Below are 215350 nucleotides of genomic sequence, written 5' to 3' on the forward strand. Positions count from 1 at the left end.
TGTGATGGGTTCTTGAAAGGAAGCATAGATGATCTGATGAAGATGGCATGTGCTTCACTTGGAGGGCCATGTTCTACAACACGTACTCACAAACACATGTGTGCTTACACATTCATAACATGTATTCATACACACACAAGCTTAGCTGTTGTTACTGTTCTTAGCCATGCCCTCTGGTCATCCATTGGATGACTTATATCTCAGCTACTGATTATTATTATTATTATTTTGAGACAGGGTGAGACAGGGTTTCCTTGTATTGTTTTTGAGCCTGTCCTGGCACTCACTCTGTAGACCAGACTGGCCTCAAACTCACAGAGATCCACCTGCCTCTGCTTCCAGAGTGCTGTGCGCCACCAACGCCGAGCCTTACTTGTTTTAGAGATTTGGCTCTGTAGCTGGTAGTCAGCTATTATACTCAGGGGAAAAATATGTATTGAGAACCACAAAGATATATATTTATATAACTGTATTAAGGGGTGCTATGGGGTAATAGACTCATGGATACAGGACAAGGTATAATCAGTTGCAGAGTCCTTTCATTTTGTCCAAAGAGGCTGGGAACCAACCACACAATGCTTCACACCACCTGACCCAGTCTCCACAACCCAAGCCAGCACATGACCCCCTTTTTCTCCTTTTCATCAGTCAAGTCCATGCCCTAAATCTGGTACCCCAAAGCTATTGGTGAAATGAATTCCCACAATAAAGAAATCCCTCTGTATGTCTACAGTTCATTGTGAGATTCCTGAAGGATATAGCATCATCTGTTTCCAGAACCTGGAGCCCAGCCCCCAAAGTTCTGTGTAACCCTCAAAGATATCCCACCTATGGCTGGATGTGGTGCTGTACACATTTAATCCCAGCACTTGAGAGGCAGAGGCAGATGGATCTCTGTGGGTTAGAGGCCAGACTGGTCACCACAGTTCTAGGCTAGTCAGGGCTACACAGTGAGGCCCTGTCTCAGAAAACAAAACAAAACAAAATTTGTTCCACTCTCAGTCTACCATGTTCTCAAACATGATTGAGGCCTCCCATCCTCTTGCTGAATGCTTCCCATGCTTACTGGCAGGCTGGCCTTCAAAGACCACCACTACAACCCCAGAGTCCTTGAGTGTGCACAACAAGGTTTTTATACAACACCCCCATCCCTCACCCCCTCCCCACAACAACTCCAGTATATACCTGTATTTAGATTGTTCCTTTCCTCAAAAGGACATTGGTCTTCTGGAACCATTATTCTTCAGAGGACTTGCCAGAAGACTGGCCTTCAAAGGGGATGTGTATATGACCCCTCGCATAAGAACTTCGCCCCTCCCCCACTTCCAGATTCTTTTGTATCACACCCATGGCCTTCATCCTGGAAGCACATTCCCTATCCGTGATCAGAGAGCTTTCCAAAAGACTTTCAGGGTCTTCTGCTCCCTTCCCACATTCCCACGTATGTTACTGTGGTCAACAACTTCTGGTTACAGATTGGGACCCGGAGTGCTTGTAAAATGCTCATCCCAGGTTAGAGTCACATGATTGAGACTGCTAACACAAAGGACCAAGAACTGGGTGGCTTAGAGCAATAGAGATCAACTTCCCTTGGGTGTAGACATTGGAAGTCCAAAGCCTGGTGTCTGTTGAGCCAGGATGGCTGGAGATTCTAAGGCAGGACACTTCTATGCCTCCCGCCAAGCACTCCTTGGCTTGTGACCACCTGCTTCCTATCATGCCCCCTCTGTGCTTGCCTTGTGTCCAGGTGCTCCTTGTCTCATAAAGACATCAGCCTTCTTGGGTTGGCTGGCCACCATACTGCAGGGACAGTACACTCACTGGCAGGATGGCCTTCAAGGATCACTACTAGTACTTTAGAGTCTGAGGTCTTTCCAAGTAAGGTCCCCTGAGGGGACACTGTTCAATCTGTAACATTCACTTGTAGGCAAACCTGCCCTGGCATGAGCCTTTTGAGTTTTACTGTAACCTGTTTTGAGATGACTAGCAGCTAGTCTTCACCCTTAGCTTTGAAGAAATATGATTTTTTTTTTAAAGAAAAACACTATAAAAGTAAAGTTGACAACTGTGTGACAAGTAAAGATTGCACACACAATTTATGAACTCTTTCTGAACCAAGCTCCAAGATGCCAATTTTCACTCCATTATCTTAAAACCTTAGTTACTTTTCCAGTATTCTCCCAGGGATTATGCTGCACCATCCTCCATTTGCCAAACTCTAATGTCGAATGTATTCTTTTACTTCTTCACAAGGAGTGGCTGGGCCTGAAGACATTTGATGCTGTTTACTCCCCTCCCAGTAGAAAGGCTTCTTCTTTTGCATATTTTAATTTGATTTCTATATTTTAAACCCTACAAAGACTTTTTGTTATTTTGTGTGCTTATTATACTTTTGGACCTGTTTGTAGCTTTTATTTTTATTACTTACTACATTTTAAGATTTAATTAATATGGACAGTTGGTTGGGTACAAGCCTCATGGTGCATATGTGGAGAGCAAAGGACCTTCTACTCTGTGTAGCTCAGGGGTTGAACTTAGGTAGTTAAGCTTGGCAGCAAGGACCTATATCCTCTGAGCCATCTTACTCCCCTTACCTTTATTTTTTGGAAACAAGGTCTTGCTACATATCTTTGGTAAGAGGCACCAGGAAAATTATTGTGTTAATAAAAGGTGAAATGCCAACTCTTGAACAGACATAAATGAATCCATACTCTGCTGGGACACTGTGGTTCTCAGAAGTTGCTGCTAGTCAGTGTATGGATTAGAACGAACAGTGGCGGATGTTTGCAAGAAGGCTTTAGGAGCAGTATCTACTTGAATGGAAGCACAGCTAGCCTTGCAGGAACTTGATGTGGGGATGGGAAGAGATGCAAGCTCCCATGAGTTTTCAATGCCTAGATTATCACATGGCCTTTATTTTGGGACTACCTCACTAGCTAGTGAGATTAAACCCTTTCTCCTGCCTTCACTTCATGGATGCTAGGATGTACTATCATGTCTGGCCTACATAGACTCTTGAGAACACTTCTTTATTCACTTCTGGATACCTGGAGCCTCTCTCTCTCTCTCTCTGTCTCTCCTCTCTCTCAAACACACACACACTGCTGGTTAAGGCCCTCTGTCCCTCTGAATGCATGTTGTGTTGCTAGCTTTTGGTCATCCTGACACAAGCTAGAGTCACCTGAGAAGAGGGAACCACATTTGAGAAAATGTCCCTATCAGATTGGCCTATAAGCAAGACTGTGAGGCATTTTCTTGATTGATGAGTGATATGAAGAGCCCATCCCATTATGTGTGGTGCCACCCTTGGGCAGATGTCCCAGGGTTGTATAATAATGCAAATCGAGCAAGCCAGGAGAACCAGCCAACAAGCAGTGTCCTCCATGTTCTCTGCTTCCTTCCATGATGGACTACAACCTAAGTGGTGAAATAAACCCTCCCCAGCACCCAAGTTGTTTCCGGCTCTATTCTTTATCTAAGCAATAGGAAGTAAGTTAAGAGTCATGTACCCCTTATCAACATGGGTGTCACTCATCAACATGCCTGTGGCTGGAAACAAGACACCCCTGCCAGGATGAGGCATGATCAGCAGCCTAGTACCCACCACTGGACCACAGTTTCTTCAGCTCAGTCCAAGTTCTTCTTCAGTGTGGCTTGAAGACGTGTGTGTGTGTGTGTGTGTGTGTGTGTGTGTGTGTGTGTGTTGTAGAGCATTCTCCTCAGAGCATAACAGACTTCATTTTCCTCTAAGCAGTTGTGAATACTTGAACATCCTTCCACCCCCACCCCCCCTCCCCCCCAGATATCTGGCCTGTTTCCTTACAGATGTTTCCTTACAGATGTTTCCTTACAGAAGGAGTGAGCCAGGAGAGTCATTGGATTCTCATCTCAATTCTGGCCACTCCCTCCTGCAATCCCCATAAGTAATCCTGCCCTAATTGCATGTGGTCTCTGGAGGTCCTAGAGTAGTGGGCTGTAGAAGAGTAACTGAAGAGGGCTCCCTTTATCTAATTAGGAGAGCTCATCCATACTGGGGTAGGACTTTGCAGTGGTGTGGCTGCTCTGAGGTCACCCATTTACACAGGCTCTGTAACTAAGTCTGATAAAGTCATTTGTCCCCCAAATTTGCAGTAGAATTGTAGTTTGTTGGTTGCTCTAAGGAGGGGTAGATATTTATTTCTGTCTCACCAAGGAAAGAGCTGTGGAAATAGTATTTAACTCTTCTGATTGGTCAGCTACCAAGGTACCCTGTATGGAAAAGATGGGCAAACACAAAAGCCCAAGCCAGAACCTAGGTTGAAGAAGCACACTTAAAATGTGTCTCTTAAATATCTTTGAAACTGCCCTGTGTGACTCCAAGTCAGGCCAAGAGATCTGGAACTAACTCTATTGCTTTTGGCTATAGATAGGTTAGGATGAGTGTCTTGCAGGAGTCCATGGTTGTGCCTGCCTCACCTGTTTCTACCTCTGGTCTTTTCATACAAGCAGTTATGATACCAGACTCATGGATGCCTCTTAAGAACAAGCAGGCCTCTGCTGTGTTGGATGTCCAGCTTCAGCTGAGTGTGGAGAAAGGGTCAAAGTCCGCAGATTCTTGCAGAAGTCTGTTGGGACCAGAGCCCATTTTGGTTCACTGACTTCTTCATGAGCACAAGTCATGAGAATGCTAACCACCCCAGCAGCAGGGTTGATTCCCCGCGGATCCTGACTTGTACTAGGCAGTGTGTGTGTGTGTGTGTGTGCAAGCCAGGGGAGAAATGAAGGCTTCCAGGCTCCAGTTAAGGCTTCATGTCCCCCTTGCATGCGCGTGTCCCCGTGTGCATAGACCCCAACAAGCATCAGGCCTGGGCATCCTCGCAGCCAGATAGCCCGGGGCACGGGGCCCCAGGCGCAGCAGCTCCTTGCAGGGCGGAGGGCGGCGCGAGGGAGGGAGCGAGGGACGGGAAAGGCGAGCGAGCTGCCTCAAATGCCTGGAATAATTCCGCTTCCGTTTGGAAAGCCGCAGCCTCAGTCCCGCCGCCGCCCGCCGCGGCCGTTCAGCTCCAGCTCCGCGTCCCGCCGCCATGGCCACCTCCCCGCAGAAGTCGCCCTCGGCCCCCAAATCTCCCACTCCCAAGTCGCCTCCGTCCCGCAAGAAGGATGACTCGTTCTTGGGGAAACTCGGAGGGACGCTGGCCCGGAGGAAGAAAGCCAAGGAAGGTAGGAACGACCGAGGCCGCGAGCACTGCGGGGACCGGGGAGCCTGGAGGTGGGGGACCTCCTGGCAGTGCCCCGGCGCGCATCGCGCTGCCACCGCTGTCTCCTTTCGGGGCCCGGACCGGGCCGGTGTACTCGCTGAGCCACAGACGGAGCCCAGGCTTAGGGCGATTGTGGTCACAGAGCCCAGGCCCAGCCGGTCCCCTGCGCCCTCCGCTAGGCCCCTGTCCCCGCCCTCTGCGCGCCCGAGGGCTGGCATTTGCGAAGTTGCTGCTGGAAAGTTTTCTCCCGCTCCGTCACTCCCAGCTCTTTGCCTTCATTGGTCTCTGCAGCACCGTCGTTTCCCGGGCGCCTTCAGGTCCTTTACTGCAGGGGCGCTGCCCTCCTTGGATCTCTCGCCGGTCCCCTGGGCTTGTGTGGACAGTGATGATTTGTATCAAATGTTTGTTGACAATGAGAGAAGAACGTGTCGTTGTGGAAGGAGGGACACGCGCTATACCTAAGGACCATGACCCTGCTGTGAATCCAGGCTTTCCATTTTGAGCTTTTATTTAAACAAACAAACAAACAAACAAACAAACCCAATCAAAACAACAAAACCCACTTTCTTTTTCCAATCTTGGTGAATCGGAGCAATCTCTCTCTCTCTCTCTCTCTCTCTCTCTCTCTCTCTCTCTCTCTCTCTCTCTCCCTTCCTCCTTTCCTCCTTCCCTCCCTCCCTCCCTCTCTCTCTTCCTCTCTCTCTCTCTGTTTCCAAAATAGTTTCTGTATAAAATACTTTGTCCTGTAGGCAGAATTAGCAACTTGCTTTTGGGTATGTGAAATGAAGTGATGATTCTCAAAAATCAGTGTGGTGATAGAGCTATAGGGTTAAAAATGTTTTCTTTTTCAGCAGCCTTGAGATGGAACCGAGAGGGCCTTGGATCTATTGCACCAGTACCACCCTCTTGTTGCTTTTGTTTTGAGACACTAAGTTGCCAGCCAGCTTGAGCTTATTTTGTAGCCCAGGCAGGACTTTGTGGTCCTCCTGCCTCAGCTTTCAAAGAAATTGGGATTGCAGGCCTGCCCTACCAGATCTGGTTTGCTATTGGTTGATTGTTCTTGGATGTTGGTCTTGGGGCTTCAGTGATGTTAGGCAAGTATTCTACCACTCTGTTGTATCCCAAGCCCCCAGATCATTTTGGGAGACCAATTAGGAGTGGATGTGAGGTGATGAATTTGGAAATGTCTCACGTTCTTAGTCTCCTATAGTATGGAAGCCACTTTGCTGTTTAATTATCAAACTCAATGCAAGAGCTAAGTGTTTTCTAGATTGCAGCAAGAGTCTACAAGCCCCTCCCCCTCCATTAATGTTATAGCTGGTTCCCTCTTATCTGTAGGGGAATTGCTCCAAGCTGCCCAGCAGATGCTGTACTGAGCCTCTTATATAGTATGTGTCTTCCCATTCAAGTCCATAGTGAAGTTTAACCTGTACGTTAGGCACAGTCAAGAGAGATTCACATGGCTGAGTTGGGATTTGTCTAGTGGATAAAGGCACTTTGCCATGCCAGACTGGTGACTTGAATCCTACATAAAAGTGGAAGGAAAGAACAGACTCTTCAAATTGTCCTCTGACCTGTGCCAGAGTGCACACACACATCAATGAGAATAATAGTATTTAGTATTGCAGGCATTGCTGTGCTGAGATAGTCGGCTGATACTTGAGCCAGTAACAAAGATGGCTACTAAGTTACCAATGCCTAATAGCATATACAGTGTGAAGCAGCAGGACTCCTATCCCAGGCAGAAAGGTGTGAAATGATGCAAATGTTCATCACGTCAATCAGAACAGTGTACAATGTAAAACTTAGGAGTCATTTCTGAAACTTTCCATTTAGGATTTTGCAACCACAGTTGACCACAAATCTCTTCACCACAGAAGTGGAAATTTTGGGCAGGTGTTTTGTTAAACCCATGATTAATGTCCAGTGGGTGACTGGTTATGAGATCCTAACTTGGGAAGTCCTCTCTCTAGGTTGTGTTCCTGCTGTAGGCTCATCCCTCTGATGGTTGGCAGCTCACAATTACTAAGGCTCCTAACTGGCCAGCAGTGTTCATCCCACTGTTAACAACAACGAGAAAGGTTTGTATTAGCCCCAAAATGGTCAGTTTGTCCCCGCTACTGTCTTGGAGTTGGATGTCGATTGGGACATTTTGAAATAGATTGTAGTAACTTCTGAACTCTAATCTTGACCAAGCACAGTATCCTCTGTCCCTGCAGTTAGTCCTCAGGGACATGCTCTTAAGGCTCTTTGGCATCCTGTCTCTTCCGTTCATCAGAGCCCTGAGGAAATAGAAGGTCAACTTGGATGAGATTTTGAAAATAATGAAGGAGTGTGGAGAGAGAGTGAAGTCCACAGGGAGTGAAACTGTGGGACTGTATGTTGTTTGGCATGAGCCATCCATGTCAAGGACTAAAAGCCTTGAACCCATGGGAAGCTGGCAAAAACAGTTCCCCTAGATCAGGTTCAGAACAGCAATGAACCCTTCCTCTGGTCCGAGTGCAAGCATTTATAGTGTGCACAAGTAAGAGTGTTATGAACGACTGACCAGTGTGTACAAAAATAACATCCCTGACTTCCTCCTTCTGGATGTTTAAACCAGAGAATGCTCACCCACTGACACCTCCTACCCGGCCTGGCCAACCCCTCCTCCTATGCTGTCCATAATAAACTTGCTGAAGTGCTGGATTACTGCAAAGTTGGTGCCGCTCCACCAGAGTGTGCACGGCCCGCCCGACCCAGCCTTTCTGTATCTGTGTGTGCTCTTTCTTCATTCCCTTATCACCTCGGTTAGGTTTTGTAAAAGAGTTATTTACAGCTCTGTGGGCAAGTTTATGAGAACAAGACAGATGCTACAATAGCAGGCATGTCCAACTTTCCTATGTTGCCACATAATGTCACCTATGAAGTTGATGATTGAAAGCCACCTGAGTTACCCCCACCAGAAAAATTGTCATAGAGGTCTTTATAATGTTTTAAGTGGATTTATGATTTTATGTTAGGCTGCACTGATAGCCATCCTTGGCTGTGGGTAGCCTGAGGGTCACAGGTTAGAGAGCTGGTAATAAGAGGAAGCCATTTGTTACCTACCCTATGCCTAACAGAGCAAGAAAGGTAATTGGAATCCATTTGGAGCTGGAGCCTGGTTTTTTTTTTGTTTGTTTGTTTATTTTTGTTTTGTTTTATAAATTGTGTATATTAGTGTTTTGCTAGAATGTATGTCTGTACCACATGTATGCTTGGTTACCACAGAGGCCAGAAGAGAGCATTGGATCCCCTGGAACTGGAGTTCTAGACAGTTATCAGCTGAGACTCAAACTTGGGTCCTTCATAAGAGTATCAAGTGCTCTTAACCAGGAAGCCAATTCTCCAGCTCTTGATTTTATTGTTTTTGTTTTAGTTTTGTGATCCTGGGGCGCAAACGTGGGGCTTTGTATGTGTGAGGAGCAAGTCCTATAACACTGAGGTACGTCCTCAGTGAGCTTGCTTGTTCCCCCTCAATATGGTATATGTGTGAGAACAAGTTCACCTTTGCATGCATGTTTAGGACAGAGGTCAGTGTTGGGTGTCTCCTCAATTGCTGTCCACCTTTATTTTTTATTAGTGTGTCTTCACATGATATGCATGTCGGGGAACACTTATGTGCCATGGTGCCTATGTGGAGGTCACCAGCCTTGCTTAACAGTCTCCTTTACTGGCCAAGCCATTTTGGCAAGCTTCCACTTTATTTATTTATTTACTTATTTATTTTGAGGCAGTCTCTTCTCTCAGTGAACCTGGCACTCACTGATTAGGGTCAGCAGCTGGCCATCAAGCCCAGGATCCTTAGCCTCCCTAGGGCTGGGGTTGCAGAGACTTGCTGTTGTGCCTGCTTTTTAAGCAGATGGTGAGGAGTTGAGCTGGGTCCTCAGGCTTGCATGGTAAACGCTTTGCTGAGTGCTCTCCCCAGCGCCCCCCCCCCATAACCCTTTTTTTTTTTTTTTATTATTTTAATTTTGAGAGAAGATTTCACTTCAGGAATTCAGGTTTTGAATTTTTAATCCTCCTGCCTCAGTTTCTTGAGTAAGCAGAATTACAGGCCTAGCTTCCAAGGGTTTTCAGACAAGAACTGTAGTCATTAGCGACACAGCCACTGTTAGAATGTACAGGAGGTCAGGGAGAGAGTGGAGCAAGAAGGATTCATGCTCTTTCTTGTCCTTGAACCTAATGAGATGCCACCAGGGCAAGGAGACTATAGGAGGCAGACTGTGGGGACAGGTTCTTACATTTTCTTCAGCAGATGCTGGATCCCAGAGGAGAGAACTGGAGGGAGAATCGGACCTGGTGACCCCATCAAAATTGTCTCTTTTTCTAGCAGAGATACAGCGTTTTATTAGTACAGCCACATCGTGGGAGTGGGGGCTCTTCATTCTGCCATCTGTACCACAGGGTCTCTTACTGAGCTTGTTTGTGGCTCCTAAGCCCTGCCCTTCCTTATCTTGGGTTTACTCAATTGAAATTTTCGAAACCAAGTGCAAGATCTTGTTTTCCTGTAAACTATAAAGCTGCAATTCTGTTCAGCCCATCTGTGAAGCCAGTGGCCATAAATGGTCAAATAGGAGTGCACACACATGGCTTCTCACAGGGCTGGCCATCACCTACTCCAGCTAAGACAGTTAAAGAAGGCTTGAGGCTAGTGTGAAAATGACTGTTGCTGGTGAATGTGTGCCTGTAACCCATAAACTCTCAACTGTAGTGACTTCGAGCTGGGTCTCTCTCTGCATCATGTGTGAGTTCACAAATCCATGCTGTGCAGAATCTGCCTTCTATTTCCTTCTTAGTCTTCATGACTCCTTAGAATCATGTGTGTTGATATGCTGACAAGCTATTTTAGGGCTTCAGCATGGACTTCTCATGGGACCAAGGACTACCCTTCATCATTTGATACCTGCCTGCTCTGTCCCACTGTAGGACACAAAGATTGGAAAGATATGATGTGTGTTAGAATATTTAGGTCAATGATGTCTATACATATTGTCTTCCGAGCCTGGTGTTGGTGGTGCATGCCTTTATTCCCAGCACTCGGGAGGCAGAGTGGGTTTGAAACCAGTCTACAAAGCTACACAGAAAAGCCCTGTCTTGAAAAACAAAACAAAACAAAACAAGTCTTCCTAAGGATACTCCCTATTCATCATAGAATAAGTCTCATCAGAAGATATGAAGTAAATTTCCACATTTGTGTTTTATTGTTTTGTTTTGGTGGGACTGGAGATCAAACCTCAGGTCTCCTGCATTCAAGGAAGGCATTCTATCACCAAGCTATAACCCCAGCCTTACGTGCTTGGTTTTTTGAGACGTGTTCTCACATAGCTCAAGCTGGCCTTGAACTCCGGCTACAACTGAGGATGACCTTGATCTCCTGATCCACCCGCTCCCCCAGCTCTGGGACTTTAGGAGTATACCTCCATGCTCAGCCACTCTTGTATTTTTTTCATTAGAAAAACAAAACAAACAAGGGGCTAGAGAGAGAGATGGTTTGGTAGTTAAGAGCACTGGCTGTTCTTCCAGAGGATCTGGGTTCTATTCCTAACACCTAGATAGCAACTTACAACCATCTGTAACTCTAGTCCCAGGGGATCTAATGCTCTCTTCTGACTTCTGCAGGCACCAGACACACACATGTGGTACACAGATATACATTCAGGGAAAAAAAATACCCATACACATTAAAAAACAATTAAGAACACATTAAAACCACTGTTAGATGAACGAGAGAATAGAAGTTAAAATGACTAAAATTCCTCTTATTTATTTAGTTTTGCAGTGCTGTGATTAACCCCAGGGCCTTGTGTATGTGAGGCAAGTGCTCTACCGTAGTCTTCCAGGTCCCTACTTTTTCCTGGAAGTTGTGATGTTTAGAGAAGCTATGTCATATGCATTTCAAGGCACAAATAGTGGCTATTGAAACTGACAACTCATTTTTAAAGAGTCTTTGAAATTTGAAATAGTCTTTATTATCGGCTGTAGAACCTTCTATGGCTTCTGTAAGTAGCTAGTGATCATGAAGCCCATATGGCACTAGTTTGGACCTAGTAGGAAAGGCTAAGAACCTTTCTTTGCAAGCCGGATCCTGTTCCCAAGATGTTAATGTGACCTTTCAACCTGGGCCTGTGCTCAGTGGTTATAACTCAGCTGGCTTCTAATTTGCTATGGGGATCTGATGAGTTTCCAGCCCTGTGCCATTATGAGATCAGGGCCTCTGATCAGAGAGAGACAGGAAAGTTTGGTAAGGTTCACACAGAAGAGCATGGTTTCCTTCCTATCTCGGTAGCTGTCTTTAGTAATAGTAAGTGACTGAGGAAGCAGGGAGATGAGTCAGAAGGCCCCTAGAGTGATCCGGGTAACAGACAGTGGCAGTCTGACACAGAGTAGTAGCAGTGTGTGTGTGTGTGTGTGTGTGTGTGTGTGTGTGTGTGTGTGTTGCTGAATTCTGGGTGTTGCCTGAAGATACACCAAGAGAGGGTTATCAAAAGGCTGAATGAAAGATGAGATTTAAATCAAGGCACCAGGGCTTATAGTTTTGAACAGCTGCAAAGATGGAGTTGATTTGAAAGTGGAGAATCCTGCAGATTTACCTGGTTTGGAAAGGAGGAGAATGTTCCTGGTTTTGGTCTTTGATAAGTATTTTGAATCTCCTGTTGTGGGTTTCTCCATATGCAATAAGCCAAATCAAGCCAAATTAATAAAACCAGGTTTTATCTGAGCAGAGCACCCCCAGGTGATCTTGGGGGAAGCAGGAGAGAAATCACAAGGCACATGATTGGGTCTTAAATGCCCTGTAGGCTCCCTCTTCCGATTTGGGGGAGGAGCCACCTCTGGCAGACTTTCTGAGGGTAGGGTCAGCAGAGAGAGACAGAGAGATAGAGAGATAGAAAGATAGATAGATAGATAGAGAGGGGGGGGGCTAAGCTGGGTTCCCAGCTAAACACTCTTGGCTAGATAATGGTTCCTGTTGTACTTCCCTGTAGAGATGTTGGGTTTTGAGTTTGGTCTGTGAGTCAAGGTGAGGGTCTAGGTGGAGGTGCAGCCACATGTATTTAAATCCATGAGATTGAATGAAATCGTCAAGTCTGGTTATAAAATAGAAGAGGTCCATGGACTGAGGCCTTTGGGTTCCCCATATTCAGAAGCTGGGAGACGAGGAACCAGCGAGAAATACTGAAGAGGACAGGAGCAGTAAGAGGAAAACTGGGTGAATATAGAACCCTGAGACCAGAGAGCCAATTTTGTTTGCTATTCAGGTGCCTTCCCTGGCCGAGGGCTCCTTTTCCAATTCTGCTCCTGACTCTGCCTAGGCTTCTGGAGACATTCATCATTGTTCAGCTTGGGTCCCTAAATCATCTCCCCTACCTTGTTTGGTACTGGTGTCTCTCCATCCCTTCTCTAGCTGCTCCTCTGCTCAGGAGTTCTCCCTGCCCTCTCCCCCTCAACACACACACCATAACCTTACCTGCTCTCTCACCTGTCGTCTGCCCATTGGTGACTCTCACGGACCTCAAACCTTGCTCTTTCACTCATGTTCCTAATAGATCTTCCCACCGCCTCTTGGATACTTCATGGAATCCCACCTTTACATGCCATCAGTGGAATTCTTTGTTCTACTTGTCACCAACTTTTGTTCATTCTTTCAACATCAGCCACCTGAAGTGTATAAGGCACTTTCAATTTCAGAAGTCAGTGATTTTTTTTTAAAAAGGGTCAGACAATAAAGATTTGACACCCAACCTGAAGTTTACATAATTTTCATCTTTTTTAGCCATTTAAAAAAATCAACTGCATTCTTAGCACTAAGGTTGTGTAAGATAAGTAACAAGCTGTGTGGGGGCATGGGCTCAGGTCCAGCTACCTCTCATCTAGTCCCACTGATTCTGCCTTTAAACACCATAACTTCCACTTTGTCTTCTTTTGTGTTGATTGTTTATTTTTAAAAAATTCTCCCTGGATTTTTTTGTTTTGTTTTGGTTTTGGTTTTTTGTTTTTATATTGCAGTGTAGACCCAACTAGTCTATCTCTGATCCTTTTTTTTTCTTTTTGTTTATCCTTTGGACAGTGTATTGTTTTGTTTTAATGTGGTTTTGGATTTTTGAAATAGGGTCGCACTGTATAACCCTGGCTGACTTGGAACTTGTGACCCTCCTGTCTCTGCATACAGGTGAGGGCCACCATGCCTGAAAATATGTCGTCCAATTTGTTTCCCCAAGAGTTATTTACTTTTATTTATTTATGTGTGCGAGCATTTTGTCTGCATGAATGTGTGTGCACCATGTACATGTACATACATGCCTAGTGCCCAAAGAGGTCAGAAGAGGGTGTTGGATTCCCTTAAGTTTCAGGTGGTGTAAGCCTCCATGTGGATGCTGGGAACCAAACCTGGGCCCTCTGGAAGAGCGGCCAATGCTCCTAATCACCGGGCAGTGTCTGTAGGCCTAAAATTTTTTTGGTGTTTTTCTTTATTTATTGTTGGTTTACTCTTTTTAAAAAACTACCTCTGCGGACTAGGCTGGCCTCAAACTCACTGAGATCTGCCTGTTTCTGTCTCCCAAGTGTTGAGATTAAAGGCGTGTGCCATCACTGCCCAGCAGGAATGAGGTTTTCTAATGGCTAATTTTCTATGAAGCAATAAAGATATGCCTCCACCACACAGCTTTGTTGTTTTACTTTTGAACGTAAAAGGAATTTCTCCCCAGGACAGATTTTTCTGCATTCTAGGCTTCATTTATTTCCCTTTTAAGAAGTCCCCATTAAAAAAATCTTCATTTTAATCACAGCAAAGCCCCTTCATTCCCTAAACATATCCTGTTCTTTCTTGTGTTCATACCTTTGGGTTGGAGAGATGGCTCAGTCCTAAAGGCTAGGCTCACAACAAAAATGCCATAGTCTTCTTGCCTGTTCACATACTACTTGACATTTTCAAAATTACCTTCTTTATTCAATAAACTGTTTATTCATTAGACCAGGCTTGGTGATGCCTGTAATCCTAGCATTCGGGAGGTGGAGGCCAGAGGACCAGAAATTCAAGGTCATTCTCTGCTCCATAGGAAGATTGTCCTAGGCTGCCTGCAAACAAACAACCCAAACTTCAAAGGTCTCCCTTCTGCATATCACTTACTACACTCTGGAGAGGCTTCCTGCTGTGTGCACCAGAGCCTCTTAGCCTGCCACTCTATTGTGACACTAGGTACATTGCATTTCAGTCCTCTATGTCTGTTCGTGGAACCCACTTGGGGAAGCTTCTCTCTGTAGCCCTGCATAGTATTTAACACACATCAGTACTGGGTTTTTCGTGGATGAATTTCCCCGTATTTACCTCTGTGGAAATTGCCCTCACTAACTGGTTATATAATCACAGCGGAGTCGCTTCTTTCTGGTGGCTTTCGCCCATTTCCAAAATTAGGGGATTAGTCTGAATAACCTCTGGGGGCCCTCGTAGCCCTTCTATGATTTCTGAGCTCCTATTTCACCAGGCTTCTCTCAAACTCTGGTTTATTGTCTGCATGGGGTGGTCTGGGAATTATATCACCACAAAGACTCTTTCTTTCCTTTGCTAATGAAGGCACCTCTGTGTCAGGAAGAGGAGATGGAGGCCTGGGTAAGTGGGCTCCAGCCCAAGGACACCTCCATATTAGGGATCATTCTTGTCTCCTGGAATATCTTTATTAGGTTAACATGTGCAGCTAGCTCATAAACTACATTTCAGCCATTCATACTGGAGAAGAGCTAGAATCCTCCTGTGGACATCGCTGAGCACCTAAAACCTCCACTCACTGGTGTGGATAAATGAGCAATGTTTGAGAAGAGCTGCACAACAAATTCAATATTAAATCACTTTAAGACATAAAAATAAAGCTAGGTGAAAACTTGTGTGCCTTTTCAGTATGTGGTGGAGCCCGAATTCAGTAAGAAATCTAGGTGAGGAATTCACCTGAAGGTCTTCCTCAGCCTGGGCCTTGGGCCTCTCCTGTCCCTTGTTTCCTCTGCAGATACCATGCAGGCAGGAGTTGTATGTATTCTGATCACATTTATATCCCAGAGGTATGTCATAGTACAGGGTACTTAATACCCACTCCATGTAGTGTGTCTTAACTGTATTGCTCATCAATACCTTGTTTGCTTCAAGGAAGACCCCAAATTACCCCTAAAAATTTTCTAGTAATCTTGAGTGACTTTTCTGGCCCCTGGATTCCAAATAAACATCAACTTTTGGGGTGTGTGTGTATTTAGCTTGTAAAAATGCTTCCTCTTCTTTCCAGGAATATGTTTTTTTTTTTTTTTTTTTTTTTTTTTTTTTTCTGGGAAGACATTCTCTTAAGTCCTGTTATTTGGCAGACCTCTGAGAGCAGAAATAGAGTCGTAGGATATATGGGTACTGACCACGTAGTGTGAAGGAGTGGGGTGGGTAAGGTGGTGTGGGGGAGCTGGGAAGGTGGCTCTGTACAAGATCATGTCCAAGTGCTTAAATGAAGGGCTGGTGTGAAGTAGCTCACTGGTCAGGGTTGGGGGTGGGGAGCAGTAAGACATAGACAAACTCGATTTCTTGAAGATTCAGAACTATTTTACCCCAGTCTGTCTCTCATCCAATCTCATGTATCCTTTCTTAACCTATCTCAACATTTCCCCCCAATTCTCAAGTGCGAAGTTTAAGGAACTTACAATGAACCAGAAGCAAGGCCACTGTTTCATTCTTCCAAGAGTCCTGCCTGTCAATCAATCATGACAGCTAATTATGTAGTGTGGCACAAGCCTGTAACCCCAGCTACCTGGGAGGTGAATTGGGAAAGTCTCCCTATGGTACTTTGAGAGACGAATCTCAAAATGAAATAGTAAGACCAGATATGGTGGCTAGTTCTAGGCTATCCTGGTCTACAGAGCCAGTTCTAGGACAGCCAGGGTTACACAGAGAAATCCTGCCTCTACAAAGACAAAAAACAAAACAAAAACAAACAAAAACAGCAACAATTACAAAAGCAACAACAAGGACCTGACCAAAAGACCCAAACAAACAACAAAATCCATAGGTGTCTAGAGACCATGGAACAGCTTGGAATGTTGTTACTCAGGCACTGATCACTGCCTTTTGAGATGGTATCTCTCATTGACTGCCAAGTAGGTAGCCTCCCTGGCACATGAGCTCTTGGGACCCACCTGTCTCTATCTCCCCTCCAAGGCTAAGATGATAAGCACATACTGTCACACCATTTTGGCTTTTGTTGATATATCTGGGTTCTGGGGACTGAACCCAGGTCTTTGTGCTTGCAAGAAAGTATTATACTGACTGAGCTGTCTCGGCTTCCTTCTTTTGGCAAGGGATTGTGCAAGTAAGTGCTCTTCACCAGTGACAGGAGTCATCATCATCAGATGTCTTACATCTGCTGTGGAGCTGAACCCATTGGAGCACGCATCTATCACACCCCATACCCCAGGGAGTGTTTCTGGGAGTCATTTGGTAGCAGATGTGACCAGAGCATTTATTTCATCTGTGATTCACATGCTGTTCATTTCAGTCATTCCTATGTCTCTTTTAGCACCCACCATTGTCTTCTGTGCTGTAACAAGCACAGGGCAGCTCTCAGCAGTTATAAATGAAGCTATGCATAGAATACAGCTGAGCTCCTGGGCATGACTGTGTTGGGCTAGAATGGGCTGCTTCTCCCATGACATGAATCCAGGTTGTGGGTACCCCATGACTCAGGGCTCAGGGCAGTGCTCTATGATCCTCTGTCTTCATGTCATCTTCATTGGTAGAATCCTACATTTGCTAATTGCAAATTCCATTGATTTCTTGATTCAGAGCAATGACTCTCCAGTCAGCTCTTGCCTTGGCTAGTATGGCGATGGTGGCTGCAGGCAACTCTGATGAGGAGGTGGGAGGCAAGGGGAACCAGTGAGGTGTTATAGTTCTGTGTTCAAATTTAAAGGCTATGGCACATCAGGTTTATTGAGGCAGGCACCAAGGCATCAGGTGTGGGGATTCTGTTCAGAGAATTCTTAGTGTCTGTCAAATGCCTTAGTTCTTCTTTTATTATCTTTCTTGTTGATGTGATAAAATACCTAACAAATGCAATGGAAGAAAGAAAGGAAGGGAGGGAGTGAGGGAGGGAGAGAGGGAGTGAGGGAGGAAGGAAGGAAGGAATTAATGAATTTTGGCTCACGGTTCATGTTCATGTCACACCCGCAGTCAGGAAGCAGAGGGAGACAGGGACTGGTGCCCACTGCCTCCTTTGTATTCATACCTGCCCCCACCCCAGGTGGTGCCACCCACATCCAGGATAGGTCTTTCTTGCTCTGCAAAACCTTTCTGGACATATCTTCATAGATACACTCAGAGGTGTGTTTCCATGGTGATCCTAAATCCACTTAAGTTGACAATCAAGATTAACCATCACAGTCTTGAATCAGAGAGAGTTATGGGAAATCAGGGCACAGTCTCAGATGCATGGTCCTGGGACAAAGGCCAGCAGAATTCTGCAGGCAGATTGGGATCCTCACCCAGTTAATAACAAGCTTGAGCTGTTGACACCCCTACAGAATCACAACTTCACTGGCTCCAGGAGGCCAAGAGGGTGCTCACAGGGGAACCCTACTTTTTGCCTTATTTATCTCAAACCCCCATACCTCAGGCTTGGAAATAAACACTCCTCTCTGCTGGAAGGAGTCTTCCTGGTTACCATAGGGCTGAGTGCGCGCGCGCGCACACACACACACACACACACACACACACACACTCACCTACCTTCCTGGCTCTCAGCCCTGATGGAGCAGACCTGCAGATGACAGGTAGTTAATAGTGACAGCTGGGAGAAGCCTGGGCAGCAGGAGCTGACAGTTTTGAAGCTGTTTGCAAAACACAGGGGGAGGGTAACCCAGTTCTAATGTAAAGCGAGTCTGAGGGTGCAGCCCTTTCCAGGGAGCTGCAGCTGCAGCTTGGCAGAGGGTTGCAAGGCCTCATGGTGAGTTCGGCTGCCCTTCCAGCGCCTGTCCAGTCTCCTGGAGAAAGAAGGATGCTTCACCTGCTTTTCCTCCCTGCCTGTCATTATGGTAAATTGCAAGGCTCCCTGATGACTCTGGAGAGGAAGATTGATTTGTTCCTTCTGATTGTCACTGTGCTAATGTGACAGGGTGATGGGCACCCAGATTCACGCCTAGTAATGGCCCTGCCAGAGGAGGGTGTTAACACAATTGGGACCTGACACTTTAATAAATCGGGGACATTCTGCCACAGAGATCAAAGTTCAAGATTGCTTAAATCGGTGTTGAAGCAGGTGGGGAAGAGGGGTCCAGGGGCCATGAATTTCAGTCTGGCAGGCCTACTGTATTTTTCCAATGCTATGACATCAACTGAAGTCATCTGGGCTCCTGGCTACATAGCCCTTTTAGTATTTCTGATTCTGGGAACTATGGTGTTCTTGTATGAAGAAAAAAAAAAAAAATCTAACAGCCCTGCCTCCTGCCTATATATTTGGGGTTGGAAGACTGTGTTTGATGAGGATGAGGGAGGGAGTGTGAATGACAAGCTCACTTCCTGATCTCCTGCTTGGGATGTAGGTACCTTCCAAGCCACCCTTCTTGTCCAGACTTCTTAGCTTTGGACCTCTTGTGTTAACTTGCAGGCTCATTAGCATGTGTGTCATGGTGTTGTCACACAGTAGTAACTGGTTTTCACACAGCTTCTCATGAGGTAGGAGTGTATGTTTCAGGTCCCTGATGGAAGTTCAGAACCAGAGGAAAGAGCATCTGTTCCCTACAGAGGGGTGTTTTTTTTTTTTTTTTTTTTTTTTTTTTTTTTTTGGTTTTTGTTTTTTGATTGTTTTTATCTATATCGAAATATAACCCATCTTTAAATAATGTCTTTCCACAGTGTGTTCACTGTTGTACAGTCATTGGTGTAAATTGCAAATGATTTCTATCACCTTAAAAAAAATCCCTATACCAACTTTCCCATTCCTCTACCCCAATCTACTATTTGTTTCCATGGAGCTTAATGTCTTAGCTTTACGATTAAGTTGACATAGCCTCAATTGAGGAATCACCTAGATCAGATTGGGCTATGGGCATGACTGTGGAGGATTGTCTTGGTTGTTAATTGATGTAGGAAGGACCAGCCCACCGTGGGCAGCATCATTCCCTAGACAGGCTGTCCCTGACTGTGTAAGAAAGTAGCAAGCTGAGAGTAGCAGCCAGTAAGCCAGTGCTGTGTGGAATAGCAAAAAGGATTGCCTTCAGGTTCCTGCCTTGACTTCTCTCAGGGATATACTGTGACCTGGAATGTAAGCCAAAATAAACCCTTCCCTCCCCTAAAATTTGGTGGGAGTGTTTGATCACAGCAACAGAAAGAAATTAGAAACCTGTTCTAAACATTGTTTCTAAGTGGAATGGTACAATGTGATTTTCTGTGTCTGATCTCTTAGCAGAATATTGTCAAGGTGTCCACACATCAGCATGTATCAGCTGTATCTTTTTATAGCTGGAAAACACTCTTTTGGGTAGATGTACTTATTCATCAACCTGATGGACACAGGTTATTTTCATTTTTTGCCTATTACAAGTTAGCACTGTGAATTTTCACATGTAAGCATTTGTGTGACTGTGTGTTTTCATTTTCCTTGTGTACCTAGGAGAGACATTGCTGGGTTATATAGTAATTGCCATGTTTGATATTTTGAAGAATTGCCAAATTTTTCAAATGTAACTATACCAGGGTTGGGGAGGTTGCTCAGTGGTTGAAGTGCTTGCCATACAATGAAGGGGACCAGTGTTTGAACCCCTATAATCCACATAAATGCCAGGTGGGCATGGCAGTTCCCCTGTAAGTTCAGTCTTAGAAGGTGAAGATGGAATTCCCGAGTAAGCTGGCTAGTGAGACTAGCCAAAACAGTTCTGGGTTTGCTGGAGAGACTCTGCCTCAAAGAATAGGGTGGAAGAATGACAGGAAGATTCCCAGCATCACCCTCCAGTCTCCTCACATTAATACATGTGAATATGTATGTGCACACAGGCACAGCAAACACATACATATGCAAAAAGAAGGGGAGAGAAAGCAGCTACTCCAAGTGCATTCTTACCAGCCGTGTACAAGGAGACCAGTTCCCTCACGGCCTCGCCAACACTTGTTAGCATCTGTCTTTCCCATGATGCTTCTTACTTTGCTCCCTGCTTGCATTTCCTCGGTGACAAATCTTGAGTAACTTTTCACATGCTTTCTGGCCACTTGGATGTCTTGGGCACCAGTTCTTTAAATTCCAAAGAATTCATGAGCATCTCCTAAATGTTAGCCAGAAAGCTGCCCGTTGAAGCTGTCAACTCTTCATTTTTGACACTGGCTGGGGGCAGTAGACACTTTTCAACTTGAATTAGTCATATTTCATCTTGCAGAGTTAAGGTATTCTCAAAATATCTCCAATTAAGAAAATTGTCATAATCTTATTATGCTTTTAGCTTTTATCATTAAACTACAAGTTGCGTTCCTGGAATATAGCTTCAGCTGGAGAAATTGGGCTGGAGAAATGACTCAGTAGTTAAGAGCACTGCCTGTTCTTCCAGAGGACCCAGGTTCAATTCCCAGCACCCATATTGCAGTTCACAACTGTCTGTAACTTCATTTCTAGGGGACCCAACATTATAACACAGACATACTTTAAGGCAAAACACCAATGTACTTAAGGAAATCATGCCAGGAAATGAGTAAAGATTAGGAATGTATACATTTGAATGATATAGAAAAATGTGATCACATGTTGTGTCAGTCAGCTTACTATTACTATAATGAAATGCTTGAGATAATTAACTTACAAAGATACTACGTTTTGTTTGGTTTATGGTTTTGAAGGCTTCAGTTCAAGATATGCATTGTTGCTAGATGTGCCAAGTGGTGGTGAAGGGGAGCACATGGTGCAGCAAACTGGTTAAGGCGGCCCTGTACTCTAGTAATTTCAGGCTCTCTCGATAGAGAGGTCCTACCTCCTGGAGGTCCCACCACCTCCCAGTAAGCCCCCTTTAGGGTCTGCATCTTTAGCACGTGAGCCAAGCCTTAGTCTATATTGTTGCTCTTCAAACAATAATACTGACAGCGGGGACCATAATATAGTCCCACTGTGGGGTCAGGCACTGTGGTTGGTGTCTTATACATATTGACTTATTGGATCTTTGTAGCAAACCTATGAAGAGAGTTAGTTAACCTCTTTTCAGATGAGGACACCAAGGCACAGAGAGCCCAGGGAAGATTTCCAAATCAGACCTCCTGTGCTAGTTAAGGAACCACCAGCTGCTATAACAGTTAGGCCCTCAATTCTCTGAAGTTCAACACAATAAAAATGAGTACAAAGGAGCATTTTACATCCCAGCAGAATCCCCTGGCATTGTTCCTTGATTGGATTGTTTACACATGATCATCCAAGAATTATTCGGGCTTTTTATAAGATAGGATATCAGTATGTAGCCTGCCTCTGCCTTCCTAGTGCTAAGATTAAAGGTGTGCACCACCGTGCCCAGCATGTTTTTGTTTGTTTAGTTTTTGTTTTGTTTTGTTTTTTGAGAGAGTACCTGTGAAATGGAGACAGGAGAATCAGGAGTTCATCTCCGGTACATAGCAAGATTATTCTCAGACAAATAGCAGGTTTGGGGCCGTTGTAGGCTAAATGAGACCCTGACTCAAAAATTACATATGCCACTTATTTAAGACTTATTTCAGAGCTTGGAACATTTGGATTATTTACAATGGTACTGTAATTTCTTATAGTATATAAATACTGTAATATTTTTGAAATCTAGATAATTAACTACCTTTTTTTTTTTTTTAACAACATACCATTTGTCTCTAAAAGCAGCAGCCATTTAATCAAATGTCAGGTGACATTATCAATGAACTTTCACACATTTGGTGAGACTAATTAGCAGCATCTATTTAACTAAATAAACACAGATCTGTCCTTTGACTTCCTGTGTTTTTAACTTTGCTTCCTAAAGTCACTGATAATTGATGTTTCTTTTGTGTGTGGGACTCTGACATACAACATGATATTTTGGGGATGGAGCTGGGGCTCAGTCATCTTCATTTACATAGCAAGCATGAGGCCAGCCTGGGCTATTTGAGACTGTCTCAAAACAAAACAAAAAAAAAAAAAAAGTTTTTCAGGGCTAGAGATAGCCCAGTGTTAAGCATGTACCTAGTGCTCACAAGCAGAACTCTCTGCAGCCTTCCAGGTCCTTGCTGTCCAGCAGAGAGAGGTGGAAGATGAAGGGGAAGGTTTGGTCAGCCTGTCCTAACGCATTGCCAGCTACCCACAGGAGCTCAGTGATATGAACACCATTGAGCAAAACAGAAAGGCTGAGGAGCATGATCATCATTGCTTTTGAAGAGGAATGGAAATATATTCCACAGTATCTCAGCATGAGATTTGAACCAAGGAGGGCTGGCTCAGCCTCTTGATCTTCAAGTCTTTACTTCCATATCATGAGCCATGGAATGCAGTGACTCTCCAACCCTGGTATTACCTTTTTTTTTTTTTTTTTTTTTTTTTTTTTTTTAATATTCTTTAAATTTTAAAGATTTATCTTTCTGCATTTTTGTGCATGTTGACAAATGATTGTGATAGAAATTATAGTTGAAGGAATGGGCAAGGAGGGTGATTGTTGCTACTGCTGCTTTAGGATATAGTTGAAAATTTCCACTTTGATTTTGAGAAAAATAGAAACCTTCTATGAGTCCTAAAGGTAAACATTCAGTGATATAGTGAGTGACATGCCAGGTGTGCCCTGAGCACTGAATGTCCTCACTGAAAGGGGTGGCTGCTTTGCAAGGTAGGTCTTCAAAGGGTCCCTGTGTGAGCCATTGGCAGGTTTTCATTTGTTCAGTCTGGTTTGTTTTGAGACAGGGTCTTACTATGTAGTCCTGGCTTCCCTGGCTAGCCTCAAACTCACAGAGATCTACCCACCTCTAACTCCCAAGTGCTGGGAATTAAGTGTGCACTACCACATCCAGCCACTGGCTATTTTAAAAAATTCAGATTCTAAAATGCTTCCAGGTAAAACCTGCTGTACCTAGAGGAGCTCATGAGGGTGAACCCTGGAGCCACTGAGAGGTTAACACATCAGCTTCCTGGGCAGAAAGAACAGCCAAAGTCTGGGCAGTGTCCTGCCAAGTTGCCTCGGCATGGCCTAGTTGCACAGCCTATGACAGATGTCTTGCCAGAGTGCAGTCCAGGCCCAAGGTGCACAAGCTAAACAATAAAAATCCATCATTCTCCTGAGTACCAAGTAAAGCCAGCTTAGGCCTGGCCAGGGGCCAGGAGGAAGGTGGACTTCAGGGCTAGGGCAGTGTTGAAGTCCCTGTTTAAAATCAACAGAGGCAGTGAGCAGACTGGCTTTTGACCCAATGCAAATGAAGCCTGGTATTTGAAGATAGTATTAGATGTCCTGAGTCAATATTCGAGAGGCAGGATAAGAACAGTTAAAAGCCAACTTTCCCAGTCAGAGCACTGGGAGATGTGTATCCATTTTCCAGCTCAGTGTGAAGATGGAAAGAGATGGGGTGTGCCTGGTGATGCTCAGAGTGATTTAGTCCCTCCCAGCTCTTCCTTTTATTTGTGGATGTGACCAGCATATGTGATACATCCAGATGAATTAAATCCCTTATAGGAATTCTGGGAGGTCTTGTCACTTCCATTTTACAGATAAGAAGATGAGGCTCAGAGCTGTGAAGTGACTTGCCTAAAGTTGCTCCTCTATTAAGAGCATAAGAAGGTGGGGGTAGAGATTGTTCAATATGGCTAAGATTGTTGCTCCTCTAGAGGACCCAGGTTTGGTTCTTAGCACTGGTTTCAGGAAGCTCACAAGCACCTGTAAGTACGGCTACAAAGTATCCGATGTTCTTTTCAGGCCTTCATGAGTACCTGCACATGAGCAGGCATGCACCAGTGTACACAGGCATAATGTAGTAAATCTTTTAAAAGTAAAAACAACCACAAAAGAGATAAGGCAGAGATTTCAGTCAGTCTTTTCAGGAAGTAAACCCAACTCTGCCCAATTCAAGGGCTTTTCTGAATAGTGTGTGTTCATTTAGCTGTAGTAACATTCAGCTATAGTAACAAACAATGTCGAGTCTTTGGTTTCCATAGCAGCTACTTAATAAGTTACAGTTTCCCTAGTCTTTTTAGATGTTGGCACTTTTCTAGTTGGTTCCTTTGTTCAACCAACTGGTGCTGAGAGGCAAGCCCCATCCAGGAGCCAGCCTGCTAGGTTGCACATTGGCTGTGCAAACTGAGGCAAGTTTATTGTTGTCTCTGGGCTCTGGCCTTGGTATCTGCACCTCATAGAATTGTCAAGAATGACCCTATGCTGGAAAACATGAAAACATGGAAATCCTGTCTGAGGATTCCCTTGATGTGAGCTGTAAGGCTCTAGATTGTTACTCTGGGGAACTTCCTTCTTGTTCACAGGATGTCAAGCCAGCTCATAGTATTACTGTTTTTCTTATTAAACTAAATTTTGTAAACAATTAAAAAGAAAACTTTAAAAAATAGTTCAGAACTATTATGTCCTTGTGTGTGGGCATGTGAACTTGAATGCAGATGACATTAGGGACCAGAAGAGGGCATCAGCTCCCCCATAGCTAGAAGTAGAAAGGGTTGTGAGCCTCCTGATTTGGGTTCTGGGAACTGAACTCAGGTCTTCTGCTCTTGATCAATGAGCCATCTCGACAGCTCCTGGAGTCAGAGGTATTGACTGGAAAATCAGGACCCATCTTTATTCCTCACTTTTGGACTTAAAAAAGACAGTGGTAGTGTACTTGTCAGCAATGTTGTGAGCCAGGCCAGGGAGTAACTCCTATAATCCCAGCACTTGGGAGGTTGAGCTGGGAAGATAGATGAGAATTTGAGGTTCCACCTGGGTTACAGAGTAAGGCCTTGTCTCAAAACAATGGCAAAGACAAACAGAGAGAGAGAGAGAGAGACAGACAGACAGAATCTAGTGACTTAACCATGTTTTAAAAGTGTGTAGCCGGCTGAGGAGATGGTTTGGTGGATACAGGAATTTGCTATGCAAGCCTGAAGACCTAAATTTGACCACAACACACACTGATAATAATAATAAATGCAGTGTTTAAACATTTGACTACTCTTCTGGTTATTACTGGTCTTGGTGCCTTTCGGGTATAACCTTGTGTTATAGGCGCTTGGTATACTGTATGAAGGAGTCACGCCCTGCTCAAAGGTGTTCATTTTCTTATTGCAGGGCATTTAAGCTTTTTGTGACAATGTACTTCTCCTAACAATGGCACATTAAGCCTGCTTGCAAACAAATAAAAATATCCTATTTCAGTTTATTAGCACCATGAGTTCCTTATCATTAACTTTTTAGATAGAAGATAGAGAAATGTGTTTCATCACAGTGTTTTTATGCACATTTATTACTAAACTTTGCTCCCATTTCCCCACCTACCTTTTCCTGGTTTCGACCCCCAAATGTAAATTCTTGTAAGTGGAATTGCTGACTCAAGCTTCTTGGATTTGAATTTAACAAGGTATGTCCAACTTGGACTCCAAGAAGGAGATGTGGTGGGGGGGAGGGGACAGGCAGGAGCGATAAACTCTCTATTCCTTACTCTGAACTCAGACCTGCTCCTGGCACTCAAGAAATGAGGTGGAAAGATTAGAGTGTGCTGTAGACTGCACAGCAGGATTTTATTGCTGATTTGGAGAGAGGATGTTACTATACGGTCCAGGCTGGTCATGAATTTGTCATCCTCTTGCCTTGGCCTCTGAAGTATTGGGATTATAGGGAATGTGGCACCCATACCTGGTTTTAGCAAAGTTTGAGGTCAACCTGGGCTACACAGTGAGATCCTGCTTCAAAAAATTAAAATTAAATGCAAAATTAGAACTTTTCTTGTAAAGAGGTTCTGGAAATTGAGTTACCTTGAGCTCTGATTTTGTTGGGAATGTACCCATACATTTTAAGGCAGTGAATACCCAAGATCTTGTCTCCAGCATTTTGTATTCACAGAAAGTTCTGGAGTTTAAGGTAAAATCCTGTTTGTTCCTAGCTCTCCCCTCTCTTCCAGGCTGACTTGCTCTGTTTTCCTGGCCTTTGCTGTGTCGGTTTCTTTCTAGACTTTTGGGATAAATGTTTAGTTTGTGCTCTTCTGGCACTCTGGCCTTTGATGTGGAGGGCACAGGTTCTGATTGGAGGAGGCCACTAAAGATCAGCCCCAGTAGAAGTCCAAAGCCAGGCAGTTAGTGTCTGCCAGCCCACAGAGCCCCCCCTGCCTCTCCGGCTCTTCCAGGACAGGAATGAGGCCCTGTCAGTTGCTGGTTCCTCCTCTGCCTCCAGTGCACTTGGCTGTGGACATAAGACTTAAGGCTGATTTCCTTTTAGGGATAATTGTGCAGCCAACCAGCAGCAGAAAACCCAATGACAAAGATAATGAATGACATCCAGGGCCTTGGAAAGGAGTGGGGAGGAACAGGGCAGAGTGACTCATGAGCCCCTGTATCCTCCCAGAACATTCCAAGAACTGCCTTCCTGCTGAGCTCACACCCTGAGAACACCATCCTACCAAGGGGAGGAAAGCTTCAGGGAGGGGACCTGAGATATGCCCTGGATGAAACAGCCTGGGTTTGAATTTTGGTCTCATCCTGGCTGCTCTGGGAAGGATCCATACCATGCTTCAGCTCTTAGGAAACTTCCAGCCCTAGCCTCTAGGGACTGGTACTCTGTACCTAGCCCAGTGCCCTGGGGGGGGGGGGGCGTTGGGACACAGACCTAATAGCTGGCTGTCCCTGGCCATGTCACTTGTTTCTTTGAATGTCAGTTTTCCCATCTACTGAATGAGGATAAAAAGGAGCAATGTCAGTAGCAACTGAAGAAGTCTGAGTGAATGTGTATTGTTTGGCATGAGCACAGCCATGTCAAGGACCCCAGTGTCTCAGACCCACGGGAGTTGCAAAGCCTTGCCTGGGTGATGCTCTGAGAGGTGGGAGCCTTCCCCTGGCCCATGTGTGGATATTGACCCTGTTCAGCTCTATGCAGTAACCCTCCTCCCTGTTCAGCTCTATGCAGTAACCCTCCTCCCTGTTCATCTCTTTGCAGCAACCCTCCTCCCTGTTCAGCTCTATGCAGTAACCCTCCTCCATGTTCAGCTCTATGCAGGATGCTGAGCTTCTCCATCAGAGAGCCCAGTCCTCCAGATCCCAGCTTTTCTCTGTATGTGTGTGTCATTTCTTCATTACTTCACCACCCCTAGTCTGGGTTCAAGAACCTAAGCCATGCAAGGATGGAACAGAGTGACCTCTAACGCAGCTAATAATGAATTCATGTCAGTGGCTCGGCACAATACCTGGTGCACAAAAAATGCTTGCTGTTACCTTGCTATTATTTCTACCTTTCCGTTTGACCCATTGGTGACTGTGGCTTCACCCCTCCCCACAGTTTGGAATATTATTATAGAGAAATTATAGAATTCACAGTTATGTACAATATGTTATGTTTATTTATTGTATGTGTATGCATGCTCAAGGGGGTCAGAGGACAGCTTACAGGAGTCAGTTCTGGCTTTCTGCTATGTAGGTCCAGGGGACCAAACTCAGCTCTGCCACTTTGCTGGCCTCAAGGCTTTGTTTAGTCTCCTTTTGTATACCAAGCTACAGAGTTTGAATAATCAACTCACTGTAAATGATGGGCTTAGCATAGCATTCAAATCAACTCTAAAGTTATTCTGCTCACCCCTTCCCTATGTATCTATATATTTCCATAGGAGAGTTTCCAAATATGGACCAATAAAGGATATTTTTTCTTTTCTTACATTAAATAAAACAAGTTATTTTTCTCATGATAACAAAATAACATTAAAAATATGGAACTGTGTGAAGGAGGAGTCTATGCAGATTGATTTGGGGAAGCTTTGTATTTCCCACTCTTTGTGGACTTGGTGTCCTGGGTTTACTGGGACAAAAGTCAATCTGGTTTGTACCCAACTCAATTAGATGAGTCCTATTGTGAGTGTGTGGATACTACAGCAAAGCCAGGTGGCTAAAAATCCCTACCTACTCATTACAAAATTCTTTTCTTATCTGTCAAGGCTTCATGACAGACAGCTCACAGACAAGGTCTGTGCACACCCTGAGTCACCATGACAGGGACAGTCACAGTTCGCACTTAGCATATTCAGCTCCAGTATTTATTTTCCCATGGGTTTTGCTGCTGTAGTTTTTTGTTTGATTGATTTTCATCTAAATACACATTTCTGTGATTTTTCCTCTTGGCATTTCCTGTTGCCATTCTCCTGTGAATAGGAGTGTAACTGTTAATGACTAATGGGATAATGCTCTACCTGGAGCACATACTGTAGCTTGCCAACTGCTCCCTCAGTAGTTGAGTTCCCAGGTATTTGCCATTACAGAAATACTACGGTTACATTTTTGCTTGTAGAAATATTTTCCCCATATGTTGTATCGCTTCTGTAGAGTAGACTTTATGGGATGGAACTATTGAATTACTTACGAAATTAGAAAATCCCCCTTTTCTGGAGGTGCTTTTAAACCTTTCTATAAACTGACCTGGAATCAAGATTCCTCTCTCCTAGACTCCCAACTCCTTGAATTGCCATCATGCTCAGTTTAGTTTTTGAAGCCTAGACTAGTTTAAAACTGTTTTGTAGCTGAAGCTGACCTTGAACTCCTGATCTCCCTGCCTCTACCTCCTGAGTACTGGTATTACAAGCATGTACCACCATGCCTGGCTCATAACTGTTCTTGAGCTAAGTTTCTGGGCTGCTGGTGTGTCTCCTTGTGTGTGTGTGTGTGTGTGTGTGTGTGTGTGATTTCTTCATTCCCTGTCACCTGAGTCAGGTCAGTCCCAAACCTGGGCAGGTCATGGCGTTTACTCCCTGGGCATTTCCCCCAGCCTCTGGCTCATACATTCCTCATAGATATCAACAAATTATTTTCTAAAATATATGTGGCATTCATGCTCCTGCAGCTCTCTTCCAGGACCTGGTTAAGTTTGTTGTTTCTGCCTTTGTTCCTAAAGTCTATTTCGTTGCTTTTATTGGCATTTCTTTCATGACCAGTAAGATTGAACATTTTTTATTCTCATAGCCCTTTCTGTTTCCTTTATGCTCAGTTGGGCACTAGAATTAAAACTTAAGGCTTTGGTCAGGCAGTGGTGGCTCACACCTTATCCCCAGCACTCAGGAGGCAGAGGCAGGTAGATCTCTGCAGTGAGTTCCAAGCCAATCAGGACTACACAGAGAAATTCTGTATCGAAAAACAAGCAAGCAAACAAACAAAAACCTGATGACTTTGAACAGATTTCAGAGTACCTCAAACTGGAGTCCAGGTAACGCTAGATACAAAGTCTCTGCATAGTGATATCAATTATCTCCAGGGTCTGTGTCCTACGCATGTCTCTTGCTGCATGTCCTTCCCTGTGTCCCTAAGGCCATCTGTGGGGCCTCCTATTATGACCTTGATGGTTGTTGTGTTTAGAGGCCCCTCCCTCCAGCCCTCCCTCCCTCTTTTTGTCCCTCCCTCCCTCACACTAGCAGAACCCAAGCCCTCACTTGAGTTGAGCAAATGCTCTACCACTGAGCTGTATCCTCAGCACCATTCCTTGTGTTTAGAGCGCCCCACCCAAGTTTGTTCCGAGTGCTCCTCATCTGTAATGCAGCAGGCTCCAGGGACTTGACTTGAGTGTTTCCAATGATTTCCTCAGCCACCCCCTTTCCCACTTATGGGATTTGACCATTTTTAAAAAAACATTAATTGCCAGCTCTAATGAGTCCGTTTTTATGCCTGCTTCTCAGTTGACATTTCTGATGTCATGTAGGAAGAACTTTTGAAAACTGGGGCGGTTGGGAAATTCTAGGTGACTTCTGTGTGTTCTGCTTGGGGGGGAGGGCAAAGGGAGGTGTGGGAAGGCCAGTGAACTAGGGTAGAATTCAATATGTGTTCCCCTAAGGAGATTTGTGGAAGATTCACTTGCTCTTTAATAATTCAACAAACTGTCAATAAGAGGTGATTCTCAATGTGCCCAAAGCACAACTATTAAGTAAATATGCAGGCCAGTGGCAGGGTGTACTTGGGACAGGGGACCCAGCATACCCCTGCATCCAGGCCCACCTTGGAAAGCCTCCCACTCCCTGGACTGGTAGACATTTTTATTTAACATTATTTTTTATTTTTTAATTGCTTGTATTTATTTGATGTGTGTGTGTGTGTGTGTGTGTGTGTGTGTGTGTGTAGGTCAGAGGACAACTTCTTATAGGAGTTGGTTCTTTCCTTCCACCTTGTAGATCCTAGGGATTGAATTCAGGTCATCAGGCTTGGTGGTAAGCCCCTCTAACTACTGAGCCATCTCACTGGTGCTGGCAGATATTTTTAAGCAACTTATAAGAACACTATTGGAAACCACAGTGATTTTACAGGGCAGATAATTCTAATTATCTAGCATGTGGATGAAGAAACTTACAGTGAAAGTTTATGTCTAATTTTGCATTTAACAAAGCTATATTAATGTGTCCATGTGGGGGACAGGACTCCACATTATGCTCCAATTAACTTAGGAAGCTTCTTTTTCTATTCATAAAGCTTAATGTATTTTCTGAATTTCCAAAGTGAGGGCAGAGTGAAAGTCATTGTGCAGTTTTTCCAGCTCACACTCCCTTTAGGCCCTCAAATGATGGCTCATAACACACAACAGGTAAGGGGACATTACCTTCGTGTGTGTGTGTGTGTGTGTGTGTGTGTGTTTGTGTGTGTGTGTGTGTGTGTGTGTGTGTGTGTGTAGCCAGAAGACACCCTGAGTGCCACCCACCTTTTTAGCTGTCTCTTGATGTTCAGAAAAAGAGGTTTTTATATATACACTTATTTCACGTGATTTTATATACTAAACAACATCTTAGAAAATAGGATATAGGTGTCCAGGCTTATTTCCACAGATACACACATCCTCTCCTCTAACTAAACAATTTCTTCTGCTGAGAGTCAGTTTGGGTTTACGGAGTCAGCCTGCCTAGAGCTGTTTTCAGGGTTGGTGACATGGTCTCTAGTGATACCTTGCAATGTGACATCATAAACATATTCATCTGAAATAGAGTGTCTTTCCCCTTCCTTCATAAATGCACTGTCTCACTTGACAGAAATGGCATTGATTGACAGTGTGTGCAAACCTGGCACCATAGTTCCAGTCTGTTCCTGGGCCATTTCAGTGTTTGGTATGATCATCTGTTCAAGCAGCAGGCCGGCTAGCCCACCATTTAATATGGTCCTGTGGCTTGGAGAAGAGGGTTGCCAGCATCTCAGTAGTGTGGCCTTTGTTTATTCCGACCATTTATTTGTTGGGCAAACACCAGATGTTCTTGAAGCCTGCATTGCCAGGGGTTCTTAGGTGGGTGGTGACAGCAGCAACTCCAGGTTGCTGGGGCAGAGGGCTCATGATCTAGGGAGACCAGCCTATCTGCTGTAGGTGCATTGGTACAGGTTTCCACTCGCTGAGGATGGCCCTAGGGTTTTATCCTAAAGGGTCTTGAGAACACAGTAGGTCTGGGTGGATTGGAGGAGTGAGAGGGACAGCCTTGAGTGTACAGAGACAGGACTCCCAAGTGGGAAGCGGTGGGTGGTTCCGAGTGTCCTGCAGTTGGACCATCCTTCTGGGCATGAGACTGGCAGCTGGCCAAGGTCTTGAGTCAGTGTTAGATGGGGTCCAGAGAGACTGCTGAGAGTGGAAAGCAGGCTCTGAATTCGACCCACTTGGACAGTGCAGGTGGCCTGTTCACTTCCAGCTGTGAGGCTTGAGTCACCAGGGCTGCCCCAGGATGCTTGGGACACACAGCAGAGGCCAGAATGCCTTTGGTCCTGGCATGTGACCCTGGCCATCATCCCCGTCCTTTCTAGAGCCTACTGACCCATGGTGTACAGTCATTGGAGAAGGCTGTAGAAGGCAAGGAGAGGACCTGTAATATAATTGACACGGTTCTCCCACTGACCATATGGGAACAGTCATAAAAAGCACTCACATGTGTCTCATTTTACAGTTTACAGAGGGAGGCATTTGGGTTGTATCAACCACCAGCTGGGCAGCCCAGTGCTACTTCTAGCCTTAGTAGCCTCAGTTTCCTTGTTTGGAAAACAGAAGTCACTTTGTTGTAACTGTCCGTGGGCAAGAAAGAAGGGGCAGAGGACAGAATGGGATAAAAAGGAAGAAATTTGAGCTTGGCAGATAGGGAGAAAAGCCAAGAGAAAGACTGCTGGTCTGGGTAGCAGGTGAGATGTGAGGAGGGGCCTTCACTCCTTCAGGTTGTCTGAAACCTTGAGAAAACCTTTTAGTAGACACTCAAATTACCATGTTGCATGCAGGCCATGTTGTGATGATATTTCTTTCTAGCTGCAAAAGTAGCATATTTCTAGGAAGAACTTTAGAAAAAATTAAATATAAAGATAATAATAATAAATAGTATATATACATAATATTGAAATAAGCCATAGTCCTTCTTATACTGTTAATTTAGGATGTTTTCTTCTCTCATTGCTTATGCATCTTTTTTAAATACTTGAATAGTATAATTTAAATTACAGAGTTAGAGTCCTCCTGCATGTTCAGTCCTGGGACACAAGATTATTTATGCATTCATGTGCCTTTAGCTTTGTGGGCTCAAACTGCAGGCCAGCCAAGACTCTCGAGAGAAACAGGCCATCAGGGCACATGTATGAAGAGATTTTCTTAGAAGCTGGCTTGGGAAACATAAAGTTGACAGGTTAAACTGTCTGTCTGGAGGGTGGTCTACCCCACAAGGCCAGAAGCACTGAAGGGGTCCAGTAGTATTGAGGTGCATCCCCTCCTCTCTGAGGGATCTAATTCTACTCTTTGGGACTTTAGGAGATTGCCTGGATGAAGACCAGCCTTATTGTGGAAGCAAATTCTGCTATTTAAGCCAACTGATCTAGATATTACTCACTTCATAGCAATGCCTAGGTTCCATCTGATTAAATAACTGGGTGCTAGAACCTAGCCAAGTTGGCACATGAAACTAGCCACCACAGAACTGCACACTCCGTGTGTGTGTGTGTGTGTGTGTGTGTGTGTGTGTGTGTGTGTAAGAGAGAGAGAGAGAGAGAGAGAGAGAGAGAGATCAGGTATCTTCCGCAATCACTTTCCATTTTATATGTTGGGGCAGGGGCTCTCCATGAACCCACAACTGTTGTGTAGTCTAGTCTGACTAGCCAGCTTGCTCATGGGATTCCTGTCTCTGTCTTGTGCACAGTGATTATAGTTTGGACTACCATGACCACCTAGCTTGTATGTGGGTTTTAGGGAGCCAAGGTCCTCATGCCTGCATGGCCAGCACTTTACCCACTGGGCCATCTCCCTAGCACCACCCCCATTTCATATTTCACTTTTTTACTTTGCATATCATAAACATTTCCCCCACAACACTATTAATTCTAAATGAACTTGATATTGGCTGACATTTTTGTGACGTCCCAGGACCGTTTGGAAAGTTCCATGTTGTTGACCCTGGAAGTCGTGTCTGTTTTTCATGATAAACACAACATTCCTATAAATGCCTTTGTGTGTTGCTTTTTCATTCATTCATCCTAGAATACAGTTATTAACATGGAATTACTGAAGATTTGAGGATTTTAAGCTCTTCATATGCTTGCTAAATTCTCCCTGGGTTATTGTTTCTCGTTGTGACTGTGCAGACCCACCCCATTCCTGCCACTTGGTAACTGATATCATGAAACTCACCCTGAATCATTCTGCATTTTAGCAAGATCCACAGTGACATGCATGCGAGTTAAAGTTTTTTTTGATGTATTTGTTTAAAATTAAAATACAGTTATATCATATCCACCCTCCTCTCTCTCTCTGACCTTCCAGTTCCCTCCCTTGCTCTCTCTCACATTCATGGCTTCTTTCTCATTGATTGTTAGTCCTAACGTCTACCTTAAAGTTTAAGAGGCACTGTCCCAATTTTCAGCCCAGCCAGAAGTACACAGAGGCTTGCTTGGCCACATCCCCATTAAGAGTGGGTGCTCATGTTTTCCTTTTTCTCTCTGTTTTCATTGTTGCTGCTATTGCTGCTGTTGTTATTGTTATTGTTGTTAATGTTAATGTTTGTTATTGAGATGTTCGCACTCTGTAGCCCAAACTGGCCTGGAACCCATGATCCTCCTGCCTCAACCACTTTATGTGCTGCCATACCGGGCTCGTGATTGTCTTTCACTAATTCACTAACCAAAAGAACTCTATTCTATTCTTATTTTAATTTTACTAGAGAAGTTCAGTGAGGAAAACAATAACAACAACATCTTTATTTTGTTTTTCTTTACCCACAGCCACATTGTAAATCATTTCTGTAATTTGTCCCACAGAACACATAGCTTTCCAATCTTGTCCAGCTAAAGGTCTTATCTAGATTGTGGTGACTTGCTTGTGGTTGCAAAGAACTAGTTCTGTCTGAAATCAAATTTTACTCTCCCACTCAGTCCTATGTGCCTGCCTCCTCCTAGCTCAGCCTGCCTATGGCTCAGGCGACTTCGTCTGCTGGGGTCAGGGGTGGGGCCTGGGGTCACTTTTCCTCAGCACCCTCTTCCTCTGTCTTAGGCTGTTTGGGCTATCTCTAGACTAAGGGACTTTAATACAGAAACTAATGGACAGTTTTGAAGGTTGGGTGGTTCAATATCAGTGTGCCTGTGGGCTTGGTGTCTGCTCTCCCTCACAGATGTGCCAGCTCCATGTGTCCACATATGGTGGGGGTGTGGGGGGGTCTCATGGGCCTCATTCATAAGGTCACTCATTCCTGTCTTGGAGGCTCCAACCTTGTGGCTCATCCCCTTCTTTATCATATCACACTGGTCAAGGTTTTAAGGCACAAATATTCACCCAGAACTTCCTGTGCTCTGTATTTGCAGCCTGGCATGGGAAGGAGTGATGAGAAGGGACAGACATCCTCATGAGTTGGTGCCATTGTCACCCTTTGGCCACTGTGGGCCTGCAGGCCCATGGCTGGTGTCTCATGGTTCTCCAGAGGCTGTGCAGGGGACCCTGTGGTTAGCTTGGTTGGGCCTTGGCTGGAATCCAGGATGCAAGGGCTCTTTCTAGTCAGACTTTGAAACCGCAGCCTCCACAGCTGTGTAGAGCAAAGCAAAGCAGCTTCAGTGTAACTCTCGAATGCCCCAAAGTTCTGACGTTTAGAGTATGGCAAAGGGTGACTGCTTCGAGGCATCTTCTTAAAGACTTGTCCGGGCTTCAGTTCCCCATTGGCTATCTTGGGATACTGCCTTCCTTCTCCTGCAGACGGCATAGGTGAACCTGAGGCTAAGGAGAGGGCAGGGGCTGTGGGTTGTTGTTCTTTGGAACTGAAGCGTTGAGGAGATAAACCATGGGAGGATATTTTAATGTGTTTCATTTAAAACACGCTCAATAAATAAAGAATTCCTTCCAGCTAGCTTTCCGGGATACTTTGTGAGGTCAGGAAACTGTAAACACTTCCCTAGGGCTGTGGGAGAGGCTGGGAGGCTCAGCTCAGTTTCAGTTCTCAACTTACACCTCCCAGGTGTTCCCAGCTGCTCAGCCTGCAAGTGTTAGGGTCACCCCTGTGTCACCCTCAGGGCAGAGGGAGATAGAGTCCCTGTGGGGCTTTAAGGTACAGAGGCATTTGATGGCCTGAGGTCTTTTGTCACACTCTGCTTGATAAGGAATAGATTTTACTCACTTTCAATCCACATTGTCTTCCACTAACAGAAGAGAAAAAAAAAGTGTCACTAAATCACTGAAATCACTGGCCTTTCTGCTGCTCAAGAACCTGCCATCACACACACACACACACACACACACACACACACACACACACACACACACACACACACGCACACACACTTTTATAAAGACAGGGTCTCAGTATGTAGTTCAAGTTGGTTTAAACTTAGTCCTTCTGCCCTCTCCTGTGTGCTGGATCCCTGGTACACACTGCCATTCCCAACCTACATCATCTTTCCGTGTGTCTATGTATGTGGGGGAGGGAGGGGAGGTTATGTGTCTCTGGACATAAGTGACGTGTGTATGGAGGTCAGAGGTCAACCTCAAGTGATGTTCTTTAGGTGCCATTCATCTTGTTCTTTTGAGACAAGGACTCTAATGGGGGTCTGGAGCTTGCCCAGTGGGCTAGCCTGGCTGTCTAGTGAGGCCTCTGGGATCTGCCTGTCTCTGCTTCCCAAGCACACTACCACACCCATACCTCCAGATTGAAGTCTGGTCCTCAAGCTTGCACTACCCACTGAACCATCTCATCTCCCCAACTCTCCATCCTTTAAAGATGGTTTAAGATGAAGCATGAATTCTTCCCTGGAGGCCCCTTCCACACCCCAACTTGTTTTACTTCTTCCGCTAATTGTCTTTCTAACTTGTGTCTTGCCCCTTCTGGAGTCTATACCTTTGCTTAGGCTCAGTGCACCCCCTTCCCTACTCTGTTATGCTCTCCCGAGCACACCTGGTTCTGAGCCTCCACCTCCACCACCACAGCAGTGAACCCTGCATCTCTGGTCTCCTGCTGCCTCTGATTGGCTCATGTTTTGGATTGGTTTCCCAAACTTGATTGAGAATTCCTGGTTTGCAGTGACCACGTCCTGTCCTTTTCTCAGCCTTCTGGCTGAGCACAGAGACCACAGTGATTCTGATGATGAGCCAGGGTCTGTTCTCTCACTATTTGTCCCACTGCACTCCCAGAGCAGAGAACCACTCAAAGCCAGACACCTCCTTCCTTCTCTGCATCTCACAGACACGTCCTCTAATACAGAAGTCAGAGCATGGGGCCAGTGAGGTGTCTGATGGAAGGTAAAGCCAGTCTCCAAGCCCGATGGTCTGAGTTTGAACCCAAGGACCCACATGGTGGTACTCGAGCACTGACTCCAGAAAATTGTCCCCCGACCTTCACGTGAGTGCCACGGCACATTTGTGTTCCTCCACGTGCACATAGTGAAATACTAATGTGATTTTAAAAATCCAGAGGTCAAGCAATGTCCCCATGTCTTAAGTGAGAGGCTCTGGGAAGCCAGCCATCTCTCTCCTCATTTACATACTTCATATGTGGTCTTTTCACAAACGTTTTTTTAAGAGTACCAGCTATATAACAAGCCCCATTTTTAGGAGTTAGAGATACAGCTCTGGTCCTCATGGATGAGATAGGCATGATTAGACTTGTCACTAGTGATGGCTTGGTGGGGAGGTTGCTGGAGAACAGCTAAGAGACCCAAGTAAAGAGTCAGGACTGTTTTGTGAGAACCTTGGGGATGAATGTCCCAAATGTTCCAGGCACACACAAGATTTCCAGGAACCAAAAGGTGACAACACGAAGGTGCTAGAGAGACTGGTGAGAGGTAAGCTGGGGCTAAAAATCCCTGAAGAACTTTTAGGAGTTCCTTTCAGGGACACAGGAAAGCAAGCCACTGTAGGGTCTGAGCCTGGGGCGTGCTGTGCTCTGAACATTAGGGGAGTCCACTTCATTGACCTTGATTTAAATACAGTTGCTGAGATGATGACTTTGTTTTGGAGACAGGGTGGTTATCTCCTGTAGTTTGACTTTAAATGGCCAGGTGTGGGGCCAGAAAGTTGGCTCAGGAAAAGGTGCCTACCACCCAAGCCTGACAATCTCACTTCTACCCTTGGAACCCACATGGTGGAAGAGAAAGAACTAACCAGAAGTTGCCCTCTGATCTCCACGTGTGTGACATGACATGGCAAACACATGCCCACACACACACAAATAAATTAATAAACAAATAAATAAATAATGTTTTTTTAAAATTTTATTTAAGAGGGTGAGAATTTGGTAGGTGGCATGCGGGATTAAATACCCTTAAGAGCTTATGGGTTGGAGGCTGATCTCCAGCTGGCGGTGCTGATGAGGTGTGACTGAATTAAGAGGGCTCCATCTTCATCAATGGGTGAGTTCACTCTTAAGCTTATAGCTGAATGGACTGTTGGGAAGTAGGCCGAGGGCGCAGGAGGTCACTGGGTGCCTTTGAAGGGATTCTTAACCCCAGCGCTCCCTCCCTGCCATGTGGTCAGCAGCTGCCAGGATGCTGTCTCTTCCCAAAGTAATGGAACTCCTGTCATGAAATCTGTGAGATCAAGAATCAGATCAATCTTTTCTTTTTGTTTTTTGAGACATAGCCTCTCAACAGATACCCTGGATGTCCTGAAACTTGATGTGTAGACCAGGCTGACCTTGAACTCACAGAGATCTACCTGCCTCTGCTTCTTAAGTGCTGGTATTAAAGGTGTGTGCCATCATGCCCAGCATCAATCTTCCATTTTTTTTTTCAACTGTTTCTCATGGGTGATGAAAAGCTAGGACAGTCCACTAAACAGTGGCACATCTTAATCCCTAGGGCCTTCCATGACGAAGGGAGATTAACAGTCAAAATACTTTTATCATTAATCAGTCAGCTGATCATAAAATGAAGAAATGACCCTGAATCATCCAAGTGAGCTTGCATTCTGGCAAGGGACCCGAAAAGTGGAAAAGAGGGGCCAGGAGACAGCTAGAAAGAGGTGCAACCAGGGACAAGAGGTCAGAGAGGTATGACACAACAGGCTGTGGATGCCCAGTGACGGGCCATGAGCTAAGCAATGTTGGAAGTCAACTAGCACCTGGAAAAGGGAAGAACAGGGTTTCTCCTCAGGGCTTCCAGAAGGGAACATGGATGGCCCTGCTGAGCTCTAGCCCAGTGAGACCTATTGTGACTTCTCACCTCCACTGTGGTGAAATAATAAATGAGTGTTGTTTTAAGCCACTAAATATGTGTAAATTTGTTGCAGCAGCAAGGGGAATACAAACATTTTTGTACCAAATATGTGTGACCCCTGACCTAGAATTTTTAAGTCTCTCTTTTGCCAGGTATAGTGGTGTGTGTTTTAAATCCTAGTACTTAGGAAGCAAAAGTAGATCCCTGTGAGTTTGAGGCCAGCCTGGTCTACATAGTGAGTTCTAGGCTAGATAGAACTAAGTTAGAACCTGTCTCAAAATAAAGGGAGGGAAGGAAAGAAAAAGGGAGGGAGGGAGGGGAGAGATGAGAAGAGAGGAGGGGAGAGGAGAGGAGAGGAGGGGAGGGGAGGGGAGGGGAGAGGAGAAGAGAGGACAGGAGAGGAGAGAAAGTGCCTTTTGAGAGACTGCTTGCCTGGTTATGTGAAATGACACCATGCCTTTGGAGGAGTGATTGGAAGGGACTCCAATTTGTCTCCAGCCTCTAGGGATGCAGATAGCAGCAAAAGTTTCCAGGTGACACATTGGTAGTCTGTTAAGAGTCCTGATTTCAATTGACTGTGGAGGGCAGAGGACACTACAGAGCTCAGGGAGAAAGATTGGATTTCTAGCCCCAGGACCCTCTGGTGGTCTGGTCCAGGGACTGTGGATCAGGGGTGGGATGGCCCTGAAACTGATGTGGGTTCTGTGTGAAGTCCCTCTCCTCTGCCCTGGTTTAAAGTACAGCTTCCAGGCCTCCTATGGGAAGTACCCCTACTTGTCCCAGCTCCCAGGAAACTCCCTGTAAGCCGGTCCCTTCTCTTGGTCAGGGCCCCAGCCAGCTGCTTTACCTCTTGAGCTGTGGTTTGTTTGTTTGTTTGTTTTGCTTTGTTTTGTTTTTTCTCCCTTCCCTAGCTGTCAGGCCCATCTTCAGAGGCCAGTTCAGCCTGTTCCAGGCATACCTTTGGGGCTCAGCAGCGGATACAGTTTGATTAAGGGGTCCTACGCAAGGCATGTTGCTTTCTCCTTTTAGGGAAGTTGGTTCTCTCCACTTGTTTCTCCTCCTCTCTCTGAATGCATCACCAGCAAATCTCAGCAGGGCCCAGCGCCCACAACAAGTCTGTGATTCACACTGAGTCTGCCAGATTGCTCACTCCCAAACCCAGTGCTGACCGTGCCCCTCCTCCCCTGGATACAGGCAAGGACTCTTTCCCACTACAACTACCTTAGCTTCAAATGTGAAAATAGAACAGTAAAGTAAAATCAGCATAGAGCCTTCTTTTTTAGTGAAATGCCATAGAACATCAGTGTCTGAAAGTGAAAGGCCAGGACGTAACTCATTTTGGTAGAGTTCACCTCTAGTGTACACAAAGCCCTGTGTGCTGACCCAGGCATCACTTGAGACTGAGCGTCATGGCACAAGTTTATGATCCCAGTGCTCAGGAGGCCCAGGCAGTGGAGAGTGGAGGTGACAGGATCAGAAGGCTCACTGTGTAAAGTACTTACTTACTTGTGAAAGCCTGGTTGTGGCCTGAGTTCTGCCTCTTAGAATCCATGGTAGAAGGAGAGAACAGACTCCAGAAAGTTGCCCTGTGACCTCCACATGTGTACTCATGTCACTAGGGCCTGCTGGATGCCAATGTAGCTTCAAAACACAACTCTAGGTTCAGTGAGAGACCATCTCACGGGGTTTCCTTTGTCTTTAAAATATTCCTTCATTTCTTTTCCTTTTGATGTTTGATGAACAACAATAATTGCAAAATAGATTTTAATATTTTTTGGAGCAGACTTGAATGTATAGAAAAAATGGTAAGGCCAATACAGAGTTCCCACACACCTGGCATGCACTTCCCCCTACCATAGATTCATTCATACCAGTATCAATGCACAACTGTTCACTGGAGGCCACACCCCACACTTTGTTCAGATTTGCTTAGCTGTTACTTAAGAACCAAGAACCATCTTTCTCTGTTCCAGGACCCCATCCAGGGTACCACATTCTCTTAGTGGTCCCAGCCTCCTAGTCTCCTTGGAGCAAGAGACTTTGTTCTGATGGATCTTATATATTTTCTTTCTCAAATGTTTTGCCTTTATTTTTTATTTTGTGTGATAGGTTTTTTGTTTGTTTGTTTGCCTGCATGTATGTCTGTGCACCATGTACATACAGTGTTCACAGAGACCAGAAGAGGACATTGAATCCTCTGGGACTAGGGTTACAGATGGTTGTGAGCCACCATGTGGGTGTTGGGACTCAAACCTAGGTCCTCTGGAAGAGCAGCCAATGCTCATAACAACTGAGTTATCTCTCCAGCCCCTAGACTATATATTTCCCAGGAAGTTGGGTCAGGTGTGATATAGGTTGCTTCTGCCCTGGGATTTGTCTCCTGATCTTCTCACAGGCTACAGTTGGGCCCAGAAACCTGAAGTCTATGGTTCACCGATACCTACATAAGCTTTCTCTTAACCTTAGCATCTATAAATTGGGATCAAATGCATATATATGTAGCCTACAGTGTGCTTAGAAAAGTTAATGATGATATATAATGACCAAATCTCCTAGCATTCAAGAGCCTTTTCTGTCTGCCCTCAAATATGTCCCTGGCCTCTTCTTCCTCCTGTGTACTGTGAACATCCAGTCTGCAGTCTCCCTAGTGAGTCCTGCCTTGGAGCATGTTGACTCCCCTGCATGGAATGCCTTCATTCTCTCTGCCTGCCTCACTTCTGATCTCGAGGGAAAGAAGCCAAGGTCTGCTTGACTCTTCACCTCCTCCCTGCTTTCATCCCTACTTTCCCCGAGGTGACTGGTGCAATCCCTGGGGCTCCCTCAGGCATGTGTCTGATCATTCTGCTCTATGCTGAAAAGCTCCTGGAGAGCTTCCTACTCTTCCTTATACCAACATAGCAGTATACAGCAGACACCAGAGGCTGGGAAGTGGTCGAAACATTAGAGAAAGGTGGCATTTTCCAGGGCAGTCTTAACAGAGCACTCCACCTTTGTGCAAAGAATTGAGATCCCTAGTGGGTGATTCACCCTTGGATTGATCTTTCAAGGGCATTTTCTCTCTGTCCCAGAGTGAGAATGGGGTGTGAATATGGGACTGGCCACCAGGGGGCTCCAAGAGGTAGTTCAGCAGCCAGAGGGGGCGGGAGGAAGGCTGGGATGGCTTCTGCAGCAAGCCCTGGTCCAGCTCCTGAAAGAAAGTGTGTCAAGAGAGAAGTCTGTTTTGCCACCGATGTGCCAGGCTCTGTAGCAAGGACAGGATGTGCCGGCCTGTTCTCCAAACATGTGTGGGTCCCAAATGTCCTTTACCCCAGAGGTCTACAGAGAGAACAAAAGCTACAGAGAAACATGAAGTGGCACTCGCAGAGACAAATGGTCTTATTATGTGTGTGAGCAGACCTTCGTGTGGGCTTCCTGATTTCTCTCTCCACTTCAGTGTTAAGGACTCACCTTAGAAACTCTTAGTAGATATTCCTAAAGCCAAGTCCACCACCAAGATGTGCACCAACTCTTGAGTTTAGGGAGAAGGGCAGAATATAGCTGTGTTAATTTGTGGTAATGAAGATGGAATTAGATGTTACTATTCTTTCATCTTCATCTTTGATATTATTAATGTAATGATAACCATGGCTCTTGTGGTTTTGGTGCCTACTCCTTGTTTGTTTGCCTTTGGACATAGGGAGAATTAGACCAGCATAACCCTTAGCTATTCAGAGAGAGGAATCTAAGGCCGGGAACATGAAGTGATTTGTCCAGGCCTTGGAGACTCTTTGCCTACCCCTAAAGGATCTAGTCAAGCTGCCAGTGGTAAGACTTCCCCATTCCCCAGGGAAGTAGAAGATTGTAATGTGTAATAATAACAGGTGAACCCATCATCATCATCATCAATAATAATAATAATAATAATAATAATAAAAATAAAAAGAACAATTGTATCTTCTCTTTCTGGGGCTGTGAGCTTCCCAGAATTCACAATAGACAAAAATACAAAGGAATATCTGTCTGGTTAAACTTTCATAGTTTGCTTTCAGTTCAAGCCATGGTAGACTTTGTATACATTTAAGAGGTGGAATCTTTCTTCTTCTTTTTTTAAAGATTTATTCATTCATGAACTTTATGTATATAAGCATGCTGTCTTCATGCATACTAGAAGAAGGAATCTGACCCCATTACAGATAGTTGTGAGCCATCATGTGGTTGCTGAGAATTGAACTCAGGACCTTTGAAAGATCAGTCAAGTGCTCTTAACTGCTGAGCCATCTCTCCAGCCCCAGACTCTTTCTTCTAAGGGTGCCCCAAGTTCCAGGTGTTGGAGGTCAAACCTGGTGCTACATACTAGGCAAAAGCTGGACCATTGAGCTATACCTTCGGCCTGTGTGTATATATGTGTATACTGTATATATCTGTTTATGTGTTTGTGTATGTATGTACATTTGTGTAGGGGTATGTGCACCTGTATGCATGTAATGATCAGAAGTGAATGCCATGAGTCTTCCTTAGTCACTCTCTACTATTTCTTCATGACAGGGTGCCTCACTGAACCTGGAGCTCACCAGTCTTCACTCCCCTAGCACTAGGCTGGGGTTACAGACATACCCAGTGCTTGGCTTCTTTGTGGGTGTAGGGGATCTAAGCCCAGATGTTTGTGCATGTGTGGTAGCCACCTTGTTTCTACCCCATCAGTGCCTTCCTCTTCAGGGTTTGACCTTGCTGCATGGGATTTTGCCAGTCCAAACCCTTAGAGACAGATGTGGTTACATGAGATGTCACCCAGACTCTAGAACACTGGCCCTTTTGGTTCCTTGATGCAGGGCTGCCTTCCCACTGTTTTTCAGGATGGGATTCTCAACAGGAGAATCCAGCCACAAACTGGGAGGCCATTTGTCCCAGCTGAAAGGTATTAGGCCCCTCTGGGAAGCTGTCGAAAACAGAAAGGCTGTAACTGTAACACAAAGCAAGTCTGCACAGGAGGGTGACCTAAGGAGAGTGTTCAAAACCTCCTGGCCTTTTGCCCCACACAATAGTCTAAAGCCTCTGTAAAGCCCAGACTCAGGCATGCTTTCTGCCCTGGGCCCAGGATCTGAGAGCTGAGTGGTGGCTGTGCCTGGCACACCCACTTAGCAGAGCCTCAGCTCTGTGCCAGCATGGAGCTATTAATTATTTTTCTTTGTCAAACCTTTGTCAGCAACTTCATCCCGAAAGGAATGGTTTATTTTCCCTTTGGCGGTGTTTGTGACTGTAGTAAATAAGAGATAATTACATTCCGGTTCCTAAATTAAAACAAAAATAGCTAGAGGTGCCAGGCAGGAGTTACTTACATTTTCCGATAGCCCACCTCCCTGGTCAAAGATTCAGCTTGATTAGTTTGTTGTTTTTTATGCAAATCTGGAGCTGCTCAAGTGGCTTATTGTGAAATTTTTATTTGTAGTGGCCCCCAAAGTCTTCCTCTTTGCTCCAAGTTAATATTAAATAATACTTGCATTTTTTTCTTCTAGCATTGCTGGAGACATTTAAGGCCAAGAGACTACATACAATTAAAACATGAACAGCAAAGTTTTTGAAACAAAACAAAGGAATTGTAGCTCAGTGGTAGAGAGCTTGCCACCAATGCATGACGTCCTGGGTTCAATCCCCAGTGCTGCCAAAACAAACCAAAAAAAACATAAAGAAGACAAAAAAGTGAGCATGGAGGACACATAAGCAAGAGAATGTTTCAGAAAGCATTTGAAGATTTCTTCCTTTTTGCATCCTGTTGTTTATCAGGATGTCAACCTCTGGTTTGGCAGAGGGAGAAAGGCATTCTTGTGGCTGCTGAGAATTCCTTTCTTGATTCCTTAAGTTTGTATTTGGAAAGTGAAAATACAGTTCAACAAATCCTTACAAACATTTGATCTTATTTTTCCAAAGTGGTAAAAGGAATTATGAAAGGCAATATTATAAGTGGAATTTAGAGAGCTATCAATATGGCTCAGTGGCAGTACACTTGTGTAGCATGCACAAGACCTGGGTTCAGTTCCTAGCACCACTTAAAAATTGAGAAGAAGGAGGGATTGGGTCCTTTGTCAGTTTGTTATGTAGCACCTGGATGGTGAAGAATCTGTGGATTGTGGATATTAATGATGTCTAATGATTGGGCCTGGGGGGATTTGTCAAAACTTAATGATATGAAGGCTTCTGGGTGGAGATGTGCTCCCTCCAAAACAAGAAGTCTCAGCACAGAAAGAGGGGCCAGTGTTCTTTGTGAATGGAAGGCTAGAGGTATAGTATCAAATACTGTAGGCTGGCAGGAATGACTGGTCCCAAATAGGCTGGCTTAGTGTGCTTGCTCTCTCCTCCTTGCTCAATACCTTGATGATGTAACTTGCTGAGGACAGTAGGCAGTATCCAGAACTTCATCCTTAGAAGGCAGAACCATGCAGAACCACAAACATACCAAAGACACTGTCTATCTAAGAGCAAAGATGGAATGAGAAGCTTGAAGCACCAGAAGGGAAAAGGGAGAGATTCACCTGCCATATGTCAGCCATTCTCAAGTGGCCTCCAAGTTGTAGAGAAGGCTGAATTGTGACAACTCTACATTTCAGCCACACCGATCTCTTCAGTATTCAGCAGCATTGTGTGTCCTGTCGGTGCCCATCACCAGTTGTGCTTTGATAACCAGACAGCCAGCCCTCCCTGATGTCATTGCTGCTTAGATTTATTTGGAGGGGACAGGGAGAGCATTAGCCAGTGTTTATTCTCAGAGGGGGACTGACCTTTGCATCATCTGAACCTAAGACATTCTATGGACTGCAATATATATTATCCCATATATAAATGTTAGAATGATTTCATTTTGAAATATGACAGTAGTAAAATTCAGCATTAACATGAACAGTCAATAATTCAACTTTTATTTCAGATATCAAAGAAATAGCTTTCTGTTTCTAGCCAGAAGGAAAAAGAAAAGAGAGAGAGATTTAGCATTTTGCTGATAACAGTCCTTTCTCAACTTGTTTTTTTCCTTAAAGAAGCAGCCTTGTAACCAGTTGATTTGGTCTCTGAAACCACAGGAGCCATGCCTGGCTCCCAGGATCCCCGTGGAAAGGCACAGTGCCTTCTCTGCCTGGCCACTGGCACTGATCTCCGCCTGCCTTATTAGGAACAGAAAGTTTGAAAAGTTGGGTGAACTGTTTCCCCTTTTCAATGGCATGAAGCCATGCTGAACTGGCTGATTTGGCAGCGAGATCTTAAGTGGGATGATGGGGGGGGCAATCTTCTTGCTTGGTGAAGATGATTGAACAGCCCAGGTGATGAGTTTTAGAAGGATTTCCATCTGGAAAAGGATTGTGACCATGCTGAACACAAATGGCTTTGTCACCATTAGCAGGCAGATGGAGCATGTGTTTCGTATTATTAATTTGAGGCAGCAGTTAGGGCTGTGCCAGCAACTCTTAAGAATGCAAAGCCAGCCAGTCAGCATCCTGCTCTAGTTCGTGTGTCTGAGGAGTCCTGTTCAGATGATCCCTGGCCTGGACAGCCACTCTGAAGGAGATGTTGTATGACATCACCTCTGCCCCCCAAAATAACGAGTGCCTCATTTACAGGAAATAAGTTAAAGAGAAGGATGTGTCAGGGAACTCTAAAGCACAATCCCATTTCCACAGAACTGAAATCACAAATATCCCAAACTCAAGAATTTACTAGGGACACAGTTCTGTGCAGCTAAAAACCTTTGCTGAACTCCTCAGGGTCATCCTGTATAGGCCCCCTACTCTTCTGGGAGGGAGGAGGCCAGAAAGGAAGAAGGAACAAAGGGGAGAAAGAGAGAAGGGAGCAGGCTTAGGGCTGGGGCTGCAGCTCAGTGGGCAGAGTGCTATTTTCCTTGCAGGAAACCATGGGTGTGATCCTCAGCACAAACCATGTGTGGTGGTGCATCCTGTAATCCAGCACTCAGGAGGTGAGGCAGGAACATCAGTTCAAAGTCATCCTTAGCCACACAGCAAGTTCAAGGCCAGCATGGAATATGTGAGACTATGTTTATGTTGAAGGGGGAGAGAGAGAGAGAGAGAGAGAGAGAGAGAGAGAGAGAGAGAGAAAGAGAGAGAACTCATCATAATACACAGGCATACTCATACAATAACAATAGAGAAAGGGAAAGGAGGCGAGGGAAGATGAAGGAAGGCAGGAAGTAATGAGGGCAGAATGATGGAAGGTTAGAAGATAAGTGATTGTAAGACGCTGGCTAGTTAAGTCTAATCTTAGAAAAAAAAAAATGTGTGGCAAGTGTCCTTCCTAGCCCGTCTGCCGCGTGGGCTTTCGTTTAGCAGAACACCAAAGTCAAAACAACACTGTATGTTTTTTAAATGTCATTAGTTATTGGTGAGCTCACAGAGACAAGGCTTAGGGGGTTTTATTTTGAAGCTAGCTTTAGTAGAGAGCTGTCTGATTCTTGTTCAACATGGCTACAGCAGTGTGTTACTTTTTAAGCACAATTCCAGATCTGCCATCCTCAGAGAACTTGTGTTCATTCATCAAAATAATTGATCTGAGCGATGTAAGGATATTGTAAAAGCATTTCTGATTTGCAACCATTGCAACCATTGCAAATTCAGGATGTAGGAATTTATTATTTTGTTATTTTGAAACAGGGTCTCATGTAGCCCAGGTTAGCTTTAAGCTTGCTCTGTAGCTGAGGGTGACCTTGAACTTCTGATCCTCCTGTCTGTGCTTCCTATGTGCTTGGATCACAGATGTTCACCACCATACCCAGCTTGAGGAATTTATTCTGAAGAAATAAATGGACCAGATGTGAGTTGTAGATAACAATATTGTTCACCTCCCTCACTCCATCTTAGAACTTATACTGAAAAGCCCACTGTGGTTTTTTTGTTTGTTTGTTTTTGTTGTTGTCATCATCATTATACCCTGTTCGAATTTTATTTTATGTATTTGTTCACTTTTGGGTTTTTTGGAGGCAGGGTCTAGATAGGGCTGGAAGGATGATTGAGCTATCAAGAGTACTTGATACTCTAACAACAGGACCAAGGGGTCTGACACCGTCTTCTGGCTTCCATGGGCATTGCATTCACATTCACAGAATTTAAAAATAAAACTTTATAAAAGGATGAGACTTTAAATAAATCATGGCATATCATAAGAAGATTTACAACATACTTAAAATATAGCTCTGTATACTTGTGGAGACTGATTTCTGTATAGTATATTACCTATAATGTTTTTCAGAGAAGGTATATACTTGCATGTGATCCATGTAAAAACAGATGTTTGTACTTGCATTTAACAAAGTCTAGAAACATAGTCCTAAGGTATCAGCAGTGATTAAATCTGGAAGGTAAGATTTGGAGTACTTAATTTTTCTGCTGTATTTTCCTAATTCATTTTCTACCGTGAATATATATGACTTACCTAATATAAAAAAATGGTAGGAGGTGAATTTTTCACTCAGAGAACATCTACTTAAGCTCTTTTTCTATAGAGAAGAGTCTGAGTTGAGTGTGAGTTTTTGGAGCCTTGCTCAATATTAAAGGGGGAAAAAACAAAAATATTCCAAATGTCAGAGCTGAGGCTGGGGCCCAGTTGGCAGAGAGCTTGTGCCTGGCATGCACAGAGACCTGGGATCAATCCCCAACACTGCATAAACACAGCAAGGTGTGCATACCTCTAATCTCAGCACTTGGGAAGCAGAGGCAGGAAGATCAAGGAGTTCAAAAGTATCCCTGGCTACAGTGAGTTGGAAACCAGCCTGGGCTACAGTGAGTTGGAAACCAGCCTGGGCTACATGAGAGACCATCCTCTCTCAAAAACAAAAACAAAACAAACCACTAAATATCTAATACCCCCACCCCAGCTGCCTGGTGTGAGACCTTCCTTCTCACTTAGGGCAGACTTGAGTGGTCTAGAGATGGTAGATGATCTTTTAGAGGCCATTCTTGGCATAGGCAGCTCCCCCCTCCCAGCCCCCACCCTTTCCTCTAGACTAGATCCACTACTGCCTGGTTCTGACAGGAAGCAAACATGACCTTCTCAGCCACCTTGCTATTTTTAAGACCTAGGAGTAAGGTGAGGAGACCAAATCACTGATTTCAAAGACAGCACACAGCCCAAGCTACAAGTCCCTGGAAGGTTCCTTGGTCTGAGTCCTGGTGGTAAGCAGACTGAAAAGCCTGCCCTATTCTCAGACATATTCCAAGGAAGTCAGTGCAAGCCAAAGTAGGGATGATGCCTGGGGCACAGGCTGCCTGATGCGTGAGTTTCTTACAGTGCCTTCCCACAGACTCCACCTTCCATCTCTCGGAGGCTGTGGTGACCTCTAGACATAAGCTCTGAGCTTGGGCTCCTGTTCTCTTTGTTTCATCCAGCTGGTCCAATCCCTGGGGCCCGGATGGGTGTGGGAGGAACACAGGACAGTTGGGATTCTTTAGTGGGTTGGTTCTTGGCCAGGAGCCCTGAGGAGCTTCTCTACTTAAACAGCTCTGGCAGCTCCATCCCCACTGACCCACAGAGCTCTTGGTTCTGACTGAACCTGGAGCCAGTTTGAGTATCCCTGGTAACTACCTATCACTAAGGCAGGGTACCATCTTCACTCTGCCACCCAGGGCTTGCGAACTTCAGGGTCTAAAGTTTCAGCCTTACAGAGAGTGGAGGCGGGATTGATTAATGGCCTGACCTCCAGGAAGTGCTCCACATGGGGCCTGCGCACTGTAGCAGTGGTGCCCTAGCACCAAGCACTCTTGAAGAAATCAAAACATGCAATAGGAGTTCTTTAAACAAAAAAAAAAAAAAAAAAAAAGGTTGCACTGTCGAAATCCCTCAGTAGGCAAAGGGCTTGTTTCATGGAAGTTTCCAGAAACTGCCCACATAAAACAGGAGAACAGGAGGAGGTACTCCTATGGTGAGCCAGGAGGTAGAGGCAGAAAGTTCACAAAACTTGCAGGGTGGCTAGCCTGCCATACACACTGGAAAACAACAAGAGACCCTGCCTCAAACAATGTGATAGACAAGGACTGACATCCAAGGTTGTCTTGTGATCTGTATTCTCTCTCTCTCTCTCCCTCCCTTTCTCTCTCTCCCTCCCTTTCTCTCTCTCTCTCTCTCTCTCTCTCTCTCTCTCTCTCTCTCTCTCTCTCTCTCTCTCTCTCTCTCTCTCTCTCTCTCTCTCTCTCTCTCTCTCTCTCTCACACACACACACCATAAGAATAACTTACAGCCTGCCCTTTCAGCCATTTAAAGTGTATGTACGGCTCAGTAGTTCTAAGTCATTCACATTGTTATGGAGCTAGATACACCTAACCCTTTTCATATTGCAAAACCAAAACCCAGCTCTTGTAAAACAGCCTCATTCGTCCTCCAGCAGATGCTGGAGATCAGTGCTCTACTTCACATCTTCATAAATCTGAGTTCTCTGGGTACCTCATCGTGGCTGGGGATGTAGCTCACTGGTAGTGGGTAGTGACAGAATGCATCTGGCATGCACAGTGAAGGCTCTGTGCTTGTTGATTCCCAGTAATGGGAGGGTGTGTGTGTGTGTGTGTGTGTGTGTGTGTGTGTGTGTGTATGTGTGATGTGTGTTGTACATGGGAAGATCAGATGACAGCTTTAGGTGTTGTTTCTCGTGTGATATCTGCCTTGTTTTGATATAGGGTCCCACATTGACCTTCACTCACTGAATAGGATGACTGGCAAGTTTCAGAAAGCTGCCTGTCTCTAGCATCCCAGCACTGGGGTTAAAGGTTGTCCCACATGTTGTATGAAGTGTCCCACTCTTTTTGCTCACCTGTTCATCTGTAGCTGAACACCGGTTACGTTCACCTTTTAACTATTATTAGCACTGTAGCCACAACCAAGGGCATGCCCCTTTGAGTCCTGGCTTTCATTTCAAGTATGTACCCAGAGGTAAAATTGCCAGATTATATGGGTAAATCTATTTTCAGACTGTAAAGGAACTGCCATATACCATTTTTGTAGTGGCTACGCCATTTTACGTTTCTATAACAGAGGACAAATATTCCAGTGTTCTCGTATCTTTGTTAACACTTTGTTTCCCTTATTTGATAGTAGTCATTCTAGCTAGGCCTGGTAGTGTAAGCCTACAATCCAAGCTGCTTAGGACATTAATGCAGGCAGATCACAATTTTAAGGCCAGCCTGGACCACAGAGTGAGTTCAAGACCAGCCTTGGCAACTTACTGAGATGGCTCAGTGGGTGAAGTGTTTGCTGTGCAAGCATTAGGATCTGGGTTCTAATCCCCAGCACCCACATAAAAGCTAGATGTCAGGACATAGGGAGCAGGGACAGAAGAACCCAGGGGCTAGCAGAAACTGAGATGTTAGTTCATTGAGAGGTCTTGTATCAAGAAATAAACTGAAGAGTAGCAATCAAGGACAACACCCAACCTCAACTTCTGGCTTCCAGACACACACACACACACACACACACACACACACACGCACGCACGCACGCACGCACGCACGCACAAAAAGGAGAAGGCTGAGGATGTATAGCTGAGTCGTGGAGTAGGATGGTGACCATCTTGCTGGAAGTGATGCAGTATCTCATTGTGGATTTCATTCAAGGGTCTCCAAGGAATGGCAACTTGAGTGTTTTTGTATGTCCATTTGCACATCTTGGGGAAATGTCTGTTCAGGTTCTCTGCCCTTTTATTTTATTGATTGATTGATTGATTGATTGATTGATTTTTCAGGAGAGGGTTTCTCTGTGAAACATCCCTGGCTGTCCTAGAACTCACTCTGTAACCCTCTAACTCAGAGATCCACCTGCCTCTGCCTTCCAAGTGCTGGGATTAAAAGTGTGCACCACCACTACCCAGCTCTCTCTGCCCTTTTAAAAACCAAGTTGCTTTGGGTCAGTGAGATAATTCAATGGGTAAAGGCACCATTTGCCAAGCCTGATGATCCCAGCTCAATCCCCAGGACCAACATGATGGAAGGCAAGAACCAACTTCTATAAGTTGTCCTCTGACTTCTACACGTGTTCTGAGGCATGTGTATGCACCTCCCTCACACCCCCAAGTAAATACATAAAACACAATACACTTTTCATTTAGGTTGCCTTTTTATTTCCTGACATATAGGAGTTCTTTATATGGTCTTATATTAACCCTTTAGTCAGTATTCAGTTGGCAATATTTCTGCTGTCTGGTGGGTCACTGCTTCTTTCTGCTGAATATGTCAGCTTTTCATTTTGGTGCTCTTCAGATTACCCCCCTCCCCTCTCCTCCTCTCCCCTCCCCTCCCCTCTCCCTTCCCCTCCCCTCTCCTCTCCCCTTCTGTCCCCTCCCCTCTCCTCTCCCCTCCTGTCCCCTCCCCTCTCCTTCCCTCTCTTCTCCTCTCCCTCCTCCCCTCTCCTCTCCCTTCTCCCCCCTCCCCTCCCCTCCCCTCCCCTCTACTCTCTTCTCCTCTCTTGTGCTGGTGTTAACTACCAGTCTTCCCTGAGTTGATTTAAGCTGAAGGAAGATAAGGGAGGATGTGAGCTTTACCCATTTTGTTTGGAAAGTAAGGTATGAAGCCAGAAGCCGAGGAGAAGGTTAGAAAGAGTTAAGAAAGTATAATAGAAGGAAGGCAACTTGGAGTTGAATACTAGCCCAAAGTTGAGCAAAATAGCCTGAGCAGTCTGCATTACCAGACACTTCAGATTTCCAGGGCTGAGAACCAGAGGGTCCAAATGATACACGCACGCACACGCGCGTGCGCGCGCGCGCGTACACACACACACACACACACACACACACACACACACACGACACACAATGGGCAAAGATGGGTCTTGATGATTTGATGGGGTTCAGTGTGTATTAGGGAAGGAGTTATTGGATTGAAATTTGAATCTAGGAATTGATAATTCCTCTTGATGAGGGAAAAGTGGCCCATGCTGAGGTTTGCTAAGGGAGGAAGCTGCAGCCACTAATTAGCTGAGTGGGAGGGCTTTTCAGAGCCCCAAGGAAATGACTGCAGCACTGACTGAATTCCTTTCATCCCTCCATATTAGGGTTCCAGGACAAAGAAGGAGGCACAGTCAGAGTAGACAGGGCTTTTGGGGGGGGGGGCACAGAGGAGCCTGTGAGGGAATATCTGAAGCCTACATGGCCTTTGGTTTCTGTAACTTTAAAAATGAAAAGAAGTGGAGTGTGGTAGGGAAAACCATAGCCAAGGTTGCTGCCCTGAGCCCCTGCAAATCCAGGGCAATAAGAGTCAGCTGAGGCTGACCAGCCAGGAGGCAGGGAAGCAGGGATTCAGGAGCCTGAAGTGTGACCCTGCTGTGCATAAGGCTGCTTCCCAGGCTCCTCCTCTCCAGCCAGAGCTCTGGAAAGGCAGGGTTGGCCAGGCCACAGGATGGGCAGCACCAGCTTCCTTACAGGGAAGAATGGAGGCTGGTCAGAACCTATCATACTAGACCAGGCCTCCGAGCTGGAAGTTCATGAATGTGCCCAGTCTGCTGCTCTCTCTTTCTACTGGCTAGCTTCTCTACTTCTTCTCAGGTATTTTTCTCCCCATATCTGCTGACCTGTCTGTCATGTCCTGTCTCTTTTGCACAGGAAGGCCTCTCCCAGTGCCCTATCAGCCTCCTGGTATCTCAGCAGTAATGTGACTGCCTAGTACTCCTTTGTCTTGGTATTTTCCAGGTTGGACTACTAAGAAAGATGCTGTAATTGCCCAGCTCATCCTTAAATGCCAAACCTCGTGATAGGCCACAGGCAAGCCTCCTGCTTAGCCATCTGGACCAAACAGCCCAGCCTGCATTGTGTGGTAACAAATATGGCCACCTAAGGTATCCATCCTTGCTGTGTGGGAACACAGACTGCCTGCAGAGCTTTTGACATTTTTAAACAATGTTTCGGGGTCTCTTTGATTCCTGTTACCTGTAATTGGATGATATTGGTGACTAAATGACTTAAGGAACAAGAGCTAAGGATTTATTTTATTTTATTTTTAGTTCTTAAAGCCCACTGGCCTAACTCTGTGAACATAGAATAGTCATTTCATTGGATTGAGAGATCACATGAATTCGTCTGGGATCCACAGAATTTACCGATTTTTCTGAGCTGATCTGGAAAACTAGCCAAGGAGTTTTCTTTCACAAGGCTACTGACATGGTTACTGTGAGGACAGAGAATATAGGGTTTAGGTTATGAAAGGCCGAGTTGCCCCACACACCCTGGAACTAGTGAGATGAAAAGGTGTCCACCCTCCGGGGCAAATGAGAGACAGAATGGACCCCAGGCCTCATTCTGAGCAAGTTGGGGGATGAGGAGAGAGGGGACACATCTTCTAACAGAAACTTCTGGACTTCTTTACAATTACTGTTATCCTGCTTTCAGAAGTGGACAAAGTCCCCAGGAAGGTGACTATGCCCAGCCCAGCCCAGCCCAGCCCAGCATTTTATATTCTTGGCATCTGAATTTGATAGAGGCAGTATGGACCAAGACAATACCTGTCCTGGGTCTCTCAGAAGAGAATCTCACGTCCTTTGACGTTATTCTGAATCTTTTGTATGGGAACCTTGGGGGGGGGAGATATGTGTATGTCCATCTTCTTTGTGCCACAGCATGGGCCTGTAGAGGTGACAACCTGGGGGAGTCTTTCCTCACTTTCATTGAGGGCCTGAGTGATGAAACTCAGGTCTTCAGACTTGGGCTGCAAATATGTTTACCTAACCCAGGCGTTTCAAAGGCCTGCCAACCTGAATTCAATTGAATTCTTCCAATGTTGTTGTAGGTAAGACAGCATTGTCGGAAATATTTCTAAGATTGACATTTACTGCATTTTTCCCATCATCACAGGGAGAGGTACATGCATATTTAATATAAATTCTATATACTTCATATATGTGCAAATGTCGACTCAATTCTATTGCTGTTGTATGTATTTGTACCCTTAGGATGCTCCAAATTCATGTATAGATAGTTTGCAGAATGCATTTCTGCTTTAAGTAATACTTTTTAATTATTTGAGAATTTCATACCATGTATTTTGATCATATTTACTCCTCCTACATCTACCATCTACATCCTCTCATCCCAACCCATCCAACTTTGAGTGCTGGACCAATCAAGTTCACTTTGTATTGACCCACTGGCCTTGGGTGTGTGGCTGCCCTTGCATGTGGTTGACCCACCCAGAATTGCATCATTAGAGAACACTACTTGGCTCCCAGCAGCTTCTCAGGTAGTGGTAGGATTTCATGCCTACCTTCCTTTTTCCATACAGGGACTTCTGTCTGCTTGAGCTTGTGCAGGTTTTGTGCATGCTTTTATAACTGCTGGGGTTCTATGTGTAATTGCCGTGTTTTATATGGAAAACTGTTTCTTTAAGGTCAGCTATGATTTGTGGGTCCTACAATATCTCTCCCCCCTCTTCCCCAAGCCCAGCAGGGAGAGGTATGATATTTATGTCCTGTTTGTGGCTGAGAACTCTGGTCTCTTAGAATACATTTCTTAAAGTCTTCCGATTTCCATGAGTAATAATAACTTTTTTAAAAATGGTGTGTAGGGATCTAATGGGGACTTCATTCCTAGGAGTATAGTATCCTTTCTTAGAGACTACTCATGTAGGCCCTTGAGAAATTATTGTACACATGTACACATCATGGGGATACTGATTGCAACAGAGAATGTGAACTTGTGATATATGATATAACAAAACAAAGCAAAAACAAAAATCAAACAAACAAAAAACCCCTACCACATCAGATGCTGTTTTATCGAATTTGAATCTGAATATCATAAATTGTCTTCCAAGTGGAAGCAAGGAAGGTAAGATGTAAACCCTTCACTTGGTTTAAATTATTCAACTGTGTTCAAATTATTAAAGGTAGAAAAGCAAGATGTCAAGCCCAAGGATGATAAGTATGGTCTAGTTTTATTTCTGTTGCCCTGATAAAATATCCTGACAATGAGCAACTGAGACAAAAAGAGGTCCATCTTGCTTACGATCCGAGGTCATGGTCCCTTGTGGCAGAGAAGTCACAGTGGCAGGAGTCTAAAGTATCACATCCACTGGGAGCAGAGAAGAATAAATGCATGCAATCCGGTTTGCTTGCTTACTAGCTTTCTTCCCTTTTACCCAGGTCAGGAACCCCTGCCTAGGGAATGGTGCGGCCCTCAGTGGGCTTGGTAGTCCTAAGTTGTATTGAGTTGACCGTTAAAAACTATCACAATGAGGGTGATGAGTTTTGACACACGGAACATACACTCATAGAAAGTAGCAAGATGTTAAAGATGGATGTTTCCATCTGATGACAGAGCACAGTTCCAAAGCTCTTTGAAGTAAGGGCTCTTCTGGGGGCTTAAACCTAGAGCCCAAGACCTGTCCTTAAATGAGGAAAATGGTAGAGGTGGTGATGCTGCTGCTGATACTGATGATGATGATGACTGCTGATAGTGATGATGATGATGACTGCTTATTTGATGCTTTCTGTGTGTTAAGCCTACGACAGGAAATATCTTGTAGTTTTCTTATTAGTCTTCTAGGAGCATATCCCATGGTCACACAGCTAGTTGGTGGCCAGCCGGCATTCAGGTTGAGGCAGGAGCTTGAACTGTGATCCTTGCCCCACACTAAAATGCCTCTCAACAAGGGTGGAAGGAGCCAAATGGCAGAAGTTCTGTATCCTGGTGTCCTTCAGTGGTTACCATGGCAGAGGGCAACTGTCATTCTTATCAGTCTACTGAAACATCTCTGAGACAAGCGATTACCATGATGTTGGGACTTGTTACATCTTGGCAGACTCAGGGCTCTGTGTTGTGATTGTTTGACGTGTAAGGGACAGGAAGGTGGACAACCAAGAGGGACCACAAGAGTCTGATATAGAGCTAGAGCAACACAGATGATTCCCAAGAGTGATTACTAACATTTCTGCTCCAAATAGAAATGTTTGTGTGTACCCTAAAGAAAACCAAGCAAAGGGGATGGAGAGAGGGCTCAGATGTTCAGAAGGCTTGGTGCTCTTGCAGCAGATACAAATCCAATTCCCGGCAGAGCCAAGTTTGGTTGTGGGGTGGATCACAACCACCTGTAACACCAACTTCAGAGGATCCAATATCTCTTTCTGGCCTCCATGGAAATCTGCACTCACATACATGCACATACCCACACACATACACATGATTAAAACTAAAATAGATCTTGAAAATTCAAAATACTGTTTCTACTGACATCGGCTAGTGGAAACAAACTGGGGACTATCTATACTTGCATTTCTTCACTTGTTAGTTAGACTGAACACCTTCAAGTTAGCTTACTAAGTATGTTTCTCAGTGTGCAGCATGCAGAGGAGTGACACTGTGGGGCTGATGATTGCCCGTTATGCCCTGCTTTTCCTTATTTAGCCGATGCCATGTCACTGATGGCGGTATGTGTTTATGCCATGATATAAGGCTTATTTTATTTTCTATTTGGGATTGTAAATCTCCATTATATTTATCATGATTTAAAATTCTTTATCTCTTTCACATTTACTTTGTTCCTTCTATTTAAAACATTTCAACCCAACTTATGACCCAGCTTCCTCGCTGTGTGCACGTACTTGCCTTCATCCTCCAGCGCAGGCCTCCGGGCTCCAACTGCGGTCTTGGGTGCAGGCCTGGTGTGGTCTCCAAAGTGACTGAACAATGCAGAAGGACATTGGCCCACTGGTGCCTTTACATTATCTTGGCTTTGGCTATGGAGCCCTGGTTGCTACTGGTGGGATTATTGGCTATGCAAAAGCAGGTAGTGTGCCATCCCTGGCTGCTGGACTCTTCTTCAGGAACCTAGCAGGCCTTGGCACTTACCAGCTATCTCAGGATCCCAGGAATGTGTGGGTTTTCCTAGCTACATCCAGGACCTTGGCTGGCATCATGGGGATGAGATTCTACAACGCTGGGAAATTTATGCCTGCAGGTTTAATCGCAGGTGCCAGTTTGTTGATGGTTGCCAAGCTTGGAATTACCGTGTTGAGTTCTCCCCATCAGTAGTAACCATACCCCTGCTTGGGCTCATGAAGAATTGAAACTCCCTAAACTTCCACTTTTACAGTGTCTGAAGGGAAAAGTGCAGTGCATTTACATGCTCTGACATTTTGCAAACATACACTGAGCCCGATGAGGTGACAGTGAACTTTTACTATTGGAACTGTTCAGGGATGGCAAGTGTCTAACCCGAGAGCAGATGTTGCCTTCATGCAGTTTCACTCTTGTATGATGACACTCCTGTATGATGAGGGGTAAAATGTTGGCTGTCAACACTGGGGGCTCCAAAGCCACACATTTTTCTCAGAAGTATGTGAAATCTCTTGGTGACACTTGCAATATGAGATCTTTTGCATAGGCCTGCTATAAAATTATGTTACAATAAACAACCAGTGGAAAAAAGTTTACTATTAAAAACAAAAAACCATTTCAACCCCCTTAAGTCTGTCTCTGTGGTCTTGAGTAGTCATGCGTCATCTCTTCACTATATTGGAGACACATCATTCTCTCTTGTTTATTGCTTTCTGTGTTTAATTAGTTCACTGACCAATTTGGAAATAATGATTCTATTTGGTGAGTTATGGCTATAATATATTTTCCTTCATATTGATAATTCATTTGTTCTACCCACATTTATTAAGTAGTAATTCCTTCATCCATTATTGTGATTCTTAGTTTTATTTTGTTCACTATGTCCTAAGGACTCTTAAGTGCTTAAATCTATCTCTGAAATCATTATTTTATTAGTCTTTGTCCTGGCTTTGATCCAGCAAAATTCAGTTTTGATGAAGATCACTTTATAATATGTCTTAAAATTTGATTATTGCATCCTCCTCCACTCTTGGGCATTATTGTGTGTGTGTGTTTCCTCCTTAATTTTGCCAGTGACTTATCACATTCTAGAGTATTCTAGCAGGAATGTAATTGTTATTATGTTAATCTATTTTTCATCTCACAGACTAATCATACCAACATTACCATGAATTTTCTAAATCAGGGCTAATGATTTTCCCATTATACCTTTCATTTTTCTAGATAGCTCATCTATCTAGATAGGTAAAATTTTAAGTACTTCATTTTTTTCTAACTTTGTGTCAGGGGCATACATTTGGAGAGTTTTCTATTTAACTAATCATATCATCTGCAAAATAAAAAGGTGCTATTTCCATTTCTGTCTTTTCCATATTTACTTTCTATTTCCTTTTCTGCTTAATCCTCTGGGGGTTTCCCCTTCCAATAGAAGCACAGAGAGGTTTGCCTGAATTTTTCTGTCCAGTATGGTGGCTGATATCCACTCATGGTTTTTTACACCACCAGTTGTGGTGATGGAAGTTGGAGCAAATATGTCAGGCCTGCAGTTCAGAGTATTTTTATAATGAAAATGTGGAGGAAAGTAATCCTGCATTGGCTGTGGAGAACCCAATGAGCCGGCTGTGGTGGCTCACACCTTTAGTCTCAGCATTCAGGGGGCAGAGGCAGGCAGATCTCTGTGAATTTGAAGCCAGCCTGGTCTACCTAGAGAGTTCCAGGTCAGTCAGGGCTACACAGCGAGACCCTGTGGAGGGGTAGATGAGATGAGGCTGAGAAAGCTTTGAGATATGAGGAAAACTGTAGCTGCTTTTAGAGAGCTAGGGTGAACAGTCTAGGACCACAAAGAGAGTAGCATGGTGTCTGCCTGGCAATCAACTGTGATAAGTTTTTTTTTGTTTTGTTTTGTTTTTTTTAAAGATTTATGTTTTTATTTTTAGTTATATGCATTTTAGTAGGGTATGTATAGGTATATGAGTGCAAGTGCCCAAAGTAGTCAGAGGCATCAGATCCCCTAGAAGTGGTTGTGAACTGCCCAGTTGCGTGCCAGGACCTAAACTCAGGTCGTCCAAAGAGCAGTATGGGCTCCTAAGCACTGAGCCATCTCTCTAGCCCCAGCAATGTGATTTAAATCAAAGTTTCAACCTGTATTCTGGAACATGGATCTATTTTTTGTTGTTTTGGTTTGGTTTTCTTGGTTTTGCCTAAGCTGTTTGCCGCACAACTCCCCTCATCTCCCCTTCCCTCTGTCTTCTGGCCAGTTGTCAGAAAAAATTATTTAATATTTTTATTATTATTATTATTATTATTATTGGATTTTCAAGACAAGGTTTCTCTGTGAAAAAGTCCTGGAACTTGCTCTGTAGACCAGGCTGGACTCAAACTCAGAGATCGGTCTGCCTCTGCCTCCCGAGTGCTGGGGTTAAAGGCGTGAGCCATCACTACCTGACTCTGTCAGAAACTTTTTATAGTGAGCACTTTTTATACCATCAGGGATGTTGATCCTAGGGACGTGGGGCCTGGAGGGTGATCAGAATTAGAAGTCAGGAGGGCGGGACTCTCATGAAATGAATGGTTTTATAAGAAGAGGAGAAAGACCTGGAGTTGATGTTGCTGCTCTCTGCTGTGTGTGTGAGACCTGACATGACAGCCTTCTCCAGATGCTAGCATTGAACCCTGATAGAGAGATCTCTCTATAAAACACCTAGTCTGTGATATTCTGTATGGACTGAGGCACACATTAAGACCACTATTAAAGCTCATATTTAAATCTATAATTGTTTAAAATACAAAAATGTTTTTGTTTCATTTAGTTTTGGGGATGGATATAGGAGCCATATCTGAAGACAAGAGTCTATTCTCTCCTACCGCCATGTGGGTCCTGCTATCAAGCATGGGCCATCCATCAGGTTTGGCAGCAAGTGCCATTAAACCCATTCAAGCCATTTTGGCAGACCATCTTTTCTAATTTTATAGGGGAAAAATCCTATCTTTTGATTAAAAAAAATCTTATAAAGGATTAATGTTGAAAGTGATACATGTCTATAACCCCAATTACTAAGGAGACTGGGGCAGGAGGATTGCAAATTCAGAGGCAGCCTGGCCAATTTAACAGGTTCCTATGTGAAATTCAAGTTTCTTTTTAAAAGGGACTAAGAAAGTAGCTTTATGGCAGAATGCTTGTTTAGGTGTAGAAGGCTGGAAATCAATCCCTAGGTGGAGGGAGGGATGGAAGGGGGGAGGGTAAGTTAGTTGAATGTTACTGATGGCTTTCTCGGTGTCTACCAAAACATTTTTTACAGATATATTTTAATTTTATGTGCATGAGTATTTGTCTGTGTGTTATGTCTACTATTCATGCAATGCCTATAAGGGCCAGAAGAGGGAGTCAGATTCCTTGGAACTGGTGTTGGAGCTGGTTGTGAGCTGCTGTGTGGGTGTTAGGAACCAACCCGGGTCCTCTGCAAGAGCAGCCAGTGCTCTTAACTGCTGAGCCATCTCTTCACCCCCTCAGAACAGTCTTTATTTTAAAAATGTTTTTATGTCCAAGTTTTTAATTATCTCCTTAGTGGTCCTAATTCCCTGTCCTTGTGAGATGGCTCATAAGTGATTTTGGAGAATATTCTTTAGAATTTCTTAAACTATTAAATAAGACAAACTTACCATTTGTTCTCCCTCCCTCTCTTCCTCTCTCCCTCCTTTCTCTCTCTCTCTCTCTCTCTCTCTCTCTCTCTCTCTCTCTCTCTCTCTCTCTGTACATGTATTGTCAGCAAGCACAGTTGAATATATACCACGTAGACTAGAAAATGCTAGGCTAAGTGCTAGATGGCTGAATATCCCCAAATCCATCAAAAACAAACAAAAAACCCCGAGTTCTCACTTCCCCTCTTCCTGGAGTCTTAGGGGCTCCCTTGTGAGTTTTTATTATCTCCCTCACTGTACCTCCCCATTAGTCAGTCTAGGTCAGTTCCTCGTAACACAACCTCTTCAGGGAACCTGACCTTGTGGCTTCTTCAACACTGCAGAGCAGCTTTCCTGTGTGCCTATCCTGACCCCAGGACACCATCTTCCAAGAGCCCTGAAGTGACATCTCTCTACCTATGTCTCATTGTTTTCCTTAAGTGTGTCACTCACCATGGCAAATAATTATCCTAGCTTTGTCCTATTATCTAATTGCCTCCTGTGTCATTATGTGTGTCTCCAGGGTCTGGTATCCCTGTAGGGACAAGGTGGAAGGAGGCTTCCGGTCTGTTTATTTATTTAACACAAGCTGCTCTGCGGTGCTAAGTATGTGGCAAACACTCAGAAATTCTCCCTGAGTAAGCAGTTGGTAAATCTGTAATACTTCACCTTATTCTCTAGCAAAACCTAGACTCTGGCCAGGGAAGGATTTGATTAGCTCTAGTGAACTGTTGTAACTCATTAGGAGAAAAAAAACAAAAGGGTTTCCACAAGGGGCCATGCTTACCTTCCAGGCTGTCCAATTCAGCCATCCATCCTCTTCCATTCAATGCTTAGGGAACTGCTGAGTGGCTTCCCGGTGCTGAGTAGGGAGGCTTCAGGGATGGACAGAGTAAGTGCCTTCCCTGGTTTCATGGTATTCCCAGTCTAGTAGCAGAAGCTGGTTTCAAGCAAATAAACCAACAAATAGCTGCATGATTACAAATTGTGATAAGTACCATAAAAGAGACAGAATGATATGGATAATTGCAGTTAGCTTGATAGTTTAGCAGGCCTCCAGAGTAGGAAGTGGCCATTTAAGTTGAGAATGGAACAGTGGGTCAAGCAGAGAAGACAGTCGGGAAGCAGTGTGTGCAGGGGTCCTGAGGCATGGGGTTGTTTTGTTCCTTTGAAAAGCAACCAAAGGCCAGGGTGGAGTGCTATGGGGTAAGTCATGTTCTGGTGGGAAAGGTCTTAGCCCAGGCCTGGGCAGTTGGGTGCTATATGTTTTCAAAGATGTTGTATGTTAGCCACTTTTCTATTTCCTATATCACTGTGATAAAAATACCTTAGGGGGGAAAAATCATAGAGGTAGGAAGATTGATTTGGGGGTTATGGTTTCAGAGGCTTCAGTCCATGGCCTGCTGGGCCTGAAGGGAGCCATAATCCGAGGTAAAAGAAGCTGCTCACCTTACTGCAGTCAGGACACAGGGACATGGACAAAAAGGGCCCCACCTTCTATTTCCCATCACCTCCAAGTCAAATTATGAGTATATTAATGGGTTCATTCACTGATTAAGACAGAATCTGCCTAGTGTAATTCTATACCCAAAGTCCTACTCTCCTAAACATTGCTGTTGGGACTAAGCCTTGAACAAGTATGTTTTCCAGGGACATTTTATAGCCCAGCCATGATAGCTTTTCTAAACTAGCTTATTCTTTAATAAACATGTATTAGTTCATTTAATATTGAGGCTTCACATGACATAGGCATTATTATTTATTTATGTTATTTTAAGACAGGGTCACTGGGCAGTTGATGGTACATGCCTTTAGTCCCAGCACTAGGGAGGCAGAGGCAGGCAGATCTCTGTGAGTTTGTTGAGGCTAACCTGATCTACAGAGCTAGTGCCAGGACAGGCTCCAAAGCAATGCAGAGAAACCCTGTCTTGAAAAAAAAAAAAAAAAAAAAAAAAAAAAAAAAAGACTGGGTCTCACATGTAGCTCAGGCTGGAATTCACTGTGTAGCAAAATTGGCCTTGTTTTCTTGATCCACCTTAACCCTACATTCCAAGTGTTGAGATTCAAGGCATGCACCACCACACCCAGCCATATAGATATTATTAATGTGTTCACTTCCATTTGAATAGTCAAGGCCCTGTAGTGACAGACAATGACATGGGTGTCACTAGTATCTTCATGGAGGGACTAGGAAGTACCCAGATCATCTTGAGCCTGCAGAGTCCACACACTGGCCACCACATAGCCATAAAACTGTGCCTCATGGGCTTTCAGTGGCTGGTGGAGTTGGTCAGTATGGGAGCAGACAAATTGAGAGAATCTCTCCATTGTGCAGGTGAAAAGTCATACTTTTCTACCCAGGCTGCTGTACCATTGCAGAGACACTGGCATTTTAGGTTGACAGAGGAATGTGGAACTATTTGTATGAATGAATAGATTTGACATATTTAGTATTAAATAAAGAGCCTTGAAGGTAATTTTTTGGGGGGGGGGGATTTGAGACAGGGTTTCTCTGTGTAGCTCTGGCTGACCAGGAACATGCTTTGTAGACCAGGTGGCCTCAAGAAGGTACATTTTTTGTTGTTGTTGTAGAGTTAAAAAAAAAAAAAAAGTTCCAAGCTGTATCACAGCACAAAAAGGGACATAAAGACAGGATGAGAAGCAAAATCACAAGGTAAGTTTTTTCATTTTAAGTAACACAGTAGAAATAGCAAACAAAAAAGAAAATATTATTTAAAAGTTTGTCACTTCTCTAGATCATTACCCATAACTTCTTGTAGCATTAGCTAACCAAGCTATGACAGAGACGGTGACAGCATGAGATAATGGAACCAGTCAGCAATTTATTGCCATTAAGTCTGACAGGAGATCTTTTGCCCTCTGCATGGCCTTCCCTTCCCTGCTTGCTGAAGTTTGATCGGTCTTTATGACCCTGCTCAAGCCCCTGCCTAGGGTGGAAAAATAAAACCGTCAGTAAGAATATGTGGTAGGTTTGGTGTAAACTGACAGTTGACAGTAGGCGCAGTAAGCAGTGCTGGCCTTGTTGTGTATGGGTTCCTGCTTGGTTTTCTGAACATATTCCCACCGCAGAAGACCCAGTTTTGAAAAGCAAATGTTGGTACTTGAAGACATTTTTTAAAAAAGTGTTGGCATTGGTGGTATACACCTTTAATTGTAGCACTCAGGAGGTAGAGGCAGGAGGATCTCTGTGAGTCTTGTCTACAGAGTTCTAGGATAGCCAGGGCTACACAGAAACAGAGTCAGAGAAACCCTGTCTCAAAAAAACAAAAACACAGCAAAAAGCATTTAGAAATTTCTATCATGGTGGATCATCAACAAGGCAGCACGAAATTGGAAGGCAGCATCTATTAGCAGTATGCAATGATACCTTCTAGACAAAAACTTCAAAGGCAGCTGCTCTGTGATGAACTTTGAGTCTATTGAGCAGGGGAAAGGTTGTGGCTAGAAGTACACTGCCATCAGGTTCTCACAGTTGAGGGTATCTGGGGAGCACCTGTGTCTGGGCTAAGTGCACACCTAGGAAGCTATAGAGTGAGAAGGCTGGGAAAGGCAGACCATGGTAGGCAACCCCCACTTGTGCCTTCTTTTCTGCACCTCCTCTGCCCTGGAGACATTTCACCAGTGATGGAACAGAGCTTCCTGCTGCTGGTGGGACCTCCCTTCAGGAATGAGTGACCCTTTGAGGTGGTACGCAGTGGTGTCTAGGGTGGAATTGTGTCTCCATGGCAATGGCTAACGGTGGGTGGGGAGCCATGAGCGCTAAGCTTTTGCCCCATTATGACAAGTCTTTGGTGCATTGTGTTCAGGCCACGTGGGTTCCTTCTTACAGAGGCCCTTGTACTTGCAAGGAAGAGGAAGGCAGAGGACAGTGCTGAAGAGCAGAGAAGACCAGAAATTAATGCGTGCCCCAGGCCCTCAGTTCTTCATCCTGGTACCCATTCAGCATTCCTAAGCCAGACCAGAGCTGGGGCCTGAAGATTGCAGTCAGCAAGGTGTGGTCCTGAGGTCTTGTGGGACACTGTTACTGGGAAGATATGAACAAATAAAACCACCAATAATCAACTTGGCAAGCCAATGTGTTTTTATTGGGGTCACTAACAGCAGTATGGCTGAGGGTAACTTACAGGAGCTGGGATGACTCAAAAGCAGCTTGAGGCATCTCAGCAGGATAGGTGGGAGGATGTCTCTTCCAAGCAGCTCATCTGGTCTCTCTCTCCTCAGTAGACCTTACTGCTTATGTAACCTGGGGGAGGGGAGGGCCTCGTGCATCTAGTCATTTCAGGGACTTCCTGAGGTTTCTGAGTTGTTTACATTCTGAATTTTAACAAACCTCCCCTCAGAAATTTCCTGAGTCTTTAGAACTTACTTTAAAAAAAAAAAAAAAAAGATTCATTTATTATGTATAGTGTTCTTCCTGCATGTATGCTTGCATGCCAGAAGAGGGCACCAGGCCTCATTACAGATGGTTGTGAGCCACCATGTGGTTGCTGGGAATTGAACTCAGGACTTCTGGAAGAGCAGCCAGTGACTCTTAACCACTGAGCTGTCTCTCCAGCCCACCTTTAGAACTTTCTAAGTCTTAACATGTCGCTAAGGAAATAACTGGGCAATTCGAGGAGTTTCTGAACCAGGAGCCACATGTGCATAGACAGCAATGTGATTGAGCATTGCAGGCAGTGAACCACACACAGCATCTGGCATGTAGTCAGTGCTCAGCAAAGGTCATCCACATCACTGTCACCTTCACTACCAGGAGATGCCCAGGAATCTTGGTTGGAACCATGTCTGATACCCTGGCAGTCTGAGACTTTGTTAATGCAAGGGGAACAACTGCCTAAGGGAATAAATACATTTTGAGTACATGTCCATGCAGGCACCTTTAGAAGGTTCCAGGAGAAGCTGCAAAGCAACATAGAGAAACCCAGTCTGGGGCGGGGGGGTGAGTTTCAATGGAAGCATATGTGACTGACCCTTGCCCAAATCAAGATGGGACATCAGTATGGAATGGTACTGGTTGAAAAATCAACACAAGGGTTTCACTTTTCTAAGTGCTACGTGAGTGAAAGTGGAAGGAACTACAGAAATTGGAGGGAGAGGTCAGTTCTGTGGATTGGCAGGGAGAGCACATTTTGTGTTCATCTACTCTATGATGGGGTTGAGGATTTTAAAGTGTATTAGCCCTTTGTCCCCTTAGCAGTGAAAATGGGAAAACAGTCCTCTCCCCAAGGCCCAAGGTCTCTAGATACCTTGCATATTGGTAAATGTTCGACCAGCTTTCCAGGAAAAAAATGTTATATGTAGGAATAAGTCTATAAACTTATTATAACTTTACTAATTTAAGAGCTATGTGGCATACATTTCACAAGCAATAGTAAAATTTCCACTCCTCCATATAGTAAGTTCTGTGCAGTTGACTCAGAGTGGGCACTTTCCTTATTTCTGTTGAGTTATTTTAGCCATGGCTAGCTTATGGTGCAGTTTAGCCATGATTGGATTTTTAGAATTTCCCCCCAAGTCCGGTAATCCTTCCCCAGTAAATGTATTGCCATAGCCTGGCGTGCTGTAATCTCAACACTTGGAAGGCCGAGGCAGGAAGAACTTGTTTGTGACTAGCCTAGAATTCAATAAGACCCTGTTTCAAAAACAAACAAAAAAACAAATAGTCCCATTGTAGGTACTGGGGAGATGTGTCAGTCAGTAAATTGTCATAAGGACCTAGTTCCAGTCTCAGAAACCATGGAACAAAGCTGGATGGAATGGTGTTTGTAGTCCCAATGATGGAGATGCAGAGATACAGGTCATTGGTCACTAGCCAGAACTCACTAGCCAGCCAGCCTAGCCTACTAGGTGAGTTCCAGGCCAGTGGGAGACTCTATCCCAAAAACAAAACAACACACACACACACACACACACACACACCTACCTGTGACTGGAGATGTAGCTCTATAATGAGCCCTTGCCTAGTATGCTCAAGGCCCTTGGTTTGGTCTCCTGTACTATACACAAAAAATGCATTAAATAACTCCTTATTTTCACCTTTACTTCTGACACTCCTTAAACTGCTACATTGTTCAAGGGTCAGGGTCAAGGTTATCAGAATTTATTTATTCACCCTTGCACACTGACAACAGCTTTCAGGTATTGAGAGAGTGTTCCTCTCCTTAAGATATTATTAATATAGTGACTTCGACATGACTTACTTTTTAGTTAATCCTCCCTGACAGTTCCTTAGTCATTTCATTAGGTCTGGATTAACAAAATAAGGAACAGTCACAGATGAAAACTCCTCCCCAGGCAGTTTTCTAACCTGAGGTGTCAGGACCTCTGCATGTATAACTAGGAGGAGATCTTCTTCTGTTACATTGATCTGAAAGTATAAGTAATCTCGAGTATAATAAATAATAACAAAACGCCACATCGTGAGCACATGTAAACTTTCAAGTGTACAATAATCTCCTCATCAGAAATCCTGCTTTCTTTCTGCAGTTTCGGGTTCTCATGGCCAACCACAATTTGAATATGTTAAATGGAAAATTACAGAGATGAAAAATGTATAAATTCTAAACTACATGTTCTTCTAAGCAGCATAGTGAGATCACATGCCATACTTTGCTGTCCTGCCCAGCTGCTGCCTGGACCTTGCTTTCTAGGCAGTCACATTGACTGCCTGGGTAGGCCAGTGCTTGTAAAGGTGGTTCAGTGCGGCCTGGGAGTCAGGACTTCCACTGCAAGTCTTGGAATGTAACCTTTAACACACACACACACACACACACACACACACACACACACACACACACACACGCGCGCGCGCGAAGGGCAGGAAAAACTGTTCACTTTTTCCAACTCAACATTTTAGCTGGTTTGACTGACTTCCTCAACTTTTGGTGTTCGAGAGGTACTACATGCCTTCTCCATTCCTGGCAAAGTAAAAATCTCTTAGGTTAGCTGCCTACTTTTCTCACTGTGCTCTCCTAGACAGGAGCTACCTCTTTTCTGAATTTTGGGGAGGGGGTGCTGATGGGGGAGCAATTCTAATGTGGTCTCTTTGCTCACCCTACTAGTAATATCTAATGAATTCTGTAGTAACTCTATATATCACATTTATTTCCCTTATACCAAGGAGAAAGAGAGACAGATTGGTTGTGTATAGTTCTAGCAGAGAACATTAAGGAGGGTTCCCGGGGCAACCATCAAGTGAGTTAGTTACCCTAAGGTAACTCCCTCCTGACCCCTGACCTCACCTCAAGGGAGACATCCAAACCTGTCAGGCAGGTTGAATGAGCTCTTTACCTTTTCTCTCCTCTGATGCCACTAACACAAAGTCCTCACTGCAAATGGGCCAAACTTATCAGCAAAACAAATGTTTATTGAGAAATTTGACCTGTACAAGCTCCTCCTGGCTCCAGCCTTAGTTTCTTTTATTTAAGCAACATCCCTTTCACACAGAGGTAGAGAGGAGCAAGCAGCCTGTCTGCCCTGCTCCAGGGCTGACTCACAGAAGACTGTGCTTATACTAGTTGATATGTATCTGGCTGCCCAATTGCCCCAGCCATAGCCCCCAACAGGCATTTGACAGGCTGGTTGCCATTGTTACCTGAGGTTTAATGTTCACACCTGCCCCTTGCTCTCATCTTCAGGGCCATGGGCTTCAGCCACTGAGTACCCTATGCACTCAAGTGTCCATCTGCAGTCCCTGCCAAATGTCCCCAGCCCTTTTCATGGCTGCAGGATCCGTGCTGTCTCCAGTAGAGAAGAATTCAATGGCTTAGAATCAGCCCAGCTCTCTAAAATCCCAAGCTCTTCTCTGGCATGTCTGCCCCTTATTTCCAGTCCTCCCATGCCTGGGTGAGTCCCCTCCTGTCTCCCCATATCCCCAGTTCCTTTAAACAGGTCCCCGGGTGTATTACCAGCCCTGGCAGGCACACCTGTCCCCTTGTTAAAGCCTTGCCAGGTGTGACAAACTCACCCTCGCCCAGCTGAGACTCTGGCCGTTTGGGACTTTTCCTCATCTTCTGTTGTTTCCAACTTTAACTGTCATTCCGACTCAGCAGTCATTGGAAATTCCCAGCCTTCCCTGCTCTGGCTGCATCCTGGGTCCTCTGAGGTACTAGCTTACATCAGGGTCGCTTGTGCTGCCCAAAATCACAGAGCTGGGCTGCCTTTCTCCAAAGGGATCGGCTCTTCAGAGGGTTACGCTGTCATGATATCCAGCTGTATGTTCATAATAAGCTCACTTTTCCAGTTATCACGAAATCTTGCCTACTTTGCTCCGGGTTGTGAAATTACTACCGTAGCTGAGTAATGATTAAATCATGGTTTCTTTTTCTTTTCTTTTTTTCCCCTCATTTGCTTTCTTGCTCACTTCTATAAAATATTGCTTACAGATGTTTGAGAATTTATATTAAAAGTGAATTCCAATAAAAGGCCTGTTAGTTCAGTGATTTAGCCTGATTCCTTAACCCACTTTTTAAAAAATAACATGTGTGCCTGGAATGGGGGTGGTTTTTTTCCTGTTGTCATTTCCCGAGATAAACGTGTTGGGAAACGAAGAGCGCCTGAACCGACGTAAATATCACTTTGTGTAACTGGCGGTGAAAGCCGTGTTTGGAGAGCTGTAGTAGCACGCAGTCCGACTTGCTTTGAAAGAGATTTATGATCATGGGGTCCCATGGTCTGTCTCCCACGGGTTCTGTTAGTGACTGTTAACTCCTTCAACTCCGAGTTGCCTTGTGCAGCTGGGGGAGGTGACTTGCAAGGTAGATGGGAGAGAAAGACTGGATGTTGGAGCTTATTTTAGCAGGTTATCAAAAAACTACAAACAGACAAACTGGTTTTCTACACCTATGGAATTAAAAGCAGAGAAGCTTTATTTTATTGGGTATGTCTGTTGTGGGTTTATGCACATCAGTATAGTGCCTGCAGAGGCCGGAAAAGGGCATTTGATCCCCTGAAACTGGAGTGACGGGTAATTATGAGCGCCTTCATCTGGGTTGGGAACTGAACTCAGGTCCTCTTTAAGAGAAAAAAAAACACTCTTCACCACTGAGCCAACTCTCCAGTCCCAGATAGATGTATTTTTAAAGATTTATTTATACTTTGTGTGTGTGTGTGTGTGTGTGTGTGTGTGTGCGCGCGCGCGTGCGCTTGTGCATGTGGAGGCCAGAAGAGGACATCAGATCTAGAACTGAAGTTGCAAACAATTGTGAGTTCCCTGGTCTGGGTGCTGGGAACTGAACTCAGGTCCGCTGAAATAGCTGCAAGCAATCTTAAGAGTTAAGCCATCTCTCTAATCTTAATCATGTGAACAGTGTTGGGAGAAAAATGTTCTTGGTTTATTTTACAAAGGAATACATAGACAAAATTAAAGTAGTTCAGCAAGACAATTTCTTCTTGTGAAAAGGGTGCACCAGAACTTCAACAGGGCTAGTAAACACACTTGTCAAAATGGCCTTTTACCTCTGACATAGGTGGTGACTGAATCTCACCAAGTGGTGGAACCCGACTTCAGAATATGACATGCGATTGACTAATCAGTACAAAGGGGAAAGGCCCAGGAGATACAGGCCTTTGTTGGCTTGACTACCTTTGATAGGAAAAAGTTTCTCACAATGTGAAACTTACTGATGTCCTAGCAGGCTTTTATTTTTTGTGTTTACTATCAAGATTTTCCAAACAGTTTTTGTGTGTGTGTTCATGTGCGTGAAAGTATACATATATGTACAAGTGCACATATGCAAGTCAACACGTGTGTATGGAGGCAAAAGGACAGCCTCAGGTGTCGTTCTTTAGATACTACCCACCTTTTTTGCATAAAGGGTCTCTCACTGGCCTAGATTCACCAAGAGGGCTAGGCTGGCTGGCCAGTGAACTTCCCAGGGATGGGGTTACAAGTGCCCAGCACTGTGCCAAGGGCTGCTGCTGCTGTTTGTTTTAACATGGGTTGTGGGGATCAAATTCAGATCCTCATGCAAAGCAAGCGCTTTACTGGCTGAGCTATCTCCCCTGTCCCGGAATGCCTTTCAAAAGGGGAAGGGTTAGGAGCTGGAGAGATGGCACAGTGGTCAAGGGTGTCTACTTCTCTTGCAGAGGACCTGGATTCAGTTCCCAGCACTGGCATGGTGGCTCACAGCTGTCTGTGACTCCAGTTCCAAGGGATCTGCACCCTCTTCTAGACTCCCTGGGAACAGACATATGTGCAGACAAAACACTCAGACACATAAAAATAATTTTTTTTTAAAAAGGGGGACAGACAGGATTAATAGTTCCAGGGGCCTTTTTTTTATCCGAGTGTATTTTCTGCTGGCACCACTGAAAACCGATTCCCACAACAGAAATCGCTTAGGCTGGCCCTGTGGTTACACAGAGGGGAGGGCGTGGTTGCAAATGAGGGTTGTTGTGGCTGATTATGGAAGATGCAACCTGAATGGAAGATAACAAGTACGGTTTTAAAAATTAAAAGGTTCATTAAACTGAACGGTGTTGCTAGTTTTAATACCCCAAAGGGAGGCGGGGCGGGGAGTGGTGGGGAGAGCCGCTGTTCTGAAGGACCAAGAGTAAAATACTTTTGGACTTTTAGGTCAAAGGCCGAATTCTTTCTGCAGGTGGGAACCACTGCATCTCAGAGAAACACCAAACTCCATTTCTTCAATGACCTTACCAATCGGAAGCTTTCCTGGAATCTCTTATTTTTCGTTCTCCACCCAAAGACTAATAATAACAATTTTTAAAACCCCCCCACCATCCAAGGTACAAATTTTCTTATCTCTTATTCGAGTTTGCAATTTTCTTGGATAACAGATGGCTAGAAAAACGTGTAAGCCCAAATAAAAGGAAAGAACAGTCATGCTGCTTCTTCTCTGGTGTCGGCTGCCTTTGGAAATTAAAATTATGTAAACGAACCCTTTGGCTTGGAGGAGGAGCATCAAAAAGAAGGAAACAGCCCAGCACTAGAGTGCTTTAGTTTTTGGACTGCGTGTCGGCTTTCTCTTTTTAAGCTTTTTAATGTTTCCTTTTAAAGAAAAAAGAAGAGCAGAGGCATTTGGTAAGAAACATTTAACAAGTCTTTTCACCATGGCCAGCCTAGAATCACACAGGGGGAACACTGGAGTTGGCAGAGCACTTAGGGGAGGTTGGTCCAATTGACAGGAAGAGGTATGGAAGGAAGAGATCCAGACTAGGGCCCCAGCCCCTCTGCTTTGGCATCTTTCATACCTCAAGGAGTTAAAAGTGTAGGGCTGGGCGTGATCAGCCAGATGGATTTTAACAGTAACATGGCTCTTATTGTTTAGATTATCCTGTTGCAAGTACCGTGTCTCATTTACCTTTTATGGAATAAAGTGTGGAAAATTGACCACAGATGTAAGTAACCAAGAATGATGGGGAAGCTGTTGTTACCAAGCCTCTCTCCTCCCCTCTCCAACATGCCCAATCCCACAGATAAAAACAAAGAGGACCTAGTGGGGCAGGCTGGAAACTAGCTCCCCTTCTGTCCTAACACATGCCCAAGCATCCTTAAACTATGTTCTACAAGTGTGCACCTCCAGGCACGCATATGCAGGTACTTTCAGAGTCTGGTTCCCAGCCAGGGGTTAGAGCATCATGCATGTGAGTGGTTTCCCCAGCTGCATTTGAAAGGTGATGACATGGAACCATCCTGCAGCCTTGCTTTCTCCAACAGAGACAGGGGGTGATGTGATGGGCACCAAGAATTTTTTCTGTCCTTGCTTTGATTGCTGTCACAGCTGCAGGACAGCACATTAACCAGAGATAGGTCCTGCCTAGTCCCCAGAGTCTGAGAGTTACAAAGAGCTGAGTACCTGGCATAGACCAGCATAGAACAGGACATGTTGTGACAGGCCTGCACTTTCCTTTACGGGGGGGCTCTCTAGGATTACTAGGCATAAATACTTTTAAACCCTCTGGGGAAAGTCAAAAAGTAGGCCTAATGTCCGCCTCTTGTCTTCTTACTCCTCCTTTCCTCCTCTGCCCTTCCTTGACCAGGACAGGCTGGGTTTTACCTCTGGCCCTTCTCTGGGGTCTGGGCCATCTCTGCCTGTGCCTGCACCTACAGTCAGGTGACTGAGTTCTGCTTCTGAACTCCTGCAGGAAGAGAGGGTCAAAATTACCCTCAAAACAAAATGGACTGCAGCCTTATCTTCCCTCTGTGTGTGGTCCACCATGAAATGGAACCCCACTCTGACCACATGTAGTTTCTGTCTTCTTCACCACCTCCACCCCTACCCCAACACACACACACACACACACACACACACACACACACACACACACACACACACACTAGCTCTGTGCCTCTTGCCAGGCCCATATTCCTTTCTAACCACTTCCCTCTCTTTGGAGTCCTAGCTCTGCTGCCAGGACCTCCAGACATTTTAACCTGGGCATGCCTTCCAACACCTTATCTTTCCTGAGCTTTCCTTTGAAGTTCCTCCTCCTAAAAGGCTGAGGTGCTTGATGTACCCATGCCTGACTTTTAGGAGCCATGGTGTTCTTGGCCTCCATTGAGCACTCACCCTTGCTGCCAGCTGAATTTGACAGCCCCCTTGCTCACCTGTCTACCTGCCACTTGGTTCCTCTACCTTCCCTGGCTATGTCTAAACATCTGCCTTCTCTGGCCACTGCCCTCCATCTTATTCTTTCTTCTATATCTTCCATGTGCTTCATCCTTGGGTCCCTAACTAATGATCTTCCATTCCCCAGAGCCTTGGTATCCTCCCAACCCAGCCCAGTTGACTGTTGATTATTCCAGTCACACTTCACCAGGATGATGACAAGAGTAGGCGTTCCTGATTTCCCCACTCTGCCGCCAATACCTTTTATGCTCGCAGGAACTGGGCAGTCCTGTTGTGGAATATTAATTTAAGATGTGTTATTTGTTTATGGTATGGGACATTTGTTTAATGATGCAAAGATAGATGTGTTGCATTCTTTTATGTTCCATTTGTTTAACTCTGTGAAGCTGTGTTACTTTGCCTCTCTAAAATACCTGACTGATCTAATAAAGAGCTGAACAGTCAATAGCTAGGCAGGAAAAAGGAAAGGAGGGCTAGCATGCAGAGAGAATAAATAGAAGAAATCTGGGAGAAAAAGATTGAGGAGCAAGAAAAAGAGAGGAAGGTTCTGGGGACCAGTCATACAGCCACGCAGCCATAAGGAATAAGAAGGAAAGCACAGATATACAGAAATAGAGAAAGATAAAAACCCAGAGGCAAAAGGTATATAGGACAATTTAAGCTAAGAAAAGCTGGCAAGAAACAAGCCAAACTAAGTCTGGGCATTCATAAGAAAGACTCTGTGAATTTTTTTGTTTATTTGCTTTTGTTTTTTTGAAAGCCAAAAGAGCTCAGAGAGTAAAAGAGTAAAAACTAACCAACAACTGTACTTTTTGCCATTTGCTCTTGTTACCTCACTGGCAATAGGTCTTAGTGTGTATGCTCTTACTTTTTCTTCTCCTAGAGCATACTTGATATTTACTATCTTTGTATATGGTTTTGTATCGAGCCTAGATCTTTTCTTTAGACTAAAAGGGGAATTGTAGTGAGACATCCACCCAGCCTGCACTTGTCGCACTGACCACGCACATTGGGGCATGGGGACAGGTGCAGATGCGACCTGTGGGGTCTAAGTCTAACCCCAGCTCTCCTCTCTCTTACTTCCTGGCCAGAGATAAAGAGCATGGGTGGGGGACATCCTTGGAGTGGGAACCCATGGTGGTCATCTGTTTCTGGTATAATTGATTTCTCCCCAAATAAACATTTATCAGTCTATATTGTGTCCCAGAATCTTATTTCCCAAGCAATAAACAACACAGTCCCCATGCAAAAGAAGTAGGAGATGTTCTTCCAGCCCGAACCAGTTCTGCTGGGCATTGAGACTGCTAAGCAGACCCCTACCCCCCACCCCCGACCTCTCCTTCCCAGCCAACATTTCCTTCCCTTAAAACTGGGAAGGTTTTACATGCCTTGAAAACTCATCTACAACTGCTGCATCTTTGCTTCCCTTTATACACCAGTTCTGGCTCCACTCCAAGGACTCACTTCCCAACTTCCAGATCTTTCTTCATCTTCCAAAGTTCTCTTCTGTTGCTCTCTTCCCTTGTTGTGATGACAGTTACTCACGGTCTCCTTTTTCTCTCCCCCTTGTTCTACTTCTCCGGTGCCCAGTGGCTTTCTCTTTTCTCTTTGTTTCTTCACATGCATTACTGCCCCCAAAAGTGCAGCAGGTTCACCACTCCAGAGGCTGACTTGAAATCTCACTCCTAACTCAACAGCTGTGAAGAGAACTGCTGTGTGTGCTTAGCAGCCTGTGTCTGAGATCAGAGTGGAAGGTCTAGGGTAGAAAGTGCTCCTCTGATGGTGGTGTCAAAGTGGACCTCTGAGTCCATAGAGTTTAGAGCACAGCTTGAGTGGCCATGTTGAGCATCCATATTCTCTCCTGCCAGGCAGATACGCTATAGTCTGGGGTGAATCTGCCATTCCCAAGCTGGTTGGGCCACGGAAATGCTGTGGGGTTTGGACCTATTCATGCTTCTTCAAGCCTACTCTCTTCCCACCATTATGTGACCTTAGGGAGCTGGTTTCTCCCAGCTGTGTCTCCTGTTGTTATTTGTGACATGGAGTCATTCTTTCCTGAGGACAAGAGATAATGTACTAGTGGGAAGACAGAGACATAATTTAGTAGGCAATTAGGGTGGTATGGTAACATTGTCCTATTCTAACTATAAACCTGGGACCTACCAACTCACCAAAAATTGCATATTTACTTGCCTACACATATACTGTTATGAGAGTTGAGAGAATTCCTGGACCTGGTCCCAGGAAACGTGACACAACTCCTTTAGAGGCTCTCTATCAATGATCTTGCATTAAGATGTCCATGACATTGGACAGTAAGAGTTCTAGAGATGGGAAGGCCAGTGGGGCTCAGGTAGATGGGGTGTTGCCTGGGAAGACGGTGTGGCGTTAAAAATGCTATTGGTATAAAGTAAGGAACAAGTTACACAGGCTTTTGTGATAGGAAGTTAAATTCAATACCAGAGGCAGCAAGGGGCCAGTGAGTATTTTTTAATGAGAACATGATGAAATAGGAGTAGGGAAAGATAAGTGCCTTGACTGAAAAAATATTTTGGAGAACTAAGGATGTAGCCAGTTGGCAGAGTGTCTGTCTAGTATTTGAAAAGCTGTGGGTTCAATCCCATCACCACATAAAACCAGATGAGGTGGTGCATGCCTTCAGTCTCAGCACTGTCAAGGTAGAGGCAGGACAGTCAGTTCAAAGTTATCCTCAACTACATATGGCCTACCCAAGACTCTGTGTACAGATAAATAAATAGCAGGCAGATGTTTGGATGAGGATGGGGAGGAGGGTACTCAGCAGGCAGCTACAGGAACGGGACCCTGACCTGAAGCAATGCAGGGTTAGATTGGGAAGGAGAGAAGGGGATGTCACTATTTCTAAAGGCAAAAGTTACTGAATATATCGGTGACAAATCCAAGATGAAAGCAAAACACAACTTTAAAGTGACTTCCGAGTGTTGGAGACTATGAAAATGAAATTCTTGGTATGACATCACGTACTCAGTGTGAGAATTCCCACTGTGGCCCTCATTAGTGCACAGTCTGTTCCACTTGGCGTGTTCATTTGTTACAGTACTGTCATCCCCAGAAGGGAAACCTTTTCAACAGTTGACAGTTCCTGACCAGCTGAGCGTGTAGTCAGTGTGCTTGCACTGTGCATACTTACTTCATTTTGGTATTTTCTCCCATGAGAGGAAGGAGCTCCCTCGTAGGCAGCCAGATTAGCTGAATCAACCTTGATGATCAATGGGATGACTTATGATCAGAGCACCCTCACATCCTCGCCTTCCACTTGTTTGAGACTCTCGTTTGCCACTGAGTACTCCGAGCTAACTGTCCTGGGGCTTGCAGCCTCTATCCCGCTGCAGGAGTACTGGGTTTTATGTGGGTTCTGGGGATCTGACCTGGGATCCACACACTCACACCACAAGCACTTTATCAACTGAGCCATCTCCCCAGCCCTGCTTCAGTATTTCTTACTGAAGATTGACTTGACTTTTACAAAGTACCAGTCTGTAATGGTTTAAAAATAAGAGAAAGAAGGGAAAGAAGGAAATAAAGATGGAAGAAGGAAGAAAGGGGGGGGGAGAGAGAGAGAGAGAGAGAGACTAGTTCTTCATCTGGCTTGAGAAACAAAAGAATAAGAAAGACACGGGGTCTCTGAGAAAGGAAAAGCAAGGAATGGAATGCAGGACATCCTCTCCCTGCCTCTGCCAGGCAATGCCCTATTCATCCTACAGAGCCCACCTCTGGGTCCCTCTTTCCCAGAACCTTCTCTGCCCTTCCTCACCTGCAGCCTTCTGAGTGTCAATAGAGGTTCACCCACCTCCACCATACAGTAAGTGGAGTTCCACTGTCAGCACCATCAAGGTGCAGGAACTGGCCAGCTTGGTGGCCACCCTCACACCCTCACTAGAGAAGCACTGGGAGGTGAGCCCAAGGCCTCTTCATCTCCATGTTTACACTGCCTTGCCACACATGGGGGGCTTGTTCTCGTGAATTGAACTAAAGTGTATTGAATGGAAGTGAAAGAGCAGGTTTGGAGAGTCTGGAGATGATGATGTGGGGGTGAAGATAAAAGTGCTTAGGCCATTCTTGGCATCCAAGTCTCCTCCAGGCAGGAAGGGGAAGGCGTTCTTCTGCTGTGAGTCAGATGGTGTGGAGAGAGACCTGGAGGCTGGAGGTGGCTGGTCTGGAGCTGATTGAGCAGCAAGGGTGGTGAGCTTGCTGGGGAGGCAAGAGATGACACCTTGGACTCTGCTTCCAATTCACCTTGGCCTTGGCTCTCTGACGAACTATTCATCCTGTTTTTGTTTTGTTTTGCTTATTGTTTATTTTTTATATTCACCCATCAAATATACTTTGACCCTTATCATTCATGAACTTAGCCATCATCCAACACATGTCTGCTGAAGTTCTGCTCTTTCTCCAACTCCATGTGAGAGTTTATCATTCATCCCAAACCCTCCCAATGTAGCTATTGTCCACATTTCATAAATGAGTTCAAGGAGATTGAGGCATTTGCCCACAATTAAGGCAGCTATTAATGGCAGAATTGGGTTTCAAAACCTGCCTTCATCTTCTCACCATGCACAACACCCTGCAGGTACTTCTCAGTCAATGTGTGTTGAGTTATTCTAGGGAACATTGGATATAGAGTGCAAAGGAGAAGAAGAAAGAGGCAGTCTGGAGTTAGGGACTGGCTCAGGCAGTTCTGAAGAGGAAAAAAGCAACCTGGGATAGAACCTTGGATGGAAACTGGAATGGCTCACTTCCTGGAGCCTCATGGCCAGGAAAGAGAAGATGTGTAAATTAGAATGCATCTAGGACTAGGTGTGGTAGTGCAAGCTTTAATCCCAGCACTTGGGAGGCAGAGGCAGGCAGAACTTTGTGAGCACAAAGACCAGCATGGTCTACATAATGAGTTCCAGTTCAACCAGGGGTACATGGTGATGTCTTGTCTCTAAAAAGTAAAAACAATGGTAGTGAGTCTAGGATGGACAGCAGACAGTGACTGTGGAGCTGAGGCAGGGGAATCTCATGTCTTCTGATCCTAGAAACACTTGTGAACAGTCACTCAGTTAGAATCTCTTTACTGAAGTGTATGAATATATTCCATTTTGTTCAAGAGGGGAACAGCATCAGACTTTGGGCACTGGTTCTGCAAAATCTCCCCTCAGACTGTACTAGAGGAGCTAGCTGCCCCTCTGAAGAACCAATCCTTCTGTGCTCCCATATGGCCTGAGGACCTCAGCGCTCAGGCATATACTTGCAAATGATCGGGCCTTTATTGAATTTGCCACAGTTGGCCTTGGCTGTGATAGAAGTAGAAGTTTAGTCTGACTGGCCATTACCCTGCCCTCTGATGATGAGGTGTCCTTGCTGCATGAGCAGGCCTACAAGAAGCTGTCGTCTAACCTTCTCACATTGTACCATGATGTTGTACTGGCAATGTTCAGGCTTGAGAGCTGTATAGTTGTGTTTTTTAAATACTCACACACAACCCTCAAATATTTAAAATAAATTAATGATTTTGTGGTGGGCACATTCATGACTATCCTGAGGTATATGAGGGCCATGACTCACAAGTTAGATACCTAGTAGACCTTATTTGACTCTATGACTGAAGACCATCACAAACCTTGATGTCAGTTCCCCTTTCTCAGAGTACACAGTGAGTCCAGATCATGTCCACCCCCAACTCTCCTTCTCCACTCCCTGCCTCAGGTACCCCTAGGATGTCCCCTCCTCCCTTCCTGCCATCTCTAATTTTTTCTGTTTCGTAATACATTAACACGTCCAGTTAGTGCTCCCTATTGGACTGCTGACTGATCATGTTGACTTGACCTTATGAAGGTTTTGTTCAAGTAACTGTAGCTGCTGTGAGTTCATGAGTACAGTGACCATAGCACTCCCGACTCATCCTTCAGCTCTTATGTTCTTTCCACCCCCTCTTCCTCCATGTTCCCTAAGCCTTGTGGAGAGTGTTGATATAGACTTGCTAGGACTACACACTCATTAATCACTTATTCTGACCATATTAACCTATTATGAGCCTCTGCATTAACTGCTGTCCATTATAGAAAGAAACTGCTCTGGCCAGGGTTGAGAGCAGCACTAATCTATGGGTCTATGCATAAATATTTAGAAGGCAGTTTGATGGCAGCATGACCATTTCTTGTTGTCAGCTCTTAAACAGCTTCCCACGCTCAGCCCAGGGCATTTGGCCACTCGTATTGGTCTCATGTTACCTCTCCCACCTCTTGTCCCTCTCTTGCTTCCTCTGTTCCAGATCTCTGCTCTCTCCTTCCCTTTCCCTACATCTGTAAACTATGTTTCTCCTGTGAAGCCTTTGCTCTTTCTGCTTCTCTTCCTGAATGTTCCATCAGGAAGCATGTGTTTGTAGACCTGGATTTGTCTCTTCTCAAATCTTGATTCAAATCCTTCTCCCATGGACGTCCCCCCTCCCCTTGTGCCTCCATAAGCCCATAATCAACACCGACAACAGCATTTTGTTTGTCTTTAGTCCTTTGTCCTGTCTGACCTGCCAATGTGTTCCAGCTTTTTGTTTGTTTGTTTGTTTGTCTTTTGTTTTTGTTTTGTTCTGTTTTTATTTTTGTTTGTTGGTTTCTTGCCTTTCCATTGTGCCTCCTCTCCTCCCATCAAGTGTAACCATCCTATAAGAAAGCCTTTCTTGTCCATGGTTTTGCCTAGGCCAGCATCTAGAACAATTGTCAGTATACTGCCTAGGAGGTTCAGTTTCTATTTGGTGGCAAATGAATTCCAGTGGCCAACTTCTCTCTTAGTAATCTGGATAAAGACACAGTGACCTCTTTTGATAAATGATAGGTACTGGCCCTGTGGAGTAGCCAGATGTCATGTGTAGTCACATGGATGCATAGGAAGCTGGCCACACTTAAGAGAGATACCAAGAGGGTCCCCTGAGAGAACAGAGCTTTATTTCCTGGGGGGGGGGGTTTCCTCTCCTTCGTGCCCTGGAGCCCCTAACCATGAACTTGTCTCGGTGTCTTTAAAACAACACTCACTTGTTACTCATCTCCAGTGTGGCCCAGAAGTCCAGGTGTGCTCAGCTGTGCTTTCTGCTCTGAGTTTCATGAGTGTCTGGGGAAGAGCCCGCCACTTAGCATGGTGTTGGACACGTTGGCTCAGTCCAGTTCCTTTCTGTCTTAGGACCAAGGTCACCACATGTTTGCTGGTGTTGGCTGGGTGCTCTTCTTGCCCTCAGAGGTCGCCCACACCCCTGGGCATCAGCAACAGAGTTTGCTGCTCTGCATGGGGTCTCCTGACTGCCCCTCTGCCTGCAGGAGCAAACTTCTCCAAAAAGCTCCTGTGATTAGGTCAGGCTTACCTAGATAATCTCCTTTGAGTAACTCAAAATCAAAACTAATTACATCTGTGAAATCTCCTTTCCCCGGGAACTTACCACTGGCAGGCCACAGGATCCCAGTCTGGTCACAGCCCTGGGATTAGAACAGGAAGTAGTAAGGGGCCATTTTCGGATTCTGCCTACCACAGTATTTTTTTTTTTTAATCTGCTTTAATTACTGGGCTTGGGGAGGGGAGTTCTATTGCTTATGACCAAATAGTGAGTATAAATCTCAGAGGCCTTGCTTTGTGGGGAGCTGGATTATAAACTTTGCCTTCCTGACCTCTACTGAAATGTCACTCTTTAGTTTCCATCTACAAAAGAGTGGAGATGAAGAGATGGGGATGATAAGACCATCTGCTGGGCTTAATGTGCCAAAAAAAATAATGAACATAGCTCCTTGTCTCGAAACGTTCCTGCTGAAAACTTAACAAGCAAACAAAACCCATTTTTCTGGGCTATGGCTGTAGGGATGTAGCTAAGTTGATAGAGTGTTTGCCTAGCGTGCATGAAGCCTGCCACACCATTCACTGCTTAGGAGGTGGTGGCATAAGGATCACAAGTTCAGGGTCATCATCAGCCAAATAGTGAGCTTGAGCCCATTCTAGACCACATAAAATCCTGTCTTAAAAAAAAAAATTCCTTAAAATCACCATCCAAGTGAGCCGAGTCTTTCTTTCCCAATGACTTAATTGATAAGCCAAGAGCCATCTGGCACACCTGCACAGAAAACATGGGGTATAAGTGGCTAGAGCCCTCTGGGTACTGATGGAAAGGGGTGATGTTGACTAAACAATGCCGTGAGCTGAAAGGCTATTACATGGAAGTATGTCCTGAGGTATGATTAGGAATCACCTGGGCTTAGAATGTAAAAGAAAAATGTAAGACAGAGTATGCTCTTTCCTGCATTTCATGACTCAATAGAGAGGTCATCAACAAAATCTGTGAGTAGGACTTCATGATACAGAAACAGCACTTCTATGATTTTTGCCTCCTGCTGCCTACCGTCCACTCTGTCTACACTGTTCACTGTCTAGCTTCAAAACATGTACAGTCTAGCAGAGGGTCAAAAAATAGCATGTGGTCAGTTGGAGAGGAGGGGAGAAATGTGCCTTAGGAGAGGTGCTGGCACGTTGAAAGGTTGTAATGTTACCAAATGAGAGAGACTTGGAACTGAGGCGACCTCCTTGCTGCCACTACCTCTAACCTCTACAGGTATATACACCAGCACAAGGCTGCCACCTCTGCTTAGTCGCCTTCCGAGCATAAGATGAAAGGCTGAGGTAGTGATAAAGACCAGAGATGGGAAGCCCTCGGCTGTGGTTGGCCTGGTACATTAGAACCAGACTTACTTTTTTTAGTTTATGTATTTTGTGTGTATATGTGTTCCTGTGTATAGGTGTACATTCATGAGTATATATGGATATATTTTACACATGTGTGGAGGTTAGAAGATAATTCCAGCCAAGCAGTGGTGGTGCGCACACCTTTAATCCCAGCACTGGGGAGGCAGAGGCAGGCTGATCTCTGTGAGTTCAAGGGCAGCCTGGTCTACAAAGCTACACAGAGAAACCCTGTCTCAAAACAAAACAAAAAGGTAATTCCAGTTGTCACTCTCAGGAGCAGTCCACTATTTTTTTTTTTTTCTAAGATATGGTCTCTCACGGGGCCTGGAGCTCACCAAGTAGTCAGTAGGCCGTAGGGTCCACCTGTCTCTGTCTCCCCATCACTGAGGTTACAAGCATGTGCCATCAATCTCACTGGGAGTCAAACTCAGGTCCTAGTGCTTGTAAGCACTTTACCAACTGAGCTGTCCCCACTCCCATCCCATGAAACTTGGCATCCAGCAGAGATTGTAATACCTAGTTATCAGGTTTACTAGATTCAAAATTGTCCTCAGGCACCATGTACACACAGCAGGCACACACACACACACACACACACACACACACACACACCTATACTTGCACATGCACAAGGAAAGGGCACATTGCATAGGTGTGTACAGGTCCATGCAGTTGGTTGGTTTTACTCTTTTGGTTTTAAAGGTGGGTATTACCCAGCTCCCAAATAACTCACACATAGAGGCTTATTCTTAGTTATGAATGCCCGGCCTTAGCTTGGCTTGTTTCTTGCCAGCTCTTTAAAAATTATCCCGTCTATCTTTGGCCTCAGGGCTTTTATCTTTCACTACTCCTCTATACCTTTTCTTCCTTCTTACTCCATGTCTGGCTAGCCCCTGAAATCCTCCTTCCGTTCTTGTTCCCAGATCCTAGATCTTTTCTCCCAGATTTCTCCTCTCTGCCTGCCAACCGCTCCTATTTCTCTCTCTTGCCTCACTATTGACCATTCAGCACTTCATTAGTGATCAAGTGTTTTAGACAGGCATGGTGACACAGCATCACAGTATCAAACAAATGCAAAATAAACAAAAGTAACAACACACTGTAAAGTAATATTCTCCAACAGGTCCTGCTAAACTCACAGCTACACACACAGGCTAAAAGGCAAGCTCTTAGGAGTTACATGCCAGGCTTCCCAGGAATCCACGGCCATGCTCAAGTTTGTAAACAATGTGGGGGAAATTCTGCTCCTGAAGCTTTGGACGGATAGGAAGCAGAAGACTTGTGTGTGCTCCTGGTAAAATAAAGGCTCCTTTCCCACAGGGCAAGGCTACATGGAGGTGGTCAAGATACTCACTGAGGCCTCAGAAACAGCCCTCCCTAACTGCTTCCTGTCTTGGGTGAGCCTTCTTCTTGAAGATATGAGTCAAAGATAGAAAGCTGAACTTTAGGAATTTGCATTTTTAAAAATTATACTGTTGGCTGGAGAGATGGAACAGTGGTTATGAATACTGACTGCTCTTCCAGACAATCTGGGTTTGATTCTCAGCTCCCACATGGTAACTAACAACCATCACAACTCCAGCTCACAGGCACTGACTATTTGTGATACACAGACATACATGTAAGCAAAACACACACACACATAAAATAAAAGCTTTGTTTAAATGTTTATTAATTTAAGTGGAGAGGATGTACATACCATGCACACTATGACACCCATGTAAAAGTTAGAGGACACCTCGGGGAGGCAGTTTTCTTCTTCTGCCATGTGTGTCCCAGGCATTACGTTTAAGTTCGTCAGGCTTGGCTGCAAAGCATCTCACCACAGGTGCAGGTCTAAGATTCATAGATAGACAACTAAACTTTTGGCTCTTGGTCATCAGAGGATTAAGAATATTAATACATGTTTATATTTGACAAAGCATTTATTGAGGCTTACTCAACCATGCCCTGGGCATTCATTATTCAGAGATGCAGCCTACTGACAGACAAAGACACATAGGTGTTTGGACAGCCAAGTCGGTAGAGAGACAAAGCACACTGCAAGGACCCACAAGAAGTGGGTAGCCACTAAAGATGGGTGGGGGCTACCAGGAAAAGGCCATTCAGATGATGGTGATGACTGATTTCTGTGCCTAATGACATTCAGCCCATTGTGTGACTATTGCCACATAGATGAACTCAGCCCTGTCCTGGAGAACAGAAAGCAAGAGGGGTGGGGTAAAGCCAGGCCAGGAAATACAAGCTGTCAAGACAGTATGGCTTTCTGGAATTCAGTGTGGGCCAGAGTGTAGAGTTTCTGCAGCCAGCGGGTAGAACCAGGGACCCTACCCTGCATAAAAGGGGCTGGCAGGGTGAAGTAGACTGTGGTTTGGGGGCAACTTGTGTTTCTAGAAGGAACTAGACTTTTAACTACTGTGTGCCCAGAGCCAACTCAGTGATGGTGTCTGGGGAATACTGCCCCATTGTCGTGTGTGTGTCTCTCCTCTGAGGCAGCCTGGAGGGCACCTGTCAGACAGGATCTCTGCTAGTACATCAGGTTTTGGAGCTTGAGTAAAGTGTAATAAAGGTTAGTTGCAAAAGTGTAGGCTAAACCTACTCCATCTTGTGGGTACTAGCTGAAGGGAAAAGAGTATAAGGAGTTTTACTCCTATCCCTTGAACTGGTTGTGCTTGTAGTTGCAGTGCTGTAAAAAAATAAACACCCCAGCGACCTTTCCCAAATGTCTTCAGATACTTGCCCTTGATCCAACTCAGGCTGGAAGGCTGTGATGCCCTTTGGTGCATCCACTCCTCCAGAGAGGGGCGGGTAGGCAGAGATGAGTCAAGAAGGCAAAAATGGGTAAAAAATTTAGCCTGTCCTGGGTCCTACCTTCAGATGCCTTGGCTCTCCTGACACCCTGCCTGTCCTAGTAGGATTGGACTCAGGCTGTGAGTGAGACCGGGCCTTAGGCTAAAAGTCTCCATTGCTTCACGTTGATGGGAGCTAGGAAGAACAGGGACAAGCACTGTACCTTTAAAATAACAGCTTGTTCCTTACATATGGGGTCCACATGTCCGCAATTTTCCAGTACTGTCTCAATTTCAAATATTCCATCCCATTTTACCCATAAGAACATTGGCATTTGTCAGATCACGTGTTCCAATTTTTGACTCAGAAAATATGGTCACTGTATCCCCTATACCACAACAAATGCCAGATGGCTTAAAGAGCTAATTTTTTTAATGGTTCACTTATCCCAATTGTTGAGGAAAGACAATTTTCTGACTATTGAAGCAATTGAAGAAATTATCGGTGACAAGTTTGATGGGTTCAATTACTTTTTTTTTTTTAAACACCTTTTTTTGGTTTATGAAGAAAATCAACAAAACAAAAGGGGGAAAAGAGAAGCGATAGATTGGGGAGTAGTTATGATGAAACACGACAACCAAAATCTCAATAGCCACATACTTTGGGAAGAATTTTTTAAAACTTGAAAGGATATGATTAAGTCTTCATCGGAGGGACTAGGGAGAGGGCTCAGTCAATACGATGCCTGCCATGCAAGCATGAGGACCTGAGTTTGGGTCCCCAGCACCCATGTTCAAAGCTAGCTGTGATGTGCTCATCTGTAACCCCAGGTCAGGGGTAGCATGGGAATCAGGAGGGTCCCTGGAGCTCATCCACTGCCAGTCTAGCTCAGTCAGCTCTAGGTGTGCTGAGATATACTGTCTCAGAAAATAAGCAGTAGAGCAATGGGGGAAGACAGCCAGTGTTGACCTCTGGCCTCCACAGGCATGCACAAGCACCCATACACACACGTGTGTGTACTTACATGTCCATACATATCACACACATGACTTCATTGGTCAAATATTCAGAGGTTGAGAGCAGGCAATGCACACATGTAAAACTGTAAAGAAATCTTAGGAAGATAAATGTGCAATTCACATTAAGAGTTGGGAGTCCACATGTCATAGCGACTGCATTCTCAAAATTAGGTAAAAGCCATCAACTCTAACCTGGACAGAGCTTTATAGAAACTTCAAAGAGGCTTCAAAGAAGACATCATGAAATATCTTCTAAGTTTCTCTCTTAGATAGCAGTATGAAAAGCAAACAGATCACAAGATGTTTGTTCCTTTCTTACTTTCAATTCTACTTTTGGGAATAGAGTCAAGAAAATAACACTTGAGACAGACAGGGCAAGTAGATAGATCAGCTAATTTCATTTTATCTACACAAAGGCAGCCCAAATGACCAAAAAATGCATGATGGCTCAAGTGTATTTTAATAGAGCAGGGTAAGTGAATGCTTTGTTAGTATTAAATATCAAATGAACTTACCTTATTAACATGGGGAAAGATATATTTTGAATGTTAAATGAGAATATCACAGTTGGATTGTGATCCTGTGGAAGCTCATCTAGTCCAGCTACAAGGAACGAGTAAGATGCTAAACTTTGTCATCTTTTCATTTCCTGTAATGAAAGTGTATCCTGCCTGTTCTGTTTCTTTATTTTTGGTCTTAGATGTTCTAACCAGAGGCAAGTTTTCCAAATGGAAAAAAAACATGAACACAATTGTGACCCCAGAGCTCTGAACAGTAGGTTTCAGAAGTGAATGCCAGTTGCTTCTTTAGACAGATCCCTCTGCTAATGGCAGCTGCTTCCAACATGGTGTTTTGTGAGCTATTCTTCCTAAACGTGGCCATGAATGCTGAAGAACCAACCTAGCTGTAAAAGATGATGAGGCTCTTTCTATGTGTCATACATGTGACCCCTGTAACATAACTGTTTACACTTGACTACTAAAGTGATTCATCTCCGTCTAACATAACAATCCTGTTAACTGTAGGGAAATCAATAGGATCTATATAATACAGAGCTTTATGTATTTTTAAAACCTAAATACTAATCTGTTAAAGTAAAAGTGGAAAAGGAGTTCCATTATGCAAATGTAAACTTTGAAAAACCTAACCCATAACCTCTTTTTGGGGGAGTGGGGGACTTTATTTTTATTTTGAGGCAGTGTCTCAGGCATCCCAGATTAGCACATTTTGAGGATGAGAATGACCTTGAACTTCTGATTCTCCTTCCTCTACCTCCTGAGTACTGAGATGACAGGCACTAAGCCCAGTTTTTGAAGTGCTGATAATGAGCCACCATGTGGGTTCTAGAAACCGAACCCAGATTGTCTGCAAGAGCAGCAAGTTCTCTTAACCACTGAGACAGCTCCATTTTCTTCATTTTTAAAAATTCTTTTTGACATTCATTTATTTTTCTGTGTGTGTGTGGGGGGGGGGGCATTTGGATGCCACAGTGCACTTGTAGGAATCAAAGAACCATGTGCAGAGGCTTCTTTAATTCTACCGTGTAAGTTCTGAGGATGGAACTCAGGCTGTCAGGCTTGGCAGCAAGTGCCCATGCCCACTCAGGTGCCCACTGAGCCATCTTACCTCCTTCCCTCCCCTCTTTCTAGCTGTGTACATCAGTGTGAGCTGACATTTGGCCACACAGCTTTATGGGAATTGATGCAGGGCAGAACTGTGTGTAACAACAACAAAAGGTGCCCCATGTATTACAGCAAGTCTAATTTGGATTTAGTCATGATATTTAACTTGTTTTGAGATTTTAAATCTCAATAAATAGATTTTTAAGTTTATCCGAAAGGTCATATGTTATGGATGTCCAGGAAGCATCACTGAAGGGCCCCTCTGGTAAGCAGCATTGTGGGCAGTGCGGTCAGCTGACTCACTTCCACTCTTGTTCTGCAGACACTAGCTCTCTTTGTCCTCTCTTCCTCTTCAAGCACACTTCCCAGCCACATCAGTAGTTCTCTCTCGGGGCCATTTACATGTCCCTTGGCAGAGGACATTAGACAATGTCTAGGGACATTTTTGGTTTTCATGCCTTCGAGAGTAGCAAGATGTTAATGGCATCAGGGCAGAAAGGCCAGCGATGCTATTAAAATCCCTCAGTATGAAAGACAGTTCCCTATGGTGAAGGTTATCCAGTGCAATGGTCAATAGTGCCTGTCCTGTGCTTGGAGCTAGACTGTGAGTGTACCATGTGCTGACACGATGCCATAACAGCGAGGCTACACTCCAGATATTTTGCAAACTAATAATCTCCACTATCAGTTAACATGCTAGGCATGTCTCTGAGCCATCATTTCTGCATATTCACTTGCTCATTAGAAATCACTGCCCCCTTATTTTACTGAAACTGAACAGTATGGGACCCAAGAAAGTCAAGATGTGAGAAAGTAAAGTAACTTGGCCTAGGACACACAAACCAGTAGCTGCTGAGAACATTCCTCATGATAGGAATGGTAAAGGGCAGAATTTGTATTGACTTTTAAATTTGTATATATATATATATGTGTGTGTGTGTGTGTGTGTGTATGTGTGTGTGTGTATGTGCACTATATACAAAGATGTGGATACCTGTGTGTGCATGCGTGTGTGTGGGGGGGGTATGTAAAGATGTGGATATGTGTGTATGCGTGTGTGTGTGTGTGTGTGTGTGTGTGTGTGTGCAGGGTATGTAAAGATGTGAATACATGTATGTGTAGGGTATATAAATATGAGGATTCTTGTGTGTGCATGTGTATATGTGTACAGGATATGTAAATATGTGGATGTGTGTGTAGGGTATGTAAAGATTTGGACATATGTGTGTGTAGGGTATATAAATATGTGGATACCTGTGTGTGCATATGTGTGTATATGTACAGTATATAAAGATGTGGATACCTGTGTGCGTGTGTGTGTGTGTGTGTGTGTGTGTGTGTGTGTAGGGTATGTAAAGATTTGGATATATGTGTGTGTGTGTGTGTGTGCTATATAAATATGTGGATACCTGTGTGTGCATATGTGTGTATGTATAGGGTATGTAAAGATGTGGATACCTGTGAGCGCATGTGTGTAGAACCCAGGTGTCAACATTAGGTATCATCCTTAGTCTCTCTTCACTATTTTTTAAGATTTATTTTATTTGAAATTGCATGTGTTCATGTGTGTCTGTATGAGGGTATGTACACATGAAATCAGGTGCCCTCAAAGGTCAAATACATAAGATCCCCCTGGACCTGTAGTTAGGGTGGTTGTGAGCCACTTGATGTAGGTGCTGGGAACCAAACTTGGGACTTCTGGGAGAGGAGTGTGCACCTTTAACCCTGGAGACATCTCCTCAATCCCTCCCCACTTAGAGACAGTCTCTCCCTGAGTCTGAGGCTCGCCTATTTGTCTGGATGGCTGGCAGTGAGTTCCCAGGATCTGCCTGTCTCTCTGCCTCTCACTGGGATTACAGATGAGTACTACTGTGCCTGGCTTTTTGTGTGGGGGCTGGGGACCTGAATTCAAACCCTCATACTTGAGAGGCAAGCATTTTACCAAGTGAGTAATCTCCCTGGCCCTTTAGGTTTTTTTTTTTTTTTTTTTTTTTTTCAATCAAGAGTTTTGGCCATTTTCACTTCTTTGGTCTTTGCTAGAACCTTGTAGAATAGATACACAGAAAATAAGGCTCGGTGGAACTTGGCTTATGTTTATGAACTGGTGCCATTTAAAGTTATTGTCAGTCTCCCCTACTGCACTGTCATCCTTAGAAGGCACAAGCTTTGCTGCTGTCCCATGCTGGCAGCAATCCCCCTGCTCGTCTCAGTAGTCTGGCAACAGTGCACTCTGTATGATGAGGAGAGAAGAAAAGGAAGAGGCTGGGTCCTTAGATGGACCAGTGGAGACCTGGCACAACTTAGCCAATGTGTTATGTTTTCTTTGCTTGGGTGGTTTCTTGTAATTCCTTCATTCCACAGACCCTCAAAGCTGATCATGAGAGAATTGTCCTAGCCACCCTCTAATCTGGGTTGAGCCTACTGAGGTGTATGAATCTTCTCTTGGACTTTATCTGAACAAGCAAGGCATCCTATCTTGAGTGGTTCCAAACACATTAAACCTCTAGGTTTCCAGGCAAGTTTGAGTTTCTACAACATGCTCTTCTAGGGAGGTGAATGTCCCTGTTCCTGCTTAATGAAATTTGATGACACATGAGACTAAATAAACCATTTTCCCCCTCTCTGATATCTGGATATTTTCAGAACCTAGATAATTTTATCCTATTTACATCAAACACGTAGGTAGACTTTGATATCTGTATTATTTCTGGGGAAGTCTAATAAGATTATGAATGACAGTAATTGACATTACATGCTTTAATTACATTTCCTTTGCTGAGAATCAGAACCTTTTAGCTCAGTCCTACAGTGTAATCTCTAGGTTTGTCTTTCCTATGCACTAATACATTAAGCAGTAGGGATGAATAAACTCACTTTCGAAGAGTCTATCCTGTAGATTAAGTGGGATAATATATGTGAGGGGCATAGCTTAATGCTGGTCACAGAATCTTTTCATTAAGGACCATTAGGTGAATTTGCATATATTGTATTTTTTAGCTGCTGGCTAGTTTGAATAATATTAGGCTTCTTATGATATTATAATCATGGATTTGGCAGGTATGACATGCACCCTTTGTCAGCTGACCATGGGTAACACAGACACTATAGCCCATGATTTCTCTTTCTAGGGCTTCTAAAAGGTCGTTGGGGACTTGGAGTTCTGTCTTTTTTTCCAAAAGAGAGAGATTACAATCAAAGATAGCCCCATGTCCCTCCACCCTCTTCCACCACAGCTCAATAAAACAAAGCCCTTCATCTGTCATCCAGAACAGCAAACCTGCCAAAGAGGAGGAGCTGGATATCAGGTACTTTGGACTTAACCTTTCCCTTTATATGGATGGGGAAAGTACCCAAACATCAGAAGATACACTCTCTGTGGCACCGCCTTCTAGAATAATCCATACCTTGACTTCAGGATCAGATGCTACAAGAAAGGAGTGTCTTCTGCCAGCCTCAGGATACAGCTTCTCCTGTCCAGAGGCCATTCCTAGCTCTCACTAGCAAGACAATTCCATCCCCTTGTTCTGTCTGTACCCATGCCTCAGGCAGGGAGACCTTTGTAGGGCACCAGAGGATAGACTTTAGTGGTGATCATCTCTGAAAACCCTGCATCCACGATCCAAACAACTTGGGAACAAGTCCTGAGTCCCCATAGTGCACCATTAGAGTTCAGGTGAACTGGTCTCCGAGTCTGAGTTATCCATCTAGCTCAGTGCCAACACCAGTCATCTCACTGCTTCATCTGCAAATGGAGCTGCTGAGTGGTCCCAGGCCTGCCTCTCCTGGAAAGGCTTTGCACCAAACCAAGCAACCAGCAAACTCCATGAACCAGTGGCAAATATTTAAAGCCAAGAGCATTTTCTCTTCCATAACACAGATCTGAACTTGGAAATGTTTCTGTGGTAATTCTGTCACCTTCCCTGCCCTCTCTATAAGCTTAGGCTTTTCCTCTTGGTAGGGCAGCACCCACATAACCATTGGGAAAAAACTTTGGGTCGGGGAGCATGCCACATAGCCACTGCATATGCAGGGCTGGCTGGGGTCCTCCAAGTGTGCCTGTACTTTGCTTCTGCCCACACTCACAACTTCTAATCTTTAAGGAGCTAAGAAGGTTCAGAAGATCAATTTTTGAAGTGGCCCCCAGCATTGAGCCCTGGAAAAGGGCAATATGCCTTCACTGGTGCCCGCACTGCCTCTACCCATCTCCTGAGGAATATACCCCAACAGAACAGAAACAAACAGACAGTCCACATCTCAGTTGCCAAGAGGCAGGAGACAGAATCCTGCTTGCTCTTCAGCAGATCCACAAGTCTCAAGTGGCATCATATTAAATTATATAGGCAGCCACTTGTGCTCAGCCGATGCTGTACTCTGAGCCGTACCAGGCAAGCAGCAGCCTCCCAGGAAACAGTGGGAAGGATCCTATCTATAGCTTTGCAGACCTCCACACATCTGAAGACTACCGAAAGCAGGCACAAGGGACCCCACAGAGAGAGGGCAGCTGGACAGGAGAGACAATGATTGTGGCTGCAGTCTTAGACCATGGGCTGCGGGGCACTTTGCCCTAAAGGTAGGACTGAATGTGGACAGAGTTCATCGTGCTAAGGTGGGGGTAAATCTGTGTCAGGTGTGCCTTGGCCAGCTCCTGGTATTTGGGTTTCTGAGATGAGGGCCACTCCCTCTTGCTCTTGAAGGGCATGTATGTACACAGGGCTCTCCATCTGAGGTGGTTAGACTGGCTGTGTTAGAGATAATATGGAAGGGTAGCTAGGGATATAAGCAGTTAAGTAGGGGATTGAAGGACTTAGGCAAGGAAAGCGATATCTAATTGGACCTTTGGCTGTTTATTCTCTGCTCCCAAAATAAGTGTGGGCTTGGGCCGTGCACAGAGAAATGTGTGCCCCCACTGTGAGCTGTCTCCTGCTAACTGCTTTTCCCAGGACCTGACTGCCAGCTGGTTCAGAGAGAGTGTCATGATTGTCTCTGGTGGCAGGAGCATGAAGAACACAAGGATCTCATCCTTAAGAGCTTGAGATTCAATTCTCCCCTCTGGTTTGGGATGGCTCAATCCCAGCAGGTGCTGCTGTGGGTTTGGTTGATGGGCTTGCAGGGTCGTTGGCAAGATTTTCTGTCAGCTTCCATCAGGGCTTGAATTCACATGTGAGTCGTGGCTGGGCTGAGATGCCTCCTAGGATGTTTGATGGGTTGTATCAGTTGGAGCTTCTGGATCCGAGTTCTGGAAGAACATGGTTAATGAAAACGTGGTGGGTCTTCCTGGCCCCCTTAAAGGTGTGTAGGAGAATCCTGGCTCCCTTGGGGGGGGGGTCATTTTGCTTCCATCACTGGTGAATTCTACCATGTATGAAATCACCATTCACCTCTGCAGTAAGCCATTTGTGCTGAAAGCTCCAACCAGAAAGAGTGACTGCTTAGGGGGAAGATAGGAGTCTGGAAGTGTGGATCCACAATTATGTTCTGGAGGTCCCTAAGCAGGACAAGTGTCGTCCTGGGGTTAGGATAGCCCTGAGCCAGACACAAAGGGAAGGAAGGTGGTAAGAAGATCCACACCACCACTGATAGGTACTGTTGTTTCCTCAATGTATCCTTAGAAACCAGTGAGAAATATTTCATATGATGGGAGGAGAGAACCAACATATAATATGTACACACACACACACACACACAGACTGCACATGCACGCACGTGTTTGCACATTCACACAAATAAGTAAATAAATCCAAGAACTTTAAACCTTTCTAAATTTTAAATTGCATTTGATGTATTTTTAACTTCTGTTAAAGACATTGATGGGCATTTATTATACATTTGGGAAGTCATTATATATGAAGATTACCATTGCTGCTTGCTACATTAGTTGGTTTTCTTTGGAGGTAGTACGTAAGTGGGGGTGTGGTTGTGCTAAGCACCCAAAGGCATTGGGTGTCTTCCCTGATTGCTTTCCAACTCACAGTTGAGGCAGTGTCTCTCACTTGAACCCAGAGCTCACCTGTTTGTCTAGTTTGCTCCAGGAAGCCCATCTCTGCCTCTCATGGCTTAGGGTTGCGGACCGGCTGAAGTGCCCACCTGGCACTTCCACAAAGTCCTGGGGACCTGAAACCTAGTCCCCATGCTGAGCCGTCTCCCCAGTTTTCTTTTTCAGCTTGGCATTATCTTAGGTGTGACAAGAGGCTTTTCTCTCATCTGCCTCTTTAGTTTTTAAAATAAGCTTTTGGCTTACTTCTGCTCATCATTCCCAAGTACCATTAAAAATAAATAAATGAATGAATGAATGAATGACCCAGGCATGATTGCATGTGCTTATAATCCCAACACTGGGAGAGTTGAGGTGGGACGTGGCCAAGACTTTGAGACTAGTCTCAGTTACACAGTAAGACTTCTCTCAGACAAAACTTTTTTTTAAATTTAGAAATTATATATATATATATATATATATATATATATATATATCTGGCAGTGTAAAACTTCTAGGTCACATGAAGGTAGAAAGAATAGTGTGATTTCCCCCAAAATAAACCTGTCAATCAATTCACCAATGATCAGTCTTGATCTTGATACTTCTTATCTGGTCTCCCATCTCCTGTGGAAAGTTAGTTTGGATTAAATCCCAGATATATAATAAGTGCATAAAATATAGTTCTTATGCATAAAGATTTAAATTTTTAACATTTATTTAGGTTTAGCTTTTCAGTGTTTAAAATTTATGTTTCAGGGTACCATACAAAGTAATGCATTTCATTATAGAAGGATTTTTTTATTTAAAATATTATATTGGGGAAAAAATCAATTTCTTAACATTTTCAGCTTTTCATTTTCCAAATTTTGATCATTTAGTATTATTTAAACAGCATGTTGGAATCAATATGTCAGTATTTAAGACAACAACCAAAACCATGTTGGAATTGGTGAATCCCCATTTGTGTTCTTTTGAGTCTTTGCAACATCTTTGCTGAAGAAAGTTGTAAAGTTTCTAACAGTCTGGGCTCTAATTGGATGATGGTAGTGTGGATGAACCTATTCCTCTAGTCCCTGCACTTCCCAAAGCTTGCTGGGTAGAGGTAGGGTCAGCACAGCTTGTGTCCTAAGGGAAGGTGGAAAGCATTGTTCCTCATTACCTCTTTGTGTGATGTGGGGAGCCATTGGTGGTTACTTAGCTAGCTGATCCGTTGGGGCACTGAAGCATCATTAGTTAGCTGAAATGGTTTATAAACTTTCCAGAGCTTACAGGGGCTGACTAGCCAGTGAGCCCCAGACATCCTCTTGTCTCCACCTCGCACTGGGATCACAAAGACTAGTTGCTACACCTGGATTTTTACATAGGTGCTGGGGGATTGAACTTGGGTCCTCATGCTTGTGCAGCAACTAAAGCTACGTCCCTGGTTCCATAGTATCATTACTAATCCATGGACTTATATATGATTGATGATTTTCATTCCATTGCTGTATCTGTCTTTTGCTGATGTTTAGCTTTCTGCCTCTGAGTTAAAGACTGTAGCTAATAGAAGCCCACAGCTGATGGGCTTCTCGAGGTCAGGCAACCCAGGCTCAACCTATGTCTCCTCTGTCCTGAATATGTTCAGACCTATATCAGCCCCTTCTCTCAGTGGCATTGATCTTGAGACACCACAGCCCAGGTGCTATGGCTGTGGGCTATCATTTTCCCTACTTCTGAAAATTCAGCCAAACCAAGGCCACCACTAGCAGAAAGTACCAGCTTCCATGACTTCACTATGCTGTCATCGTCTTCTTTGAGCACCCTCCCTCCAGACTCTGATCACCATCATATGACCCTTCCCTTCCATGTCTGTGTACTCCACTGTGCTGCTGGCTCCAAAGCATCTTTTTGCATTATGGAGCCTTGTGTGAGCCTGCTCTTTCTTTCATCATCCTGTCACAATCCACCCAAGAAAAGGGCTGGGTCATTTCTTAGAGTCTCCTCTCAGTTGGTTTTAGAGCCCAGTTAGCCCTCCCAGTCATTCTTAGCCCATTAGATCATCTCTGGCCAGCCCCTCTGGCTCTCTCCCAGTGGTCACCATTGCTGGGCATACACTGAGGAGAGGTGGTGAAAGGGCAAATGAGCAGTTACTGAGTGCCCAGGAAGGCAAGTCCTGCTGTGCTGGGCATTTTATATGCATTATGTCATCATAACTTGTTACCAACCTTTGAGCTAAGCAGTATGATTCCCAGTTCAGAAAGAAAGAAACCCAAGAAGTTGTACTACTGGGGTCTACCTAGCTCCAGCCTACGCTAACTCAGTCTACCTTATCTTAGTAGGATGTGTCCTAGACTAGACATCTGCTTGCCTGAACTCCCCAGGAAGACTCCTCTCTCTCTCTCTCTCTCTTTCTTCTTCTTCTTCTTCTTCTTCTTCTTCTTCTTCTTCTTCTTCTTCTTCTTCTTCCCTCTCTCTCTCTCTCTCTCTCTCTCTCTCTCTCTCTCTCTCTGCCTCTGTCTCTCTGTGTGTGACTATGTGTGTGCATGTGCATGTAGAGTGGCCAGGGGTCAACCTTGAATGTGTCCCTGAATCATTCCCCACCTTGCTTTTTTTTTTTTAATTTGAGAAGGCTCTTGGCTTGCCTGGAACTCATGATTCAGCTGTGTTGTCTGTCCAGCCAGCAAGCCCCAAGGATCCACCTGTCTACACTTCTCTGGTATTGGAATTACAAGTGCAAGCCACCATGAAAGCTTTTTGTGAGAATGCTGAAGATCAAACACAGAATCTCATCCTGTGTGGCTAGAAATTTACCAATAGAACTGTGTCCCTAGCCCCCTGGAGGACTTTTCTAGAGTCACCCTACAAACTTGGGAAACTTTTTCTTATCAAGGGGCTGGCCATTGTTTTCAGGATTAAACCCACACGTTGCTTATTCTGGCTAGAGTGGCCTTGACTTCACTCTGTGATGACACCCACAGTTGTGCCAGCCTCTAGCCTGACCTCTTCTCATCTGCCCAGCCCCTGCTGAATTGCTGAAGCCACTGAAGTCCTATTTTGAGATGTGAGGGCAGTTTCTCCCTTGTTCGCCTCACTCCAGATCCTAGCACGAAGCTACATGACTTCCTTTTTATTGGTGCTGTGACAAAAGCGTCTTAAGGAAGGGAGAGTTTCCTTTACTGCCTTACAGCCTGAGCTACAGGCATTCATAGCTGGGAAGACAGAGTGACAGGAGCATGAAGCAGCTGGCCACATGCCATCTGCATCCAGGAAGCTGTGAGAGAAGGCTGATGCTCAATTCAGTCTCTCCTTTTCAGGCACCGCCATCCATGAGATTGTGTCATAGACACAGTCAGAGGTGTGTTTCCATGGTGATTGTAAATCTAGTCAGGTGGACAGTCAGAATTGACCGTCACTGTGGCCCAGGAACGTTGCTCATCGCAGCTGCTACATGTATATTTAAATGGATCCATAAAGCATGGTACCAGCTATCCCACTCCTGCTCACACAGGTTCAACATAAGTTGCTTTGAAATTGTCTTTGTAATGTAATATCCTATGGCCGTTGCTGTTCTGAACTTCTGTTGTATATGCTCATTTCTGCCGCTAAGTTAAATCATGCTCTGTACTTGGGAGATGCTACTGGAATGAGGTTCCCAGTACATTGCCTTGCTCAGAGTTGAGACCCAATAATTATCCATTGAATGGAATCAAATGGAAGGTTGTACAGAGAAGGCTGGCTCAGGGGAGGTGCAGGACCCGCAATCAGCAAAACAGCAGACAGTTAAAGCAGCTCGAGTCACTACAATTTCTTTTAATAGATTTTTCTGTACAGATTTGCTGTCAACATGGGTTGTTGGTTTTGGAAAAAAAAATAAATAACCAGAGAGCTGTGATGGCTCTTGTGGTGCAGAGGCTGGCAGTCTATGCCATTTCTGATGCCATGCTCTGTGAATTTCCTGGTCTGGACAGGACTTTGGCACTGAAGAGATCTAAAATGATATGCACAATTGCCTCACATAAAATTTCCTGAACTCCCATGTTCTGGACAAACACATTATCAACTCTGCTCCTCCATGGGTGCTTTGATCCTGCATCCTTTCTGGTCCCTTCTGGAAGTGCAGAACTTCCAGGGATTAATGCTGACTCTGATGTAAAAAGTAGAGCTGATCATCTGGCTGCGGGTCTCTGCTGGAAGAGAAGAACGACTCATGTTGCCATCCTGTTCTCTCATTCAGTAAATGTATGTTAAGCATCCATTGTGTGTTGAATGCTGGCAGATGCTGATGGGCAATTCTTGGGCCTTTTGGAATCACTGAGGATCCATGTGTTCTTCAGATATGCACACAGGTGTGTAATTGCCCACTGCTAGTTGAGATGCATAAGAAAACAGACCTTTGGGAACAAAAAGATCTGATGCCACCTTTGTCATAAGGGCCATCCCTCTTTCCCATCTGGTCCTTTCTGAACACCCTGGTGTTCTACCACTTGGAGCTCTTCCAAGTCAGTCCTTGGCACCCTAGACTTGGGGTGTGCATGGATGTGAACTTCCAGGCCAAGGGCTCATTCTCTCCTAGAGAAGTGTGCATCACAGTGCACAGCCATTGAGCGTGGGAGAAAGGAGTGAGCAGAGGTTCAATGTCTCCTGTCCTAGTTTCATTTCTGTCCCTGTGATTTAAAACAAAACAAAACAAAACAAAATCAAAAAGCAACTTAGGGGAGAAAGAGTTTCTTTTCAGAATTACAGGTTAAGGTCCATTGTTGTGGAATAGTCAAGGCAGCAGCAGGAACTTAAAGCAACTCATCACATTACACTCACAGTCAAGAACAAAGACAAATAGATAAACCCATGATAGCTTGCTGGCTTGTGTTCAGTTAGATTTCTCCATTCTTGTACGGTTCAAGAATCCTTACCTAAGAAATGATGCTGCCCACATTGGGCTGAGTCTTCCCCCATCAATTAAACTTAATTAAGACAGTCTCACACAAACATGACCACAGGCCAACCCAATGTAGACAGTCTCATTGAGACTCTCTTCCCAACTGATCTAAGTTGGGTCAGGTTTATAATTAAAGTAATTAAAGGCAACTATCACGAATGCCGTTTGTTGTTCCATCTGACAAAGGGTTCATCCCCTGCCTGTGGCTCTGTGGTTGGAACAATGGGCTGAACTAGCTCTGAACTTCAGCTCTGTTCCCAAGAGGGTTGTAAAATGGAAATAATATTTGGGAAACACAGGGTCTGGCCTCTCTCCCCACTCTCAGAAGCTTCCTTAGGAGGACTCTGATGAGAGCAACCTCAGTGGGATTTGGCATCCTCTCAGATCAGCCTGGATAAGGTCAGGATACCCTCAGAAGCTCCCATATGGTCATGTCATGGATCCAGGACTAAGAAATGGCATAGGCCTAGTGTCACAATACAAAGAGGGTTCTACTTCAGGTCTAATCTGTACTTTATTGCTCTGTCCTTGGAGGAAAATAAAATGTGTTCTTCTCAGATTTCTTCCTAAAAATAGATTCTTTATCTCCCAACAATCTCTTGAGGTTTCTCTCTAGGGTGAAAGGTCTGGAGCTCCTTCATGGGTACAATAGAAGTTTGTACCTTACAGCTATTCACAGCCACCTCTGTGTTGGTCCACCTGTAGGAGACAGTATAGGGCCCAGTGTAATTAAACTCCTCCTTCTCTGGCCAAGGTCTAGCTTCTGGAATCCCACAGCCTGTACCTACTGTAGCCTAAAAATGTGGAGACTGTTGAGGTTAGCTGATGAGAAGTCTCTCTGAGGTGCTTTCTACAAGGCCCCTGCCTCCCTCTTAATCCCAACAGCTTCCATGGGATTAATTCCCTGCTGGCCGGTGAGGATAAACTGCCACATATGAAGAAGGAGATTATCACCTTTTGCAGTCCTTGGTCCAGCACGCACACCCTTTCACATCCGGGTCTCATGTAGTTCAAGCTGACCTCAAATTCAATATGCAGTCAAGGATGACAAAGTCTGAGTCTTGTGCCTCTGCCTCCTGAGTGCTAGGATCACAGATATGTAGCCCCAGCCTGGTTTATGCAGTGTTGGGAATCAAACACAAGACCTCATGCAGGTCAAGCAAGCATTGTGTCAATTGAGCTCACCCCTTACCCTTCACAGTTGACAGACCGTGCTGCTGCTCCCCCAAATCTGGAAATTCCCTAAATGTCCAGCAGCTACAGGATGGTTAAGTCATGTGTATGTGAGGCCTGGAAAAGATTGTAAGAAGTTGTAGCATTCCCAGAGATTATCACTCAGTGGCTATTACCCCACCCATGCTTTTACTTTTTCTTTCTTTTTAAGCAAATTTAAATAGATTTTAATTGGTTTCTGTTTGCTTATTTGAGGAGGTGTGTATGTACCTGTGGCATAGTTACCTGTGGAGGTCAGAAGACATCAAGCTGAAGTCCCTTCTTTTCCTTCTACCACATGGGTCTTGAAGATCAAGTTTCAGGTCATCAGGTTTGGTGGCAAGCACCATTATCTACTGAGCTATATCACACACCTGGTTTTATGTTTTCAAAGTTCTCTTAAATGAGTGTATATGCAAAATAGGGGCTAGAGACATGGCTGAGCAGTGAAGAGCACTTGATGCTCTTGGCAGAGGACCCAGGTTTAGTTCACAATACCTACATGGTGGACCACAACCATCGATAACTTCAGTTCAAGAACATCCAATGCTTTCTTTTCTGACCTCTGAAGGCATCAGGTATGCAGACAATACACAGGCATACATGTAGACATATCACTCATACATGTAAAAGTGCCTAGGGACCCTTAAGCACAATTTTTGCAGTTATTCCAAGTAAAGAACCTTTGGCTTTAGATGGGAAAACTGGAGTAATGGCATTCCTATATGTTCCCTTCAAATACAGCCTACAAAATGGCATGGTATATATTTTCAGGGTTTTAATTTTTTTAGAGGTACATATTTGTGTTTGGGGAATATTCCATTTACTTAGTGCAATGAACCACACAGTTTTATATAAAAAGCAAGCTGTTAGATGGAGTTGGGCCCATACAGCATTAGTATTGAGGATGTAAACTCTTGAACCAGTTGGCCTGGAATCAAATCTAAGCTTTACTTTCTAGTGACCTTGGTCAGGCTAAATAACCTCTCAGGATCTTATTTTTCGCTGTGTGCATGGTAGGGGGTTATTATGAATATTAAATGAACTGTGTGTGTGAGTGTGTTGCACAGGCAAGTGTAAGCCATGCCTGTGTCTGGTCCAAGGGAAGTAAGTATAAATGATTTACTCTCCTACTGTCATCTTATGGTTCACACAGACTGAGCTTCCACACATGTTATTCCTTCAGAATAAACTACTAGCTGATGCTTAAACAAATCCCATCTTGGCTCACAAGCAATCGACCCAGTCAGAACACAGCACCCATGTTATCCCACAGCCACACTCAGTTGTCATTTCCACAGATCTGTTGAGTAGCCCATGTGCCACTTCTTAATCAGAGCCACTGCACTAATAAGTGACAACCTTCAGAATTAATACAAGAAGGTTATGGATGTTGAAGGTGAAAGATTCACAGAGAATGAGCTGCAGAAGGGAAACTTAATCCAAAGCTTGTACAAAGATAAAGCAAGTAACAGGTCCCACAGACACCACTGGCATGCCCTGTACTCTCAGGATAGCATCATAACTACTTGGGGGATTTTAATGTGTTACACTGAACATAACTTCTATGTGTTGGTTTGTATTAACTGTCTACTTGACACAGCCTAGAATCACCTAGAAAGAGTTTTAATGAGGAATTATCTAGATCAGGTTGACCTATGGGGATGTTTGTAAAGGATTGGCCTGATTGCTAATTTGTGTAAGAAACATAGCCCATTGTGGGTGGCACCATTCCCTAGGCAGTCAGTCCTATATATAAGAATGAAGCATGCAGGCCTCTATGTATTTATTGTCTTTCTGCTCTTGACTAAAGATATAATAGTTTAATTCCTGTCTTGACTTTTCATAATAATAGAATATAATCTGGAATTGTGAGACCCTTCTTTCTTATGTTGTTTTTTTTTTTTTTTTTTTTTTTTTGTCAAGATATTTAACCACCAACAGAATTGAAATTATAACAAACAACCTCTTCCCAGAAAAGCATCACCCAAGCTAAGTGTGAAGATTGAGTCCCTGGTGCTTAGCTAGAATCTGAGAGCCACCATAGGAATTGATCAGCTCCAGCAATTTGGGGCTCATCTGCCAATGCATTCATGGCTTCTGGTACCAGAGTGCCCCCTCTATGCCTAGGAGCCAGGGAGATAAGGAGAATCAATTTTACTGACCAGACAGCTCACTGGACATGCAGTTAGCCAACTTGCTAGATTGAATTCTGTATTCTTCCAAAAGCTTAGGATGTGTGAACATACCCAAATTCACACCTACCCACAGTGATGTGGTACCTCACCTTTATATACATCCAGAACATCACACAACCGTTTGCTTGAGTAGGGACAGACTTTAGAAGGTTTTTAAAGTGTGTTTGTGTGTGTGTGTGTGTGTGTATGTGTGTGTGTGTGTAAGTTGGAGGACAACTTGCTGGAGTCCTGGGAATTGAACTCAGGTTGTCAGGCTTGGCAGCAAGCACTTTTACTTATTGAGCTATTTCACAGCCCTGGGTAGACTTTAAAGCTATGGTAGTGGTATGGTTATCCATCTAAAGAGGCAACAAGTCATTGCATGGAAAGAACAAAGCATACTGATGTGTTATTCCCTTGAACCACTGCCCCCCACCCACCAGTCCTGTTTAAACTGAACTCTCATGGCTTACTTAAGATCTCAGCAAATGTTTCCATTCACATTTTTTACTACCTGGAGCCAAACAGTAGTCTCTCTTTCTGTGTCTGTCTCTCTGTCTCTGTCTCTGTCTCTCTCTCTCTCTCTCTCTCTCTCTCTCTCTCTCTCTCTCTGCTTGCTAGTAATTGGAGGGCAGCTGTACCATGTGCTGGGCAGAACAGTAAAATCATGCCCAGGGTCATTGCTTGGCTACCTTCCAACTCTGCAGCAGCTACAAAGCCTACCAAATTAAAAACCGGTGGAAATTCGAAGATGCAGGACTATGGATTCTTCCATCCCTTCCCATCACAGTGCCAGCCTCTCCCTCTGCTTCTTTCTCTTGTGTGTATGCGTGTGTGTGTGTGTGTGTGTGTGTGTGAGAGAGAGAGAGAGAGAGAGAGAGAGAGAGAGAGAGAGAGAGAGAGAGAGAGATTAAATAGCTGTAGAGAGCACAGCAGCATGTGATTCGACTCTGACATTGTGTTGAGGCCACCAAGGACTGGCTCCTGCCTCATCTATGATAGCTGTGGAAACAAGTACCTTTTGTTGTTGTTGAAGGTAATAGAACTTCCCTTGTTTGAGGGACTGGATGGGCAGCATCTGGGGCTTTGCATTTTCTTCAGGCAATCTCTCGAGGAGGCAAGTGAACCCATATGTTGGAAGGAAGGGCAAGTGGGAGAGAGAATGTCCCCAGTCCATGGACAAAAAGCCATTGTAGACATTATGGTCTTTCCAGAGATACCTAAGCCCTGACTACCAGGAAGTCCTCAAGTATTTTATGTGACACAAGGGATTAAAAACTGTGGATAGGATTTTGGTGGGGAAGTCCATGCTGGATTATCTAGGTAGACCTAGTGTAAGCACAAGGTATTTGAAAGTGGACAAGGAAAAAGAGTCAGAGAAATACAACAGGACAACTTAACCCCTCCTCCCAGTACTGGCTTTGGAGATTGTGCAAAAGAGACGGGGAATGTAGGTCAAGAGATGAGAGCACAAAGCTTCCTTAGAAGCCCACAGAAGGATGTAGCCCTGCTGATGTCTCCACTTCAACCCAGGGGCATGTGTGTCTGTGTACCACATCCATGCCTGGTACCAACTAAGGCCAGGAGAAGGGGTCAGATCCCCTAGAATGGGAATTAAAGACAGTTGTGAGCCATCAAATGGGTGCTGGGACTCAAAACCAGGTTCTCTAGAAGAGCAGCCAGTGTTCTTAACTGGTAAGTCATTTCCCTGACCCCTGTCTTAGGTTTTCCTTCTACTGGGATGTGACTGACATCTTTCTCCTCGTTATTAGACTTTCAGATGTAGCTTTTGAGAAGAAAATGCATTTTTACCTCATCACATCAGTAGTATGCAGAATCAACATGCTGCATAGTTGTTAATATTGACTTGATCATGTAGCTGAGGTAACATATCAGGATGCTGGAGTGGAAAGCCCTGCCTTGTCCCTCTTTTCCATGTGACTGTAGAACAAGGTAGGTAGCTGTCCCAGCCCACACCTAGGGAAGGAATGGGGAATTGTGACCCAGTTTGAACAGCAAAGATCTGGAATTTATTTATTCATTTATCTGGAATTTAGTTTTCTTTTTTTCTTCATTTTGGAGACAAGGGCTCTCTAATGCCGGTGGTTCTCAACTTGTGGGTTGTGACCCCCCATTGTGAAAGTGTGAGTCTAACAATCCTTTAAATAAGGGTCACCTAGAACTATTACAAAACACACATTTTACATTTACATCAGAAGTCATAACAGTAGCAAAATTGCAGTTATGAAGTATCAATGAAATGATTTTATGGTTGGGGTCACCACAACATGAGGAACTGTACTGAAGGATCACAGCATTAGGAAGGCTGAGAACCACTGCTCTGTGCAGTTGTGGAACTGGATATATAGTCCCTCCTGCACATGCTTCCTAAGTACTGGGATTAAAGGTTAAGTGTCACCAAGCCCAGCAGTTACCTAAAAGTTTACACCAAATTTTCCCTCATTCTGTTAATTTATTCGTTTTTTTTTTTTTTTTTAATATCAGTATGGATGCCTGGGTAGTTATTTTATACCCTTGCTTATAATCCAGTATAATTTTTATTTTGTTGTTTGAATTGTTCCAAGTTTGACATATCCATTCTCGTGTGTGTGTGTGTGTGTGTGTGTGTGTGTGTGTGTGTGTGTATGACATATGTTGATATGTGTATTCATGTGTGTGTTTCTAGGCATGCACATGCTACTTTGCACCTGTGGCAGTCGGTCAGAGGACAGCCTCCAGTGTCAGTCTTCACTTTTTGTTTGACACAGGACCCATCCGTTGTTTTGGCACTGTATATGCCAGGCTAGCTGGTCATGAGCTTCAGGGAATTCTCCTGTCTCTATTTCTCATGTTCCCACAGGAGTACTGGGATTACAGATGAGTGGTACCATGCTCAGTGTGGGTGCTGGGAATCAAACTTGGGTCCTCATGCTTGTATACCAAGCACTTTACCCACTGAGCCATCTCCCTAGCCCCTTTTCATTAACTAGCAGTGTCCTTCATAGAGTAGTTGTTTTTATAAGGGTCAATAGATTGCTTTTACAGGTTTCCTTTTACTGTTTTATCTTAAAAATAACTGCATTGCCACACCCAAGGTCAATGTCCCCCCCCCCTTTTTTTTCAATTTTTTAGAGAGACAGATGAGCTTCTTATAGCATCATACTTTAGACTTAGGTCTATGGTTATTTCAAGTTTGGGGAAAGGTTTGTAATCTGTGTCTTTGTTGACTTTTCTACCTCTGGACATCCATTCACTGTAGGATCCTTTATTTAAAAGACTGTTTTCTGTGTAGAATTGCCTTTGTGCCTTCAACAGAGGTGAATTGGGGTTACTGGGGTGGAGTTCAGTGGGTACAGTGCTTGTCTAGCATGCACAAAGCCTTGGGTTCCATCTTCAGCACTACCTAAACCAAGTGTGATAAATACATCTATAATCCCAGCAGTGGGGATGTGGAGGCAGGAGAATTAGGAGTTCAGGATCACCCTCAACTACATGGTAAGGCTAGCCAGGATCCATGAGATCCTGTCTGGGTCTGTTTCTGAGTTCTCTGTTCTGTGTCATTAAGCTCTTATCAATGCCATCCTGTTTTGACTATGATAGCTTTACTAGTGTCTTGAAGTCTACTGTCAGAACTGTGTGCTGCCTTTGCATGAGAGTCAATGACAACGAAATATCTTCCTATGGTTTTAACTGAGAGGTTTATATTGCTATGTCAATCCTATTCACATTTAGTTTGGTTTCTCCCTAAGCATTACATTTTTTGTGCTACTACAATAACACTGCTTTTAGTTTCAAATTCCAGTCGTTCTTTCTAATATGTGGGAGGGCAGTCAGCTTGTACAGTGATAATGGCACCTCCTGTAGTCTTGGGTACTCCCTTATATCTTGTTCATTGGGGGCATTCTGCTTTTCCCTTCTTATGATTAAGCCCACAGCTCTAACTCTGGGCCAATCCACTTCTCTGCCCCTCCCTTACTTCCCCCTCCTTAAATGTGTGTACTCCAAAATTAGTGTTCAGACATCATGGCCACTGTCTCAACCCCTGCCCTGTTCTTCCCAAACCTCCTACTTTTCACATTCCTGCTTTTGGGAGTCTACGTGTGTTAGATGAGAATTTAGATGCTTCAAAATCCTATTCAGATGGCCCTTTTTCTGGGAACCGCTGCACTCCCCAGAGTTCAGCATCAGAGTCATTCCACAGAAGCTCCTCTGGTTCCCATCTGGTGCCTGGAGTGCAGCACACTGATCCCATTGTTCCCCTGGGCCTGTCCCTCCCAGTCCTGAGAGCAGAGTGAGGCAGGTCTCCAGACTCCAGAGACAGAGGTGCTTCTCAGTTGATGAATATAATTATGGTGCCTCGAACTCACTGTGTATGGTCTTGAACCTCTGATCTTCCTGTCTTCACTTGTCCAGGGCTTGGGTTAATTGTGCTCCACTTCCTGCATATGGAACCCAGGGCTCACGTGTGCCAGGCAAACACCTGCACCAGCTAAGCTCCACCCCCAACTCTCTTTTACTTTTAGAAACTTCATTCATTTTTCCATTCTTGTTTCTCTCCTGGGGTTCTTTGGGTTCCCAAAAATAGAACTTTACGGTTCAGCAAGCCTGGTAGCTATTCTGTTCTTCCTGGAGAGAAAGAGGAGGTAAAGTTACCATCAATTACAGTCCTATGCTCTCAACGTAGTATCGGTTCCTGTACATTGATTGTGTAGATGTGCCCCTGGACCAAGAAACACGTACTTTTCCAGTTTAAATAGTAAAGGGTGATTCCAGGGGCGATAGCTCACTGGTATCAACAAAACCCTTTTCTTTTCCCTCATTGCTGTCAAACTTCAGCATATTAATTAACTTCTTCTTTAGGCTCACTCACCTCTTGGCTATAAAATAGCTGTGGCAAGCTTACAGATAATAGCCTGATACAGCCATGAGAGATCATGGATGAAAATGCCTTTATTTTAAAATAAAGTATTATACAAGTTAATGTAAAAGAAAAATAGCCTGATACAATAATGATAGGGAAGGGGGCACTTATGTTCCTCCGACTCTTTCTTAAACAGAGGTATGTTACTCCTAGAAACTCCTAGAAATATCCCCCCTCCCCCCGCCCCCCCACACTCCCCCCCCCCCCCCCCCGCAGGTCAGTGACTGGAGTTGTAGCTTATGGCCCCCAATGCAGATGCAGAGCATCATGACTGACTTGAAACAATGAGAATCTCAATTGGGACCGGACACAAGAGGGACAGGTGGCTCCTCAATTAAAATGTTTTTGTTTGTTTGTTTGTTTGTTTGTTTGTTTTGGTTTCCCAAAAGAATAAAAACACTGGAGGAAACCAGAAGTGCCAGCTACGCTGTTATTTCAAGAGAATATTTTAGACCTAACTGCAGGAAGCCACATCAGATCCCACAGCTAATAAAAACCAGAGAGGGATTCGAATCCAGCTCTTTCAAATTCCCAAATATGCCTTCTGCTGGGCACTTGGAAATCATTTCAGATGGCATTTTCTAGAAAATAAAATGAAAAAAAGAAATCCCCTTTCCTGGGGTGAACTAAGGCAATCTCGGAGCTTTCCCAGCCGGCCATTTACGATTTTATTAAGTTATGACTAATGGCCGGTGAGCCACTGAAGGCTGCACCCTCAGGCTGAGCGCTTCATACCGTTCTAGAGTAAACAACATCTTCAGATTCTGCTCTAAGAAAATTCAGTCACAACCCTTTGTCTTTCCGAGCTTAGGGATTGGCAAGCAGGCTGCCGCTGGGCCCAGCTCGGGTTGAATAGAAAGGAACCTTCCAAAGCAGGCGGGCTGTTTTGGGAAAGTGGCTGCTAATGGAGCTTCGTGGGGCGGGGGCCAGGCGCAGACTGAGCAGTTTGCATATTGGCTTTTTACAAACAACTGGCTCTGAGTCAGCGGTTAATGGAACGGGAATGGGGTTCCTGCCCAAAGGTTTCTTCCAAACACCCATTTCCAATTGCAAGCATATCTGAGCCTTTCTTCTGGGGCTTGTTATGTCTCTGTGAGTGAATTAAAGAGGCAGGCCAGAGGGCGGAGTTCTGACCGTAGCTGTGTTCATCTGAAAACATTCTAAACAACGCTCCACAATGGGGGACCTCATTCAGACCCACCTTTAGGAGTCCTGGCTGGGAATATCATCTTCCCAGTTAGGAGGTATTTAGAGACCGCTGTAATTATACTCTGGCTCCAGCTACATTTGGGACAGATGTGGGTTTTCTTCCTTCACAAAATGCAGACTGGCCGCAGAGGGATTGATGCAAGTTTGAGGCCAGGATGTGCAACATAGTGAATCTAGGGCAGCCTGGGCTACCTGCAAGACCCTGTCTCAAAAGAACAAAACAACCACAAGGTGCAAATTTTATCTCAGAAACACACATAACACACATGCATGCACACAGAGCGTCAGGCTCATGTTCAGACTAAATGTAAATGATTCCTAGCCCAACACCCCACTCTCCCCACTCCCCACCCCCTACAATACTTTGAAAGCCTTTCTTTCTTTTTCTTTCTTTCTTTCTTCCTTCCTTTCTTTCTTTCTTTCTTTCTTTCTTCCTTCTTTTCTTTTTTTTAAACTCCTTGGGTAAATTCTGACTCTGTATCTAGCCTGTGCCCTGAAGTGTGACCTTTATAGTCTGGGTTACTTACTCAATAAATACTTACCAGGGTACAGAGAGTATCAGAGATGTCATTTTTAAGTAGCAGTAGTTATAAGGATTCAGGAATTATGCTGGCCTGCCCCTGTCACCTGGCAAAATGCACTCAGGCAGTACCCTGGTCAGCCCAGGTGCAAAGGACCACTTTAAAAGAAAGATCCACATCCACTACACTCTTTCCGCTCTCTCTTTCCCTGTCTCTTTCCTTCTCTCTTTCCAGGACTTTTCCTGTCTCCCTCTTCTCTTCTGTCCTCTCTGTGTCTCTGTGTCTCTTCACCTCTTTTCTCTTTCCTTCCCTCTCCCTCCCCTTTCTAATAAAACTTCTCACTTAAGCTCTGTCTTCCTGGCATGTTTGTCCCTCTGCCTTGGTCACCCTTGCCTGCCATGGAATCTGCCAAGGTCCCCTTCAAGCGTTATCATAACAGTAGTGCCCTGCGTTTCTATGGCTCTCCTCAGGGACCAGAAATTCATTGTACCTTTCCAACAGACTAGAATTGGAAATATTATCATCACTCCCATCCTGTAGATGATGAAACCGAGGCCCAGGAAACTAGTGGACTTGTCCAAGTCAAACAGCCAGAAAGTGGTAGAGCCCGGGTTTGAATCTAAGCAGTCTGGCTGCCAAGCACTCTTCTGTCTGGCCTATTTGGGAATCTGGTCAACAAAGACAAAGCTTACTCCAGCAGTGAAAGGTGGGAGAGAAGCTGCACTGGTAGACTGCTCCCTAGCATGCAGAAAGCTCTGTGTTCAGTCCCAAGCACCACATACCAGGGAGCTGATAATACATGCTTGTGGTCCTAGCACCCGAGAGGTAGAGGCCAGGGCTTCAGAAGTTCAAGGTCATCTTTGGCTATTGTTGTGACAAAATTTTTCCTGTGGAGACACAATACACGTATCTACTCACTCCAGATGAGGAACCCATGGCAAATCAAAGTAGAGATACCATCAGAGAACAATTTGGTGAGCCATGAATTTTATTGGCGTTACTACAGGAAAATGGGTGAGGACTTACTTGCAGGGGCAGAAGTGACTTAAAGAAAACTGTGTCACCAAAGCCCACCCCAGCAAGGGTGGCGAGTTTACAAAGCTGGGAACCTGGAGCCCACTGCACAGCGTGCAGGCAACGCAACAGGTTATAAAGTGTCCATTCCAGGTGCCTCAGTTGATCTAAACCTCCTGCTGTTTCTGCTCCTTCCAGGCAGCTGGTCTGGTCTCAGAATCGCCTTTGCAGCTCCGCAAAGATGGGGAGGAGGTGGATCTGATGGGCAGATGGAGGAGAATGGTCACTTGAGCCAGGACTGGGGGTGGAAAGTGTTGGTGAAGAGGGGCTGGACTGGGCTCCTGACTTGTTGGAGGGGCCTAGAGAACTAGCTAGTCAGTATGTTTGATACAAAGGGTGAGGGGAAAGAGCCCAAGTGGAGGCTCTCCAGATTTCAACTTAACTATCAGGTAAATGAGGGTGCTTCAAAAGAATATTTACATTTGTTACAAAACATTCATCTTCTAAGTAAATGCTCAAGCACCGTACAACCAAGGACCCACACACATATTTGTATCCATATGTACATATACATATATACATACATACAGATACATACACACGCACACACACACACACACACACACACACACACACCCCTACCTCTTCATGATTTAAGTATGTTTACAGTTCTGTGTCGGGCCATATCCATAGATACCTAGGTCATGTGTAGCCTGTGAACAGCCTTGAGGAGCAGGTGGGACAACCCTAGTGTAAACAGTGGTGCCTCCTACAGAGGAGAAGGATAGGGAGAGAGTGGACCTATTTTTGCATAGTTGTGGTAGGCATGAGGGTGCTGAATCTTAAGTTCTGTGTTGGATATCTAAACTTGAGATCTCAGTAGATTTACAAATGGTAGAGTAAGCAGAGACTCATTCATCAGGCCTGGCTGAACTTCTCAGGTGAATGTCCTCAGTGTGTGGGCCAACTGGATCTCCTAAGAGCACATCAGACAATTAGACTTCCTATGTGAGAAATGTTGCATCACCATGTTATGGGGACCACAGAACCAAGGACCTTTGAGTACTTAAAATGTGTTTGGTGAAGCTAAAGGCATGAGTGCTTAATTTACTGAGATATAAAAGATTGTGTAAAGCCCCACAGACCTAGGCAGAGACAAGTAGAAGAGTCAGAGGCAGTCAGGAGCCCCAGTATTCCAGGAAGCAGCAGGGCTGCCTGGACTACTCTCACACCGGTATGTAAGCATGGCTATTTCCACTGCCTGGTAACCCCCTGGAGGGTGTGGTGAGTAATAAAAGCTGTGCTTTTGACAGGTGTAGTAGCACTCAGGAGTCAGAAGCAGGTGGGTCTCTGTGAGTTCATGACCAACATGGTCAACATAGTGAGTTCCAGGCCAGCCAGAGCACTATAGAGAGAGACTCTGTCTCAAAAAAGAAAGAAACGGACTGGAAAAGAGCAAAGCATATGTAAATCCTAAGAAGGAAGTGTGGTTAGCTGGAAAATGAATGCAGCCCTATATGTGCTCATTGGAGCTTTGAGGTCACCTGTATTTTTCTGCTATGCTTTATCAAGGGTTATACAGAAGGGCAGGTCAATAAATATGGAGACAGGAGCTGGGTAATGTCCCAACGAATGTTAAAAGCCTGCTGCTCACAGGGCAGTGGAGATGGCTCAGTGGGTGAGAGCACTTATTCCACAAGCACGTGTATCTGAGTTTGAATCCCTGGTACCCACATAAAAGTTGAGCATAACTATCTACCCATAACCCTAGCACTGAGGGTGGAAATGTCAGGCTCAGTAAGAGACCCTGTTTCAAAGGAATAAGGCAGAGAATAATAGAGGAAGACATCCAGTGTCCTCTTCTGGGCCCTGTATGCAGGTCATGCATACCCACATACATGCATACATGTACAACATACATATATTACATACAAGAGTCCACTGGCCTGTTTCTCTGTGTTGGTGCAGCTGATGCATTCCCTATCCAGCTATAGACGGATAAGTAGCTGCCTCCCAAGTCTAGGCTGCAGTCAGGGAGGTCTGAGTCTATAAATAAAATGGAATGATGTTGCTTTCATTAAGGTTGATTGCTGCTGTTGTATTAGTACCTTCAAACCTCCCAATGACCAACACCTTCAGAGAAAATAACCCTTCTGTGCTTAATTAGTGAAAAGTGAGAGGATGTGAGTTCCAGCTTTTAGGAGGAGAAAGCCAAGGTCAACACCAAGTGTGTGGTGCACAACTGACTTTGGGGGCAGGAATCTTTTCCCCCAAGGTTCATGGGGTTGTGTACTTGAAGGAGCACCAACCCGCTCTCATGTTTTGTTTTGTTTTTTTTTTTTTTAGTTGTGGTTGTTGTTTGTTTGTTTTGCTAAATTGGGCTGTGGATTTACAGTACTTAAAAAATTAAAAAATTAGTAGTCAGGTTGACAAGATGGCTCAGTGGGTAATGGTGCATGCTGCCATGACTGATTATCTGAGTTCAATCATATGATAGAAGAAGAGAATCTACTCCCAAAAGTTGTCCTCCATATTACACATGCACACACCAAAATAAATTAAATTAAATGTAATAGAAAACTGTTTGCTAGTGGTCCCCCATTGAAAGTTCTTTTGCAGCTAACGATGCAGGACTATAAAGTGATACTGCCTGGACATGGTCCCACAGTTCATGAGAGCTGAGGAAGCCAAACCGGAGCCTAGAGTCCACAGCAGCTGGAGTGAGAAGCAGGGTAGAGGGCAGGCAGATCATGGAAGAATGTCTCAGGAAGGCAGAGGAGGGTTGAACTGCATGTGGAAAAGGCTCGGGAGATCACAGCCTGAAACTGTGGCCCTCTTCATCCTGTCCACAGTGAGGAGGCAGGGACAGTGCACCAACCCTGGAGGAAGGATAGGCAGAGGCCAAAGGCAAGCCTTAGAGAGCACCCTGCTCCTGTTTGCCCCAGGATCTTCTCTGGGAGAAGATGGATCTCTGCATTTATGACTCCCCTTTTCTCAAGAAAGTGAGAAGGAGGCAGGCAGAAAATTGAGATTAAAGGGACAATTATGTCACCTTAGGAAAGAGCAGCTGTGGAGCAACTATGAGCTAACTGTCTGGGAGAGGAGAAACATTCTCTCAACATCAGTATTGATCAGGGATGTTGTGGAGAGTCCTCCCCCTACCCTGTCATCCCTGTCATCCTTCCCTGACGTGTGACCAGGCTCTTCCTTGTCTTTCAGTGTCTGAGTTCCAGGAGGAAGGAATGAACGCCATCAACCTGCCCCTGAGCCCCATCTCCTTCGAGCTGGACCCCGAGGACACCATGCTGGGTAACTGTCCTTGTATCTAGACTGGTTTAGCGCCCATAGCTTAGGCACTCTCACCAAACTCCTTCTCCTTTTCTAGCTCTTGTTTTAGTTTTAGGGCTTTTTTTTTTTTTTAATTTTAAGAATTTAATCTTTGAGAATTCCATGCATGCATGTAATGAAATATGATTGTGTCCACTTCTGTTTTCTCTTCAACTTCTAAATTTATTAACATGTTCCCCCTCCCAACTTCATCTCTTCTTCCTCCCCTTCTTTTTAATGACCAACTAAAGCCAACTAATGCTGCCTATATGTGCACAGCTGGGGAGCTATCCACTGGAACATTTGCAACCCACAAGTGGACACACAGCCAAAGAAAGAATCGTTCAGCTCCCTCAGTGACCACCAACTGCCCCTAACCCCTCCTCAGCAAGGGGTGGAGCCTCTAGAGCCCCTCCTCCATCCAGGATGGCATTCTGTCTGGCTTGGTCTTGTGGTTCAGGTAACCACAGCTGCTGTGAGATCATGAGTGTAGTGATCATGTCATGCCCAGAAGACAGCGTGTCTCAGCGCTCCTTTCTGGCTCTTACATTCCTGCTGTCTCCTCTTCCTCTCTTAGGGCTGAATGCTCATACATACCTATTCCCAGCACTCTGGCTAATCTCAGCCTCAATCAGAGAGGCTTCTCTTTGCAGTAGGCAGCAGTCAATACAAAGGCCATTTCCTTTTACAGAGGAGAATGAGGTGCGGACGATGGTGGATCCAAACTCACGCAGTGATCCCAAACTTCAAGAGCTGATGAAGGTAAGAAGAGATGAGGAGAGGTTCTAGAATTCTCCTCAGCCCCCTCCTGGCCTTGGCAGGTGTCTATACACTGCCTATTCTGTGAAGACACCATACAGGGGACATTACAAGGAGGGCATAGTCATATCAAAGTCCCTCAAAAGGAACTTAGAAAGTCAGTTAGGAACAGCCCACTTTCCAGATGAGGGAACTAAGTCTTAGGAAGCCAAGTGATTCGTTTATGGTCTATCTGGTTTAGAGAGATGGAATTGGGGGCTGAGAGTGTGGATCAGTTGGTAGAATACTCTCCTAGCATGCACACAGCTCTGGTTTCAATCCCCAGCAGAGCATTGGCTGCATAGTGATACATGACTGTAATCCCAGCATTTGAGAAGAAGTGGAGGCAGAAGGATCAGAAATCCAAGGTTATCCTGAGCAATATAGAGTTTGAGGCCAGCCTGGAGTACTTGAAACTGTTTCTCAGAAAAAGAAAGACAGAAAAGAAGAAGAAAAAAATGGTTGGGGAAGGAATGTTGTATGAACAAAAGGTTGTATGTGGGACATTGGCCATCATGCAGCAACTCTTTTCCCATTCACTTGTCTCTTCTTGTCCCCTGACCTATGTCCCTCTCCTTTGTTCACAAGTTCACTTATAGTGTTTTCCTGCTCAAAGCCTATCTGTAGTTTTCTATCAAGTTCAGGGTCATTTGATAATTGAGTCTTTCTGGCTCTCTTCAGCCTCACATAATCTACCTAGCAACACAGGGACAGCTGAATGCTGGCTGCAGCACTCCCTGTCCCCAGGCCTCTATTTAAGCAGCTCCCTCTACTTAGATTGCCTCTGGCGTCCTGCACACCACTTCCTCCAAGAAGTCCTCTCTGATGCTCATCGCTATGACTCAGCCTCTCTGTGTAGCATTGACCCCCTCGGCTTTAGTGTGTTAGTGTCATCTCCATGTGCTCCAGCTCCTGGAGTAGGTGCTTACTTTCTCTCTCTCTCTCTCTCTCTCTCTCTCTCTCTCTCTCTCTCTCTCTCTCTCTCTCTTCCTCCCTCTCTCTCTTCTCTTCTCCATCCTTTCCCCTCCTCTCTCTCCTAGCCTCCCTTCCAGTGAACCTCTTGGGATTAGAGACTTCCCTTTCTTTAGAACCATTATATCCCCCAGTGTAGCATAGTATGCTATGAATACCAGGTATTTCATATGCATTGACTGGAGAAAAAGCAGGAGGTGAGAAAAAGAAAACTATAAAAGCAGGCAGATGGGGCTCTGGAAGATGGCTTAGTGGGTAAAGTGCTTGATATGCAAGCATTCTGGATCCTAGAAGCCACAGGATGGAAACCAGGTGTACTGGCATGCACTTGAAGCCTTTCACTGAGAGAAGAGGGGCACGGAGTCTCTCAACAAATAGTGAACTTCAAGTTCAGTGAAGAAACCCTGTCTCAGAAATATGAGGTAAAGAATAATGGATGGAGATGACCACAGTCAACCTCTGGTCTCTACATATGAACACTCCTGCCCACATGCAAGTGTGCTCCCATGGATACATCACATACACGCACGCACACACACCACCATCACCACCACCACCACCACCACCACCAGTAGTCACGCTATTCAAAAGTAGAATCAGAATAATGTCCCCATAGTTGCCCCTAACACATCGGAACAAAGCCATGTGAGAGATGAACTGTTGTGAAACACTACAGGATTGAAGGCAGTCTTTTTGGAGGAGCTGATTAAATGCCGCTTCAGTGGCCTGGGCTTGGGATCATACTACCCTTCATTCTCTGGGCCTCAGTACAAGCCCCACAGACTGGCCCTCTCTTGATGGCTCCCCTGGCCCAGGAGGAACCTGAGCCCTCCCTTTGCAATGCATTGAAAAAGTGGGACAGCTGCAGTTGAGGCCCTTGTACCTCTCTGGGGTGTACCTAGGAGGGCCAATACTGGAGAGGGTTAACTCTGTGCTGGTATTTTAGTTAATTTTCTATTGCCATGACAAAACACCATGATTAAGGCAATTTTAAAAAGAAGGCTTTTAGTGTGGGGCTCATAGTTGCAGAGGGTTAGAGTTCATGACCATCATGGCAGGGAGCATGGCAGCAGGCAGGCAAGTAGGCATAATGCTGGAGCAGTAGCTAAGAGCTTATATCTGATCCATAAGCATAAGGCGGTGGGGGAACCCCAGTGACTCCTCCAACAAGGCCATAGATCTTAATCCTTCCCAAACAGTTCCATCAAATAGGGACCAGGTATTCAAATATACAAACCTATGGGATCTATTCCCATTCAAACCAGCACAGCTAACAGCTAGTCTTGGCATTGTATACTTCTGTGCTGGGTTGGGCAGTGCTCTAATGATCCAAGAGGAAACAATCAGATAAAGCTCTGCTGTTTGGGCTCCAAACAATGATCTCCTAGACCAAGGACCTGGCTTGCCCAAGAGAAAGAGTGGAGGTGTGCATTGCTGGGTATGAGCAAAGCAGATCCCTGCCCAGCAGGTCATAACCTCACTCAAGGGAGAGCTTTGATTTTCCAGATCTAGGCTACAATGGTCACCTTGAAATCCTAGTCTTCAGCCCTGTCATCTTCTTTTCAGAGGCTCCTCCAAACCAAGGGAAGCATTCATTGCTGCTTACTCCTCTGTGCACCCCACCTAGGTGGGACCTTGTGATGGTTACTCTTGACTGTCAACTGATGAGATTTAGAATGACTATGGAAGCAAACCTCTGAGCATGCTTGTGAGCAGTCATCTATATTAAACTGATGTAGGAAAACCCACTCTTAGTGTGGGGAGCACCATTCCATGGGCTGGGGTCCCAGACAGAATGAAAAGGAGACAAAAGTGAGCTGAGTACCAGCACCCGTCTCTCTCTGCTTCCTGACATGACCAGCTGACAGTAACTCCTTCCATGGACTATTTGGCCATTGTCATAGGTAATTCTTTTCTATTGCCTAACACAGGGAGTACTTTGGTCCACAGTGTTAGAGATCAGGACCAGAGGCTCAGCAGAAGTAACTAGCTTGTCTCAGACTCACACATGACAAAGATGGGCATGCTCAAGTTCAGAGATGACAAGAGTGTGCACCTGCATAGAGCTGTGAGTAAACCACAGTTCACAGAGGGGCAGAGACATGAACATCATGGACACCAGAGAGATGCAGACACATGTGTGTAAAGCTGCAGATGGCAATGGTGCACACACAGGTTAGTAGGTGGAGTGGGGGTTTTGATCCATTTGCATGACTCCAGCCTCCATACCCTTGCCTGGTATGAAGCCCATACCATTAGGGGAATGCCTGGCAGAGCCAGAGATGGTCAGCAGACTCACTGCAACTGCCCCACTAGCAAGACTAACCTCAGTGTCATAGTTAGGGTTTCATTCGCTGTCATAAAACACCATGATGATAAACAACTTGGAGAGAAGGGTTTATTCAGCTTAGATTTTTGTTGTTCATCACTAAGGGAAGTCAGGACAGGAACTCAAACAAGGCAGGAAACCAGAGGCAAGAATAGATGCAGAGGCCACGGGGAACACTGCTTACTGGCTTATTGCTCAAGGCTTGCTCAGCCTGCTTTCTTTCTTCCTCTTTTTCTTTTCTTTTCTTTCTTTCTTTTTTTTGTTTGTTTGTTTGTTTGTTTGTTTTGAGGCAGGGTTTCTCTGTATTGCTTTGAAGCCTGTCCTGGAACTCACTCTGTAGGCCAGGCTGGCCTTGAACTCACAGAGATCCACTTGCCTCTGCCTCTCAAGTCCTGGGACTAAAGGCGTGGGCCACCAACGCCTGGCCTCAGGTTGCTTTCTTACAGCATCCAGGACCACCAGGCCAGGAGTGGCACTACCCACAATGAACTGGTCCCTTCCCAGTTTAATCACTAATTAAGAAAATGTCCAGCTGGGCATTGGTGGCGCATGCCTTTAGTCCCAGCACTTGGGTGTCAGAGGCAGGTGAGTTCGAGGCCAGCCTGGTCTACAGAGCGAGTTCCAGGACAGGCTCCAAAGCAATACAGAGAAACCCTGTTTCAAAAAACCAAAAGAAAAGAAAATGTCCTACAGACTTGATACAGTCAGATCACCAGAGGTATTTTCTCATTTGAGGTCCCTCTCTCAGAAGACTCGTTTGTGTCAAGTTGACAACAAACTAGCCAGCACACTCTGCAAACGCACAGGTGTACTGGGGCTCACACCTATATTTGCACACTGGTCCCATGACTCTACTGATCTTAATTAAGAATGAAGTTCATGTAGAATTGTCCAGCATGAGAAAGCTGGTTTCCAAACACACAGGCAGCCACTCTTCTCTGACTCTCGCAATCTGTCTGTAGGTGCTCATCGACTGGATCAACGATGTGTTGGTGGGAGAAAGAATCATTGTGAAGGACCTGGCTGAAGATCTCTATGACGGCCAAGTCCTGCAGAAGCTCTTCGGTAGGAGAGGGGGACTTGGGGATGCTAGCTGGCTCTTAGCTGAGAGGCAGTTCCAGGTCACAGTGGCTCACCTGAGAGGGGTTTCGAGTGGATAGAGTGGGACAATAGAAGCACAGGGGCTTTAGCTGCCTCCTAGGGTACTGCTTTGTATGTTGGAACTGTGGGAGGAGTCCCGAGGACCACATAGGCCTGTTCCCTGGCCTTCCGGGTCATCAGCTGGGTTGATGAGAAGCCCCCACTGCAGAGATGCAAAGCACACCTCGCTCTCTAGGAAACAGATCTCATTGCCTGTCTAGGCTGATTTCCACATGTGTGAGTGGCCCCTTGTGTTTTTAGACTTATGCGGCTGATGGGTATATAGGTATGTGTGTGTGGATCCTCTCCTGGCAGGAAGGTACTATGATAGCAGGGACCTATGGAAATGTGTGTGACCCTTTGTGGTTTATGTGCTTGTCTGCACTCCTGTTTGATCTGTGGGAGTGTTCATGTATGTGCCTCCTATTGTCTACAGACACATATGAATGTTTGTGTTCTGTGACCTAAGGACATGTAAATGTATGTGTGCCTTAGTGTGTCTATGGAACTGTATGTGATCCCTCTATGGTCTATAGGCCTGTATGTGTTCCTTTCATCGAGAGAGAGAGAGAGAGAGAGAGAGAGAGAGAGATGTCTATTGTTTTTGGACATGCATATATGAACTTGTGATCTATGGACCATTGTTCCTGTGTCCCTCTGAGCTGAGTGCTACTAAGTGTAAGTATGTGCTCTCACACACACATGTGCACTGTTCCAATGTGCCTTCCCAACTGTTCATATGGAAATCTAAGGCTGAGGGGAAGGAAGAGAATTCTGGTATGATCTTTGTAGGGGATAGATGAAATAGGTTTCTCTTTCTCATCCTCCTTGTCTCTTGGTTGCATAGTGGCCCAAGATTCTAATTCCAATGTCTGGCTGCCTTTAGACACCTCTGCCTGAGTGTTCTTTGGACCCAGTATACCCTTCTAGAGAAGTAGCCCTCTCCTTGCCAGTCACCCCCATGTACAATGTTGCCATCTGATTTGCTGCTTTCACTTTCCTCCTTCGCACTTGTCTGAGCTATTGAAAAACTTCTGAGCTCACATCTGTTCTTCCCATCCCACCTCTTCCGGTCTATCATCTGCTAGCTGGGACACCTAGTTAAATCACAAGTCCTGTCCACTCTGATTTAGAACCCCCAGGCGTCCTTTCCTGCAGCTCACCGTGCAGACTACTTAACACAGCCAACAGGGTTTTCAGATCATCTCCCCACCCCCAACAACTGTCTGCAGCCTTAGCTCCAGACACCCATACACACGGCTCACACGACAGGGCATGACAGGTGAAGTAAGTAACTGTCCTCACCATTGGTTTTCCTATTTTTATATCTACCACAGTACATTGTTTCATGTGCCGTGTGTTCAGCCCAATACTTCATTCTTGCATCTACCGGTAAGGCCCTTCTTCCTCCACCCTCTACCCAGACATACCATTATTGCCCATCCTTCTGGACTCAGGTATCTCCCTTTTATACCCTATACATTATGGTCACGTGTAAAAGACAGGGCTATGGGTTCATCTGTGCTCATCTCCCACCCCATGTGCTAAATGGAAAATTGTGTGTGTTCAAATTTATGTAATCCAAAATATGCCCAACTCTAAAAGTCTGTTGAGTGCTGACACAGCTGGAAAATTCCACACATGGTGTACATGATGAGTTGTAGTCAAAGCTGGTACACAAGAACTGTTGTGTAAAACTACCTTCAGCTTCAACACGGTAGCATATACCAATAATGCTACCACTTAAGGAAGCTCAAGCAGAAGGAGTCTTGTAAATTTGAGGCTAGCCTCAGCTGCATAATGAGTTTATGTCTAGTCAGGGCTACGTAGCAATACTATCTACAATAACAAATACCTTTAGGGTTTGTATCCATACTATAAATGTATATGAGCCATTAAAGAATTTTGTGTTTAAGACTGAAGTCTCATCCCTAAGATGTCCTATTATGTACATGGCAGTATCCCAAAATTTGAAGAAGAAATATATAAACTGAAATATTTCTTGTCCCAAAAATTTGGGGTAAGGGATATTTAGCTTGTATGTGCCTATATACACTCACATACACATATAAGTGTTTCTACATGCCTTATCTTATGTGTTGGTTGTAGCTGTGCATGTTAACACATGTGGCACTCTTAAAATCAAGTAGAGTAGGTCTTATTTATTTTTCCAGGTTTCTCCAGCTCTGTCCAGCTGCCTCAAACATCACCTAGCACTTAATCAATGTATATTAGATAAATGAATGAATGGCTAATATAAAATCTAGTAATTTCTTGGAAGCTAAACTGATTTGGTGTTCAAACATTAATATTAATGAGTATTAATATTTAAAGGTTGTAAATGCTAGCTGAATACAAAATAAAAGGCTTTGGCACGTGTAATCATGGAGAAGATGTGATCCTCACTGAGCATGTCCCCTGTGGCTGCAGCTGTTGGCCCCTCCAGCAAGATTTCTAGTCAGGCTTAGAAGATGCCTTGAAATGCCCTATGCTAGGCTCTTGGAGCAAGGATGGAACTTAGCCATGGAGTCATCTTGCCCCCAGGGAAGAGTTACAAAAGAACCTGACATCGCATCTGTGTAGCTCCAGATCAAGCCTTGTGTATGAGTTAATAGGTCAAATGGTTTGAGATGTCCATCTTCATGTCACAAATGTGAATCACAACAGAAACCATGTTCCTTGTGTGAACTTCAGTTGAGCCCTTTGCAGGTGTGAGGCTGGGCACACGGACTCCAAACCTATAGGCAGGATGTCCAGGTGAGGAGAACCAGTGTGCAGCATAATGTATGACAAAGCACCAGGACAGACCAGTTTAGAGACAGGTTTGAATGACTCCTGTGACCTTAAGCTCCCATCTAGCTAGACTTCTGCCTTCCTTCTTCCCCTGCATCTGCTACCAGTGCAGCCACTCCCTCGAACCCCACAGTGCAGCAGCCACCTCCCCATCAAATTTCCCTGCTGAGATCGTCAATATGGATTCAGACTCATCTTCTGGCGTTTGACTGAACTTTGTGTTCCTTCCCCCATCACATGGCTCCGTGTCTTCATGCTCTCTGGGTGGCTCTTTCCTGCCGCTGACACCCGCTGCTGTCTTCTCCGCTTCTGCCTCTTCCAGTCATGGTTGGGGTTTCTTGGTGTAATGGTTACTTTTCTGATTACTGCAACTAAATAGCTCACGAGAAAGGGCTTGAAGGAAGAAGAGTTTGTACCGGCTCACAGTTAGAGGGGACGTAACCCGTGGCAGGGAAGATATGGAGGCAGGAGAAGAGGCAGCTAATCAAGTGTATAACAGTCAGGAAGTAGAGACTCATCGTCCATCTTGGCTCTTCTTCCTCCCTCTTCCTGAGCACTTCCACGCATTCCGGCAGTTTCAGTTGATGCTACCATAATGGCCCTCACTCACTCCAGAACAGTATTCTCCTTGGCAGTTGCCACAGTCATCTTTAACTGTCTTCCAGGGTTCTCCACCTGATTGTCCCTCAGCCATCTTACCACCAGCCTGTCCCAAACAGGCTACTTTCCTTGTTCCTCCCCTCTAAAGTCATTCCATTTCCACTCCAATGAACGGTGCCGCTGTCCTCAGCTAGTTGCTCAGATGAGCTTGGGTCATCTGGATTGCTCATGTGCCTCCACTCACACAGGTCGTGGCAACTGTATCCCCATCTACTGTGCATCGGATCCATCCTGTCTCTCAGCCAGCATGCAAAGCCCTCATCATAGGCATATATTCTGTGGAGTTAGCTCTCACCATTATGCCACAGCCACCTTGACTTAGAACTTCTCATTTCTCTTAGCTGTTTTGGTTCTATCTTTTTCTCTTGCACACCATTTCTTGCCTCAGGAGCATGCTGGAGATATTACAATTGTTTCTGCATTTCACTAATCTGCTCAGCACCTACATGAACTCATAGGGCATTTGTCTCTTTCTAAACATTGTGACTTTGAATTAATTTTAGGTTCTGAGTCACAATGGCTGGGCAAAGAGTTTCCACATGTTGTTCACCTAAGATCCTGTTATGTTCACATCTGGCCCAACCATCACTTCAATACCAAAACTTAAAGAATAACCTTAAAAGCTATTTAACCAAATTACAGGCTTCTTTTGGATACACTGCTTTCTCATTTAAAACATTTTTTAGATTTATTTATTTTTCATTTTATGTATGTGTTTTGCCTATGTATATGAATGTATGCCACATACATGCCTGGTGCCTGGAGATGTTAGAAGATATTAGATCCCTTTGAGCTGAAGTTAGGATGGTTGTGAGCTACCATGTAGGTTCAGGGAATTGAACACAACTCCTCTGCAAGAGCAACAAGTGCTGTTAACTGCTGAGCCTTTTCTTCAGCCCCCAAGGATACACTACTTTGTAACATGATGCTCAGTTTCAGCATCACAGCTCGAACAGGTCTTTAGCTGGCAAGTTTCCTTTGCTCTTGAGTACACAGTGGTTTCCCATCTTTCCTTGTCTTTCATGAGGTTGTGCTTCCAAAGAATACTGATAGGCTGACCCATAGCACAGGGTATTACACCCGTAGTGCAGGTATAATACAGATAACTACTAGTGAGGGTTAGCCCTAGTTCAGATGATCCCTAATGCAAGTGACCCCTAATGCCAGTAACCCCTGGCACAGGTGAACCCAAGTACAATTGGAGCACAGTCCATGGAAATTGACTTTATCCATTGAAAGGACAAAGATGATCAGACTTAAGAACAAAACAAAATGTTGCAAGCAAACAAAATTCCTGGGCACAGTGGCTTACTATAATACCAGCATTTGGGGGATAGAAGCAGAAAGATCAAAAGTTGAAGGTCATCTTCAGCTCCATCACGAGTTCAAGATCATCCTGAGTGCCTAAAACCCTGTCTCAGAATGATCACTTCAACAAAAGGAAGTCACTAATTTCTGCCTACAACAGAATTCAATTTCTAAGTAAATGAAGACACAAAGGTTGAAAGAAAAAGCATGGAAATGGCAATATATCAGACACTAATTAGAAGAACGTGGAAGTATTTATTTCATGCCATACAAAGTAGCCTCTAAGGTAAAAAAGCATTCCTAGAGTTACTACATAGATGAGCAATTAAAATGTCTGGAAAAATATTGAACTTTTAAACTTACACATAACCTATGCATGTTCGTCATAAAAGAGTTCAAATGACAGTCATTATTCCATGGGACATAAATACTGGCATCCAGAATCTTTCAACAGGCGTCTCTTGAGTTCAGTCCAGCCTGGGCTATACAGAGTGAGAACTTGTCTCCAAAAGGAAGATGTCCAGTGTCTTAGTTAGGGTTCTATTGCTGTGAAGAGACGCCATGACCATGGCAACTCTTATAAGAGAAACATTTAATTGGGGCTGGCTTACAGTTTCAGAGGTTTAGTTCATTGTCATGATGGCTGGATATGGCAGCATTCAAGCAGACATGGTGCTAGAGAGGTAGTTGAGAGTTCTACATCTTGAGCCAAAGGCAGCAGAATCAACTGTGACCCATACTGGATGTAGCTTGAGTATATGAGACCTCAAAGCCTGCCCCCACAGTGACACACTTCCTCCAACCAGGCCACACCTCCTAATAGTACCATGCTGTATGGGTGAAGCATTCACACATATGAGTGCATGGTGGCCATTCCTGTTCAAACCACCATTCCAGGCATGATGACACATGCCTTTAATCCCAGTATTTGGAAGGCAGAGGCAGACCAATCTCTGAGTTCAAGACTAGCCTGGTCTACAGAGTCAGTTCCAAGATAACCCAAGACTGCAGAGAAGCCCTGTCTCAAAAAAAAAAAAAAAAAAAGGAAGAAAGGAAGGAGAGATAGACAAATGAACTTAATAAATCTTCCATGTCACAGGTAGGTTTTCTTTTTTACAAGTTATTAAAAATAATTTTTAAAAAACTCTTAACAACATATTCAGGGGGCTGGAGAGATGGCTCAACAGTTAAGAGCACTTGCTGCTCTTGCAGAGGACCTGAGTTCAATTCCTAGCAAATCAGCCAACTCACAACTATCTGTAACTCCAATGTCAGGGAATCTGATGTTTTCTTCTGGCTTCTGCACATACATCCATAGACAGACTCACACAAATAATAAAAACATTCAGAAAAGTTGACAGGGCTGGGGATATGTAGCTCAATGGAAGAATGTTTACCTGTATGCACAAGACTCTAGGTTCAATCCACAATACTTCAAGTACACACACACACACACACACACACACACACACACACACACACACACACACCAGTAAAATAGGATAGTACAGTTCACCATTCTGACCTCTATATAGTGTATGATGCAGCCTCTAAGTTGAGAACTATCATTCTTTTCAACAGTATGTGGAACTCCACAAAATTAGGTCATGTCCATAAAGCAAGTAATTCTCCATCTGATTATTTTTTAAATCTAATGGATATTTGAAAAAAATGTGTGAAAATAAAAGGGGTTTTGAATAGTTGAAAGGAAGGGGATTTTTACAGGCTTTGATTCTTTGAGGCTGTGATGTGTGTTGCAACTCTATGAGTTCAAGCATAAGGATCATTCCATTGTTCTGGAAATTGAGTTTATTCTGTCATATCTTCATACTTCCTTTGTTTGTTGGATGCCATTCCATTGTTGTGTAAAGCCAATCACTGCAAGAACATCTTAGTTTTCTAACTAAAAGCGAGGAAATGGTCACAAAGTAATACACCTGAAAACAAATTCTAAACCACATCTTATCTATTTCATAATCATATTAACACTTACTAAAAGTTAACCAGTTACAGGCAATTTGCAGAAGTATGGAAATGTGTGAGAAATGACTTCCTGGGAAAATAATGCTTCAACAATAGATTTGCAAAGACTTAGCTAATATTACCCTCAGAATAGAAGAAAATTATAAATCTAGAAAAAGAAAGTATCTTTAGTTCCTTGGCATCATGGAAGAACTATTATGTAACTGTAAAAATAGTTGAATGGGAGGTAGCTCTCTTGGGAAAGTGCCTGCCGCACAAGCATAAGGACCTGAGTTCGGATCCCTGTACCCATGTGAAAAGGCAGCTATGGTATTATGTGTATGTAATCAGGTCTGGGGAGTGGAGACAGGAGGGTTCTCTGGGGCTCACTAGCAGACTAGGCAAATCAGTGCGCTCTAGATTTAATGACTCTGTTTCAAAAAATATGATGATTGAGGAAGATACCTCTAGCTTACACACACACACACACACACACACACACACACACACACACACACCCCTTAGGAAGGAAGGGAGGAAGGAAGGAAGGAAGATCTTACTGAGTAAAGTAATGAAAGAACTGATGAGAGGGATTTAGAAAGACAAGACACAAGAACAAATGGTGTAAGTCAGGAGCTGCTATTCTTGTCAGCAACCATCTGTTTCTTGGACACATGGGATGTTTATAGCAAACAGAGAAAACAGGATGGAACCTGGCTAGATACCTACAGAGGATGATCAAATGTGTGATAAGCTCTATGTGGTATAGAGACTTGAACCTAGCAAGATCCTCAGGATATAAGTTTGTGCAGAAAAAGTTGTGCTTTTCTGCATGTGTGTATATATGCACTGTAATCTCATTTTTAAATTTTTATTTAGATTTTAAAAAAATTTGTATGTGTGTAGATGTGCATGAACACGCACACTCCTGCTGATGACAGATAAGAGTCTCTTCTCTCCTACCTTCGCATGGGTCATCAGGCTTGCCTGTGGCCCACTGAGCTGCCTTGCCAGCCTCCAGGTATATATTGCCTATATCCCACCTATCACTTTAAAAATAATGGCAAAGCGAGGTGTGATGGAGGATGCCTTTAAACCCAGCGCGTGAGAGGCAGAGGCAGATCAATTTCTGTGATCTCAAGGTGAGCCTGGTCTACACAGTGAGTTCTAGGTCATCCAGAGCTACACAGTGAAAACCAGTTTCAGAGGCAGGGGAGAAAGAGGGAAAAGAGAATGGAAATGCTTAATACTGGCCAGTAAAAAAAATTGTAAATATGAAAATCCATAGGGCAAGTCCCTGGTTCCCACGCCCTTGTCCTCCTTCCTCCCCAGCACTCCAGTAATCTAGCCCAGTGGCTTTTCCCCCAGCCCCTGGGTCAAGATCGGGCTTTGAATTTTATCATCAGTGTTTTGTGCAGCCCTTCCTAGTGCTTGCAATTGTAATGTCTGAAAAACATAACTTGCTTCTAAGGACAGTTCCAGTATCAGCAAGAAACAATGGGGGCAGGGAATGGCAGTGGGGAGTGAACTTTCTCTTCCTTTAATAGGACAGGATTCAAAATAAGAATTCAGCTTTAAAATGGAAAAGGCAGGCTGATGAGATCACTCAGTGGCTAAAAGCGCTTGCAGCCAAGCCTGACGACCTAAGTTTGATCCCTGAGACTGATGGGGCCAAAGGAGAGAACTGACTTCAGCAAATTTCTCTCCGAGCTACACACAAACTAATACTTTCTCTCTCCTTTCCCCCACTCTCTCTCTCTCTCTCTCTCTCTCTCTCTCTCTCTCTCTCTCTCTCTCTCTCTCTCACGCGCGCACACACACACACACACACACACACACACACACGATATATAAGGTTTGCTATATGCTTGATAAACCCTTGCCTTCAGAAGTGAGGGATGGTTTGAATCAACTGAAAAGAGCAGAGATATCTATTTGAGGGTGCTGCACATACAGATAGCCTGCAGTCATCCAGCCATGGTGCCTCCAATAATTCATGAATCTTCAGAAGCTGCACAGACTCTCCAGTGGACAGTCTCACACCATGGAGCATATAACTTGTGTCAGCTAGAGTTACGAAAAATAAATAAGCACTGATCAGAGCACTGATGGAAAGTTGAAATATTTATATGGCAGCCCTTGAAAATGCAGAGAAAAGCTATTTTAAACACATTCTGAGTCATGCATTCTGTCAGTCCTGAATGAGCAGGGGAGCGTGGACTTAGATGGATCTAGGCACAGGACCTGTAATTCCCATCAAGGAGGCTACCATTGTTTTGTCCTTTGTGAGAGATTAAACTATGAATTTAGATTAGTAAAATGATCAAGCTGTCTCCTGTGTCAGGACACATGAGATGCATTGGTATTGAAGTACACACAATGTGAGCGCCATCAGAGAGAAGAAAAATTCCCCACTCACCTATTTCTTCTTGCTTTGGATTTGTGTCTGATTCTTCCTGCAGATGCTCCTGTGGGCTTATTTGAACATGGAAGTAAAGATCCCACAAGGGGTGCATCTGTCTTCCATCTGGCTGGCAGGACTTAAAGGAGGGCACCAGTTTAAAGACGAAGTCTGATTTTAGGGATATGAAAATGTGGGGGGGGGGGAATTGTGCCTTGGAATTGATCAAATTGGCACTGCCTGTAGTGAGGGTGGAGTTGGGAGGGAAAGGGAAAGGGATGCTTCCATCAAACGGATATTGTTGGGTATGACACCTATACAAAAGTAGACAGGCTGTGTATGAGAAGGACACGGCTAGCTGACAGAAGGCTGTCAGCTTGCCATGTGGTGTCCTTGGAAAAGAATAGGGGGAAACCCAGCATGCAGGAAGAAGATTCAAAGGTGGCCAGTTAAATCCCCCACTTCTGTGGTCCTGAGTGTCCACGGCACAATCAAAGGTTTCCTTAGGACTGATGCTGCCATTAGACAAGGAATAGTGTTGATCTTCTAGAAGGTCCTCCAAATAGTTTGTCCTTCATATCCAAAGGTTTCAAGTCTGCAGATCCAACATGATACAACCTAGAATCAACTGGGGAAAGAGTCTCAATGAGGGATTGTCTACACTGTACACTGAATGGGCCTATAGGCTTGTTTGTGGGGAATTGTCTCAATGCAGCTAACTGCCCAGCCCAGTGTGGGCAGCACCAATCCGGGGAGTTCTGAACTATGAGTGGAGAAGTAGAGGTGAGCACAAGCAAGTGAGTGAACATGCACACATTCATTGTTCTGTATGATGTCATATGACCAACTATCCCAGACTCCCATGACCTCCCCACAGTGATGGAATGTAGCCAAGTGAGCATGTATACCTTCATCTCTCTGTATGATATCATGTGAATTCCCCACGGTGATGGAATGGAGCCTGGAACTATGAGCCAAGATAAATGTTCTCTATTGAGCTGCATGTCATTGGGGTATTTTATCACAGCAACAAAATGGCATTAGAACAAACTCTAAATTAAAATGTTTGAGTAAAAATTGCATCTGTACTAAAAGTACCTATACTTTCCTTGTGATGACTCTATAAACAATATAGAATAACGGTATGTAATGACCTTTATGTTGTATGAGACATTTGAATAATCCAGAGATGATTGACACGTACAGGAGGATTGCATAGATTCTAGGCAAGCACACTACCATTTCCACAGGACACTCAACATCTCCAGCTTTGATTATCTTGTGGTAGATCCCAGAACAATCCTAGGCTTGACTATAGATATTCGGTGATTGGGTGAATATTGTCGTAAGTGAATGGATGAAGAATAAGCATGAATTGGGTTTTCTGTGACTTGAGATAAGGGCTGCTCTTTTCCCTTGTCACCCCAGAGAAACTGGAGAGTGAGAAGCTCAACGTGGCAGAGGTTACCCAGTCAGAGATTGCGCAGAAGCAGAAGCTACAGACTGTGCTGGAGAAGATCAATGAGACCCTGAAGCTTCCTCCCAGGAGCATCAAGTGGAATGTCGACTGTGAGTTGTGCAGAGGGAGGGCTGTGAAATGACACCAGTCCCAGATGTGTCCCCACTATTCCTGTCCATGCCAGTGTCCCTTTGTCTGAAAGATTTTCTGTGGCAGCCTTGTGTGCGGTCAGCTCAGAAAGGAAATGACACATTCCTGGAGCCACTTCAGAGACCCACACAGCCTGCTGAGAGCACTGCTGTCTCCAGCATGGACAGACTTTGGGATGCTGAGGCCCCAGGTCCACACAGCTGAGGGGCCAAAAGTGAAGTTACAGTTCCATCCCAAACCCCACCCCCTGCCACTTCCACTCTGCTTCTCAGAAGGATCGAAGACACTGCTGGGGTCCAAAGTGCTGGAAGAGGGTTTGTTTTAATATTTTATTTATTAGAGTGTAGAGTGGTGCAGTGTGGAGATGAAGGGGAAGGCTCACGCTGCCGTGGTACAGATTGGGAGGTCAGGATACAGACGCCTTTGTGAGGTCAGTTCTCTATCATGGATTCATTCACGTAATTGCTTCCTCTCCGTTCCCTTTCTCTACTCAGTTCAGGAGCCCTGCCTAGGGAATGATGCCTCCCACACTGGGTAGGGTTTCACAGCTGCTCAGTCACTATGTGAGGGGAGATCTTTTTTCTAAATTTGAAAAAAGAATTTTTTAACTCTAAGTGGTGGATCCATTTTAAGTCTAAATGGGATGGGTAACCTCTGCCACCTTGACTTCACGTCATTTGACTTAAGACAGTCCTCTACAAACACTCACAGGCCAACCCAGTGCAGTCAATCCAACCTTCCTTGTATTGAGTCAACAAAGTCAATCACCAGGCTTTGCAACAAGCACCTTCACCATCTTCCTGCCCCCAGAACATGATGTTTTTAAGTTCCACCTTTCATGCTGGTGTAGCTCAAAAATTTCAGAAAGTATAAACCTTTTATTTTAACCACATATAGGTGTTTTGCTTGATGCAGTGCCCACAAAGGCTAGAAGGAGGTGTCACTCTGTAGTTACAAATAGTTGTGAGCCATCATGTGGTCCTGGGAATTGAACTCAGGTCCTCTGGAAAAACAACTAGTGCTCTTAACCTCTGAGCCATCTCTTCTCCAGTCCCTAGGCTATTTATTCATTTGCTGCCTCAAGAGTGTGCCTCGCCATCTAATATAAACTCTAACTCAGATTCAGCAGTAAGCCAGTGGGTCACTCCATACTATCAATGGCAGCCTATCCCTAGTCAGGGAGTTTAATGATTTTTTTCTCTTTGTAAAGAAACAAATGCAGGTTTTTACAGTGGAAATAAAATAGTTACATGGTGTTTGGATCTAAGTATTAGGGACTTTGTTTTATTGCATCCCATTTATAGGACATAAAATGGATCCATCCCCAGAAGAGTTATTAAACATTTTTTTCAAACTTAGAAAAGAAAAAGAAATCCCGCATGCCCCACTATAGTGACCTCACAGCTGCCAGGGCATCTTCTCTCCTCACTTCTGAGGTTGGAGCCAAAACGCTGAGTACCTCCTTCAGCATAATTATGCCGTTGCTGGCATAGAACAGTGTGATAAGCTGGGAACAGGGCATTCTCTGCTTAGCCAGAGTCACCTGAGGGTAGAGGACAGGACCTGGCTTCAGGTCCCAGAAGCTACTCTGCTAAGAAGCCCTATTTCCCTGTGCCCCTGGGAAACTAATGTTCAGAAAAGGACACATGGGGCTGAGGAGATGGCTCATTGGATAAAGTGCTTGCCTTATAAGCATGAGGCCTTCTTGTATTTGAGCCCCAGCACCTACATTAAAAAAGAATTAAAGAAGCCCAGAGTACTGCCACTTGCCTGTAATTTCAGTGCTAATGAAAAAGAGACAGGAGGAGCTCTGGGGGGTTGCTGGCCAGCCCAGCTAAGTGAATAAATGAACTCCAGGTTCAGTAGGAGACCCTGTCTGAAGAAACAACGTGGAGCAATTGAAGAAGACACTTGGCTACCTGATATTGACCTCTGACCTCACACATATGCAACATACTCATACAACATATGCACATATAACACACACATACACACACAGTGAGACACACACACGCACACGCACATCAGTTACTAATATCAGATGGCTTTAGTTGGATGTCTTTGCTGTCTCTCTGTTTACTTCTTGTGAATTACTCTTCCTGGCTAGATCTCCAGAATGGAGATGGATTAGTGGGTCAGAAGGGATAATTATCCTCTTGGCTGCTCCCTGTGATGCCTCGGGGCATCAAGAAGAGCTGGAGCTTGTTTACAAGAAGAAGCAGTGTGTTCTAGAAGGGACAGAGCAGGCACAATTCACAGGGAGAAGTCTCTCCTTTCTTTCTTTTTTTTTTTTTTTTTTTTTTTTTTTTGCATATAGAGTATTTTTTATTTAATTTTATATAACAAAGTCCAATTAAATGAAAACAAACATTTATACACAATATTTGGGAATTTGGGCGTCGTTCTTTCCAAACTACTTCCTGCTGGTAAGGGGCGCTGTCTTGGGGGATTCGAAGAAGATTCAGATATCCTAGCTGTAGTCTGTAGGGCTGTTTTGTCCAGCTGTTTGGAATGTAGGATCAGCTTGTACTCTGTTTCAGGCGGTCTGGTGTGATCAAACCACATTAGTCTGGAAGGAATCCACATCTTTTCATTTTCTGTGGAAACAAAAATAGAAATACTTTTCCCCAGTAATTTTGGAGTCAAAGCGTTTTTTTTTTTTTTTTTTTTTTTTATTATTATTATTATTTTACATGTCGATCCCAGTTCCCTCTCCCTCCCTCCCTCCCTCCCCCCAAGCCCTCCCTCCCTCCTTCCCTCCCTTTTGCCCTCTCTACCCTCTCCCATGCACTCTAAACACCCTCCCCTCCCAACCCCCCACCACAATACAATATGTAGGGGAATGCCATCCAGTTGGGGTCATGTAGATCTGACAGGTCCTGTGAAGTAGGGACTAGGGCTTCTCTCCTATCTCTAGAATAAGGCAGTTATCCCTCCATGGGGGATATGTTTGCAAAGTCCTTTTGTGCACCAGGGATACATCCTGGCTCCACTGTCTGAGGTCTCTTAGACTGCTCAGACCTTCTGGCTGAGACCCATATTCAGGGGAGTCCGAGTCAGACCTCTGTTGGCTTCCCAGCTATCAGTCTAGTGGCCCTTAGCTCCTCCTTGTTCAGGTAAGCTGTCTCTATGTACTTCTACCGCATGGTCTTGTCCTCTCCATCTGCTTCTGGGTTCTAGTTTGACTCAGTGTTTATGTATGGGTGTTTGCTCCTGTTTTCAACAGGCATTAGTTGAGGACTCCATGGAGAAGTTAGTTGCTGATCTCACTCTCCGGGAAGGGCATTTATGATAGCCTTTCCACGGAAGCTGAGATTGTTAGTTGGGAGCAGTCTTGTAGTTCCCTCGACCTTTCTTTGTGTTCAACTTTATCTTCAAACCAATATTGGCTCCCTCTTTTATGTTCTCTCTCTCTGTCTCTGTCTCTCTCTCTCTTTCCTATTTTCCATTCCTAACCAGGCTCAATCCTCCTAGTCACACATGCCTTCCTCTCCTCCCTCTCATTTTCTCCTACTTCTCTCTCCATTAGCTGTCCTCCCCCACTATACCTGAGGTCTGGGGGACTTGTCCCTTCCCAGTTCTGTGAGGGACTTTATATGAATCTCTTAGAATACAACTTGTATCCTAGTTCCTCTGGTGATGTGAATTATAGGCTGGTGATCATTTGATCTAGGTCTAAAATCCATATATGAGTGAGTACATACTGTGTTCCTCTTTTTGTGACTGGGTTACCTCATTCAGGATGGTTTCTTCAAGTGCCATCCACTTGCCTGCGAATTTCAAGATACCATTATTTTTTTCTGCAGAGTAGTATTCCATTGTGTAGATGTGCCACATCTTCATTAACCATTCTTCAATTGAAGGGCATCTAGGTTGCTTCCAGGTTCTTGCTATTACAAATAGTGCTGCTATGAACATAGTTGAACAGATGTCTTTGTTGCATTGATGTGAATCCTTTGGGTATATGCCTAAGAGGGGGATTGCCGGGTCCTGTGGTAAACTAATTCCCATTTTCCTGAGGAACCGCCATACTGATCTCCAAAGTGGCTGTATGAGTTTGCACTCCCACCAGCAGTGGAGGAGTGTTCCACTTTCTCCACATCCTCTCCAACATAAGTCATCACTGGTGTTTCTAATTTTAGCCATTCTGGCAGGGGTAAGATGGTATCTCAAAGTTGTTTTGATTTGCATTTCCCTGATAGCTAAGGATGTGGAGCATTTTCTTAAGTGTCTTTCAGCCTTTTTGATTTCCTCCATTGAGAATTCTTTCTTCAGTTATGTACCCCATTTTTTAATAGGGTTATTTGGTGTTTTGTTGACTAGTTTCTTGAGTTCTTTGTATATTTTGGAGATCAGCCCTTTGTCGGATATAGGATTAGTGAAAATCTTTTCCCAGTCAGTGGGCTGCCGTTTGGTCTTGTCAACTGTGTCCTTTGCCTTACAGAAGCTTCTAAGTTTGAAGAGGTCCCATTTATTAATTGTTTCTTTCAGTGTCTGTGCCCCTGGAGTTATGTTCAAGAAGCGGTCTCCTATACCAATTTGTTCAAGGGTACCTCCTACTTTCTCTTCTAAGAGGTTCAATGTGGCTGGATTGATGTTGAGGTCTTTGATCCATTTGGACTTGAGTTTTGTGCATGGCGACAGACATGGGTCTATCTGCAGTCTTCTACACACCCTCATCCAATTGTGCCAGCACCATTTGTTGAAGATGCTGTCTTTGCCCCATTGTATCATTTTAGCTGTTTTGTCGAAAATCAGGTGTTCATAGGTGCATGGATTAATATCAGGATTTTCAATTCGATTCCATTGGTCTACCTGTCTATTTTTATGCCAATACCAGGCTGTTTTCAGAACTATAGCTCTATAGTAGAGCTTAAAGTCAGGAATGGTGATGCCTCCTGATGTTCTTTTATTGTATAGGGTTGTTTTGGCTATCCTGGGTCTTTTGTTTTTCCATATAAAGTTAATTATTATCCTTTCAAGGTCGGTGAAGAATTGTGGTGGGATTTTAATGGGGATTGCATTGAATCTGTAGATTGCTTTTGGTAAGATTGCCATTTTTACTATGTTTATCCTACCTATCCAAGAGCATGGGAGGTCTTTCCATTTTCTGGTATCTTCTTTAATTTCTTTCTTTAGAGTCACAAAGTTCTTATTATATAGATCTTTTACTTGTTTGGTAAGCGTTACACCAAGATACTTTATATTGCTTGTGGCTATTGTAAAGGGTGATGTTTCTCTGATTTCTTTCTCTGCCTCTTTGTCGTCTGAAAAAAATAGGGCTACTGATTTTTTTGAGTTTATCTTGTATCCTGCTAGTTTGCTGAAGGTGTTTATCAGCTGTAGGAGTTCCCTGGTAGAGTTTATTGGGTCGCTTATGTAAACTATCATATCATCTGCAAATAGAGACAGTTTGACTTCTTCCTTTCCAATTTGGATGCCCTTGATCTCCTTTTGTTGTCTTATAGCATTAGCTAGAACTTCTAGTACGATATTGAAGAGATATGGAGAGAGAGGACAGCCTTGTCTTGTTCCTGATTTTAGAGGAATTGGCTTAAGTTTCTCTCCATTCAGTTTGATGTTGGCAGTTGGTTTGCTGTATATTGCTCTTATTATGTTTAGGTATGTTCCTGTTATCCCTGACCTCTCTAATACCTTTATCATGAAAGGGTGTTGAATTTTATCGAAGGCTTTTTCTGCATCTAGGGAGATAATCATATGGTTTTTCTTTTTCAGTTTGTTTATATGGTGGATCACGTTGATAGATTTTCGTATGTTAAACCATCCCTGCAATGAAGGCCTGTTTCCTAGGCTACGTACGAGGGACATGTTCCTCTCCTTTCTTTCTAATCATGCCTGCGTGTGCATTTGGAGACACTATGTCACCTTTATGTACAGGGCAAAGGAGGCAGGGACAGACTGCTGAGTTACCAAGGTCTTTGATCTAAAAGACTTTAGAGATTTCTTTCTTTTCTGTTCACAAATAGAATTTTCTAGTACTGAAAAATTTAGAAAATTGCAGTATATATAAACATATTTAAATAGCAATGTCTACTTTAATCCTTGCAGTGCTCACTCACCCACCTCAGGTAGTTTTTTTCATCACCTTCATTCCATGGATGGGAAAATCAAGGCATAGAAGAATTATGAGACCATGAAGGTCACCATCCCAGGGTCAGGGATTCTAGCTTGTGACTGGTACATCTGATGCCCCCTAATGTTTGCTGAGGGAGCACCACTGTCCTAGCTACAGAATGATGAATAATGGAGGCAGAATCTGTTCCAGAGAGCCAGCTGCAGAGCCAGGCTGTACTGAGCCTGTACATACAACCTCCATAAGCTGCCAACCCAGAGATGGGCCCTGAAATTTTTGGCGTTATTACTGCAAGGTGTGCATATATGCACGTGTGCATGTGTATAGTGTCTAATAAAGGGTGTATAGGACATGCATTTTATTTACTCACCCATGAATACACAACTATGCATTTATAGATAGTAATCTCCCTGTATCGAAAGGGGAAGTCTTTCAACACTCCAGGGGATGTCAGCATCATGGGTAGTTCCAGATATTATGTGTGCATAGACATACACATGGAATAGCTTTTCCATCTATTTTTTAATTTTAAGTTATCATACCAAGTACTGGGCTACGCTGTGCCATTTTTATACCTATGTGTCACTATACTTTGTTCTAATCAATCTTCCTCTCCCACCTTCCTGCACCCTCCTGCTCATCCCATTCCTCACCCAAGATAGTTCCTTACTCTGTTTTCATGTCATATGTACCCCATTCCCTCTTTCCCATCTGTCCTTTGAGACCTCCTCCTCCTCTTCCTCCCCACACCTCCTTTTCTTCCCCACCTCACACATGAGCACACACATACAAAGAAGAAAGAAAAAGAACCATGGCTTATTTCACTATAGATCTCCAATTGCATCCATTTGCCTCCAAAGGCCATAGCTTCATTTTTCTTTATAGCTGAATTAGATTGTGCCATTGTGCACATATACTGTATCCATTCATCTGCTAATGGAAATCTATGCTGGTTCCGTTTCCTGGCTATTGGGAGTAGTGTAATAGGAATGTGGGTGTGCAAGTATGTCTGCATTATGTCGACTTGGAATTTTTGGAGATACACCAGGAGTGATCTAGCTGGAACATATGGTAGTTCTATTTTTAGTTTTTTGGGGACCCACCATGCTGATTCCTAAAGGGTCCTACCAGTGTCCCCACTGGGATACTTGTTCTCCTGATGGTAGTCATTCTGCCTGAGGTAAGATGGAATCTCAGAGTACTTTTAATTTGCATTGCCCTGATGGCTAAGGATATTGAACGAACACACACACACACACACACACACACACACACACACACATTGCATATTTCTCTTGAGAAATGTCTATTTAGTACATTTGGCCATTTATGGTTAATCTCCATATTGTGGATCTAGTTGGTAACTGGCAAAGACTCATCCTGTAGTCTGTTTCCTCATTCTGGCGGATTATTCCCTCTGCTTCAGAAGCTTTTTAACTTCAGACAATCCCGTTTTCAGTTCAGGGGTCATTTCCGGAGCCATTGTCTCTCTGTGGGAAGGCCTTGTCTTGTCTGTATGGAAGTCTTTGAGGTCTTCTCCTAGCAGTGTCAACTGTTCAGGTCCCACATTGAAATCTTTGACCCATTTTAAATTGATTGCTGCTCAGGGTGAGAGGTACAACTCTAGCTCCATTCTTTTGCTTCTTGATATCTGGTCTTCTCAGCACTGTTTGCTAAAGAGGCTATACTTTTTTTCTCCAGTGTATGTGTTCTTACACCCCTCTTGAAAAGCAAGTGGCTGTAGCCATGTGGGTTTATTTCCTGGTATGCTACTCTCTCCTATTGGTCTACAGGTTTGTTTTGTGCTCCAACCATTAAAGCCTTTTCCATCCTAACAGTACATTTATCATACACAATGACCACCACTCCTGTGCCTTAAGGTATGACAAAGAAATTAACATGAAGGGCTGGAGAGACAGCTCAGCAGTTAAGAGCACTGGCTACTCTTTTAGAGGACCAGGCTCAGTTCCCAACACCCACATGACTGCTCATAACCATCTGTAACTCCACTAACAGGAAATCTGATGTCCCTCTCTGGTCTCTGTAGACACCAGGCACACATATGGTGCACATACATGCATCCAGGCAAAACATCCATACACATGAAATAAATAAGTAAAAAATCTAATTTTAAAGAAACCTAGCACAAATATTCTTTTTTTCATAATTATGCAGAATATTCATTCTAACTGAAGATCTGGAATCTTAGTACTCAGGTTTTTCTCTATCATTGAAACCTTTCCCTTTTTATGTAAGAGCAGCCCTTCATGCCCTCACCTTAGCATATCTGCCTTGCCAGCCCCACTGTCCTTGTGCCCTGGGGCCATCATTAAGTAGAATGACACAGTCACTGTAACACTGAGGCAGCCTGACACCTGATGTGGCCACCAGGTGACTAGCAGAGGAGTAGCATCCATGGTGTGGACACACTGGACAAGGAAGAGTTCACGTCTTGAGCATTACAGAGTGACACGGCTCAGGATTTTATCACACAGCCCAGAATGGCTTTATACTCCTTTTCAAGTGCTGATCACAAGTACATGTTTGTACACATGCATGTGTGCGTACACACCTATATGTACTTGCATGTAGATGTGCATGGCTCATGTTCTTGTCTTGTTCCTTTAGAATTTCCCTTTGGCATTGTTAATATTTTAGTGACATTGTCTTAACCATGATTTTTTGTGTGCAAATGTTCTGTTATGTGACTATACTATAACAGGAAGTCTGGGGTTGATGCATATGCTTGGCTCAGCCTCAGGATTACAAGGAGAAACTTAGACATAGCTGGAAGAAACGAGGCAGAAATGAGTGGGCTACAGTTAAGACCGGAAGGCCCTTTTCATGGTCTTTCTCTCATGAGTTCTGCCATTGGCTTTTAGGACATAGAACTCCTCTGTTTAGGAGGGAGAAAGAAGGCAGGGGTAAAAATAAAAAACCTTCAAGGGCCACTGAAATGACTCAACAGGTAAAGGCGTTTCCACCAAACTCGACAACCTGAGTTCAATCCCCAGAACCCACCACATGGTGGAAGGTAATATTCAACTCCCAAAAGTTGTCCTCTGATATCCACATACATGCTATGGCACATGTTGCCCCATATGCAATTAATAAAGAATAAAATTAAAATTAGTTTAAAAAAAAAAAACCTTCAGAAGGGCCAGGTTGGGCTACCCATACAGCCCTGGACCCAACAGAACTTCATGGTAAGAACTTCATGGTTTTGTTGTCTCTCAACAGCAAAAACAAGTTTGGAAGCCCTGATATGGCTATCCTTTTCCTCCTGGATGTTTCCCAGGGTTTTGCTTTTGATGATGATGTGTGACACAGACTAGCATCTTTGTCCACATCCTCTATGTGGCTGTATGGGGTTATTTCTTTTGAAAAGAATTCCCTGGAGGACAGAATATTTGTGTAAAGGGCCTGACATCTATCTGATGCCTTTGATGTCACTTGCCAAGATGATGTACAGTGGCACCAGACAGGGCTTGACTGACCTGAGCTTTCCAACATCAGGTTTGTCATTAAAAGCAAGAGGGCCTCAAGCGTGCCTACAGCCCCCAGGATCCAACTTGAGGGTGATATAACAACCCTGCTTGGGAAAACAAATCCTGATTTGACTCTATCCTTCGGTGACAATGCCACATCAGTGGTCCAGTCCCAACAAAGAGCCATTTTGTAGGCTGTCACTATAGGTCAGAGTCAGTGGACAGTGTTTTCCAGAACTGAATCTTGTGTTATATGGGCCCACTGCTTGGTGTCCTGTTGAGCCACTGTTGACCATTAGGAGACTCTGCTTATGGAACAGCCATGATAAAGAATATTGCTAATGATGTCAATTGACTGTCAGAATCATTTCCTTCCTTGGTGGCTTCTCAAAGCTTCTAAAGCAGTTTTTTTGATCCAGGGAAGACAAATGACACCCTGATAATGAGCCCAATGCTGGTGACATTGACATGTGCTACTCCGGGTTCTCGCTTAAATGTCCCTGTAATGAATAGCCATAATACTAGTAGGACCTCTCAGGCAGGCAAACAGCCTGGCAGGTCTGCCCTTTTATGAGACAGGAAGAGAGAGGATTGGCATGCCTGATTGCCTCCATGCCAGGTACTTTCTCATAGGTTATAATAAAAAATACCAGTCATTCCTAACTACCTGTAGTGTTCCAAGAGCTCTGTCTGCCCATGTTATCTTTGGAAGTCTTTACAGTGTGTATGTCCACCTGGGACCTGTCATCCTTGTTTGAGGAGATAACCAGATTAAGGCTCAGTGGCCAGAGTGGCCCCTACCCAAGGCCATCATCAATAAACAGATAGCAGAGAAACAAAGTCACCTTTGAATTCTAATCTGCCTGACTTGTAAGTCAGTTTCTATCCCATCTACTGAGAAAACTACAACCAGAAGGGCCTGGCCTTCAGCGGCATAAATGGTTTAGTATGGGCAAAGGGCTCAGCACCTGTGGAAGACATTTGGGTTTGCTTGGGGACATGGACTACACCCACCTATCAGGCAGGAGCAGCTAAGCTTTTTAAGTGGTTCCCACGCCTTCTTCTAAGGAGTTTTGCGCTCAACAGAGGAAGAGACCCAGGGATCCTGACTTAGTGTCTCTTGATTTAAAAAAAAAAAAGTTTGTGACCAGCCTTGAACAGGGGAAGTGGTAGCAGTCCAGTATTCCCTGTCAGGTGGGGAGGGAGTGGGTACAGATGAGAACAGGGGCCTTGGCAGGGAGAACTGGTCTGAGCTCCAGCTTCATTCATTGTCCAAGTCCTCATGGGGAACCTCAAGTGACAGTAGAGATACCATGTTGGAATCTCCCAATCATAGTGTCCAAGAAGGAACCATGGGGCATGGTCATACATTAAGCGGGTTAGAGGTGGGGAGAACGTGTGATGACTGAGGGAATTCCCTGATGCTTAGAGTGCAGCAGGACAACATTAAAGGGGGTACCTTGCCTAGAATCTGAAGAAAGGCTCCATTTTCTAATCTTGTATTTCAGCTGTTCATGCCAAGAGCCTGGTTGCCATTCTCCACCTGTTGGTCGCTCTGTCTCAGTATTTCCGGGCACCAATCCGACTCCCAGACCATGTTTCCATCCAAGTGGTTGTGGTCCAGGTAAGAGGAACACTACCCTACACGCATGCATCCTTAAGCCATAGATACTGAGCTCTACAACAGTCACAGCATTGGATAGATACTTAGAAGGACAGCTGCTGGAAGCTAAGTAGACTTGGTTGTGCTGTGTGTTGGGAGGCATCAGCACCTGTTGCCTTATGCCTTGTAAGCATGCAAAGAATAAGTGTGTGCTTGTGTGCAGTGTAGTTTTGTGTGGGTGTTTGTCTGGGCTTTAGGTGGTTCTGCTAGGAGAATCTCTGTACAACATGTAACTGAAGGTATATAGTGTATCCATTTGTATAGCTGAAGGTGTACAGTGTATATGTTTGTGAGATATGCAGACTTGAACAGGAAAAAAAAGGTGTTTGTATGTGCCATGCACATTCGCTGAAAGCTTTGGAAAATCATATTTTTGGTTAAGTGTTATCCATGTATTGTGTGTGAAGAAATGTGCATTCAACAGTATGTATGTATATGTGAGAGGAGTATGTATTCAAGCATATGTGTGTGCATGTGAGGAGTGTGTTCAAGTTTGTGTGTGTGTGTGTGTGTGTGTGTACATGAGGAGTGTGGTTTAAATGTTTGTGTGCATGTGAGGAGTATGTGTTCAAATGTGTGTGTGTGCATATGAGAAGTATGTTCAAGCATGTGTGTGTTCAAGGGTGTGTGTGAGTGAGAGTATGGTGTATGTTCAATTATGTGTATGTGAAAGGGAGTGTGTTTATGTTCAAGCATAGGGGTAAAAGTATGTGTGTGTAAGTTTGTGTATAGGGAGACAGTGTTGTGTATGAGTGTTGAGGGTGTGTGCAAGCATATCCATGTTCATGCCCCTTGCTGCTGCTTCTCAGTCCCCAAGCAATGGCCAGCTGGGACCTCAAGCCCTCTCATCCAGACTGTTGGATGGAGTTTCCATTCCCATATGGTCATGTAATTTCCACAATGAGGGTTCAGTCTCTCTCCCCATGGCTAGCTCACTCTGCTCCTAACCCCATTAAATACCCAAATGTAATTTTATTTTCCAACTTCGTGCCCACTTAGCAAAAGGTCATCATTGTGTTTGCTTGTCTCTGGGTTGGTTTTTGTTTTGTTCTGTTTTGTTTCCAAATAAATATGCAGTGAGAGGGTATGCTGTGCATGCACACAGCCCCCTGAGCATCCAGAGCCATCCAGGGTTCTGTGATAGACAATAGGAAGCAACTCTGCCATCAGTCAGTAAGAGAAAGCTTTTGGGATGGTTAACTGCTCCAGATCAGGTCAGGCCTGTTCACAGGACAAAAAGGCTTTGAGCTTTCAGGTCAGATGGTAACTAGAGGGGAACATTCAACAATTGTGCTCCTAAGCAACAGATCACTCTTGCCCTAATGAGAAAGTCTCTCTTCCACACCTCCTGACACTCAACTCTGTAAAGCATCATAAAGATATAATAGGAATAGGGTGCGTTGGCGCTGACTTCAAGAAGACAAGATGACACAGAGGGGACAGAGGGTGGTCCTTGACAGGACCCTTAAGTGTGGCTGATAGACAGGTACTCAGACTCCTTGTCATTGAGCTCTTTGCCTTTATTGCCTTTGTGCCCAGCATTTTGTGGCCAGCCCAGAGCATCCTGGGACAACTGTCTTCCTAAAGAAGCCAGCCCATCTCCACTTATATTTTGAAATGCTGCTGCAGGAAAGACAGGGATGGATGAAGGATGAGGGACCACAGAGGATTTTGAAGTTGGTTGAACTGCTTTGGGATATGCAACCTAAGGCCATACCAAGAGCAAACCCTGATAATAACTGACCTCTCAAGGCAGCTTAGTGCAGTTGGCTCAGTTGTGAACAGTGTACCCATCTGCCGCAGGGTGCCAGTGGTGGAGGAGACTATGGAGGGTGCTGGGGTGGGAAAACAAGGGAGATTCCTAGCCCCTCTTCTCCATTTTGCTCTGAACCTAAAACGTTCTAACAAAGGTAAAGACAAACAAAATAGAAAACAGAAACCTGACGTCTACTGTTAACTCAAGAGTGCTTTGGTGATTAGCTAGCACAGGCACTGGAAGTCCTTAATAATTGTAGAACTATACATGCAGTCGTTCAGTTCATGAATGGTTCTTCCGTTGCTAGTAGAAAGAGAGAGATTTCTAGGTAAACTGGCCTTTCACATCTTCTGTGACCACTCTGCCTTCTATAGATTCTTTGTTCGTTTATTGGATATTTTAGTTGTTTTTCTGACCAGGTATATGACAATTCTCTAATAGAAATAACAAAACTTGCCTGTTGCTTTACTGTGATCAAAAAGTGGGGGTTGGGGTGGGGGTGAGGTGGATTTGAGCAGCAGAGTCAGTGGGAGACTGCTATTTTGAAACAGTGGTCCCTCCAAGCTCAAATCTCAGACCTTGTTTAGAGCTCAATTATCAGCCATCAGAGGCAGTTGTTGGTTTAATTTCTGCTGCAGGGACTTTTGCTAGGGTGAGGACATGGAAAGAGTATGGTGTGTGTGTGTGTGTGTGTGTGCGTGTGTGTATGTGTGTGTGTGTGTGTGTGTGTGTGAGAGAGAGAGAGAGAGAAAGAGAGAAGAGAGAGAGAGGGAAAGAGAGTGTGTGTGTGTGTGTGTTAAGGTTTACAGGGTGATTTATTAAGAGAACAAGCTCAGGAGGAGGACCCAGAACTGATGAGAAATACCTGGTGTGATAGTGCAGGACTGTACCAGCACCAGCACCTAGGAAGCTGAGATTAGGGGGATTGCTGTAAATTTGAGGCTAGTCTAGACTATGTAATGAATTCTGGGTCAGCCTGGGCTACATAGTGAGGCGTTACTTTGTTTTGGTTTTTGGTTTTGTTTTTTGTGTTGTTTTGTTTTGTTTTGTTTTGTTTTGTTTTTGGAGACAAGGTTTGTGCAGCCCTGGCTGGAACTCACTTTGTAGACCAGGCTGATCTTGAACTCAGGGATCAGTCTGTCTCTGCCTCCCAAGTGCTGGGATTAAAAGCATGCACCACTACCACCTAGCCCTGTTTTAAAGCAAAAACAATAATGAAAACCAACCTTACAGAAAGTAAGCTACTAAGCTGTGGGGTGGTCTCCCCAGGGATAGTTACAGGGCTTCTGGGGAGGGCTCCCTCTGTAATACCCGCTCTCTTCCCTTCTATAGAAAAGCATTTTGTTACATATGAACTGAAAAGTAGATTTCTATCTAGAAGTGGCCTCCCAAGACTAGGATTCTCTGAGCCCCATGTGGAAATTGGACATGCTTCACACTGAATTTTGAACAAATCCTGATTTCTCCTCCCAGGTCCCTTCCGACATTCATTTCCTGTTACTTCCTCTCCGCCTTCATTGTCCCTTCCTGTTCTAATGCAGAGAATCTTGACTCTTTCCAGTTTGCCTTCCCTTCTGTGAAAGGGTTCTCCCGGAAGCTAGTGTGTGTGTCTATTGAAAACAGGAGCGGATGTTTCCGAAAGTTTGGGGACAGAAGGCATGTTTCAGCTGATCCTCCGAAACTCAGAGGTCCCTTCTTTGTTTGGTGGAGGAAGAGTTGGACTGAGACAAGGTTTCATTTATATAGCCCAGGCTTGATTCAAACTTCTTGGTCCTGCTTTAGCCTCCAGTGTGATGGGACTAGATGTGTGTGCCACCACACCCTGGCTCAGAGGCCCCTTCTCAGTATTAATTTGGGCTTTGGGACAGTGACTTGGCTCTGCCAGCCTTTTATGGTGCCCAGACTACCCTGCAAGGGTCTGCTGCTGGCTGCAGAGGGACCTGGTCGAATGAGTCTCCTGGCATCCATCGGAAGGTCATAGGGATCCCTTGTGTTCTTTCATTGGCCACAGGTTCAATTCTGTAGCCACACTAAAGGAGCGCTGCCCAGGAATTAATGGCAGTCACCTCCCCCTCGAGTGACATCTTCCCAGTGTCTCTCTTCTTGGAAAGTATATCTGACCACCTACCTGGAAGTCCACATAGTACTGAAGGCCAGCCTGGGCTACATGAGTCTCTGAAAAGAACAGAGGGAGAAGAGAAGGAGAAATAAACTGGCTAGACAAGGCTCAAGGCTTTTCCCAGCATGAGCCACGTATCTAAGAAGCACATGGTGCCCACTCACAGAACCCATGCCAGCACCAAGTGGAGCCTACTGGAACTAGAGGGACCTGAGAATGTCACCCTTCAACTCAGCACAACTGTGCTACTGAGTCACTCCATAGATTAGTGCTGCTCTCAGCCTTCATTCTGGAAGCTTCTTTCTGCAGTGGGCAGCAGTCAATGCAGATTCATAACTGTGCTGAGAATAGGTGACTGTTGAGTGCTCAGCCCTAAATAAGAAGCCCACAGCAATGCCCTCAAGGCCCAGGGAATATCACCAATAATAACAGGTTCAGTGGGATGTACATGTAGACATGAAGCTGGCAATAGTAATGGGTTTGGTGGTATATATACACATAGACATGAAGCTGGGAGTGGGAAGCATTGAGAGGATCCAGGAGGGGTGAACAGAGGTGGATAGGATCAAGATGTTGTGTACATGCATGAAATTATCAAAGAATAAGTTTAAAATAGTCAGGAAATTAAAAGAGCTCTATGGTTATTGGGTAAAAGGCAAAACAAAGCATAAGTCCCCTCTACCTCTGTCTGAATTCTCCAAGCTGCCCTGCACACCTCCATCCAGCCGCACAGCTCTGCAGTACACAGTGGCCTCCCTACAGGGCCCCAGCTGGAGGCAGACACACCCAGCCATCATTTCCATTGGGTTTGCTGTGCCTCGATGCCTGAGGCAAACAGCTGGCTCCCAACAGAAATCTTCAATAAAGAAAGGCAGGCTCCACCGTCCAGGAATCGGCCTACTTGTTTGGACTAAACACCAATTGCACTCACTCTGCCGTGATGGTGCAGTTGGGGGGGGGGGGCCTCAGGTCACTACATTCTCACTTCTTGAATCTTCTCATCTCTTGACCCTCTTGTAAAAACATCACATTGATAACCTCCTCCAGGTCAGGAATACCAACCAGTGTTTCTGTGTTGCTAAAGCCTGTTTTGCTCTCTTCTCTTTTCCATTCCAGAAACGAGAAGGGATCCTCCAGTCTCGACAAATCCAAGAGGAAATAACTGGTAACACAGAGTATGTCAACACCATTGTTGCCAGCGAGTCTGTAATGGAACACAGATGTTTCTCTGCAATTCACCCATTTGCTGATATTTAGTTTTCATTTATTGGGATTGCAGGAGGGATTAAGCTGCAGCCGATGATTATAGCTTAGCCTTTTCCTTGCATTCAAAACATGCCTCTTGCTGCTTAAGGTACAGCCTTGGGTGGGGAAACTGGGAGAGGGGAATTAGCCATGATTGAAAATTCTAATTTTGTGGCTCTCCAGGAAAAAAAGCATACCCCCCAAAAAGCTAACCAGCATGAAATTATCACGTGGTAAACACGGGGCCGAACTGAATTGTTAATCTTCAAAAGGATGCCGGTCTTTCTTCCTTCTTAAGTCTGATTTATTTGGTCACGTGCCATGACCCAGAAAGCCCTCTCTACCTTACAGATGTCTTTTGGGTTTTGGCTTAGTTTAGTTATCCTATTTATTTTTAGAAATTTGAAGATGAGGAGAAATAAAAGGTTTTCCATGAGAGTGGGGAGAAGTTTCAGATGGCAAAGTGCATGCCACACAAACATGTATGAGGACCTCAGTTCAGATCCGGAGCATCCATGTTAAAAAAAAAAAAAAAAAAAAAAAAAAAAAGTCAGGCATAGCTGTGAGCTTTCCTGGAATCACACAGCATCTAAAAAGGTTGGAAGAAAGGGCCTCATTAGAACTTAGTCTGACTGTGTGGTCTGTCACCTGTCTCTGGTGCTTATTCGCTTAGACCATGACTGTTTCTCTGCCTGTGAATGAGGTTCCAGTCCCTGCCCTCTCAGAGACACTGTCCTGGAACAGTGACAAGTGTCACTTGCAGGCATCATAGGAGCAAGACAAAGCCAACCTCCAGGCAGTCAGCCATTGAACCCAGACAGTGAAACCCCATGCTGGTCTCTCAGATCTCCTGGCTAGGCATCTTCAACCTCTGCTCCTCATGTAGCCCAAGCTAGCCCCAAACTGAAACCTAACTCTATAACAGATTTTTTTTTCCCCTCTTTTTCTTCCAGGGCCCTTTCTGGAAGACATGGTGAGTTTTGTGCCCTTCTCCAGCTTGGGTGGCCTTATTGAAGCTAGTTGGTTCTGTCATCTGATGCGTTTGCCCCAGCTTGGGGACACACTGGCCAGGTTGGGAGGGACAGCTGAGTGGCATAAAGGATACTTACTTGTCAACAGAGATTTGACCCCAGTAGGGAAGACTTACCCTGTGCCTGGCATGGAAATTTAGGAAAAGATGTTTGAACACACTTGGGAGATAGTTCCTGGCCTCACTCCCTCTTAGTCCCCATCATGATTCTCATCTCCTAGAACTTCAGGCTTGTTTATGGAATCCTCAAGGGTTAGATCTCTCTCTCTCTCTCTCTCTCTCTCTCTCTCTCTCTCTCTCACACACACACACACACACACACACACACATACACACAGCTTCCTAGCAGTCTTAGCTTTGCCCATCAGTGTCAAGTGGAAAAGGCTGGCCTTGGGTCACAGGCCCTTCCTTCCCAGCCCAGCTTGCTTCTGGAAACTCTCCCCACCCCTGCCTCCACACCCTTCCACTAGGTCACCTCTGGTTCTGGGAATCTGGTACCATAGCAAGAAGTATCCCTGCCAGGAGTATGGCTTAGCTATGTTCTATCAGCCTGATTCTTGGTGAATTCATGAAATATTTTGATTATACTAAAAACTGCATTAGGAGAACAACGTTGAAGTCTATAGAAAACATGTTTTCATTCTTACCACTCGCCCCGGGGAAGGCTTATCTTTCAGATGATGTTTTATAGAAGGGGAAATGGAGGCACAGAGGGTTGGCACACTTGGAACCCCCAGAAAGAAACTCTTGTTCTATCTTAGAAGGTACTGGGCCCTTGTGTCCTCATCTCTGCCCCTATCAGGATAATTGTCATGAAAATTAGCCATAACAATTTGATAATTGGATAACAAATGGCCAGTGGATGTCAGAAACACTTTAGAACTGTGACAACATCAGGATATGTGGAATAAAAGTGAAGAGAAAGGACCAAGCCCAGGTTAGGCTGCTTAGCAATGTGTCACCCGGTGGACACACACAGTAAGAATTGAGCATAGATTCCCTATGGTAGCCGACCACATGGCTTCCAGCAGCCCTGCTCTGCACTTCATGGTATGTTTCCCTGTTTTAGAACGTGACGCCTTTGACACACTGTTTGATCATGCTCCAGACAAGCTCAATGTGGTAAAAAAGGTAAGCTTATGGTATCTGGGGGCAGCAAGGGCTAAGACCCCACAGTGCATGAAGAAATCTCAGTTTGCACCAGGGGTGTCCTGGGCACCTCATCCCTCTCTTGGTCACTAGTTAGTCATCCAGGGCCCTTCTGCTCCCAGCAGGATGCTTACCCTGTCTTCCTACTCACACTGACTCCAGCTTTCTCTGCTCCTCACATAAAATTCCTCATCTGCGTGGGCACAGGAGATGGTACCAAAGCAGGGATCAACAAGAGGACTCGGAGGGTTTTGTCTCTTGCTCTGTTCTTTTTCTTTTCTTTTCTATTCTTTTCTTTTCTTTTCTTTCTTTTTTTCCTGGAACTGGCTCTACAGAATTTACAGAGATCCACCTGCCTCTGCCTCCCAAGTGCTGGGATTAAAGGTGTGCACCACCACTGCCCGGCTTCTCTTGCTCTCTTAATTCCCCTGCTGCCCACCCTGGCCCTTGAGCAGATACTCCACCTGTCATCCTGTCTCCCAGGGCTCCCCTGTCCCTTTCAGCCATATGGCTACCTAACCAAGAGCCTCTTCGCTGGCCCCAGGCCCCTTTCACACGTGAAGGCCTCCATCTCAGAACCTTTGTGCTTCCCTTTCAGACCCTCATCACGTTCGTGAACAAGCACCTGAATAAACTAAACTTGGAGGTCACAGAACTGGAGACCCAGGTGAGTGACAGTTCCAGGGACCAAAAGCTTTCCAGGCAGAGGAATGGGATGGGATGTGAGATGTGAACTGCTCAGAGAGGTGAACCAGGTGGGATGTTTTCCTCAGCTGTTTTTAGAAAAGCTGCAGTGACACCCAGTACGTAGCCAAGCTCACTCTCTGTCAACCTCTGAATAGCTCCCTCGTGTCTCTTCAGAGCAAGTACACTGGCCTGGATCACCACTGTCCACTGGTTGGATGCAGGCAGTTTTACCATCAGTATCTACTATATTCATCTGTTTAGAGAGGGATCATGAAGTGATGTGGGCTGGTGTGGAGCAACTAAGATGGGCATGGCACATGATTATAGCGTAGTCACTCTGCTTCCCCCTGCTCTGTGTTGTCTGCCCCATCCCCTCAGCCCCTTTTTAACACAGCCTTTAACACTCATCCTTTCTTGGAATGACATCGGTGGAGTTTGTCATTCATGTATATAATATATTTAGGTCATATCCACCCCTACTCCCCCTACCCAGCTGCTCCCAGACACTCCCACCCTTCTCCTAACTTTATGTCCTACTTTTTTTTTTTTTAATAACCTACTGAGTCCAATCAGAGCTGCCCATATGCACAAGGGTGTAGAGCCATCCACTGGGCAGGGCCACCTACCCAGGAGTCACACTTCTGAAGAAAACTGACTCTTCTCCCACCAGCAGCCATCAACTTCCTACAGTTCTGGGGCATTCTGAGCCTCACTTCCGTTCAGGCTGGCATTGATGATTTGAAAAAGACCCAAGCAAACGGTTTGTAGGTCATCCAAGCTGCTCTCTGTCCACCCCAGCACCCCTAGGAGACATTTTCGGGCATTTGTCTTGTTAGCACCACTGTGGTGGTAAAAGAGGCCACCAAGGTAGTGTCTACTGGACTCTGACTAGAACCTGCTACGTCATTTTCTACCTTAGTACTTAATGACTAATCTGAAATTTGTGCACTCCCAGCCTCTGATTTTGAGTGAACTGTTGTTGGCTGACGTTCAGTGTGTGTGTGTGAACCTCCTGTCGTCTACAGAGCCTACTCCAGTCTTCACTGAGCTCTCTTCCTGTGTGTCTGAACTCTGGGATAATCTGGAACATTCTAGAAAAGCAGCTAGAATGTTCTCTGGAACTTCCCCTTGACTCAGGGCCAGGGCTGCTGTGCCAAAGGGTGCTGTTTGGCACTCTGGCATCTGTCCACAGGTCCCACCCAGCAGGACCAGCCCAGCAGACAGGGAGCCACCACCTGGCTTTCCCTCTGGGCAGAATCATCCTAAACCTTCTGGCTCAAAGACTGGCTCAAAGGCATCAGCCTACTCCAGCCACAGCCAGGCCCAGGCTTGATTGCTTTGATCCACACAGATCCTGAGCTCTGCTCTCTGGGACCCATACAGGTGTCATGGGATACCATGCACCAGCCTCACCAGCATGATCTGACCCAAGAGAATATTGAGGAGCTACTCCAGTTCCTCCTAGGTTCTGTATGTCATCTGCATCACCCTAGGAAGCTTCATGAAGATGCTATAGACCCAGACACTATAAACCTAGTCGTTTTCATTCTCCTACTAGGGCAACTACAGGAAGTATAGCTTGCAAACCTTAGCATCTGTGGTCTATATGTGTAGTGGCCCATCATCCTCTGCCAGTGCTAGGATAACAGATAAGCATCTGACTATGACCTGTCTGTTCACCTTTACTGAATCCTCCAAAATGCACTCAGCCCCAGACCACCACTGCCCTGATCACCCAGGATGCAGAGCTCACCTCCCTAGAACAAAGCACTCTGTACTTATTCCAAGAGTCTGATACTTTGGCTCAGTTTCTCAATCCCAGTAGTTTACTTCCCTTTAAGGAACCAGGTCTCAAGCTCCTTTCCATGGTCCTTAATAGAGTTCTGTTTGGTCAGCAAGAATCCCAATCACTTTGCCATCTTTCAGATAGCAAAAGCAATAATACTTAGTAAGTGTTGCTCACATACCAAGCAGGTCCCAGGTGCTTTATAGATGTTGTATATAGTCCTCATTCTAGCCCTGTGGAACAGACACTACACAGCAGTACCCCCATTTTATAGGTGAAGAAAATCAGGTGCAGAGACAGTTCAGGTCCCACAGCTAGTAAATAGGGCTAGACTCAGAACCTTTGTTTCTGTCAGCTTCACTGGTCTGCCTCTGAAATCCCAAGGAAGCCAGAAGTCACCATGTTCTCTGTTCAAACAACAAAGGTACTGAGGACCTTCATGTCACTGTCCTTGCCCATGTCTATCATTCCTACAGACACCTCCATACAGTGATGTCCCTTCCAATAGTCAGGGTGGCCTTCCTCTGTAACTCGCTTTTCTTAACCTATAAAGTGGAGGTATAGCAGTTTGGTGTCTAGCCCACTGGATTAACTGAGGAGTAAGACAGATAACACACAAGGTAGCTGCCACACTGCCTCCCTGGTGAAGCCCCCCACTCCAGCCACTGGCCCTGGACAATAACCTGCCTATGTAGGTGGCCTTGGGCAGACTGATTCCAGGGAGGTGAGGGGACTCATGCTGACACCTGGCTCTCCCTGTAGTTTGCAGATGGGGTCTACCTGGTGCTGCTCATGGGACTCTTGGAGGGCTACTTTGTACCCCTGCACAGCTTCTTCCTGACCCCGGACAGCTTTGAACAGAAGGTAAGGGGGTGGGGTGGCCTAGGGGAAGCCCATAGCCCTAGCCCCGCTTATCTCTCCTGGGCCTGTCTAGGAAGAGACAGGCGGCCTCCTGGCCAGGCCTTAGCTGTTTGGAGAGGGACCCTCTTTAGTAACAGTTGGGCTTGGCATGAGCCACCTGTAGACTCCAGGCATGCTGAGCACCATTCTTGCCTTTTGTCTGCCCCTGCTTCCCTAGCCATGTGCTCCTACAGAAACACAGCCAGCCTTGTCTCTGTGTCAGAGGTGACAGTGAAGGTAGCTCCAAGGCCAGTTAGCCCTAAGGCCCATGGCCAGACTGGTTCTTTTTTATAATGTGTATGTGTGTGTCAGTGTCTGTGTACACATGTGTGTTTAGGGGTTGTAGAGCCCAGAAAAGGGCATTGGACTCCCTGAAGCTGGCATTTGTGAGCCACATGGGTGCTAAGAACAAAACTCACATCCCCTTAACTGCCGAACCATCTTTCCAACCCCTGATTGTTTTCTATTTTGATGGGGTAAAGAGGAACATTTGAGCTAACATTGTACTGTAGCCCAGACTGGCCTGGAATTTGCATTATAGTGAAAACTGACCTCAGACTTACAGCAGTATAGTAGTGTATGCATGCACACATGAATGCCTGCATGCTGCCAGAGATTGAGCTGAAGTATGTCTCCAGCCCTTTTGTAAACAACTGGGTGGTTTGGTTTGGGTTTGGCCTATCCTGGTTCTGCAGTCCCAGGGCAGCCGTTATCCTACTTGACCAAACAAAAGACATTTGGCCCAAGGCAGAGGTCCCCTTGAACTTGCTTTGCCATCTGATTCTAGCGAATGTACGCACTGTTATCCTTGAGTTTGAAGGCCTTGTCAATTGATGCAGGAGTTGGGTGGGCCAGAAAGAGCCCCCATGGCAGTGGCTAAGTATAAGAGGCTGCTCTCTGCAGAACCAGCCCACTTTCTAGCCCACAGCTATGATACAAGGCCCCTAAGCTTCCCAGGGACTGGTCCTAGGTTCCTGGAATCCTGGGATCCTAGGGTCTCTGAGTTCCAGGGTCCAGGAGGTATGCAATGACATATCCACTGCATCTGTCTTGCCAGGTTCTGAATGTCTCCTTTGCCTTTGAGCTCATGCAAGATGGAGGGCTGGAAAAGCCTAAACCCCGGCCAGAAGGTATTTTTCCCTTCCCTGGGTCTGTGATAATGGGGTGGGACCTTCATTTATGGGATCTGGGTGACAAATATAGTAATCTCTCAGTTTATATGGTCAGCTGGTTCTAAAACTCTGCAAGGATATCAGAGTCCAGGACACTGGAGTCCCTTATGTAAGATGATCTTACATGTACATAGAATCCAGGCACTGCCTCCTGTACATAGTTAATTACATCTATTACTATGTAAGTGTTATGTAAAGAGTTGTTATGTGGCTTTTTTTTTTTTTTTGATGAAATAATGACAAAGGGAAAATATGACCTGTTTAGTACAGATGCAGAGTGTGTGTGTGTGTGTGTGTGTGTGTGTGTGTGTGTGTGTGTGTGTGTGTGCATATGTGTATGTGTACCCATATACACACAAAGGACAGAGAAGAACATTGAGGGTCTTCCTCTATCACTTTCCACATTATACCTTTGAGGCAGGTTCTCTCCCTGAACTGGAATCCTTTGGGTTTGGTTTGTTTTGTTTTGTTTTTCTCAGATAGGCTAGCAGTCAACAAGCCACAGCGATCCCCCCATTCCCAGATTGCTGGGGATATGAGCTCAGGTCCTCATGGTTGGGTAACATACACTCAACAACACTGAGCCATCTCTCCAGCCCTGAAAACTTCCTAAAAATATTTTCCACATGCTGTTGTCTGCATCTACACATGTGGAGCCCACGGATACAGAAGGTTGGCTGTGTGAGACCAGGAGAAAACAAAAACAGAAGAGAATGTATGATTGGGCACACCTGGAGTGCTTATGCTTGGCTGTGTGAAAGTGGGAGGCATGTCACTGTTGGTCATTGTCCTGGTACACACTCTTGTGTCACTCACTGCAGTATTCCATGTAATCAGTACCATCAAGTTGACATTGGGCTGCAGATTATGTCTGTCAAGTTGGAACTCGGAGAAGAGTGGCCACAGAGCCTTGTGCTTGCACCTTCCTGGTCACTAAAAGGCATGGGGACACACAGAGGTTGTGGCTCCTACACCATGTTGCTTTGTTGCCTCCAATCCAAGACCTGCCTTCCAGACCCTGCACCCACAAGGCTGGCACTTGTCTAGCCAGCCTGGAACCCTGTACATCATTGCACACAGTAAAGTTTAGATGGCCCCTGACCTCAAGGTTCCTGCCACCAACCAAGGAAGGAAGTGTCACTAGCTGCACACACAGCTAAGAGTCATGAGAGTGGTTGAGGCAGAATACAAACAGGAGGCTGTGTGGATGCAACAGGGTCGGTCTCTTTTCTATTTGTGTGCAGTAAGAAAGTGTGATGCACCAAAGACAGTCAGAATACAGTAGAAAGACTGGCAAGAACCAAGATCAACATCAGAATGAATGGATGAGCCACAGACCCCACTAAGGACAGGGACCCTAGTTTGTGATGCCTGCAGGTCTATCAGCTCCAGGGGACAAAGCTCAATGCTTTATTCCTTCATTCTCACTGTGTCTCATGTCCATGATTACCCCTAGGGGAGGACCTTTGGAGTGAAGATGCTCCCAGGAACACTCTCCCTAGAAAGACAAGATTGCCTAAACCCCACCCAAAAGAAAAAAAAAAAAAGATTGTATATTCCCAATGTCCCTATGGATGAGCTCTAGCATCCTGCAGCAGCCCTGGCACCTGACTTAGAGAGTACCAGTTTCACTTTCTTATATTTTGGGTTGTGAGACTAGCCTTTAATGGATGAGCCATCTCTCCAGCCCCAGCTTCATTTTCTGTGGTTGGATCCTTGAATTGCTTCATGGAAACTTCCAACCTGCAGGCTGGAGAAACATGTCCCAATACGTTGGTGTTTGGGCCTTTGTTTCCTTTTAGACAGCGAGATTTTCTCAGTGCCAATCTATAAGACTGTTTTGGTATATAGAGAGGTTTCAAATGTGATTATTGACCCACTTAATCTAAGACTTCCTAAGCAATGGCAGTGGAAAAACACATGTATCTTATTTGTTGTTGCCCTGGGCATCGTGCCCATGCAGAAAATTTCCAGTGCATAAAGGGGGGCTGAAGTGGTGCTCTGTGAAGCTGGACTCTGAGCAGCAGCTCTCAGCATTCCCTCTGGCTTCTGGGCTTCTACCTGGGAGAGGTGACATGGCAGACATCGGAAGGGATTCTTTGCTGATATCACCAGATCAAAATACCATGGTGGAGGCATTTCTCCTGGCAAGATTCTGAGGTCAGGGGTCCTCAGAGCTCTGTATAATCCCCTGTTACATCGCAAACTTCTGCCACCTGGGCTTCAGAGCCTGCTGGTGCTCTGACACGCTTAAACTGAAGGTGAGCATCACATCCATAACTAATGGAGGGATTGAATACCGGGTGAGAAATGCTGTAGAGGCTGAGGTAGGAGGGTTGTAGGCTCAATGCCTCTCTGGGATTTAGAGAGTGATTCCAGGCCAGCCTGGGTTACCTAGCAAGTTCAAGTCCACCCTGGGGATTTAGTGAGACACTGTCTCAAACTAACATGTAAAATGAATAGGACCTCAGTTTAATACCAAGCGTGGGTGGGAGAAGGGAGAGGAGATGAGGAGAGGAAGGGAGGGGAGAGGAGGAAAACCAAGGAGGAGAAATGAGAAAATTGGTATAAGGCTGGTTGGTGGCTTGATATTGAGGGGTACGTGTCTTCAAATACACATGCCTCAGTGTTCCCACATTCAAGTGGACTCATCATCAGATATAGTCAGGATCCCAGAGTGCCAGGCAGGTTGGGACTTAGGAGAAGCCCAATGCAGTCAGAATCAAACTGTGGACAACCAACAGATGGGTGACATATGCAAACCATGGGTGTCTGGCGGCTGGGACAGGCTATGTGGTGGCAGGGCAGTTCCATTGGTCAGCTCAACATGGGTGGGCTTGGTCTATGGCCAAAAACGTGAAAGCTGCCCCAGCCCCATTCCCCATAGTCCTGGATACACCATGCAGAGCTGACATCAACAGCTTCCTCAAACTCTGATCATCACAAAGGCATGGAACCATAGAAACTGCAGGCTCAAAGGTGAATGACCACAGCCATGCAGTAAAACTGTCTCCATCTGATGTTTCTGGGTATCTCTAACATCCTGCATGGCAAGCAAAATATTACATGTGCCAAGAGTCCCCATACTATTCTTAATATACACAGTACTTTGGCAAAAGAAACTTGGCAGACATTGAGCTGGTGATCGTGGGATGTGAAGATCCTTCCAGACCATTCTGTGGGGAGCCCCCACATCACAGCTATCCTGATAAGCTGTAAGAATGTCAGTGTGGTGGGGTATGAGAAAGGTTTGCCTGGCTGATTTGGACTAGATGGTAGAAAGGGGCTGTAAGCCAGGGCATGTGGGCAGACTCTACAGCAAAAAAAGCCAGCATGAAGGGTTCTGCACTGAGCCATAGGAGAAGCCAAGTCAGCAACTTGACCACATCCTGAAGAGACCAACTGGGGACTTTTGACACCTAGAACTGGGAGGTGACAAATCTGTGTTGTTGGCCACCAGATCTGAGATTATTTGTTATAACAGAAACAAGAAGTAAGCATACCCAATGGTCCCATAGAATCATGCACAACCACAGACCAGGAGAGAACTCCAAGATGATCCATGGTAGAGAGTAGAGAGTTCTTACACATTATAGGTGACATCGTCTATCAGTACTGACACTATGAGAAATGGTAGGAGGTAGTCCCCAGAAAACTATAAATGAAGCTTCTATGCAATGTAGCAACCCCGTTACTGGGTATATGTCCAAAGGAGATGAATTGAGTATGTCAGAGACATACCTCCATCTACCTGTTCACTGTGGCTCAAGTCACAGGATCAACCTGTGTCTGTCAGTGGATAGACAGATAGGAACTATGAGATTAATTATTGAGACAACATGCATAGGCTTGGAGGAAATAAGACAGATACCAAAGACAAATGCCACACCATCTTTGTCATGTGCAGAATCCAAAGGAGGTGATCTCACAGAAATCAAATGTGGGATGATACTCACCAGAAGATTGGGATACAGGGAAGCAGATCAATAAGACAATTTTTGAAATAACCATGTTAATTACATTGTTTTAACCATTATGTAAAAGATACCCAAACAGAGACACTTCATGGAAGCCCACAACTATTGGATAATTATTTTTACTTTAAAAAAAAAAAAAAAGAGCTGGGTGGTGGTGGCCCACACCTTTAATCCCAGCACTCAGGAGGCAGAGGCAGGAGGATCTCTGTGAGTCTGAGGCCAACCTGGTCTACAGAGTGAGATCCAGGACTGCCAAGGCTATTATACAAAGAAATCAATCCTGTCTCAAAAAAAAAAAAAAAAAAAACAAGGAGGGGCTGGAGAGATGGCTCAGTGGTTAAGAGCCCTTGCTGCTCTTCTAGTGGACCTGGGTTCAATTGGCAGGTTACAACTGTCTGTAACTCCAGAGAATCTGGAACCCTCTCATAGACATCCATGCAGGAAAAGCACCAATGCACATAAAAATAAATCATTAATTTAAAAAAGGGGGGGGGGCTAGTGAGATGGCTCACCAGACAAAGGTTCTTGCTGCAAGTCTGAAACTGAGTTCCCCTGGAGCCCGTGTGACAGGAGAGAACCTCCTTCCTAAAGTCTTCTGATTTCCAATCATACACATATAAATAGATGAAGGTACACCTGTAACATCCTCAACATGCATGGCTCTTGAACAGGTAGAGTCCCTGGTTCCTGGAGAAGGAAGAAGAGATGGGGAATCCTTTCCCTGGGCCCAGGGCTGGTTTCTCCTGGAGCTCTTTGGCTCTGACCTGGTTCTCTTAGTCCCAGCCCACCAGACAACCAGTGCCTGTGGACTCTAACCCAGAGACCCACAGTTTAACTGTGTGTTCCTGAGAGTGGTCCTGGACCAGCCTATACAGGCACACTGAATTGCTCATCTCACAGGTCATTCAACCCCGGCTTCGGTGGGCTCTGTCAACATAGCACGAGTCTCTGTAGATTCTCAGGCACCCACAGCCTTCCCCCTGCTGAATAGCTCAGTCTCTCATACTCTGCTAATTTGCCTAATTTGCCTGGATAGCTGACCAGTAGTTGGCTAAGCAGCCACCCCTTCATCCCTATATACCTGATCATGGTGAAAGGGATAGTATCAATTCAATGCAATCAAAAAGCAAGTCTTCTCTGTGAATGGTGACCCCCTGCTGTTATGCAGCAGGCGCATGACGTAGCTGTATGCAATAATAGCTCTGTTAGTGAGCAAAGGTGAGAAGACTGGAAGGAAACCATGTGTCCTTAATGTGTTCTAGGTAATCTTCATAAACTTGCCTAGTTTTACCAGTAAGAAAACAGAGAAGTTGACCACTGGGATCTCATGGGGCAATGGAGATGGGCAGCAAACCATAGTAGACATTGGGTTGAAATAAAATGGCCAGTGCAAATGTCTTCCTATGCCGAACATTGGCTTTCCCTGTCAACTTCAGAGTGCACTTAGCTTTAACAGGCATAGAAGGGACTGAGTTGTTTAGAGCACTTGCTGCTCTTCCCAAGGACCCAGGTTTTGTTCCCAACACCTACATTGGGCAGCACAAGCATATATAACTCAACTCCAGGAGCTCTGATGCCCTCTTCTGGCCTCCATGCGTCCCTGCACACATGTGGTGTGCATACAAGCATTCAGGCACACATACAAACCCACATTAGAAAGAGGAGGGGGGAGAGAAAAGATGAATTCCCAGAATTCATGTATACCTGCCTTTGCGAAGCTACCCCAGTGAGCAGCCCACAGCCTCCTGTGTGTTTACCGTGCTGTGAGCACTTCCTCTGGCTGTTCATAGCTCTGCAAGAGTGGAGAGAATGGGAATGGGCCCAGATGCCATAAAACTGCATCTGGAAGGAGGTGATTCTGATGGGACTTGGGGCAGCACGTGCAGGGTACCATGACAGGGCTCGGCCACCAGTCAGGTTCTCAAATGGAAACTGAAAGGGGGGCAGAAAGTAAAATGTTGGGTTCCATGCCTCTCCAGATGTCCCAGTGGCCCGTTCTCTATCAGCAAGGCATTTTGGTGTGCATCTGGACACAGCTGGAACAGAGCAGGATTGGTTTGCAACCAAGATACCAGAAATCAGACATGAGGGAATGCTAAGACAGTCTGCAGCTTGGGACCCTCAGCTTCCAGCCACTTAGTGCTAGGAGTCTTATGACTATAGGAGCTGCAGCCACAGCCATTACAGCCTCAAGGCCAAGGGAACCCCCCTGCCCAGCCTATCAGGGGCTCTGATTTCCCTGATGGAACTTTGGTCCTGGGGACCAGCATATAGCCATAGTCTCACCTCCCCCACCCCACCCCCAGTGGCTCTGTGCCATCTTTCCCATCTCGAAGCCCAGGTCAGCCGTTGGCTTAGGTCACCTGCCTCATGTGACCTACACACTCATACCTTTAAATACCATTTCTATTTTTAAAATGACACAGGAGCAGAGCTGAATTCCCGACCTAGGTCAGGACAGGAGGAATGTGCTCTCCCATGTGCCCTGCACGCCCTCCTTTCCATAGCACAGTCCTCTCCTTGCCCAACTTCCCTGTCTTAGGGCACCTGCTATCCTGACTTCCCTCATCTCAGCAGCAGCACCTGCCACCCTTGTGTTGCCGGAAGGGGGGTTGTTGTTCCTTATTTTACTGCCTATGTGTGCATTCCTAAATAGCAGAATTCCTTTTTTTTTTTTTTTTTTTTTTTTTTTCTTTCTTTCTTCCTTTGTTTACTCTGGTTCTTAAAAGAATGGCTCACTGAGGAAAGGCAGAGAAAAAGAAGGCGCAGGAGACTACAGAGAATAGAGGGGTACCCTGGGATGGATGAGTGGACAGAAGGAAGCAGGAAGAAGTTAGTTCCCAGCCTCCCCCTGTTCTGTGCAGGCCTGTGCCCTCCGCCATCCTCTGAATAACCCAAGTGCTGCTGGCGTCATAATTTTTTCTCCTCCTCCTCCTTCCTCTTCCTTTTCCTCTTCTTCCTCTTCTTTTTCTTCACCTCAAACTCAGAGATCTGTCTGCCTCTTCTTCCAAAGTACTGGGATTAAAGGTGTGTGGTACCACACTTGGCTCAAGTGTCTCCTTCTTCACAAACACAGGTAGAACTGTGATGAAGGTGGAGACGAAGGGGAAGAGCCTTAGGGACAGATGAGACTGGACATAGCAACCATGAACACCCTTCTTTCCTGCAGCTGCTATGTCCATGGAGAAGTCACACTCTGGGGTGACAGCCATATTTCTATGAGACTGAATCCTTAGCACCTGGCCTCTTCCCTTATGGCTTGCTTGCTCTGAGTTCTCAATACACACCAACTCATCCTTCCACATGCTCCTGCCCCTGATGGCCATGAGTCCCACATGAGGACCGTACTGGGCAGATGAGGATGAATGCTGGATGGTAGGGGACCGACCATCAGTTCCAATTTTGGAGTGTGGCCCACAGAAGCCACTAACAAGTTTTGTCTCTCCACAGACATTGTCAACTGTGACCTGAAGTCCACGCTGCGAGTGCTCTACAACCTCTTCACCAAGTACCGGAACGTGGAGTGATGACCCAGGCTGCCTTCCTGCCTGCTCTCTCACTGCAGGACATCTGGACCAGCTTCCCAACCGCCTTACGCTGCTTGCTCCTATCTCTTGCTCTATGCTCTCCCATAAGCCCAGCGACCACCCAGAGATAGTGGACATTAAAATCAGTAAGGCTAACCACATCTGTAGGCCCTGGGGACTGACCTAGCAGTGACTTGGGAAATTGTCCCCATTCATATTCAGGTCCCAGATGTTCCTACATGTGCCGTGGGAATCAGCACAGCCTAGATACTGTCCCCCCAGAGCATAGCATTAAAGATCAGAGTTAGTCCCCACACAAAGGGAGGTCTCTGCTGTGCTCAAGTTCACTAGCCTCATGCCACCATTAAAGGAGATGTCATTCTCCCCTTTTAAAGATGAGGAAACTGAGGCTTAGAGATTTGGAGATTTGCTACTCATTAGCATATATTTTCCTCTTTGGGCAACTTACTGGTTAATAATTGGTGAACTGCATTCCATTCTGTGTGTATCCTAAAGTGTGTGCATGTTCGAACAGACTCGCCTTACCTGCATATACCTGCTTCCTCTAGCAGACAAGACACTCTGATCTCACCCTTGGGCAGGCCAGGTCAGGGCTGGGTGATTCGCACTAAAATTGCCAAATTGAATTTAACTCAATTAATTGTGTGTGTGTGTGTGTGTGTGTGTGTGTGTGTGTGTGTGTGTGTGTGTGTGTGGCAGAAGCCGTATCCCTCAAATCCTTTGTACAAATGAAAATTACCCTTAATTCCTTCAGATTGGTAATAAGCCCACGCTCGGGTTGCAGGATGACATTTGGGAAGGGTTCTGTTTGGAATTAATAGAGTGCCCATTTCGCAGCCTTTTTGCTTGATTGCATGTAATGGATGTGCCCTATATTTTCCTGCAAAATAAGTACTCAATTCATTATCGTTAGGCAAATGTAGGGTATACTTGCACATGGCAGAGAGCTGGGCACAGACCCATTGGAGCATCGCCTGAGAAGTAGGGCTCGTCAATGGGGACCCTTGAACTTTAAAAAAAAAGGACCTCCTTTTTGCCTTCTAATTGGTCATTTAGACCATTCTGGCTAAGTCTGCCCACATGCAATTACTGGCTAATTCCAGTTGAGGAAAATGTCAGTCATTTAAACCAAAGCTCAGCATCTAGTCTCCTCACTTGGGTGACTCAAGGACTGCAAGTTATAAATCTCCTCATGCAAACCTGACTTGGAAGGAAAGTTCTGCTGTGCCAGTCTGCATCTGTGTCCTGTAGAGAAAACAAAGGTGCTGATGGGTAGAGGGAGGGCCAGACTTAAAGAGAACAAGAATTTGAGTAGGGGAGCTGGATACTGATGTATCCCCTCAGAGACAGAGCTGCTAGTATGGTCCTTGGCCCTGTGCTCTTCAGTTGAGAAGGCCTTGGGATAATGACCTATATGCTACTGCTGTCCTCGCAAATCTCATAAATATGCCAGGGAGTTACCAGCTTGGGTTGCCTCCTCCAGAAGTGTGTTGACCACCTTGTCACTCCTTGTTCTCACTGGAACAAGATAACCTGACGAAAGCAATTTAAGGGAAGAAAGTATTGTTTGACTTATGGTCTAAAGGCACACAGCCTGTCATGGAAGGAAAGTTGCAGCAGGAGATGCCATGGTAGGAAGAGCATACAACCCGGCTCCCTCACCTCACACCATGTCCGAACAAGTCCAGAACAGACAGGGAGTGGGGCTGGGCTACCACAAAGGCCCTCCTCCAGACACTCCACTTCCTAAAGGTTTCAGATTTCCAAAACGGTGCCACCAGCTGAGACCAAGTGTTCAAACGAGCCTGTGGGAAACATTTTCCACATTCAAACTGAAACGTCTAGTAAAGCCTCCATAGTTTAAGGATTCACCAAGATGGCTTTCCATAACATTCCACGTGCTCTTGTTTCTTTTTTTTTTTTTTTGTACTGACCATCCAGGGCAGCTCAGAACCCAGAACATTTAGATCTGCTGTACACCTCCCTGCTTTCTTCTAGGAATTGTTACTTAGCACTGTGAGCATCTAAGATGCGAAGGCAATGTTCTGTCTTATGTTGATCTGTGTGTACAAACAGAATTCTTTTTTGCATAATTAATGAAATATCATATTTTTCATTAGATTAATGTTGGTCTCACGCTCTTTTAAATTCCTGGCAGGCAATTGGCCTCTGTGAGCAGCACTGAAGCAGAGTGAAATAAGAGGCCTGCATCCACTTGAACACACTTTGCTCTAGGGTTGTGCCTTGTTGTCCCTGATGCTCAAGCCATTAGTACATAGTACCTTCCTAAGAGCACTCCTCTAGGGCTCTGTGTTACCTCCAGAGCTCTGAAAGTTTCTTAAAAGCTTGCCAGTGTACTCAGCAACTGGGCGTTGGGACTAAGGTCTTTGCCTCAGTCCAGAGTCCTGGACTTGTCTGATATATAATCCTGTCATGTCATGGAGATGGGTGTTTTCCTTTAGATTCTAGGATCATATACTTCAGACATGAGCGTGGTTTTGAAGAAGAAAGAGACATCATCATTATAAGTAATCAAACAACCTTCATCTCCTAAGGAAATAGAGGAAGGAAAAAACTGAGACAGAAATCATGCTGGCTCACAGTTTGAGGGCATGAGGGAAGGGTGGAGAGGCAGGGCAGCAGGAGTATTCAGCAGCTTGTCATATGCAAACAGGAAGCAGAGAGAGACAATGCTGGTGCTCAGCCTGCTGATTTGTTATTTAATCTGGGACCCCAGCCTATGGAGTGGTGCCACCATGGTCAGGGTGAGTCTTCCCACCTCAACTAATCATCATTGTTAATAGTTGGTACATAAGTTAACACAGAATTCAGAAATCAGGAACAATGTCTGATAAAAACCCTAAGTATGCATCTCGCCTCTTCCCCATCAGTCTCCACTCTCCAAGGAGATGACTCTCTTGATCCATTTCTTCTGCATGATTCCAGAAATACTCTGTGCAAATAAAGCCTGAATGTACATATAAAATATCCGCTGTGTTTTTTCCAATATAGATATCTCCTTATAGATTCTCTCCTATGCATTGTTTTTCATTATGTTAAATCTTGGAGATGGTATTCAAGACATTAAATGAACCATGTTAAATCTTCTAAACTGTTTCTCATGGAGGATTTACACGCTTTGAAAAATAAGAATCTGAGTGCTTCATTCATCCAAATGCATAGTTCTAATCTGCTTGAGGTAAAAAGGAAACCCCAGTCCAAAAGCAACATCCTCAGCACAGAACTGAAGACATCTCATCAGAGCAGCTCATGCTCCTGGAACCAAATTTTTCTAAGTCTTCCTTTGGAACATAATGGTAAATTGTGTGTACTTTTTTTTCCTCATGGCTAATGATCTGGGATTGGGACCCAAAGTCTTATACAAATTAAACATCCTCTACTGTGAAGCACACACACACAAAACCCAATGTGTATGATTTGATTAAGGTTTCATTTTTGCACTCTATTAGGTCAACTAATTGGCAATTGACTAAGAAAGCCTTTTAAAGGTTACTGCATCCCCTGCAATATTGTGAAGTCCAGCTGCCTGCCAGGCTACAAGAAAAGACACACTTCTCATGTGCAAATAGACTTGATCTACCCCCAAGTCTTGGAGAAAGCTTCTTTATCAGCCACTCACTAGCACAGTCTTGAGTTGTTTGCAATTTCCAGCCACTGCCATAGGGACTTTTTAATTATGGATAATCAGCATTGTCATTATCAGCTCATTTTGTTGTGGGTTGCTTGGTTAACCCTACAGAGGATATTGGAGCTTATTCACATCAACAGAATCCAGGGCTGTAATTTTCCAATAACTAGACTCCCTGACATGTATACATTGTGGTTCCCATATGAACTACCCTTCTCCAGTGTGAGAACACATGTATACATCATCCACTCCCTGACCCCCAAATTAGTGCTAATTTATTTTTCCACTGGAAAATGAGGCTAGGTGGAATCCATAGGTCAGATGGTTTCATGCTAAGTAGAAAACTATTTAAGACTTGCCCCATCTCAAGAATCTAAGATGGATATACCCCCATCCTACTCTTGCAAGAGGAGTCTACCCTCACACATTCTCTAATCCCAAAAATGCATAAAATCTCTCCCATCAGATTCACTTGAACTACTAGAAAATACAAGATAGTCATGCAAACACTGAGAACAGGAGAACCACACTGAGGTACAGTACCACATGGTTGATTGACACACTCTTTGTATGTGCGTGGTTTCCTTGCCTGTATATATGCACACAGACCTTACAGATGTCAGAGGACGGCATCAGATCCCCTAGAACTGGAGTTCCCAATGGTTGTGAGCTACTATGTGGATATTAGGAAACTCAGGAAGAACAGCAAGTGCTCTTAACCTCCCAGCAGTCTCTTCAACTGAGAAAATACAGGAGGCTGTGCATAGGTCTCTCTCTCTCTCTCTCTCTCTCTCTCTCTCTCTCTCTCTCTCTCTCTCTCTCTCTTTCCGTGTGTGTGTGTGTGTGTGTGTGTGTGTGTGTGTGTGTGTGTGGTATGTTTGAGTGTGCTAATGCTTAGTCTTCCATAAAAGGTAAATTTGAGTACCAATTTGTGTAGTATCCCCAGGACACAAAAGGACAACCATATTAAAAACTATGGAAGAGGTCACATTTAGATTTGGGGGTCCAGAGAGGTTTGTGTAAATGTGACATTCTCTGATGTCACATCTGTGTCTCAGCTGCTGAAGTGAGGGGTCCTCCATTCATTCACACAGCACAAGGCAGGAGAAAGCTCAACATAAGAACTGGCCGAAGACCAGAAGAGCCTCAGTGCAGAGCTTGCAGAAAGAAGAACCATCTGGTCACTTGATAGAATGCAGCATTTACCACACCAACAATGGGAAACACTAATATTTCAAACCTTCCTGCTGTGTGGGCAACAATGACACATCCCTCACCTTCCTTCCAAACGTGGCTACAGATCAAAGAGAACTGAATAGAGGAGGTGAAGTGTCCGCCCACCCCCCACCTTCAACCTGGCCTCAATCCATTGTCACCTCCCAGAGGCTTCAGAGGGGGACCACTCCTGGGTCACCCTGATCTCTCTATTGTCCATAGAAAAAGGGCTAGAGAGCCCACAGCCTGGAGGAGTGTCTGGCAGGGTAAATAAAGGAAAGGAGCTACTGGTGTTCCATGAAGACAGTGCCCTAACCTTGTCCCTCAGATGATACCTGCTTCCTCCCCATATAGCTCAAGGAATGCTACAGGACACTGCAGGCTAGCCCAAGATTTCAAAATCTGCAGATGCTCAGGTGTGTCATAGAAAATAGTGCAGTATTTATATATGATCTTACACAAAGTTTCCATGTGTTGTCCTCTTGTTATTTACTATACTACAGCAATGTGAGGAGGCCCCTGCTGTATTATTTGCGATCTTCCTGTGCTTTAGTACAGAGATGCAGTTTTTTCCTGCACATTTAAAAAATTATATTTGTTTATTGTTTATAGGAGAGGTGCATAAGAACCTGCCACAGCATCCATGTGGAGGTCAGAGGAAAGCTTGTGAGAGTCTCCTCCCACCAGGTGAGTCCTGGGGGTTGAACTCAGGTTGCTAAACTTGGCAGCAAGTGCCTTTACCCACTTGAGCTGCTGTTCTTAGAATGCATGGGTACAGAACCTACAGGTGTGAGTAGTTGATTTATTGTTAAATTTTTGGATGTGGGTTAAATAATTTCATTTTCAGGCTGGCAAGATGGCTTAGGGACTAGCCATCAAACCTCATGACTCGATTGATCACCAAGACCAACATGGTAAAAGGAGAGAACTGAGCCCCCCACCCTCCCCAGATTATCTTCTGATGGTCATACACACATACCCACACACATACAATAAATAAGTGTAATTTAAAAAATAATTTGAACCAGGTGGTGGTGGTGCATGCCAGCACTTGGGAGGCAAAGGCAGATGGAACTCTGAGTTCAAGGCCACCATAGCACCATAGTCTATAGAGCAAGTTCCAGGACAGTCACAACTACACAGAGAAACCTTGTTTAAAAAAAAAAAAAAGTCATTTCCCAAATTCATTCTAATTAGGATGCATAATTTTCTTAATGATATCACTTTACATAACATCTACCAAAAAGGATCTCTAAGCACTTCCCTATCAGAGTTTCATGAAGATCTGGGGTAATTGTTTGGGGCAGGGGGCAATTGCTTTTTTGAGACAGGGCTTCTCTGTGTAACCCTAGCTATCTTGGAACTCTTTCTGTAGATCAGGCTGGCCTCAAATTCACAAAGATCTGAGTGCTAGAATTTAAAGGTGTGCACCACCATGCTTGGTGAAGATCTGTTCTTTTCTCAGAGTATTTATTTTAGACATAGTAGCCCTGGCTGGTCTGCAACTGGATATGTAGCCAAGGATGACTTTGACTGGGATTACAGTTGTGCTCCACCACAGCTGGTATTATACAATGCTGGGGATAGAACTCAGGTCTTCATGCATGCTGGGCAAACATTCTACCACTCCAGCCCAACCTCTGGGAACTTTGAAATGCTGAAATACCCTTGGGAATCTGCAAGTGGAGCTCCTGGGTGGAAGCGAGTCCGGTAGTGCCGGCCCCAGAAGCACTCTCTTCTTGGCACCCCATCTCCACCCCCATATATTCTCGCCTTGCCCCACTACCCTGAGAAGCCTGCAGGCAAACAGGTTCTGGCTTTGATGCTGCCCTCTGAAAGGGCTCTTAGAGGAATCTGAGAAGTGCCTATGAGTAAGATAAATTATGTTTTATCAGTGAACAGACTTTTCATTTCTTTATATCGATTTTTATGTTTTCACATCTTTAGATATGATTGGCTGGCCCAGGGCGGCATTCCAAGGCACACAAACATCATTAAGGCAAGAGCATGAAAGAGTGTGATATTCTATTGAGGTGGACAGGACAATAGATAAATATTTAATCTGTGGCACGTTTGCTCAGTATGGGAGCCGGTCTGGGGCCACATGACTCCCCAGCTGTTCTGTGACTTCCTGGAAACCTCAACAATAGCCTGTTGCCCACCCTGTGGGTGCCTGCCTTTGGCAAATATTTGCCAGCATTTCTGAATCCAGCTCCTGGAAGCCTTTCCTTCCCGAAGCCACTGAGGCTACCACATCTTCCCTTATTTGTTATGATACTGGAGGGTAGATGCTCTCATTGAATATGGCATTTGGATTAAAGCCAGAAGCCATGAGGTGGCAAGCAATAATCACACACTCAGCTAAGACACGGGAGAGTGTAGACTCCCATCTCTTCCTGCCAAGCTGTCTGATCAATATAATGTATATGGAGGCTTGATGATGCTTAGTTTTCATTGTCAACTTGACAGTCTAGAATCACCTGGAGAAAGGGAAAGGTCTCAATAAGGGATTGTTTAGAGAAGGTTGGCCTGTAGACATGCTGTGGTGTTGTCTTGTGTTCATTGATGTGGGAAGACCCGCTCTGGGAGGCACCATTCCCTGTGCAGGGGATCTTAGACTGTGTAGAAAGGAGAAAGCTAGCTGAGCACTGGTGTGATGCATTCATTGCTCTCTGCTTCCTTACTACTCCTGCCATTACACCAGCTGCTTCATGCTCCTGCTGCTTTAACTGCCCTCCCATGATGGGTGGACTGTACCTGGCACAGTGAGCCAGCGGAACCCCTTTTTCCCTTAAATTGAATTTGTCAGATATGTTGTCACAAAAATAGGAACAGAAACTAAGACAACCTACTGTCCTGCTCAGAACTACATGCTGTCACAGGCATGAAGACATAAGTTCAGTCCCCAGGACCCAAGTTTTAAAAAGGAAAAAAAAAAAAAAGCCAGAGCTAAGGAAGCAGAGGCAGGTAGATCCCAGTCAGCCAAGCCAACTGACCAGTTTTAGACCAGTCTCAAGCAAACAGACAGACAAACAAACAAACGAACAAAACAGGTTAGCTGGGGAAATGGCTCAGCACAAAAGAATGCTTATGCTCAAGCATGTGGATCAAAGTTCAAACCCCCAGAACTTACCTAAAGAGTCGGGTGGGGCCATGCACTCTTGCAACCCCAGTAACCATGGTGGGCAAGAAAGAGACAGGAGGAGGGTACTGGGGCTTGCTGACCTAGCCAAAAATACAGTGAAGTCTAAACTCAGTGAGAGACCTGTTTCAAGGAATAAGATAGAGCAATAATAGGGTAAGGTCCATCCTCTGGCCTCCGTACATACTCATAGGAGCATTTGCGTGTGTGTGTGTGTGTGTGTGTGTGTGTGTGTGTGTGTGTGTGTGTGTGTGTAAGAATGGGGGAAGACGAGGATTGGGCAGGTAGCTCAAGGGCAAGGGAGAGAGCTTCTTCAAGAGATAGGGCTGCTAGCTGGTACATACATTTAATCTCCATTTGGGGAGCAGAGACAAAAGAATCTTTGTGAGTTTGAGGCCAGCCTGATCTACAAAGCATGTTCCAGGACAGCCAGGGATACACAGAGAAACCTTACCTCAATAAAACAAAGACAAAAGAAGAAAGACAATGTTGCCTGCTCTGGCATCAGTGAAGGGACTAGCCAAAGTGAGTCACAGGCCCTCTAGTTCCTCTAGGTCACCAGGGATGGAGAAGAAGGTAAAAGAATACCACAGCTACACACGGAAGGAGACATTGACTAGAAGGGTGATGATCTATCTGCCCAGAGTGATCAACAGTAGCCACTATGGAAAGGCCCTTCCCCTGAGGGTACACCAAGCCTTTGTCAGAGAATCCAGAAACCAAGGTTGATGAGAGTCATGGCCATGCTCACCCTTCACGGAGGACCAGAGCCCTGGGGTTACAGCCTCCCCCACTTCCCCTGGAGCAGGCCTGACTGCCCATTCCAACACCAGTGCTCTGGGTCACCAGCCACACAAAGACCCTCTGACCTCTGCTCCACACAGTGCTGACTGGGACCTGGGAGTTCTTGGCAGGTTCTAGAAGCAGAGGAGCAACCACAATGAAATCCAGAAGCCAGCAGGGATGAATTCTATGCTAAGTCATAAATGCTTAGAATTCTGCAGCTTTTGCCTTCAAAAATCTCTGGCAGCCCAGACAGTAGCTGAGGGTTCTCGGACACATTCATTTTTCTTGCTTTGGGGAAGGCCAGGCACAAGAGGAGAAGCCAGCAGACTGAAGCTCTGGGAAAGGCCTTTGCAAAAGATGCTGTGGCACCTCCCCAAGGATCATGCTCTAGCCTCTTCTCCCCAGTGGTGCCCCCCAACTCCTCTAGGCCTCTGCCAAAGTCAACACACCCTCCCCTAGGAACCCCAAAATGGTGGCTATGCTCCCTATAGGTATTTGTGCTCCCCACAGGTGGCTGTGATCCCAACAGGTATTTCTCTGACTCTACTCACAGATGGCTGTGCTCCTATTAGTGTTCCAGTGATGAGTGCTCCCCATGGATGGTTGTGCTGCCCACAGATGTTCCTGGGACTTATGCTTTACATAGGTTAGCTGTGCTCCCACCAGTATCCCTGTGATGCCTGCTCCTGATAGGTAACTATAGTCCCCACAGGTGTTCCTGTGCCCTGTGCTCCCCACAGATGTTCCTGGGACCTTTGCTCTCCATAGGTGGCTGTATTCCCACAGGTGTTCCTGTGGTGATGTTCCTCACAACTGACTGTACTCCCATGAGTATTTCTGTGGCATGTGCTCTCCACTGGTGGTAGTGCTCCCCACAGATGGCTTTGTATCCCATTAGTCCTGTTCCCCATTAGTGGCTCACTCCCCAGTAATTCTTGCTGACAGCTCCATCTCCCAGCCTGCTGTCCTGGAACCCAGCCTGGCCATTAGGAAAGCAGAGAGGAGGCTTCAGGGACCAGAGCTCAGAGCCATAGCAACAATCCACTCCAGCCCTGCCCCCATACCCAGCTAGCCTCAGGTGGCAAAGCTGATGGATGAAGAGGCAGGTATTAGGAGTTGCTGGCTCTGCTGGCCTCTGTTTTGGGGCCAGTATTAAAATCGCTGGCCTGTTGGACAGCTTCTTAGTCTATAAGCATTCTCCTTAATCTTCATAGCCACTCTGGGAGGAAGACATAGCCCATTATCTCTCTCTCTCTCTCTCTCTCTCTCTCTCTCTCTCTCTCTCTCTCTCTCTCTCTCCTCCCCCTCAATCCCTCTTCCTCTCCTTCCTTTCCTCCTTTTTGACTGCCCTGGGGCTTAAACCTAAAACCTCACATGCTAAGCAAATGCTCTACCACTGAGCTACAGCCCCAGCCCTCATCCACTCCTTACCAATGGCCAATCCTCTCTAGAGGTGGGTGGGTGGATGGGTCGGTAATTGAGTGGCCTGGGGCAGCACCACTTGGCTTTGGCAGAATGAATCCAACACAGGTCTCAGTGAAGGCCCTCTGTGGAGGAGGCATACACATGTACACACGCCCCCTCCTGTGAGCCATTTTTCTTACAGGTCTGTTTCCCATTCATCCTCAAGACAGCCCTGTCAGGCAGTCACTGTAACCCTGATCCACTGAGGATGGAAAGCCAGGATTCAAGCCAAATGTCCAGCTGTCCCTAAGGATGTGCCCAGAAATGTCAGAAACATGTCATAATTGCGTTTTATATACTAGACTCAGAATTGGTGAGACCTAAGACATAGCTAGACAAGGAGGTAGCAGGAACCTTCCAGAATGATTATACTGAAGAAGACATGCATGTAAGCACAGTGGGACTGACACAGTTCACAGCAACCTGTCATTTGGTTATGAATAATTGGAAAAGACAGGTATGACAGCTCCAAACATCAGGACTAAGGAGGAGGCAAGAATGCTAATGCCCCAGATTTGGCAGAACATGCTATGTGGATCACATGCTATCACTCTGGACCCCACAGATATGCCTCATTATTATCCAGACATCTAAAAACAGTATTTAAAGACATGGAAATATTAACTAATTGATCTGACGATAAAACACAGGCATGTGTCAACTCATCGTACTATATCATAAATATGTTACAATGCTTTGAATGGGAATGTCCCCCATCAGCTTACATGTTTGAATACTTGTTCCCCAGTTGGTGGCACTGTCTGAGGAGCTTTAGGAGTTATGCCCTCGATGGAAGAAGTGTATCCCTGGAGGCAGGATTTGAGATTAAAAACCTCCATCACTTCCAATTCACTCTCTCTGCTTCTTGCTTGTAGTAGAGGATTTGAGCTCTCAGCTTCCTGCTCTGGCTGCCTTGCCTGGACTTGCCATAATGGGCCCTTATCCCCTGGAATCATGAGCCCAAATAAACTCTTAAGTAAGTTGCCTCTGTCATGGTGTTGTATCACAGCAACAGAACAGTATCTGACACAAATTGTCTTAGTTTTCTAGTACTGTGACAAACACCATGACCAAAAACATGGAGGAAGGGTTGATTCAGTTTATACTACCAGTTCATAGCCCATCATTGAAGGAAGTCATACCAGGGACCTGAGGCAGAAACCACGAATGAGTAATGCTGCTTACTGCCTTGCTCTCTAGCCTCTGCTCTGACCAGCTTTCTCATACAGCCCAGGACACCTGCATAGTGATGGAACTGTGGACTGGACCCTCCTGTATCAATTAGCAATCAGGAAAAATACCCAGACTGGAGAGATGGCTCAGCAGTTAAGAGTACTGGCTGTCCTTCCAGAGGACCCAGGTTCAATTCCCAGCACCCACATGGTAGCTCACACCTGTCTGTAACTCCAGTTCCAGAGGATCCAACACCCTCACACAAACATACATGCAGACAAAACACCAATGCTTATAAAATAAAAGTAAATAAAATTTTAAAAAAGAAAGAAAAAGTACCCTGGAGACATGCCTACAGACCAGTCTAATCAAGGCAGTCTCTGAAATGAGATTCCATCAGATAACTCCAGGCAGGTCAGTTTGACAACTAAAGCTAACTAGAACCACCCTGTCTATCCCTGAGAGAGGTTTGCCAGGGGACTGTTAAGTAGATCTATGTGATAACATATCATGTGGAGTAAGTTTTGAAAGAAGTTCAATGTTGACATTAAACTACAAGTCCTGTTTTTGTCCCATATTTAGGAATCACAATCATCAAAGACTTGCAAGTGGTGATCTCAAGTGTGACCATGCAGGGAGGGAAGATTCTACCTGTCCACGGCCTCCAAGATGCTTAGGACCATTCGTCTTCATTGTCAACCTGACTAGATTTGGAATCACCTAAGAGACACACAGCTGTGTGAGTCAATGAGGGTGTTTCCTCAGAAGGGAGAACCCACTCTAAATGCGGGTGACACTATCCCACGGATAGGAGACTCAGGCAGAATAAAAGTGGGTCAAGCAGAAGGGTTGCAAGCGCCAGCATTTGTCACTTTTCCCTGACTGCATGCATTACAATCAGCCCTGCCTCTATGCTTTCCTGCCATGGTGGACTGTGACCCCTCAACCTGCAAGCCAAAATGAACCTGTCCTCCCTTCAGTTGCTTCTTCTCAGGGGTTTGGTCTCTGAGGTAAGCAGAGCTTTACCACTGGACCTGTGCCTATTGGGAGACCAGCCCTTGCTGACCACAGAGTCCAGTGCCAAGTGTGTGTCACGGATACCTTGCTTGCTTGCTTCTCTCACTGTGCTCTTTTCTTTCCAGCATGATCAAGAATTCAGTAGCCTTGTTGAAAGCTCAGTAGCCACTCAGATTTCAGAATGGACACAGGCAGATGGGGTCTGCAAGCCCAATGTACTTTGTGTGACTTTAAAGAAGAAAACGGAGGAGGGGGCAGGAAAGGAAAGGGGAAAATCCTTAACTGAGAACCCAAGGGATTGTCAGGGTTCTGAGGCTATAGCAGGCATATTCTGAGCACAAGGCTATCTCTGGGGTGAGAGGAGCTTGGGCTCCAGCCAAGGACTTAATGGCTATTAATAGCTCAAGTCAATAGGTCACTGTCTAAGGGACTCTGTGGTCTTTCCCCTCTGATGCACAGCCTTTCAGAGACACACAGAAAAGAGTTGTGCTGTTTGCCAGAACTGACCAGGGAGTGGGCATGAGCTTGCTCCTAAAGAAGGCCACTGCTTTCCAAAGTGTGTTCATTTTCAGAAATGTCCTCACATTGTGTATCCCTTCTAGCAAGACAAAAAAATGACCTTCCTTCTCTGTTCTTTGTTTAGTTTCATGGAGTTTTTTGAGTGCTTCTCTGCTGAAATGTAACTAGAATCTCATTTACTTCTATAGCCCCCCCCTCCAAATTCAGGAAATAACCATTCATCCATATGTGTGGCCACCACCAGCCAGTCAGGCTGACATGTTTAGGGGTTGCCAATATGTTCCAAACCATTTGTAAGGCATTAGTGTTAGGAACTAGCAGCCAGCTGACCCCTGCCCCCGACGATGGGCGGGACGCTCATGGCCATGTCATTGCTACGCCAGTCTTACCTGGCTGCTCAAGCTTTACCTGGCTGCCAGAGGACTCAGTTACGTATGCGCAAGACCCCCTTTTAAAGCAAGCGCGCCAAGCACACCTCTCTCTGGTTCCTCTCTGGTTCCTCTCTTGCTCCCCCTCATGCCCCCTCTTGCTCTCTCTCTCTCTCTCTCTCTCTCTCTCTCTCTCTCTCTCTCTCTCTCTCTTGCTTTCAGTTGGCCACCAGCTACCCCCTCTTTCTCTCCCTTCTCTCAATAAACTCCACGTGGGTGCTGAGTCTCGTGTTTGTGTTTCTTAGGCATTAGCTGCAGCAAAAGAACAACAATTAAGGTATACAAATGAACAAGATGTTGTTCATATCTTGGGCTCACACAGGGTATGTGAGTTGCACCTGTTATCCCAGCTGTCAGGAGGCTGAGGCAGGACAACTGAGAGTTCAAAGCTGTCTTAGGTGTCTGTGAAGAGACACCATGACCACGACAACTCTTATAAAGAAAACATTTAATTGGGCCTGGCTTACAGTTTTAAAGGTTCAGTCCACTATCATCATGGTGGGACGCAGGCAGACATAGTGCTAGAGAGGTGGCTGAGAGTTCTTCTACATCTTGCAAGGGAACAGGAAGTTGACTAAGACACTGAGCAGTATCCTGATCATAGTAAACCTCAAGGCCCACCCCTACAGTGACACATTTCCTCCAACAAGGCCATATACACCCCAACAAAGTCAAGTTCCTAATAGAGTCACTTCCTATGTGATTATGGGAACCAATTATGTTCAAACTGCCACAAAGGCCAATTTGGACTACATAGTATGAGACTTAATTGTAAAAATATATTGCCCATCTTGCATGTAACATCTCTGGTTGTTTCTACTTTTTAAATTCTTTTTCAGATGTATTTATTATGTTAGGTATATGAGTGTTTTGCTCAGATAAATGTGCAGCACATACGTGCCTGATGCTCTCAGAGATAACAAGCTGCATTGGATCCCCTGAAACTGGAGTTGCAGATGGTTGTGAGCTGTGATATGGATTGGGAGAATTGAATTTGGGTCCTTTGCAAGAACAACTAGTGCTCCTAATGGCTTGTTAGTACTATTTTTAAATTTTACATCTATTTGTTTATTAGTGAATGCACATATGTCATGGTGCATGTGTGACAGCCAGGGAACAACTTCCTGCAGTTGGTTCTTTCCTTTCATCTTGTGGGTTCTGGGAATGAAACTCAAGTCATCAGGCTTGGTGGTAAGCACCCTTACCTGCTGAGCCATCTTACCAGCCCGGGTTTTTACTATTTTCTTATCTATTTAATTCCATATTTCTCTTATTGCTATTCTCTCTCATTTACTCGACATACATAATGTATTTTGCAGTTTCAAAATGTATGAAACTCTGTCAAGATTCAGGAGAGTTGGTTTTTGTTTTGTTTGTTGTTTTGGGTTTTTGCTTGGCAGACAGAAAAGTGAGTCTCAGGGAGGGGTGATTTGCCCACAACTTATCATTGTCCAACCAAGAACAAAGTATCAGGTCTCTCTAATAAGGAGCCCAGCACCTTTCTGTGAGTCATGTGTTCTTTATCTTTGGAGATACCAAATGTTCCACATTATAATAAAAGACCCACCATGAAGACCAAATGGTTGCACGACTTTAATCCCAGCCCTCAGAAGGCAGATGGGTCTTTGTGAGCTAGAGGCTTTGTGGTCTACAGAGTGAGTTGAAGGACAACCAGGGCTACACAGAGAAACCTTGTATTTAAAAAAAAAGAAGACCCACCATGAAGCCAGTACTTGACCATGTAGGTCTCAGTTATCATCCCTAGGTAAGTTTTTGTCCATTTCTTTGTCTGTTTCATTCCACCCAATGGTGACTGCCCTTTGCCTACCAAGAGACATAGTGTTGGTGAATGTCTTCTACTGGTCCTTGGCTTTATGTTAAGTTCCCAACAAACAATCCAAAGATGGATGTGTCTCCCTTCTCTTTACTAGAGCTGTCTTCCAGGGAGAGCCCAGTGAAGAAGAGGGATGGGGTCATTCTTTTCTCTTGACTCTGTGTGTGCACATGTGTGTGTGCTGTGCACCTGTGGAGGTCAGAGGTCAACACTCAGCTTCATTCTTTAGGTGTTGTCTACCTTATTGTTGAGACAGGAGCTTTTGTTGGCCTGGAGCTCACCCATTAGGCTATGGTGGCTGGTGAGCCTCAGGTGTCCCTGTATTGAGATTATAAGCATGTGCCACCATCCCTGAAGTTTGTCACACAGTTCTGGGTCTCAGACTCAGGGCCCATGCTTGCATGACAAGCACTTTAGCCAACTGAGCCATCTCTCTAGCTCTTTTTTTGACTTGTTTTGAGAATGCATTTTCTTCAGATCAGGATCCCTGATGAATCATTTCTGGGATCCTGCCTTTCTGCTACTTTGAACACCAGACCTTTGTCACATACATCATTTAGGTACTTCCAGGAAGTAACTTCTGGTACCTCCAGGCCTATGGAGCTGCCTCAGGATTGGCAGGAGAGACTACAATACCACAGGCGAAAACGGAAGACATTGTTGGTCAGCTGCTCTCAGAAGTGCCCTTCTAGGCCTGTCATGGTGACAGGGATGCACTCTACTCAGAGACCATTTCCCACCATGGTTTGAAAATCCTCCCTGCCCTTAAAGCATATTTCTGTCTCCTTCTTGTCAGCCCATCAAGAGGAAGTGACAAGGCAATGAGTCACCCATCCTTCACAGGAAATCCAATTTAAAGACTTTACAAGGCAGGTCTCAGTGCCCCAGGACATGTCTAGAATACTGAGACCCCTGGAGCCCATGAACTTATTCATATTGAATGTTTGTTTCAGGGAGAAGAGTAACCCTATGCCAAATGCTCAAAGTCCTGGCAAATTTAGCCAGCCATCTCCCACTGGGCTCCAGGATCACCAAGAGCCCAGGATCTGCACACACCCAGCTTCTGCTGCATTCCCACACATCCTATCGGCCTAACTCTGTGTTCTCCCGCTTGGTTTCTGCTTCCTTCCTTCTTTTCAGACAGTGTCTCGGGTAGTCTAGACTGGCTGGGATTCACTCACTGTGGAGCCATGAATGGTGCCTTTGCCTCCACCTCCTGAGTGCTGGAATCACAGGCATGCACCACCATGCCCAGTTTATATAGTACTGAGAATCAAACCCAGAGCTGCATACATGCTAGGCAAGCATTCTACTGACAGCTACATCCCTAGCCTGTTTCCTCTCCTTCACTCAGCTTAGTGCTCGCATCCCATGCTCTCCTCTTCGGCTCTCCAGAAGTCTTCCTTTGCTTGTAGCATGCTGCAGATAAGCAGAGGGCTCACTACAGCCAAGTTCAAATCCTGAGATTTCTGCTTACCAGCTGCTCATCCTAATGAAAAAAGTCGGTCTTCCAGAGCTCAGTTTTCCCTACCTCTTGGTGATAATGGTGAATTAAATATGGTTGGTGGTGTGTTAGGTTTCAAACCTAGGACAAATGACTAAGGTGCTGTCTTAGGGTTTCTATTGCTGTGAAGGGACACCAGGACCACAGCAACTCTTATAAAGGAAAGCATTTTATTGCTGCAGTGGCTTACAGAGTTTAGTCCATTATTGTGGTGGTAGGTGGCATGGCAGTGTGCAGGCAGACATGGCACTGGGAAAAGAGCTGAAAGTTCTACATCTTGACCTGCAGGCAACAGGAAGTGAACTGTGTACCACACTGAGTGAAGCTTGAGCAAATGAGACATCAAAGCTCACCACTACAATGACACACTTCCTCCAACAAGGCCACACCTACTCCATCAAAGCCACACTCCTAATAGTGCCACTTCCTTCCTTTAGGTGCCATTTTCTTTCAAACCACCACAGATGCCTATTTAACATATCAAAGCAGGCCTGGCTGCCAAGTAATCCCAGCATCCCTCAGTCCCTTCTCATTACAGGGTCCTCCTGTCTGGCAAACCCTGCCCCCTACCCTGAATTCTCCATCCCCCACATGCCCTTCCCTGTATAATCCAACCATTTTGGTTACCTGGCCTCTTCATCTGCCCTCATTTGGGCCTCCTGACTGTTATACCTGGTTCCCCCTCCCTCTCTTGCCCCTTCTCCTCACATAGCTCTGGGTTGTGTCCACTCTGGATTCTCAGATGTCCCTGTCTCTGCCTATGCTCTATAATAAACTTTCTCCTCCACCATAGCTAGGAGCAGTTTCTTTTCTTTCCTTTTTTTTTGTGTTTCACTCATAGTATAGGGAGCCTGGTAAAAGCCTAGCCCACCCTTGATGCAGTGGCCACATCACATAGTCCACCTCAACATGTTTCCTTGGTACTTAGCACAGTTTTCCTAATGAACTTGAAGTAAACATTTGCTACCCTCCTGGGCTGCCCTGAAGGAGTTTCCTCTGTGGTCCCACTTTAGTAAAGAAAAACCTTCAGAAGCTGAACAGCCCCAGTCAGGAGGAACTTGAGAGAGAGCTATGAAGTAAGCAGGATGCTTGCATGGATTTTGGCTCTCTCTGAAGTAGAGGGAAACCTGGAATTAGTGTGAGTTCATCATAGCAGCTGGTCCAAGCAAAACCCGCCAGACCCACTTAGAGGCCAGCTCTGGATTGCAGAGATAGCTGTGGCCTTCTGAGAGGAAAAAAGAAATTATTTATCTAACATTTTTTCAATCCCAACCAAGAATTTTCCTTGGCTCAGAATGGTGTTGAGGGCCGGTTCTCATTTGCACGGAGCTCGTGTGAGGATGTACATCTCTGACAGCATTTGGAGACTTCTTAGAAAGACATTCATTCCCTGTCTCCTTTCCACAGGGGCCTGTCTCCTGATTCAGGAGTAATTATTCATCCAGGAAAGCTAATCCTCGGGTCTCATTTGTGCTTGGATTGTGCCAGAACCGCCCATATAAGCACGCTCTAATTTCCCACCGCATGCAGTCTGGGTATCAAGGAGAGCCACCAAGGGCCATTTACCCTCCTTCCAAATTGGCAGTCTTTGTCTACTTGAACCCATGTTAACCAATGTGGCACATTTTAGTGTGTCTCGCTGTGTCAAGCTGTGGCAGCAAATTAGAGTGTAGATCTCAGCAGCTGCTTCTAGAGTGTCTGTCTGGAATCTTCTCTGCATCTGTGACTCTTCATGTCAGCCACAGGGGAAAAAAAAATGTGCTTGTTAATTATATGTCCTGGAGAGGTTTCAGAGGTCTCAAGACAGCCATTCCTGGATTCAAATGGTGCATTCTTGTGTGCTCACACTCATGCCTGTGTACAGGTACACAGGTGTATGGGTGTCTGTACATGTGTATACACACGTGTGGAAATCTCAGATATCACTCCTTAGGCACTGCTACCTTTTGCCACTGTGCCTGGAATTTAACAAATAGGCTAAACTAGCTGGCTAGGGAACCCCAAAGACCCACATCTCTCTGCCTCCCCTGTCTGCGATTACAGACATGTGCTGTGCTAAGGAGCCTAACTTTACAAAAACTACATTTACATATTTATTGTTCCATCTATTTGTGTGTGTGTGTGTGTGTGCGCGCGCGCGCGCGCACGCGCGTGCAGTTGGGAGAGGAACATAAGTACCACTGAGACAGAATGGAGGTCAGAGGACAACTTGCAGGAGTCAGTTCTCTGGGTCCCTGGGATTGAACTCGGATTGTCAGGCTTGGCTACAAGTGCCTTTACTCACCAAGCCAGGCCCTACCTCTCTCTCTCTCTCTCTGTTTAAATATGGTTCTAGGGTTAGAACTCTGGTTTTACTGACAAAGCCATCTTCCTAGCTTTGAAAGTCGTCATTTTTGTATTTTTCTATAATAAGCTTTGGATTTTCAAACAGGTGATATTTGGAGGTGATATTAGCAGTCCTGGGAGGGAGGAGTGGAGTATTTAGAGAAAACACCAGAAGTGCCCAGTTAGGTCAGCATCTCCTGCATCCCAGCAGTTATCTAGGTTAGCATCTGTATCCCAGTGCTTACCCTTCCAGATGCAGCCATGCTGCTTTAAAGAGCCCTTTGCATTTCTTTGACTTGCACTCTTCTGTGACTAGGATTAGTCCAAAATACCCATAAAAATGGCCATTTCTCCAGCTCCCAAATCATGGGGTTTCGTTTGGGTTTTGGTCTATTTGCTTGTTTGTTTGTGAAACATGGTCTCACTATGTAGCTTAGACTGGCCTTGAAATTAATATGTAATCCAGGGTAGCCTTGAACTCACAGAGATCCACCTGCATCTGTCTCCAAGTGCTGGAATTAAAGGTGTGTGCTATCACATCCCATTAATCTAATTTAAAGTCCCAAAAGGTCAAAATAGATCCACAAGAAGAAATGCAAGTAGCCAATAAGTCTAAGGAAAGGGCACAATCATCAGAGAAATAATAAATAAATAAATAAATAAATAAATAAATAAATAAATAAATAACCCAGAGACAGGAATTGGAGTTCAAGCTGAAGATCAGAAAAGCAAAGCAGCCAAGCCACTAGAGAGTTCTTACCTCTACCAAGGCCAAGTCCAACGAGGGGAGATCCTGTCCTCAAAATGACTTCGGACTGCAATGCTCTCCACCAAACCTCAGCCTGCCCTGAGATTGCACTGAGCTCCTGCCTTATATTCCTCTCTAGTGCTGGGATTAAAGGTGTGTCATCCCAAGTGCTGGGATTAAAGGCATGAGCCAGACTGATTCACTCTCATGTAGCCCACGGTGGCCTTGAACCAGAGAGATCTGTAGTAATATCTTCCTTGTACAAATAAAGCCTGTCTGATGATCAGAGAATGGAACTTGCCACTAACTAGCCATAAAGGTCCAGATTTGTACATGATATACAGATAAACAGGCACACAGACACGTAATTAATTTTAAAAATTAAAAATAAAACTGCTGTATGATCCAGCAACCATACTTCTGGGAATATATATAAAAGAAATTAAATAAGGGTACTGAAGAGGCAATCGCATGCCCATTGTAGTGCTGGACACTATGACTGAGACGGGAACTTTCTAAGTGTCCTTCAAGAGATAAATTGAGGAAAGTAGAATAGTCACACACACAAAAAGAAATCCCACCACTTGTGACAATGTAGAAGACACTGGGGTAGGGGTGGGAGTTATTATGCTAAATGGTTTAAATCAGACACAGAAAGACAAAGCAATATGAGCTTACATATGAATGAAGGTCAAGTTCATAGAAACAGAAAAAAATGACAATCAACAGGTTACTGGGGAGGGAGTTGGGGAAATGAAGACATTAGTCAAAGACACATCTTTTCAGTTACAAACTAGTAAATTCTGGGTGTCAGATGTTAAGCATGATGCCTGTAGTTAGTAATACTGTGTTACATATTGAAAGGCATGGAAAGAGATCATAAATGGGGGCCAGAAAGATGGGTCCATGGTTTAGAGGACCTACTGCTCCTGTAAAGGACCCAAGTTCACTTCCCAACACCTACATCAAGGAGCTCACAACCACCTGTAACTCCAGCTCTAGGAAATCTGATGCCCTTTTCTGGCCTCTGAGAGAATCTATATTAACGTGCACATATAGACATGTGATTAAAAAATAATAGTCGAAGCTGGGCAGTGGTGATGCACACCTTTAATCCCAGCACTCAGAAGGCAGAGGCAGGTATATCTCTGTAAGTTCAAGGCCAGCCTGGTTTACAAAGCTACACAGAGAAACCCTGTCTTGAAAAACAAAACAACAACAACAATAATAATAATAATAGTCAGGAGTGGTGGTGCATACCTTTAATCTCTTCAGTGGGTAGGCAAACAGAGATAAGGCAGATCTCTGGGTTTCAGGTCGGCATGGTCTACAAATAGAAGTGTTCCAGAACAGCCAGGGCTACACAGAAATAAATAAGTAAATAAATAAATAAATAAATAAATAATAAAATGATAAATTGTTAAAATACATGTATTTTCAGCAAACATACAAATAACCATATTGATATGAAATAACATAGTAAAATTGACTTTATCATGGTAACCACTTTACAATGTATTTTTATATCAAATCACCATATTGTATACCTAAATTATACACTATTTTGTCAGTCATACCCCCAACAACTCTCAGCAAAGAAAAACTACAACAAGCCGCCGATGTTGGTATGGAGCAGTCTTGAAGAAATCTAGATCCTGGCCACATAGCTTGTCTCTGAAGAAGGGACTAGCAGCAGAAGGAAAAGGAGAAAGAAGATTTTATATTCATCATCTGATTTTTAAGCACTTTCAATACAGTACTGGACATCATTCATATGCACAATAAAACCCTGAGTTTTTCTGGAAGTCCATTCAGCAAAGAGAGAAGGTGGCATTGCCTAATGGTTGAAGCAATCATGAGCATTCTCACAAGCTGAGCAGCCCCCGTATTGACCGCTAAGTTAAGGCTACTCATATCTGTTTGTCTGATTCTATTTCCCTCCAAGCAAGCCTGTGACGCAGCGTCTTGGAAAGTTGCCAGACATAATCCAGCCCCAACTACAGTGAGATCATACCCAGGCCAGATTAGCTTTCCAGGACCCTCAATGGAACTGGGTCTTCAGTGTGAGACAAGAGAGTAGGATCTGGAGAGTGGCACTAAGAAGATGGTGGCAGAGAAAAACTACAATCCCCTCTCACCTGGGCTTCACACAACAAATGGGGCATGTCCAAGAAAAGCTTGGGCTGTCCAAGTGAGGGAGAGGGAGTGCCATGTCAGTGTCCTAAAAAGGGTCTTGCAATTTGTGGCCTCCATGCTTTGGGAGCTTTCCCCTTGGCTCACTAGCCCACAACCATTGAAAGTGTTTTCCCTTTCTTAATAAACTACCCCCTATTTCCACTTCTAAAGGTGTGTTCATAGTTTAACTCTTTGCCATGTCTCCTAGTCGACACAGCCTAGAGTCACCTGAGAAGGAAGTCTCAACTGAGGGATTGCCTAGATCAGATTGGCCTGTGGGGATTAATTTAATTGCTAATTGATGTGTGTGTGGGGGGGTGTCCCAGTCCTTAGGCTGGGCTGTATAAGAAAGGTAGCTGAACATGGGCTTACATATAAGCCAGCTAACAAGCAGCATCCTCTGTGGTTCCTGGCTTGAGCTTCTGCCCTGATGTCCCTCAGTGATGATGAACGTGAAAGTGTTTGCCAAATAAATTCTTTTCTCATCAAAATTGGTTTTGTTTTGTGTGTTCTGTCACAGACCAGAGAGAAAACTAGAGCACTGTGGGACACAAGAACCTGGATACTCCAGCAGGTGCCTTCCAGATCCACACTGATAACATCCTGTGTCCAGGGTCTAGCAGGGTGGTTATCTCACAGGAGGTGTCTGATAGATGCTGTATGAATGATAAAGGCAGGGAAGGGCATCCTGTGACCAAACCTTCTTGGGACTATCTACTCCTCATCCATCTGTCTGCAGAGTCCATCGGAGCACTCAGTACACAGGAAGTGCCTCATATGTGCTGCACAAGTGACAAACAGAAAGCCATACAATGAGCCAATCAAATTTCCCTGACAGGAATGTGAAAGCTCCAGCATCTTGAACTGAGTCAACAGCCCAGTGAGACTTGTTGAATGACAGCAATCGGCATTTAGATGGCTATATTTTGGTGTGTTTATTTTAAAAAATATAGTCACACTGCTTTAGTCACACCTCTCAAAGCCTTATGACTTGAAATGCCTTTTGGGTGGAGGACAGTTTCATAACAAACCAAGGAATGTGGTTTCCACTGGGCCACACTTGAAAACAGTTGTTTTCCAGATGGTTCCATGAATACCTAAATCTCACTCCACTGTTTTACCTTCAGTAGTGGGGAAAGTACTAAACAGAGCTAGGGCCCAAACAGTTAAGCAGCCAGCCCACTTGGCCTCCTCTTGGCCTCCCCTGCCTCCTGGCCAAGGAGAAGAATGGAATGCACATGAGGTCGCCTGGCATGCGGCCACATTCCTATGGGAACCTCGCAGCAGCAAGAGCCTTGGGACATTAAAAAGCAAATGTGTGGGAGTTATGGGGCTCACTGCAAATGACCCAAGGCCCTGGAAAAATGTGTGGTGTGTCTTTGACCCAGAGCGCCAGCTCCATCTCTGTCCTTGCTCAAATCCAGGCTGGAATGGGAGCTGACACTGTCCCTGAGTTTCCTTCAGCTGGGAATATAGTAGGAACTCAATAAGGGGAGGCTGGGCTGAACAGTCACCACTCTCCTTATTTCTTCCAAGGGAAGCACCACGTTGTCAGGGCTTGGTTTTCTGTTTCTTTGTTATTGTTTTTTAATCTTTTCTCCATGAAAGAAACCATTTGGTTTCTATTTACTTAAGATTCGTTTTATTTTTTAATTATATATATATATATATATATATATATATATATATATATATATATATATGCCTGGGTCTATATGGGGAGTATGTGTACACAAACACAGGTACCCTCCCCTAAATGGACAACAAACCAGTTGTGCAACCCAAGTCTACCTCAGTTTCCTCATTTGTAACATGAGGGTGATGATCCATCCATCTTTCAAGGATGTCACGGGGTAATATCAAATAATGAGTGCAAATTGCTCAACACTTTCTGAAACAAAACAGTGACAATGTGATTGCTAGGACAAATGAAACAATTGAGCTGTTATGCCTTTCCTGAATTTCCACTAATCTCCTCATGCTATTCTATCTGCTCCATGTAAAAATGGGCTTGTTCCAGTGAATTAAGCAGGCTGAGAACATGCCATGTCCTTCCCTTCCCCATTCTCCACACAGATCTGCAGATTCCCACGAGCTGATCATCTCATAGAAGTAATGCTCATTGAAGGAATTACTTTATCAAGAAAGGAATTTCCAGGCTGGACAGGTGGTTCAGTGTGCACTTGCTACTGTTACAGACGACCCAAAGCCTGAGTTCAGCTCCCAGCATCCATGTCAGGCAGATCACAATTGCCTGCAACTCTAGTCCCAAGAGATCCCCCTCTTCTGGACTCTGTGGAAATCTGCATTCACAGGCACAGGCACACACATACCCACATAATTTAAAAAGAATTTTACAAAATAAAGTAGAATTTTTGGGGATACTATGAAGAAAACTTGTAACTTCTGCAGAATATGGAAGATCTGCCTAAGAAAAAATACAGACCACATTCATGGGTGAGGAGAGTCAGTAGCGTATAGGTATGTTTCCCTGGTTTAATATGTAAACTATACCTATATATGTGTAGTATATATGTATACATACAATATATAGGTACATTTTTCAGAGTTAGACTGTGATTCTGAAGTTTTTATGGATGACAAAAACAAAAATATTGAAGAAAACTTAAATGTTGAAGGAACTAAACAGCAGATTTTTTTTTAAATGCCCATTCTGGTCATGGTAGTACATACCTTTAAATCCCAGCACTAAGGAGACAGAGGCAGATGAATCTCTGTGAGTTTGAGGCCAGCCTGGTCTACATAGAGAGTTCCACGGCACCTGGGGCTTGTACGGGGGGAGAGAGAGAGAGAGAGAGAGAGAGAGAGAGAGAGAGAGAGAGAGAGAGAGAGAGAGGGGTATTTTGAATATAATTGGCCCTCATAAGCTCATTGGGAGTACATGTTTGGGAGGTGTGGTCTTGTCAAAGTAGGTGTGGCCTTGTTGGAGGAAGTATGTCACCGTGAGGGTGGGCTCTGGGTTCTCATATATGCCCAAGCCACACCCAGTGCTACAGTCCACTTCCTGTTGCCTTCTGATGAAGGTATAGCCAGTCTCATGTCTGCCTGCACACCACCATACTCCCCACCATGATGATAATGTCCTGAACCTCTGAAACTGTAAGTGAGCCACCACAATGAAATGTTTTCCTTTATAAAAGTTGCTGTGGTCATGGTGTATTTTCACAGCAATAGAACCTCAACTAAGACAATAAATAAATATAAATTTTAAAGGCTTTAAATTAGCTATGTAGATGTGTATACTATTGAACTTCTGACCTCCTGACCGTTGGGGTTACAGGTGAGTACCCCCACACTGGTTCATGCAGTACTGGGGTATCAAACACAGGGCTTCATGAACACTAAGCAAGCACTCTACCTATTGAGCCACAACCCAGCCTAGTTTAACAGGTGAAGTTTTTCTTAAAGCCTTAGGAATGAAGTGGGGCAGGAACTCCCTTGTATGAAACAGATTAAGACAGAGCCTTCAGTGTTTGATAAAAGGGACGCCCCAGATCAGTGAGAGAAGAGGAGCTACATAAGGGGGGATAGTATCAGTACAATTCGTAGCTGTCTTTAAGAATCAAATTCAGGTATCTCTTATCTATACTGTTGAATCTTCATATCCATAAACATAGTTTGTCTTTCCTCTCAAGTGAATCTGTTTCAAAGAAAGTTTAAAAGGGTTTTTCCTTCCTTCCTACTTTCCTTCCTTCCCTTTTGTGTGTGTATTAAAGATCCCTTTTGTGATAATGTAACTACTGTAATTACTACTTTTTCTTTTTCATAAAGATGTATTTGTGTGTGTGTGTGTGTGTGTGTGTGTGTGTGTGTGTGTGTGTGTACCATATGGGGGCAGTGCCTGTGGAAGCCAGAAGAGGGTGTCAGACCCCCAGAAGTGAAGTTACATACATACAGTTTTAAGCTGCCTTGTGGGTTCTGGAAACCCACCTTATACCCTCTGCAAAACGATTTAAGTTCTCTTAACTGCTGAACCATCTCTCCAGGTCCAGTTACAACACGATGTCACAGAAATTCCCTGCAGGGCTGTGTGGGGAATGGGGGGAAATGTCAGTGAAGGCTCTCAAGTACAGAACTCTCTAATACGATGTGCTGCTGCTACAGTGATGCAAAATTAGGTTGCTTTGAGCCTCTGGTCATAGCATTATCATAAGCTTTCTGATGTCAGTTTCAGTTGAAAGACGCCCCCTAGGTTACCATATACTGTGAATTGATTGGCATTAAACAACTGAGAGCCAGCAGTGCTGTAACTCACACCTGAACAAAGGCTACTGTGATGGCTAATCATGGCTGTCAAGCTGACACACCTGGGAAGAGGGACCCTCAGCTGAAGAACTGCCTCCATGAGCCTGGCCTTTGGGCATGTCTGTGATGTCTGTGGAGCATTTTCTTGCTTGTTAATTAAGAAAGAAGGGCCCATCCCCTTGGGGATGATACCATCTCTAGGCAGGTGAGCCTGGGTTGTATAAGGAAGGTATCTGAATATGACCCTGGAGCAAGCCAGTAAGCAGCGTTCCTCCATGTCTCTGCTTCAGTTTCTGCTTCAAGCGTCTGTGTTGAGTTCCACCTTGGCTAAGATAGACTCTGTCCTCCCAAAGTTGTTTTTGTTCAGTGTTTGAAACAACTAACTACCTAGCATGTTTGTTTTTCCAAAAGACTCGCCTTATGGTGAGTAAGATTACAGTGCTTCAGTGTTATGCCTGAGCTCCAACAAACAGCATGATATGGTGGTACTAACAGCTGATTCGTAACACTGGGGCTAAAATAAGAGGGCAGACACTAGCCTCATTCTGTGCTGGAGTATTGACTGGCTTGATCCAGTGACCTCATGAGTGCAACTGCTTTGTCTATTCAGAAGACGCTTATTTGAAGCAGCCCTCCCTGGGCCCTGGATTCTTGCACACATCAGGCAGATGGGGTCTTGGCCACTCAGTGAGCATCCAAGAAGGACTGGATAGTGTAGCACCAAGTAGCAAATAGGACGTGGGAAGATAGCACAGGAGGTAAAGTATTTGTACAGATTCAAGATTCCTAGCACCCTCATAAATGGGAGGTGTTGAGGCCCTCCAGCAATCCCAGTAAGGCAAAGGCAGGATCCTCTGAGTAAGCTGGGCAGCCAGACTAGTCATATTTATGAGGTTATATTCATGGATTCGTTTGAGAGACCTTGACTCAGTGAATAAAGTGGAGAGTGTTTGAGGAGTGAATAAAGTGGAGAGCGTTTGAGGAAGACTATGGTAGTTCGAATAGGAATGATCCCCATAGACTCCTGTTTGAATGCTTGGCCCATAGGGAGTGGCACTAGTAGGAGGTGTGTAGGAAGTCTGTCACTGTGAGGGTGGGCTTGGAGATCTCATATGTGCAAGCTACACCCAGTATAGTAGACAGTTCACTTCCTATTATCTGTTACATGAAAAGTTTCTGGCCTGGCAGTTCCCATGGCTCATGAGCCCCAAAGAAGCACAGGGACACTGTATTAATTATGAAACTGTTGGCTGTTGGCTTGGGTTTCTTATTGACTAGTGCTCTGTCTTAATTATTAACCCATTTCTATTAATCCATGTATTTCCACATGGTCTTATCTTACCAGGATATGCCAGACTTGCAACTCCTTTGCCTGTTACATGATGACTGCTCAGTGTCTCCATAGAGAAGAGAGTGATTTCCTGTTTGTCCCTGCTTATATTCTGATACTGCCCAACTACATCACTTCCTGTCTATCTGTACAGACCTAAGAACCTCTATGATTAGCTAGTGGCAAGTTTCTGCCCAGCTACATCACTTCCTGTCTGGCCAGTCAGCCAATCAGCGTTTTATTCATTAACCAATAAGAGAAACATATACACAGAAGAATTCCCCATCAGTTATCTGTAGATCAAGATGTAGAACTCTCCGCTCCCTCTCCAGCACCATGACTGCCTGCATGCTGCCACATATCCCACCATAAGGATAATGGACTAAACCTCTGAACTATAAGCCAGCCCCAATTAAATGTTTTCCCTTATAAGAATTTCTGTGGCCATGGTGTCTCTTCATAGCAATAGAAACCCCAGCTAAGGAAGAATCTCTTAATTTTATTTATTTTCTTACTTATTTTGGTTTTTTGAGACAGGGTTTCTTTGTGTGCCCCTGGCTGTCTGGGAAGTCACTCTGTAGACCAGGCTGACCTCAAACTCTGAGATCCACCTGCCTCTGCCTCCTGAGTGCTGGGACTCAAGGTGTGCACCACCACTGCCCTGCTAATGATTGAGAAAGACTCTCAATGTCAGTCTTTGGCCTACATATTCACACTTGCATATACATATATAGGCAAACATGTATGCATGCATGCACACCACACAGACACAAAAAGGTGAATTTGTGAATATGGGCTATGTGACTAAGAGGGTAAATTACAGTTAAAGTGATACCTCACTTTGTATCTTAGGGTAGATTCTAGAAGACTGGATCCAGAAATGTAAAACAAAATAATAATAAAGTCGCTGAGAAAAAAAGTGGAGAATTTTTTTTAATGACTTTAAAATGAGGAAGACTTTTAAAAGATTTAAAAGCCAAAATAAATAAATAATAATAATAATAATAAATCTGAAAGCCACAAGTAAAGAATGTTAAATTTGACTTCTGTGGAATGAATAAATAAATAAATATTTGAGGCAAAAAAAAAAAAAAAAACTATTATAGCTGAAGTCAATTTTAACTTATCAAGTTGTCAAAGTAACAAAAAACAGTTATGAATCAGGGAATTATTTCCAACTCATTTGAAAACAGAGGGATAATAGCCTTTTAAAATGGGCTAAAAGATGACTCAACTGTCCCAGAGGACTAGAGTTTGGTTCCCATACCCACCCACAGTGCTTGGCTCACAACCACCTATAACTCCAGCTCCAGTGGATCTAATACTCTTTCTGGCTTCTTCTGTGGGTACCTGCACGCATATGCGCATATATGTGCACACACACAATGCAAAACTAAATCTCTTGTGTGTGTGTGTGTGTTGGCTTTTTATTTTTTGTTTTTGTTTTGTTTTTGTTTTTTTGTTTTGTTTTTGTTTGTTTGTTTGTTTTTGTTTTGCGACAGAGTTTCTCTGTGAAGCATGGTAGACCAGGCTGGCCTCGAACTCACAGAGATCCTTTGCCTTTGCCTCCTGAGGGCTGGAATTAAAGGCATGCACCACCACCACCTGGCCAAAAATAAATCTTTTTTTTAAATGTTTTAGGTGGTGTCTGCTTTTAATCCTAACACTTAAGAGGCAGAGGCAGGCAGAGTTCATGAGTGGCCTGGTTTACATAGCTGTCTTAGTTAGGGTTTCTAATGGAGTGAAGAGATACTATGACTACAGCAACTCTTACTTAAAAAAAAAAAAAAAATTAACTGGGGCTGGCTTACAGTTCAGAGGTTTAGTCCATTATTATCTTTGCAGGAAGCATGGAAGCATGAAGGCAGATATTGTGCTGCAGAAGTAGCTGAGAGTTCTAGGCCTTGATCTGCAGTCAACAGGAAGTGAACTGTGTCAATGCCCATAGCTTGAGCATAGGAGACCTCAAAGCTTACCCCTACAGTGACATACTTCTTCCAATAAGGTCATACTTACTCCAACAAGTCCACACCTCCTGCTAATGCAGTTCCCTTTGGGGTCATTTTCTTTCAAACCATCAAATCCCAAGTCAATCAGAGATACATAGTGAGACCGTGTCTCAAAAAGATATATATCAGGGGTCTGGAGAGATGCTCAGAGATTAAGAGCACTGGGTGCTCTTTCCAGAGATCCTGAGTTCAATTCCCAGCAACCACATGGTGGCTCACAACCATCTGTAATGAGAGCTGGTGTCCTCTTCTGGCCTGCAGGCATACATGCAGACAGAACACTATACATAATAAATAAAAATTATGTATGTGTTTGTGTATATCATAATTTAAATGGTTTGACCATTTTATTGACTACTTTTTAGTATATGTGTATTATGTTCATGTGTGTGGATGCACATATGTGCATGGGTGTATGTACATGCAGAAGCTCAAGTAAACTGCAGGTGTTGTCATCCTGCTTAGCTACTAGCCACCCTTTTTTAAAATGACAGTCTCACTGCCAAGTAAGCTAGGTTGGCTAATCAGTGAGTACCAGGAAACTACCTAACTCTGTCTTCCAATGCTAGGATTACATGTACATGCTGAAATGACCAGGTTTTTGAAATTATTTATCTCTTCTCTCAGAAGATATATATTCAATGCATATATATGCATTTTTATCACTATCTACTTTCCTTCCCACCCCTAACTTTTACCAGATCAGACCTTACCACAATGCTCTTCATACCTTCTTTCTTTCCTCTTTATTACCCAAGGAATCCAATTAGAGCTGTCCATATGTGTATGGGTGTCAGGCCATCCACTGGATCTTGGGCAACTTAGAAGATAACACACCCTGAAGAAAACTGACTCTCCAAACCTCAGCAGCTTTCAGCTGCCAATAGCTCTCAGCCAGAGTTGGGGCCTCATGAGCCTTCCCACCATCCACACTGGGATGTTGACTCTCTTGGTCCTATGCAGGCAACCACAGCTGCTGTGAGTTTGTGAGTGCAATGTTCTTGCTGTGTCCACAAGATGCATCTTTACGTCAGCCCTCTGGAACCTCTGCCTCTTAAAGTCTTTTTGCCCCCTCTTCTATGATGTTCTTTGAACCTTGGAGGGAAGAAATGATACAGATATCCCATTTAAAGTGAAGCTCTCCATAGTCATTTATTCTCTAGATGTTTGTGAGTCTCTGTGTTAACTGCCATCTACTGTAGTAAGAAGGCTCTCTGATGAGGGATAAGAGCTACACTCATCTATAGGTATGAGGGTAAGGATTTAGAAGGCAGTCTGGTGCTATGTCCATTTATCAAAATAACTGTAGTTTATTGTGGAATATTATTTTAACATGTGTTACATTTGTTTATGCTGTGGAACATTTATTTTTGGTGTTGTTTGTTTTTTGTTTTGTTTTTAAGACAGGGTTTCTCTGCGTAGCTTTGGAGCCTGTCCTGGAACTCTCTCTGTAGACCAGGGAGGGGGCCTCGAACTCACAGAGATCCTCCTGCCTCTGCCTCCCAAGTGCTGGGATTAAAGGCATGTGCCACCAACACCCAGCTAGAACATTTGTTTAATAATGCAAAGATGTGTTGCCTTATTTTATGTTGCATTTGTTTAACTCTGTGAAGCTGTGTTACTTTGCCTGTCTAAAATACCTGATTGGTCTAATAAAAGGCTGAATGTCCAATAGCCAGGCAGGAGAAAAGATAGGTGGGGCTCACAGGGAGAGAAGATAAATAGGAAAAGAGATCTGGGAAAAAAAGGTCTATGAATGAGAAGGCCTCCAGGGGCCAGCCACCCCAGCCACACAGGCAGACACAGAATATGAAGTAAAGAAAGGATATTCAGAAATAGAGAAAGGTAAAAGCCCAGAGACAAAGGGTAGACAAGATAATTTAAGTTAAGAAAAGCTGGCTAAAGACAAGCCAAACTGAAGCCAGGCATTCAAAAGAAAGAATGTCTGTTTGATTTATTTGGGAACTGGGTGGCAGGCTTCCAAAGAGGCAAAGAGAAACAAACAAACAACTGCAATAGCTGGTGCTCTTTTAAGGCATTAGGCCTCCCAAACATGAATTCTTGGCCAGGTTTATAGTACTAAGTATAAGTTTTCATCTCTACAGCAGGCCTTAAATTCAATCAAAAGTCATTGGTTATCCCTGTAACATCCATGCCACTATTGTGCCAGTATGACAGGTTAGTCACTATTATAGCTCACAGGGATTACAGCTACGTAAGACTATGATGACTTTTCTTACCCAGCAGCTTGCAAAGCACCTTCTGATGCCATGAAAGCTAGTCAGCAGGGAAGAAGCTCCCAAGTCAGTGCCAGACTTATTTTTTCATGTCCTATTATCAAAGTGTGTAGTTTTTCAATAATAGGTTCTTACCATTAAATTCTAGTGATGCCTCGCTTTTTCAAAATGTGAATTCAGGAAAGAAAACTCAAGTCTTCATTATTTCATGGCCAGTATTTTTCCAGCTGGGCCATTTCATCTGCCCCTCAAATAGTCATTTAGTTTTTTAATATTTTTTAATTACTCTCTATATATTGGTGTTATGCCTGCATGTATATAAGTACACCATGTGCTTGCTGATACCCAGAGAAGACAGAAGTCATGATTTCTATAAGTGCAAGCTACACACAAAGAGAAAGGTATTAATAAGGCCATGTTCTCCAAGTTCCAGATTCTTAAGTTATCCAGGTCAGTGGTTCCGTATAAACTCAACCAAGCTTGTTACACACACATCAGAAAATGAAACCAATGGCATTCTAAAGGAAACACACTAGAGATTGACTTGGTGGTCTATCTAACTTGCTTTTCTGAAAAAAAAATAACTGAATTATTAAAGTTCAAAGAAACATATCCATTTTTTTAAAAAAGTTCTAGACTCTTCTATCTGACATAACTTAAAATTCAACCCCAAGCTTGGAGAAGTGGCTCATCACAATGAGTATTTCTAAAGGACCCAATTTTTGGTTCCCAGTTACCCATGCTGGGCAACTTACAATTGCCTGTTGCTCCAGCTCCAGGGGTTCTGAAACCTCTGGCCTCTACAGGTGCCTGCACTTACGTATACAAACCAACACACACACACACACACACACACAGGCAGACACACACACTTAAAAAGGATAAAAATTAGTGCTTAAATACTCAACCTTGCCCAGCAGTGCTGGCACATACCTTTAATCCCAGCACTCAGGAATGCAGAGGCAGATGGATCTCTGTGAGTTTGAGACCAGCCTGGTCTACAGAGTGAGTTTCAGGACAGGCTTCAAAGCTACATGGAAAAACCCTGTCTTGAAAAGCCAAAAAAACAAAACAAAACAAAAAAACAAAAACAAAAAACACTCAGCCTCATCTTGGTTATTCTCCCAACCTCAACAAACTCTTAAGAAGTCAAAGATGCCTAGAAAGTCAGTGGGCTGAAGCTACTGTCTTAAGAGAAGGGCCCTAGCCAGTACCACTGTTTACTTTCTACTGGCCTCAGCCTGTGGTGATGGGTTCCATCTCATCCTCTTGTCCAGCAATTCTAAGGGCTGGGGAGATGGTTCAGTGGTTAAAATTATTGGCTACCCTTGCAGAGAACCTGGGTTCAATTCCCAGCACCCATATGGAGGTTCATAACTGTCTGTACCTCCAGCCTCAGGTGAACTGATGCCGCCTCTCCTGACCTTGGTAGACTCCTGCATACACATGGCACACATCCACTCACCCAGGCACACACATACACAGAAAATAAATACTTTTCAAAGGAGTTGCTCTATACATCCAAACTGCATCTAGGAGTTGCATGTGTACAAAAAATGTCTTTGGGTATGGATCCATGCATGTGGTTGTAGCATTTCATTATAGAATAGGTTCAAAAGCAGGGTTGGCACACTGAAGCCAAATCTGCTCCACAAATAAAATCTGGTAAGAACCCTGCCATACCAATGTCCCTACATTTGCTTAGGGTCACTTCCATACAGAGACTGGATGGATTACAAAGCCCAAGATGTTTACTGTCTAGAAAAACTGCTGAATCCTGCACAGAGAAGCCCAGCCAGACTTTCTGCCACTCAAGCCATGGAAGTTTTTTGTATTCGGTGGTGGGAGGCAGGAGTCACCCCTTTCCTTCCAGGTGAGAGAATTAGATAGCCAACTAAGGAAGATGCTGACAGAGTTACTAACAATTAGAGACAACTGTAGAAGACTGGAGATGGGACTCAGTTGATAGTGTGTTTGCCTAACAAGTACAAAGAAGCCCTGCCTTCAATTCCCCAGCACTATATAAATGGAACACTGTGGTGAATGACTGTAATCCCAGCATGAAGGTGGAAGGGAGGCAGGATGAAGGGAGGCGGCAGGATGGGAGGGAGGGGGCTCAGCAGTCCCTGGTTATCTTCAGCTATATAGTAAGTTTGAGACCAACCCAGGCTACATGAGATCCTGCCTCCAAAAGGGTGGGGGAGGGGGAGGGGTGGGGGAGAGGAGCAGGGGGCTTAGAGAAAAAGAGGGGAAGAGAAAGAGAAAGAAACTGCATGCCTATCTGTATGCATATTTGCAGTGACCGCAAGTATCATTCCTCTCGGATGGCTTCTCAATATTGGAAACACACTTGATGTGGGCCGCTTTGCAACTGCCAATCTCCTATTATATTTAGCAGTGAAACCAAATGTACCCTCCTAAGAAGTTCATTATCACATAAGGGGACCAGATTTCTAAAGCACAGTGTCTGATTCCTCACATCTTTCTCACTCTGTGGGATTTCCGTCCTTTATGAAGCACCCGGAACAGAGCTGGCGCCGGAAACAGCCGCCTTTGCAGCTATTTGGTCGGTTTGCATCACTGTGCCTTGCTTGTGTTTGCCGAGAGCCAAGCCTCAAAGCATGGCTAAAAGCTTTCAGTAGAAACAGAGACACGCTCATCTGGAAGAAGAGTCCCGTTCCATAGGAGCGTGGCCTGGAGCGTTTCCAGTCCACTGGTTGGGAAAGAGCGTGCCCACTCTCTGCTCACCCTCAGCGGACTTTGGCTCTGGGACTCACCTTGTTATTTCACAACTCTGGGAATACTGGGCTAAGAAGCACTTTACATATAGGACCAATTAAGAGGAGCAAAGGGGGGAAGTTTTATTTTTAAATAAATTTTTAAGTTAGCATATCATGTTTCATTATAGTATATTTACATTGTATCTTGTTATATTAAGCTCTCCCCACGTGTTGCCTCCCCCACCAGCTGGTTCCCCCCCCATAGGCTCCTTTCTGTCTTCTTATCATATGAATATCCCATTCATTATCTTATTTCCCACTTCTTTTAAGATCTCTTCCTCACCTCTCCTGAGTCCCTCTTCATAATTTACACACACACACACACACACACACACACACACACACACACACCACATGCACATGATGCGTACAGCACGATTCTATCTCTAGCTTCAGCAGATAAGGGAAAATGTGGTATTTGTCTTTCTAGAGTCATGCTTATTTCATTTAACCTAATAATCTCCAGTTGCATCCATTTTATTAGAAATGTTACAATTTTGTTTTCTTCAGGCCACATAAAATTCCATTTTGTGTATGTACCACATTTTCTTTAGATTTATTTATGTGTGTGTTTGCCTGCATGTGTGTATGTATACCATGTGCATACCTGTTGCCCAGAGAGTTCAGAGAGGGCATTGGATCTCCTGAAACTGAAGTTACAAATGATTGTGAACCATAATGTGGGTGCTGGGAACTGAACCTGGGTCTTCTCCAATCACAAATGCCCTTAACCACTGAGTCATCCATCTGTCCAGAACCTGTGTCATGTTCTCTTTAGCCATTCATTTGTTGGTGGATGTCTAGATGGGTGTGATTTTTTGGCTATTATGAACAGATGTGCAAGCATCTCTGTGGCTTACTGACCTAGAGTCCTTCAAATCTGTCCTCAGGAGAGGTATAGCTGGGACATGTGGTATCTTAGCTTTTTGGGAATTCTGCACGATGACTTCCAAATGAGCACACCAAATGATCACACCTGTCTTTTTGTTGTTGTGTGATTTAAACTCTGACAGCCCTGGGAGAGTCTGCCTTCCAGCAGAAATAAAGTATTTAAAACAGTAAACAGAAAAACAGAAAAAAAAATGGCCCTGGTCTCTAATCAATGATGACACCATAGCAAGTCCTCACATTAATATCCCTGTTTGTCTGTTTGTGTGCTCACACACACATATATGTATGCACTGTGTCACACTCTTACATCAAGTCAATAAAAAAAAAAAACAAACAAAAACCTACCATGGATGGAGTGTGGCAGATTGCCTGTAATCTCAGCACCTGGAAGTCAGAGGACAACTTTCAGGAGTCCATTCTCAACTTCCCCTTTGTTGATACAGGGTCAAGAGAACTAATTTTTAAAACCATATTTCACCAGCCTAAGTTTTTCCCAGTTTAAGCCACAAATGTTATGGTTTATGATTAAATCCTAATAGTAAATTTAGAAAAATTATTTTAAATTTTATACTGTTATTACTTTTTATTGATCATAAATTTCATCATGACATTTTCAAACACATGTACCATTACACTTTAATCATATTATCCCCTTGCCTTCCCTTGTTTTCCCTCCCCTAAGTACACCCCCTTTCTGCTTTTGTATCATACATGGATGTTTATATTTAAATATAGATTTTACTTAATCTGGTTCTGACCAGGAAGCATCATCCCTACTGGCTAGCTCTCCTAGTACTAGAAGGTTCTATGCACACCACTAGAGTAGAAAAGTCATCAACAGACTTACACAACTGTGAACCCAGCAAGCTACAATGACAACTAGATTGGTGAGTCCTACAAACACTTTTCAATTGGATTTAAAGCCCACTCTACAAGAAGGAACCCATGTGTGGTGTCAAAATCCCATGTCTGGCTAAGCTATAGGCTACAAGAAAAAACCTAGTATTACCTTTCTGTTAAATGGGCATAGTAAAAAAGTGTCCCCTAAATTCACATTTGATACCCATAGATTAATGCATCTTTCAACCTTCATTAGAGAAAACTTTTTGCAGTAAATGATAATTAATACAGACTCACAGTCAACATGTAGAGAATAAGAGACTTCAGACTGCTCAGCTGAAAGGGACAACAATATCACACCCCTTCCCCACTAAGACTCAAAGATCAGAAAAATTATAAGAGCCAAAAGCAGATAGACATCTGTATTTGCCAGATATAACAGTGCAGGCCCATACCCAAACTCTCAGTAGCTCTGACTGCATGCACAAGACCTGCCCAAAATTAAGCCAGCCAAACTCCCATATCTATCTAAGGGGCTATTGGAAATCAATGGCTGTCGGGAGAGATGCAGGCCCTGAGAGGCCACCCATGCTCCAATAGATGGTCCCACATCCAGCTCATACAAACAGCATTAAATAGACTCAGTGAATGAATATTAAATACAAATGTTTTGAGTCCCACTATGTGGCCCTGGATGGCCTGGAACTTGCTCTGTAGGTCAGGCTGGCCTGGAGATGATAGAGGTCTTGTCTGCTTGTGCTTCCCTAATGCTGTGATTAAAGGTGTACACCATCACATCTAGCTAAATAAAATATTTATTTAATTTAGATTTTTACACCAAAATCTGGATTCCCCTTGTGATAGAAAACATGCACTGTTTCCCATTACCACCTCTTATTTAGGTAAGAGATTTGAAGAAAAAAAAACTTAACTTTATCTGAAATTGTAATATAAAATTAAACAGGGAACTCCTCTAAAGGAAAGAGCACAAGATGGAAATGTCCAGAAGCACTCTGCCATTATAAAGCCATGCTCCTGACACAGTACAGTAGAACTTACACATATGCCTGTGGAACACAAAAGCTAATAAATTAGCAAATAAAGACACAAACCTTCTCTGTTATAAATCAAACTTCAAAGCAAATGGAGAAATATGAACTATTGCATACGTGGTGCTTGGACGGGTGTCAAGTCATGTGGGAAAACATAAAGCGTGCCTCTGACCTCATTTCTTACAGCAAAATAAGATCCAGCTGGATTCTATTTTTATAATACTGAATGGGGAGGACTTTTCTAAGCATTTCACAAAGACCAGTGTCTGTAGGGGGGGAAGATTAAAAATTGAATTGCTTTCCAGCTAACAGTGTTTGAGAGCTTGCTCCACCCACAGGGCCGCCTTTTGAGCATCTTACTTAATCTAGGATTTAATACAAGCAATGATTAGTTGTCACAACCCCATCGGGTTGGTACTGTTGGTAGCCTGCTCAACTGACCTATCATGTCCTCCTCATGGTCTCTCAGCCTCACCTCTCCCAAATGGGATCATTTGGTCGGCTTTGCTCACTGCCTCAGCCAAAGAGACACTGCTGCTCCAAGGAGACACAGCCACTTATTTGAAGTCTCCAGCCCTCCCACAGTCTCTACATCCAGCAGAAATGTCCTTCCACAGAGAAAATCAATTGCTGCCCAGAGTTTCTAGAAAGCCTTCCAGAAGTGGGTGAAAGTCAAAAAGAGAGGACACTGGCTAGCAAGAGATGGGAGACAGAGATGCCAACTCCCTTGTCCCCCAACCCACTGACCTAGGGTTTTGTGGCCTCTCTGCAGGCATCAGGTATGACTGACTGACCCACCTGCTGAGCAACTTGTTATGCCTCTGTAGCCAGCCATGAGACAGTGATGAGTGTGGTGAAGCTGTCCCCAGCATTTTTTGCAGTGTTTTCCTGCCTCGCTTTGCTTTGTACTCATTTTTACTGGTCTGGGATTTTGTCTCTCACCTAAAACATTAGAGCTTCATTTTTGTTCCAGGTGTCTGTTGGGATCTAGAATAGATCCTTTTTTTTTTTTTTTTTTTTTTTCCTATTGCCCCAGTACAAAGACATAAAGAAACTTGTCAGCACCCAACTAGCTCTTCAAGATGTTTGACTTGGAACATAAATCTTATAAAGTATTTATGAGATGATCAAGATTAAACTTAACAACAAACATTGAATATGAAGTCCATTGGCCACCCACAAAGCTATCAAACACTGAGAGACATTAATAAGGGTTTAAAAGTGAAAGGCAAATCATATTAATGGTTGCTGAGAATCAATATAATGATAACGTATCTCCCCCCCCCACATTGATCTACAGATCAGTGCAATCCTAATCAAAGTCCTAACATTTTAAGGTAGCCAACCCCAGAGACTGTCCTGTCTCTGCCACCCCAACATGAGGCTTACAGGTGTGGGCTGACATGCCCTGTTTTTACATGGCTTTCGGGGCTTGAACTCAGGCCTTCGTTTTTACATAGCAGGCACTGTGTCAACTAAACCATCTCTTTCCTTTTTTTTAACCACAGAACAGCTCTATCAAGTTTTCTGTACATAAAATACCAAAAGTCTACCCTCCAGCCCCTCAGAGATAGCTTTTCCAAGGGTGAGACTGAAATTGCCACAGATCACTGGGGCTTTTGTTTGCTTTGTTTTGTTTTAATTTCCATATTCCAGACAGTATCGCACAACTCAGATGCCCGGATACAACTCACTATTTAGCTTGCAACTTGTCATGCCTACACTAGCCTTGAAATGTTGGGTTTCCCTACATCTGTCTCCAGAGCTTTGGGGTGACAGACCACAGTTTTCCCCACTGATTTGTTTTTAACTTTATCAATTTTGTGTGTAGGTGTGTGTGTGTGTGTGTGTGTGTGTGTGTGTGTGTGTGTGTGTGTGTGTGTGTAATGCAACAAAGCAGGTGTGGTGGCCAGGGAACAGCTTTCAGGACTCAGTTCTCTCCTACCATATGACCTCTGGGGATCAATCTCATGTTGTTGGACTTATTTATTTCTCTGTCAGCAAGCAGCCATCTCACTGACCCACCACTGATATTTTAATCTGTACTGTCCTTTACCTTTTGACACAGCTTTATGAACCTTATTTCTTTCCCAGGAATTAAACAATTGTATGCTGACCAATCATTAATACCCAGCTTGCAAAACTGGGCACAGTGGCTTGTGCCAGTAAATCTCAGAACTCAGGAGGCCAAAAATTCAAGGTTATCTTGGATTATGTATTAAGTTCTGGGTTAGCCTAAACTACAGAGTAAGACCCTGTCTCAAACCAAACAAAAAAATAGCTTCCGGGACTTGAAAGATGGCTCAGTGACTGCTCTTCCTAAGGAGCTGGGTTTAATTCCCAGCACCCACATAGCCACAGCTGTCTGTAACTCCAATATCTGTCACCCTTACACAGACATAAATGCAGGCAAAACAACAATGATACAGAATAAAATAAAGAATCTGTCTATAAAAACAAAAAAACAAAATACAGCTTCCATGAAGGGGCAAGGTATTTGCAGCAGTTACAATTTCAATGGTGTAAACCTTCTTCCCTAGACAGCTTTAAGCTGCCAATGACATCACAAAACATGAAGTTGGTGAGAGATGTACAGTGCATAGTGTCTCTGCCACATGGTTTCAATAAATGTGAACAACTCAAGAGCATGGATAAGAGTAAAGCATGGTAAAATTAGAAAAGGATAAATTTAGGATTTCTTACTTTGTGCTTTGTATTCAATATAATTTGTGCATGTGTATTGTATGCATATAGGTGTGTGGGGTGGGTACTTACCTGTGCATGCTTGTGAGGAGGCGAGGTCCACATCTGGCATCTTCCTCTATTACTCTTCACTTTGTTTTTTTAAGATAGCTTTTCTCACCAAACCCTGAACACAGCATTTCTGCTGGGCTGTCTGGTCAAAAATATCTCTGGGATATGTCTGTCTGTGCCCACACCAAATTCAACCTACTAGACTTTCCAGTTTGGGCTTCACTTCCCACAAAGACTACTCATGGCTCTTGGCATCTCAGGGATATAAACACTTCCTTCAGGAAAGCCCTACCCCTGATCTGTCCTTATCTTTTGCCCACTCTCGACAGCTTTCTATTAGTCGTAGCCTAAGTCTTTTCTTTCTTCGTTTTCTTTAGGCTAGAAAAAAGGAGAAAGAGCCAGCAAGATGACTCACAGGGCAAGGGTGCTGGCCAACAACAAACCTGATGACCTGAGTTCAATCCCAGGGACCCACACAGTGAAAGGGAAGAACCAACTCATATGAGTTGTTCTCTGATCTTCATGTGCACATTGTGGCTTGTGTGCCCAGACACATATGTGCATGCACACATACATACATACATACATACATACATACATACATACATACATACTACAATTTAAAAAAAACTAAAGAAAAGGGGGGCTTAGAATATAGTTCAGTTGTTACACTGCTCACTCACCTAGCATGCACAAGACACTGGATTCAACCCCCAGCACCACGTAAGGCAGGTTCATGGTACCTGTCTATAACCCCTTACACTTAGGAGATGAAACAAGAGGATCAGAAGTTCAAGATCAGCCTTGACCACAGGTTGAGCTCCAGGCCAATCTGGGTTAAAGACACTGTTTCAAAAAACATGCTTTTGAAACTAGTTATTTAGCAGTGGTAGAACTTACACTGACTGCTAAACATAAATCCTCCACCTTCATCTTCAGTGTACCATTTATGAGCTGCAGAGCATCCTTCAGCCTCTCCCAGGTCCAGGCTCCTAGTTAATGAAATGAGAACAGCAGCCTCCTAGGCAGTGGTGAAGATTAAATGAAATAATGTCTATAAAACAGTGCAGCGTTGGGCATGGCTAAGTGTCCAATGAATGGTAGGTGTCATTATCTGTTTCAAGAGGCCACTTTTATGTGGTTGCATATGGGATAAAGCTTAAAAGCATTTAGAATAATAGCAGGCCCCGATGCATCAGTTCATTACCCAGCAAAAGGCCTTCCATCCAGCCACAGTCAAACCATATTATTCCGATATTCACATTCAAATAGTAAAGTCGCAAACATATCCTTTAGCCACTGAAATGCCCATCTGACCTCCTGATTGGGGACAGGGACACAAAACACAATCACATGAGCATATGATTTCCTTTAGCCACTGAAATGCCCATCTGACCTCCTGATTGGGGACAGGGACACAGAACACAATCACATGAGCATATGGTTTCACACTGTGACAATTGCTAGGTAGAGCAAGGTAGAGATGGCATGAGAAAGATTTAGGTAGATCTTACCTAGCCTAGGGTCTGAAGGGAACTTTCTGCCAATAGGAGACATTTAAGGAACTAGAGGTATGGCACAGTTGGTGACTGCTTGCCTAGTATGCACAAGGCCTCTGGTTTGATCCTTGGAACAAAAGCCTAGGCGTAGTAAGAACATACCTGTAATCCTAACACTTGGATGGTGAAGGAAGGAGGAGCAGAAGTTCAAGGTCATCCTCAGCTCCAAAGTAAGCCAGAGGCCAGGCAGAAATTTATAGACCCCGTGTGCTGGCCAGTTATGTCAACTTGACACAAGTAGAGTCATCAGAGGAGGGAGTCTCAACTGAGGAAACGCCTCCCTAAGATCTGACTGTATGCAAGCCTGTAAGGCTTTTCTTTTCTTTCTTTTTCTTTTCTTTTTTCTTCCAGACAGGGTTTCTCTGTATTGCTTTGGAGCCTGTCCTGGAACTCACTCTGTCTGTAGACCAGGCTGGCCTCAAACTCACAGAGATCTGCCTGCCTCTGCCTCTGCCTCCCAAGTGCGAAGGCCTCAGAGCCCGGTACATTCAAGGCTCTTGAGGACAGAAGCCACATTGAACAACAGCACAGAAGTAAAGCAATTAGTTACTATAAACCCTGCTTGAATGTTTCACCCTTGCTGGCCCAGCTGTTGCACCTCTCTAGCACTTTCTAAGTGTGTGTGTGTGGGGGGGGGGTTGCTGTGCCTACAGAACTCATCTAACTTTTAGCCACAAAAACAGATTAAAGCTGGGATCAAGGAAACAGGATTTATCCCTGGTGCACGAGCTGATTTTTAGAGCCCATTCCCCATGGAGGGATGCCTTGTTCAGGCTTGGTGGATCAGGGAGGGACTTGGTCCTGCCTCAGCTGGATATGCCAGACTTTGTTTACTCCCTGTGGAAGCCCTTACTTACCCTTTCTGAGGAGCAGATTGGGGGGAGGGGGAAAAAGGGGAGGAGGGGAACTGTTGTTGGTATGTAAAAAAAAAAAAAAAAAAAAAAAAAAAAAAAGAGCTCAGGCCATGAGAAATTTGTCAACAGTGGATGGTTTCTGCAGGCATACCGACCAAACGTTGAGTTAGAATCAAGTGCTGATGGATCAGGGTGTCCCTGTGAGCTCTCACCCCTGTTGCATTTGATACCTCACCACAGCCCAGCCGTGGTTCTGAGTACACAGCAGCCCCACTCTGCACGGTGCACGCTGTCCCAGCGCACAGTGCCAGTCAACCTGCCTAATTCACCCGGGGTCAGTTTAAAAACTATTATATGTTACAAATGATAGTGTTTTCATGCTATATATAAAGTTTTTTTGCTGCTAGAGAAACAGAACTGCTTAATGACAGGAAAGAAAAGCTGAATATTTCTGACCGTCGTTGCTAAGCATGTGAGCAACAAGTTAGTATACCAATCAGTGGGTTGTACTGTGTTGCATGAAAAAAAAAATGTATCCATCTCATCATTATGCAACTTTTCTTTAATCTTTAGTGAAACATAAGCTTATATATAATCTACACAGAATGGTTTAAGGCAGCTCTTTTTAACTCATTAATAGTCACGCTTGATCTGTGTACCTATTTTGTAAACCTAAATACTGAGGAGCTTATAAAAATTTCTCTGGCTTGCTGGACATGGTAGCACCTACCTTTAATTCCAGAACTCATGGTATCTCTGTGAGTTTAAGGCTAGTCTGATCTGCATAGAATTATAGGCTAGCCAGGAGTACATATTGAAACACTGTGTTCAAAAAAGAAAATCTCTCAAAAAGGGGTCACAAGAAGGAAAAGTTTAAGAAATCCTGACCTGAAAGAAGAGTTAGGATGGCTCAGTGACTTTGTGTCTTTGTCTCTCCAACAAATGTTAGGGAAACAAAAAGAACACACTGCATTGAAGGTATGTCAGTGCAGTTTGCCCTTAAAACTTCCCGCCTCACTTAGTGGCATACAGTTTCTTTTATCTTATTAAAATAACAACAAAATGTCTTCTGAAAGGTTTCCTGACTTCTGCATTATGAATTTTTCAAAAGTTATTTATTTTTATTTTTGTGTATATCAGTGTTTTTGCCTATATCTAAATAGATCATGTGTGTGCAGTGCCAATACAGGCCCAGAGAGGGAGTTGTATCCCTTGGAGCTGGATTTATAGATGGTTGTGAGCTGCTGTATAGATGCAGGGAATCCAACCCTGGTCCTTTGCAAGGGCAGCAAGTGCTCTAAACTATTGAACCATCTCTCCAGCCCCTTCAATATAAACTTTTAAGGTTGTGGTTTTCCTCTGAAATCGGTGAATATTTTTCCAAATGACTTATGTTGTACTAATTTTATATGGTTTTCTTTCCCTTCAAAGTTTTTATTACATTTGTTTGGTGTATGTGCATGTGAGTGTGCGTGCGTGTGTGTACGTGCGTGTGCGTGTGTGTGTTTGTGTGTGTGTGTGTGTGTACATGCAGACACACCATAGCATGCATATAGATGTTAGAAGACAACTTGTGGGTAGTTAGTTCTCTTTTCCACCATATGGGTCCTGGGTGTGAAACGGCATGTCCAGTTCAGTGGTAAGCACTTTACCTGCTGAGCCATCTTCCTGGTCCTCATCCTATGCTAAGGAACATTCCCAGCATGGGTATTCTTAGCAACCCTGCTATTTCTCTCAGGAGAGTCACTCATCCCTTTTGTTAATTGGAAGAAGGAAGCTTTTGGAAGAGATTTCAATATAGACATATTTCAATCTCAGTACTGGCATTTAGGCTTGTCATTAGCATCCAATGTTTGTATTTTTTCATATCTTCACTGGTATGTTCATGGGAGAATATCAGGTAATATCCAGGGCTCTGTTGATCTTCTGCTTGGAGTCACATGTTTACTGTACCAGGCCTGATACATAATGCCCCATATCTGCTCCTTATAAAGAATCTTGGCTGTAGATATTAGAAGCCACTGTGTTCCCATGTAAAATGAAGGCTCTACAGTAGTGCAGAAGTCTCAGACTCTGGCTCATCCTCTCATTTTTCTTGGGGAAATCAAGTCCCTTTGATTAGTTGGGAAGAGGAAACCAGCTTGGATGAGCCACTTTTTGCCCTGTCTACTTGCCTAGAAAAGGAAAGCACTGTGGCCTGCTTGCTGAGTTTCTAACCCCCATTTCTGCCTGGGCCTCCCAAGTTTTTCTAGTGTTAAAGTTATGGATCGAGAAGCACAGCATTTATTTATGTAGGTGTGTGTGTGTGTGTGTGTGTGTGTGTGTGTGTGTGTGTGTGTGTGTGTGCGTGCTGTTTTTGAGACAGGGTCTCACTATGTAGCCTGGCTGGCCTGGAGACCAGGATGACCTTGAGCTCACAGAGATCTGCTTTCTTCTGATCCCTGAATGCTGGGATTAAAGATATGTGCCACCATACCCAGTGATTTATTTATTTTTATTATTGGTGTATATGGGTTTACGTTCATGTGTATATTCACACCACATGTGTGCAGTGCCCATGGAGACCAGAAGAGGGCATCATATCCCCTGGAACCAGAGTTACAGCAGTTGTTAGCACCATGTGGGTGCTGGAAACCAAGCCCAGCTCTTCTGCAAGAGTAATAAGTGCTCTTAATTGTTGAGTCATCTCTCCAGCCCTATAATATATTCCTTTGAAAGACTCTTTCCTAGTGCTCTATGTAGAATGAGTGGCTCTACCCTTGGTGTCCTGTGTACAGTCCTTTGTCCTCTATTAGCTACTGACTGATGCATTCCTTTCTCCATGCTTTGCAACCAGTATAGCTCATGAAGCAGTTAGTTATTGTTATTATATATTCATAGGAACAGATTAGCCCAGTTCTGCAGAGAGAACACTCAAAGTGCACTTTCTGCACTGATCAAGGATGGACAGGACTGATCTCCAGCAACACCTAAGGCATAGGGCCTACCTTTGTTCTAATTATGTTTCTGGGTCTTAGTTCTTCAGTGGGGTTTTTTTGTTTATGCTTTTGTTTTGATTTTAGATTTATTTGTGTGTGCGTGGGCGCGCGGGCGCGCATGCCTGGGCATTTTGTCTGCATGTATATCTATGTATGATGTGCTGCCTGGTACCCACAGACCCCACAGGAAATGTAGTTATAGATGGTTTTGAGCCACTAGGTAGATTCTGGAGATCAAAGGCAGATCCTCTGTAAGAGCAACCGGCACTCTTAACCACTGAGCCCCACAATTTATGCTTTTGTTTTGGTGTTTTAATTTCTCCTAATCTTGAATTCAGAGTATTCGTTGGAGGTAGTTAATCAACAACTTAGACACAGTCCATTAGAATTACTTTTCAAAAAATATGTATTCCTCTATCTACCTGTATGTGTGTATGTGATATGTGAGAGAGAGAGAGAGAGAGAGAGAGAGAGAGAGAGAGAGAGAGAGAGACGGAGGGGGTACAGATGCATGCTGAAGTCCGGTGCTCATGTGGAGATCATAGCACAGCCTGCAGAAGCAGCTTTCCCCTTGCTGAGGCAGGGCCTTTTTTGCTTCTGCCATTGCACTGTGTGCTCTGTCCAGGCTAGCTGGCCCTCAAGCTTCCTGCTTGTCTCCACCTCCCACCTCACCATAGGAGTGCTGGGATTCCAGATGTACACTACTAAATCCAGGTTTCAGTGGGTCCTAGGAATTAGACTTATGACATAAGGCTTATATGGCAAGCACTTTTACCCAGTGAGCCTTCTCAGCCCCATTAGACTATTTTAGCACATGGCATGCCACAGGAATACAAAATAATCACAACATTACTGGAACATGAAAACAGTAACAGCCATGACCTCCATGAATCCAGCTCCTGCCCTATGCCTGCCACTGTGCTCAGTGGTACCACCTTGCATGTGCCTTCCAGGTGAGCATCATCACTCTGGTGAGAATTGGAGGCTAGGAGTGGGGTCCATCTGCCTTCCACCACATTCTCGTAAATGGCAGAGCAGAAGCTGAGTCAGTGTGGCATGGTCTCTTCCCCTCATCTGGTGCCCTCTAGAATATACAACAGCTGGTGTGACATTAGCAAGAATAATGAGTAGGCAAGTGTTTGGAAAACTCCACAGAGACTGAAGCATGTTGGAGATTATGAAGACTTGCTGAGAGCTTTGGCAAAGGCACTGGGATAATAGCACAGGAAGGGGGCACAAATTGATCTGGCTGGAGTTTAGAGACATTTGCTCTTAGGAATAAAGTCTGATTTGGATACCTCAAAAACAGGCCCCTCTCCTAGTAGGCAGTCCCCATCTCTGAGGACAAAAACCAGGACTAGCAGGAACTGGGCTTGGCCTAGCTCTTCCCTCTGGGACAAATGCGAGGATGAAGGACGAGGGATGGCCTTAACTACTTGCTGTTGGGTCATAGATATTGATTGATTCTGGCCCCTACTGAGGAAAGCCAGTAACTTACAACACATGCTGAACATTGTCCATTTCTAATGCATTTTAGAACAGAATTGGCCCACGTTTGTTCTCTGAAGCCAAGCTCAGCAGAGCACACAGATTAGTACATATGTTCTGAATGTTTTGCAGCACTCCAGAGGCAAGAAGGGCCTTTGTTCCCTCATTTGCCCAACAAAAACTTATTCAATGATTTCTATATGTCAGGCATTGTGCAAGATGCCAAAGAAGACAGGGGCCTATTGTCAAAAAACACAGACTACTGTAGGCAAGCAGAGCTCTAGGCAGCTTTTTAATATTATGATACAATGTGGGTGTGTGTGACTATAGAGAAGCAGAGGGAAAGTGGAGAGGAGTAAGTTGGACTTACAGAGAGACTCTTCCCAAGAGGAGAGGTTAGCTGAGCTGGGCTGCCTTCTGATGACTAGAGACTGTTAACTCAACTCCCTTGGGTGTACTGTTCTTTGCTCTCTCTCTTTCTCTCTCCCCACCACACACAACACACACACACACACACACACACACACACACACACACACACACACGAATACATACAAACATACAAGTAAATGAAAACATAAAAATAAACACAAACTTACACAAATACATACAAACACACATACACACAAATACAAACATGCACACAAACACAAAATACATGCAAACATCCACAAATACATACATTCATATGGTGTTTGAAGCACTCCAAAATATTACTGGTTATTTTAATAATGTCTTAAACCCCCATAAAATCTAAAATATTATATTAATATTTACACAGCACAAAGAAAATATAAAGAATAGTCCTGTTTAAGTTACCAAAATGGATTACACTGGGGCTGGAGAGATAGCTCAGCCGTTAAGAGCACTTACTGCTCTTACAGAAGACATAGTTTTGATCTCAATATCCAAACAGCAGCTCACAACCATCTGCAACACCAGTTCCAGGGCATCTGATGTCCTCTTTTGACCTCCACAGGCTCCCTCATGCATGTGGTGCACATACATACACTCAGACATACCTACTTACACATAAGATAGATACCTAAAAAATATAGATAACACTGGAAAACATAAGATATGTTCAAAACAATCATGATGGTTCATCTTCATTGTGAATGTAGCTGGATTTAGAGTCACCTAGGGGATACATCTCTTGGTGTGTCTGGGAAGATGTTTCCAGAGAGTTTTAAATGAGGAGGAAAGACCCACTGTGATCATGGGTGACATCATCTCATGAGCTTGGAGCCTAGAATGAGTAAAGGGAGGGAAAAACAGAAACCCCGATAATCACCAGAATTATCTTTCTCTGCTTTTCTGGTCCATGAAGATATGAGCCATCAGCCATGCCTTCCTTGCTACAACAGCCAGGACAGGATGCTGCTGTAAATCAAAGAACAAAAACGGTGGTGACAGCTCATGCCTTTGATCCCAGCACTAGGGAGGCAGAGCTAGGAGAATCTCTGAGTTGGAGGCCAATCTGGTCTATGTTCCAGGACATCCAGGGCTACATAGAGAAACTCTATCACAAAAAAAAACAAAACAAAAGAAACAAAACTGACAGCCAAGAAGTAGATCTAAGTTCATATGGTGAATTTGGTAGTGGCGGGGTTGGGGGGAAATGTTTTAGACAGGATCTCATGGTGTAGTCTTGACTGGCCTAGTTTGAAGCTAGGCTAACTTCATACTCACAGAGATTCATCTTCTTCTGCCTCTCAAGAGCTGTGATTAATGATGTGTGACACTACACCAAATAAGCCACTCCTCTCTTTTCCCTGTTTTTTTGGTTTTTGTTTTTGTTTTTTTGAGGCAGGGTTACCCTGTGTAACAGCCCTGACTGTGCTGGAACTCACTCTGTAGACCAGGCTGTCCTCGAACTCACAGAGATCCACCTGACTCTACTTCTCGAGTGCTGGAATTAAAGGTATGTGCCACCACCTCCTGGCCCAAAAAAGGTCTTTTTAAATCAGAAAGAAGTGTAATATGGGAGACAGATGGTAGACTGGTGATGAGACAAACTGAGTTCCTATCCTGTCTTGTATCTCAGAATGTGACCAGAAGATTGTAAATGGCTTGATCTCCCACCCTCAGTTTCCCAGCTGTATACTAACAGTCTACCTGGACCAGAGTACATTTAAGTGATATCCACGCATAGGTTCAGTCCGTGGTTCTTGACAGGGCTCCAATAATGTGACTTGTCTCTATATAACTCCATCAAAGGGAAGAAAAGAAGGGAAAGCTGTAGCATTTCTGAGAGTTGTTCAGGCAGCCTTTGGATTCAAAGAGTCCAGAAGTAATTATGGCCCTGAGTGACAGATATGGCCCACAGACAGTATTTTCTTGCCTGGATAATCAGACAAAACACAGGAAACTGTGGCTTGGCAGTGGTTCTTAGATAAAAGGAAGGCTTGTTGAACAAACCACCAGGCGGGTGTCAGGGAGGGCCCAAAGGACATGGGCTGGGGCGGAGAAGAAGAAACAGTAAAGCTGTGGATGAGACAATCTATGATTGATGTCTGTAGGTGACAGATAATTCCTGTGATCAGAGCAAGGGAGGCTTTTAACTTCTGAGGTGTAGAGATTGCCCATGCCAAATCTTCCATGTGCTTACTCCATCCTTGGCAGGAGATGCCGGCTCAGTGTATGTCTGTCTCCTTTTCCCAAAGCTCAGGATCAGGAAAAAGCAGCTTGAAGGATGTAATGGCTAGTTCTCAGAACAGCCTCCTACCCAAACCTAGCAAGCCCTAGGGAGCGGGTTCTGAAACTCTAGTACTTGCGTGAATGCCTGACCCAGAATAGGCACAGGCTCACTTAGCTCAAAGCCAGCCCTCTGGGGAAAGGTCCAGATCGTTCCAGAATGTTCCTTCAACCAAGCTGGTTAGGATCACTGTGGCACTATAACTGCTGCCCAGGGGGGTGTGGGTAAACTACTTAAGATTGAGTTGGGTCAGAAAAGACCTTGGCCTCCATGACCCCATCCATCAGCCCTTTACTCTGGAGGTCCTGGATTCTGTCCCACGGCCCCCACTGTTTCTCCTTCTGGCCCTGGAATCCCCCAAGCAGAAAGGAGTGTTCTCCCCCGGGGAAGGGTTGCATCACAGACTGGGAACGTTCTGTGACGTGTTTGTTCTCGGGTTTAGTAAATATGGATGGCTGTCACCCTGTGTTCTTGGCCCCTCTCCGTCTGAGCCTAGGTTTCCTGACCCACTTGGCGCTGGACATGTGTTCATAGCAGCCACTAGGGGGAGCCTGCCCGGAAGCTCTTGGAAATGGCCTCAGTTGTGGTAGAGTCTTGACATGTTGTTGGGTGGGCTCCTAAAAGAATCAGGATTATGCTAAATAGACCAGCATTTGGAGAACGTTGTAGAGGGGATAAAACAGTCTAACACTGAAGCAAATGAGCAAAAGAACAGCCTCATATCTCCACAAGCCCTGCCTGGGCCATCCCTGGTGGTCTTCTCCATCATAACTGGGTCCTATAGTCACAGCGTTAAGGTTACTCCAGATTTCCCTAGCCATGAGAACTGAGATGTGCCTAACCAAACAGAGGCTCAGGAAACCAATGTCTGTCATCATGTACTAGCTCCTTTCCATTTCATTCAGCCAAACAGTACCACATTGAAACTAGAGCCAGAGAGGTGGATGGCCCATTAGATGCTTGCTGCTTCTCCAGAGGACCCAAGTTCAGTTCCCAGCACCCATGTGGGGCAGCTCACAGCAGCTTGTCACCAGCTCCAGGGGATCTAATGCCCTCTGCTGCTGGCCTCTTCAGGCACAAGTACACATGTATGTGGCCTACTGGCAGGCACACATCTAAATAACGACAAAAAAAAAAAAAAATAACTATATGAAGAGCTTGTCATTTATTCCAGTTTTTAGATTAAAAGTAGAGGCCAGCAAGATGTCTCAGTGAGTAAGGCACTTGCCACCAAGCCTAACCACTTAACAAGCTCTGAGATGGGGTCCCCAATAAATAGACCCTTGCAACAACCTCCTTGACTTAGCTCTAGGCTCAGGGTTGCCGTTGTTGGTTTTATTCTTCTTTTGAGAGCCAGTATTTGTCTCGGAAAACCTGGGCCATTCCATTTACCCAACATCTTCTTCTCTTCCACCACCCTCCCCACCAACCCCAGGAATGACATGACTCATAATGACTAAAACTCAGACAACATAACTCTGTAGCCATAGGAGGCAGACTCAGTGAGTTGTATTTCATTCTCACTATTGTTAATTATCCATGTAAGAGTCAATTGCAGTTAAATAAACAGAATTCAAAATACCTAAAGCCAAAAGAAGTGTTTGTTGGGTCATGTGACTAAATGCCTCAATGATCTACCTACAGGTGCAGAGAGATCCAGGTATTAACTGATGCCTGGAGCCTGCCTCTGCCTCCAAACACTGGTATTAAACATGTGAACCACCACACCCAACCCTTGGGAGCCATTTTTTACCCTACTAAAACTAATGTAAAAAATACCAGTAGCTAGGTATTGTGGCACAACCTTTAATCCAGTACTCAGTAGGCAAAGACAGAGGTTCCCTGAATTCAAGGCCAGCCTGGTTTGTGGAGTTAGTTCCAGGACAGCCAGGGCTACACAGAGAAACCCTATCTCAAAAACAGAACAAAACAAAAATACATCAAATAGCAATGAAACATGCAAGATTTTTATACTGAGAAAAAAATATGTTACTAAGAGAAAAAAAAGCTAAGTAAATGGGGGGGGCATACCATAATAATGAATGAAAGGCTTAAAATCTTTTAAGAACAGTAATTTTTTTTTAGCCAGGCAGTGGTGGCACATGCCTTTAATCCCAGCACTTGGAAGGCAGAGACCGGTTGGTCTCTGTGAGTTTGAGGCCAGCCTGGTCTACTGAGAAAGTTCAGAACAACCTCCAAAGCTACAGAAAAAAAAAATTCTCCAAATCTATCCATAAGTTATGTGCAATCTTGATATTTATTGATTGATCTTTCAAAACAGGGTAACAGCTCTGGCTGTCCTGGAACTCACTTTTTAGGCCAGGCTGGTATTGAACTCACAGAGATCCACCTGCCTTTGCTTCCCAAGTGCCAGGTACATTTTATGTCAGCAATATCAATGGAAATTTACTAATTGATCTAAAATACATATAAAAATGCAAAAGCCAAGAACAGCCAAATCCAATTTGGGAAAAGAAAGGAAGAACAAAGTTAGAAGACTTTTGGCTCAGTTGGCAGAGTACTTGCCAGCATACTTAAAGTCCTGGGTCCTGTAATCCCAACGCTCAGAAGGTAGAGGCAGAAGGACCAGGAATTCAAGATCATCTTCAGCTACATAGTGAGTTCAGGCCAGCCTGGGTGGAATACATGATATCATGATATTCTGCTTTAACCAGGTTATCAACAAAACATTTAAAATAAAGCTATGGAGCAATTACATTCCCAAACTGGAGCTGGAAAACTTCAGTGCAGAGGGAGATTCAGATAGGAGTGCCACTCAAACCATTGTTATTCCCCATTCTTGTTCCTCACCGTCCAGAGAAGGCCAGGTTACAATGAGGGGGCTGTTGATAATAAATGGAAACATTGGGTGCTCAGGAAATATTTGCCGACTTGACTTTAATAACCGAGTTATGCTTGTAAATTTTTTTAAAATAAATATTAGCTCATCAAATGACTAATACCTTCTCCTGTGTATCCATTAGTGACTTGGGGAAATGATTTGGGAAGTGGCTTAGAGAAATGGGCAAACAATCATAGTTGTGTACTGGAGAAGTGACGTTTCTTCCTTTTTTTTTTTTCAGGTGTGTGTGTGTGTGTGTGTGTGTGTGTGTGTGTGTGTGTGTGATCATATACCCATATCTCACCACTGTTAACTGTTATCCCCTTCTCCCTCCCACTGAACCCCCTCGTCCTCCCAATAAGCTTCTTTTGTTTGTTTGTTTGTTTTTGTTTTTAGAGACAGTTTCTCTGTATTGCTTTGGAACTGTCCTGGAACTAGCTCTATAGGCCAGGCTGGCCTCAAACTCACAGAGATCTGCCTGCCTCTGCCTCCAGAGTGCTGGAATTAAAGGCATGCATCACCAATGCCCAGCAAACTACTTTCATACTTACATGTTCTTTTGCATATGCATGTATGGCCTAATGCACTTATTGGAGTTGCATTATGAACATGAGTTGGGGCTATTTATACCACTGAGAAATGCAACCTTCCCCTTAAGCTGGCTTTCCTTAAAGGCTCTGTCTCCTGTGTGATCCACAGAATGGTCCTGATTCTACTGAAACCTAGGAAGCACCTGGTCCACTCAGTAATTCTCGAAGGTAAGTGTGTATTTAACACCAGCATCTTTATCTCCACACTGGCTTCTGTGCCCAGCTCTGTTGTGACTGAACAAACAGCACAGCTTGTGAGCTGAAATCAGCTTCCTCTGCAAACAGCGGCTCTGCGGGCCCTTATCTTCCTGTTCTGACTTTTAAAATGAATATTTATTTCTGCTATAATGAAAAAGGAACAACCTCTATTGACTACAAAAAGAAATGTTTGATGTCAAAGCATAATTATTTTCAAAATAAATGGGACACAGCATTGTCCGGTAAGAATTACCATGTTAGAGACTTTAGTCTGTAAGATTAGAAGACATCCTGTCAACACAGGCACTATCCAGTCAACAAGTAGTCCATGGTACTAACTTGTTAAACATAATTAGCCTTCGTTTGTTTGTTTTCTTAAGGTGATTTGATTGTGGGTTTGGTTAGAGGTAAAACCTGGAAGAAGAGACATATGCAAAGAGACCTACACCAGGCTTATGCCAGTGAGAGCAGAGTAGTGGCAAAAGAAAGCACAGTCTCCTGCTGGGTCAGCTGCCTTTAATCCCCCCCCCCCGCACTGCACTCTGGAGGCAGAGGTAGGCAGATCGCTGAATCTGAGGCCATCCTGGTCTACAGATGCTGTTACACAGAGAATCCTATGTAGAAAAACCAAGAAAACAAAACTAAAAGTATGTCCTTTTCTGAGCTTCTGTGTGCTTCAGACACAGGGCAACTTGAAGCTGTTCTCACCATCACTGCAACTTCCCAGCCAGTGACTTGACCTTGCCTTTAAGCCGTTTTAGACTGTATTGTTTAAGATCTTGCTATAGAATTTAGGCTGGCCTGCAAATATGAGGTGGTCATTTTACAAACTCATTTGGTAATTCCTCAGAAAGTTCACCACAAAATTATCACAGGAATCAGCAATTGTATCCCTAGGTAGATACCCAAGAGAACTAGAAACATATGTCCACACTAAGGCATGTATGCCAGTATTTGTGATACCTTTATTCATAGCAGCCCTGAAGCAGAAACAGTGAAAACTTCCACCACGTGATAAGTAGATAAAGAAAATTCACTACATCCATACCAGGGTCCATCATTGACTCACTGATTGGTGAAATGCAATGGCTCTGTGGTTAAGAGAACTTGCTGCAAAATCTTGCAGTGGTTCAGAATCCCTTTGCCCAAACAACTTACAACAGTCTGTAACTACAGTTCCAGGGGATCTGACATCCTCTTATGGCCTCCATAGGTGCTACACACACGGTGCACATATATACATGCAGGCAACATACTCATGCATGTAAAATTTAAAAACATTTTCAGTTCACATTGTTCTAACATTATAAGTCAGCAAGGATAAAGGCTGAGAACAAATTGTGAATGGTTGTCAACAACCACTGTTGTGGAATAATCTTTTTGAACACTGTGAAGATGTCTCTCTGGTTTAAAAAAAAAAAAGCTAAACAGCTAGGCAGTATTTCTAGGCACAGAGGATGCTGGGAATAAGAAGGGGGGAGTCTCTAGGAGATGCAGAGACATGAAGGAGGTGTAACAAAACTGCATGCTGTGTGTAAATTAATAGAAATGGGTTAAGTTATAAGAGCTAGTTAGAAACAAGCCAAAGTTATCAGCCGAGCTTCTATAATTAGTAATAAGTCTCCATGTCATTATTGGGGAAATGGCAGTCCCAACAAAAAAACCTCCTACAAACTTCTTGTTCCAAAACTCATCTATCATTTTCTTCATGGCACATACACAGACAGAAACTCATGCAAAAACATGTACTTCATGCACATACACCAGGTTCAACTTCTCTCTCCTCATCAGCCAGGACTTGCAAGCTCACAGGGACATGGATACAGCTTAAACCCAATTTTCATGGAATATTTCGTCCATTTCCCACTTCCTTGACCTTTCCCAGAAACCCTAAGAAGCATT

The 215350-nt window shown here is 44.5% G+C and overlaps 1 protein-coding gene across 1 annotated transcript; it reads left to right on the forward strand.

Annotated features, from left to right (window-relative positions):
• The first annotated feature begins 4931 nt into the window (after window positions 1-4931).
• Window positions 4932-163089, forward strand: Parva (parvin alpha). The gene is made up of 13 exons (XM_051192698.1): window positions 4932-5199; window positions 113410-113499; window positions 114209-114279; window positions 118579-118681; window positions 129309-129449; window positions 140580-140695; window positions 145726-145784; window positions 146808-146827; window positions 147954-148015; window positions 148632-148700; window positions 151269-151370; window positions 152464-152536; window positions 160006-163089. Exons 1-13 carry the CDS (start codon window positions 5064-5066, stop codon window positions 160080-160082), a joined length of 1119 nt encoding a protein of 372 aa, XP_051048655.1. The 5' UTR covers window positions 4932-5063; the 3' UTR covers window positions 160083-163089.
• The last annotated feature ends 52261 nt before the right edge of the window (window positions 163090-215350 follow it).

Source organism: Phodopus roborovskii, unplaced genomic scaffold (assembly GCF_943737965.1).
Source record: "Phodopus roborovskii unplaced genomic scaffold, PHOROB, whole genome shotgun sequence".
Lineage (NCBI taxonomy): Eukaryota > Metazoa > Chordata > Mammalia > Rodentia > Cricetidae > Phodopus > Phodopus roborovskii.

Bases quoted from the DNA above. Each gene is read 5' to 3' on its own strand.
- Parva (XM_051192698.1), top strand. From the start codon at position 5,064: ATGGCCACCTCCCCGCAGAAGTCGCCCTCGGCCCCCAAATCTCCCACT. The intron at 114,280-118,578 runs GTAAGAAGAGAT...ATCTGTCTGTAG, and splicing joins AACTTCAAGAGCTGATGAAG to GTGCTCATCGACTGGATCAA. The intron at 118,682-129,308 runs GTAGGAGAGGGG...TTGTCACCCCAG, and splicing joins AGTCCTGCAGAAGCTCTTCG to AGAAACTGGAGAGTGAGAAG.